The 288,358-nt window shown below is 42.5% G+C and overlaps 6 protein-coding genes across 18 annotated transcripts; 3 read left to right on the forward strand and 3 right to left on the reverse strand.

Moving 5' to 3' along the window:
• Positions 1–4,028: 4,028 nt before the first annotated feature.
• DCAF10 (DDB1 and CUL4 associated factor 10) lies at positions 4,029–65,419 on the reverse strand. Of its 4 annotated transcripts, XM_019033600.4 has the most exons (7): positions 64,771–65,419; positions 46,665–46,778; positions 23,725–23,922; positions 11,066–11,268; positions 8,704–8,814; positions 5,845–5,990; positions 4,029–4,896 (listed from the first exon to the last, which is right to left on the reverse strand). In XM_019033600.4, the coding sequence occupies exons 1-7, from the start codon at positions 65,307–65,309 to the stop codon at positions 4,528–4,530; spliced, it is 1,680 nt and encodes a 559-aa protein (XP_018889145.2). In that variant the 5' UTR covers positions 65,310–65,419; the 3' UTR covers positions 4,029–4,527. The 4 variants fall into 4 exon arrangements, with proteins under 4 accessions (XP_018889145.2, XP_030870781.1, XP_018889146.2 ...); XM_031014921.2 differs by lacking the exon at positions 8,704–8,814 and having other exon boundaries at positions 64,771–65,404; XM_019033601.3 differs by lacking the exon at positions 23,725–23,922 and having other exon boundaries at positions 64,771–65,398.
• Positions 65,420–80,803: 15,384 nt separating this feature from the next.
• EXOSC3 (exosome component 3) lies at positions 80,804–103,907 on the forward strand. 3 transcript variants are annotated; one of them, XM_055351533.2, is made up of 5 exons: positions 80,810–81,176; positions 81,834–81,983; positions 83,767–83,918; positions 85,024–85,246; positions 103,772–103,907. In XM_055351533.2, exons 1-4 carry the CDS (start codon positions 80,853–80,855, stop codon positions 85,223–85,225), a joined length of 828 nt encoding a protein of 275 aa, XP_055207508.2. In that variant the 5' UTR covers positions 80,810–80,852; the 3' UTR covers positions 85,226–85,246; positions 103,772–103,907. The 3 variants fall into 3 exon arrangements, with proteins under 3 accessions (XP_004048095.2, XP_055207508.2, XP_055207506.2); XM_055351531.2 differs by lacking the exon at positions 103,772–103,907 and adding an exon at positions 87,949–91,461; XM_004048047.5 differs by lacking the exons at positions 83,767–83,918; positions 103,772–103,907 and having other exon boundaries at positions 80,804–81,176; positions 85,024–85,450.
• Positions 86,535–113,068, reverse strand: TRMT10B (tRNA methyltransferase 10B). Of its 6 annotated transcripts, none has more exons than XM_055351530.2 (10): positions 112,680–113,068; positions 109,823–109,882; positions 103,846–104,060; positions 103,271–103,379; positions 102,205–102,329; positions 97,717–97,869; positions 95,965–96,043; positions 95,238–95,305; positions 89,545–89,668; positions 86,535–88,324 (listed from the first exon to the last, which is right to left on the reverse strand). In XM_055351530.2, the coding sequence occupies exons 2-10, from the start codon at positions 109,833–109,835 to the stop codon at positions 88,245–88,247; spliced, it is 966 nt and encodes a 321-aa protein (XP_055207505.1). In that variant the 5' UTR covers positions 109,836–109,882; positions 112,680–113,068; the 3' UTR covers positions 86,535–88,244. The 6 variants fall into 6 exon arrangements, with proteins under 6 accessions (XP_055207505.1, XP_055207504.1, XP_055207503.1 ...); XM_055351529.2 differs by lacking the exon at positions 112,680–113,068 and adding an exon at positions 112,102–112,163; XM_055351528.2 differs by lacking the exon at positions 112,680–113,068 and adding an exon at positions 112,102–112,149 and having other exon boundaries at positions 86,535–88,351.
• A 6,020-nt stretch (positions 113,069–119,088) lies between these two features.
• Positions 119,089–216,855, reverse strand: FRMPD1 (FERM and PDZ domain containing 1). 2 transcript variants are annotated; one of them, XM_055351534.2, is made up of 16 exons: positions 216,654–216,855; positions 172,995–173,099; positions 158,227–158,384; positions 157,305–157,407; positions 154,420–154,465; positions 146,621–146,728; positions 141,466–141,561; positions 136,072–136,197; positions 134,821–134,940; positions 133,483–133,619; positions 132,320–132,446; positions 132,095–132,190; positions 130,189–130,371; positions 128,700–128,847; positions 125,074–125,880; positions 119,089–121,604 (listed from the first exon to the last, which is right to left on the reverse strand). In XM_055351534.2, the coding sequence occupies exons 2-16, from the start codon at positions 173,093–173,095 to the stop codon at positions 119,224–119,226; spliced, it is 4,737 nt and encodes a 1,578-aa protein (XP_055207509.2). In that variant the 5' UTR covers positions 173,096–173,099; positions 216,654–216,855; the 3' UTR covers positions 119,089–119,223. The 2 variants fall into 2 exon arrangements, with proteins under 2 accessions (XP_055207509.2, XP_004048092.5); XM_004048044.5 differs by lacking the exon at positions 216,654–216,855 and having other exon boundaries at positions 172,995–173,169.
• A 13,611-nt stretch (positions 216,856–230,466) lies between these two features.
• LOC101133567 (putative Ras-related protein Rab-1C) lies at positions 230,467–231,402 on the forward strand. Its single transcript, XM_004048043.5, has one exon. It carries the CDS (start codon positions 230,506–230,508, stop codon positions 231,109–231,111), a length of 606 nt encoding a protein of 201 aa, XP_004048091.2. The 5' UTR covers positions 230,467–230,505; the 3' UTR covers positions 231,112–231,402.
• Positions 231,403–275,677: 44,275 nt separating this feature from the next.
• Positions 275,678–279,882, forward strand: TOMM5 (translocase of outer mitochondrial membrane 5). Of its 2 annotated transcripts, XM_004048042.5 has the most exons (2): positions 275,684–275,889; positions 279,358–279,882. In XM_004048042.5, the coding sequence occupies exons 1-2, from the start codon at positions 275,769–275,771 to the stop codon at positions 279,390–279,392; spliced, it is 156 nt and encodes a 51-aa protein (XP_004048090.1). In that variant the 5' UTR covers positions 275,684–275,768; the 3' UTR covers positions 279,393–279,882. The 2 variants fall into 2 exon arrangements, with proteins under 2 accessions (XP_055207515.2, XP_004048090.1); XM_055351540.2 differs by lacking the exon at positions 279,358–279,882 and having other exon boundaries at positions 275,678–276,062.
• Positions 279,883–288,358: the final 8,476 nt, after the last annotated feature.

The raw sequence follows: 288,358 nt of genomic DNA on the forward strand, positions 1-288,358 counted from the left end.
TGTCCTGCTAAATGCAAGTTAAAAGATACTTATGGATGCCAGTACCACATATTCTGACAAATAAGGGAAACACTAGGCTTTTAAAAGATTCTCAGAGTGTTTTCCCTATATTGCACTTTCTAGATAACACAATTTTAACAATGATATAATGTGATCTTGGTTCTAGACACAGCAGTAGGGAACACATGAATTTACCTTTTTCTTGTTCCTTTTCTTAAAGTTTTTAGTATAGTCTCAGGAATATAGCAAGGAGAAATAACAAAATATACATGTGCTTTGGGCTTCTGAGGAAAAAAGACCACCCACACACGTTTTTAGAAGACTAAAATAGACGTCTCTTCTGCTTTAGCCATTTCATTTTCACAACTGAAAATAAGGAGCTACTATATATTTGATGTCCCTAACTCATTAAACATAGCATTGCCATAAATGCACTGTTCTGCGGAAAACTTTTTAAGACAGGAGAACAATTTGTACTGCATTTACTAACAATTATACTACATTACCAATTATCATGAATTATGAATAAAAATTACTGAATAAAATTCAGACTAAAAAACATCAGATTAGATTTTACACTCTTAAGTGAAATGGGGCTTTGAAATGTTAAGATGTAATTTCTTCCAATACTATAGCATTCCTAATGCCCTTTAATTCCTTGATTAATATTCCTTGCTAACTTTTTGATCATCACCATACCTCAAGGAGGACAAAGGTTCTTTTGAGTTTGCTGGCTGTTAATTTTTAATTCTCATCTGTGTGGCTCTGTTTTTTTTCACAATGCCGTTTATCCTTAATTTTTCTTTTCTATTTTATAGCTGCTTATTCTGCTTGAAGTTTTTGAGTTAGGAATGGCCAGAATGTGTGCCCTGAGTTTATGATATTCTCATGGAAATTGTTAATCTTATAAATTTTTTTTACATGATACACATGGTAAGCTAGCTCTATAATTAAAAAAAAAATTCCAGAAGATACTAAACAAATAACAGGCCAGCTTACCATACTTTACAAACTAAAGAGCACAATGGTAAAGCAGTAAGCACAGGCTTTGGACAAAAAGACACAAACCTGGGTTTGAATCCCAGTGCTGCCACTCACTGCTAACTCTATGACTTAAGGCAAGTCATTTAATCTTTCTGACCCACTATTACCTCCAAATTAAATTGGGGCTCATTCCACCTACCCTGCAAGTTTTTGTGAGGGTTAGTAGTGAAGTCTGTATATTATTTGACACATGATAGGTACTCTATAGTAAAGAATCATTGGCTAAATTTTGAGTTGGGTAACTTGCTGGTCTAGCATCTGACATGAACTCTTTCCAGAGTTGATACGATTTATGAGACTTCTTTTGAATGTCAATATGACCACAGTACTTGGTAGGTATTTTTAAATAATAACAGTTTGGGTGTTTTCACCTCCAAAACTAATTTTATTTTATTTTATTATTATTATTTTTTTTGAGGCAGAGTCTCGCTCTGCTGGCCAGGCTAGAGTGCAGTGATGCGATCTCGGCTCACTGCAACCTCTGCCTCCCAGGTTCATGCGAGTCTCCTGCCTCAGCCTCCTGAGTAGCTGGGATTACAGGCACCTGCCACCACGCTTGGCTATGATTTTTGTATTTTTGGTAGAGACAGGGTTTCACCATGTTGGCTAGGCTGTTCTTGAACTCCTGGACTCAAGTAATCCTCCCACCTCAGCCTCCCAAAGTGCTGGGATTACAGGCATGAGCCACCATGCCCAGCCTATTTTTATTTTTTGAGACAGGATCTGGCTCTATCGCCCAGGGTGGAGTGCAATAGTGCAATCTTGGCTCACTGCAGCCTCTGCCTCCCAGGCTCAAACCATCCTCCCACCTCAGCCTCCTGAGTAGCTAGGACTACAGGCGTGTACCAACATGCCCATCTAATTTTTGTATTTTTGGTAGAGATGGGGTTTCGCCATATTGCCCAGACTGGTCTGGAACTCCTGGGCTCAAGCGATCCTCCCACCTTGGCCTCCCAAAGTGCTGGGATTACAGACGTGAGCCACCATGCCCATCCCTATTTTCTTTAAAAAATGTGTTTTTTACAAAATGTATGGTAAGTATATGTATTTACTGTGCTTTGTGATAATTTTCTCAATGACAAAAAATTTCCAATTTTGTTAACATCCATGGCAAAATGATCTAATTTCAAAAATTTGTTCTAGAGCCAAGATCCTTATAACCTCTATAAATGTGTGTGAATAGTTAGTTGGCAGGTCCTACAAAGAAATGTCATTTTTATTCATGTATTTTGGGTTGTTTAAACATTTCTGTAAGACTTAAAATACTTTTCTTCTTATGGCTAGAATTCTCAGCATCTACTCCCATGCCTGCCTTTCTAAAATCTATTGGCCAGTTTAAGGGTATTTACAATAATACAACTTAAAGACAAAGTGTCCATAAGTCATTATTTCTAACAGACAGCATAACACAGTAGAAATTGCCCTGACCAAGGAATTAGAAGACTGGAATTCAAGTCCCAACTCTGCCACTAACTTTGCAGGATGACCTTAGGCAAGTCATGTCACTTCTCTCATTTGTCAAGTAATGCAAATGATTCCATTCTAAGGTATTTTCCACCTCTAAAATTGCTTTCATTTACTATTATTATTTTTTAAATAATGAAAACACTTTCTGGGAATTGTCTTAAGCCCAAATGGGTAGAGAAGAATTTTTTTTTTTTTTTTTTTGAGACGGAGTCTCGCTGTGTCGCCTAGGCTGGAGTGCAGTGGTGCAATCTCAGCTCACTGCACCCTCTGCCTCCCGGGTTCAAGTGATTCTCTTGCCTCAGCCTCCTGGGTAGCTGGGATTACAGGCGAGCACCACCACGCCCGGCTAATTTTTGTATTTTTAGTAGAGATGGGGTTTCACCATGTTGGTCAGGCTGGTCTCGAACTCCTGACCTTGTGATCCACCCACCTCGGCCTCCCAAAGTGCTGGGATTACAGGCGTGAGTCACCGCGCCTGGCCGAGTAGAGAAGAATTTACTGCTGATTAAGGTTGTGTTTTTCAACCTGGAATCCAGAGACCCTCAGAATAAAGATTACTTGAGGTTGCTATGAAAAATACAGATTCCTGTCCTCCCTCTGGCTGAATCAGAATCTCATAAGGTGAGTCTCAGGTTTCTGCACTTTTCACAAGCTCTGTAATGGTTACAGTGCACCCTAATGTTTGAGAACCAGTGGCCTAAAGAGAATGCAACCTAAGAGGGCAAGGCTAGTGCATAGCTTAAATCGCTCCAGCCTTTGGTAATCCCTTCTAAACACAGTGCCACCCATGTGGAGGAGACTGCAAGGAAGCTGTTATTCAAAGTAGAACAGTCAGCCTTGTGCTTGAGTCCTGCTTTATGCTTGCGTGTTTCATAACAAAACACAAAGGCAAGTCTTCATATCAGCACTTAGTCTTGATATCCAAGTAACTGATTACTGTACTTATGATAACAGCTTGAAGAGGACTGCAACTCTCCCCTCACGAATGGTGACAGAGTTGGCTTGTCACACCTGGCTCAGGGAAGAAAAATGAGTAAACCCCTACCTCTTTACTCTTGATTCCTCTTCCACCCTAATACTGTTAACACATCATCCTGTGTGATTCAAATAATCTGGCAGATGAAATACAGAAAATCTAAGTCATATTGTTCTTATCACTCTATGGCCAGATATTATACTAATCTAATTTTAAAAATCCTTTTCTGTGCAATAGAAATAACCAAAGCTCATTCTGTCTCCTTTCCTTTCTAATGCTGTTGATAGGAACAAAATATCAAGTAAGGATACATGCTAGAGATGTTAAATTCATACAAGTAAAGTAAATTACAAAGAGAGGTGATAATATTTTTTTCTAGAATTTCACAATAAAATCCCTCTCACCATGAAAATCTTTTTATAATTTTAACAGGAAACTTAAAAGACATTTTGTTGCAAGACTATCTTAACAATTATAAGAATAATGCCATTATCTGTGCTCAATATAGATAAACATAACAGTAACTTTAAAAGGCCAAGTATACTCATAAGTGAGGATGAAATTTATTTTTCAACAACCAATATGCCAATATCCAAATTCTAGGTTTTATTCAATTCTAATGTCATGGGTTTCTCCTACCCCAGTCAAAACTCCTGCCAAATGTCCACAAAATTGACACCAAAATCAAAAAACACAAAGAAAGAGAGGGACAGAGAGGGAAAGTGAAATAGAGAGTGAGGAAGGAAGGAACTTGACAAGAGCTACCATGCAAAATGACCAGAAGAACTGGAGTTCAGTGGCACAGATCAGCAGGAGCAGAGGAATGCTGAAAAAGATGATGCTGCATAGAGTCTAACTTGGAGATGCCTGTATGATGCTGGATGACCAAGTACTAAGGTCACAAGTGTGTTCATGGACCCATAAGAACCAGGATCTTGACCCAAACTTATAAGATCTTCGAAAAAGAAAATACTTCATCTAAATTGAAGCAATTCCTAAGTCAAACACCAGAAGAGTTCCTTATTTGATGTAAGTTGTGCCTAAAACTTTGGCTGATACAAAGAAACCCGTCCACTAAGGCACCCTGAGGCAATCTGACAATGTGTTGGAGAGAACTTTGTTGTCAGTACCACATCATTATGAGAGTACAGAGAACGGATCACCCGCAGGGGACTGGCTTCTTTGGGCAAGCAGTCAACAAGTTCACTGCACTGTTTGTCAAATCCCAACAAGCGAATCCCATAGCCATGTGGGGAAGAAATCATTCGTCCATCGGGGCTGAAGCAAAGTTCTTTGATGTAACCCCTGCCTACATTGGCTTCTTCAATGTAATGAGTCAGTCGTAGAGAACAGCGAGGTGAGACAGGTCGCACTGGAGCTCCTTCTTGGAATTCATAGACACAAGTACACTAGGGGGAGAGAAGGGAGACAAACCAAGGTTACAGAGCCCAAATAGTGCTACAGATATTCCTTATTTTTAAAAAGCTCAACAGATTGCCAAAGCCACAGAATTTTTACAAGAAATCACTCAGAATAATGCTATCCCCCTCCCAACTAACAAAACTTGTAAGCCCCATACTTTCTTATCTTCATAAGCTGAGGTTATTCTGTGTTATGATGCTTTAGCCTTTTGTTCCCTGAGGCTGCCTGTGACTTTTGCAGTAATACATTCTCTTTTCTAAGGGCAACAACAATGTTGATATTTTAAAAATTCCTGGAGTACATCCAAGCCCTAGAGTATCTTACCTCTTCCCCTACACAATTCAAAGGCTCTTCTCTTCTCTCCTTTCAGTTGTGGCCTCTAGGACCAGTGAGATCCTTGGAAGACTCTTGCTTTCCAGAGTGATGAGAATCATAAAGTCATTTAACACCTTTCCCCCTAGTCATCAGTATAGTCCCTTCCTTTCCCAGAGTTTCCCCTGGTTTTTAAAAAAAGAAAATTATGATACTCAATTGGCTTAGTAAAATCTCACATTTAGCCAGCTTAGCTGAAACATTTCAGACCTATGTTAATTATACAAGGGGTTTTTGTTTGTTTGTTTGTTTGTTTGTTTTTTTAGGGTGAGATGAAAGAGGCAAGATTTAAGAAGCTGGGCAAAAACTGAGCTGATGCTGGCCTTTAAAGTACCTCCCACCTTGCTCAACCCCAGCAGGAGAGGAATAAGAAGAGTTTGGAAGGGATAATGATACCATATGAAGCAAGAGAGGACAGAAACAGGAGAGTCGAGAAGCAGGATCTCTAGCAGTATGCCCTTGAAGGCAGAGACTGCAGTCAGCGATCGGCCTAAGGTCTGCACACACGGCAATGGCAATTTGTCCAATGAGCCCTGTTGAAGGTGGAGTGCTGCTGCCTGTACCTCCTCATCATCACTGTTGCTTGAGCACCGAAGAAGAGTGGCCCAGCCTTTTGGGTGCAGCTGTAAGGACGTGATGCAGTTTCCGTGGTCACTCTCACCAAGAACTTCAGGGGTTACGACTTCAAGACTATTTCGTGGTGAAACTCCTGAGATATAAGAAAATGAGGATGTGGGATTCGTATTATCAAAAAACTAAGGCAGTTCATCAAAGCTTTTTATTTCTGGCAGCCACCTCCCATGCCATCATTCCTTAGTCTGCCCCTTATGCTACCATATGTTAAAGAGCGTGGTACTCCCCAATGTATGGTGTGTGAGTTTTGGCGGGGTGAAGGTGTGGGTAAAGGGTATAAATAGAACAAAAGATCCAAGTTCCCACAGCAGTAATCGTCATTGACCTAAGTCTAAGGCATAGAAGCTGACTAGGGCTTCTTTTATTTGGATCTTACATCTCAGAAAGCTATTTATTTAAGTAAGAACCAAAGTTATGTGACATGAAAGGACTCTAGAAAGGTAAAAGGTATCAATTCTCCTCTCATTGGTCCTGGTGCTTTCTGGTCCAGAGAAGGAAATACTTGGAAGCCATGAGGATTGCCTTTTAAGCAAATAAAAAGATCAGGACTTAAGCACCTGCAATAACAACACTATAAACAAAAAATAAAATGTTGGAGGTAAGAAAGGACACCTCACATAAAGGCATGTCAAAACAAGGGATGGGAGACATTGCCAATCATAGACTCTACTATGCCTCATCATTTCCTTCTACCTAACTCCCAGTGAAAATGACTGCTGGAGTAAGGCACTGTTAATAATAGGAGTATGTTATATCCTTCAGGTGCGTGAAAAACCACTTTCATAGACACTGTAAGGAAGCAACTTAGAAATTTAATAGCAAGAGAAATATTTCAACACTTCTCTGACTGTGGAAGGAGTTATTTTGAAGGTATTGAGCTCCCTCTGTCAGATCCTTTGTGAATTACTTGTCAAGCAGATGTGTTACCTTCTTTCTAAAGATTCCCTTTAGATTACTACATCATTAACAGAAACCTGTGAAGCTCTAAATTACACTGCTATAACAAAACTATACTGAAATAACTATTTCACATATGATTGAACTTTAACAATTCTAGAGAAAAATATACTCTTATTTTAAGAATTAATTTGGAAAACCTATAACAAAACCAGACAAGAAATGCATTCTAAGTAGGTGGTTTGCTAACTGTGCTCCTTTGGGGTTCCTCAGGAGATGGCAAAAGTGGGGAACCACGTGTGGGCTGAGGTGTAGATGGAGTGGGGAAGGCTGGAGGGTCAAGAGCCTCCCTAATTTTTCTTGAACCAGAGCTACTTTGATTTTATTTGTGCTACATCTCTAAGAATCCACAGCAGATTTCATGTCAAAAATAGAGTTCTAATGCTGAAATGCATTTGAAAGCCTCTGCTCTATACAGCTATTATATCTGCCAAAGGATGGTGTTAACATACTCTGACATCTGAAGATCCAGGATTTCCAACATTTAGAGCAACTTCACCTATAAGCCCCACCTTCTCCCATGTTTTCCCTCTCTTTTCACCCTCTCATTTTCCTCTTCTTCCCAGCCTCCTCATATATCATCTCTTCCCTCATTCTTAACTCTCTGTGGCATAGAACTGCTGTATATTTGTGTTTGTGTGTTTACCACTGGTCAATAACAAGCAAGCATGTTAACTATTCTTCTTAAATTAAGTTTCTTTTTCTTGTGGATGGTGTAGTCAATCAATAAAGATTTTTCTCAATGATTATTAGAAGCCTTGACTTGTTTCCCATAGCACAAGTAGAAGGAGAACAGGAAGAATCTGCAAAAGATGTTTGTGTTACAAATCAAAGGAAAAATGTTATACTTCTGGGCATAAATCTTTAAATTTAAGAGGAGGAGCCTTTAACCTTAAAGTGAAATATCACAGACTTCAATATCCAGAGGCAAGTGGATAGGCCATATAGGTTAGAAAGAGCTCTTAAACCATTCTACTGACATAAGTAGCCATGCAAGATAACCAGCATCTACTAGGCAAAGCCACCCACTGAAAACACAAATTAGAAGTCTAAGATTTAGTCTCTGCCCAAAATAACAAGGTAGAGAAATGTCTATCTCCAAAAGTGACCCAAAATGACAAAAAAAAAAAAAAAAAAAAAAAAAAGCAAGCCATATCTGGCTCTTAATACTCAGTTCACAAAGAGAAGAATAAACAATGAATGGTATAAGAGCTTAGACGTCAATTAGTATAAAGAGGAACAGTATGTGGAATTTGTATAGGCAGAAACCATTTCAGCTGGGGGGCGTGTGGTGGAAGGTATAGGGCAGAGCAGCTAGTTCTGCCGGAATGGCTAGGAAAAAACTGGGAAATACAGAGAGGAGCCAGATGGTAGCTCACTTTATCCTACAAACCCTTTGAAGCCGTCAGGCATTGCACAGACAAGGAAATGACAGAGCAAAAAGTCTGAGGGTAACCAGGTGACTTTCACAATTACCTGAAAATTCATGCCTTATATTTATACAGAGCTTTCACATGCATAAGCTCATTTAATTTTCACAACAATCTTGATTGAAATCTATATGTCTGAACTACTTCCTCTCCAAACTAGACCAAACTAAGTCCAGCTAATAAAACCAAAGCTCAAGTTCTATTAAGATTTAACTCAAGATATTCAACCCCAGGGACTCTCGGTTAGCTTTTTGAAGATGATGACTGAGGGATAAATCACCTCATCTCCATTGCTTTTATTTTTATGGATTAAAACCATAAAACTGGTTTTAATCAATCAATAATTAATCAGATTGGCATAATCTGTTGTTACAAGATTATAAAATCCAACTTTTAACCTACCTTCTCTTTGAGAGGCTCGTGACATGTGTTTCTCAGAAGAATTAGAATCACTATGATGACAAGGTGAGCCAGAAACTCTAGGACCAGATGAACTTGATGAAGTGGTCAAATCTTAAAAATATAAAAAATTCTGACAATAAACCTAGCATAACTCTGGTAGTGGCTCTTAACTTTTTAATTATCTACTCGAACCATAGTTTTAAAATTTTTAAAAAATGCTCATATATCACTGGCCTATAAGACTGAGGAAGGCAAGACAGCTCTTTGAAGTGTTCTAAGATCTAGTCCCTTTCTGAATCTTTTATATCAAAGACTTGACTATGTGAAATAAAAATGAAAAACCAAATAATCATAGGAGCGTCTTTGGATCCTCATCATTTCTGTACTAAAATGGAACCCAAAAATTCCATGAAAATGAAAACTAAGCTCTTAAGCCTATTGTTTTATGTTAAAATAGGGTCCAAACAACAGGCCCATTACCAGAAACATGAAGAGATTCTTCTTTAAAGTATACCAAAAACTTCCATTATCATTCTTGAAATTACGTGAATAGTCTTTTTTTTTGAGACAAGGATCTTGCTATGTTGCCCAGGCTGGACTCCTAATTCCTGGGTTCAAGTGATCCTGCTGCCTCAGCCTCAGCCTCCTGAGTAGCTGGGCCTACAGGCATGCGCCACTGTGCCAAGTTTATGTGAATACTGTGAAATGTGACATAAAGTTTACATTGAAAAAAATAAAATGAGTATCAGGTAGTGGAGTCTGATATATTACTCCAAATAGCAATGTCTATTTCATCATCACATTTTGCTAGTGGTCCCATACCTATGTTAAGAATTCTTACTAGTCTAATTTCCTGTAATGTTATTTAGTATCAGAATTACCATTAGAAAACTGAAAACCTTGTTGGTTTTTGAGTTGAAATAGGCCAACTAGACATTCAAAATCACTATTTCTCACTAAATTAGAGTTGCTTATCATGTTTAACTTAAAAGGCAAATTTGAATCTCAAAGGATTATACTCGTATATTTATGAAATCCCTTGTTTGCAAGTAAGTTGGTAAAACTTAAATTTCTACTTTTAACAGTTATGCCAGGCACTGCAGTCAATGATGTCTGTACTTTCCCAAAGGAATCTTCAGAAGTGGTCCTGTGCACAAGGAGAAAGATTCCAACCTTTTTTTTCATTTCCTTTTTTTTGGACACAGGGTCTTTCTCTGTTGCCCAGGGTGGAGGGCAGTGGGGCACAATCATGGCTCACTGCTGCCTCAACCTGCCAGGCTCAGGTGATCCTCCTGCCCCAGCTTCCTGAGTAGATGGGACTACAGATGCATGCTAGCATATCTGCCTAATTTTTGTATTTTTCGTAGAGACAGGGTTTCACCATGTTGCCCAGGCTGGTCACAAACTCCTGGGCTCAAGCGATCTGCCCACCTCAGTCTCTCAAAGTGCTAGGATTACAAACGTGAGCCACTGCACCTGGCTAAATTTTTAAGTTATTTGTAGAGATGAGGTCTTTCTATGTTGCCCAGGCTACCCTTGAACTCCTGGGCTCAAGCGATCCTCCCACCTTGGCCTCCCAAAGTGATGGGATTACAGGTGTGAGCCCCCGCACCTGGCCCCAACCATTCAAAGCTGTCTTTTAATAGCAATTTATTAGCATTCTATGTTCCAAATGCTTAAGTCTTTTTTCCCCTGGATTTTTGTTTATAATGTAAATGATGGGTATGTCCCCACACCAGTCCCCTCTTTCCCAAAGGTAGATGAAATATAGTCTTTTTAAAATCACAAATGTTGATAAAACACAATACGTACATTTTTCTGAACCCTAAATTCTCTTAAGTCTAACAAAATCAGCAATGGGAGAAGAGACAGAGTTTTAGCAAGAGAGCGTTTAGAGAGTAATGAGATAAGATGGCACCAGCTACCTGTGTCTGGACATCTGTAAATCTAGGATACAGATAAAACTAAAACTCTATATTGACCATAATTTAATAAAAGCTCTGCTTGATTCCAGAAGGACTTAAGACCTTGTGCCATCACTAATTTTTGAGATAGTGATGATTCAAAATTACTGATGAAAAGATCCTGTGGCTAGCATAAAGCTAAAAGAAAATACTTTAGGGTCAGCAGTTATTCCTCCTAGTCCATTTGTGATTCAGAGGTACATATGAATGATATGTCAGAGATACATACAAATCATTATACTTGCTTAGATAAAAACCCATCACTGAGCTTTCTAAAGAATGCCTTTTAAAAAATTGTCTTCCCTTTTCCTGCTATCATTCTCAGAAAAGAAACCTGTATCATCTCTATGTTTGAGATTCTCGAGAAAAATCTTTTTGACCAAAAAAGAAAGGCTTACCTGAACTTGAAGTAGTTCTTCTTGCTCTTAAAATGGGATAGCTGCCTACTTCTAAAGACTTAGTTAAGTCAAGATCATGCAAAATTAAGAGATATCCAGAGGACGTTGAAATCAACATTTTGGAACAATCTGGTGTTAACCTCATTCGCATGAGAAAACGTGTGTGAAAGAATTTCTTATGTGGACACCCATCTTCTGTATACCTACAGGAGAAACCAAGCCAACAAAGTCTAGAGTTATCATAAATATAACGGTTCAGTAATAATCATATTTTTTGCCCTTCAAAATAAAATGTAAGGAGGATGAGAAGAGCTTGGTCAATGGGCTCAAAATTACAATTAGGAGGAATAAGTTCTAGGGTATTAATATTGCACAGTAGGGTGATGATGGTTAATAGTAAGATACAGTATATTACAAAATAGCTAGAAGAGTGACTGTTACATGTCCTTACCACAAAGGAATGATAAGTGGATGCTAATACTGATTTGCTCATTATACAACATATATGTATCAAGACATCAAATTGTACCCTATAAATATGTGCAGTTATACAATGTGTCAATTAAAAAATATTTGAGGCCAGGCATGGTGGCTCATGCCTGTAACCCCAGCACTTTGAGAGACCAAGGCAGGAGGATTGCTTGAGCCTAGGAGTTCAAGACCATCCTGGGCAAGATGGTGACCCCATCTCTACAAAAATTTAAAAAATTAAAATAAATTAGCTGAGTGTGGTGGTGTGCACTCATAGTTCTAACTACTCAGGAGGCTGAGGTGGGAGGATCACGCGAGCCTGGGAGTTTGAGGCTGCAGTGAGCTATGATCACACGACTGCACTCCAGCCTGGGTGACAGACAGACAGACCCTGTCTCTATTCAAAAAAAAAAAATTGAAACTTCAAAAATGAGATGTCTTTCCAATAAATTTTACTTTTTATGTTAATAATTATTATTTAAAATAATACATGTTGTTTTAATCAATTGTGGACTAATAATATTGTAATGATCATTAAATCCAGAAGAAATGTAACACTAATAGCCCTGTGGTCACAGAAAACAATTTTTAAAATTAATGTCAGTTTACGTGCATATTTTTGATGCCAATAAGAATGATCAGTAGGCTGGGGGTGGTGGCTCACACCTGTAATCCCAACACTTTGGGAGGCTGAGGCGGGAGGACAGATGGAGCCCAGGATTTCAAGACCAACCTGGGCAACATAGCAAGACCCTGTCTCTACAAAAAATAAAAAGTTAGCTGGAGACTGAGGTGCGAGGATGGTTTGAGCCTGGGATGTGGACGGTGCAGTGAGCCATGATTGCGCCACTGCACACCAGCCTGAGCATATAACAGGATATAATTCTATGAGAAAATATAATGAAAATGAGTACCAGAAGAAAAAGTTGTAAAACTTCCAGCTGTTAAAAAAAAATAGAATTTACAGTCAATGTATATTGAGATTTACATACATGCTTAACAATCTTTTTGCTCATCATTCCTTCGTTCATCTCCAAAATTCCTTTTTTGATCCTTTCTTTCTGAAGTATATCCCTCAGAATTTTTTTTTTTTTTTTTTTTGAGATGGAGTTTTGCTCTTGTCGCCCAGGCTGGAGTGCAATGGTACTGTCTCAGCTCGCTGCAACCTCTGCCTCCCGGGTTCAAGAGATTCTCCTGCCTCAGCCTCCCAAGTAGCTGGGATTACAGGCACGCACCACCACACCCATGCCTGGGATTACAGGCATGAACCACCATGCCCGGCCAGAATTTTTTAAAGTTAGACTTTGTTGAGGTAAATGCTCTCGCTTTTTATTGTTCTGAAAATCTTTTTTTTTTTTTTGAGACGGAGTTTCACTCTTGTTGCCCAGGCTAAAGTGCAATGGCGCGATCTTGGCTCACTGTGAACTCCGCCTCCTGGGTTTAAGCGATTCTCCTGCCTCAGCCTTTAAAAAAAATAAAATTTTTTAATGGTGTACATGATGTTTCAAATATGTATATATTGTGGAATAGCTAAATCAAGCTAATTTATATATATATATATAACCTCACATACTTAACATTTATGATAACACTTAAAATCTACTTTTAACAAATTTCAATTATATAGAATAACAAAAGTAAATTGTCATTAACAGTGGTCATCATGTTGTACAATATACATCTCCCAAGTAGCTGGGATTACAGGCACCTGCCACCACATCCAGCTAATTTTTCACATTTTTAGCAGAGATGGGGTTTCACCATGTTGGCCAGGCTGGTCTCAAAATCCTGACCTCTGGTGATCCACCGCCTTGGCCTACAAAAGTGCTGGGATTATAGGCGTGAGCCACCATGCCCAGCCTGTTCTGAAAATCTTTATTTCACTCTCTTTTAAGAGACTGGGTCTCCCTCTGTTGCCCAGGCTGGGGTGCAGTGGCATAATCATAGCTCACTATAACCTCAAATTCCCAGGCTCAAGGAATCTTCCCACTTCAGCCTTCCGAGTAGCTGGAACTACAGGTGTGCACCACCACTCCTGGCTAATTTTTAAATTTTCTGTAGAGATGGGGTCTTGCTGTGTTGCCCAGGCTAGTCTTGAACTCCTGGTCTCAAGTGATCCTCCCACTTCAGCCTCTCAAAGTGCTGAGATTATAAGTATGAGCCACTATGCCCAGCTCAACTCATCTTATTGAATAAAGGTTTAGCTTAGCATATAATTTTAGGTCGTTGTTTCCTTCTGAATATTTAGGATAATTTTCCACAGAGTTCTATTTTCCATTGTTACTATTTGTGAGTCTGCTATTAGTCTGACTGTTACTTTGCATAATTTATCTTTTTTCCCCCCTCTGGTTAATCTTCTCTCTGTTTTTAGAGGACTGCAATTTCACTGGCATATGTAAATTTGGATCTCTTTTTATTTATCTTTATTGGGATTCGTTTGACTTTCCAAGTATTAAGATTCGTATTATTCATATATTCTGAAAGTTTCTCAGTCATTATTCCAATATTGCCTCTCACTGATTTTCTCTATTCTTTTAGAGCTCCAAATATATGTATGAAACATTCATGTTTGACTCTCCTTTTCTTATAACTTGCTTCTTTATATTTTCTATCTTTTCATTTCATTTCAATATCTTTTTCATATTATATTCTGGGTAACTTTTCAATATCTATTTTCATATATATTTATTTATTTATTTTATTTTATTTTTTTTTGAGACAGAGTCTTACTCTGTCGCCCAATGCAGTGGCGTGATCTTGGCTCACTGCAACCTCTGCCTCCCAGGTTCAAGCGATTCTCCCGCCTCAGCCTCCCGAGTAACCGGGATTACAAGCGCCTGCCATCACGCCCAGCTAATTTTTGTATTTTTAGTAAAGATGGGGTTTTACCATGTTGACCAGGTTGGTCTCAAACTCCTGACCTCAAGTGATCCACCCACCTCGGCCTCCCAAAGTGCTGGGATTACAGGCGTGAGCCACTGTGCCCAGGCAGTTTATGCCCTTTATTTTAAAATTTGCTTATTGGCTAGGTGCAGTGGCTCATGCCTGTAATCCCAGCACTTTGGGAGGCCGAGGTGGGACGATCACTTGAGCCAGAAGTTAGAGACCAGCATGGGCAATATAATGAGACACTGTCTCTATGAAAAAATGCAAAAGTAGCCAGGCAGAGTGTCACACCTGTGGTCCCAGGTACTTGAGAGGCTGAGGTAGGAGGATGGCTTGAGCCCAGGAGGACAAGGTGGTAGTAAACTATGATTGTGCCACTATATTCCACCCTGTCGCTCAAGCTGGAGTGCAATAGCACAATCTCGGTTCACTGCAGCCTCCTCCTCCCAGGTTCAAGCAATTCTCCTGCCTTAGCCTCCCAAGTAGCTGGGATTACAGGTGTGTGGCACCACACCTGGCTACTCTTTGTATTTTCAGTACAGACAAGGTTTCACCATGTTGGCCAGGCTGGTCTCGAACTCCTGATCTCAAATGATCCACCCGCCTTGGCCTCCCAAAGTGCTGGAATTAGAGGCATGAGCTACCGCACCAGGCCTTAAAAAATGAGTTTTTTTAATGGTGTACATGATATTTGAAATATGTATATATTGTGGAATGGCTAAATCAAGCTAATTTATATATATATATATATTTTATATCCTCACATACTTAGCATTTATGATGATAAAACTTAAAATCTACTTTTAACAAATTTCAATTATATATAATAACAACAGTAAATTGTCATTAACAGTGGTCATCATGTTGTACCTTATAAAGCTCTTGAACTTTTATTCCTCCTAACTGAAATGTTGTATTTTTTGACCAAAGTTTCCCCCAACTGTACTCCACCCACCTGTCCCCAGTCCCTGGTAACCACCATTCTACTATCTGCTTCTATGAGTTTTTGACTTTTTTAGATTCTACATGTAAGTGATATTTGTCTTTCTGAGCCTGGCTTATTTTGTTTAATATAATGTCCTCCAGGCTCATTCGTATTGTTGCAAATGACAAAATTTCCTTCTTTCTTAAGGCTGAATAGTATTTTGCTGTGTATATTACAACATTTTTAATCCATTCATTCATTGATGGACGTTTAGGTTAACTCCATATCGTGGCTACTGTGAATAGTGCTGCAATGAACATGAGAGTGCAGATATCTTTTCGACATAGTGATTTAACTTCCTTTGGATATATACCTAGTAGAAGGATTGTTGGATTTATATGGTAGTTCTATTTTTAAGTTTTTCAGGAACCTCCCTACTGTCTTCCATAATTTATATCTAATGACCTTTGTTAAATCTTACTAATTCTGATAATTTCTCTGAGGAATTTGTAAGATTTTCTATATAGATCAGGGATTAGAAAACTTTGGCCTATGGGCCAAATTTGGCCCACTTTTATCTATTTTATGTTTTAAAGACAGGGTGTCAATCTCTTGCCCAGGCTAGAGTGCAGTGGTGCGATCATGGCTCACTGAAACCTTGAACTCCTGGGCTCAAGGGGTCCTCCTGCCTCGCCCTCTTGAGTACCTGGGACTACAGGCACACACGGCCACACCTGGCTAATGTTTTAAATTTGTTGTTGTTGTTGTTGTTGAGACGGAGTCTTGCACTGTTGCCCAGGCTGGAATGCAGTGGTGCGATCTCGGCTCACTGCAACCTCCGCCTCCCAGGTTCAAGCGATTCTCCTGCCTCAGCCTCCTGAGTAGCTGGGATTACAGGCACCTGCCACACCTGGCGAAGTTTTTTGTATTTTTAGTAGAGACGGGGTTTCACTATATTGGTCAGGCTGGTCTCGAACTCCTGACCTCATGATCTGCCTGCCTCAACCTCCCAAAGTTTTACCTGTAATCCCAAAGGATTACAGGTGTGAGCCACCATGCCTGGCCATGTTTTAAAATTTTTTTAGAGATGAGGTCTCACTATGTTGCCCAGGTTTGTCTCAAACTCCTGGGCTCACACAGTCCTCCCACCTTGGCCTCCCAAAGTGATGGGATTATAGGCATGAGCCACTGTGCCTGACCACTGCCTGGTTCTATAAAGAAAGTTTGTATAAACACAGCCACATCTATTCATTTATGTATCATCTATGACGGCTCAGAGACCATGTAGTACACAAAGCCTAAAATATGTACTACCTGGTCCTTTACAGAAATAGTTTGCCAACCCCTGATATATCATCTGTGAATAATACTGTTTTCTTCTTTCCAATCCATATATAATTGTTTTCTTCCTTCTTTTATTGCACCAACTAGTACCCTCCCCCGCTTCACCCACCCCATGACACTGATGAACAGTAGTGGTAACAGTGAGCAAGCTCTCCTTCCAGATTTTAAGGAGAAATCTTCTTAAGGTTCACCATTTTAAAATGTGCTATAATTTTTTAGTATATACTTTTGATAAATTTCCTTCTATCTCTAGTTAAATTAATGATTCAGGAGTTTCATTGAGGTATAACTTACATGCCATAAAACTCACTCATTTTAGGTGTAAATTAAGTTTTGTTTTTTTTTTTTTTTTTTGAGACGGAGTCTCGCTGTGTCGCCCAGGCTGGAGAGCAGTGGCATGATCTTGGCTCACTGGAACCTCCACCTCCTGGATTCAAGCAATTCTCCTGCCTCAGCCTCCTGAGTAGCTGGGATTACAGGCGCCCACCATCATGCCCTGCTAATTTTTGTATTTTTAGTAGAGACGGGGTTTCACCATGTTGGCCAGGCTGGTCTCAAACTCCTGACCTCAGGTGATCCACCCCCCTTGGCCTCCCAAAGTGCTGGGATTACAGGTGTGAGCCACCATGCCAGGCCACAATTAAGTAATTTTTTAGTAAATTTACAGAGTTGTGCAATCATCAACACAATCCAGTTTTAGAACATTTTCATCACCTTAAGAGATTCCTCCTGCCCATTAGCAATCATTTTCTGTTCCCACTCTCAGCTCCAGGCAACCACTAATCAACTTTCTGTCTCTATAGATTTACCTATTCTAGATATTTCATATAAATAGAATCGTACAGTAAGTAGTCTTTTGCAAGTTGGCTTTTTTCACCCAGCATAATTTTTTGAGGTTCATCCATGTCATAGCATGTATCAATTATTTGTTCGTTTTCATTGCTAAATAGTATTCTGTTGCATATATCCACCACATTTTGTTTATCTATTTACCACTTGCTGGATATTTGGATTGGTTCCATTTTTGCTTATTATGAGTGCTACTATAAATATTCATGTAAAAGTCTTTGTGTGGCCATGTATGTTCATTTCTCTTGAATAGATATCTAGGAGTGGAATTGGTGGATCATATGGTAACTCCATGTTTAACATTTTATGAAACTGCCAAATTGTTTTCTAAAGTGGCTATTCCATTTTACATTCCCACCAGCAATGTGGGTTTCAGCAATCAGGGTTCCAGTTTCTCCATATTCTTGCCAATACTTGTTATTAATTAATAATATGGAGTCTTCGAATCCATGAACATGGACTATCTCCCCATTTATTTACAACTTCTTATATTCCCTTTAGCAATGTTTTATAGTTTTCAGTGTACAAATCTCATACCTCTTTTGTTAATTTTATTCCTATGTATTTTACCCTTTTTGATGCTATTGTGAATTAAATTATTTTCTTCATTCATTTTTGGATTGTTCATTGCTTATAAGTAGAAATACAATTGATTGTATGTCTTGCGAATTTACTAAACTTGTTTATTAGGTCTAGTGGATTTCTTGGTCGGTTCCTTACTATTTTCTATATACAGAAACATATCTCCTGCATATGAAGACAGTTTATGTCTTCCTTTCTAATCTGAATGCCTTTTCTTTTTTTTACCTGATTGCACCTCCAGTGCAATGTTGCACCTCCAGTATAATTTCAAAAAAAAGGGTGAGAGCCTTGCTTCCCATCTTAGGGGGAATGCATTCAGTCTTTCAGTGTTAAGCAAGATTCTTAGCTTTTGAATACATTCCCTTTTATGCCTAGTTTTATCACAAAGAGATTTTGTCAAGTGCTTTTCTGTCTTGATTATCATATGGATTTTGACCTTTATTAGTATAATGTATTACATTAACTGATTTTGGGAGTTAAACCAACCCTGTATTCCTGGGATAAATTCCACTTGGTGATGACATAAAAATGTTTATATATATTGTTAGATTTGCTAATATTTTGTTGAGGATTTTTCCATCCTTTTTTTTTTTTTTTTAGGAATATTTGTGGTTTCTATTCTTTTTTTTTTTTTTTTTTTTTTTTTGAGATGGAGTTTCACTCTTGTGCCCCAGGCTGGGGTGCAATGGTGTGATCTTGGCTCACTGCAACTTCCACCTTCTAGGTTCACACGATTCTCCTGCCTCAGCCTCCCGAGTAGCTGAGATTACAGGCATGCATCACCACACCCAGCTAATTTTGTATTTTTAGTAGAGATGGGGTTTCACCATGTTGGCCAGGCTGGTCTTGAACTCCTGACCTCAAGTGATCCGCCCACCTTGGCCTCTCAAAATGCTAGGATTACAGGCATGAGCCACCACACCCAGCCTTGTAGTTTCTATTCTTATGGTGTCTGTCTGGTTTTAGTATCAGGATAATAGTAGACTCAAAGAATGAGTTGGAAAATATCCTGTCTCCTCTATATTCTGGAAGAGTTTGTGAAGGACTGTTATTATTTACTATGTAAATATTTGGTAGAATTAATCAGTGAAGCCATTTGATTCTGGGCTTTTCACTGTGGGAGTATTTTTAAATTACCAATTCAGGCCAGTCACAGTGGCTAACACCTGTAATCCCAGCACTCTGGGAGGCCGAGGCGGGCAGATCACTGAGGTCAGGAGTTTGAGACCAGCCTGACCAACATGGTGAAACCCTGTCTCTACTAAGAATACAAAAATTAGCCAGGGGTGGTGGTGGATGCCTGTAATCCCAGCTACTTAGGAGGCTGAGGCAGGAGGATCACTTGAACCTGGGAAGCAGAGGTTGCAGTGACTCCATCTTAAAAAAAAAAATTACCAATTCGATATCTTTACTTGCTGTAGGTCTATAAGTCAATAGATTTTCTATTTATCTTAAGCCAGTTTCAGTAATTTGTGACTCCTTAGGTGTCTATCTGTTCATCTGTGTTGCCTAATTTGTTGCCATAAAGTTGCTCATAGTACTCCTTATTAATCCTTTTAATTTCTGTAAGGTTGGTTATGATATCTCCTCTCTTTTGTTTTTAATTATGACTAAATGTTGAATCTTATTCCTCATTTGAAACAATCATACAGATTTACCCATTTTATCTGTTAATGTGGGTAATTATATTAATACAATTTCTATTGATAAACCATCTTTTCATTCCTTGAGTAAGCCCAACGTTGGTCATGATATTTACTATAATGTAGGGTTCAATTTCTTTGCATTTAGAATATTTGTATTTACATTCATATTACAGATTGGTCTTTCTTTTTTTTTAATATTATCTTTGTTAAGTTCGGGTATCAAGGTCATACTAATTTTATACATGATGTAAGAATTCCCTTTTTCAGTAATCTGATCAGTTTAGTAAAATTAGAATGTTCTCTCTTATTTGCAATATTTGGTAGAAGTCACCTGTAAAACTGACAGACCTGCTCTTTTATTAGTACTGTAGGTAGTTTTTAACTCATTTTTTCCATTTCTTTAATGGCTGTGGCAGAGGTGATATTCAGAATATTTAAATAGCAAGCACCTCATGAACACTTGCCAGTCAGAATAGATGCAGATGGCTGTGCTGGAACAGGGTCCTGGAATCGCCATATTGTGTAAGGGGGACTTTTGCTGCTGAATCACAGGAAGGTTTTGTGGGAGGTATCTCTAGAAGAGGGGCCTGGGTAGTCAGAGGGTGTCAGAGGGTAACTCAGGGCAGTGCCTGTTTACGAATTGGTATGGAAGAAGTTCAATCTTTTAACAGTACTTCAGCTGAACCAGTACATATTGGCTAAATATTAGTCCTAGTAATAGGTCTACTTCAGGTTTTCTATTTCTTCCTTGGCCAGTTTTGCTAAGGTGTATTTTTTAGTAAAGTGGCTATTTCATCAAAGTTTTCAAGTATATAGGGATAAAGCTCATCTATCATCTTCTTCTATATTGTTGTCTCCTTTTTATTGCTGATATTAGTTATTTATGTCTTTTTTCTCTTGATGAATCTTGCCAGATAATTGCCTATTCAATTAGCTTTTTTCAAAGAGCAGGCTTTTAAAAATCCTCTATTATATTTTCATTTTTGACATCATCAATTTTGTGCTTTTACACTTATCATTTCCATACATCTACTTTCATTGGGTTTATCCTTTTACTTTTTTCCAGTTTTTTGAGTAAGATGCTTAGTTCATCAGTTTTCAACCTGTCTTCAGTATGATTTCTTCTTTGATCCATAAATTATTTAAAAGTGAGTTTATAAGTCTCTAAACGTGAGAATTTTTAATTAATAACTAAATGATACTAAGAACAGGGAAAATGGTTTGTGTGATAATAGTTCTTTGGTACCAGCTGAAACCTACTTTGTAGTTCAGTACATGCTCAATTTTTGTACTGGTTCTAAGTTTGCTTCAGAGGATGTTTTCACTAGTTGTTGGTAGCAGAAATCTAAATATGTGTAATACATCAAGCTTATTAATAATATATAAATCTTCCACAGCCTTATCCATTTTTGTTTGTTGTTGTTGTTATTTTTCTTTTTTGAGACAGAATCTCACTCTGTCACCCAGGCTGGCCCACTGCCACCTCCGCCTCCCAGGTTCAAGCGATTCTCCTGCCTCAGTAGCTGGGATTACAGGCGTGTGCCACTAGGCCCTGCTAATTTTTGTGTTTTATTTATTTTTGTTGTTGTTGTTGTTATTGTTTTGAGACAGAGTCTCACTCTGTGGCCCAGGCTGGAGTACAGTGGCACAACCTCGGCTCACTGCAACCTCTACCTCCTGGGTTCAAGTGATTCTCCTGCCTCAGCCTCCCAAGTAGCTGGGATTACAGGTGCCAGCCACCACGCCTGGCTAATTTTTGTATTTTTAGTAGAGATGGGGTTTCCGCATGCTGGCCAGGCTGGTCTCGAACTCCTGACCTCAGGTGATCCACCCACCTCGGCCTTCCGAAGTGCTGGGATTACAGGTGTGAGCCACCACACGTGGCCTAATTTTTGTATTTTTAGTAGAGACGGAGTTTCACCATGTTGGCCAGGCTGGTCTCCTGACCTCAAGTGATCTGCCCACCTCAGCCTCCCAAAGTGCTGGGATTACAGGCGTGAGCCACCATGCCCGGCCCATTTTTGTCTATCTTATCTAGATAAGTAAATGAGAGAATGCTGTTAATATTTTCCACTGAGATGGAGATTTCTCACTTCTTTCTTGTAATTCTGTCCACTTTTACTTTTTATAGTTTTATGCTATGTTTTTAGGTGCATACAAGCTTTTATATTTTAGTGAAATTAATCTTTTGTTATAGTACCTTTTTATCAGTAATGCTTTTTGCCTTAAACTTTATTTTGTTTGCTATTAATGTAGCTACAACTGTTTTGTCTTTGACGTATAATTGTTTGTTTTTTCTTATCCTTTTACTTTCAACTTTTCTAGGTTTGTATGTTTTAACTGTGTCCCTTACAAAGAAAATACAGTTCTGTTTTATTTTTAATCTAATCTAACACTATTTTTAACTGGACAGTTTATTCCATATACGTTTATCACAGTTATTAATATTTGGATTGAAGCTTAGGTTATCTGCCTACTAGTTTTATGCTTTGTGAAATAACAAAAAATATTTTCCCTCAAATTAAGGAAATTTATTTTGTAAGCTAGTTTTCATCATGAACTATACAACTTGGTCTCCTTCCTGTATAATTTTCTCCAACTTTTTAGTTGCAGTATATGACTAGTTTTGTGCTTCCTAATTTACCTGTTCTTTTAAATAATTATCTTTTTTCCTTCCCTTCTCTGCTTCTATGGGATTGATCATGTTTTATTAGTTTTTTACCCTCTACTAATTTGGAAGTTACATTTATATTTCTATTCAAATTTTATTTCTAAATTTTGGTAAACAAATTCATTTAGTAGGTATGCTTGTCTTTGTCTAAAGATAACCAATAGTTTTTGCCTTCCACTCAAAGAGTAGCTAGAAATCTCCAAGAATAGCCCCTCTCTTTTTACATATGACCTCTAAAAAGAATATTTCGAAAATGATGGCCACACACAGTGGCTCATGCCTGTAATCCTTGTATTTTGGGAGCTGAGGCAGGAGGATCACTTGAGCCCAGGAGTTCAAGACCAGCCTGGGCAGCATAGCGAGACCCCGTCTCTACAAAAAATAAAAAATTAGATGGGCATGGTGGCACATGCCGATAGTCCTAGCTGCTCAGGAGTCTGAGGCAGGAGGATCACTTAAGCCTGGGAGATCCAGTCTGCAGTGAGCTGTGACTGTACCACTGCACTACAGCCTGGGTGACAATGCGAGACCCTGTCTCAAAAACAACAACAAAAATATACACAGAAATGATCATGGTGTGTTTACTATATTATCATTTCACCATAGCTAGCAAAGCAGGCATATTTTAATTGTTTTTCAAACTTCAACTCTTTAAATATCAATTTCTTTATAAGGAGACATTTTGTTGGAATGTTGCACAACAGAGGCATAACTGGCATTTTAGGTGGGACAACTAGTCCACTGTGCACACTGACCTGTGTACTGCAGGATGTTTAGAAACTCTGGTCCTTGCCGACTACATGCTAGTAGATAGTTCTCTTCCCCCATAGTGACAACCAAAACTGCCCCACGCTTTATTTCTAAACATTCCCTTTGAGATCAGTACCATTCCAAATGAGAACTACTCTTTTAATGCATGAAAACAAAGAACAAAAATTGCAAAATAAATATATGTAGAATTGAGGGAAGAAAAAGTGAGAAACAGTTTAGTTTCACAGGAGAAATAACAAAAATATTTTTCCTTAAATTCAGGAAACTCTTTTTTTATAAGCCAGTTTTCATCATTAACTATACTACTTGGTCTCCTTCCTGTATAATTTTCTCGAAAATTTTTAGTTGCAGTATATGACTAGGTACAATTAACAAAATATATCATCACTTTTTGGTTGCTTTTCCTAAAGCCAGTTTCCTTCTTGAGGCTCTAGGACAGAACACTGAATTTGTTCACCATCTTTAAAAAAAATGTTTTTGTTCATAATCCTAACATGGTCTCCTATTCACAAACCTGTTAGTGTCCCAAATAATGACATTTCCATCAAATCCTGATGTTACTAAGAGTCTTGTATTAGTATCATATTCGATGTTCTTCACCCAGCTAGTGTGACCATGTAAAGTGCATACTTTGGTGTTCAATTTTCTCAGATCCCATAGTGCTATTGTAGTGTCATCAGAGCAGGTAGCAAACAGCCGGTTATCAAGAAATCTATAAAAGCAGAAAAACAAAACCCTGGTTCATTTAATCTCTTTTTAAAGGAAAATTGATTTGAGAAACAGTCACTATATTACCTAGACAAGAAAGAAAGAAAAAAAGGACTACACACTCACTATGTAAACCCAATGACTGATATACTATAAAAAGTATACTTTGCATAATTACAGAGCCAGGATACTATGATTTAATGACAGTCACATTGCAATTGGATCCATTCGCTTTAAATTACTGATTTTTATTTGAAATTGGAAATAGGGGTAAGTGTTTGGAAAACAGTGACAGAAGGGAAAAAAAGAACTTCAGAATCTCTATAGGAAACAAAAATGATGAGAGAGAATTTAATAGGAGATAGAGGAAGTTTTGAAGACTTGATTGCGGAGAGGGACACATTACACATAATCAAAATCATGAGAAATATTTGCTCTGCTACAAGGAACATCTTTTTCTATTTAGAACACAGTTACATACAAAAATTGCTGTAAAAATTGCCATTATTTTGAATCTTTTAACTGAAAGGTATTTCCCAAATAATCTGTTAGCAACATTTTATTAGGACCAATCAAGAAAATTACAAAATAGGCTTAAAATACTCTATAATTCAGACTTTTTATTATTTTACACTAACTTCTCAATCCTTAGTGAGAATATATTTAATACAAATACTTAAAAAATAAACTACTATTCACACTTGAATTTTCGTTTAATTTAACATTAGGATGCTTTCTGTAATACATGCTGTTATCCTAATCTCTTACAGAAGAAATGAATTCTGGTGCTTCTTCTAAGATAAATTTACATATAATTGTCAGAAATCAACCCCAATATCCACAAATACCATAACGACCTTCCTAAAATTGATCACAGTTTTCAAATACCAGGCGTTTACACAGGTTGTTTCTGCTAGGTGAAACAACCTTCCTCCTGCCCCTGGATCTGGCTAATTCTTGCTTTCTTTTTAATACCATCATGTGTCACTTAATGATGGAATACATTCTGAGAAATGTGTCCTTAGGTGATTTTGTTGTTGTGTGAACATCATAGAATGAACTTACACAAACCTAGATGGTACACACTGAGGTTATATGGTATATATGGTATATAGCCTATCACTCATAGGCTACAAGTGTGCACAGCATGTTACCATACTAAATACTGTAGGCAACTGTAACACAATCGTATTTGTATATTGAAAAATAGAAAAAATACAGTAAAAGTACTGTATAAAAGATTTAAAATGTTACACCTGTATAGGGCACTTACCATGAATGGAGCTTGCAGGAGTGGGAGTTGCTCTGGGTGAGTCAGTGAGTGAGGGGTGAGTCAGTGAGTGAGGGGTGAGTCAGTGTGAAGGCCTAGGGCATTACTGTCCATTACTGTAGACATTATAAAGACTGTACACTTAGGCTACACTAAATTAATTTAAAAATTTTTCATCAGTAATAAATTAACCTTCGATTACTATAACTTTTTTTACTTCATGAATTTTTAATTTTTTAAACTTTTGACTTTTGTAATAACAGCTTAAACACAAACACATTGTGAAACTGTACAAAAATATTTTCTTTGTAGCCTTATTTTATTAACTTTTTTCTATTAAAATGTTTACTTTTTAAACTTTTTTGTTAAAAACAAAGACACACATTAGCCTAGTTCTACACAGGGTAAAAATCGTCAATATCACTGTCTTCCATCTCCACATCTTGCCCCACTGGAAGGCCTCCAGGGGCAATAACAGGAACAGAGCTGTCATCTCCTGATAACAACGGCTTCTCCTGGAATACCTCCTGAAGAACCTCCCTGAGGCTGTTTTACAATTTACTTTTTTTTTTTTAAGTAGGAGTACATTCTAAAATAACAATAAAAAGTATAACATAGTAAGTATTAGGCAATAGGAATTTTTCAGCTCCATTATAATCTTCTGGAACCACTGTTGTATATGGTGTCACTCACTGAAACGTTGTTATGTGACATATAACTGTATTCGGCTATTGTCCCCTCCAGGAAGCCTTCCTTGTTTAACCAGCCTGGTACACCTACCAATTCTCTGAGCTCCCAAAGCATTCTGGGAGCTTCTATCATAATACTTAATATTATACTGTAAGGAACAACTTTACTGTAAACTCCCTGAAGACAGAAGGAACCTGTCTGCCTAGGGTCATGGTTAGATCTGCAGTATACAATACACATGGTGCCAGACACATATGCACTCAACAAATACTTACAAAATAAATGAAAGAGGAGTTCACTGCCTAGCAGAAAAGACACTGTAACTACATAATTACATGAAATAATTGTGTGGAATAAGCAAAGAGGGTGGCTGGGAAAGACTTCATGATGTTATCATTTGAACTGAATAAAAGATGAGCAGGAACTCCCTAAGTGGTCAGGGTTACTAAGCAAAGACACACAGGCATGTGAGCGGATGGTGCCCTCTGAGAAGCAGCAGTTAGGAGTGCTGTGTGTGGGAAAGTAGAGATGACTAGGGAATACATTATGGATTTATTCTATGGTGATTACCAGTAACTATTTTTTAATTATAAAAATACATTTCCTGGCCAAGCGTGGTAGCTCATACCTATAATCCCAACATTTTGGAAGGCCAAGATGGATGGATCACTTGAGCTCAGGAGTTTGAGACCAGCCTGGACAACATGACGAAACCCCATCTCTTATTTTAAAAATAACGATAACAAAAAACATTTCTATTGAAAATATTTTTAATGAAAAAAAAATCGGCTGGGCGCAGTGGCTCACGCCTGTAATCCCAGCACTTTGAGAGGCCGAGGCGGGTGGATCACAAGGTCAGGAGTTCAAGACCAGCCTGGCCGAGATGGTGAAACCCTATCTCTACTAAAAATACAAAAAAAATTAGCTGGGCGTGGTGGCGGGAGCCTGTAATCCCAGCTACTCGGAGGCTGAGGGAGAGAATTGCTTGAACTCGGGAGGCGGATGTTGCAGTGAGCTGAGATCGTGCCACTGCACTCCAGCTGGGGCACACAGCAAGATTCCGTCTCAAAAAAAAGAAAAAGAAAAAAAATCCATCACCAAAAATAACCACTTTATTGATGTTTAGCTTAATTTCTGTTTTAAATCTAATATTATCTCAAAAACATATTGCCATTATTAAAGATTTATTAACAAAATCATGTTTAATGGCTGAATAGTGTTCACTGTATGAAGAACTGAAACCTTTTTTCTTTTTAATTTTTTTTTTTTGGAGACAGAGTCACGCTTTATCCCCCAGGTGCTCACTGCAACCTCTACCTCCTACGTTCAAGTGATTCTCATGCCTCAGCCTCCAGAGTAGCTGGGATTACAGGCGCCCACCACGACGCCCAGCTAATTTTTGTGTTTTTAGTAGAGACAGGTTTTGTCAGGTTGGCCAGGCTGGTCACAAACTCCTGACCCTCAGGTGATCTGCCTGCCTCGGCCTCCCAAAGTGCTGGGGATTACAGGAGTGAGCCACTGTGCCCGGCTTCTTTTTAAAATGAATATGCAATTTTTGGGTGTTTGGATTGCTTACAATTTTTTACTACTAGAAAACACTAAGATGAGCATACTTACAGCCAAATATTAATCACATCCCTATGTATTTCTCTAAGTATATTTCCAGAAAAACATGTTGCTAAGTAAAATGAGATTTTTTTAATGTAAGTTTTTTTTAATGTAGCCAAACTGTTCTCCAAAAAAACATACCAATATGGAGTTGCATCAGCAGTTAGGAGAGTGTCCATTTTCCCAAATCCTTGCCACATAGGTCTTTAAAAAAACTTTCTCCTAAGTGCTAGGAAAAAAATCATCTTGTTTTAAGTTGAAATTTTTATTTTTAGTAAAGTTGAAACTTTTTCACATTTATTAGAAAAATATATTTCTTTGCTGTTCATGTTCCTTGCTGATTTTACAACTGCAGTATTATTTTAATTACTGAGTTGTAAAAAAAATCTTTAAAGATAATATATCCGTTTTTCAAATACTGTGCATTGCATATATTTTCCACATATTTCTATCTTTTGTATGGTTTATGTTTTCTTCCCCTATCAAAATTTTAATTTTTTTTTTTCTTGAGACAGGGTCTTGCTCTGTTGCCTGGGCTGGAGTGCAGTGATTATTATGGCTCACTGCAGCCTTGACCTCCCAGACTCAAGCAGCCCTCCTTGTCTCAGCCTCCTGAGTAGCTGGGACTATGGGCACATGCCACCATGCCCAGCTAATCAAAATTTTAATTCTTTTTTTTTTTTTTTTTGACACACAAGCAGTATGTATTCAACACACTGATACCTGATAGCATGTCAGGAAAAGAGAACAGGCAATGCAGTTTAAGGGGGGAAAAACTGAGAAGTCATAACTACTCCAAAGATGTGAAGGAAACCACAAAAGACATGGACCTGCTTCTACTATAAAAAGAAAATGAAGCACTTCTCTGGGGTTGCTGTACCAACTGTTTCAGCCCGTTGTAGTCTTGCCTCTTTCAGGGCTTTAGCCACTATTTCATTTCATGGAAAAGCAGACATCTCCTAACAAACAGAGTGACATTTACCAAAAGAAAGAGGGCTTATCAGTGAGAAGCTTAGTAAAGAAAAATATTTACCTATGCTTTGCACAATTTTCTTTTCTTTTTTTTTTTTTTTTTTTTTTTGAGACGGAGTCTCGCTCTGTTGCCAGGCTGGAGCGCAGTGGCGCCATCTCGTCTTACTGCAGCCTCCATCTCCCAGGTTCAAGGGATTCTCCTGCCTCGGCCTCCTGAGTAGCTGGGATTACAGGCACGCGCCACCACGTTCAGCTAATTTTTGTATTTTTAGTAGAGACGGGGTTTCACCGTGTTAGCCAGGATGGTCTCCATCTCCTGACCTCGTGATCCGCCCGCCTCGGCCTCCCAAAGTGCTGGGATTACAGGTGTGAGCCACCGTGCCTGGCCTGCTTTGCGCAATTTTCAAAAGCCATTATTTCTATTCAATTTTGGGTACTTACTACAGTGCTGGATGCAAAGTTTATGCAGTAAAAGCTTATTGAATGAATGAATCACAGGATAAATAATACAACTAGTAATTTCTTAAGATCATAAATTCCATTACAGTAACCCTGGTAGGCAACTCTATAAAGTTCCGGGCTCCAAGAAGAGGTCAGTGCATGCCATAAATGTGTTTGATCTGCTGTGAAGTATATTCACAGTCTTCAAAATGTAATGCTTAAATGAGATAAAATTGGTTGGTTACCACCCCCAAATTAGCATATGCCAGCCTGCACAAAGGTAAATAGCAAAAACTTTAACTGCTCAATCTGAATTAACCAAAGATTCCTTCTAGGAATCTTAAAAAAAAAAATAAGGGTGTGAACACTTCAAGCACTTATTTTCAGATGCATCAACTGACATAAATTAAAAATGGTACAAACTAATAATTGAACACCAGTAGCATAACAAAATAGAATTTTCACTCTTTCCGCTTTGAGTCAAAGTGGTTTGCTCATGTTTGTTGAAATCAGAACTGAAACAATGACATGTATAAAAAAGAATAGATAAAAGTGGTTCTTGCATTAAAGTTCCATTCCCTGCTCTCAGCTGATGAGGGCAGGAGAACTCAATGGAGCAGTTAAGGCAGACTCAAATCATCTCAGCTGGAAGCACTCTCCACTTAAACATACTCATCTGGCCCACCCTCATTTCAAATTCAAGCAAAAATGGCCTCCCTGAGGCTTTAAGACTTGCTTTCTTCTTTTTCTTCTGATAGTGTTTCCCAGATTGGCTCCTTGATGTGCTCTGGTAACTGTTCTAATTGTGTCTTTGTTACCTCCATGGCAACCCTTTCAGGTAAGTTTCGCTGAATATATTCCAAGTAGACATCTGCTGTGCTTCCAGTTAGATGTTCTAACTCTAAACATCTGTAAAGTGTTCTCATTTCATACTGAACTCCGTGCTTCTTGTAAATATGCACTGATATGAGAAGAGTAAATCGCTCTATTTTCCTTGGAGGTTCGTGTACTTTAATAGAGATACCAAGTTCTTTAGCATCAAGCACAGCAAAATATTCATAACTGTCCAATACAGCCTTACCGTGGCGGCGCGGACGGCGTTTGGGGCCGTGTGCCGGCGCCTCTGGCAGGGATTGGGGAATTTTTCTGTAAACAGTTCTAAGGGCAATACAGCCAAAAATGGTGGCTTTCTTCTCAGTACCAATATGAAGTGGGTACAGTTTTCAAACCTACACGTTGATGTTCCAAAGGATTTCACCAAACCTGTGATAACAATCGCTGATGAACCAGACACATTATATAAAATTTTAATTCTTATATTGTCAAGTCCATTTTTCCCTTATAGATTTACCTTTACTGATAATGTTTTTTGTTGTTGTTGTTTTGAGACTGAGTTTCACTCTTGTTGCCCAGGCTGGAGTGCAATGGCGTGATTCTCAGCTCTCTGCAACCTCCGCCTCCCGGGTTCAAGTGATTCTCCTGCTTGAGCCTCCTAAGTAGCTGGGATTACAGGTGCCCGCCACCACGCCCAGGTAATTTTTTTTTTTTTTTTTTGACGGAGTCTCACTCTGTCTCCCAGGCTGGAGTGCAGTGGCGCGATCTCGGCTCACTGCAACTCCACCTTCCGGGCTCAAGTCATTCTCCTGCCTCGGCCTCCTGAGTAGCTGGGATTACAGGCGCCCACCATCACACCCGGTTAATTTTTGTATTTTCAGTAGAGACAGGGTTTCACCATTTTGGCCAGGCTGTTCTCAAACTCCTGGCATCAAATGATCTGCCTGCCTCGGCCTCCCAAAGTGCTGGGATTACAGGCGTGAGCCACCACACCCGGCCCCAGCTAATTTTTTTTACATTTTTAGTAGAGACAGGGTTTCAACATGTTGGCCAAGTGGGTTTTGAACTTTTGACCTCAACTGATCTGCCCACTTCGACCTCCCAAAGTGCTAGGATTACAGGTATGAGCCACTGTGCCCGGCCCTGATGATGCTTTCTAAAGTAAAACTAGTTCAATGACTTCCATATTTGACAGAAATTATGTGACTGAGACTCAGCACAGTGGCTCACACCCATAATCCCAGCACTATGGGAGGCCGAGGCCAGATGATCTCTTGAATTCAGGAGTTTGAGACCAGCCTGGGCAACATGGTGAGACCTCGTCTCTAAGAAAAATACCAAAATTAGCCAGGTGTGGTGGCACGCGCCTGTAGTCCCAGCTGCTCAGGAGGCTGAGGCAAGAGAATCGCTTGAGCCAGGGAGGCAGAGGTTGCAGTGAGTCGAGATAGCACCACTGCACTCCAGCCTGGGCGACATGAGTGAAACCCTGTCTCAAAAAAAAAAAAAAAAAAAAAAAAAAAAAGTACGTGATTGAGAAAAATACATACAAAAAATATTTTCTAAAAAGCTACTGGAAAGTTAAAGTTTTAAAATAAATTGAGCATATTCATACATTTGAAAAGTTTTTAAAAAATAACAAAGATATTTTATTCAGTCTACAGAAAATACTTAATGCACAGATGGATTTAAAACCCCAATGGGGTTATATTGCTGTAGGCCACAGTGGTCTGAGAGTTTTAAGGAAGAGAGATTATTAGAATGAGAGTTTCAGAAAGATCTCTGAACTGGCTAGGTTTCCAGACTGTTGGACTTTCATAAAAAATAAAAAGGGGGATTAGCTTTTTAATTTTTCTTAATAAGGTCATTTAAAAAACTATAATTGTTGCATGAAAGGATATTTTAATACCAAAAATATAGAAAAATATGAAGTTGGAATAAAAGCTAATAATTTTGAATTGAATAAGTTTAATGAGAAATTCAATACTTTGACTTTAATTGGCTCATTTTTGCCTGAAAATATTACTTATTAAAAACTTTGATATTGGAAGTTGCTGTTTAGTAAAACATAAATTTAAAAAAAGATGGCTGGGCACAGTGTCTCACTCCTGTAATTCCAGTACTTTGGGAGGTCAACAAGGGCGGATCACCGGAGCTCGAATTTGAGACAAGCCTGGGCAACATGATGTAACCCCATCTCTACTAAAAATACAAAAATTAGCCAGGTGTGGTGATGCCTGCCTGTAATATCAGCTACTCGGGAGGCTGACGCAGGAGAATCGCTTGAGCTGGCGGGGCGGAGGCTGCAGTGAGCTGAGATCGCACCACTGCACTCCAGCCTAGGCGGCAAAGCAAACAAAAAAAACTTTGGTATTGGAAAATCACTGATAAAGAGAAAAAAATTGTAGAATACTAAGAATGTACACTAGGAGATAAATTAAAGCACCTAAAACAATTTTTATCCCAAAATCAACAGATGCAGAGAATGTAGCGTTAGACAAATCCTTGGATATGTGGGCCTAGTCCTCTCAAAACTCAGTCTAGCTTAATAAGTTAATAATTGTAAAATATTTATAACTCCACAGACCCCAATAAATAAGAGACAACCCTTCAAACACATTGAAATCTATGTCTCTGAATCACAGAACTTCTCCAAATGTCCCCATCAAACCCCAGCATACATGACTGTAACAGCTATGGGTAAGCTGACATCTGGACAAATTCAAGGTCTTCATTGTCAGATGATACGGTAAAGGATAAAAGAAACTGAAAGTGAATTCTATTAAAATGGGTACTAACATTTCATTGTATAAATGAAAGTGTTGTTGAGTCTATATCTTAAAAAAAATATTAAACGAAAACTCATGAAAATAACATTTTCCTGTTTATTTAACTACAGACGATCCCCCACTTAAAATTGTTCGACTAACAATTTTTTGACTTTATGATGTTTATCTGGGTATTAAATTTATTTTGACTTCCAATATTTTCAACTGACAATGGGTTTATTGGGAGATAATCCCATCAGAAGTTGAAGAGCATCTGCATATGCAAATTCTCAGAACAAGAATAAATTAAATGTTTGGCATTTTTTACATAATCTTCTCAATGAAATAATGATAGCAGAATATGACATCCTTACTTCATATTTGAATTTGTAGTATAATCAAAAAGAAGGTCATTTCAGCTCACGCCTGTAGTCCCAACACTTTGGGAGGCTGAGCCAGGTGGATTGCTTGAGGTCAGGAGTTCAAGACCAGCCCCGGCAACATAGAGAAACCCTATCTCTACAAAAGATTAGCCAAGCCTGTAGTCCCAGCTATTGAGAGGCTGAGGCAGGAGAACTGCTTGAGCCCAGGAGGCAGAAGTTGCAGTGAGCCATGATCATGCCACTGCACACCAGCCTAGTCTAGGTAACAGAGCAAGACCCTGTCAAAAAACAAAAACAAAAACAAAAAATTAAAAACAAAAAATAAAAAACAAAACAAAACCTAAAACAGAGAGTCATTTCTGTATAAATATTCAAGGGCCTCATCAATTTTCCCAAGAGCCTTTTTCCTTAGTCCTGTGAGTTATTCACATAATGCTTTGAGGTGTCTATCATGTCATAATTGATGTCATTTTCTTTTATCTAATTGATCACTACTCTTAATTCTATGATATCATTATCTGCCAGTGATTTTATATTACTTGACCAGTTCTCTAACATAATTTTCAGGGTTTTGCAAAATTCTGCATCCTTTGTAAGATAAGAAATTTCGTGTTCCCACTGACACAGCACTACATTTGCATTATATAGTTTGAAATTTAACAATCAGCAGCACGCCAACAAAGACAGTGGGAGGCAGAAATAGATCCTGGGATATATTTAAATGGGTATTAGTTTTTTTTTTTTTTTGAGACGGAGTCTCGCTCTTGTTGCCCAGGCTGGTATGCAATGGCGTGATCTCGGCTCACTGCAACCTCCACCTCCTGTGTTCAAGCGATTCTCCTGCCTCAGCCTCTCGAATAGCTGGGATTACAGGCACCCGCCACCATGCCCCACTAATTTTTGTATTTTTAGTAGAGATGGGGTTTCACCATGTTGGCCAGGATGGTCTCGAACTCCTGACCTCAGGTGGTCCGCCCACCTCGGCATCCCAAGGTACTGGGATTACAGACATGAGCTACCATGCACAGCCTAAATGGGTACTAATTATTATTATTATTTTTTAGATGGTTCAAGCGATTCTCCTGCCTCAGCCTCCTGAGTAGCTGGGATTACAGGCACCCGCCACCATGCCCGACTAAATAGGTACTAATTTTTTAAATGTAATATCACTAAGTAAATATTCTTATGATGACCTCCAGGCTTCTCCCTGCAACTTCATAACTGGGGGGACCTAGATCTTTTTTTTGTTTGTTTTTTGAGACGGAGTCTCGCTCTGTCGCCCAGGCTGGAGTGCAGTGGCACGATCTTGGGTCACTACAGCCTCCGCATCCCGGGTTCAAGCAATTCTCTGCCTCAGCCTCCCGAGTAGCTGGGATTACAGGTGCCGGCCACCACGCCCAGCTAATGATTATTAAAGGAACTCTAAATCCACATACAGATCCCTCAGGAATGAGAAGTAAGCCTGTATAAGGGGTGTAAGTATTTAAATTACAGACTTTTCCCACTACTTTCCCAAAATATGAAGTAACAGAAAATATTGTCCGTAACTACCAATGTTTTTTATTTTTTTATTTTACAAGATAATAAGCAAACTACAAAACTAAGAAATGAACTAGAAGACATTACCAAGTATGTACAAAATGACTGTCTAGATTCAAACCAGAAAATGCATGCCCATGTCTCTGAACAGTACAGTGAGGTGATCTAATGGAACTGAGTATGAATTCCAACTCCACCACTTACTATATCTAAGAACTTGGGCAAATCTCTTTATTTGAGTTATAGTTTTTTATTCCTTAAATAGCTACAATATCTGTCTCACAGAGGGATACTGTGAGGATTAAGTAATGTATAAAAAGTGCTTCACAGAAGGTTTGGCACATAGAAAGCATTAAAAAAATGGAAGTTAGTATTATTAATAAATAAAGCACACTTGAGCTCATGCACCAAAGACTCTTCAGATCCTCACTCAAAACTTTCTTTTTTTTTGAGACAGAGTCTCGCTCTATCACCCAGGCTGGAGTGCAGTGGCGCGATCTCGGCTCACTGCAACCTCTGCCTCCTGGGTTCAACCGAGTCTCCTGCCTCCCGAGTAGCTGGGACTGCAGGCGTGTGCCACCACGCCCAGCTAATTTTTGTATTTTTAATAGAGACGGGGTTTCACCATGTTAGCCAGGCTGGCCTGGAACTCCTGACCTCAGGCAATCTGCCCACCTCAGCCTCCCAAAGTGCTGGGATTACAGGCATGAGCCACTGCGCCCAGCCAAAACTCTTAAGTTATGTATACTTCTAAACGAGCTTCAAAATCGATTTCTCTAATCAACAGATCAGAAGAAGCAGATTCAAATTTGTAGGCATGAGTTGCTATGGCAGCCATACTGGCAGCAGCAAATGAAGGCTAACATTGATAAATAATACATTCTAATAGCGGATTAGCCAAAGGTTGTTTTGAGTAAAGGCAAACAACTTGGCACAAGTCTTATCTTTCTAAGAAATTTTTAAATTATAACATATTAGCAACATAGAGAAAACTATAAAAAAAATAACAAACATCTGTGATACCATTCAGCTTTATCAATTTTAACATTTTATCTTTCACATATTTTTGAACATTACAAACACAGTTGAAGTGCCTTGTGTATCCCTCCCCAATCCCTGCCCTTCTCTTCCTTCCCAGAGGGAACCACTATCCAAAAGTTGTTGTTATTCCCATGTAAATTTTTTAATACCATGAATTCATATGTATGTAACCATAAACACTTTATAGTATTGTTTTGCGTTCAGTTTTTTCTCTGTAAACGTTTAATAAGAACCCACCATATGCTAGGCACAATTCTAGATGCTGGGATAGAGCACAGAACAAATACATGCCCTCACCAAGCTTATGTTTGTAATGTTTTCAAATTTTATGTAAATGGTATCACACTATATAAAGCTCATTCTACATTTTTTTCTTTTCTACCTCAACTTTAAATTTCTGAGATGTGTGTCAGATGCTGATGCTTTTAGTTCATTTATCTTAACTGATGTATAGTATTTCATTGTATGAGTACACCAGAATTTATTTATCTATTAATATTTCCTCTTGATAGACATTTGTTTCCAACTTCTCTCTATTACAAACAATGCTATAATGAACCTTCTTCATATACCTCCGTGTCCACATATGCATTAATTTCTTTCTTCTTCTTTATTCTTTAAGAGACAGGGTCTTGCTCTGTCACCCAGACTGGACTGCAGTGGTGCAATCATGGCTCCCTGCAGCCTCAAACTCCTGGGCTCAAGCATTCCTCCTAAGCTTTCTAAGTAGCTGGGACTATAGGCACGTGCAACTACACCTGGCTAATTTTTAAATTTTTTGTAGAGACGGAGTCTCACTGTGTTGCCTAGGCTGGTCTTGAACTCCTGCCCTCCAGTGATTGTCCCACCTCAGCCTCCCAAAATGCTGGGATTACAGGTATGAGCCACCATGCCCAGCCTGCATTAATTATTAAAAAAAAATTAATCTTCAGCTTTACCATATATTGCTCAACTGCTCTTCAAAATAATGTTAAAAATTTATACTTCATCAGTAATATCTAAGAGTGCCTATTTCTCAACATTTCGCTGCCGAGAGAAATACCAAGTATTTTTCTGCCAATACTTGGTATTTACTGTTATTTTTATTTGCACTTCCATAATAAATGATAAGCTTGAACATCTTTCTGTAGTTATTCTTCATTGTAGTTTTTTGTTTTTTTTTTTATTTATTAATTTTTTTGACATGGAGTCTTGCTCTTGTTGCCCAGGCTGGAATGCAGTGGCACAATCTCGGCTCACCGCAACCTCCGCCTCCCGGGTTCAAGTGATTCTCCTGTCTCAGCCTCCCGAGTAGCTGGGATTACAGGCATGCACCACCATGCCCGGCTAATTTTTGTATTTTTAGTAGAGACAGGGTTTCTCCATGTTGGTCAGGCTGGTCTCGAACTCCTTACCTCAGGTGATCCACCCAAAAGTGCGGGAATTACAGGCATGAGCCACCGTGCCCGGCCTGTTCATTGTAGTTTATCTTAGGTGATTCTCTGCCTCTTTTGCTAAAGGGCTATTATCTTATATACTAATACTTTTCTGGTTATGTGCATTGAAAATACCTTCTCCCACCAACTATAGCCTATCTTCTCACATTATTGTGATGCATTTGGTTACAATGAAGTTTAAAATTTTTATGCAGTTGAACTGATCAATCCTTAATGATTTATGCTTTTTGTATCTAAAAAAAATCCTTTCTTACACTTAGAACACAACTATATTCTATACTTTCTCCTAAAACTTTAAAGCTTTGCTTTCATAATTAGATCTTTAATCTAACTGGAAGTTATTTTCACTTATGGTGTGAAGTAGAGATCTAATTTTATTCTATTTTTTCATATATATAGCCAAACCTCTCTTTTCCATTTCCACCCCCCACTGATTCATAATGCCCATTATGAATATACATATACAACATTTTTATAGATACACAGGTCTGTTTCTGGGATATTCCATTGTCACTTAATCTACTCCTGTTTTAAGACTACATACTATAGGCATGCACCACCATGCCTCGCGCTTGCTGTTCTATATAAGTTTTAAAATCAAGTTTTATGAAAAACTCTGTTGGTATGTTAACTAAAACTACACTGGATTTATGGAATAATTTGGGGAGAATCAACTTCTTTATGATGCTGACTTTTTGCCTCCAGAGAAGATTTGAATTTGTTTTCCTTTTTTTTTCTTTTTTCTGAGAGGGGGTCTTGCTATTTTGCTCAGGCTGTCCATGAACTCCTGGGCTCAGCCTTGGCCTCCCAAGTACCTGGAACTACAGGTGTGTGCCACTGCACCTGGCAGACTTATATTTGTTTTTACAGATACATGACAGTGCTTCCAACCTGCATCCAATTGAAAATTGTTGGCTGGAGATTTTGAACTATATGGTAGTGTGAATTTGGGTCCCACACATGCATGAGTGCTGGATTGTGGTTAGATATTCACAGAGGAGGGCCAGGCACAGTGGCTCATGCCTGTAATTTCAGCACTTAGGGAGGCCGAGGTGGGAGGATCGCTTGAGGTCAGCAGCGTCAGACCAGCCTGGGCAACATAGCAAGACCCTGTCTCTACAAAAAGAAATTTTTTTTAATAGCCAGGGGTGGTGCCACACACCTATAGTCCCAGCTACTCGGGAGGTTGAAATGGGAAAATCCCTTGAGCTATGCAGTGAGCTATGATCATGCCACTGAACTCCAGCCTGGGCAACAGAGTGGGACTCTGTCTCCAAAATAGAGAGAGACTTTCTCTAAAATAAAATAAAATAAGATATTCAGCTCCTTCTGTCCCCAATGCCACAGCCTAGATGAACAGGGTGGTTTATCTCTAGATCACCTTTTTGCTGAAAGTAAGCACTTTTGGGGTCCCAGCCTTATGCAGAGTCACTTTCTACTAAATTCCTCACCTTAAACTGGTTCTAGAATTATCTCTCTTGTTCCCTTTACTTCTCATACTTGTCAAAACAGAAGCTCAAGGTCACCAGCACTTGGCAGAAGCCTCCAGGGTAAAAGCCAACTGAACACCTGTTTACTTCTTTGCATTCCTGATTCCATTTCATTTTTGGCCCATGGATTCCTGTCTTTCTTATCAGCTCAACTACATATTAGAAATATATATATATATATATTACATTTTATCCAGCATTTGTTTTTAATTAGAAACATTGTTCAGGATATTTTTTGTTCTTAAAAACATATTTGTTTAATGTAAATACATTAACTCTACCACCACTTTGATAACTCTGTTTTGCATCTTTTCTTTTTGTTTTTGTTTTCTACCTGCTTGTTTGCTTGCTTGTTTTTGAGACCCCCAGATGCAGAAGGTGGAGTTAATCATACTTTTATCCTATTGTAGCATATTTTCATCACCAATCTGTGCGAGGTTCCCAGGTCACTTTGTTGTCTAAGCATTTGTTTCCATTTATCCCCACCTCCAACTTTCATTTCCTCCCCTACCCATTTACGCAAGGATTTTGTTCTGATCACATGTAGTTGCTTCTTATGTTGGTGTTCTTACAAAATAGGTATTGTGGTGGCCGGGCACAGTGGCTCACCTCTGTAATCCCAGCACTTTGGGAGACCAAGGCAGGTGGATCACCTGAGGTTGGGAGTTCGAGACCACCCTGATTAACATGGAGAAACCCTGTCTCTACTAAAAAATACAAAATTAGCCAGGCGTGGTGGCACAGGTCTGTAATCCCAGCTACTTGGGAGGCTGAGGCAGGAGAATCGCTTGAACCTGGAAGGCAGAGGTTGTGGTGAGCCGAGATCGCGCCATTGCACTCCAGCCTGGGCAACAAGAGCAAAACTCCATCTCAAAAAAAAAAAAAAAAGTATTGTGGTATTTGGGTGTATGTTTTATTTGCATAAATGATAGTGTATTACATATTCTACTTCTTACTATTTTTTCTCTCTAAAAAACTGCTAGGTTCTGAAATCTCATACGTGTGGCACAGGCATATCTAATCTGGGTTCCCATTGCCGAACATCACCCTGGCGTCATCTGCCACATTTCACCTGTGCATTCTCTCATTGATGGTGGGCACTCAGTTGGCTCCAGTGCTCTCCCACATACATACACCACACCAAACAACCTCAAACCTGTGGGCTCTTGTGGATCCTATGAGAATGTCTCTGGACTATATACTAAGCAGCATAACTGCTGGGTCATAGCGTTAGTAGCCCTAGATCCTTCCAGAAAGGCTATAGCTTCCACACCCCATCAGCCATCAAGATACAGAACCCATCTATGCCAACATTTGGCTTATCCAGCTTTTAAATTTTTGCAGTCCAGTAGATGTAAAGTGCCATTTTGTTCTAATTCTCATTTGTGTGATTACTAATAACTTTAAGCTTCTCTTTACATGCATAATAGCTGTAGGGGTTTCCTTTTTATCAATTGTTTGTCCATATCCTTTGCCCATTTTTCTCCTGGGGTTGCCCTCCTGATTTTTATTTGCAGGAGTCCCTTGTATATTCTGGGCATTAATCCCCTGTCAGCTTTTAACATTGAAATACCTTTTCTCATTTGTTCAGCTATGCGTTAACTCTGTTCATATTGCCTTTTTTTTTTTAAAGAAATATACCACTTTTTTAAACTTTTTTTTTTTTTTTTTTAAGATGGAGTCTCGCTCTGTCGCTCAGGCTGGTGTGCAGTGACGCGATCTCGGCTCACTACAGCCGCCACCTCCTGGGTTCCAGCGATTCTCCTGCCTCAGCCTCCCGGGTAGCTGGGATTACAGGCACGCGCCACCGAGCCTGGCTATTTTTTTGTTTTTGTTTTTGTTTTTTTGTATTTTTAGTAGAGACGGGGTTTCACTATGTTGGCCAGGCTGGTCTCAAACTCCTGACTTCAGGTGATCTGCCTGCCTCCGCCTCCCAAAGTGCTAGGATTACAGGCGTGAGCCACTGTGCCCAGCCACTTTTTTAAATTTTTAAGTTCAGGGGTACATGTGTAGGTTTGTTATATAGCTAAACTTGTGTCATAGAGGTTTGCTGTACAGATTATTTTGTCACTCAGGTATTAAGCCTAGTACTCATTAGTTATTTAACCTGATCCTCTCCCTCTTCCCACCCTCCACTCTCTGGAAGGCCCCAGCGTCTGTTGCTCCCCTCTATGTGTCCATGTGTTCTCATCATCTAGCTCCCACTTCTAAGTGAGAACATGCAGTATTTGGTTTTCTGTGCCTGCATTAGTTTGCTAAAGATAATGGCCTCCAGTTTTACCCATGTTCCTGCAAAGGACATGATCTCATTCTTTTTTATGGCTGCATAGTATTCCATGGTGTATATGTACTATGTTTTCCTTATCCAGTCTGCAATTAATAGGCATTTAGGTTGATTCCATGTTTTTGCTATTGTGAATAGTGCTGCAATGAACATATGCATGCATGTGTCTTTATTCCTTTGGGTATATACCCTGTAATGGGACTGCTGGGTCGAATGGTAGTTGTTTTTAGGTCTTTGAGGAATCAACACACTATTTTCCACAATGGCTGAACTAATTTACACTCTCACCAACAGTGTATAAGTGTTCCTTTTTCTCCGTAACCTCACCAGCATCTGTATTTTTTTGACTTTTTAATAACAGCCATTTGTTCAGGATATTTTAAAATCTTCTACTGCCTAATTTTTATCTGCTAGATTTATCAGTTTTGGACACACCTGTATTAAAATATCTCACTACAATTGTAGACTTCTAATTCTTTATAATTCTGTTTTTGCTTTGTGTATTTTAAGGCTATATTTAAGGTGCATTCAAGTTCATAATTATTATATCTTCTTGGTAGACTTTTCCTTTTATTAATGTGTACTGTTTCATTTTATCTTTATTAAAGCCCTTGGTCTTTCATCTGTCTGATATTGATAATTTCTATCAGTTTTCTTTTCCCATTTCTCAGTGGTTTAATTTTTGGCATTGCTAAACATCTATTGATAGAGCAACAGATAAATAATTTCGCTTTTTATTCAAATTGTTGACTCTTAACAAAGAAAATTAATCTATATTTACTTTGAACTACTCATATATTTGGAACTCTTTCTACTCATTTTCTATATTCTATTTATCATCCTTTTTCTTCATTTAAATTTTTTTTTTTTTACTTTTTTAAACTATCCTGTCTTTTACTGAACTGATTAAGTTTTCAATATTCTCTTTTGCCCTTCTGCTGCTTTGAGAGCTATAATGGTTTGTATTTCCATTATTTTAGTTAAATCTTTTCAGTTTTTTCATCACATATATTTAATTATACATTTTGCCAGAAGAGTCTGAATTACTTAATATTTTTATCTTCCTCTTGAACATGAAGAGGGCCTTAACATATTATACCTTTCCACTTAACAAAACTCCCCCGTGCATACAATCTATTTGTTGTTACTATCTAGAACCACACTGTCCAATTTGGTAATGTAGCCATTACCTACATCTGCTTTTGAGTCATTGATAGGCAGGCAGTCAGAATTAAGATGTGCTCTAATGACTGGGCCCAGTGCCTGATGCCTGTAATCCCAGCACATTGGGAGGCTGAAGCAGGTAGATCATTTGAGGTCAGGAGTTCGAGACCAGCCTGGCCAACGTGGTGAAACCCCATCTCTACTAAAAATATAAAAATTAGCTGAGTGTGGTGGCACATGCCTGTAATCCCAGCTACTCAGGAGGCTGAGGCACAAGAATTGTTTCAGTCCAGGAGACAGAGGTTGCAGTGAGCTGAGATCACGCCACTGCACTCCAGCCTGGGCAACATAGTGAGACTCTGTCTCAAAAAAAAAAAAAAAAAAAAAAGATGTGCTCTAAGTATAAAATACAAACTGGATTTTGAAGACTTAGGATGAAAAAAATGAAAGTAAAATATCTCAATAATTTTTATATTGATTACATGTTGAAATGATAATATTTTGGACATACTGGGTTAAATAAATTATTAAAAATTAATTTTACCTCTTTTTTCTTTTTTAATGTGACTACTATAAAATTAAAAATTACATGTGATTAGCATTACATTTTTATTGGATAGTGCTAATTTAGAGTTTTAGTTTTTATTTTGTTTTACATGTACCCCCCCAAAAAAACTCCTAAATTCTTTTCTCTTAATAACAGTTAACATTTTACCTAATTACAATTCTTTAGTCTGGATTAACAGTTTCCCTGGACATAACATGGTATTGAACATTATTTTACCTTCATATTGAAGATATTAATATTACTCCATTTTCTCCTGATATCAACTATTGCTAATGAGAAACCTGTTTCTGTAATTATTGTACTTCTGTAGGTAATCTGGCTTCTAACTTTGGTGGCGTCTAAGATTTTCTCTTGACTTTTGGTATTCTAGAGTTTCACCACAACCTGTCTAGATGCAGATTTATCTTTATTTAAACTGCAAACACTATAAAGTTCACTTTTGATTTGATGTCTCAGGCCCTTCAGCGCTAAAAATTCTCAGCCATTGTTATCTTCAAAAATTTAGTTTTCTACCAATATTTTTCTATAACTATACACTGTAATCTCTCAATCCTGTCTTTCAACTACTTTTTCATATTTTAACCTTTTTTATGTGTTCTGTGTGAATTTTAAGTGCTATATTCTAACTCATTAATTCATTTATCAATAGTGTAAAAGGTAAAGTTTATCCCATCTATTGAGTTTTTTATATACCAACTACATAATTTCTTTTTCTTTCTTTTTATAAAGATAGAGTCTTGCTCAGTCACCTAGGCTGAGAGCAGTGGTGCAATCATAGCTCACTGCAGCCTTGAACTCCTGGGCTCAAGTGATCCTCCTGCCTCAGCCTCTCAAGCTGCTGGGATTACAGGTGCAAGACACCAAGCCCAGCTTGACTTTTTTTAATTTTATTTTTCCGTAAGTTACTGGAATACAGGTGGTATTTGGTTACATGAGTAAGTTCTTTAGTGGGGATTTGTGAGACCCTGGTGCACCCATCACCCAAGCAGTATACACTGCACCATATTTGTTGTCTTTTATCCTTTGCCCAACCTCCCACTCTTCCCCTCAAGTCCCCAAAGTCTATTGTATCATTCTTATGCCTTTATGTCCTCATAGCTTAGGTCCCACATATCAGTGGGAACCTATGATGTTTGGTTTTCTATTCCTGAGTTACTTCACTTAAAATAATAGTCTCCAATCTCATCCAGGTCATTGCAAATGCTGTTAATTCATTCCTTTTTATGGCTGAGTAATATTCCATCATATATATATATATCACAGTTTCTTTATCCACTCATTGATTAATGGGCATTTGGGTTGGTTCCACGATTTGGCTATTGTGAATTGTGCTGCTATAAACATGTGTGTGCAAGTATCTTTTTCAAATAATGACATCTTTTCCTCTGGGTACATACCCAGTAGTGGAATTGCTGGATCAAATGGTAGTTCTACTTTTAGTTCTTTAAGGAGTCTCCACACTGTTTTCCATAGCGGCTGTACTAGTTTACATTCCCACCAGCAGTGTAGAAGTGTTCCTGATCACCACATCCACGCGAGCATCTACTGTTTTTTGATTTTTTGATTATGGCCATTCTTACAGGAGTAAGGCAGCATCGCATTATGGTTTTGATTTGCATTTCCCTGATCATTAGTGATGTTCAGCATTTTTTCATATGTTTGTTGGTCATATGAAGAATTATTCTTCTGAGAATTATCTATTCATTTCCTTAGCCCACTTTTTTAATGGGATTGATTGTTGTTTTTTTTTTTTACTGATTTGAGTTTGTTGTAGATTCTGGATATTAGTCCTTTGTCAGATGTATAGATTGTGAAGATTTTCTCCCACTCTGTGGGTTGTCTGTTTATTCTGCCGACTGTTCCTTTCGCCATGCCAAATCTCTTTAGTTTAATTAGGTCCCAGCTATTTATCTTTATCTTTATTGCAATTGCTTTTGGGGTTTTGTTCATGAAATCCTTGCCTAAGCCAATGTCTAGAAGGGTTTTTTCATTATAGTTTCAGGTCTTAGGTTTAAGTCCTTAATCCATCTTGAGCTGATTTTTGTATAAAGTGAGAGATGAGAATCCAGTTACATTCTCCTACATGTGGCTAGCCAATTATCCTAGCACCATTTGTTGAAAAGGGTGTCCTTTCCCCACTTTATGTTTTTGTTTGCTTTGTCCAAGATCAGTTGGCTGTAAGTATTTGGATTTATTTCTGGGCAGCTTGACATTTTTAATTTCTAAGAGTTCTAGCTAGTTCTTTACTACATTGACTTCTTCTTGTTAAATCTCTTTTGTTTCAGTTTTTAAGCTCTCTTTAATTGGAGTGTATCCCTTAATTTATTTCTCTGAGCATCCTTAAAAGTTAAAGTTAAAAGTAAAAGTTAAAGGCTTAAAAGTTTCTCCCAATCATTGGAATACCATGCAGCTATTAAAAAGAATAATGTAATCCCATGGGTATTAATATCAAATGATCTCTAAACATGTTATTAAGTGAAAAAGGCAAGGTAAATAATATGTGTAAATGCTACCATTTATATAAAAATGTACATATGTGTGAGTGTGTATATATATATATATGTTTGTATATGCAACAATTATCTTAGAAAGGATAGCAAGAAATGGGTAACAGTGGTTGCCTTTGGGGAGGGAAACTGGGTGGCTAGGTGAAAGAGGTGGAGATAGACTTACTTTTCACTGTTTACCCTTTTTGTACCTTTGAATTTTGTACTACGTGCATCTATTACTAGTCAAAAATAAATACATAATTTATTTTTTAAAATAAAGTCTTTGTTGAACTGCTCCATAAAATTAATTTCATCCAGAGAAATGAATGTTTTGGTGGCTGATTTTGTTATATTAATATTATATGTCTTTATAAATTTTAGAATTTGGGTTATAGGTTTCTTTTGAGTAGAAAAGGTTTTTAATTTCTCTCTCTCCTCCTATTTAATGGTTTCAGAGTTGCTCCCACTTGGCCATCTGGGCCCCCAGTCCACAACTAGGCCTTATAATGACATTTTGGGGCTCCATTTTAATCATGATATTGGAAATATCATACATACACATTCAGTTACTGACTCAGCAAGTGGCTTCATTCAATAGCTATTGATGAGGCTGTGTTTTTATCAGCTAAAACTTATAGTCTCGGGTAGTGAATAGCTCTTTTCTCTTTTCAGCCTTTCATAAATAAGACAGATATTTTAACCAAACCCCAGACTTCATGTAGTGATTCTGGCTCTGGTTCCTGCCTCGCATGAAACACTTAAGCACTTCTTAATCCTTTTACCTGACAGGAGCTGTCAGGTAAACTACTAGCTGTCAGTGCTAGACTGAAAGCCAGCTGGTCTGTGGTTTCAGCCCTGTTTAAAACTTTGTGTCCATGTTTCATTTCTGGCCCACAAAGATGTTTATGTTGTTTCAGAACCCGGCTATATTTTTTGTGCTATTTAATTTATTGTTCTATGTGTTTGGGGCATAGGAGTTACATCAAAACACCCAGTATGTTACGTTGACTAGTAATTTACCTATTTCTTTTTTTAGAAAATTAAAAGTAATAATTATAAAAGTAATATAATCTCATTACATAGAAAAAATAGAAAATTACTCATAATCCATCCATTTTAACTACTGTTAGAATTTTAAAATATTTCCTTTTAATCTTTTTCTTCTGTATCATCTCCTATTTGTATAATTCTTATCACAATTTTGCCCTGTATTATGCGAAGCATTTGTCTATGTTGCTATGTAGTCTCTATGACCATCATTTTAATGACTGAATATTAATCACCAAACTACTCAATTATAATTCACTTCCCACATTATTGAAAATTAAGGAGCTTCCAATGATGCTACAAAGAAATTGTCTGTGCATGTACTTTTTCCTCTTAACAGTCTGTATTTCTGCAGAGAGTGGTGGGGTGGAAGTGAGAGGTGCTAAGCAATGGGACTGCCATCATTCTACACAAATCATTAGCACAAAGGCATTACAGGACTAGCATAATACATGGCTGAGGTTCATAATGATGACCCTAATATATGAAAAGGTAAAATTATATAGAAGTTAGAAATGTATTTCAGAAACATTCCAATCCAACATAGCTAAGAGTAAGTTTTGTAATTAAAGGATTAGTTTTATAAGGGATTAGATTCACAATTCACAATGTGGATCATCTAGCAGTGCTGGATAAGGCATTAAACATTTTCATTTTCACTAACTTCCAAACCAGAACATTTTGGGCCACACTGATAAAGTTCACTTTTTCACTATAATACTAACCTGATATTATTTACACAGTCTTCATGAGCTTCAGAAAGTGTTTTTATGTGCTTTGAAGATATAGGGTCAAAAAGCAGAACTTCAGTTTGTTCACAAGCAACTGTCAGCACTGACCTGAAAGCAAATGACACATTTATCTTGTTTAGTTTTCTAGCATTCACTGGTTATTGATGTTCACTTATTTATAATTACACAAGCTATAGGTAAATAACTTTTTTTTGCCCATGTTAGTAGCAAATGTTTAAAAGATTGATACTATCTGTGGTTGGCAAGAGTAGTAGGAAATGGTACTCTCATACATTATCGTGGAGTATAATCTGGTACAGCTTATGTTTGGACAGCACCTCTAAAGTATCAGAATTTAAAATGGGCATATGTTTTGACTCAGCAATTTTTTCTGGGAATTTAATCTAGAGAACTAATTACTTACAAATACAAAGAGACATATAAAGATATGCTTCATTGTAAAAAGGAGAAATTCAAAGTATCTTAAATGTACATGACAGAGGGAGTGATTGATTATACAAGCCATAGTACACAATACTTTGAAATACTGTAGAGAAGTTAAAAAGGGGTAGCTTTATATGAATATGAAAGAACTCCAAAACATATTTTTAAATAAAAAAGGTGGTTGCCAAAAAAATGTACATTGATGAGACAACTTAGGGGAAATTCATATACAACCAAATTATATATTTCTTCATCACTGTCAATAAAATGTACTGGAAAATATCTGGCATATAACCTATCAGAGCAGTTAAACATAGTCAAACTTATCAGTCTTTTCCTTCATGGTTTTTTAGGTTTGTCTCTTGTTTCAGGCCTTCCCCACTGCAAAGTTATATTTTTATAAACCTTTTACAAACCTTGTTTTGATTTGTGAAAATCTATTGTATTTTATTTATTTTGATTAAGTGTAAGTTTTTTGTGGGCCCTGCTCTTTCAGATTCATTTCATTTCTAGCAAAAGAAATCCTGAGTATTTTATACAACTAAGATGAACGTACATAAGATAGAATAAATAGCCAAAAACTTTTCTATTCAGAACAAACTTTTTAGGTAAAGTGGGAGATTAAAAAACAATCATTAAGTTGAAATCTTGGCTGGGTGCGGTGGCCCACGCCTGTGATCCCAGTACTTTGGGAGACCGAGGTGGGTGGATCACAAGGTCAGGAGTTCGAGACCAGCCTGGCCAACATAGTGAAACCCTGTCTCTACTAAAAATTCAAAAAATGTTAGCCAGGTGTGGTGGTGGGGGCCTGTAGTCCCAGCTACTTGGGAGGCTGAGACAGGAGAATCGCTTGAACCCAGGAGGCAGAGGTTGCAGTGAGCCAAGATCACGCTACTGCACTCCAGCCTGAGTGACAGAGGAAGACTGTGTCTCAAAAAAAAAAAAAGTTGAAATCTTTTCTATATTTACTAATCATGGACTTGTCTGCATAAACCCTTTTTTAAGACATTTGGACTTCAAAGTTTAATAATATCTGAAATTTTTTATGCTAGTCATTGGGAGTAAAAATATTCAAATTAATATTTGTAATTTTTGAAGACATATAAATAGCTATTTCTTTTTGTAAGTCAGAAGAACCCTGAAATGAACTTTTTTCCCTTTTGTGCATAAGTAGTGAATCAATGATTCTGGGAGACTTTTTTTTTTTGGTGGAGATGGGATCACACTATGTTGCTCAAGCTGGTCTCAAATTCCTGGCCTCAAGTGATCCTCCCACATCAGCCTCCCAAAACTCTGGGATTACAGGCATGAACCACCAGTCCCAGACTCTGGGAGATTCTTTTTTTCTGAGACGAAGTCTCGCTCTGTCACCCAGGCTGAAGTGCAGTGGCGCGACCTCAGTTCACTGCAACCTCCGCCTCCCTGGTTCAAGTGAGTCTCCTGCCTCAGCCTCCAGAGTAACTGGGATTACAGGTACCCGCCACCACACCCCACTAATTTTTGTATTTTTAATGGAGACAGGGTTTCACCGTGTTGCCCTGGCTGGTCTCAAACCTCAAGTGATCCTCCTGCCTCAGCCTCCCAAATTGCTGGGATTATAGGTGTGAGCCACCACACAAAGCCAGCCTCTGGGAGATTCTTAATCTTGAACATTGTATAAAAGGGATCTATAAAACTGTTAGTTATTACTTTGTTTGAATCAAATTATAGTATATTTTTGTACATGGTATGATATAAAAGATACATATTTGTTTAAAAGATACATATTGCTTTGTTTATTGCTGGTACACAATTTGTCCCAATATCAAGGCTGATCTTATTTACATTGGTTTATAATGCCATCTTCACTACATACAAGTTTTGTTCTTTGACTGTATATTGGTATTCTATGCAACATCACACTATCTTAATTTCTAGAAGGCTTATGATATATTTGCTATGTGGCAAAGCAAGACTCCCTCATTTGCTTTACAAACACTTTTTCTTGGCTAATACTATGCTTTCTCTTCAAGTAAATTTTATATATACCATGTCATATATACCATGTCAGGTTCTGTTAAAAAATTTTGTTGAAATTTTATTGAAATGCACTGACTTTACAGATTACTTAGGTAGAATTTATATGATACAATATTGATTTACTTCATACAGTAATATGCACATTTTCCCACACATTAAAGATTTTCTTAGAGTATCTGAATAAATCTTGGATCTTTGACCATCCTTATACAATTAGAATCAACATATCAATTTATGTATACACACACACACACACACACACACACACACCCCAGGTGCAGATGTTAATTGAGATTATATTAAATCTATTAATACCAAAAGGTTGTGTTGTTTTTTTTTGAGACAGAGTTTTGCTTTTGTTGCCCAAACTGGAGTGCAATGGCACAATCTCAGCTCACTGCAACCTCTGCCTCCTGGGTTCAAACGATTTTCCTGCCTCAGCCTCCCAAGTAGCTGGGATTACAGGCATGTGCCACCATGCCCAGCTAACTTTTTGTATTTTTAGTAGAAACGGGGTTTCACCATGTTAGCCAGGCTGGTCTCTAACTCCTTACCTCAGGTGACCCACCCACCTCGGCCTCCCAAAGTGCTGGGATTACAGGCGTGAGCCATCGCGCGTGGCCCGAAAAGTTGTAATGGAACTGCTATCTTTACAATATGGAATCTTCCAATCCATTAACGTAATCTATCTCCATTTATTTAAATCTTCTGTAATTCTCTCAACAAAATTGTATAGTTTCCTCCATATGGCCCATGCCTACCTTCTGTTGAACTTATTCCTGGGCACTTGATTTTTTTTTTATATTTGAATAAATGTTCTTTTACAATTTTTGCTTATGCTGGACACAGTGGCTTATTCTTGTTATCCCAGAATTTTGGGAGACCAAGGAGGAAAGATTACTTGAGCTCAGGAGTTTGAGACCAGCCTGTGCAACACAGTGAGACCTTGTCTCTACAAAAAATTTAAAAATTAGCCAGGTATGATGGTGCACACCTGTAGTCCCAGCTATTTGGGTGGCTGAGGTGGGAGGATCAGCTGAGTCAGGGAGGTTGAGGCTGTAGTGAGCTATGATCATGCCACTGCACTCCAGCCTAGCTGACCAAGACCCTGTCTCAAAAAAAATTTTTTTGGCTTTGCTTATTGCTGGTATACAGAAATGTAACTGATTTTTTAATATTGATTATTTATCAATCAATCTTACTATTCTATTATTTGGGGTTTTTGGTTGATAATAATACCATCTAAAAATAATTGTTTTGTTCTTCCTATTTTTTTTTTTTTTATTGGAGACAGAGTTTTGCGCTTGTTGCCCAGGCTGGGGTGCAATGGCGTGATCTCAGCTCACTGCAACCTCCACCTCCCGGGTTCAAGTGACTCTCCTGCCGCAGCCTCCTGGGTAGCTGGGACTGCAGGCGTGTGCCATGATGCCCAGCTAATTTTTGTATTATTAGTAGAGACAGGGTTTCCCCATGTTGGCCAGGCTAGTCTCGAACTGCTGACCTCAGGTGATCCACCTGCCTCGGCCTCCCAAAGTGCTGGGATTACAGGCGTGAGCCACCATGCCCAGACTGTTCTTCTTTTTAAAAACCTGTTTCCTTCTCTTTTTGGTTGTTATACTGACTAGGACTTTCAGAACAATGTTGAATAGAAGTGTTAATAGCAGGCACTCATCTTGTTCCTGATCTTCAAGAATATATTCAACATTTCATCATTAAGTACAATGTTTGCTGTAGGTTTTTTGGGCAGATTCCTACTATTAGATTAAGGAAAGTTCTGTTTCAATTTTGCTAAGCTTTCTTTTCATCAATATATGTCAAACTGTGTAAGAGATTTTTCAGCATTTATTGAGATATTCCTATATTTTTCCTTTAATATATTAATGTAGTTATTTACATTAATTTACTTTCTAATTTCAAATCAGTCTTTTATTTTTACCTCATTGCTAGATTCGGTTGGCTAATATTTTGTTTATGATTTTTCTATCTTTATTCTTCAGTGAAATTGCATGGTAATTTTGCTTTCTTTTGCTATTCATGTCAGATTTTGGTATAAAGTATATGCTAACATAATAGAATGAATTAAGACTGGCCCTTGTTATTTTATACACTGGAATAGTTTATGTAAATTGGGATTCTTTATTTCTTGTAAATTTGGTAGTGCTCGTCTATAAAACCATCTAGACCTAACTACTGATGCAGTATTATTGGTTATGATACTACTTTCTAATCTTTTACTAATGTCAGTTTTGGTAATTTCTAGGAATTAGCCTATTTCATTGAACTTTAGAATTTTATTGGCATGAAGTTGTTCACAATATCTTCTGTTTCTATTTTTAAACTTTAAAGGCCAGATACAGTGGCTCTCACCTATAATTCCAGCACTTTGGGTGGCTGAGGCAGGAGGATCACTTGAGCCCAGGAGTTTGAGACCAGCCTGGCAACACAGCAAGACCCTGCCTCTTAAAAAAAAAATTGAAGGCCGGGCGTGGTGGCTCACGCCTGTAACCCCAGCACTTTAGGAGGCCGAGGCAGGCGGATCACAAGGTCAGGAGTTTGAGACCAGGCTGGCCAACATGGTGAAACCCATCTCTACTAAAAATACAAAAAAAAAAAAAAAAAAGCCGGCATGGTGACACATGCCTGTAATTCCAGCTACTTGGGAGGCTGAGGCAGGAGAATCGCTTGAACCCAGGAGGCAGAGGTTGCAGTAACCTGAGATCGTGCCATTGCACTCCAGCCTGGGTGACAGAGTGAGACTCCATCTCAACAACAACAACAACAAAATATATATAGTGACAAATAGTTTCAAAGTGGTTCAATTGCACTCTGATCTCTATTCCTTCTTTTTACCTTCTTTGGGTATAATTTGTTGTTCTGTTTCAAAGTTCTTGAGATGGATGCTTACTTAGCTTATTGACAATTCAGCCTTTCTTCTTTTCTAATATCTGCATTTAGGGATCTAAGATTTTCCTCTATACATGGCTTTAGCTGCAATTGCACAAATTTTGATAGTGTTTTCATCATTCAGTTTCAAATATTTTATAATTTATACTGTGATTTCTTCTTTGACTCACAAGTTATTTAAAAGAGCATTTCCAAAAATAAAGAGATTTTCTAGTTATTTATTTCCTGAACTTTCATTGAAAAACAAACTGCTTAATCTCAATGCTTGGAAATTGTATGAATTTGTTTTTTGTGTTGTCTGATATTAACATAACACACCAACTTTCATTTAGCTAATGCTAGCAGTAGTATGCCTTGACATCCTTTTACTTTAAAACTTTGTGTATCCTTACATTTCAGGTATGTCTTCTGTAAGCAGTTTTTAAAAATCTGATCTGACAATCATTGTCTCAGTCAAATTACATTTAATGTAACTACTAGCAATCTTTGAGTTAAAATCTGTCACCAGAGAATTTACTTTCCATTTGTCCTGTCTGTTCTATGTCCCTTTTCAGTTGCTTTAAACATTTTTTTGGCTAGGCACATTAGCCCATGCCTGTAATCCTAGTGTTTTAGGAGTCCAAGGCAGGAGGATAGCTTGTGGCCAGGAGTTGGAGATCAGCCTGGACAACACGTGGAGACCCTATCTCTATAAAAAAATAAAATGGCCAGGCATAGTGGCTTATGGCTGCAGTCCTAGCTGCCCAGGAGACAGGTAGGAGGATTGCTTGAGCCCAGGAGTTGGAGGTTGCCATGAGCTGTGACAGCACCAATGAACTCCAGCCTGGGCAACAGTGCAAGACCCCATCTCTAAGAATATATATATATATATATTTGCTATTGATATCTCCCCATACGCTATTTAGTATGTTAAATATATTCTTTTACTCTTCTTTTAGCGAATGCCTAAAGAGCTAACATCATGCGTCAACTTTTTAAAGTGAAGTACATCATTATTACTTCCTGGATGATGCAAGAACCTTAGCTCACTTCAACTTCCTTTATCCCATCCTAATATGTAATTTTTTAGATATAATTATATATAAATTTAATGCTCTACTAAAATTTTTCATGTTTTATACCATTCCCAGCCTGGACAACAAACTGAGACCCTTGTCTCTACAAAAAATAAAAAAATTAGCCAGCCATGCTGGCGTGTGCCTGTGGTCCCAGCTACACAAAAGGCAGAGGCAAGAGGATTACTTGAGCCCAGGAAGTCAAGGCTGCAGTGAGCAGTGTTCATGCCACTGCACTCCAGCTTGGATGACAGAGAGAGACTCTGTCTAAAAAAAAGAAAAAAAAGTTAACATTCATTTTGATTTACACGCATATTTATTTTTGTTCTTTTCATTCTTTCCCGTACCTCTGATCTTCCACCTTTTTCCTTCCTCCTAAAGAATAATTTTGTTACCTGTTTCTGTGTAGATCTGATAGTGGCAAATTCTCTCAATATTTGTCTGGAAATATCTTTGTCTCTTGACTTCCATTGTTTCTGCAGTGAACTTAGCTCTCTTTTTGAGCCTCCTTTGAAAGTAATCTATCTCTTTCCTCTAGCTGCTTTTAAGATTTTCTTTGTCTTTGTGCATGTATGTTTTATTTTAGTTTTAGCAGCTTTACTCTTGTAGCTAAGTGTGGCTTTATATTTCTTTCTTTTTTTCTTCTTTTTTTTGTTGTTTGTTTTTGAAGAAGTTGGTAGCGATTTTTGTTTTTGTTTTTAAAGCAGTTGGAAGGTTTTTTTTTTGTTTTTGAAGCAGTTGTTTCAGAAGGTTTGGAGTGTGGTGGCGCTGGAATGCAATGGCGCAATCTCAGCTCACTGCAGCCTTGACCTCCCAGATTCAAGTGATCCTCCTTCTTCAGCCTCCTGAGTAGCTGGGACCACAGGCGCATGCCACCACACCCGGCTAATTTTTTTTGTAGAGTCAGGGTTTTTCCATGTTGGCCGGGCTGGTCTCAAACTCCTGAGCTCAAGAGATCCAACTACCTCAGCCTCCATAAGTGCTGGGATTACAGGGGTGCGCCACTATGCCTGGCCTGCTTTTTTTGTCTTTCTCTTGCTTGAGATGTATAGCCTTTCTTGAATCTACAATGTCTTTTGTGAATTTTTAAAATTGTCATCCATTATCTGTTCAAATACTGATTTATCTTCATTCTCTTTAATATCTTTCTGAAACTCCATTTATATTTATAAGATCTTTTCCCTGTATCTTATGACATATCTTAATCCCTATGTCCCATTTTGGTAAATCTGAACTTTATTCTGTATATTTTTTTCTCATCTATTCTCAAGCTCACAAATCCTTCAGCTGTGTCCAGTTTGCTGTTAAATCATCCAGTGAGTTTTTATCAGTTACTGTACTTTTTAGTTCTAGGGTTTTCTTTTTTTAGCTTCTAGTTCTCTGCTAAATTTCTCCATCTTATAATTCCTTGAACATATTAAATAGTTTTAATGTCAGATCTCCTGTGGGTCTATTTCTATTGTTTGCTGATTTTCTTGGTTTTTCAGACAACGAATCTCTTTGTACTAGTGCTCGTCACTGTATACAAAAATTATAGGGATAATTTAAAGCACTGGATGATATATTATCTTTTTAAACAAATTTCTTTAGAGACAGCGTCTTGCTTGGTCACCCAGGCTGAAGTGTAGTGATGTGATTATAGCTCACTGTAACCTCAAACGCCTGGGCTTAAACAATCCTCCCACCTCAGCCTCCAGAGTAGCTAGGATGGCAGGTGCACACCACCTTGCCCAGCTAATTTTTAAATTTTTTGCAGATACGGGATTTCTCGCTATGTTGCTCAGACTGGTCTCCAACTCCTGGCCTCAATTAATCTTGCCTCCTCAGCCTCCCAAAGAACTCGGATTAAAGGTGTAAGCCACGGCACTGAGCTGCATATTTTCTTCTTCCATAGAAGATTCATCTTTAATTATGGCAAGTAAGCTAGAGTAGAGGTGCCGGCAATCTGAGGTCTTCTTAATCTACGTAGGGAATGAGATTATTTGAAGCTGGCCTCTAGTCCCCATGAGTACTGTCGATTCTGGATTCACCTTTAGTCCTAGGGTATACTGGGTGGGGGGAGGGGAGTTTCAATCCCAAACCTAAATTGCGGATCCTAAATTGCAATTCTTGTAAGCTCATCTATCCCACCCATGAGTCCATTAGAAATACCATTCAGAGGCCAGGCGCAGTGGCTCAAGCCTGTAATCCCAGCACTTTGGGAGGCCGAGGCGGACAGATCACCTGAGGTCAGGAGGTCGAGACCAGCCTGACCAACATGGAGAAAGCCCGTCTCTACTAAAAATACAAAAATTAGCTGGGCGTGGTGGCGGGCGCCTATAATTCTAGCTAATCCAGAGGCTGAGGCAGGAGAATTGCTTGAACCCGGGAGGCAGAGGTTGCAATGAGCCAAGATCACGCCATTGCGCTCCAGGCTGGGCAACAACAGTGAATGAAACTCTGTCTCAAAAAAAAAAAAAAAAAAAAAAGAAAGAAAGAAAGAAAGAAATACCATTCAGCCTCATTGCTGCTGCTGCTTTTGAGATTGACAGATGCCTCTCAGAGAAGCGAGCTCAAATGCTGGGCTCACATCACTGGCTTTCCTATTTTTTAGAACTTGACCCTGCAATTTCTTCATTTCCCTGATAATGCTCTAATCCCCTCAAACATAAGCTTTCTATATCTTACATTAAATATTTAATATTTTCTCTAGCTTTTCTGATTATTCTCAGTGGGAAGTTTGGTCCAAACCATCTACCTCTTGCATATAAAATTGTCCCCCCAACTTTTTTTTTTTTTTTTAAGATGGAGTTTCGCTCTCGTTGCCCAGGCTGGAGTGCAGTGGCGCAATCTCAGCTCACTGCAACCTCTGCCTCCCAGGTTCAAGTGATTCTCCTGTCTCAGCCTCCTGAGTGGCTGGGATTACAGGCGTTTGCCACCATGCCCAGCTACTTTTTTGTATTTTTAGTAGAGATGGGGTTTCACCATGTTAGCCAGGCTGGTCTCAAACTCCTGACCTCAGGTGATCCAGCCGCCTTGGCCTCCCAAAGTGCTGGGATTACAGGCGTGAGCCACCGCGCACGGCCGCCCCGCTCCCCTCAACCCTTTTATTTTTTTAATTTGAGACAGAGTTTCGCTGTTTTGCCCAGGCTGGAGTGAAGTGGCACAGTCTTGGCTCACTGCAACCTCCGCCCCTCGGGTTCAAGCGATTCTCCTGCCTCAGCCTCCGGAGTAGCCGGGATTATAGGCGCCCACCACCACGCCTGGCTAATTTTTGTATTTTGAGTAGAGTCAGGGCTTCGCCATGTTAGCCAGGCTGGTCTCGAACTCCTGACCTCAGGTGATCCACCCGCCTCGGCCTCCCAAAGTGCTAGGATTATAGGTGTGAGCCACCGTGCCGACCTATGTCCCCCTTTTTATTCTGAATATTATCTGTGCATTTTCTTAGTACCATGGATGTTTTTCATTTTTATAAGTGTTTTCAAAGACAAAACTTTGTCCCTATTCAGTATTTCTGATGGTTTTTAAAATTTCACTAATTTCTACCTTTTTTTTACTATATTTCCTTCTGCTCTCTTTAGATTGATTTTCCTATTATTTGCAGATAACTTTGCTATTCTCTTTCATGCGATGAATACTTAGCTCATTAATTTTCCTTATCAGTTTATTAAAGACTATAATTTTCCTACTAAGTACAGCTTTACTTGTATCCCACAAGTTTTGAGACATATGATTTCATTATCATTTCGTTCTGAACATTTCTAATTTCCATTATAATTTCCCCTTTGACCCATGAATTTATCAATTCTTTTTGAAAATGAATGAGACTTTTCTAGTTATCTTTTTTTTTTTTTTTTTTTTGAGACAGAGTCTCATTCTGTCACCCAGGCTAGAATGCAGTGGCAACCTCAAACTCTGAAGCTCAAGCAGTCCTCCTGCCTCACCTTCCTGGGTAGCTAGGACCACAGGCACATGCCACCACACCAGGCTAATTTTTAAATTTTTGTAGACAGTCTCTCTTCCTTGCCCAGGCTGGTCTTGAACTCCTGCCAGATCCTCCCACCTCAGTCTTCCAAAGTGCTGGGATTACAAGTGTGACCCACTGTGCCAGGCCTCTGGTTATCTTTTTAATTATACTTGTCTCTTGACTTCCAAAAATATAAAATATATAATATATAATATAAAAATTTAAATTTATATATTTTAAATATAAAAATATTATATAAAATATATATAATGTATTTATAATATATAAATATATATTTATAGAATATATTTATATATATTATATATATTTATATTATATATTATATATTATATAAATATATATTTTATGTAATACATATTTATATAATATATATTATATAATACATATTTTTATATATATTTTTATATAATGTATATTTAAATATATACTTTATATAATATGTATTTTTATATAAATATATTTATATATAAATTTTATATAAAAATATATATTTATAAATATAAATATATAAATATAAATATAAATATATTTTTATATTATATATTATGTATTATATATTTTATATTATATATTACATATATATTTATATTATATATCATATAAATATATTATATATGTTATATATTTATATATTATATAAATATATTATATATTTTATATGATATATAATATACTTTTACATAATATAATATATATAACATTTTTCTTGAGACAGGGTCTCATTCTGTCTCCCAGGCTGTCGCCCAGGCTGGAGTGCAGTGGCGCGATTTTGGCTCACTGCAACCTCTGCTTCCGGGGTTCAAGTGATCCTCCCACCTCAGCCTCCCGAGTAGCTGGGACTATAGGCATGAGCCCCACAACTGGCTAATTTTTGTATTTTTTGTAAGGATGGTCTGGAACTCCCAGGCTCAAGTGATCCACGTGCCTCAGCCTCCCAAAGTGTTGGGATCACAGGTATGAACCGCCATGCCAGCTAGTTATCTTTTTATTTACTTCTAGTGATCACATTGTGGTGAGAAACTGTATTCGGTATGATACCAATCTTTTGAAACTTGTGGTCTCATATGTGAAAATTTTATAAATGTTCCTTGTGTGTTTGAAAAATATAAGGATGAAGCGGCTGTTACATACAGTTAAGTGTGATATTCAAAGAGGTTAAAAATTCAGGCCAGGCACAGTGGTTCACACTTATAATCCCAGCTCTTTGGGAGGCTGAGGTGGGTGGATCACCTGAGGTCAGGAGTTCAAGACCAGCCTGACCAACATGGTGAAACCCCATCTCTACTAAAAATACAAAATTAGCCGAGCGTGGTGGTGCATGCCTGTAATCCCGGCTACTTGGTAGGCTGAGGCAGGAGAATTGCTTGAATCCGGGAGCTGGCGGTTGCATTAAGGCAAGATCGCGCCATTGCAGTACAGCCTGGACAACAAGAGTAAAACTCTGTCTCAAAAAAAAAAAAAAAAAAGTAAATTCAGTGGTAATATAAATTAACATAAATAAAATTTAAAAACATTTTCTAAATAAATTAACCTATATAGATTATAGAAATGCTCACCAGGTGATAACCATTGTAGCTCAAATTGTTCATTAAATCATTCTAGTAATTTTCAATCATTTATTAATTTTTGGAAATTGTAGCCATAATCTTTTATTTGACACAGATGCCCTTGTCTGAACCATGAATTGACATAGGAAACTAGATAAAGCCCTTCTAAGAATGTCCACATTAAATTTATAGTCATTAAGTAACTTGTAGTCATGATACGTTAAAAAAAATCACTCTTTTTAAAATTTTTTATAGAGACAAGTTCTCCCTATGTTGCCCCAGCTGGTCTTGAACTCGAGCTCAAGCAATCCTCCACCTTCAACCTCCCAAAGTGCTAGGATTATAGGCATGAGGTGCCATACCTGGCCTAAAAAAAAGAAATCACTCTTAACATCAACAGAATTGTTCATGGGAGCTGAATCCTCTTTTTGGCTTTTGCTGAAGTAACAATAAGTATATTTTAAAATGTTTTTAGCCCTTCAAGTGCTTGCTGTTAGTTTCATATATTCAATATTTGTTTAAATATATTAATAACTAAGTCACAAAAATAATTTATTGATATACTTAATTATATTAAACCTAATCCCTCAGTCCAGTTGAGAGGTAATGTAACACAGCAGTTAACAGCATACGCCAGGGTACAGAACCTTCATTTAATAAACTTTCTGCTTCTTAATTCCCCCAACTAAATGTGTCTGGTAGACAGAAAAAGATGTATTTTGGTGGTCATTTTCATTTATAACATGAGTGTCATTAATGCCTACTGTAGGCAGGTATTCATTGGGTGTTGGCACACTTATCCTCTCTAAATAATGGGGAAATTAAACAAGAATGATAAAACTAAGGATGTGCATCCCAGAAGTTTTTCATCCATAAACCATCCCCACAGGCCTCGATCATCTGCTGTAGATTCTATCCTGCCATGGGAGTGTATACTGTGCCAAGATAATTAATATATTTTGATGGCAACTGCGGTAGTACAGTACTATTACTCTCATTTGACTGCTCTTCTTTGTGGATCTCCCGGGGCTGTAGTTCCCAAAGGGGCCATGTGAGAGTGACATGAGAAAGGTAGGCAGCCCTACTCTTAGGGAAGCCAGACGGTCACTGGGCCTATGGATTTTTTTGTGTGTTGGAGGGTGCCAGGCATGGGTGAGGAGTAATTAGAATGGCTGCTGCCCTGTAGTTCTCCAGTGAGATGTTTGCTGACAGTCTCTTGCTGTCCTAGTTCTTAACTCTTTAGTTGCTATATAATTGGTTACTATAGGAAGTCCCAAGGAAGGCGATGAAGCATTAAGATGACACTTAACAGGCTTGGGGCAGTAACTGTTCAACCACTATGTACATATCAATATTTTAACAACTAGTATAGCTGAACCAGCATCAGCTGAATAGCAGGCCTGAATGTAGTCTACAAATGCCATTAAGAGTAAGATTTTAAGAGGTACTGTTCTTTTATTTATTTTTTAATTTAATTTTATTTTTTGCAAGACAGGGTCTCTGTTGCCCAGGCTGGAGTGCAGTGGCACAATCCTGGCTCACTGCAGGCCTCCACCTTCCGAGCTCAAGTGGTCCTCCTGCCTCAGCCACCTGAGTAGCTGGGACAAAGGGGGCACGTCACCACAACCAGCTAATTTTTGTACTTTTTGTAGAGACAGGGTCTCCCTATGTTGCTCAGGGTGGTCTCAAACTCCTGGGCTCAAGTGATCCACCTGCCTTGGCGTCCCAAAATGCTGGGATTGTAGGCGTGAGCCACTGCGCCAAGCTACTCTTTGTCTTTTAATCAGAATATTTAGTACCTTATAGTTATTGCAACTAGTAGTGTTTGGATTTATTTTCAGCTATTCTTTGTGCTTTTTATTTATTATATCTTGTCTTTTTTTCTTTTCCTTTCTTGCCTTCTTTTGGAATTTTTTTCTCATTCTGTACTTTTTCTTGTACTAGTCTGGAAATTATAATCTTTCTTGTCTTTTGGTTCCTTGAAAATTTTAAGTACCTATTAAAGCCTAAAGTTAACATATATAATTATCCCCCCAAATACATAAAAACTTAGAATATCACCTTATCATTTATTTTTATTTTACTTTGAGATAGAGTCTCACTCTGTCACCCAGGCTGGAGTGCAGTGATGTGATCTCCGCTCACTGCAACCTCTGCCTCCCAGGTTCAAGTGATTTTCCTGCCTCAGCCTCCCAAGTAGCTGAGATTACAGGTGTATGCCACCACACCAGGCTAATTTTTTTGTATTTTTAGTAGAGACAGGGTTTCATCAGGTTGGCCAGGCTGGTCTCACACTCCTGACCTCAAGTGATCCACCCGCCTCGGCCTCCCAAAGTGCTGGGATTACAGGCATAAACCACCACACCCGGCCTCACTTCGTAATTTATATGCTATTATTGTCTTCTATTTTTGTTCCATCTCTATTAATCCCAAAAGACATTATCAGATTAACATGTACATACATATTTAACACTTTTTGGTCTTCATTCCTTCTAGCTTCTCAGACCTTCCGTTTGAAAATAATTTCCTTCTCTCTGAACTTAGAATTCCTTTATTGGAGGTCTGCTGGCAAACTTACTCAGCTTTCCTTGTCTGAATATGTATTTATTTCATCTTTGTTCTTGGCAAGGACAAAGAACCTATGTTTGTTGGGTATAAATCTAGACTGAGGTTTTTTTCCTAGCATACTGAAAATAATTACCACTGTCTCTAGATTTGTATTATGGTTGAAGACTAATTGGCTATCACTCTCATAGTTGCTCCTTTGAGGCCTTTTTTCTTTACTTTTTTTTTTTTAAACGGAGTTTTGCTCTTGTTGCCCAGGCTGGAGTGCAGTGGTACGGTCTTGGCTCACCGCAACCTCTACCTCCCAAGTTCAAGCGATTCTCCTGCCTCAGCCTCCTGAGTAGCTGGGATTACAGGCATGCACCACCACGCTCGGCTAGTTTTGTATTTTTAGTAGAGACAGAGTTTCTCCATGTTGGTCAGGCTGGTCTCGAACTCCCAACCTCAGGTGATCCACCCACCTCAGCCTCCGAAAGTGCTGGGATTACAGGCGTGAGCCACCGCACCCGGCCCCTTTTTCCTGTCTTTTAAGATTTTATATTTATTGTCCCACAGTTTCACTACAATATGTCTAGAAAGAATTCTTGCTTGGGTTTGTTGGGCTTCTTAAATCATGGCTTGGTGCCTTTCTTCAATTCTGGAAAGTTCTCAGCTATTATGTCTTCAAATAGTCCCCCTTATACCATATGATATGCTTATATGGTATAAGCGTACCATATAGTTAGCCAGAGTTCCTGAAGAAACTGGGTCTATTTTCTTTAGGAACTCTGGCTAACTATATGGTATGCTTTTTCTCTCTATGCTCTGTGTTACCAAATCTTTTTCATATTTTCAATCTCTGTGTTTTCCAGGTCTGTATTCTAGTTAGTTTCTTTGCTTCTATTTTCCAATATGTGAATTATCTCTATAGCTGTGCCTAATGTGTTCTCATGGAGGACAGTTTGACAGGGTCTGACATACTATAATTTATTAACATTATCAGTTTTACTTTTTCAAAATGTCATTTTAGAAGGTGATACACTTATTTTGACAATGTTTCTATCACTTAAAACATTTTTTGAATTCTTTAGAAAATACCTTCTAACCCATTTATCTTTTTTTATTGCCAAATTCCTTATATTGTGGTCTCTATTAAATTCATAATTTTAATTTTTACATTCTGTGTCACCCCCTCCTTCTCTGTATTGAGAAGTCCTTGAGGGTGACAGTGATTATGCTACCTGGTAAGCTGATTTAACTCATATTTATAACTGAAAGATATGAGAAATTACCTCATTTAACACGGATATGTCATCTATCTGTAAAATTACTTTAAGTCCTACACAAATGTAGGGCATACTAGATGAAGTAAGAAGACTGAAAAATTAAAACACTGAAGTATTTTCACTCATCACCCTGATAAACATGAAAAAGAATGGCAGTATGCAGTGTTGCCAAGGGTATGAGGAGATAGGCATGTGTCTAGAATGTAGGAATCAGAATATAGTAATGAGAATTAGTACGATCTCTGCAGAGGGCAATTTAACAATAGGTATAAAAATCTTCATAACAATAACTCATTCTAGGGATTTATCCTAAAGATATAAATACAAAATATTTGTTCAAAGAGGTTTTATTTAAACTAATGAAAAATGTTAATGTTGTAGAAATATGTTTATTAACATAAGCAGTTCACAATTTACTGTAAGAAAAAAAGCAAGCTACAAAACAGTGATTCCATGTTTATATTAAAATAAACATACACAAAGTAAAAATTTCCTTAGATATCCATTTAATCTCTGGGATCATAAGCGATGTTTAGGTATTTTTTGCTCATTTATTGCCTAGGTTTTACACAATGAGCATATATGTTAATTGTGTAATTTAAAATTATGGAATTAAGTGCAAGAGTTCCTAACCACATTTACAAAACTGTTATGAGAAAATACATTCTAGATTCAAACAAAAACTAAGCAATATATCCCTTATTCTAACAGCTCTAAAATCTGTTCTTCTCATTATACTCCCACCTAAAATCCCACATCCAAAAAGTAGAAATAGCTGCTTCTGAATTCCTGAAAGTATCGGTAGGAGGCTGGGAGGAGAGGAGCCGGGATATGAAGAGAGAAACTGAATATTTGAGGACAGACTGTTCGTGTTTTGAGGGAAACTTTAGGAATAGGGCTTGGCTGAAGGAAGGAGGCTGCAAGGTTCCATGAATAAGTTTCAGCAAAATAGTTTCTCCTCTGACCAGTTTTCCACCTTATTCAGGTGTGCATCCACTGCTACATGCTCCAACCAATTGCTCTTGAGACCCCGGAGACCCCAGCACCATGTGTGATTAGGAAGCACTTCCATCACTGAAATGGAATAGAGTCTACTTGCGCACAGTAACTCCTGCTTCTATTCCTTTGCTCCTTCCTTAGCAACTTCAGGTCTTTCTTCAGTAAAATTTTTTGCTTTGTAAACCTATTTTTTTCACCTTCTGTAACATGACATGCTGCCTTTCTACGACCTTTGACATACCAATCATCTCCATCTGAAATACTTCTATCCCTTTCCCAACCCTATCTTGACTAATTTATTTCCTACTCATTTTTATTTTCATTTAGGTGCCACTTCCTCAGGGAATCCGTGAACACAGTGTCCATAACAGATTCCTTCAAGACTTTATCTCAATTAACAAATATATTTTATGCATTATTTAGTAAGGCTATCTACTATCTAGTTGAACCATTAAGTCCCAGGCTCAATGAAAACAGTGCCATTAGCTGGTTTTGCTCAGCACGGTTACTCCTGCATTTGGAACATTGCAAGTGCTCAACAAATATATGCCGAATGAGAGAATGAATGAATGAACAACTCAGTAAACAACTAGCAACCGAGAGGCTTTGGTGGGGTAAGAATTACATTAACTATGTCACCTCATGGTGGAACTGTGCAAATTTTTTCTTTTGATGGCGGACTTGTGTACTGACAAGACAAAGTTTTAAATAGATACGATTTTGTAAAGTTCCCTTTAAAGCAAAGCCATACAATAAATATTTAATCAGCCAAGAAAAAGGCTGTAGTCTAGCCTGGGGACTTCACAAATGACCCAAGTCATGAAAGCCACGTCTCTACAGTGTCTTAGTACTGTATCTTCCTTGAGCAAAGGAACGCACTTGCCCCATCATGGCAAGTTCAGGTACAGAGTGCAAGGAATCTACAGCTTTCCTACCCCGACACAGGTTTAGGTAGGAAAACGCGAGCCTAGGATGATGGGGAGAAAGCGGGCATTTATTCAAAATGTATTTACTGAGCACCTACTGTGTACCAGAAAGCCCTAGTTGTGGGCTGGCTCTGACAGGTCCGCTGTGTAGCTTCGGGCATTTCTCCTTCACAGAGCCCAAGTCCTGAAGGCGAGCAAGTGGGGCCCCGCCTGCCTGCCTCAAAAAGCTGGGCTGGGGGTTCCAAGGGCGAGAATGCGCTTCAGAAAGTGCCAGGAGGCACGAAGGCCAGCGGCCCCAAACGGCCTCGCTAACCTCGGCCCGGGCCGGGGGAGCAAGCCCAGGACGGCCGTCCGCTGGCAGCAGAGCCGGGCGGAGGCGGGCGCCCGCCCTCCGAGGGGCCGCGCTTACCCGTCGGGCGAGTACTCGAGGTTGAAGACGGCGCCGTGGGTGCGGGTGCTGAGGTACACCGAGTCCGCGGGGTGGATGGAACCGTAGAGGCTAGTCATGGTGCGAAAATTGTCCCGCGCCGGGTCCACGAACAGCCCGCGGCCCAGGCTGCGCTCTTTCAGCCACCCGAACAGCCTAGCGCCAGGGCCGCCCAGGCCCGCGCCGAGGCCGTGTCGGCCCCGGCTCTTGGCCCTGCAGTCTGGCCCGGGCCGCCGGCACGGAGGGGAGGGAGGTGACGGCTCTCCCGGGGCGGAGGCAGCTAAGGACTCCGGAGCTCCAGGCAGCCCTAGCTCTCCGGAGCGCGGGGCCGGGGACAGCGATGGGGCGCCAGGGAGGCGAGGGCTTCGGGCGGGTGGAGGGGGATGGGTCGCATCAGCCCCGGGATGTAGTGGCGAGGGCGGCCCGGTGGCTGCTGCCTGCCCCTCGTGGGGCGTCGGCTCCTCAGCCCCGGCTCCGGCCGATCCGTCCCCTCCAGGGCTATGGGGCCCAAAGGGAAACATGATCAACGCCCCCGCCCCCAGCTCCGGGCCACTGCCCCGCCGGCCGACACCTCAGTGCCCCCGTTCAGCTGCCACTTCCGGCGTGCAGCGGCCTAACCCCACCGGCTGGAAACCCGCGCCGCCCCTTGGCCACCGTCCGCCGGGGACCGGGAAAGCTGAGACACCGCCGGGCTTGGGGCGCCGCAGTCCCGGGAACGGAGGTAGGGAGCGAGTAGTTACCTGTGTGAGCGACTGAGGATGCCGGGGACTGGGCTATATGGGGCGTTAGCATCTGGGCACCTGATCTGGGTGGCAGAGTCGGTCTGTAGTTGTCAGTGACCGGTGGCCGCGTGCCTGGGGATGAGTGGCCTGACCAGTCAGTCCTGTGAGGCTGAGTATGTACTGGTGTCTCCACTTTACACTAGGATCAGCGAGGGATTAAGAATTAGTGCATTACGTGCAGGCCACACACAATAGGTGACATGCCACTCTTTTTTTTTTTTTTTTTGAGATGGAGTCTCTCGCTGTCGCCCAGGCTGGAGTGCAGTGGCGCGATCTCGGCTCACTGCAACCTCCGTCTCCCGGGTTCAAGCAATTCTCTGCCCCAGCCTCCCGAGCAGCTGGGATTACAGGCGCCCACCACCACGCCCGGCTAATTTTTTGTATTTTTTAGTAGAGATAGGGTTTCACCATCTTGGCCTGGCTGGTCTTGAACCTCGTGATCCACCCGCCTCGGCCTCCCGAAGTGCTGGGATTACAGGCATGAGCCACCGCGCCTGGCCGGCATGCCCAACTCTTAAAGGCACAACAAGTTCAGGGTGACCACAGGCAGCTTCTTCCAAAACCTATTTGTCACAAGGCAAAGGAGAGACTGAGAGGAAACAGGTTTGGATGTGCTACCCAAGGAATGGCTGAGATAGCCAATCTGTGTATCTGGGCTTAAATGAAAGATGGCAAATAGGTGATAGTTACTTTTCTGGGTCAGCTTGACTGGGCTAACAGATGCCCAGATAGCCTGGAAAACCATTATTTCTGTGTGTGCCTGTGAGGGTGTTTCCAGGACAGATTAGCATTTGAATCAATAGAAGATCTGCCCTCACCATTGTGGACAGGCATCATCCTATTCATTAAAGACTGAAAAGGAACAAAAAGGCAGAAGGGTGATTTAACTTTCTCTTAAGTTGGTACATCCATCTCCTGCCCTTAGACATCAAAACTCGGTTCTGCGGGCTTTGGACTTGGGGACTCGTCAGTTTTCAGGCCTTCAGTCTTGGACCGGGAGTTATACCATTAGCTCCTCTGATTCTCACACCTTCAGACTCGGACTGAATTACACCACCAGATTTCCTGGTTCTCCAGCTTGCAGACTGCAGATCATGGGACTCCTCTACAATGATATGAACCAATTCCCATAGTAAATGTTCTCTTATATCTATATCTCCTATTGGTTCTATTTCTCTGGAGACCCCCTGGATGGGTCCAATCTACTGTAGCAGCCTACTTGCCTGGCGTTCACACTCTTCATGTGTATGCCAGCACGTATATTCTACTGAGCCCATCCTAGAAGTCCTAGGCTGTCGAATTTTGTAGCTGTTACTTAGCTTTCCTTGCCTACTAGCCGGGGTAGGACAACTATTTGAGTAACCAGGCTATAGATTAGCCGCTGGTCCAGGAGGCTGCCAGACCAAAAGTCTGCCCATTCAGACTCATGCTCTTGGGAATTTGAATTGGGAAATCAGAAGTGAGGCAGTTGGCCATGATGGTTGGGATTGAAAAGTCATAAGGCAGAGTGAGGCCACTGGAGTCCTGAGCAAACCAAAGGAGTAAGAGAAATCATGAGAAAGCAGCCATGAGAGAACAGACTTGGGACAGAGGGTGAGAAAGAAAGTTGATGGTAGGAGGAGATACAGATACATAAAAAGAGACAGACTCAGAACAGGTTAGACTTGTTCTTGGCAGAGTCCCCCTAGGGTCTTCCTGCAGAGTCCCTTGAGGTACCAGAATGATGGCTGCTCAATTTCAGTTTCAGTTTCCTATGGGATGATCACTTGATTTCACAATACCTGAACCAGGACTTATGCACTGACAAGAAGAATCAAGGGCCAGACACAGTGGCTCACACCTGTAATCTCAGTGCTTTGGGAGGCCAAGGTAGGAGGATCTTTTTTTTTTTCAGGGTCTCACTCTGTTGACCAGGATGGAGTATAGTAATACAGTCATGGCTCACTGCAGCCTCAACCTCCCAAGCTCAAGCAGCAGGAACATCTTTTGAGGGCAAGGAGTTTGAGACCAGCCTGGGCAACATCATGAAACTCTGTCTCTCTGTGAAAAATAACAAAATCATTCCGGTGTGGTGATGCATGCTTGTAGTCCTAGCTGCTCGGAAGGCTGAGCCAGGAGGATCCCTTGAGCCCAGGAGTTCAAGGTTACAATGAGCTATGATCACCCCACTGCACTTCAGCCTGAGCAACAGAGTGAGACCCCATCTCAAAAATAAAAAAAAAAAGAATTGGAATGACAACCAAGAAAATAAATGTGTCCTTTCAACCAGGGAGCCTTCTGTAGCCCAAAGAAAACAATGTACTCAAGGAGTAAAGTGATCCTATCATATAAGCTTATTGAAAAATAAAAAGCAAACATTCATATAATGTTTAGTATATGCCTAATATTATGCTGAGTAAAGTGATCCTATCATATAAGCTTATTGAAAAATAAAAAGCGAAAGTTCATATAATGTTTAGTATATGCCTAATATTATGCTGAGTTAAGTGATCCTATCATATAAGCTTATTGAAAAATAATAAGCAAACGTTCATATAATGTTTAGTATGTGCCTAATATTATGCTAAGCTGGTTCATATATATTAACTCAAAACTCAAGATATGTTGGTACAATTATTATCCCCATTTTAGAGATGAGAAAACACAGACACAAAAAAGAAAAGTCAGCCTGAGAGTGGTAAAGCCAGGATTCAAATCCAGGCAATCTAGCTCCAGGTTCCATGCTCATAACCAGGTGCTACACACACATTTGTAGACTGGCTTGGATCTGCAGCTATCGCTGTGCATACAAGCTCCTTGCCAAGGACGGCAACTCAATAGTATTTTTTAAAAACCTCCAAATCCAACCCAATCTACAAATATCAGGTCTGGCTCCCCTTTTCTTCCGAACACTTTTAAATTCTGAACCTTTGAATAACTGTAATCCCATGAAAAAGAACAACTTCCATTTGTTGAGTAAGTGCTTCACCAGGCTTATTGGTAGGAGCTTTGCAAGCATTGTCTCTAAATTTCCCTTTACTGGGGGCAGCCATAACTTGGCAACTACGAGGAAATGCAAGCTCAGTATTGCCACAGCTACAGATTTTTCAAAAAATGCCACATGTGGAAGTTCAAAATGAGGCCTGCTGTGGGCTCAAGGATGCCACAAGAAATAGGACATAGGATGATATACCTAACACAGCAAGGAGATGCCTTGTGTGGCCATCAGTAGATCTTTGAGAAAAGACAGAGTCACTCTGTTTTACAGGCATGAGCCACTGTGCCCAGCCTCATATTCTCTTTATTTAAGAAGATACTGGAGGTTATGGACCTCTAGCAAAATGGACAGGTAAAGCAAGAAAGTGGAATAAAAGTGATCTAAGTGGATCTAAGAAGGAGAGCAGTGCAGGAAGGTATAAAAGACAGGTGTACAAAATATGACACATGCTACAACGTGTATGAACCTTGAGAATATTATGCCAAGTGAAATCAGCCAGTCACGAAAGGATATATATACTGTATGGTTCCACTTCTATGCAGTACCTAGAGTCGTCAAATTCACAGAGACAAAGAAGAATGGTGGATGCCGGGGACTAGGGTGAGGTGGGGATCGGGAGGTATTGTTTCATGGGTACAGAATTTCAGTTTTGCAAGATGAGAAGAGTTCTGGAGATGGATGGTGGTGATGGCTGCACAACAGTATGAATACACTTAACACTGTGTATGTACTGAATGTACATGTAAAAATGGTTAAGATGATAAATTTTGTTATGCATATTTTACCACAATTAACGAAAAGACAGCTGTGCAGCAGTCCTGAAGAGCAGCCTCCCCAAAGTGGGAGGAGCACAGAGTGGGAAGTCTCCAGAGGAAAAATGGAAATGGAATGTTGGAATCTATTAAGGCGAGGCAAAAGACTCCAATGCCAGAATAGTGGAAGAAATTAACAAAGTATATAGAATAACAAACAATGGACTGAAACGAGGCAATCACCAACTCCATGAAAAATAAAGGATTGCATAAAATGTACAATCTGTCAAGGCAGATAACAATATTTGCACTGGTAATATTGTAAAAAATGACTTATGATTTAACCAGAAGTTGTGCTGTAACTATGCCGTGTGTTAGCAAAGCGTGGAGAGGGAGGGATGAAGAGTGTGGAAATAGGAAGAGCCAAAACCACATCTACCTTGTCAGGAAGTCAACACATTCTCTTAAAATTAAGAAATCAAGCAATATCAGTGTATTATATTTAAACATTGAGGTAAAATAGCAGAGAAAAGAGCTGTAGATGAAGGTGGTTGGTTGTCTTTTCGGATGGGAACTGGAGGGTGCAATGGGTAGGAATTTTTTCATCTTCTCAAACTGAAATTCGTATACTTAGGCATGAAGTCCCATTTCCACCCTCCAACCCCCACTCCCAAGCACCTGGCATCCCCTGCTCTTTTTCAGAAGCCTTGTAGACTCAAAATTACCTGCACTATTTAGGTGAAAACTAAAAGTGGATATTTTCTAAGGTGTAAGTCATGTTACTGTTTTTCCTCAGGTATACTGTTTTCAGCCTAGAGCAAAAGTAAACTTTTAAGTGGTCTCTGCAGGGATATCTGACATTAAATGTTCATAAAGCTGGAGAAATACCTAGCAAGTTTAAAAGTTAGTGGAGCTTTCCCTGGTACAGAAACTCCTTCACAGAGTTCACACAATGCCTTTGATATACCGGTTTCTAGGTTCTCGGGATCTGAGTGTGTATGTGCATTTGCACAAATTTGGTAGTTTGAATCTGGTGTGTTTGATGCTGTGATAAATTATGGACAGTGAGCTATGAAAACACAGATGAGGGACAGTTCAGCAGAGGGTCAGAAGATACTCCCTGGAGGAGCTGGTGATCAAGCCAGTTTTTAAGGAGAGGTTAAGCAGAGGGAGGGAGACTGGATTGTTAAGCAGGGTGCATACATGGCATGAAGAATGGCACAGATCAGGGCATGTTTGGGAAATTTACAAGGGATTTGGTGTTGCTCAAGAAATGGAAGTCAGGGAGAAGCAGGATGAGGTGGCAAGGTGAGCAGAGGAGAGGGTCACAGAGAGTCTTTTTTCCCTGTAGGTGATACGATGCTCTCAGAGGGCTTTCAGGCAGGAGAAAGGCATGGTCAAAGCTGTGTTTGTTATTTGTTTTGCAACAAGTTTTTCCATATGTTTGCCCCATCAGGCTGAATTGTCATCAAGAAGACATCTATTTTGCCTGTCTCCATATTATGTTTTTAGTTATGAAAAATTTTCAAACAAAATTAGAGAGAAGAGTATTTAAAAAAATAACTATGTGCCCATCATCTAGATTCCATTATTAGGATTTTGCCACATTCAATTCATCTCTCTCTCTCTCTCCTTTTTCTGTGAAAATAATTATTTATTGTGGTAAAATATATATAAACATAAAATTGACCATTTTAATCATTTTTAGATATACAGTTCAGTGATATTAGGTACATTCACATTGTTGTGCATCCATCACCACCATCCATATCCAGAGCTTTTTCATCTTCCCAAACTGAAACTCTTTACCCGTGAAACAATGACTCTCACTGACCCGTCTCTCCAGCCTCTGGCAACTAAATATCAACTTTCTATCTCCATGGTTTGAAGGCATTTCATGTAAATGGAATAATACAATATGTGGCCTTTTACTTAGCTGTAATATTTTCTAGATTAATTTTACATTGTAGCACATTTAGTCCCTTTTAGGTTTAAATAATATTCTATTGTATGATATACCATGCTTTGTTTATTCACTTATCAGTTGCTGGACATTTGCATTACTTATACTTTTGGCTATTATTAATCATTATGCTATGAACATTCATGTCTAAGTTTTTGTGTAAACATAAGCTTTCAATTTTCTTGGGTATATCCTAGAAGTAGAATTGTCTGCCTGCCTTTCTTTCTTTCTCCCTTCCCTTCTCTTCCCTCCTTTGCCCTCCCCTCTCTTCCCTCCTCCCTGCCCCCCTTCCATTCCCCTCTCTTCCCCTCCCTTCCCCTCCCTTCCCTTCTCTTTTCAGAGATGGGGTCTCTGTTACTCAGGCTGATCTCAAACTCTTGGGCTTAAGTGATCATCCTGCCCAGGCTTCTACAGTGCTGGGATTACAGGCATGAGCCACCACACCCCTGGCTGGAATAGCTATGTTATATGGTAACTTTATGTTTAACTTTTTAAGAAGCTGCAAAACTGTTTTTCAGTTTTCAAAGTGGCTGTACCATTTTATAATTCTACCAGCAAGATGAGTGTTCTGAAATTTCTATATCCACAACACTGGTTATAATGTCTTTTTGATTGTAGCCATCCTAGTGGAGGTGAAGTGATATCTCATTGTGATTTAATTTAAATTTCCCGGATGACTAATGGTACTGAGTATCTTTTCATATGCTTCTTGGTTGTTCATATATCTTCTTTGAATAAATGTCTGTTTGGATCCTTGGCCCACCTTTAAATTGGGTCATCTGTCTTTTTATTATTGAGTAGTAAAGTTCTTTATATATTCTAGATACATGTCCCTTATCAGACATATAATTTTTAAATATTTCTCCTATTCAGTGAGTTATCTGTTCTAATTTTGATAAAGTCAGATTTTTCAATTTTTTCCTGAATGTGCTTCTGGTGGTATAATATCTAAGAAACCACTGTCAAATCCAAGGTCACAAAGATTTGCCTCTGCATTTTCTTCTAAGAGTTTTATAATTTTAGTTCTGAGATTTAGGCCTTTCAATCATTTAATGTTTTTATATAGTTTAAGATAGGGATCCAACTTTATTCTTTTGCATGTGTATATCCAGTTGTGCTTACACCATGTATTGAAAACATTATTCTTTCCCCATTGAATTGTCTTGGCACCTGTGTAAAAAATCAGCTGATTGTAAGCATGAAGGGTTTTTTAAAAATATTTTTCCCATCTCTCAACTTTTAGCTGAAGATGACATTTTATTTCTGTATCTTAATTCTATTCCATTAATCTATATCTATCCTTATACCTATACAACATTGTCTTGATTACTGTAGCCTTGTAGTAAGTTTTGCAATCAGAAATGTAAGTTATTTTGTTCTCACAAAAGAAGAACTTTGTTCTTCTTCAAGATTATTTTGACTATTCTGAGTCTCTTGAATTTCCATACAAACTTTAGGAGCAATTTGTCATTTTTTGCAATGAAGGCAGTTGGGATTTCGAGAAAAATTGGATTGAATCTGTATTTCAATTTTGGGAATAGTGTTATCTTAGCAATATTTTTTTAAATTATTGTTATTTGTGGAGATGTGGTCTCACTTTGTTGCCTAGGGTGGTCAGGAACTCCTGGGCTCAAGCAGTCATCCTCCCATGACCTCCTATTAATAATATTAAATCATCTGAACCATGAAAATGGGATGGGGTACCTTTTCAATTATTTAGATCTTTGTTAATTTCCTTTAATAATATTTTGTAGTTTTCGGAGTTTAAGTTTGACATTTCTGACCGGGCACAATGGCTCATGCCTGCAATCCCAACACTTTGGGAGGCTGAATGTGAGGATTGCTTGAGCCCAGAAGTTCAAAATCAGGCTGAGCAACATAGTGAGACTCCCATCTCTACAAATTAAAAAAAAAAAAAAAAAAAGTTTGACATTTCTTTTGTTGAATTAATTCCCAAATATTTTCTTTTCTTTGATGCTATATAGTGGAATTATTTTTCAAGTTTTATTTTTGGGTTGTTCATTTCAAGGGTACAGAAATATAATTAATTTTTGTATATCCTGCAAACTTGCTGAACTTGTTAGTGTTAGTTCTAATGGTTTTGTGTGTGTGTGTGTTTGTGTGGGTGGGTGGGTGCCTTAGGATTTTCTATATACCAGATCACATCACGTGCAAATATAGATGGTTTTAATTTTTCCTTTCCTATCTAGAGATCTTTTATTGCTTTTACTTACCAAATTACCCTGGACAGAACCCCCAGTATAATGTTGAATGGAAATGGCAAGAGCAGACTTCCTTGTCTTATTCCCGATCTTAAGTGCAAAGCTTTCAGTCTTTCACTATTAAGTGTTATCTGTGGGTTTTTCATAGATGCCTTTTATCAAATGGAGGAGGTTCTTTTCTAATCTTATTTATTGAGGTTTTGTTTTGTTTTTGTTTTTAAATCACGACAGGGTGTTAGACATTCTCGAATGCTTTTTCTGCATCTATTGAGATGGCATAATACATTAATTGATTTCAGATATTAAAAGACCTTGCATACTTGAGATTAATTCCACTTGGTCACAGTATACAGTCCTTTCTATATGTGGCTGGATTCAGTTTGCTAGTGTTTTGTTGAAGATTTCTGTGTCTGTATTCATAAAGGATATTGATTCATAAAGGAAAAGGATAGTTTCCTTTTCCTGTGATGTCTTTAGTTTTGATATCAGGGTAATACTAGCCTCATCAAATGAATTGGGATGTGTTCCCTCCTCTTCTGTTTTTTGTAAGAGTTTGTGATAACTGGTATTGATTCTTATTTAAATGTTTGGTATAATTCACCAGTGAAGCCATCTGGGAATGGGCAGACTCTACCTTATTGCTATTACTGATGAGTTTGATATTACCACCTGATACGGTTTGGCTGTGTCCCCACACAAATCTCATCTTGAATTGTAACTCCCTCAATTCCCATGTGTCATGGGAGGAACCTGGTGGGAGGTGATTGAATTATGGGGTAGATCTTTCCTGTGCTGTTCTCAGAATAGTGAATAAGTCTCACAAGATTGGATGGTTTTAAAAATGGGAGTTTCCCTGCACAAGCTCTCTATTTGCCTGCTACCATCCATGACTTGCTCCTCCTTGCCTTCCGCCATGATTGTGAGGCCTCCCCTGCCATGTGGAACTGTAAGTCCATTAAACCTCTTTTTCTTCCCAGTCTTGGGTATGTCTTTATCAACAGCATGAAAATGGACTAATACACCACCTCATGAGACCTTGTGCCAGTTATCAATGTATTGTCTCTCAGGTCCAAACTCATCCTTCACTGACTGCTCTGAGAAAATGGATCTGAGCCTTAAATTTTTTTTCCTTTGTTCTCTTTCGTGATGATATGCTTTATAGGTAGAAGGCCCTGAAGAGGCGTTTCAGGAGGAATGGGTTTTGCTTCCTGGTCCAGTTGTGCTCACTGGCACACTTCTGCAGCACAGCAGCTTCTCCAGCATCTGTTCCTGCTTTGATTGGTGGCCAGAAACACTCAGCAGCCAGCAGTGTTCCTTAGCACCCTATTGGGCAGTTTTATAGCAGAGGCTTCCAGGAGACCCCTCCCCATGAATACGTTTCCTCAGCAACCTAAAAGTGCCAGAAAATTCTAGAGGGTGGATTTATAGGAAGTTCCACTGGAAGATTCCCAATGACTTCTTGCCATTTAAAGAGCCATAGCCACACTCTCTTCAAAAGGGTCTCAATCTGCCCTGGCTGGAGGCGAGAGGCTCCTCTTTGGGAACTCTATCACAGCATTAGAGTAGCAGCTGTTCCTTATATCTGCTATTGCTATACTCTTTAAAGCTCTTTAGTTCTTATTAGCCAGTGCTTCATTATTCCTATACCCTGTTATAGCTAATAATTCCTCATATATTAAACTGTCTTTATTCAAATGAGCATGGTTTGTCTTCTGATTAGGCCTTGACTGATGAAGATATCTTAAGCTTTTCCATGGATCCATCTATGCCTGGACCTTGTATATAGAAGGAATTCAATGAATACAGTCCCTTAATAGCATCATGACACACAGTTTTCTTATGTAGTTGTCACAATTTCAGACCCTTTCATCCTTACATTTATTGAGCAGTTATTGTCTGTGCTCAGGAATCTTGCTGTGTGGCAGGAGATAAGAGGAGAGAATCAGTAGCTAGAAGAATACAACAGCTAAAGTGGCCTTGGTGAATAGTCCAGAATGATAAAAAACTTAGATCACTAAAAAAAATTGCATGAGATGACACTGCAGAGATAAGCCAGAGTCAGATGATGACAGGCCTTGACTTCTACTGGGAATGGCAGTTTGCTGTGGCCTTGAGCATCTCTGCATGTGCTTGCTAAGTATGCCAAACACAAGGCCTAACTTTCCCCTAATACTGAACCATTTCTAGCTAGTCACATCGGCATTTAACTAGGTTAAGATGACCACAGCATAACTACCATACAACAGCTCACTCCCTCAGGGAAGGAGGCTGGTTTGTTTGCCACTTGCTACAAAAGATGCTAGGCCCTTAGCCCTGGATCCCTCAGTCATGGTGCAAACCACTGCATGTGCAACCACTGTCCGGGCCCATTGCATTTACTCCACAGGACTTGAGGACAGGCCAACCAGTGCTACCACGCTGGTACTCCTACTGTATGCTGTGTTGAATAATAAATTTCTTCATCTGATCCACCAAATCTCATCTACATTGGTACGAATGGAGTTGTGGCTGGTGAACCTGCTTTCTTGCTTAGTCATCTCCGTTGGAGTCTTGTTATTTCTTGCTATTCTCTAGGAGGTTGGGGCTCTTCTCTAACAAAGGGTGCCATGACACAGGCACACACACACACACTACAAAATGAAAATAAACATGAACTAGAAAGATGTTTCCTTATTTGAGAAATGCAGATAAATGGCAAAGCTGTTGGAAACCAGAAAACCATGTAATTTTGAGTATTTAAAATCAATCCTGTATTGTGATGCACCAAGACCAAACTTGAATGTTATTCCACATAAGAATCTAGCCAACAAAATGTAGTTCAGATTTGGGGAATGATGGTGAGGAAACTATATTTTATGGAATTGCTAATACATTCAAAACAGTAGTTGGTAAGAAAAAAGTGTGTTCTGGGCCAGGTGTGGCGGCTCACGCCTGTAATCCCAGTACTTTGGGAGGCCGAGATGGGCGGATTACCTGAGGTCAGGAGTTCGAGACCAGCCTGGCCAATGTGGCGAAACCCCGTCTCTACTAAAAATACAAAAATTAGCCGGGAGTGGTGGTGTGTGCCTGTAGTCCCAACTACTTGGGGGGCTGAGGCAGGAGAATCGCTTGAACCTGGGAGGCGGAGGTTGCAGTGAGCCAAGATCAACTCACTGCACTCCAGCCTGGGCAACAGACCAAGACTCTGTCTCAAAAAAAAAAAAGTGTTCTTTTACTTTTTACAATAAATCCTGTTTGAGAAGTTATGATCCTTGTGTAAAAATATCTGTAGCAAGTAGTCTGTCATTTGTGCAGTGATAACTGTGGGCATTTATGTTTTTAGATTAAATCCTGTATTTGAATAAAGATGTTAACAATACTTTCATGGACTTTTATGGTTACTTTCAGTATGTAAATTAGCATGTAGTTCATTTATAATTTTAGAAACTAGTAAACTAAAAAATATTAAAGATTCACTCAAATTATCACTTCCTTTGTAACACCTATCCTGACCCCTGCCTTCCTTCCATGTAGATATAACTATTTCATCCTCTGCACCCTCAGGGCGGACACTCTATTCAGGTTGTTGCATCCACCTTAACACTTGCTATCTTCATGTGGAGACAGTGAACTCCCCCAAGGGCAGGGACCAGGACTCAGCCGCCTCCCCAGCTCAATTCCTGGCTGAAAGCAAATGCTCAACTAGTGTTGGTTAAAAGGAACAAATGCCCAACCTCACCAGTCGGTAAAGAAAAGCAACCGTGAGATGCCACGTTTCTAACTTCTAAACTAGCAAAGATTAGTTATGAAGAGGAAGTTCTGGGAGGAGTCCAGAAAGCTACACTCTGGTCCAACCTTTCCAAAGGTCAATTTGGCAATTTCCCCAAGTGTCATACTAATGTTGTGTAACCCCAAATTCAGGCTCATGTACCTGATGCAGAGCTGAAGACAAACGCTAAGACACAGGTGCTTGGAGATAGAGAAAGGTTTGTTCAACTGGGCCAAGGCGAGAAGGCGGAAGAGCAAGATCTCTCAAATGTTGCTTAACAAAGAGATGACGGCAGGCGTTTTTATGGGGTAGGTTGTGAGGGAGGGTTTCCAGGAACAGAGGGGAAAAGTCTGTGCCTCTACAGTCTCAGATAAAACTTTGAGCAACCAGACTTATGGGTGTCAGCAGCTGGTCAAAAAGTTCTTAATGGCATTCATTCTTTCTGCAAAATATTTTCATGACCCTGAAGTTATCTCTCCTGCTAGACAAAGAAACAGGACAACAGCAGGTTATAATTATATTGTGGGAACAAGAGACATTGGGCAAAACGGGAGCGCTTACTGTGTGCATGCAGGCAAGGGCCTGATCAGAATTTTCACTACGGCTGGGCGCGGTGGCTAACGTCCGGAATCCCAGCACTTTGGGAGGCCGAGGCAGGCGGATCATTTGAGGTCAGGAGTTCGAGACCAGCCTGGCCAACATGGCGAAACCCCGTCTCTACTAAAAATACAAAAGTTAGCCAGTCATGGTGGTGCATGCCTGTAATCCCAGCTACTTGGGAGGCTGAGGCAAGAGAATCGCTTGAACTTAGGAGGTGGAGGTTGCAGTGAGCCGAGATCGTACCACTGCACTCCAGTCTGGGCGGCAGAGCGAGACTTTGCCTCAAAAACAAAAAACAAAGCAAAACAGAAAAAAAAAAAAAAAACACCACCAAACGGAATTTTCAATACTTCAGTTACTAAAAATGCCAGACTACTTAAATCTCAAGGGGCCTGGTTACACTCCGAATGGGGAGACGTAGGCCAGAGGCACTGGAAAGGTGAGCAGTCTCGACTGCTTCGGCTCGAAACCCGTAAGCCTCTGAAGAGAACGGGCGTAATCCACCTCGCCATTGGCAAGGAAACACACGCACCCGCAGAGGGCAAAGCGCGCACGCCGCCTGCACGGGGCTCTGGCCTCCTCTGCATTCCCCAATCGTTGCACTTTTCCCACTTTTATAACCAGGACAGGAGGCACGCACTGCCCGACAACGCGAACCGCGACCCGTGGGACGCTAGAACCAACCCGCGCGCCCTCGACGGCTTGAAGCCGGGTTCGAGACACTCGTTCGCGGCCTAGGGCTCCCGCCGCCTAGGACCGGGTGCTCACTCTCGACAGGGCGCAAGACCGCCAGGTGGCGAAACACCTCCTCGGTTGCGCGCGGCGTGGTGGGCAGGCTGCGGTCCCGCGCGCCCCACCCGCTCTGGGCGTGTCAGGGTGGTAGGTGTTCAGGAGTGGAGCCCCGCCCAGGCACCGCCTTCGGGTCCCGGCCTCCCTGTTTCATCTGCCTTGACCCGCGAGAGAGCTACACCGCTCGCCACGTGCGGCCCCCACAGCGTAGTGGGCCTCATAGGACTCAGCCGCTAGATCTGGGCCGAGTTTCTTCCAGAGACTTCACTACCGACATGGGGTGTATCAAAGACGGTCCAGAGAACATTTACCGACCTGCCTGTTTGCCTGGCCGGAATGTGAGGTCCTTGAGCGCCCTTGAGCCATGGCCTTGGGCCTGCCAAGATTGAGGCAGGCGTGGTCACCGAATACTTCTGGAGTGGGGAAGAGAGCACAATTTACGCTGTCCCTGCCACAGGAGCTCCCACTCTTGCCAGGGAAACTAACCTGGAGGTGGGAGCTCCTTTTATTTGTTGACCTTTTTTTATACCCAGGGGAAAATGGCTTGCCAAATTTGGAGGGTGTGTTAGAGATGATCTGTCTTAATCATCCTAAAAAATCTAAAAATTCGGCCGGGCGCGGTGGCTCATGCCTGTAATCCCAGTACTTTGGGAGGCCAAAGTGAGCCTATCGCTTGAGGTCAGGCGTTCAAGACCAGCCTGGCCAGCATGGTGAAACGCTGTCTCTACTAAAAATACAAAAATTAGCCAGGTGCGGTGGTGCACTCCTGTAATCCTAGCTACTCGGGAGCCTGAGGCAGGAGAATTGCTTGAACCTGGGAGGCGGAAGTTGCAGTGAGCCGAGATGGTGCCACCGTAGTCCAGCCTGGGCGACAGAGCGAGACTCTGTCTAAAAAAAAAAAATCTAAAAATTACGTTGGAAGCAGGTGCCTCAAAGAGATGAGCAGTAGAAAGGGAGGGCAGCTAAAGGCAATCGGTCAGTCACGGCCTCCCAGACCCTAGGAATTCTACCACTGCTGGAGAATCTGAGCAAGCACTAATTGAAGGTTCGAGTTGACAGAGAAAACGGTGATTTAAAATAAGAACCCCCAAAGTCAGATAGATGATTGGAATCTCTTTGGGTTTGGAATTCAACTGCTTCTCACGTGCGCAACTAAGTGTGCTCCAGGGAAATTTGAGTTACTGATATTCCAGGCCATGTAGGGCTATCGGAAGCATGTGAAATATGTATATTTGCAGGGGGAAACAGTCTAGGGAGAAATACACACCATAGGAATACATTCGTTCATTCATCAAGTATTACCTATTTCATGCCACACCTTGGGCTCTAAAGAATCAGAACTACAGTGCAGCAAGGGAGAAAAACGGGCAAAACTAAAACATCGTTTATTTTCTTCTTTTATTTTTCTCTGTGTTTTCTAAATGTGACTAGATCTCTAACAACCAATAAGGTTTTATTTATTTTGAAAAAAACTACTTTTCCTGTTAAAAGGTCAGCCACTCTTCTGAGGGCGGAGTCGGAAAGAAGGTCCCATGAACCCACCTAGCGTCCAATTTCCCTTTTTTTTTTTTTTTTTGACAGGGTCTCACTCTGTCCTCCAGACTGGAGTGCAGTGGCACCATCTCGGCTCACTGTAACCTCCGCCTCCTAGGTTCAAGTGATTCTCCTGTCTCAGCCTCCCGAGTAGCTGGGATTACACGTGCGTGCCACCACGCCCGGCTAATTTTTGTATTTTTAGTGAGACAGGGTTTCACCATGGTGGCCAGGCTGGTCTTGAACTCCTGACCTCAAATGATCCACCCGCCTCGGCCTCCCAAACTGCTGGGATTACAGGCGTGAGCCACCGCGCCCAGCCCCAGCGTCCAATTTTCAAAGCCCCTCTGCTCAGCTTCCAGAGATCCCAAGAAACTCTTAAGTGGAAGTATCTCGTATCCCCACGATGCGACCGGTCACAAAACACGCGACCCGAGACACTGGAAGTGGAGGCTTCTCGATGGACCAAGCTGCGCGGTTTTCATACCGACCCGCGGCCAGGCTGTAAGATAGGTGGCCGGCCACAATCACTGCCACCTTGGACAGGGACCCGTGAGCTGACGGCCATCAAGCTTCATAAACTGGTCCGAATCCAACGGACCGCTACTGCCGGAAACGGAAAGTCCTCAAGGGCGGGTGTTGGAAGCGGAGCGGAAGCGGAAGGCGGGTACCGGAAACGGTGTTTGGTGGCGGCCGCGATGGCCGAAGCTGCGTCTGTCGCGGCTGAATCTCTCGCGGGCAGCAGGGCGCGCGCTGCACGCACAGTACTAGGTCAGGTGGTGCTCCCGGGTGAGGAGCTGCTCCTGCCGGAACAGGAGGACGCGGAAGGCCTTGGGGGTGCGGTGGAGCGACCGTTGAGCCTGAATGCTGGAGCGTGCTCGCGGGTGCGCGTTGTATGCGGTCCGGGCCTTCGGCGCTGTGGGGACCGCCTGCTGGTCACCAAGTGCGGCCGCCTCCGTCACAAGGAGCCCGGCAGTGGCAGCGGCGGCGGTGTTTACTGGGTGGACTCTCAGCAGAAGCGGGTGAGCTGGGACTCCGGAGGGGTGGTGCGGCAGTGAGAGTGGTAGCCCTGCTTTGAGAAGACCTCCCAAAAGAAGAGAGGGACCCTGAGGCCCTCTTTTGTTCAGGCAAACCTAGAGCCACCGTAGTCTTGTGCCCACTTCTGCATGTCCTTTAGAGGGACCGTGAACAATAGGAACATAGCCTGAGAAGGGCGACCAGGAGAGAAAAACGTTTGGAGACCGTGAGTCATGATTATAGTCTTCAAAACCCCACAGCAGGCCTGCCCTTTGGAGTCTCAGAGGGCAGGACTAGGCTCAATGAGTGGATGTCATAGGGAGTTAATTTCTCCTAGAACAGGTAAGAATTTCATATAGAAAAAATTGTCTATGGAATGGGCTTCCTTGGTTGTAAGGATTCCTTTGCCACTGGACTTATGCCACAAAGCTAGAGACTTACTGGTTGGGGTGCCTAAGAGATAACGGGGTTTGGACTCAGTTAGCAGACTACCAGAAGCTGCACACCCGGCACTTTATGAAGTGATTTTCTTTTACCGAAAGTGGCATTTGATCAGATTTCTCTTTAATGACAATAAAGTAACCACAAAGGACTTGCTGAAGGTATCTTCCAATGGTATCTTGTCATTTATGGCTGTTTTCTCATTCTATTTCTTTTTGTAGTATGTTCCAGTGAAAGGAGACCATGTGATTGGCATAGTGACAGCTAAATCTGGAGATATATTCAAAGTTGATGTGGGAGGGAGTGAGCCAGCTTCTTTGTCTTACTTGTCATTTGAAGGTGCAACTAAAAGAAACAGACCAAATGTGCAGGTAATTACGGGAGCCTTTGGTTTCAAAGAAACAAACATCCATTCCCTAGAACACTCAAATGTCCAGAAGGCTATCTGAATTGTCTCCAAAGCATGACCTAGATCTCTGAGCTTGTATATAATTGCCCCAGGCTCCAAGAGTTTCTTCAGATGCTCCAGGATCAGAGCCACATAATTATTATTATTTTTTTTTACATTTACAATTTATTTTACATTGGCTACATTTGTTCTTGGGATGTTTCATTTCTACTGAGTTGAAAGGTTGTATCTGTCATCGCCATTATTTGTTATGTCCATATCCTCTGGACAAGGATGTCTGCTGTAGGCTTAGAGGAGGGACAGGTGGTGCAAATTGACATTATCAGCTATCCATCCATCCTGGCTGTAGGTCCTAGGAGCTGATAGAGGAGTAATACTGTTACCTTGGGTTTTCAATTTGAGCTTTTCAGGTAGCATAGCCACACTCTTCTTGTCTATCCAACCCGAAATTTAGTGATTTCTTCGCCTCTTCTCATTCACTTCTCATGCAAATTTAGTTGCTTAATCCTATTTTGATCCTATTTGATTCTGTCTCTGATCTTTGGCATGTCCGTCCCTTTATCTCCACTTCACAAGTTCAGGCTTCAGCTCCCTCTTGACTGGTCTCAGTCACTTCTTCATTAATCCCTGCCTCCACGCTTTTACCTCACCATCCAGGATTTTGAGAGCTGACATCCTCACACGGTCACTTTCTCGAAAAGAAAAGACAAGATTCTCCAAAATCTACAGAATTCCTTGGCATTACACTCCAGGTGTCTTTCCTCATCCCTAATTATATCCTTCATACAGCCATACTCAAATCACACCAAACGCCATTAAACTCAATTTCCTGCCCTTATTTGCACATGCTGTTCCCTCTGTCTTGATTGCACTATCCCTTCGCACCCTATGGAACACATTCTCATTCTTTGAGACCTAGGCTAGACATGACCACCTCTGTAAAGCCATCTCTAGTTGTCACTTTTCTCGTATCTTTGCTCTAGCACTTACTGGATTTAGCCTCGACTGAGGTTTGTTTATATGTACCTCCCCACTGCCCTCCAAGACCAAATGCTTCTGAAAAGCAGAGAATGTTTTGTTCCTTTCTAGTTTACATAGTCACCAACAAACAGTAGGTACTTAATACGTTTTGTTGAGTGAACAGAATGAATTCACTCTCCATTTCCTCAGTTTCATCCCTTTGAAGTTTAGCTCTATGAGGTTTTTAAGTAAATCCTGCAGGGAGAAGTGTCAGTGAATTATTGTTTGATTTTGCTTTGAATATGCATGCCGGAGTTCCTTCGTTTCTCTGTAAATCTGTAATTCTCTAGGGTAGTGCCACCTGATATAACTTTCTACAGTGATGCTGTTTTGTATCTGCACTGATTAGTATGGTAGCCACTAGCTGTTGAGCACTTGAAATGTGGCTAATGCAACTCAGGAAATTAATTTTAAATATCTAATTTTAATTTAAATGTAAGTTTAAACAATTGGCTATCTACCATATTAGACAGTGCAATCCTAGTGTTCTCTGGCCTTGAGATGGCTCCTCATCTGTGATTTCCTGATTGGTGAAAGGGAATGATACATGTGTTCCTTTTTTTCCCCAAGACTCAACTCCAAAGTGACTGTGGGAATCCTATAGTGCAGTCAGTCCCTTAGCCACAGAACTGTAGGTGGCTGGCATTGATGCCTGTGAGAAAGAACCAATAGTAGCACCTGTAGTTTGCTGAGAGGAAATGAACTGGTTTTTAATATCATTGTAGGTTGGAGACCTCATCTATGGCCAATTTGTGGTTGCTAATAAAGACATGGAACCAGAGATGGTCTGTATTGACAGCTGTGGACGAGCCAATGGAATGGGTGTCATTGGACAGGATGGTCTGCTTTTTAAAGTGACTCTGGGCTTAATTAGAAAGTAAGTCCTGATGTCTGCTGGCTTGACTGCTTTTTATAATTATACATTCTTGGAAAGTTGGTTAATCTTCAGGATTCAGATTCTTTGTAACATTTGAATTTCTCCTCAGAGTTAGAAATCAGTATCCATTTTAACACATTTGGAAACTCATGAATTTAATCCTATCTTCTTGGAAACATATCAAATTCAGATGTGTTTGGCTGTGTAGTTTCTGGTGGGCTAATACTTCATGCCTTAAGCTCTTACTCTGTATTCATATCTTCCTTCCCAGGCCTGTTGCTTATTTGACTCAGCCCAAATGTGAAAACTGGCCTTTCCCCTGTTCTGAGTCACTTGAATACAGATGCAGTCTGCAGTTGTATAAAATTATCAATTTTTTCTAATTATGGGGGTCACACACAGCTTAGATTGTGATGTTCAAGGTTATGTAGACATTCACAGAAGGCTTCTGACACTTGGTCATACTGAGGCATACTGAGGTTCATGCTGAGGCAGATTCTCTTTTTGGTGTTTAGAACTTTACCCACCCAAAGCTGTGCCATATTCAGGGGCTTTACTCCTAGAGCCAGTGAAGTTCAGAGCTATCTTGTATACCTCTCCTTGCTACATATCCTAAAGATCTGGGGAATTAAGTTTGGACATCAGAGAAGCATGTTTTTAACCAAGAAGCATGTTATTAACCAAGCAGCACCCTTATGGTTTGAAAGAGCCAATGTTCCTCTCCAAGTACTGAATTTAACACAAGAGAATAATATGGCCAGGAAAATAAGTTTAAAGTGTCTTAACACTGTAGATAAAGTTACGATTCCCAGTCTAGAATTAAAGTGCTCTGACCATCTAGGGGAATGACTTTTACAAAGTTGGTAACCTAGGTAGGGAGTTTGATTTCTTTGTAAGGCATAGCCCACCTCTGTGATTTCTAGTATACCTTTGAACAGTGTAAAGTTTCTTCTTGGAAGAGAGGAGGCAGCAAATGTCATCATGTGCCTTGTTCTTGTTGAACAGCTATGGAGAACTGCTCAGAAAAGGAATCACATTCTAAAGGAGACTCCGGACACACCTTTGCCACTTCATTAAATTTCATTTTCTTTTCTCTTCCCACCAGGCTATTAGCTCCAGATTGTGAAATCATACAGGAAGTGGGAAAACTCTATCCACTGGAGATAGTATTTGGAATGAATGGAAGAATATGGGTTAAGGCAAAAACCATCCAGCAGACATTAATTTTGGCAAACATTTTAGAAGCTTGTGAACACATGACGTCAGATCAAAGAAAACAGATCTTCTCCAGATTGGCAGAAAGTTGATAGAGGTGGACTTTTTTACAGGTCAGTTGAGGCAAAAAACTATGGGTTTTTTCAGGTGAACCTCCCCCATTTAAATACTCAGGTGTGAATGTATGTATTATCTTATTAGAGTCCTAAAGTATTTTTATAAGTTACTGGTTTTCACCCGCGCTTTTGTGGGAGAGAAAATCATTGCAAAATCATATTTTTTTTGTTCGGTACAATAAAGTTTACTAAAAAACAGTATTAGGGTTTATTTGGAGTTAACTCCCTTAGTAATTGCTACAGCTTCCGTAATTAACTGGAGGTCAGCAGTAAAATAATTTTGTGATTATAACAGTAAGCCAGGTTCACCAGAGGAAATGTGGAATACATAAGTATAAAGCAGCAAAGAAATGTCACCTGTAGTCCCATTATTCAGCGGGTGAGTATATAACAACGAAATACTTTTTCATTTACCAAGTATTGTGTTTTGCATGGATTAACTCCTTTCTTACTAACTGCAGAAGACACTTATCCTAATTGAAACCGAGGCACAGAATTTAACTTGGCCTACATTCTCTATATGCATCAAATTGAAATTATAGTTATTATAGCTTATATGCTACTTTGTAATATACTTTTGTCTACTTCAAACAGCATGATACATTTCACAACTTTAGTCACATATTTCATGTTACAGGATATTTTTGATAGTTTTATCATTATATAAATAACACTATGAGGATTTCTGAATCCAAATCTGGCCAAGTCTTATTTTGCTAAAATCATTTCCTAAGAGCTAAGCATAGAAAACTCTTCTATGCTATTTAGTATATTAACCAAAACCTTTAAAGAGACTGCGAGGTGATCCACATCAGTGATTGTTGGTTTCTAGACCTCTGAGAATACGTGAGATACAGATCCCCTGAAGCCTATCCATAGAAAGTCCTTTTTGGATCAAAGAGATTATAGAACTCTATTTGTTGATAAAGACCAAGGAGCTTTGTGTGTTTCTAATGATGTTTTCTAAGGACTGGATGGTTTTTAGTTCAATAGCTTTTAGGGGTACAAGTGGTTTTGGATTACATGGATGAATTGTATAGTGGTGAAGTCTGGGATTTTGGTGTACCAGTCACCTGAGTACATATATTGTACCCAGTATGTAGTTTTTTATCCTTCCCCTTCCCCGTTCTGGGTCTCCAGTGCCTGTTATACCACTCTGTGTGCTTACCTGTAGCTTAGCTCCCCTGTAGCTTAGCTCCCACTTACAAGTGGGAACATTTGGTATTTGGTTTTCTATTCCTGAGTTACTTCACTAAGAGAATAATAGCTTCCAATACTATCCAAGTTGCTGCAAAAGACTTTTATTTTTTATGGCTAATATTCCATTGGATATATATACCACACTTTATCCATTCATTGGTTGACGGGTACTTAGGTTGGTCCCATATCTTTTATTATGAACTGTCTAGCCAGTTTTTAAATAGAAAGGCACTGATATAATTTATTAGGTGAACACAGTTCCTTAGGAATTAAATTGTGAAGGGGAGGGGACAGAGCAGAGAAGTAATCTGTTGGTTCTTTTGATATTGAATACATGTCCCGAATTTGCTAGCTGCTTAACTAGCAAGTTAACCCAAACTGTCAGAGTAACTGAAGCAAATACGTCCAACTGGGACATGAACATGAGATTTGTGTAATAAGTAGGTTATCTGACGTGTTCATGTGTCTAACACTTTCTAGCTATTTTCAAGACTAACACTTTCTAGCTATTTTCAAGACAGACTTTTATCAATACTGTGTTTGCTTTACAATTTAATCTGTTACAAATACATATGAAGAATCTAGTTGGTACCAGGCTCAGGGAGGATAGAAAGATAGGTACACAGATTTGTCCTGTTAGGATCCTACCATTAGGAAGGATTAGGAAGAGAAGCCCTCCATGCCCATACTCTGCAAGGGAGAACAGGGTAAGAGCCACAGGAGGGAACAAAATGTTATGGGGACTCAGTAGGGATAGGTCAGAACAGGCTGGATCCTGCAAAGCTTATTACTGAGCTGGGCAACAACAAGCATGGTCAGACAAGGCTGGAGAAAGTCATACAATTTTATGATGCCAGTTTAGTGAATATTAAACTCTTGATGTAACCATTTAAACAATTTCAAGAGGTGTCTCACAAATAGATGTACAAAAGTTGAATTAGCACGTCCAAAGCCATTTGGTTTTGAGGCTAATTCCTTGTTACGTAAATTTTTTTTTTTTCCCTTGAGACAAGAGTCTGGCTCTGTCGCCCAGGCTGGATCTTGGCTCACTGCAACCTCCGCTGCCCGGGTTCAAGTGATTCTCCTGCCTTAGCCTCTGAGTAGCTGAGACTACAGGCACGCACCACCATGCCCAGCTAATTTTTGTATTTTTAGTAGAGACGAGGTTTCACCATATTAGCCAGGCTGGTCTGGAACTCCTGACCTTGTAATCCACTCACCTCAGCCTCCCAAAGTGCTGGGATTACAGGTGTGAGCCACTGCACCCACCACATTAACTTTTTATTACTTAACATATCTGAGCACTTCCTGTGAGCCAGGCGCTATGGGAGATTAAAAAGCATTAAATGTGGTCCCTGACATTAGCTTATTGTGAAGCTCTGAGAAGATGTCATGCAAAGACACTTGCCTATGTGCCACTGCCACCCTCTGCCCTGCTCTTTGGGTCAAGGTACCTCCAAGCACCTCACTCCTGCAGCTGCATTTTTTTTTATTTTTAGAGATGGAGTCTTGCTCTGTCACCCAGGCTGGAGTGCACTGGTGAAATCTCGGCTCACTGCAACCTTCGCCTCCCGAGTTCAAGTGATTCTCCTGCCTCAGCCTCCCAAGTAGCTGGGACTACAGGTATGCGCCACCACACCTGGCTAATTTTTGTATGTTCAGTAGAGAAGGGTTTCACCATGTTGGCCAGGCTGGTCATGAACTCCTGACCTCAGGTGATCTGCCCACTTCGGTCTACCAAAGTGTTGGCATTACGGCGTGAGCACCTGGCCACACAGCTGCAATCTTAGGCCCATCATTCCACTGAGTTCCGAAGAATATAGCCTTTTCCTGAAGAAACTCCTTTCTTCAATGCTTCAGGCCAGTTGTGAGTCTCTAAGTAAGTGGACAGGATATCAAACACTGTTAGAGAGTAAACAGAAAACACAGTGACCACAGAGGGAAAAAAAGAACGAGTAAATGAAATGAAAAGGATGTTCTGTAATATTTCGTTCAACAAACCTATTCTGCACCATATGTGGTACTAAGGTCTTGGGGGGAGAGGCAAGGACACAGGCTCTGCTTGCTCTCAAGGACCTCAGCCTACCCTGAAAGATACAGGCCTATGAATGGATAGGGTGCAACAGAAAGGAACACAGTAAAATGGGAACACAGAAGGGCTCTGCTGTGGCCTGGGATGGGGAAGGGCCAAGATGCTCCTGAACTGAACCCTGAAGATCAAACAGGAATTCAGTGGTGAGAGGTTAAAAGCTGGGCATTCTAAGATGAAGGGGACAATTTTTTTTTTTTTTTTTTTTTGAGGCAGAGTTGCACTCTCGTTGCTCAGGCTGGAGTGCTATGGCACGATCTCAGCTCACCGCAACCTGCACCTCCCAGATTCAAGCAATTCTCTTGCCTCAGCCTCCAGATTAGCTGGGATTACAGGCGCCTGCCACCATGCCCTGCTAATTTTTGTATTTTTAGTAGAGACGGGGTTTCTCCATGTTGGTCAGGCTGGTCTCGACCTCCCGACCTCAGGTGATCTGCCCACCTCAGCCTCCCAAAGTGCTGGGATTACAGGTGTGAGCCACCGTGCCCAGCTTTTTTTTTTTTATTTTTGAGACAGAGTATCACTCTTGTCACCCAGGCTGGAGTGCAGTGGTGTGATCTCGGCTCACTGCAACCTCCACTTCCCAGGTTCAAGCGGTTCTCATGCCTCAGCCTCTGGAATAACTGGGATTACAGGCGTGCACCACCACGCCTGACTGATTTTTGTATTTTAATAGAGATGGGGTTTCACCATGTTGGCCAGGCTGGTTTCGAACTCCTAACCTCAGGTGATCCGCCCACCTCAGCCTCTGAAAGTGGATTACAGGATTACAGGTGTGAGCCACCGCACCTGGCCAAGGGGACAATTTCAACTATCTTTAACATAGTTGGTGACAAGGAAGAAAACAAAGAATGCCTTAGTGGCCAGAATATATGTCATGACGTACATGCAATAAAGTCCACACACATTAGTCACAGAGGAGACTGACTCAAAGGCCACTTAAACACAGTGCAAAGCAGCAGCACCAGAACTCTCACACCCTGGATGGGGGCCGTGTAAGAAGTACCTTGATTGATGGCCAGTATCTCTGAATGATAGTTTTTCCCATTCTGGTTTCTGACCATGTATTCCTGGATTGGCAAGCGTGCAGTCTTGACAGAGTATTCCCGGGCCTTTTGAAATGTCACCTTCTGTAAATATATAGTTAAATATTTTTCTTATAAAAATTATACATGAGTATATTCTCAATGTAATACAGCATTAAAAATAAGTAGCCTATTGTGGAATGGAAGAAACTGCAGATAATGAGTTAACTGTCTCAAGAGCTTATGTGACAATATCTTACTTTTTGGGGGGTCAGTTATCCACAGTCCTCCACTCACTACCACTTAGAACCAAGAGGGAAATAAGCAAAAGAGGCACATCTGCTGCAGCCACAGTAGGCATCAAAAGGCCCAAGCAGTCTAATCAATCAGAGCACATTCTGAGCCCTAACTCAGTAAGACCCAATTCTGGATATCTGGAATTTCCAGCTCATTGCCAAAAGGCAGCATCAAATTAGAGGAAAAGGTAGACAAGATTGAAGACAGGTGCACCACATGGCATTAAGGTGTGAGAAGAGAGAGCCCAATTAGAAGAAAGGGGCCAGGTGAAGTGCCTCACACAACACTTTGAGGCCAAGGCCAGAGGACTGCTTGAGCCCAGGAGTTCAAGACCAGCCTGAGCAACATAGGGAGACCCTGTCTCTACAAATAACAAAAAAAAATTAACAGGGTGTGCTGGTGTGTGCCTGTAGTCCCAGCTACTCTGGAGGCTGAAGTTGGATGATCACTTGAGCCTGGGACATATATCAAGGCTGCAATGAGCTGTGACTGCACCACTGCACTCCAGCCTGGGTGACAGAGGAGACCCTGTCTCAAAAATAAAAATGAAAGGAAGGGCTCTGAAAACTGCAAAAAGGAGTCACAAAAAGTCCATCAACTTGAGTCCATTTAGTGTCGGAGTACAGAAACTGATGTCCCTTTATAAGATGTTCCTCAGTCATGAAGTCCCTCAGACTGAGTCATGACTCAGTCAGATTACATTTGCTGCCTTGTAAGAAGCACAGGAAAGATTTTCTACCTAAGACTTCAGGATTAAAGAGAAAGGTTCAGATTACTGGGATAATTAACATGCCAAGGCTTGGAAGGGGTCTCAATAGTGTTAACTGTATCACTCTAACCACCCATTCATTATCTGTTCTCTATGACTTCTCCAAGAGGCCATGTGGCCACTCAATGGACAGCTCTTGTGACAGGGAGTTCATGCATCCTGGGACAACCCACTCCAGCTTCGATAGTACCAGCTGATAGGAAATTCTTCTTGATCTTGAGCAAAATTCTGTTTTCTCTGAGACTTCCACTCATTCATCCTAGGTCTATTCCCCCAAGGCCAAACCATGCAAGTAAGATGGCCCTTCCAAAAGATGGCCATTCAGAAACTTGAAGACAGTGATCATGCCCCTAGGAATCCGCTGGTCTCCAGATTGTAGCCTCAGTTCTGTCAACTCTTCTTTGACTGAATTTCAAGTCCCTTCATCATTCAGGACAAGTTGAACTTGTTCCAAGCTAGTCAGTATCATTTTGTTTACGGTCCCATAACTGACTGGCCATCATGAGTATGGTCTAACCAGGTGGAATAGTGTGAAGTGGACCTAGTACCTTTTCGGTGCTGACACCTGCCTCTCACTCACATGAAACAAAATTTTAGATAGAACTTCCAAAAATGTTTTAAGCGATACAAGGACTTATTTGAAAGGATAAAACTCCTTTGCATATATGAGCTATATGATACATTTGTTTTATAAAAAGTCTTATTCCTTTATAATCACTTTGAAGTACAGAATTCAAAATTAGTAGGATGTTTGGGTGTTGCCCTAGAAGAGCTTACAATTTAGTTTATGTTCTTTGCACAATGATTAATAAAATGACTCTCCTTGAAGAAATGTTGTTCTTAGCTTATTTCTGTGAAGAAGCCAAACTCCAATAACAACCAAAAAGTTCTAAACATCTCACAAATCTTCCAGTTATTTTTCAGTTTAAATGTTGGTAGACAGATAATATGTTAAAACTGCACATCTGTAAGTCATGCACTGCTCACTGACCCTCTGAACTTAACTGCCTCAAAAAAGGTACTGTTGGCCAGGCACCGTGGCTCACGCCTGCAATCTCAGCACTTTGGGAGGTTGAGGCAGGTGGGTAACTTCAGCCCAGCAGTTTGACACCAGCATGGGCCATATGGTGAAACCCCAACTCAACAAAAACTTAGCTGGGCATGGTAGCACCCACCTGTGGTCCCAGCTACTTGGGAAGCCGAGGTAGGGGGATCAATTGAGCCTGGGAGGTTGAGGCTGGAGTGAGCTGATTGTGCCACTGCCCTCCAGCCTGGGCAGCAGAGCAAGGCCCTGTCTTGGGCGGGGGGGGGGGGGGGGGGGGGGGGGGCTGTCACCCTGCTGCAGGTAAGACTAATAAACTTTTAATTATTATTATTATTTTTTTTTTTAGAGACAGGGTCTCACTGTGTTGCATCACCCAGGCTGGAGTGCAGTGGTGTGACCACAGTTCTCTGCAGCCTCTAACTCCTGGGTTCAAGTAGTCCTCCAGCCCTCCAGACTTTGTGTGTGTGTGAAACAGAGTCTCGCTCTGTCACCAGGTTGGACTACAGTGGTGTGATTTCGGCTCACTGCAACCTCCACCTCCCCGGTTCAAGAGATTCTCCTGCCTCAGCTTCCCGAGTAGCTGGGACTACAGGCACACGCCACCACAGCCAGCTAATTTTTATATTTTTAGTAGAGACAGGGTTTTCACCACGTTGGCCAGGATGGTATCGATCTCTTGACCTTGTGATCTGCCTGACTTGGCCTCCCAAAGGGCCCGGATTATAGGCGTGAGCCACCACACCCGGCCCTAACTTTTTACTTTGAAATATTTCAAACCTAAGAAAAGTTCAAAACAATAATACAATCAATATTCATTCCTGTAATCTAGACTCACCAGTTGTTAATATTTTGCTTTTTCTCTCAGTATATAAATACATATTTTGGGCTGGACAGGGTGGTTCATGCCTGTAATCCCAGTGTTTTTGGAGGCTGAGGCGGAAGGATTGCTTGAGGCCTGGGAGTTCAAGACCAGCCTGAGCAACATCAAGAGACTTCGTCTCTAACAAAAATACAGAAAAAAAAAAAAAAAAAATCAGCTGGCCATGGTAGCATGTGCCTATAGTCCTACGTACTTAGGAGGCTGAGGCGCAAGGATTGCTTGAGACCAGAAGTTCAAGGTTGCAGCGAGCTATGATCGCACTACCTCACTCAGCCTGGATGACAGAACAAGACCTTGTCTCAATGAAAAATAATTTGCCAAACCATTTCAAAGCAAGCTACAGACATCACAATACTTCTTCACTAAATACTTAAGCATGCATCTAAGAACAATGACATTCTGCCTTACCACAATACCATTTTCACTTCAAAGAAAACTTTTAAATCTGTAATTTCACTTAATACACAATCTACATTAAAATCTCCTAAACTTTCCCCAAACTGTCTTTTATAAAGCTTTCCTCTCAATATAGAATTCAAACAAGGCTCACATACTGCATTTGGCTATTGTGGTTTTTTTAACCTTTTTTTCTTTTCCTAATTGTTTTGTAGAGATAGGTTCTCAATGTGTTGCCCAGGCTGGTCTCAAACTCCTGGCCTCAAGTGATCCTCCTGCCTTGGCCTCCCTAAGTGCTGGGATTACAGACATGAGCCACTGTGCCTGGACGAACCTCTTTTAATCTGTAACAGCCTCCTGCCTCAGTTAAGTCCAGTCCAGTTGTTTTGCAGAATGTCCCACATTCTGATTTGTCTGTTTCCTCACAATTAAATTCAGCTTAAACATTTTCTGGGCCAGATGAGGACTCATGCCTATAATCCCAGCACTCTGGGATGCTGAGGTAGGAGGATTGCTTGAGTCCAAGAATTCGAGGCTGGACACAGTGAGACCCTGTCTCTACAAAAAATTTTAAACACGAGGCTGGGCACAGTGGCTCACACCCGTAATCCCAGCAATTTGGGAGGCTGAGGCAGGAGGATTGCTCGAGTCCAGAAATTTGAGACTAGTCTGGGCAACAAAGTGAGACCCTGTCTCTATAAAAAAAAAAAAATTTAAAAACTAGGCCAGGCACAGTGACTCATGCCTGTAATCCCAGCACTTTGGGAGGCTGAGGTGAGTAGATTGCTTGAGTCCAGGAGTTCAAGACCAGCCTGGAAAACATGGTGAGAACCTGTCTCTACAAAAAAAAATATAAAAATTAGCTGGGCATGGTGGCACACACTTATAGTCTCAGCTACCCAGGAGGCTGAGGCGGGTGGTTCAAATGAGCCCATGAGATTGCAGCTGCAGTGAGCCATGATTGCACCACTGCACTCCAGCCTGGGCAACAGAGTGAGACCATGTCTCAAAAAAATTAAATTAAAAACTAGTGGTGGCATGGGCCTGTAGTCCTAGCTACTCAGAAGGCTGAGGTGGTGGGAGGATTGCTTGAGCCCAGGAGATCGAGGTTGCAGCAACAGAGCAAGGCCCTGCTTCAAAAGAAAAAAAAAAAACATTTTCTGTCAAGAATACTACACCTCAGGAGGCAGAGATTGTACCTGTATGGGTGATACTAAGTTTGATCAAGTTTGGATAAGATGGTGACCACCAGAATTCTTTACTGTAATGGTAAATCTTTGCCTTTGTTATCTGTAGGGTGATACTTTGAGACCATGTAAATAGCCAGTTCCTCCACAACCTTTCTTTCAATTGAGTCAACAATTGTATTAGGAGTAACAAAATGATGATTTTCTAATTCTACTATGCATTCCTTATTAGCTGCATTCTTCTGTAAGTAGCCCCTGCTCATATTTTAGATGATCACTATGGAGTCATGGAACACTAATATTTTTTAAATAAATTCAATTAAATTAACCTATCATCTGTATTAAATATACGTACATCTCATACATACAGGAACATAGATAGAACACATCTACCTATATGTAAAATATACCCACAAACACATACTTTGTGATCATATAATGTCTCAAGAAGGATACACAAGAAAACTTGACATCGGTTTCCTCAGGGGAGGGGAATTGGGAGACAAAGGTAGGAAAGACTTTCACTCTACTCTTTTATATTTATATGTTAATCTTTAACTTTTATTAAACTTATCTATGTAATATGTTAGTAAATATAAACAATTATCTTAACAAACAGCTATATAACAAACATTTCAAAATTCCAGTGACACCCCAATTATTCCTCTTAACACCCCAACAAAAAAAATCTAGATAATCCTAGGAGTTTGAGGTTTTGGGCTAAGACTATTTCAGCAGAGAGATCAACCTTAGAAGGAGCAAACTACTCCCTCAAAGAAAAGCTAGTAAGAATGTTGAGTTGATGCTTACTTGGTCAATATCAGAGTTATCCTTGCAGAACTGAAGAGAGAAACTCAACAATGGCTATGTAATTACTAAACAGTGCCCAGTCCAGTTCCCGACTCTTGATTTCGCTGACATTGCTCATGAGGAGAGAGGGAACTTCACCAGCCAGAGGGCCAACCTGGTGGGGATGGCTCTTTCTTCCTGTTCCCTCTGAGTTCTTAGACCCTCTAGAGGAGATTATGACAGGGCACATGCCTCTAAAAGTAAGCACTGCTTTTTAAAACACAGATGTTGGGGCTGAAATGTATACTTACCTTCTGAATGCTTTCATCCACAAGCCCACCGAGGATGTAAACTTTGTTTAGATCAACATCTTCAAGAGCTAATGAAAAAATGAAGGCCAATGAGATCAAATCTGTTTTATAATTTCTAAATCCAGAGAAAGCAAAATGAAAGAATTATTAACAATGAAAGTAGAAATTCAGTAGAAAACAAAAAGAAACTTGCTCAATAAAACCAAAAGCTAATTTTCTAAAATGGCCAATAAAACAGACAAACTGTTGGCATAGCTAATCACGAAAAAGGGTAACAGATCCAAATCAACATTAGATTCAGAAAGGAAACAAAATTAAAACTGCAGAAGAATGTGAAATAATTAGATGAGAATACTATGATCAACTGAATACCAATACATTTGAAAATTATGTGAAATGAATGATTTTCTAGGAAAAAATAGATCTAACATTGATCCAAGAAGGGCTAGTGGGGTAGCAGACCAAGGACACTGGGAAAGACTGGCAGGCACTACACAAGGCCCAGATGAGGATGGAAACCCTAAGTCTGTGCAGCTGTGAGCCACGGTAAGACACATCGAAGCATCCAGTGAGGCCCCTGCCTGTAAGAGGAGCACTGCTCGTGTGCATTACTTTTGGGGGGGGGGGGAGGGGTGTCCTTCTTGAGGGGCTTTAATAAATTCTGCCACAGGGAGTAATGAAACACAGGATCAATGGGCTATACCAATCCATGCATTCAACTACATACCGTGTTCTGAGTCAGGAGTCAGGTACACAAGGGTTTCCAGGGGAAATAAACTAAAGCAGTCTTCTTCTGTTATGTCTAACTGGAAAATGCAAACAGTCTAATGTTAAAACAGCTCACGGCTGGGTGGGGTGGCTCACGTCTGTAATCCCAGAACTTTGGGAGGCTAAGGTGGAAGGATCACTTGAGCTCCGAAGTTCGAGACCAGCCTGGGCAACATGGTGAAACCCAGTCTCTACTAAAAATACAAAAAAATTAGCCAGGCACGGAGGCATGTGCCTGTAGTCCCAGCTATAATACTTAGGAGTGAGATGGCAGGATGGTGAGCCCAGGAGGCAGAGGTTGCAGAGAGCCAAGATCATGCCACTGCACTCCAGCCTGTCTTTAAAAAAAAAAAAAAAAACCCCCGCTCAAAATTCAACGACTAGTTACTGGGCTTCAAGTTTCTATCAGGCATGGCTCTAGGTTTATCAAGGAACTGCACATGTGACAGCTTGACAGCTTCTTCTCAGTACCTAGTTAGGAGGGAAAGTAGACACAGACATTCAAACCTATGAAATGAGACAGCGATATGGGGTTCTGACAGAGGTACGGGGAGCATGCTCCAGGACTACAGATGAGGGAGTAACATCGGGATGACCTTCTGGGGAAGGAAATGCTGGAACTGGGTTTCTCAAAGGAGATTTAAAAAAAAAAAAAAAGACAGAGTCTGGCTCTGTCACCCAGGCTGGAGTGCCCTGGCACAATCTAGGCTCACTGCAACCTCTGCCTCTCAAGCTCAAGTGATCCTCCTGCCTCAGCCTCCTGAGTAGCTGGGACTACAGGCGTGCACCACTGCACCGAGCTAATGTTCATATTTTTAGTAGGGTCGGGGTTTACACCATATTGCCAAGGCTAGTCTCGAACTCCTGAGCTCAAACAATCCACCTGCCTCGGCCTCCCAAAGTGCTAGGATTACAGGAATAAGCCACCGTGCCCAGCCTCAAAATAGATTAATATTGACATACACAAAAGGAGAAGAACTCAAAGCTGAGGGACTAAGAAAGGCACGAAGACAGGAAAGTAAGGGAACTATGTGGACCTGTAAAAAGGACTGTTTGGCTTATGTAAAAGAATTATTAAAACAACTACATAGAAGAAAACTGGAACTAGTTGCACTACAAGAGAGACTGTGAAGACAGTAACAGCAAAACAGCTGGCTGTGCAGCCCCGCGCAATGCACCCTTCACATTCATCACTCCCCACAACTGCTCAGTCTCAGCTACACAATGCAAACACACTGGGCATTTTCAGTGACATTTGAGAAACTCATCTGGATTCTTGCATGTATATGTATCACTAAATATATGAGATCCTAGAGAGAGGTGAAAAGTACCTTAGTACTCCCTAAAACTTATCTTAAATTTGCATTACTTCATAAAGGGATTCCTTCTCTTCCCCCAAAACTCATGTTTCCCAATTCACCATTCATGAGAAGAAAGGAGTCATGGCATTTCCCAAAAATATTCCTGGAGTATACAGTCTAGCATAAATACACAGGATTCAAAATACAGTCCTAGACACTGGTAACAGTACTTTGCCAATGCAGGAGGAGGATGAGAAAAAATTTTAAATTTAAGAACTTATGAGAGGTTCTGAATTTTTTTAGACTTCAACACTGAAAATGTAATATATATATGAAAAAGTAAAAAAAAAAATACTATTACCCACAACTTTTCAGATGACAATTCAAATAATATGCAAAAAGAGACTTACCAGGTAACTAGAAAATCCATCATTCATCCTCACACACTCTTCATAAAGGGGACTGTCTGTTGTGAATCCAGTGAGGCAGATCCAAAATGGCCTGTCAGCTTTTTTGTTTGAACCATACAACCTTCGAATCTGTCCAGCCAGTCTACTTAATTCCTTCAAAGAAATAAGAACAACTCAGGGCAAAAACATGCCAACTCACTCTAAATTAGCTATCAAGAAATGGCTACAATAAGTTCACTGAATGCTACTCCAGAAAACCCCATGTACTAGGAGTACATGTGTGCGTGTATTATACCTTAATGGCATCACACCTTACAGACAAAAGATAATGATACAAGTCCAGAAACAGTGAGGTAGTGGAAAACAGAATTCGCCCTCCTGCTGGCCCTGGTGTTAAATGTTTAATATATGAAATTCTTATTTTAGCTTTTATCTAAAATCTTATGTAATACTATTTAAGTTATTAAAGAGGTTTCATTAATATACAGAAATGTTTATAGAACATCAAATAAATTTGGTACCTTCTTCCTAACTTCAGGAGATGCAATAGGGTTGGAAGTTTTAACTTTTTACCCTGAATCACAGACAATGCTCTTATATAAAAGCAATTTCACAATTTGGCTTGATTTGTTGGGTAGGAGAAAAAGACTCTGGGTTTGATTTAATCTGCTATCTTAATTCAACAATATGGATTTTTTTTTTTTTTTTTTTTTTTGAGACAGGTTCTGGCTCTGTTACCCAGGCTGGAGTGCAGTGGTACAATCATAGCTCACTACAGCCTCAAATTCCTGGGCTCAAGTGATCCTCCTACCTCAGCCTCCTGAGTAGCTGGGACTACAGGTACAGGCCACCATACCTGGCTAATTTTTAATTTTTTAGAGGCAGGGTCCTTCCTATATTGCCTAGGCTAGTCTTGAACTCCTGGCCTCAAGTGATCCTCTTGCCTCGGCCTCCCAAGATGCTGGGATTATATGCAGGAGCCACTGTGCCCAGCCTAATAGGGAATTCTTGGTTAACATTTTCAGAGGACTAGAGTTACAAGTTTCAGGTAGGAACCTCAGATCTGCAGTTTTCCTAACTTATCTGAAAAATATGCAAACACTAGCACATAAAACAGATGTCTAAAAAGAGAGTTTACAATTTACATACTGTGATGTAAGGCCTAAAATTAAGGCCCAGTATTATGCACTGCCTTGATATCTGTCAAAACTGGGAATACTTCAAATAGCCCAATAGTAAGCTCCCCTCCCAACTCTGCTCCCGTAGATAAGGTCTCCTAGCTTTAAAAAAAAAAATCCTTTTTATACAAAATCAATGTGCAAAAATCACAAGCATTCTTATACACCAATAACAGACAAACAGCCAAGCATGAGTGAACTCTCATTCACAATTGCTTCAAAGAGAATAAAATACCTAGGAACCCAGCTTACAAGGGATGTGAAGGACCTCTTCAAGGAGAGCTACAAACCACTGCTCAATGAAATAAAAGAGGATACAAAGAAATGGAAGAACATTCCATGCTCATGGGTAGGAAAATCAATATCATGAAAATGGCCATACTGCCCAAGGTAATTTATAGATTCAATGCCATCTCCATCAGGCTACCAATGACTTTCTTCACAGAATTGGAAAAAACTACTTTAAAGTTCATATGGAACCAAAGAAGAGCCTGCATTGCCAAGTCAATCCTAAGCCAAAAGAACAAAGCTGGAGGCATCATGCTACCTGACTTCAAACTATACTACAAGGCTACAGTAACCAAAACAGCATGGTACTGGTACCAAAACAGATATAGACCAATGGAACAGAACAGAGCCCTCAGAAATAATGCCACATATATCTACAACTATCTAATCTTTGACAAACCTGACAAAAACAAGCAATGGGGAAAGGATTCCCTATTTAATAAATGGTGCTGGGAAAACTGGTTAGCCATATGTAGAAAGCTGAAACTGGATCCCTTCCTTACACCTTATACAAAAATTAATTCAAGATGGATTAAAGACTTAAATGTTAGACCTAAAACCATAAAAAACCCTAGAAGAAAACCTAGGCATTACCATTCAGGACATAGGCATGGGCAAGGACTTCATGTCTAAAACACCAAAAGCAATGGCAACAAAAGCCAAAATTGACAAATGGGATCTAATTCAACTAAAGAGCTTCTGCACAGCAAAAGAAACCACCATCAGAGTGAACAGGCAACCTACAGAATGGGAGGAAATTTTTGCAATCTACTCATCTGACAAAGGGCTAATATCCAGAATCTACAATGAACTCAAACAAATTTACAAAAAAAAAAGAAACAACCCCAACAAAAAGTGGACAAAGGATATGAACAGACACTTCTCAAAAGAAGACATTTATGCAGCCAAAAAACACATGAAAAAATGCTCATCATCACTGGCCATCAGAGAAATGCAAATCAAAACCACAATGAGATACCATCTCACACCAGTTAGAATGGCAATCATTAAAAAGGAAACAACAGGTGCTGGAGAGGATGTGGAGAAATAGGAACACTTTTACACTGTTGGTGGGACTGGAAACTAGTTCAACCATTGTGGAAGTCGGTGTGGCGATTCCTCAGGGATCTAGAACCAGAAATACCATTTGACCCAGCCATCCCATTACTGGGTATATACCCAAAGGATTATAAATCATGCTGCTATAAAGACACATGCACACGTTATGTTTATTCCGGCACTATTCACAATAGCAAAGACATGGAACCAACCCAAATGTCCAACAATGATAGACTGGATTAAGAAAATGTGGCACATATATACCATGGAATACTATGCAGCCATAAAAAATGATGAGTTCATGTCCTTTGTAGGGACATGGATGAAGCTGGAAACTATCATTCTCAGCAAACTATCACAAGGACAAAAAACCAAACACCGTATGTTCTCACTCATAGGTGGGAATTGAACAATGAGAACACATGGACACGGGAAGGGGAACATCACACACCAGGGACTGTTGTGGGGTGGGGGGAGGGGGGAAAGACAGCATTAGGAGATATACCTAATGCTAAATGACGAGTTAATGGGTGCAGCACCAACATGGCACACGTATACCTATGTAACAAACCTGCACATTGTGCACATGTACCCTAAAACTTAATAATAAATAAATAAATCATTTTTATCAAGGGTCCAAGGCATAATCTCTGTTTATCCCTAAGGAGTTTTGGTTCACTGCCAGCCCATGGAATTTTCCAGACAAGCCAATCACATCCTCCTATAGTAACCAGGGGGCACCTCAACCCCTGGATGCTACAAAGCCCACCTCACACAGCCCCTTGCTGTTCATTCTGTTCTTGATTACAATCCCCACGTGGCCCTGTATGGTATACAGTATCTTCCTCCCCTGGGCTGTAAGTATATGAGACTCATGAACTGCTGTGAATCTCATCTGTCCAGTGTCAGGTGTCATGCATTCTGCCATTCCCAGAACTCTAGTGTGGGAATCCCTCTTTCATCAATGAGGTGAATGAGCATCAATTAAAACACATACGTTGAGGCCGGGCACGGTAGCTCACGCCTGTAATCGCAGCACTTTGGGAGGCTGAGGCAGGTGGATCACCTGAGGTCAGGAGTTTGAGACCAGCCTGGCCAACATCGCAAAATCCCGTCTCTACTGAAAATAGAAAAAAATTAGCCGGGTGTGCCAGGTGCAGTAGCTCACAAGGTCAGGAGATCGAGACCACCCTGGCTAACATGGTGAAACCCCATCTCTACTAAAAATACAAAACCTTAGCTGGGCATGGTGGCAGGAGCCTGTAGTCCCAGCTACGTGGGAGGCTGAGGCACAAGAATGGCATGAACCCGGGAGGCGGAGCTTGCAGTGAGCCAAGATTGCGCCACTGCACTCCAGCCCCGGCAACAGAGTGAGACTCTGTCTCAAAAAAAAAAAAAAATTAGTCAGGCGTGGTAGCAGGCGCCTGTAATCCCAGCTGCTCAGAAGGCTGAGGCAGAAGAATTGCTTGAACCCAGGAAGAAGAGGTTGCAGTGAGCTGAGATTTTGCCATTGTACTCCAGCCTAGGTGACAAAAGCAAGACTCCATCTCAAAAAAACAAAAACAAAAAACACACACATTGCAAAAAGTTCTTCCACCAGGTAATCTTCCCACAACATGCTACCAGGCAAATATTCCTCTTCCCAAAGATTTAGTGTCTGGAAAACTGAACATGAAAGGTTCCATCCAGACTGAGGATATCATGAACAGAGAGGCAAAGATGTTGGGCTTAAAACGGAAGACAAGGTAAAAATTTGCAAACTAAACCAAACTATATATATTCTCTTCCAGGTTCGTTACAACAGCCACCTTGGAACTTAATAACCCAGTATAGAAAATCAAACACTTTACTAGTTTACTAAGGAATCCCAGAAGCTGGAGTTGACCATATTCTTTGTGAAAGCTGTACCCTTCTGGGCCTCCCTCATGGCGAGCAGGAATTCCAGGCTTAGTGGATGTTCTACCTTCTTTGACATGTAGTGGGTCATACTCAGATCGATACATAGTCTTGGTCCTGAGTGTTTGGCTTCCAAAAGTTTGTCTTTGGTTAGAGCTCTCAGGAAACGTTTGCTGTGCTGGGGGCAAATGCCTAAAGCAGAAATATCAGAAAGAAATAAAAGTGGAAAACCAGAGGAATATTATATAAGAAACAGATCTTAGCCAGGTGGGTATTTATTTTACATATAAAGAGAAACTTGATACTGATGTAAGGTATTCATTCATTAGAAGATTTACACAGAGTGGTGAGGAGTATGGGCTCTGCAGCACACAGCAGGGTTTAAATCCAAGTTCAGTTTGTTCATTGATTAGCTAAATTATCTTGGGCATAATTATGTTACTTAATTTCTCTAAGCCTCAGTCTCTTCACCTACAAAATGGGAATGATAATAACAGCTCCTCTCTATTGAGATAATCCATGTAAAATTCTTAGAACTGAACCTAACACAGAATACTGAATAAATATTAGCTGTTGCTGGTATCACTCCTATTCTGAGCTTATAAACACATTAGTTAGATAGCTTATGTTTGAAAAGCAACCTTAAATTTTGTTTTTTGTTTTGTTTTTTTTTTTGAGACAGAGTCTCAACTCTGTCGCCCAGGCTCTGGAGTGCAGTGGCTCAATCTCGGCTCACTGCAACCTCTAATCTCCCAGGTTTGTTATTCTCCTGCCTCAGCCTCCCAAATAGCTGGGACTACAGGTGTGTGCCACCGCACCTGGTTTTTTTGGGTTTTTTTTTTTTTGTATTTTTAGTAGAGATGGGGTTTCACCGTGTTATCCAGGACAGTCTCGATCTCCTGACCTCGCAAATCCACCCACCTCAGCCTCCCAAAGTGCTGGGATTATAGGTGTGAGCCACCACACCCAGCTACAAATTTTGCTTTGATGTTTTGATTCCCAAGAAAATACGGCAGTGGGTCCCACATCCCAGATGCTTTTTACTTATACAAAATTCCTACTCTCATTGGAACATGCAGACACGTTTGCTAAAAAATAAATATGATTATACCAACAGTCTCATTTATTGTCACCTGGATTTTCTGCACGATTGGCTTTTCTTCGTTCTTTTTCTTGCTTTCTTTTGCTCTTCTTTGCTGCAACTGTCTTTTCCCAGTGTCTCTGTTTTCTCTGGACATTTTTCTTATATTATCCAGAAAACAAAATTGTTTGAGAACTTCATAAGCACCAAAAAAGGAAAATGAACATTAGAAACATTTGCTTTTTTCTCATTTATATATAAAGTTTGGAGAGAAAAAGGAAATTACTCTTAAAAACAAACCTAGACTGGATCGTGTTTAGAGAAAACAGAGCCCCAGAAAAAGAGACATGACCTGGTCAAGGTCACAGAAAATTCATTAGTGACAGGGCCTGGAGTTTTGATTTCCTGACCCTTCAGAGGTATATCAAAAATTCCCTTTGAACTTTACTTTTCCTATGACTCAAATGGAACTAAAACTTTAAACCAGTTAGCAGAAAATTAATTCATCACTCAGAATACACAAAACTCATTCCGTCTCTCTTTTCACTACCAGTATCCATCTTTAAAACGGGTGTCTTGAGACATTCCATCATTCCAGGCCTATGGCCAGGCAATTCACGCACTCACCGAGCACCATGCCGTACTGCCTGTGGCCAGGATCTCTCCCTCCTGGCACTCGCCTTCCGCATCGATCTGCAGAAGCTGGAAGCCTTCAGGAAGTCCATCTTCACCTGTCTCCTCTAGGATGCCTTCTTGCCCCTGCAGCACAGGTGACTCTACTTTCTGAGTACTCCCTTCCAATTTCCAGTCCATGGACTTAGTCCTCTGTCCTTTCAACCAGACTGGAAAAAGGCGCACTTATGTGAGCTATTACATTATTTCACTAACATAGGTATCTCCCTACATCCAAATGACAAAGTGTTATTGTGTTACTGAAAGAAGTGTGTAAAATACTGAACCAGATTTACTGGACTGAGAAAAGTATGTGTCTTCCAGATACATGATTCAGCAGAGAAACAGTTCAGTAGTAAGGAAGTTTTTTTTGTTTGTTTGAGACAGAGTTTTGCTCTCGTTACTCAGGCTGGAGTACAATGGTGTGATCTCGGCTCACTGCAACCTCTGCCTCCTGAATTCCAGTGATTCTTCTGCCTCAGCCTCCTGAGTAGCTGGGATTACAGGCATCTGCCACGAAGCCCGGCTAATTTTTCTATTTTTAGTAAAGATGGGGTTTCACCATGTTGGCCAGGCTGGTCTCGGACTCCTGACCTCAAGTGATCTACCCATCTCGGCCCCCCAAAGTGCGAGGATTACAGGCATGAGCCACTGCACCCGGCCCCAGATACACTTCTTAGAGGACATGCACAACACCTGACATCTCCAAGCAATCAATGATTATCCATTGCTGCAGTGACACAGATAACCAAGTTATTTATTGTGTACTTTAAAATGCATTATATGATTTGAGGGTAAGACAGAGACTGCAAAAGCCACTTCACCTCCCCCATTATGTTTCAACCAGTTTATTTTCAAAATTGTTCCTTTAGCAAATATTTATTGAATACCTACTGTAAGTAAGGTACTATACTAGAGACATCCTGGGAGAATGAACCAAAATATATAGTAGAGTGACATGAAACCAAGAATTCTTTTAGGTTGTTGGTATCTATCAGTTTTTTTAAACTATGTATTTCCTCCAACTCAGTTGAGTACCACTGCAGTAGAAAGCCACAGTCACCACTGAAAATGTTTAATATCCCTCAGAAGTGCTGAGGTTGAAAACTACAGACAAGCACTCTTACACAACACTTAGTGATGTCATAATTTCAAAGTGGAGTTCAAAATCTGAGAATGATATGAGTCAGAAATGCTTTAGTCAATGGTCAAGTGTCACAGAACACAAATGATGTGACCATTACCTATGGCTGGTCCTCCGGGTGTAGTCACACAACCACTTTTGTGAAAAAATATATCTTAAAAAGTGTTAAGTCTATGTAGTATGATTCATGTATATGGTAAAAAAAAAAAAAAAAAAAAAAAAACTATAATGAAAAGTAACAATCCACACTCCTATCCCTTCCACCTCTAGTGGCAACCCTTGTTAACCAGTTGTTTTTCGTTCTTTTGGTAATTAACTCCTTAAACTGAAATCATATGCTTACATCATTATTTCATGATTCATCAGCTTTGAATGTACTGACTCCCTATGAAACATAAGAATTCAAATCGCTTAAATCAGTCCGTATTATTACTATTTTTGAGACAGGGTCTCACTGTTACTCAAGCTCGAATGCAGTGGCACAATCATGGTTTACTACAGCCTCAACCTGCTCAAGCAATCCTCCCGCCTCAGCCTCCCATGTAGCTAGGACTACAGGCATGCATCACCATGCTTGGCTAATTTTAAAATTTTCTGTAGAGATAGGGGTCAACCCCTATTTAAATTACTTATTTTGAGATGGAGTCTCACACTGTCACCCAGGCTGGAGTGCAGCGTTGCAATCTCAGCTCACTGCAACCTCCGCCTCCCAGGTTCAAGCAATTCTCCTGCTTCAGCCTCCCCAGTAGTGGGATTACAGGCGCCAGCCACCAGGCCCAGCTAATTTTTGTATTTTTAGTAGAGATGGGGTTTCACCATGTTAGCCAGGCTGGTCTTGAATTCCTGACCTCAGGTGATCCGCCCACCGTGGCGTCCCAAAGTGCTGGGATTACATGTGTGAACCACCGCACCTGGCCTATTATTTTTAATTCTTCATTAGTTATCTTGATTTTGAAATTTGAGATCAAGTTACCTTGATCTTTACATTTTTTTGGCAAAGATTTTAAGGGTACAGTTTAATGAATTTGTGTATGTGGTAAAATATACTAATTCAATGAGCTTTAACAAATGTATAGGTTCTGTGTTACTGACAATCCTGTCAAGATATGGAACATTTCCATCACCGCAGAAAGTTTTTGTTTGTTTTTGAGATGAAGTCTCACTCTGTTGCCTAGGCTGGAATGCAGTGGCATAATCTTGGCTCACTGGAACCTCCGCCTCCTGAGTTCAAGCAATTCTCCCATCTCAGCCTCTTAAGTTCCTGGGACTACAGGCACGCACCACCATGTCCAGCTAATTTTTGTATTTTTAATAGAAATGAATTTCACCATGTTGACCAAGCTGGTCTCGAACTCCTGACCTCAAGTGATTCACCTGCCTTGGCCTCCCAAAGTGCTGGGATTACAGGCGTGAGCCACCACACCCAGCCTCACCCCCCAGAAAGTTTAACTTTCTTCTCCACTTTCCAAATCAGTCTTCGTCCCATTCCCACAACTTGCCAAAGGCAACCACTGTTCTGTTTGCTATAACCATGGATTAGCTGTATCTATTATACAACTTCATATAAATAGATGCAAACAGTATGTACTCTTTAGCACTTGACTTTTTTCCCCTCAAAATATTTGAGACTTATACATGTTGCTGCATGTATCAGTAGTTGCTTTTTTATTGCTGAGTAGCATTCCATTGTATGAATATATCACAATTTATTCTGTTGATAGGCATTTGAGATTTTTTCCAGCTTGGGGAATAAATCTGCTATGAACATTTTCATAGATGTGTTTTTATGGATACGTGTTTTCACATCCATTGACTAAGTTTTAAGGTAGAATTGCTAGGTCATAGCATAGGTGTGTATTTAACTCATAAGAAACTGCCATCCATTTCCCAAAGTATTATACCATTTTACACTGCCTGTCACAGCAATGTATGAGCATTCCAAATGTTCCACAGCACCACCATCTGGGGACCTGTACACAGATTTCTGGGGCTCCTTTGCTACACCACTCCCTCCCTGCTGTATCCAGCCATCTCAGCAGCCCTAAATTCAACTGTTTCCTCCACCTAGTGACACAGACGTACTCTGTATGGGCTCCGTGTCACTATGCACCCTCAGGTAGAAAGCCAGGGTGACTGTGGGGCTTAGCTTGTGTGTTTCTTTTCCCTCAAGGATTACAGTCTTGTCCTGACTGCTGCCCAATACCTGAAAACAATTTCTTCATATCCTTTCTCCAGTTTTATAGTTTATTGTAGGAAGGTAAGTCCAATACCCATTCCTTCTGTCATGACAATTACCAGGAGTCTATTACTTTTAAGAATATTGTAAAACTTCTACTTCTTGTTCAAGTTATAGTATTTCTGACTCTCCAATCTTTAGGCTGTGAACATAAACACCCTTATATTTCTATCTCTGTTCCCCCTTTAATTTTCCAACTGAGCCTTTAATTTTATATGGTCAAGGTAGGTTTTACATTCTGCCCTGACAAAACAATTAAGTGCTTTGTCTATCCCCGTGGTATTTTCTAAAATTTGTAAACCAAATTTGTAAACTATTATTTTTTCAGACAGGGTCTCACTCTGTTGCCCAGGCTGGGGTGCAGTGGTGCAATCACAGCTCACTGCAGCCTTGACGTCCCATGCTCGGGTGATTCTCCCACCTCAGCCTCATGAGTAGCTGGGACTACAGGTGCACACCACCATGCCCAGCTAATTTTTGTATTTTTAGTGGAGATAGGGTTTCACCATGTTATCCAAGCTGGTCTGGAATTCCTGGACTCAAGCAATCCGCCTGCCTCAGCCTCCCATAGTGGGATTACAAGTGTGAGCCACTGCACCAGCTGTAAACTGCATTTATATTATAACTCCATAAATATCATTCACTGTAGAGATGGCTAGTGTCCTAGAATTATGTTTTCTTTTCCATTTTGACTCCTGTGTTTGGAAAACATTTCTAGTGTTGAGTTCATATTGCTTTTCTTGTACTCCATCGAATGCTCAAAATTGGGCCAAACTTTAGTTGTTTTCAGTTTAGACACACTTAAAATAGGTTTAAGCGGGAAAATAGCATTCTTAGAATTCAGACACACTTCCCAGCTTGCCACTTGTGAGTAATGGGACAATAGCTAGAGGATTTAAGTCTCTGCCATAGAGTCTCTCCACGAAATGGGATAAAACGACCTCACAGGATTGTTGCAAGAATTAGATACCTTTCACTTACTGATATAAAACAAGTACTCATGAAATAGTTGCTGTTAACTACTATTCAAAACCCCTTCGGTGTTGTTCTTACAGTTGTTATTAGAAGGTAAATCTTCTGAGCAGTTTTGGTTATTCATGACTTATCATGTGAACATGTGACCACCAGATATATTCCTGAAGATGACCAAGTAAATTACCTTCTAGATTTTCAAAATTATAGATTTGAAATGTGTGTCCATTTGTCTGCCTAGGCTAGTTTATTTCTGCCTAGAAATCCTTCAAAATCCAGTACAAATTTTTAAATGTATTTACATACAGACTATCACAAAGAATTAGTGGCATGCATAAAATTTCATAATGTGTATCTCCAGAGAAATGAGGAAAATACCAAGCTGGCTGGGCGCAGAAGCTCATGCCTGTAACCGCAGCACTTTGGGAGGCTGAGGAGGGAGGACCAATTGAGCCTAGGGGTTCAGGACCAGCCTGGGGAACAAAGTGAGACCCCACCTCCACAAAAAATTAGATAAGCATGATGATGCACACCTGTAGTCCCAGCTACTTGGGCAGCTGAAGCCAGAAGATCGCTTGAACCCAGGAGATCAAGGCTCCAGTGGGCTATGATTGTGCCATTGCACTTCAACCTGGGTGACACAGCAAACCCTGTTTCAAAAACAAAACAAAAAATCCAAGCTATTCTTAAACATTTCAGAAGCACTCCACATGAATGAACAGTGAAGTTGATTACAAATTAAAAAAAAAAAAAAGTTAAGAGATAGGTCTTGCTATGTTGCCCAGGCCAGTATTGAACTCCTGGCCTCAGGCCATCCTCCCACCTCAGCTTCCCAGTCACTGGGTAGAGATGTGAGCCACCTCACACCTGTATATGTATATATATGTGTATGTATGTGTGTATATACACACATACACGCATACACACACATGCACACATACACATGTGTGTATACACATATATACATATGTGTGTGTATACATATATCTTTTTTTTTTGAGATAGTCTTGCTCTGTCACCCAGGCTGGAGTGCAGTGGCATGATCTCATTGCAACCTCACTGCAATCTCATGACTCATTGCAACCTCCACCACCCAGGTTCAAGTGATTCTCATGCCTCAGCCTCCCAAGTAGCTGGGTCTACGGGCACGCACCACCACACCACGCTAAGTTTTTCGTTTTAAGTAGAGATCAGGTTTCACTAAGTTGGCCAGGCTGGTCTCAAACTCCTGACCCAAGTGATCCACCCACCTGAGCCTCCCAAAGTGCTGGGATTACAGGAGTGAGCCACCGCACCCAGCCCATATATATATTTTTTTTAACAAAAGATATCTAGACCCCTGTTATGACAATTCTTTTAGATGAATGAACGGACTTTGTTATACCATCAGAGTCATCTGCATTTTCCTGCATATAGGCATTCAGAAAATAACAAATGAAAACATTAAGATAAACTGATCTTTAACTGACAACTTCATTGTATTAGGGTGAGAAAACCAACACCCATTTGTTAAATAAATGCTAGTTAATAGCCATGTGATCTCTTCCTCCTTTAAACTTCATAGCATTTTGTATTCTTACCTGTGTTGACCATTCATTAGTTAATAAACATTCCACCGAGCTCCTACTGTATGCCGGGGCCTGTTGGGGAATGGGAGGCAATGGATCTAGAGATCTCTTTGGAGGTAGTCTGGCTAAGGAGGGGAAAAGAGATCTAGGATAGGAGATCCTAGAGCTACAGACTTCCACTGTTGTTTTCAAAAATTGGAAAGTCTGTGCTGGTATCTTCTCTCCTATCAAACTGAATTCCTTTGTAGGAGGGCTTATACCTACATTTACCTAAACACTTAAGAGTTCACAGTATAGAACCTTGAAAACAGCAGTGTTTATTTTTTGTTTAATTGAACTGAAGTTTACCGCCACCACTCCCACTCCCTTCCTTTCTTTTCCCCTCCTTTTACCTCATGTTTCTCCAAATCTCTACAGTCCCTGAGAATGTTTCTTAAACCAGGAACTTGGGATGCAATAATCTTGAAAATCAAATAAAAACAACTCCAACCACCATCAGAAGAGTAATAGAACAAGCTAACACTCCTGAAGGCGGGGCCCACCTCGTTTGTATCTTTGTATCTCTGTTGACTGGCATAAGGCCTGGCACAGAATGGAAGCTCAATAAATACTGATTAGGTGATTGCCACCTAGGGATCCTCAGAAAGCAAAGGTGAAGTTGGACATCACAGAAGCAGAGATCTGCTCAATCTGTGTGGGACATTATCTATGCCCAGATTTAGCATTTTTTTTTTTTTTTTGGACATAGGAACTACCATTTTAACCATTTGTAAATGTGCAGTTAAAAACACACCTAAGGGCATTCACATTGTGTGCCACCATCACCACTGTCCATCTCTAGAGCTTGTTTATCTTCCTAAAGTGAAACTAATTTAAAAAAAAAAAAAAAAAAAAAAAGACGGAGTCTTACTCTGTCGCCCAGGCTGGAGTGCAGTGGCGTGATCTCGACTCACTGCAAGCTCTGCCTCCCAGGTCCACGCATTCTCCTGCCTCAGCCTCCTGAGTAGCTGGGACTACAGGCACCCACCACCATGCCCGGCTAGATTTTTTTGTATTTTTAGTAGAGACGGAGTTTCACCATTTTAGCCAGAATGGCCCACCTGTCTGGGCCTCCCAAAGTGCTAGGATTACAGGCGTGAGCCACCACACCCGACCCTGTGACCTTTATATAACTCTCCATTCCCCAATCCTGGCAGCACCTTTGTATTTCTTATCTTATGAATTTGAGTGCTGCTCTGGTTTGAATGTTTGTCCCCCTCTCACATTCAGGTTGAAACTTAATTGCCATTTTAACAGTATCAAGAAGTGAGATTTCATTTATTTTTCATTTCTTCATTAAACATCTTTTCTGAGCCTCCAATTATGGGTCCGATGCTGAATATTCATTACTTTCGTTCAACAAAGTTACTAAGCACCTGACATAATATTACATCCTGGGGACTTGGGGATGACATTCGTTCTGCTTTCATGGGGCTCCAATTATCTGACCCTGCCTTGCATGACAGCTGTCTACCTGTTTCCCCACTAGATTATAAACCCAGGGAAGAATTCACCTGTACACCCTTAGTACCGAGCCCTGTGAGCATCCTAAGTATTTGATAATCACCGCTCTTCTGCTTAGAACCCTGCAGTACTCTCCATTTCACTGACAGTAAATGACAGTAAATAGCCCAAATCCATACAATGACCTATGCGGATCACTAAGGTCTACCTTTCTCGTTTCCTCTGCACTCCGGGGTCTATTTGCTGTTCCTCAAACATACCCTTCAAGGCCTTTGCATTCGCCGTTCTCTTTACCCTCAATGCTCTTCCCTAAGACACTCACAGACTACCTTCCTCTCCTCATTCATATTACTATCCAACATAACCTATTTTACTTGTTGTCGGAACCTCCTCCATCCCTTCAATGTAGGCAAGTGTTGTTTGCTTATAGATGCTTAATAAATACTTGCTGAGTTCATAAATCCTCCACTCCGCACCCCCACCCTAGGTTGGCAGAGGCCTCAGACCTTTGCTAGCCCAACTCCCACCTGATGGGCACCTACACTGCCGCTAAGTGATGGCACATCGAATTCAGCCTGAGAGCACCCTGCCTGCGGGTCTCTCCCGGCCCACAGGCTGAGCGTGCGAGTGGAAGCAGGAAGGGAAAGTATCAGGAAGGTGGACTACCACAGGCCACATGACTGCTAAACGCTGCTTTCTCAACGTCCGCCCCACCCGCGAGGGAGGCGGACGTCCCATGACGGACCCCGCAGCCCCCAGCCAGCCCCCTTAACCAGCCGACAGCGTACCTGATCCCCTCACCCCCACGCAGCGGCAACGGCGCGCATCGGATTCCCCCTCCGGCCTCGCTTCCGCTTCCTAACTCCGCTCCGAATGGCATCCTGGAAATTGTAGTTTTTCACCTGCAGGCTGCTCGTGGGGCCGGGCCGGAGGGGAGGCTGCGGCTTCTACTCCCAGCCCTGGCGGTAGGGAGCTGCGTCCTGCTGTGGTGGTTGCCCACCTTCTCTGAACCCCAGTCTCCCCGTCTGGTGGACAGCTATTACAACCCCAACCCTTTACCAACTTCACAGGGCTCCTACAGGTGCTCTGTTGGTTGTCAAGAGCTGGACATTGCAAAACTGGAGTTTGTGAAGCAAAAAAATTCTAAGGCCCGCACCCGACTGAATGGACCTCCTTCTCTGCCACAGGGATTCCAAAGAAACCTTAAAAACTAGTTACGGCCATTACAGGAAGCGGGAGTGGAGCGGCGAGAGCCGGGGCAGGGCGGTTAGACATGCACTGATATTATATCCCATCCCTTTCAGAGTTTAGGCCCAACGGGGACTGACACAACCATCTTTCTAGAACTAAGATATCAAATTCCAACCTGATATCACATTGTGTCCGGAAGTGGTGGATTCTTGGTCTCACTGACTTCAAGAATGAAGCCGCAGACCATCGCGGTGAGTGTTACAATTCTTAAAGACGGCGTGTCTGGAGTTTCTTCCTTCTGGTGGGTTCGTGGTCTCGCTAGCTCCAGGAGTGAAGCTGCAGACCTTTGCAATGAGTGTTACATCTCTTAAGATAGCACACCTGGAGTTGTTCCTTCGCTCCTGGTGGGTTCGTGGCCACACCGGCCTCAAGAAAGCTGCAGATAAAGATCTTCACGGTGAGTGTTATAGCTCACACAGTATGCACCCAAAGAGCTAGCAGTAGCAGGATTTATTGCAAAGAACAAAGCATCCACAGCCTAGAAACGAACCCCAGCGTTTTGCCAGTGCTTACTGGGGCAGCCTGCTTTTATTCTATCTGGCCCCACCCACATCCTGCTGATTGGTCCATTTTACAGAGAGCCGATTGGTCTGTTTTACAGAGAGTTGATTGGTCCGTTTTGACAGGGTGCTGATTGGTGCGTTTACAATCCCTGAGCTAGACACAAAAGTTCTCCAAGTCCCCACTAGATTAGCTAGACACAGAGTGTTGATTGGTATATTTACAAACCCTGAGCTAGACACAGAGTGCTGATTGGTGCATTTACAAACCTTGAGCTAGATACAGAGTGCCGATTGGTGCATTCACAATCCCTTAGCTATACATAAAGATTCTCCAAGTCCCCACCAGATTAGCTAGACACAGAGTGCCAATTGGTGCATCCACAAACCCTGAGCTGGACACAGAGTGCTGATTGGTGCATTTACAAACCTTGAGCTAGATACAGAGTGCTGATTGGTGTATTTACAATCCCTTAGCTAGACATAAAGGTTCTCCAAGTCCCCACTGGACTCAGGAGCCCAGCTGGCTTCATCCAGTGGATGCAGCACTGGGGCCGCAGGTGAAGCTGCCTGCCAGTCCCGCGCCTTGTGCCCACACTCGTCAGCCTTTGGGCAGTCGATGGGACCGGGTGCCGTGGAGCAGGGGTCAGTGCTCGTCTGGGAGGCTTGGGCCTCTCGGGAGCCCACGGCGGGGGTGGGGGTGGGGGTGGGGGTGGGGTGGGGGTGGGGGTGGGGGTGGGGGTGGGGGTGGGGGTGGGGGGAAGGCTCAGGCATGGCGGGCTGCAGGTCCCAAGCCCTGCCCCGCAGGTAGGCAGCTAAGGCCCGGCGAGAAATCAAGAGCAGCGCCGGTGGGCCGGCCCTGCTGGGGGACCCAGCGCACCCTCCGGAGCTACTGGCCCCGGTGCTAAGCCCCTCACTGCCTGGGGCCGGCGGGGCCGGCCGGCCGCTCCGAGTGCAGGGCCCGCCAAGCCCACGCCCACCCGGAACTCTAGCTGGCCCGCAAGCGCCCTGCGAGCAGCCCCGGTTCCCCCTGTGCCTCTCTCTCCCCACCTCCCGGCAGGCTGAGGGAGCCGGCTCCGGCCTCGGCCATCCCAGGAAGGGGGTCCCACAGTGCAGAGGCAGGCTGAGGGGCTCCTCAAGCGTGGCCAGAGCAGGCGCCAAGGCCGAGGAGGTGCCAAGAGCGAGCGAGGGCTGCCATCACTCTGTCACCTCTCAACATGACAGAAAAAGAAAAATTTTTAACCCCAAAATATGTTTCATTGCCGTAATTTGAAATGGCTCATGCAAAGCTGTTTTGTGTTGAGGGTGCGGGAGGGATTTGCATCTGTAAAAAAACCTCTATTAACCTAACTAGATCTTTCCCCTCCCAGGCCCTTCCAATTCTGAAGAGATTAACTGAGTCTTAGCACCTTTTTTCTCCTTCGTTAACAGATGAAACCAAATTTGGACGGCCCATCATCCCACAGCCTTGCCCTTCCCCAGGCTTTGCCACAGCCAGCAGAGCCCTCGAGCTGACACAACCCTTTCCTGAGTACACAACCTCCCTCTCCACTGCCCCAGCCTACAACAGAGATATCAGGGCTTTGACCAGGATGATTCTAGCCCCTGGACACTCTTCTTCCTCCATCAGAGACACGAAGCGGCTTGCCCAAGCCTTGGCCTCTTTATCAGCCACTCTTCCTTCACTCCTGCAGTCCTAAGGGGTCTCACCCATTCAGAGAGACTCCAACCTGAATGAGCCCGAAATATCTCCCGTTCAAGAAACTACAGCTTGGTTGGATTCCTCCTTGGCCCAACAGTTCCCCCCTGTGGACTTTTCTTTCCACAGCTCCTCTATCACCTGCCAGCCATCCCCAATCCATGCTCCAGTCCGTCCATTATCAGCTTCCAGGACGATTTTTTTTTTTTAACAAATTTTTTCTTTTTCTTAAAAAAAAAAAAAAAAAAAAAAAGAGACGGGGCTTCACCATGTTGCCCAGGCTGGTCTTGAACTCCTGGGCTCAAGCGATTCGCTTGCCTCGGCCTCTGAAATTGCTGGGATTACAGGTGTGAGCCACCGTGCCCGGCTGCGATTTTAAAATACTAACACTAAAAATTCATTCCCACCCCCACAACTCTCCGCCCCATAAGGCTTTTTCTTCTTCTTTTTTTTTTTTTTTTTTGAGACGGAGTCTTGCTCTGTCGCCCAGGCTGGAGTGCAGTGGCGCGATCTCGGGCTCACTGCAAGCTCTGCTTCCCGGGTTCACGCCATTCTCCTGCCTCAGCCTCCCGAGTAGCTGGGACTACAGGCCGCCACCACGCCCGGGTAATTTTTGTATTTTTTTTTTAGACGGGGTTTCACCGTGTTAGCCAGGATGGTCTCGATCTCCTGACCTCGTGATCTGCCCACCTCGGCCTCCCAAAGTGTTGGGATTACAGGCGTGAGCCACTGCACCCGGCCCTCCCATAAGGCTTTTTCTAAAGCCCAGCTTTAACATCTCTGCTCTGCTCAGAGATGGCCCTGGCTTCCGACTGTCTGCTGAAATGCCCCAGTGGGGCTTGCACCATGGCTTAAATGATCTTCAATGACGCCTTCAGGTTTTAGCTCACACCACACCTACCAGTCCCTGCGCCTCACACTGAGCCATACTGAACACTTTCCCCCGCTCCCTGCCACCGCTCTTGTGTCCTTTGCCTCTGAATAAGCTCATAGCCACTTTCCAGTGGGAGGAAAAGACCTTCTAGCTCGTCTCGTTGCTTTCTCCAATCCCCACTCCATCTGTTTGCCATATGATTATGTGTCTCTCCTGATGTAAAATCTAACCCCCTGCCCAAGGTCTTGTATTATACAACCCAGCTCCTGCATGCCCCTCCCAGCTTCATCTCCTATCACTCTTCCTCCAGCTTGCTATGTTCCAGTTGCGCTGATCCTGAAATGCTTCAAACACACTGTGAGCCTTTGCAAATACTATTCCCTTTCCTCTCACTTTTCCATGCCTGGCTTCTTATACTTTAGGCCCCAGCTTCAGCATTCCCTCTTCAGAAAGGCCTTTCCTGACGATCACTTTGGCAAGATTGGTTCATTCTATCCCTGTCTTGGCATCTTTTTTTGGTTTCTTTGTATCACCTCTCAGTCAGTAATGGATTTTTTTTTCTGTGTCTTTCCTACAATTATAAGTTCCTTGAGGAGACTATGTCTGCCGTGTTCGTGGTTGTATTCCCAATGCCACTGCATGGTATATATTTGTTGACAATAAATGAATGATTTTTTTCTACGTTCTTGACATATCCAGATTCTATCTATCCAGGATCTGACACACAGTACTCAATAAATACCTCTTGACACGCTAGTTTTAATTAATGCTGATTTCTGCAGGAAGCTTTCCCTGATTACTGCTCTGCCCCTCACTCCAAAATGACTTCTCTCTCCTTAGACCCCTCACGGCACCTTATCTGTTCTCTCTGGAGGCCCTGAGTGACCGCGCCTTATGGTGTAAGCCTCTATCTTCACGTGTCACCTAATCTCTCTCAGGAGCTTTTCAAAATATAATAAGATTCTTCCCCAATTATTTACATTCTGCATCAGGCAGATGATGCTGCATCAGGCACCACCTGGCATGGGCAACCCATGAATGTAGAAAGAAATGAATCAGCCAATGTGATGGTGGGTGGGAAAAGGAAGGAAGGGTGTAAATGTCCCATCGTGTCTTAGTCACTAAACAATTGACTCTTGCATTTCAGGGTAGCAAGTCCCCATTCTGCCTATCTCATGTTGGAGGCTGCATGACTCAAAGAAAGTGCTAAACAGTGCGATTTCCCCTGCTTCTTCAGCTTTTCAACAAACAGTGAAGGGTTTCCCAGCACTTCTGGGACTTAGTTCTCCTCATGGGAACTGTAGAGAAAAATAGCAGCTCCATACAGTAGCAACTCAAGACAGTTAATGAATTTGAGGGGAGGAGAACCAAAGAAAAAGGAAATAAACATGTATTGAGTTCTGAGCTGGAAGCTTCAGTCTTCTTTGTGCTTTCCATGATTATTTATTCTTCACAATAATGCTGAATATATATTATTCAACAATCTCTAGGGTGTTGGCTGTATTAGAAAAATGCATTCAAGGTATCTAAATAAGACATCTGCCACATATTAGGCCCTCATTAAATGAAAAGGAGTATTATTTCCTTTTGCCAGATGGGGAAACCGAGGCCTGATAACACAGGCCAAAGCCAGGATTCAAATCCTGATTGAGGCCAGGTGCAGTGGCTCACCCCTGTAATCCTAGCACTTTGAGAGGCCAAGGTGGGCAGATCACCTGGGGTCAGGGGTTCGAGACCAGCCTGGGCAACATGGTGGAACCCCGTCTCTACTAAAAAAATACAAAAATTAGCTGGGCATGGCAGGAGACGCCTGTGATCCCAGCTACTCAGGAGGCTGAGGCAGGAGAATCACTTGAACCTGGGAGGTAGAGGTCGCAGTGAGCCAAGATCGCACCGTTGCACTCCAGCCTGGGCAACAAGAGTGAAACTCCATCTAAAAAAAAAAAAAAAAAAATTCTTGTTGAGTGAAGTCCCGAGCTCCTCCCCTAAACTTGTGAACACATAGGTGGTGTTCACATAAATGAGTGATGTATCTCTTCATAGCTTTCTGCTGACAGAAGTTTCAAGTCTTGTTTAACATTAGGCAATTTTTATTATTTTGGTGCCCTGTAGTTCCTATTTTTCATTGCCATGAAATTGCTTCCAATCTGTGTTCAAGAGCCTCATTTAAATTTTATTCAAAGTATCCTATGAAAAGAAACAGGCCTCTAAGAAAATATGTCTTTTCCTGGCACAAGTACTGGTTAACTGGTTTCTAGTTATTAATAACAAGTCATTGGTAACAGGAGATGGGAAGGATGCCTTTTCACGTCTTCTCTCAGGTATTGTTTTCCTTCTGTTTGGAGAGAGCTGAGGTGTGTGACTTCACACTCTCCTTTCTGTTCCTGCTTTTGCTGGGTGGTGGGAAGGAGCCCTAGAGAAGAGCCACAGGGGCAGCACTGAGCTCACACTGGTCAGGAGCACCAGAGGGACAAGGGACTCCTTTAACGAACTCTAATAGCCTAAGGTGAGTGACTAAACCACCTTTGGCCTGGACAGAGAAGCCAGGCAAAGAGGCACCCCAAGGGAGGCTTAAAATCAGTTTCCCTGGGGTCTAAAAACAAAATACAGTGGATGGTTTCAGACTAGAAGAGATGTCCATAAGAGCTGAGGGTTATTACTAGCATTTCTCATTTACTAGATTGAGTACTTGCTGGATTTCTATCCCATAAAATGGGCACTATTAGTATCCCAATTTGCAGAAAAGAAAACCAAAGCACTGAGAGGTTAAGTGGCTTGTCTAAGGTCCACCAGGATGAACTGGGATTAACTGGCTCAACTGGGGTAAGAAAGGTATCCAATATATTTCTTTTGCTTTAATTTTCTTAAAAAGGCGAATCTAATTCAAGGCTTTAATGTTCGGCTTTTTATATATTTAAAACAGGAATAAGGTGCAAGATTCAGGGATGCAATCAATTTCAGATAAAGCACATGTGTGGCCTTGCAACGAAAGAACTTCCTGCCACCTAGTGGCAACCTATGCTTGCTGCAGTGGGGCAGCCAAGAATCCCAGGCCTCCTGGTGCAGGCGCTGCAAACCGTACCTTGTGAAGGTCGAAGTCTATCAAATATTACCGGTATTCACTCCTATTTGCAAAGGTTATTGCCAAATAAGTGTGATATGAGAAGTCAAGACTGTTTTTCAGTGACCTCCACCTTTCTCCCTCACCCCTGCCTTCTTGAGTATTCCTTTTGCTTCTACACTCCTTGGGTACGCTCCTTTTATGATAAACACTTGGCTGATAGTGATCTAACTAATCTGTGCCTAGAGAGTCTATAAGCATCCTGACCAGGGGGAGAGACTTGTCTTACTCATCTGTAAATCCCAAGGCCTGGCACAAAGGAAGTATCCAGTGAATGTCTGTTGAACGAATATAAATGAATGCTTTTAACCCAAACTCTACGACTCAGGCCAAGATTAAGCAGCAGTTTATTTGAATACTCTATATAGTAAACATTTGAAGACGGTGGGTGGGAGAGTGGAAGGGGCTTCTCAGGGAAGTGTCCAAGGCAGGACAGGGCAGGAGGCCCTTGGGCCCTTGACCTGTTTACAGGGCCGTGGATGCCCGGAACTTCTGGGTCAAACAGAACACGGCGGCCGTGAGGGCCGTGCACTGACGGGCCAGGAGTTTCACACTCAGGTCGTGGTAGCCTCTTTCACAGGTCGATTTAGCAGCCTCTATAAACTGATGGTAGGTGTACACCACATCCCTCAGGTTCCCCGCTGCCTCCCTGTGCCGGGCGGAGCAGCGGCTACAGTCTGTGAACTGAAAGCACAGGCCGGCCAGCTGGACCAGGTGCTGGAAGGTGTCACGCACGGCTCCCTGCATCTCTTCGGGGGACTGGTCCATTCTGATCACATGCTGACAGCTCGACAGGAGTTTCTGGGAGCCCAAGCAGAGGCGGCTCCGGCTTTCGGTAAAGTGCCAGGTGCACTTCTCTGGGGGATGTTTGTTTCCAACCCCCCAGGAAGTTTCTAAAATGTCTTGTAGCTCCAGCAAGCTCTCCATGAGTTGGATGAAGCCCTCAGGGGTGCTGGCAGGGGTGGCTTTCAGCTGTCTCAGTGCCCTGGAGCAGTACTCTGGCCAGATGTGGCTTTTCCTCGACAGGGGTGCAGTGCTGCAGCTGTGGGCTCGGGCAGGCCTCCACGGCAGAACCACCGGGCTTCCCGCAGAGGGCGGTGAGGTGAGGGGGGCCGTGGGGTGTGCTTCCAAGTCCCTGTCTTCTTCCTCTGTCTCAGGCTGCGGGCCACGGAAGCATGTGGCATAGGAGAACTGACAGCTGCACTGGTCCATCCCTATCCTGGGAGCCACCATCTCATTCATGCCTGCAAAACCCAAAGATGTGGCCACCCTGAGACTGGCAGAGACTTCAGGATGGCTTTCTGGGGCAAAGCACAGAAAAGACTTCTCAGCAGAAAGGCAGATGCTAGAGCTGTCACTTTTGCCTTCTGAGAGTAAGCAATGGTTTGAAGTTTCTAAGTGAGGATCCTCTTGTGGACATGGTAGTGGTTCTGGCAGGGAAGGCTCAGGATTAAAACAGACCCACTCAGGGCTGTCCCTAGGGGCTATATCTTCCCCTGTCACATGGTTAGGTGCCTCTGCCTTGATCCCCTCTGGAGGGACGGCTGATGAAATTGTCTGCTTCCCAAGAAAGAAATCAGGGTCTAAATCCAACTCTACGAATAGTTGTTGTTCTTGAGCCTGGCAGCCTTGCCCTGGGGGTTCTCTGCTCTGTCCTTGAGGGTCTCTAGGGGGATGTGGTGGGATCTGCTCAGTCCCTGTTACAGGAGCATCTAAAGAAAGGGAGGTTACTATTTTACCAGCTGGAGAGCTAATATCAAGAGTCTGTGAAACATTATTTGACACATCACCCGGGGAGTCACCTGAATCCTTCCTAGATTCCTCCCGAAATACGTTGGTGCCATTTTTGTTTGTAACTTCTCTGTCTCTTTCCAGAGATAGTTGTCCTTGTGGCTCTTCCTTTGTAGGGACAGAAGCTATCTTCTCTCCTGGATTTATTCCACATTCATCACTTCTAGGCTTATCTCTAGGAGACAACAAAGGCTCTGTGTATTTGGGGGCAGTTTCTTGTATATGATTTGTACAAAAAGATTCCAATCCCATTTCCAACTGGACATGGGGCTCCAACTGGAGCTCTAGTGTGTCTCCTGGAGAGACATTATTTAGTCCTGGGTTGCTGGCCAGGCAGGCTCTGTCTGGGTTAGGGTCACCACTGGAGAGGGAGAAGGAGCTGTCTCCATGCTCTATGGTTGGTTCTTTGGGGGCAGTCCCATCCAGGTCTTGAGATAGAGGTAAGATTTGGGAAGGCCTTGCCTGAGCAGTATCTGGGCCAGATGAACCTGGGTTAGAACAGTGAGGAGTGCTTGCTGAGGAGCTGGCAACAGGGACAACACCAGAATTCTCTTTATTGTTGGGGTCAATCCGGAAGCGAATGGCAGAAATAGAAGACACTCGAGAGTCGATGACTGATTTGGTTTCCATGGTCTCGGGCTCCATCTCCATGACCCTGGAGGCTGGGTTTGTGCTCTTGGTTTCCCTCAGAGGAGCCAGCAGCCCCAAGGCCTTGGTCTCCAGAAGGCCAGGCTCACCCTGCATGTCCTGCAGAGAGGACACAGTTGGGGAGGGTGCACCAAGGGCCAGGTAGGGCTCCCTGTCATAGTAGCACACGTCGTCTACACTCTCCAGGGAGGCTGATGGCACCAGGGGAAATGAGACCTGAGAGGTGTAGTCGGTCTGTAGGAAAGACCTTCTTTTCCTCAGGGTCTTGGCATATTTCTTCACCCCTCCCCTCCTGCTTGGCTGTCTTCCATCTGGCCCACAAGGCAGGCTGTTCTCAGGGCTAGAAGTGCTGGCCTTATTCTGCAAGCTTGTGGCACTGGGTTCTGCAGTAGAAACATCTCTGGGCCCTGGGAGTCAGGAAAGAAAAAATACATTAAAAAGCACAAAAAAAAGAGGTTAATAGAGCTTGGGCTCAGGCCTTGGGCTTGCCTGGGTTTAAATTCTGGCTAGGCTGTGTAACCTTGAGCAAGTTCTATCCTGATCTCCTCAACTTCCTCATCTGAAAGATGGGGATAATAATTGTGACAGATTTTTTTTTATTTTTTTGAGATGGAGTCTCGTTCTGTCACCCAGGCTGGAGTGCAGTGGCGTGATCTCAGCTCACTGCAACCTCTGCCTCCCAGGTTCAAGCAATTCTCCTGCCTCATCCCCCCAGAGTAGCTGAGATTACAGGCATCTGCCACCATGCCCGGCTAATTTTTGTATTTTTAGTAGAGATGGGGTTTCACCATATTGGTCAGGGTGGTCTCGAACTCCTGACCTCAAATGATATGCCTACCTAGGCCTGAGATTACAGGCATGAGCCGCCGCGCCTGGCCGACTTTTTTTTTTTTTTTTTTTGAGACAGGGTCTCACTCTGTCCCCCAGGCTATAGTGCAGTGGTGTGATCACGGCTCACAGCAGCCTTGAACTCCTGACTTCAAGCAATCCTCCCACCTCAGCCTCCCAAGGTGCTTGGATTATAGGATTGAGCCACTGCACCCAGCTGTGATAGACATTATTAAATTTTTGGATGCCTAAGATCCATTTAATTATCTTTTGGTCACAGCATCTCAACTTCTGTTTAGGGAATGACATCTCCCCAATGGTTAGAGTCTGCTGGAACTGTTCACAAAGATGCTCTGTCCACACCAGCCAATCAGCTACAAATTCCCCAGAATTCCAAACCCAAAGACATTAAAAAAAAAAAAAAAAAAAGCAGAGCCATTCTTTCCAACCACAATAGCTTGATAATACAGGTAGGGAATCCTGTGACTAGACTCTTAGCCTGGTTGCTGTCTATTTCTGAACCCAGGTCTTCAGGCTTGCCAGCAATTCTATAAACAATCTTACTTCCTAACACTTTTTCTTTGTGCTGATGTTAACCCAAGTCTTTTAGTGCCAATGGTGCCATTCAGTGCTGCCGTGCAGGTTAAATGAATTAGTGCATTTTTATAAAGCACCCAGCACAAGGCCTCTGCCTCATTAGGTATTCACTAAAAGGAAGCTGCTCTTGTTATTGCCATTTCATGTCTGAATGTAACTCTGTGAACTCTGTCACAGGCATCGAGTTTTGTGCATCCCAGGATGGGTGTTTCTGGGAGGAGAGGCACTATTGTAAAGAACCCTTGGGAATCAGCCAGAAGGAATTAGGATCAGAGCCTAGCACTTGAGAATCAGAGAGCTTGTGTAGTCAGACCAGTCATTTCTAACCTGGCTGTATGCTATTAGAAACCTTATCAAGTCCTAGGCTGCTCCCCAGAATCTCTGAGGAGTCAGAATCTCTGAGGCTAGGGCCTAGGAATCTATAAGGTTTAGGTTTTTTTTGTTTTTTGTTTTTTGAGACAGAATCTTGCTCTGCTGGCCAGGCTAGAGTTCAGTGGTGCAATCTTGGCTCACTGCAGCCTCTGCCTCCCAGGTTCCAGTGATTCTCCTACCTCAGCCTCCTGGGTAGCTGGGATTACAGGTGCACGCCACCATGCCTGGCTAATTTTTGTATTTTTAGTAAAGATGGGGTTTTGCCATGTTGGCCAGGCTAGTCTCAAACTCCCAACCTCAGGTGATCTGCCTGCTTCTGCCTCCCAAAGTGCTGGGATTACAGGTGTGAACCACTGCACCCAGCCAAATCTATAGTTTTTAAACAAGGTCCCTCAGGTGATTCTGATGCCCAGTCACATTTGACTGCCCTAGGCTACTGACAGCCACCGACCAAGGAGTTTCTAAGTCCCAAAGACAAAGAGGCTCCAATAGTCAGTCAGGGGCCAAATCAGAACCCAGGCTGAGGAATCCTAGTTCTGGCTCTTTTCTCAGCACCACACTGGCTCCCTGTAAAAAACAAAAACAAAAACAAAACAGTGTCTGGTATGAACCCCATATGTTCCTGACTAGACTCCCATAAAAGGGCCCTGACTGATGGTTTCTGCCACACTTCCATCCTGCCCCCCGGCACAATGGCTGGCCCTGCAGGGCAAGGCTGGGGGCATGGAAAGTGGTTGTCTGGGTACTTTGGGGAGCAGTAAGGAGTCTGGCCATGGTTTCTCCTTTCCTTAGAGGTACAGTCAATTGAACTCAGTGTAGATGGTGGAGACTTCGTTCATTGATTTAGCAACAATTGCTAGACACCGTGTGCTGGGGACACAGTGAAAAACACACAGTTCTAACGCTCAAAGGAGTTCTCGGTCTAGTGATGGAGAGAAACATCAACACAGAATCATACAAGTAAATATGTAATTTACAGGCTGTGCGAGGTGCCAGACAGGGAGAGCCCCAGGTAATGCAAGAACATGTGACAGAGATGGGGAGACCTGCCCTGGCCTGGGAAATGTTCTCTGAGGAAGTGAATTCCAACCGGAATCTGATAGACGGATGGGCACCATCAGCCACGATTGGGGGAGGAGTGTTTCGGTCAGAAAGAGCAGCATGTGCAAAGGCTGGAGGAGGGGGAAAAAACAGGCACTTGTAGAAAGCGGCAACGAGGTCTGTATGGCAGGAATGCAGGAGGAGGGAGAGAGACAGGCAGAGGCCATGTCACAGAGGGCCTCAAAGGGCCTGACGGGGCTCCCAGAGGAGCTGGCCTTTCTCTCCAGAACAGTGGGAGAGCACAGGAGGTCTGGGAATAGAGGATCAGAGAGCAGCAGGAAAGTGCCGAGACAGGAACAAGGGCTGCAGCTCTCCCAGCTCCCGCCAGGTCACCTTCAACATCCATGTGCTCTTTTCTAATATGTTTCCTTCAGAATGCAGTGTGTGTGTGTGTGTGTGTGTGTGTGTGTGTCCTGCCAGGATCTCAGTTCTGCTTGGAAAGACCCTCCACACTCTTGGTGGAGGAATGTATGAGGAACCTGATAGAAACACAGCCACCAGATCCCCTACCTTCTGATGTCAGGGTCCCTTGGACCCCAGAAGGCCTTGCAGGGCCACAGACGGCCTGTTCGTCTGGTTCTTCTTGCTTCAAGGCCTCCTTTAATGCAGCCTCAGGATCAGTGATGACATAGCCACTTCGCTCTGCTGGGCACTCCTGTCAAGCCCTTTTCTTTTTTGTAAATTCTGTCCCTCCCACAAGGCCCAGCCCATTTGCCCCCTCTTCTGGGAAGCCTTCCCTGATTCCCACCGTTGGACGAATCCCTCCCATCTGCTTGCCACAGTTCTCTGAACCTCCCTTGCAGGCCTGCCACGATGCCTAAAATTTGGTCCATGGAATCCGCATCTACCTCCTCAGAAGTGTACAGGGACCCTGTTTCACTCATGTGCCTTCCTCTCAAGCTTGGCCCCAGGCCTTGGCCCCCGGGAGGCACTCAGGAGCTGCCTGCTGTGTCTGCAGACCTGCAAGGGACGGCTCACCTGACGGGGGGCCTGGGGGAGTGAGCTTATCAGCCGCGTCATAGTATTCCTCATCTGAGCTGCCATCCTCAAAGGCCAGTGGTGGGTGCAGGGCCAGGGGTTCCAGCATGGAACTGGGCTGGGCCTCAGTCCAGCCCTGCTGACCCCAGGCTGGCGGGGCTCCCCCTTGCCGGGAAGCTGTACTCTCGGAACTGTCACTCAGGTAGCTGGCAGGGGAGACACTGGAACACAGGCTGTAGTAGTCGGTGTGGCTGCCTTCATACAGCCTGGGATCCAGCCTGACTGTGCTCAGTTCTGGTGCCCAGCCAAATGTCTCCAAAGCAGCACTCTCGGAAAACTCTGTCTTCTGGCACTGGCGGTTGGCTCTCTGGGCCAGGTCCAGGAGACAGAGGAAGCCACTGGTTTCAATCCCACTTCTCTCCTCCTGGCTGTCAGAGTCAATGCTCTCTGCGAGGCCTGGCGAGCCGAAGTGGAAGAAGGTGGACCTGCTGGAGGAGCAGGTGTCTAAGTCATCCTCTTCCAGAGCATCCATGGACTCACTCGAGCCACTGGTCCTGTAGCCGCGGCTCTCAGTGTTGGCTGAGTCGGACGCCTCAGACTCGGCACTGTCTGTCGTGCTGCTGGCCCCGCAGGTGCTAGGGCCCCTCCTAGCCACCTCAGGTGTGGGGCTGTTCTCAGGAGGCTGCTCCTCCTTTATGAGTGATCTGCAGGGTGCCAGTTTCACCAGGCGCCTGTCAGAGAGAGGTTCGAGTACGCAGTCCACCTCAGAGGACTCCTCTGAGTCACTGCAGGCCCTGGATTCATAGCCTGCAACACAGGGTACAGCAACAGTTACACAACAGAATTCTCCTACCTAAGTGTCCTTCTAGCCCCCTGACCCCCACCCAACCCTGCCAGACGAGAAAACTGAGGGCCAGAGGGTGACTGGCCTAAGACCGTCCTATACTGATGAACACGGGATCCGAGGGACTCCAACTTCCATGTTCTCCCCATGCTATCAGACCGCCTGTCCCACATCTCTCTGAGCTAAAGGAGGCTGGATTAACTCCATCCCCACCTCCAAGGAGAACTGTCTGTTCATGGAAATGTGGTATTTACTTTGATTCCTCTTTGTGTGGGCAGCACTGCCCAGGTTTGCTAAGCCCCTCCCCAGACCTCAGTTCTATCCTGTCTGAGCGTCAAAGTCAGATGGGGAATCATATTTTAAAAATACAACAGATCCTTGGCCCTACCCCTGATGTACTGAGTCAGATCGCTAGAAGTGGGGCCTGAGAATCTGTATTTTTAGCAATTTTATGAGGAGTACGAGGCTGCTAGGCTGGCACCATTCTAAAGCCTGGCCTTCTGGATCCATGGGTGCTATGGGCTTTGTAGGACAGTGAAAACTCATCCAGTGGCAGGTTCTCAGGAAGGATTAACGGTAGGAGGCTGGGGAGCACTGAGCCAGGTTGCAATCTCTTTATTCCTGTAAGCCTCCAGAGTGATCTTTCTCAAACTTCTCTCTGACCTCATCACACCCTGCTTAAACCCTCTGATGGCTGCCCTGCTTACGGGGAAGAGCCTGGCCTCCCCCACAACAGTTACAGACTCTCACAGTATGGCCTTGTTGCCCTTCTCACAGGATGGCCATGGTGCCTCATGCACAGTCTAGTCCTCCCTTGCCTCAAAGGATGGCCCTAAGGCCTCCTCTGCAGGCTCTTCCCCCTCTCCCAGGATGGCCCTGAACCCTCCTCTGCAGTCTAGTACCCACGACAGGATGGTCTTGACACCTCCCCTTCAGTCTAGTGTCTCCCTCACAGAATGGCGCTGAGGTCTCCTCTGTAGTCTAGCTGCCCTTCTCATGGTGGGGCTCCTATCTCTTTTCACCATCTCCCTTTTCCCCTCTTGCAATATGGTCCAGCCCCTCCTCAGGCACCCAGTCCCCCATGGCAGCCTTCCCTGCTACGTTCCAGCCACCCATAGGGAGAGCTTCTTTCAGGTCATGGCCTTTTCCTCGGGTCATTCCTCCAGGCCCCCTCGGCCTTGAATGATCTGTCTTCCTTTTCCGTGCCTGGTTAACTCCAGCATGTTCTTCAAGATCTATTTCCAATACCTCTTCCTCTAGAGAACTTTCTCTGACAGGCAGCAGCAGTACCCCCCACAACCCCTCCACAACAGCCCTGTTGCCACTCTGTGTTGTCTCCCTGAGCAGACTCAGGAGTCACCCCTCGTTCATAAATACATTGTGTAACAACAAAGGTAACAGGCTGGGCGCCGTGGCTCATGCCTGTAATCTCAGCACTTTGGGAGGCTAAGGTGGGCAGATCATTTGAGGTCAGGGGCTCGAGACCAGTCTGACCAACATGGTGAAACCCCATCTCTACTAATGTACAAAAATTAGCTGGGCATGGTGGCAGGTGTCTGTAATCTCAGCTACTCGGGAGGCTGAGGCAGGAGAATCACTTGAACCCAGGAGGTGGAGGCTGCAGTGAGCCAAGATTGCACCACTGTACTCCAGCCTGGGTGACAGAGAGAGACTGCCTCTAAAAAAAATAAAAATAAAAACAAAGGTAACAGATACTCCAAACTCATCACTTTCTAACTGTTTTACTTATTGTATTAGTACCTATTCTCTTGAGCTGATTTCTACTTTATCCATATAGAGGAAACACTCTACAGTGGTGTGCTATTGATCAGCTCTTCCCATCTCCACATTCATCATGGTATCATCATATCGTGGTAGCCTGAAATTAGCCATCGTGAGAATGTTGACACCATGGAATTGGGCAATTCCTTCAAACTGTTTTTTGTCCCTCTGCAGGGAGTTGTTACGCATTTATCAGCACAGCCCTAGGGACATGCTGCATCAAGGGTGCTGAGGCAAAAGCCTGGCAGAAACTGGGAGCTGGCCTAGGAAACTGTCTTACCTGCCTTGCGGAGAAGTTCTTTTATACTTCAAGAGATTGCAAAAGAGTGCATAGGTAAGGAAGAGAAGCCAGGTCATCTACTTCCTGAACAAATAAGTGACATCTCTTTTTGATGAGAAATAATGATAATCTTTTTTTTTTTTAAGATGGAGTTTCGCTCTTGTTGCCCAGGCTGGAGTACAATGGCACGATCTCGGCTCACTGCAACCTCCACCTCCTGGGTTCAAGCGATTCTCTTGCCTCAGCCTCCTAAGTAGCTGGGATTACAAGCATGTGCCACCATGCTTGGCTAATTTTGTATTTTTAGTAGAGATGGGGTTTCACCATGTTGGCCAGGCTGGTCTCAAACTCCTGGCCTCAGGTGATCCACCTGCCTCAGCTTCACAAAATGCTGGGATTACAGGCGTGAGCCACAATGCCTGGCTGAGAAATAATAAAATGCAGTGGATCTGAGAGACAATCTTAGGAAATACCGCAGGGAACTAGAGCTCTTCCACAGCATTCCTTGGTTTCAGGAAAATTTCAGATACAAAGAAAGCTTCTTTGTTTAGTATTTATGAAAGATCAATTGTTTACTAGGAAATAAACAGAGAAATAGCTCTCATCCACTTGAGCTGAAGCCTCGGCTCAATTCAATTCACCACCTCCCTTTAGGCTGCCCTTACCTACAAGGCCAGCGAAAGGGGCCTGTCCTTATTGGGGCAAGACTCAGTGCCTCACCTTCTTCTGCAGATACCCGGTGCGCTTGTTGTTTGTTTCCAGGCCAGAGGAAAATGGAGGTAACTGGGTCAACCAACAGCCTGTAGTACCCAGCAATCAGGCAGGCTAGGTCTTTTGCACTGTTGGATTCCAGCAGCAAAGTCAGAACCTTTGAAAGCAAATAGAAATCTCATGTTTATCAAGGACCAAGGGACAGTCTGAAGACTGACAACAAAGCCATGTGGGACCAACGAGAGATTCCAGGTAAATCCGGCCATGGTCCACAGGTAGGTCTCCTGGTGCCCCATATCCTCACTTGCAAGGCTTTAACTGAGGATATGCATGTACTCGTACAGACACCATCGTGTGTGCGTGTGCGCACATACACACACACACACTCACACACTCACTCACACACAGTGGGTTCTTCCCACCCAATCTATACAGTGTCTTCTGGCTCCTCATCCTCTACCCCAGCGCCATATCCATACTGCCCCATCCCACCCTGTTCATTCCTGCAGAGGGACTTGCAAGACTGAACTTAGAAAAAGGAGCAAGAACATGTGGAGAATGAGGGAGAGGGTGATAAGAATAAAGCACCAATACTGAGTATGTTGGGATTAAATCAAAGGAGGGCAGAATAAAAGTAAGACCTTCGAGAGAGGCTCAGGAGGTACCCTGCACTAGTTACCTTTTTTTTTTTTTTTTTTTTTTGAGACAGAGTTTTGCTCTTGTCACCAGGCTGGAGTGCAATGGTGCAATCTTTTGCTCACTGCAACCTCTGCCTCCTGGGTTTAAGTGATTCTCCTGCCTCAGCCTCCCAAGTAGCTGGGATTACAAGCGTGAGCCACCACACCGGGCCCACTATTTACCCATTTTAATGCCCACCACTCAAAGCTTTTGAGCAGCAATCTGGTCCCATTCATGTGATAAAATCCTCTGGTGGGCCGGGTGCAGTGGCTCACGCCTGTAATCCCAGCACTTTGGGAGGCCAAGGCGGGTGGATCACAAGGTCAGGAGATCGAGACCATCCTGGCTAACGCAGTGAAACCCCATCTCTAAGAAAAAATACAAAACATTAGCCAGGCATGGTGGTGGGCGCCTGTAGTCCCAGCTACTTGGGAGGCTAAGGCAGAAGAATGGTGTGAACCCGCGAGGCAGAGCTTGCAGTGAGCCAAGATCGTGTCACTGCCCTCCAGCCTGGGCAACAGAGTGAGACTCTGTCTCAAAAAAAAAAAAAATCCTCTGGTGTTCTCCATCTACGTTTCTAAATCCAACAGGAAAGCACATGGCCCATCTCAGTTTGTGCAAAAAAACCTTTTAGGACCTCTTCAGGAAAATGTACCATTTACCACTTTCCGTTTGATAGAACAGGATGGACAATTCATCCTCTTAAGCAGATATTGGACATTAGACTTTATTATTATTTAAAATTCATATAAACTAGCCTGGCCCCTATTTGGCCCCAAATTCCAGCAGTTGAATTCAGAATCTCTCCCCGTTGTGTTACCTTGACGTCCTGAAGATACACTTTGACCACGCTCACTTTCTCAGACTCTTCCGTTAGCTCTACACGGCTGATGTTTGCAAACTCTGCCAATGTGGACATGATGTTGAGTTTGCTATTGATAACCTGGCTAATCCCATACTTGGCTCCAACTAGAAGGGCAATGTAGGATTCTCTATCCTGTAACTGCAGAGGGTGGAAGGGGAATTAGTCTCCATTCGCAAGCGAGTGAAAATACATTTCACATGTAAGCAATAATACCTCTCGCTGCAAACTCCTTGATTCCTACTTTGGATCCTAACCACCACTCCTCCAGACTATTGCCTAACTTGGACCCCATCAACAGCTAAATCAAAGTGTAAATTTATTTTCCCAAAACTCTTTCCAATATAGCCCTAAGCCACAGCCATAAACACATCTGTATTTTCACACCTATGTACCTATCTTCCTGCTCTTTGAATCCCTTCCCTGCCATCATTTCCCATTTAAATCATGATCCTTCTTTAAAAGCTTACATCAAAACCTACTGCCTATGGAAAGCATCTGCCTGATCTCAGCCTCCTTAAGCCAGAAATCTCCCTTTCCTCTCTGTTGTTCTGTACCACTTCCTTACTTCTCTACTAGCACTTGACACTTATGACTTCTTATTTTAATTATTTGTATTAAGTCTCATTTTCCACATTAAGTTTCTTGACAACAGAGTCTGCATTTATCTCTATTTGTAACCTGCAGTGCCCAGCAAGCACCCTGAACCTGTTGCATGTAGCTGGTTGCTTCTCCCACTACCAGTTCTTTCCTTAGACAAGAAAGGTAAAGGGAGACTGGGGACTGGAACTGGACAGCTGGGAGAGGGTAGAATTAGCCCTTAGAAAAATTGGGAAGTTTTTCTTGTACCTTCAAAACTTTCCTTTCTGTGATCTAGTCTCTTTCCCACCTTTTGGGTCTCCTACTTAAACGAAGAGTCCATCTGTGTTTCCCCTTCCCCTAACTATCTGATGCTCTTCCTTTCTTTCAAAACACTGATTCTCTTCTTCCATCTACATTGTTAGGTTAGCAGTCTGATTACATTGGCCCATCACTGTAAATGACTGAGATGCATACCAAATCTTTTGAAAGGACTTTGGTTAATATTTTTTTAAAACCCCACTCTAATTGTAAATTGGTTTTGTGCTGCAGAGTCCTGGGGCTGACAGTGCTGGAGGAAAGCTCTCTGAAACCACACCCCCGAGACACTGACTGCTGAAAGGCACAAGCTCTAGGCCTAGGCTCCAAAAAAGAAGCAGGCAGGAGAATGGGAAGAGAGCAGAGGGCTTTTCTGCTTCTCCTTTCTCTTCTCAGGCCCACCCCTCATTCCTCCCTTCTGAACAATCAGAGACTCAGCTTGGCAGTCAAACACTCTCATTTTTCTTTCATGATTTCCAATTTTCCTCTTCACCTTCATATACCCAAAGCTCCAGAGTGAACTGCTTACCATCCCCTTCTGACCCAGAATGCCTTTTCCTCTCTACTGAAGTCTGGCCAAATTCAGGCTTCCTCTTGCCTCTTTCCTTAACCCCTTCTCCTCCCTATACTTACCCTGAAGCAAGCAGTGCTACCTTCTGTCTCCAAACTCCACAGCAATAGGCCTGAACCTGTCTCATGGCTTTGCTTCATTTTGTTGGGTAGCTTGTTTCATCCTTCAAGGACGTAAATCACATCTTATTCAGCCCTGCTTCCCCTAGCATCTATCACAGGGGTAGCACCAAGCAAGGGCGTGATAAATATTTTCCAGTGGTGTACTATTTAGTTTACCAAACAAATTCTAGTACATGAGAGTCCTCAGGGATTTTAGGCTAAAAGACACATTGATTTTCAGACGATCTCTAAGGTCCCTTACGTGAGTAGGATTTCACAGTTCTCTAATACATACCATTAAAGTAGCATTAAAGATTCTTCCACCATATGTCTTGAGTTCTCCGAGGATCTGTAGATAATTTAAACGTAGCTGGGCAGCAGAAATAAGTTGCTTAATAGAGAAAAAAAAAACTTGAAGTCAGAGTTATTCATTGGTCTAAAATCCAGGCAGTGTTGAAAATGTTTTTCCTAAGGTTTCACAGACGACGGCTGAGTGGGTCGGCAGAGGCACCTTCATTACCTTCTGTCGGGGTTCCAGCAAATTCTGGTTCCTCTTCATGTGGAAGCTAATGGCTTTCTTGATGTCTTTGCCTTTCATGTTGCGGAGTAAAGTTGGAGATATAAAGTTCTCTATTCCCCAGTCTTTCCTGCCATGAGACATTGGAGACAAGGAGGCCCATTTCTACAGGGTACTTGGCTCTAATGAAGAGCATAATTACATTTGATTCAGTACTTAGTGTTCCCATAATACAGCAATTACGAGCCACTTTCTCCTCCTCTCTTTTTCTCTCTCACACACACATACACACACTCTCCACAAAAATCCCCACAGGCATTCAGGAACTAAACCCCATTGACCATTCTGGGAGCTCATTACTCTTGGTGTGGTGTGACAATCTATCAATCAGAGCAGGAGTTCTGAATCTTTTTCACTACAAAATACATGGCAAATAATGACAGCATACAAGAGAGTACAAGACACTCTCATGGGGCAACGCAGAGCTCCTGTGAATCCCCTAGGCTAAGCTTCAGCATGGTGCCAGCCTAGCAGCTTCAAAATCCCCCAGAAAATTGCTAAAACTACAGATTCTCAGGCCCTGCTGCTAGAGATTGGACTCAGTACATCAGGGGTAGGGCCAAGGATATGCTGTATTTTTTAAAATATGATTCCCCATCTGATTCTGATGCTCAGGCAGGACAGAGCTGAGATCTGGGGAGGGGCTTAGCAAACCTGAGTGATGCTGTCCAGAACAATTCTAAGCTAAGAATCAGAAGGTGCTGGAATCGTAGGACTTGAAACTGCCCTAGTGGAGACATAATGCAATAGGAACTGGTTCATATCCATGGGAAAAATTAACTTCCAAGGCATTCCCACCCCTAGAAAAGCTTAACACTGATGCTGGCAACTGATTTCCCAAGACATCTTCCCAGGAACAGGCAATTTACAAGGGAATCCTGTGACGTTCCATCTGGAGTTGGCTTCTGTCCCAGAGAGAGCAGCCAGGTTCAGACATCTGGGGGAGCCAGGTCAGATTAGAGAGGGTGCAGAGGGAAATGGATGGAAAGACAACAGACAGATAGATGGGTAGGTGGGTGGCTATCAGCTTTCTGTGGCATCTGGCCCTCCCGGCCAGGGGTCAGCAAGTTATAAATGCAATGCAGCTGCCATCCCCTGCCACTCACTCTATATACTTTAGAGAGATCTTCTGTGGCTGGGCACAGGCGTAGATCCGTTCCTGGATGTGCAGAGCCGCGAGTCGGAGTGCAGAGCTACATTTCATTTCTACAGCAAAGCGCTCCTGGAGCACATCGCTGCAGCTCTAGAAGAGATTAAATACAGCAGATGGGAAACAAAAGCAGACATACTGTGTCCCCTCGTTCTCTCGGGTGAAAGGCAGCAGGACCAGGAGCTCCGCTTTGAGAGCTGGCTCTCACAGTTCTTGGCTGTGTGACCTTGGGTAAGTTACCAAGACTCTCCAAGCATTTGCTGTCTGGTAAATGAGGATAGTAAAATCTACCTTACGTGGTTTCTGTGAGACTTAAATTAGATAATGCGTATGAAAGCAGGTATAAGGCACACAGTGTTATACAAATATAAAGTATTGATGGCGTTGTTATTGCTATTATTATTATTTTCTGCCATCATTTCTGTAAGACTTGGGGCAGTCCAATCCACCTAGTCTGAGTTATCTCATCTGTAAAATGGTGATATCTGCCAAATGATTCTTTTTCTTTTTTTTTTCTCTTTTCTGGAGACAGAATCCTGCTCTGTCACCCAGGCTGGAGTGCAGTGGCATGATCTTGGCTCACTGCAACCACCACCTCCCAGGTTCAAGTGATTCTCCCGCCACAGCCTCTCAAGGAGCTGGAACTGTAGGTGTGTGCCACCACGGCTGGCTAATTTTTTGTATTTTTGGTAGAGACGGGGTTTCACCATGTTGGCCAAGCTGTTCTCAAACTCCTGACCTCAAGTGGTCCACCTGCCTCGGCCTCCTAAAGCGCTGACATTACAGGCATGAGCCACCGCACCTGGCTCCAAATGATTATTTTTCATCGGAATAAAAATGACATCATAACTCTCATCTAAGGAGGTAGAATAGGGGGAGCACCAGGCCACGGATCAAGAACCAGGTTTTGGCTCTGCCACTAAGTGAGTGACCCAGGCAAATCACATGACCTTTCCAAGACTCAGTGTCATCATTCTAAAACGAGGTTTTAAAGCACTAAGGCCCCTTTTGGCAATAAAAACTGTAATTCTAAAGATCCTAAAATGGTATTAGAAAATGTATCATCTACATTGAGGACTGAGCCTGAATTTCATTCTGATATCACACATCTGCTAAAACAGCAACTCAGTGATGGAAAAGGGAATTCTGAGCGATGATCAGGCCCATTCTCCTTCAGATAAAGAGAATCCCTACCAGGGAGTTGTTTAATGGCCTCGAGCTCACGTTCAAAATCACCCAGTGCACCATCTTTGAGAACAACCACTGTTATTTTAGGAAGCACAGACCCAGTCACCTGCAGATAGAGGTATTCAAAGGCCACGGGGTCTTCTTTCAGGAGGTCCAGGGGGTCCTTGGGAACAAAACAGACCCTGAAGAGGCAGCGGTAGTCATGTGACTCCTCCCTTTCTACCACCTGCGATGGGTAAGGGAGATACTATTAATCTCCTAACTGCCTTTGTCCTTGCAGTCATTCCACAAAACTACTCTATAAAACACAGACAGTGAAAGACAGTTCCCAGAGATTTCAATTCTAGTGCTTCCCAAGACAGCCATAGACCTTTACTCCTAATTTGACTTTCTTTTTCCTGGGTACAAAATGTAAAAGGTTCAAAAGGGCAGCATTTCCCACTCACCTATCTTCCAGTTTCCCTTTCCAGAGGAAACTCCTGTTTTCAGTTTCTTGTGTGCCCCTTCCAGAGACAGTTTATGTATATTCATGCTTCAGTATAAGTCTATTCTTTTATCTTCCACAAATAATAATATAGTATACATACCATTCTACAACTTACTTTATTTCACTTAAACTGTCTTAGGGATTTAATGTGATTTTCTTTCCCAATGCAAATAGAATAGAAGTAATTAAAAAGTCTGCAAGCAGTAAACCTTCTAATCGGTGAGTGCATTGGGTAAGAATTCATCTGCAAAGAGGAATGTTCAGGGTGGCTTTTATGAGGTTATGTCTTACTCATTTCCAACTGTTAAAATCCTCCTCATCTTTGTAACAGACTCACAAAGATTTGTTGAACTAACCTGTGTTTAGCTTTAAAAAGTTGGTACAACATATTATTGAATGGTTGGGAGATTGAGTGGTATAGACCGTTTGGCTGTGTTTACCCTATTCTGCCATCAGGAACCATATCAGGGGGTAAGTCGCACAAGAAGGGCTTAGACACAGCAACAAATGCTTCCCTAATGGCTCAAAGGCAGCAGGTGCAAGGGAAGATCATCAGAGCTAGAAGCAAAAGATCAGGGTTCTATCAGCTGTGTTACCTTGAGAAAGTCACCTTACCTCTCTAAGCCTTTGTCTCCACATCTGCAAAATGGGGACCTTAAATCTCTGTCCTGCCTACCTCATACTAGCAGATGAAAATCAGGCTGATTCTTGTCCCATAACCCCCAGGCTGAGTGAGCTCTGTGCCTTCTGGGGCAAGAGAAAGTGCATCAAACCTGCAGATGTGCTGAGCTCTGTCCCCAGAGGTTCTGGCTGAGGCGTGCAGCCAGCCCAGCCCATGCCTCCCAGGAACAGGCGGTCGGTCCTCCCTACCTGCTGGATGAGTTCCTCTTCGTGCAGCAGGTGCAGCCTGGAGATACTGTACTGCTCTTCCAGGGCCAGTGCAAAGTACTCGATACTTCGGATGGACAGCTTCTCCTTCACGGTAAGGATGATGTCCTAGCAGGCACAGAGAGGTGCAGGAGTTACGCAAGGAACAGGGAGGACTTCCCTGGCCTTCCTGCCATTCCTCAGTGCAGCTAGGGAGAGAAAAGCCTGCACTGACATGCCCACTGCTGACTTAGGCCAGAGTCTGGTCCCACTCATCAGGCCCCTTACGGCCCTGCAGCCACAGCTCCCCTCTCCTCAAGCTCCATCACCATCCATACAGCCACCCTGTCTTGCTTTACTTGGAAGGCTGAAGCCATCCAGTGGAGTTCCCAGTCTCTATCTTTTTTTTTTTTTTTGAGAGGGTCTCCCAGGCTGTCACCCAGGCTGGAGTGCAGTGGCGTGATCTTGGCTCACTACAACCCTTGCCTCCTGGGTTCAAGCAATTCTCCTGCTTCAGCCTCTCGAGTAGCTGGGATTATAGGCACATGCCACCATGCCTGGCTAATTTTTGTATTTTTAATAGAGATGGGGTTTTGGAATGTTGGCCAGGCTGGTCTTGAACTCCTGACCTCAAGTGATCTGCCTGCCTTGGCCTCCAAAAGAGCTGGAATTATAGGCGTTTGCCACCACACACAGCTAGTTTTTTCGTATTTTTAGTACAGACGGGGTTTTGCCGCATTGGCCAGGCTCCCAGTCTGTATCTTTGACTGCTTACTAGACAGAATCCCACCACCCACTCACTATGCAACTGAGTGAAACTTTTTCTTTTTTTTTTTTGAGACGGAATCTCGCTCTGTCGCCCAGGCTGGAGTGCAATGCTGCGATCTCAGCTCACTGCAGCCGCCACCTCCTGGGTTCAAGCAATTCTCATGCCTCAGCCACCCAAGTAGCTGGGATTACAGGTGTGTGCCACCATGCCCAGCTAATTTTTGTATTTTTAGTAGAGATGGAGTTTCACCATGTTGGCCAGACTGGTCTCGAACTCCCGACCTCAGGTGATCTGCCAGTCTCAGCCTCCCAAAGTGCTGGGATTACAGGAATGAGCCACCACGTCCAGCCACAACTGAGGGACACTTTTGAACCCCAGTCACTTCCTCTCCAAATAGAGGACAATAATGCGTAATTCTGAGAGTGGCTGACAGGACGGAATGGTCGTGAATGCTGCGCTGAGGCATTCTGGTTGCCACGCCACACTCTTCTTGCTCACTAGAGCAGCCCTCTGTGAGGTCTTTGCTGCCTCAGAGCATTTGCACATGCTGTTCCCTCTGCCCAGTATACTTTCCCCATTACTCTTTCCAGGTCTGTTTCTTTCTCTTCCTTCGAGTTTCAGTCCAAATGTCACCTCTTAGAGAGGCTTTCTCTGGCCAGCATACATAAATATAATCATCCCTGTTACTCTCTGTCCCAGTGTCCTGTTTATTTCCCTCACCATTATTTAATATTATTTTCTTCAATTAACAGCCATCGTAAAGTTAAGGGAATGGGTTCTAGACCTCCACTCCCAATTCCTAGCTGTAATTGCTTCTTCTCTCTATGCCTCAGTGTTTTCATCTGTAGAATGGGAATAATATTAACACCTATCTCATAGGGTTGTTGTGTACATTGAATTGATTTCCCCATAGAAGGCACTTAGAACAGCACCTGGCAGATGGTAAGTATTCAATGCATGCCAACTGCCAATCTCTGTTTTCTTGCTTATTGTCTTTCACCCCACTAGATGTTAAACTCTCTGAGGATGCGGGCCTTGCCTGTGCTGTGCTCTGTTATGCAGTATATCCAGTGCTTGGCACATAATAGATGCACACAAACTTTCATTTGGTGAGTAAACAGAAATCATAAATGTCCTGCCAGAACCTCAAATGCAGTAAGTCTCGCACCATCAGGTGCTACTCCCTCCTCATGACTCCTGATTCGGAACCCTCTCTCCACTTGTTCATCACCCCCCATAACTACCCAGTGACTAGTCCTGAAGGGTCCATTTGCTTCTACAGCTCCACACCATTAACTGAGTGCTGCCTGTGTGCCTGGCATTGTGCTGGCCCCAATGGAAAGCCTGTCTCTTGACTCTGTCCCTTCTCCATTCTCCCATGTCTACCTCAGCTTGGGCTCATGCATTTCTTGGCTTTGTAGAGGGATGTCCTGTGAATCGTCCTGCCACCCATCTGTTCTCCAACTTGCACGTAGAGCAAAGGTTGGCAAACTGTAGCCTGTGGAGCAAATCCAGCCCACTGCCTGTTTTTGTAATTAAGGTTTTATGGGAATATAGCCATGCGCATTTGCTACAATGGCAGAGTTGAATAACTATGACAGAGACCCTGTGGCCTGCAAAACCTAAAATATTCACTATCTGGCCCTTTACAGAAGGTTTGCTGACTCTTGATCTAGAGGAATTTGTCTAAGCCTTGTACTGGGCATGCTCTCCCTTGCTCAAGAACATTCAGTGGCTCTTGATGGCTCACTGGCCAAAATCCAAACTCCTTAGCTTAATATTCAAGACTCTCAAGGTATCAGGTGCCAACCCACTTCTCCCAGTTTATCTTCTGCTGCTTATCCCAATGCACTCTGCCCACAAGCCCCACACACTTGTCAAACTTGCCCATTTCTGGATCTTTGCTGGTGTTGTTCGCCGTGCCCGGACGTTGCCTTCACACATCACTCTTGGCCCACTCCAGTCAAAAGCCAATCTATCTTTCTAAGTCCACCATGCAGGCTACCACTCCACTCCCCCACAGGCCTTTATTTGGCACCCAGCTGGAAGCTTGCTCTCCCCTGAGCCTGTACCACACGGCTTCTGTCCCGCTTTCACGGTCTTAAGCACACCGGTACCTCGTTTCATTGTGCGTTGTCCCCAGATCTCATCTCCTCACCCTAGCCCCACCCCAAGACTGCAGGTTTCCTAAGAGTATAACCCTGGGTAATTTATTTATTTATTTATTTATATTTATTTTTTTGAGATGGAGTTTCGCTCTCATCGCCCAGGCTGGACTGCAGTGGCATGGTCTCGGCTCACTGCAACTTCTGCCTCCCAGGTTCAAGCAATTCTCCTGCCTCAGCCTCCCAAGTAGCTGGGACTACAGGCTTGCGCCACCATGCCTGGCTAATTTTTGTATTACTAGTAGAGACAGGGTTTTACCATGTTGGCCAGGCTGGTCTCAAACTCCTGACCTCAGTTGATCCACCCACCTCGGCCTCCTAAACTGCCGGGATTACCGGCATGAGCCACTGCACCCGGCCCCTGGGTAATTTATTGCCAAGTTGTTGGTGATACAGAAATGCCTGGCACACAAAAAGTGTCAATAAATGTTTACTGGGTCAAATGACATATTCTTTTTCTTGATTTAGAGAAAGAGGGTTTTCTAATACAAGAACTTTTCTTCCCTTAGTGAGGGAAAGGGGAAGAGAAGTCACTGATGAGTGGACAGTAATTTTTCCTTTTTTCACTCATAAGATTTATTTATATCCACCTTTCCCTGTGTCGTAAACAGCTAAAGATTTTGCTTTAAAAAATTTGGCTATTACAGATAAATAAGATTAACCAGTATTATACTGGCTAAGTCCTTGTTCGTTTCCCCAACTCCCTCTATCATCTTAAGTTTAATTCCCCTGTAATGTGGGCCTTTATTGTAAACTACCTCAAAGTCCTTTTGGCCACCAAAGGGGAACTTGCTTTAAAAAAATCAACCCTTCTATTCCAATCCACTTTGATCAAAGATGATGAAAGTAGAACTCTTTGTCTAATCCATTTGCAAAGCTTCCTTTTTCTGCAGAATGGCAGAGTGACAAGATTCCAGCACAGGGTTCAAAAACAGACCAAGTTCGAAGCCAGTTATGAGCTAGCTGACCTTGACAGCTTTTGGGCCTCTTGGGCCTGTTTTCTTATCTGCAAAGTGGGGATAACACTAGTTACTTCACAAGGTTGCTAGGGCATTAAATGAGATCGTATACAAGAAAGTGCCCAGGAAGCGTGCCTGGCATGTAGTAAACACTTAAAGTCTATTCCTCCCTTGCCTTCCTCCTCTGGGCTTGGAGTTCCCCAGGTTCAGAAAGCCCTTCTCCAGCTTCTTCTAACTCACATTTAGGAAGAAATAGAATAGAGCATTTGGAGCAGCTGTAGGAATTGCCAAATGAAGGTGCCAGAGAGAAACACTGGATGTGTGTGTTCAGGTGTATGTACATTGTACATATGTGTGCATGCATATGCATGTGTGTGAATGTACTGTGCAGATGTGTGTGTGCATGTGTGTCTTGGCTACTGTTTGTCCCCTATAGCTGCATTGGCCCTCCTGAATCTGCTGTCCCCTTGTACCAGAAGAGCTGGGCTCAATGCTTCCTCTTACATGGTTTTTCATGTTTGAACAACTTTGCTTCTTCACTGCAGCCTCATTCTAACACTATTTACTCCCTTGTTCAAGAACTGCTAGCACCATACGCTATTATCTATGGATAAAACTCAAGCTCTATTGTTGCCTGGCATTTGAGGCCCTCCACAGCCACTCCTTCCACAAGAAAACAGCCTGTGTCCCAGTCCTGCTGGATGGTTTGCTATTTCCTGGGCAATTGCCATTTTTCTGGCTCTCTGCATTAGTTCATGTGACTCTCTGTTTGATATGTACCCTACCCTCAACTGCCCTGTCCCTACCGGCCCTTGTTGAAATCTTAGTTATCCTCCAAAGCTCAGCGCAGGTCCAGCTTCTTTCCCATGCCTTGTCTGAAGTCTGGACAGGCTGGAAGAGATGGTACTCTTCCCCTTGCACTTGGCCCTTATTTCATCCTGCCTTGGACAATCGAGCATTCCCTGAACGTCCACCCTCCCTCAACTAGACTGCAAGCTCCTGAAGATCGAGACCACCCCTGACTAAGCTCAGTAACCCCTCTCAGATCATCTCATATGGGGAAACTTGTGAAGTATAAGTTCAATGGACTTTAACCAAGAACAGAATAGGCAGCGCCTGGGCCTTTCCTGACATCTCACCTGGATTTTCGGCTGCTCTAGTGTTTGGCGTAGCAGGTAGAGTCACAGACAAATGGCAGGGAAGCCTGGTGGTTATGGGTGAAGGCTTAGGAGTTCTAATCTGACCTTTGGGCAAGTCACTTCATCTCTCTAAGTCCTGATTCCCACCCCTTAACCCCCACCCAGTTACGATGGTGGTAAAAAGACCATCTTTCTGGGTGGTCGTGCAACGAAATGAGATAACATGGTACTTGGCTTATTATTACAGGGGCTCAGACCACGGTGTTTGTGAGACCACCAAGGCAGATGCAGGGCAAGATGCCTGGGGGGTCCTAGCAGCCAGAACATTCTTCTTGGGAAAAGAAGTTCAAGTTTATTCTTAATACCTTCACGGTTGTGTTTGCCTCAAACTTGAAAGCTTTGGTCTGTCCATTCTCCAAGTATAGCTTGAGCACGTTGGGCATACACAGCAGAGAATTACCCTGGAAAACACAAGAGTATTGTTGTATCCCTGTCTTTTTTTATTCCTTCTGGAGACAGGGTCTCTCTCTGTCACCCAGGCTGGAGAACAGTGGTACGATCTCGGCTCACTCAACCTCTGACTCCCAGGTTCAAGCGATTCTCCCACCTCAGCCTCCCAAATAGCTGGGATTACAGGCACCTGCCACCACGACTGGCTTTTTTTTTTTTTTTTTGACAGAGTCTCACTCTGTCACCCAGGCTGGAGTGCAGTGGTGCAATCTCGGCTCACTGCAACTTCCACCTCCTGGGTTCAAGCAAATTCTCCTGTCTCAGCCTCCCGAGTAGCTGAGACTACAGGCACACACCACCATGCCCAGCTAATTTTTGTATTTTTTTTTTAGTAGAGATGGGGTTTCACCATGTTGGCCAGGCTGGTCTTGAACTCCTGACCTCAGGTGATCCACCCGCCTCAGCCTCCCAAAGTGCTGGGATTACAGGCCTAAGCCACTGTGCCCAGCCTAATTTTTGTATTTTTAGTAGAGACAGGGTTTCACCATGTTGGCCAGCTGGTCTCGAACCCCTGGCCTCAAGTGATCCGCCTGACTTGGCCTCCCAAAATACTAGGATTATAGGCGTGAGCCACCATGCCTGGCCTGTTGTATCCCAGTCACAGCTTTCCTGCCCCTGGGTATGACAAATCCTTGGCTGTCTGGACCTGCCTGGTTTGGAGAGTAGGATCCTCCCTAACCTCCTCACCATATCAGGGGTTCTTTCTTGGCACTTGGGAATTTCTCCAATGCACAGGCATGCTTTGTGAAGGGATACCCATGAGGACTGTTAGATACGACAAATGGTGGAGAAGAGTGAGCCCTTCCACGAGCGTACTGATAGCACTGCGCGAGCCTGTGCAATGTCTCATGACCATCAGCTCATGTTTTACTGCTGGCTGTACCCTTATGGGATGCAATTTGGCAAGCCAGATGACCAGCATGCACACTGTTCAACATGGGCCTTTCAGAGATTCTTAGACTCTACCTTGTAGGATTGGGGTGGGATGGAGAGGGTAGGGAAGCCTCTCCTACCCTCATTTTATTGCTGCATTCCCTGTAATGAAATATCACCAAAGGGCAGAGGGATGCGCTCCACTACATTCACCCCAATTATCACCCTAGATGCATGAGGTCCCCTAAGGGACTCTGCCACTCTCGTAGGGCTATTTGGGGAAAAGGCACAGGACTGGTCTGTGTTGGGTGGCCCCATGCCAGCTAGAACTCCTCGGATGGAGCAGGAGAGGGTTTTGGAGAATCTCCCAGCTCTCGTAAGAATATACCTAATGCTAAATGACGAGTTAATGGGTGCAGCACACCAGCATGGCACATGTATACATATGTAACTAACCTGCACATTGTGCACATGTACCCTAAAACTTAAAGTATAATAATAATAAAAGAAAAAAAGAAAAAAAAAAAAAAAGAAGTGATTCTGAGTGTTTGGTTGCAAATACAAAGGGCCCTTGGGGCTGGTGTCCTCCAGAAGCACAGAGAAATTTTAGAGTTCCCAAGATTTGAGCTAGAATTGCCCCCCTGCACTCATCTCTATAAAGAGTTTGGGTATAAAGCCTACACATGGTGAAACCTTATCTCTACTAAAAATGCAAAAATTAGCCGGGCGTGGTGGCACACACCCATAGTCCCAGCTACACTGGAGGCTGAGACAGAAGAATTGCTTGAACCTGGAAGGCGGAGGTTGCAGTGAGCCGAGATCACACCACTGCACTCCAGCCAGGGCGACAAGAGCAAAACTCCATCTTAAACAAACAAACAAACAACTTCCAGTTTTTTCAGATGAGAATATTGAATCTTCTAAATATAAAGGTGTTTGTATCTTCTAAGCAAGACTCACAATCATCTCTCTTTTTTTTTTTTTTGACAGAGCCTCACCCTGTTGCTCAGGCTGGAGTGCAGTGGCACAGTCTCGGTTCACTGCAGCCTCTGTCTCCTGGGTCTATAACTTATTTTAAAAAACCACAGTATTTTTATGGAGGAAAAAGGAAGATGTTCATATTCCAGTGCCATTTCACACTACATCAGGATGAGGGATTTCAGACTGCTTACTCTGCTGCCATCTTACTTCTCTGGCTCTGAGTGTTTACAAATCTTAATTTTGGGGTTTCCCAGTGGGAAATTTTTTCCTTAGTACTTTCTTTGTGATTTAAAAGGTTTACAAAGAATATATTCATAGCAACATTACATAACTACCACCACTTACTTTTCCCTAAGGCTTTTTCCAATTTTTATCTATATCTGTAAATAGTTTTTAGAGAGCTGCAATAATTTAATATGCGTGACTCTATGTTCATTTTCTACCCAATATGCATTTCATATACAATTTTTAGGTGGGCTTAATGTTCATAATTTTAATGGATTTATAATATTCTATTGAGTTGAAATATCAGAACTGATTTCACAATTCCTCTGCCCTAGACAACTGAGCATGTTTTTCCATTTTGGGAGCTATTTAAAATGTTGATACTATAGATATCTTTAAATATATGGATTTTCACATTTAAATTATTGTATAGACTAACAGGAATGCAATCTCTGGGTCATTTTTTATAGCAGTCATTAAATTTTGTTTTTTTTCCACTCAAAAAAGTTTAAGCCAATTTATAAAGCCATCAGTAGTGCATGACTATAATTACTTTCTCAGCATCAGGGCTTACATTTTTTCTCTATTTGTGCTCATTTGCTAAGTGTAAAGTTTTACTTTTTAATATTTTTTCTTTGTTTAACTGTGAGCAAAGTCAAACATATTTCAAATGTTGGTTTACTATCTCAGATCCTTCTTAATACAGTGATTGTGTATCTAAGGCAGTCTTATCATGTTCCAAGGGGAAAAGTTTAACAGCCAATTTTATCATCTTTGAAACACTTGAAAGGATGAATAGACAGGTCACAGGGATGAACTCTTACTTGTTTTGCTATCTCTGCCTTACGTGGCTGATGCAGACTCCCAAAGATTCCCTGAGGTGCCCCAACCTTCCAAGTCTTCCTGGAGACACCTTTTTAGAACCCTGTTCCTTTAAACTCCCCAATCAAAACTCTGAGCCAGTTTTGTAGCCAGTTCGGGTGAAAGTTGTCCTTATCTGGTCCCCTCAGCATAGACAGCAGTGAATGGGAGGTCATGGCCATTTTAACAGATCAACCAGGTGACCCTGTCCACACCTGTCATGCCTTTATTCTGTCCCTGTCCTGCTAGCTGGTTCTCACCCTCACTACTCATCACTGTGCATGACTCTTGAAATGAAGAGTCATGTGTTGAATCGGAACTTAATTTTTTTTTTTTTTTTTGAGACGAAGTCTCACTCTGTCACCAGGCTGAAGTGCAGTGGCGCAATCTCGGCTCACTGCAACCTCCGCCTCCCGGGTTCAAGTGATTCTCCTGCCTCAGCCTCTCAAGTAGCTGGGACTACAGGCACGCACCACCATGCCCAGCTAATTTTTGTATTTTTAGTAGAGATGTGGTTTCACCATGTTTGCCAGGATAGTCTCGATCTCTTTTTTTTTTTTTTTTTTTTTTGAGATGGAGTCTGGCTTTGTCGCCCAGGCTTGAGTGCAGTGGCGCGATCTCGGCTCACTGCAAGCTCCACCTCCTGGGTTCACGCCATTCTCCTGCCTCAGCCTCCCGAGTAGGTGGGACTACATACAGGTGCCCACCACCACGCCCGGCTAATTTTTTGTATTTTTTAGTAGAGACGGGGTTTCGCCATGTTAGCCAGGATGGTCTCGATCTTCTGACCTTGTGATCTGCCCGCCTCGACCTCCCAGAGTGCTGGGATTACAGGCGTGAGCCACCACCCCCGGCCGGTCTTGATCTCTTGACCTCGAGCTCTGCCTGCCTTAGCCTCCCCAAATGCTGGGATTACAGGCGTGAGCCACTGCGCCCAGCAGAATCTAAACTTAATTTTCTAAAGAGACTCAATCCAATTTCACAAACGTGACTCAAATACTGCCAACGACAGGTGTTTTCTAAGTCATGCATTAGGCCTCCCACTGGCCCCTTCCTGAACAAGTCCACCTTTCTCACTCAAGTCTATCTAAAGGTGTGCTCTATTAAGTAGCAGGGCAGGTAGAAAATAAGGGCTCTGTAGATGTGGACCAGGTCACCTGGATCCTTTGTTAAAATGGCCTTAGCCCCCACCCCCTGTGACTCCCCCAGCCTTTGCTGGTCTCTATGGTGAGAAGACCAGAAAAGGACAAGTTTCAACTTTAAAGTTTCAAAGTCTAATATTAAGAAATTCATAATGGCAATAGTTATAGACTACTGGGGGAAAATGTATAAATTATGAATAAATGAGCCTTTTATCCAACACTCCACATTAAAATCAAACTCTAGCCAACATTTTCCCTTTACAAATTTGTCTTCTGAACCCCCAACCCTGGGTCTCTCCATATCAAAAAAGACTAGACAGCACATCATAGTGAAAAACCAAAGAACCAAAGTCACATGGACCTGGGCTCCTGCATTTTCTCGCCATGTGATCTTAGAGGTTAAGTCTCTTAATCTCTCTAGGCCTCTGCTTCCTCTTTTGTTAAAACACCTCCCTTGCAGGGTATTGTGATGTCTAAGGACTGTACACACAAAGTTTAGGTCACATAATAGAGGTTCAATAGATGATGGACTCTTAAAAATAAAAAGGAATCCCATCACCACCGGCACGATTATCAATAGATCACCTTCAGAGAGGATAATAAATTTGAAGATGCATAATGAGAAATTAACTATTGGAATTTGTCGAAATTTCATGGGCAGAAGAATGGAGTCACAGAACAATAGAGGGCCAAACCCAGTGCTCTTCTTCCCAGTCCCCACCCATGGCCCAGAGCTCCCACCAGCAATCCCAGTCCAGGGTCTGTAGGCATCTGACTGGGAGGGTGCACAAAGCCTCTTGCAAACACACTGCATTTCCTCTGCACCCTCTCTGTTCTGTGGAATTCCAGAGGTTCAGGGAGTTATGTGCCAGAAGGCAACTCGCCAGCTTCATAAAGAGTAATTTCAATCCCTTGACTAGTGACACACCTGGCTGTGTCCACTGATGAGCACTTCTTCAGCAAAGTGCACCTTCACGGGGTTGGTCTTCAGTCTGGCTCTCTTCTCCTCGGTCAGGAAGGACGATTTAGGGACTCCCTGAAAAACATTAACATGATGCATTTTGGAACAGTGCTTTCATAAAAGCCAGGTATATCTATCTACTCATTTCTTAAAAACAGAAACTTTGATAGCTGTTGCAGATTCAATTTAAACCCACAGGAAAGGATGATATCCCATTATAGGTATTTTCATAAAATCTAGGGATCCCAAGCCAGATAATGTTCTCGTGTACCTGAGAATATTTGGACATTCAACATGGTAGCAAAATAGCTGTGATACGATGAAGACAAAGAGTTCTGGCCTGTGAATGGGACTATCTGAATTCCAACTCATGTTTTACTGCTCAATAGTTGTGAGAACTATCTCAAACTCAAATTTTTATGAAAGAAAACCAGGTACGTGTGTAAAGCACAACAAAATAACTGTGTGACTTGGGTCCAGTCCTTGCCCCTCTCTGGCCTTCAGAGTCTTCCCATCTACACAATATAGGAGTTAGACGGGGTTCCCTGAAACTCTGACCCTTATGACTTACCCTTGGCCCGACTTTGCTCTTATCTTTTGGAAGGTACCCTCTTTTCCCAAAGAAGTAAAGAGAGTCATCACAGGTTGGTATGAGTATATGGTGAAGACTTTGGACTAGATTGTATCAGGCCAACTTGTGACACTTGCTGAATAGCATCTTACATGATCTTCTAGACCAACAGGCTGTGACCTTCCTGGATGAAATCCTGACACACTGTTTTCCAGCCTAACATCCTATGTTCCCTTGGTGTGGACAGTCCTTTAGACCAGCCTCTAGAATGTTTCCATGTGTAAAAGTACCAAGATGAAACTCTGGGCCACGTTCTGTGAAGATGGGAGAAGAGATACATAACAACAATCAGGGAAACTGTTGGAAACAGTGTTCATAGACTCAAATACCAACAGATCAAAGCCATGAAGTACATGAAGTGAACAAGTTGCCCTGAAATTTTAATGCAAAAAGATAAATGTGATTCTCATGGGTAACTAGAACCTTGGCATGACAGGATTCATGACTATGACTCAACATCTCAAATATATAATTTGCTTTAAAACAAAAAAAATTAGTAGAAAAGCAGGGAAATAATAATGTTTGCAGAGAAGAAGTACACCTGTAGAAATTACAGAAGGGATAGGAGGAATAAGAGAAAGAAAAAGTTCCAACCCAAAATTAGTGATAAGAATATCAGATTGCTTCGAATGAGCTGAATACTCCCATACCACTTGAATCTAGGGGGCTTGTGGACCTATAATATGTAACAGTTGGTATCTATCATCCATGGAACAGAGAATGGAAGAAATGTTAGGAGACTAAAGATGGTCAAATATCAAGTTTTCCGGAAAATGAACATGGAGGATTTAGGAAAACACATATTGGTAAGTTTGTCGTTAATTCTTGGCAAAATCAGGCTGTGTGCAGTGGCTCCTGCCTGAAATCCCAGCACTTTGGGAGGCTGAGGCAGGCAGATCACCTGAAGCCAGGAGTTCGAGACTAGCCTGGCCAACATGGCGAAACCCCATCTCTATTAAAAATACAAAAATTAGCTGAGCGTGGTGGTGCATGCCTTTAGTCCTAGCTACTCAGGGGGCTGAAGCAGGAGAATTGCTTGAATCCAGGAGGTGGAGGTTGCAGTGAGCCGAGATTGCACCACTGTACTCCAGCCTGGACGACAGAGCAAGACTACATCTCAAAAAAAAAAAAAATATATATATATATATACACACACACACACACACATATATATACACATACACACACACACACATATATACACATACACACACACACATACATACTATATATATATATATATATATATATATATATATATATATATATTCTTGGCAAAATCCAAGATAAGAGATGGTCAGAGAGCTTTTAGACAGTGATCACTAACAGCCAATATGGAGTTACCAAGAACAAGTCAGAACCAATCAAGTTCATTTTTCCTTTGAAGATAGAAGTCCATATTGGTAGACCAGGGTTCTATGGATATAGTAGTATTCCTTTATTCTTGCAAAGCATTTGATAAGGTCTCCTATAATCCCCCTGTGGAAAAGGCCAGATGCAGTGCCATGAGGTGGATTCATAAACTAGTTGATATATATACTCAAAATAGTCCTGATTTCTAACTAAGTAACTTAGTCTCAGTCCTCAACAGTGATATTTAGCAATGCCTTGGTTGAAGCCAGAGAGAGTGAACTTGCCAAACCTGTGAAGGACAGAGCTGCAAGGTGTCATCAGATATCAGGCAGCAAGAATTTGGGGGGCAAGGTCAAGGAACTGGGAATCTAAAAGAGGGTGCATGAGAAACTTAAGGACCAGAGATAGCTATGGGTCAAAGGCCAGGAAATCACTAAAAACAAATATAAGAGGGTATAAGGAGCTGGGCTGTCAAGAGCTGCAGGGAACAAGATAAAGTGAGTGGTCAAAGCAACAGGTACAACCACCAACCCCCCAAAGACTCAAAGGAATAAAAAATCAGGGGCAGAACAGAGGAGAGATGCAGAGAGAAAAGGAATCTGCAGGAGGAAAACACTGTTGTCTCTCACCTTCGGGAGATAAATCCTGGAAGAATTAGGCCCAGAGCTGGATCATGCTCAAGAAAATCAACTGGCAGGAAACTGAAGGAACTGGAGTAGACTTAGGAAGAGGAGGTTCCCTGACAGGAAGTCACTGGAGAATGACTACAGCTGTCAACTGTACAAATAAGCCTTTCAGCCCCACAATTCCCTGACTGTAAAATCTCAGCATGCCAGAACACTGGGCAAAAGCAACATGACAGGGATTCATGTGAAGTGTGGTGTTGAGCATCCAAAAAATCAATTGCACAGAATTCAATTCAATTGCACAAGCATGGAATTGAAGGGACGTGGCTTGGAAGCTATTCCTTTGAAAACCAGCTCAGTATTTAGGTGGTCACCAGTTTCACCCAAGCCGACAGTGTGACTGAGCCTGCAAAAATGTTAACCCAATCTTGGGCTTTACTAGCGTTCTTGGTGCATGTCCACTCCCCATGGTACTCAGCATTGGTTGGTCATTGGTGGAACTGTGTTCCTTTCTGGGTGCCACTATTTGGGAGGGTCACCATAAAATTGGACTCTTGTCCCAAAAGCTCTCAGAGAAGTGAAAATTCAGAAAAACCCATCTATGAGGAATGGTCAACGGCACAGTTGTTTAGCCTAGAGAAGGTCACTCTTCCAAATCGTTGCCATTTCATACAAAGTGGACTTGCTCCGAACTACTTGGTGGGAGTCACAGGGAAGAAGGGCCGTTCTTACATTTGGAACCACCCAACCATGAAACTGGCTGCTTTGGGAAAAAAAAATGCTGACATGAAAATGCCCAACACACAGGCCCCACTGTGGCTCCCGTACTTTCATACCTGAGCATCAGCTCTGCTACCCTGAATATCTTGGCATCTAGAACATATTATAAACCACCTACTTACACCCACTTCAGCCATCTAATATTTTAAAGAGACAATTCAAAGGATATGAGCTACTCATTATTCTAGAACTTCTAAGCTCTCTCTGGATTCTAAATTAATTCATCAGAAAGCAGCAGACCTCAGCTGATAAAATCTCTTTGTGCATGTTCTTCGCTGAACTAAGAGTTAATGTTTAAAAGGGCACTGAAAAGGGACACGTTGGAAAACATTCCTGTATCTTTTGGCAATACCCTCTGCCCTGGGCTACACAATGTCACTCACGAAGGCAGCAGGGTTTACAGAGGTACAACAGCGTAACACTAAGGAATGTGGGTTCCGGAGTCTACCTGGAAAACAACCCAGCTTCACTGATTTCTGCATGTGAGACCATGGGGTCTCTGCGTGTGAGGCCCATGGCATCCTCATCTGTAAAAGGGGAATAATGAGTGTATCTTCCTCGTAGCATTTCCTTTTGGTGCAAATTAAATAAGACATTAAATACTGGTATTAATATTATTACAAATAATTAATGTATTATAGACAATGAATATAGACAATACAGATCTACAAATTTAAACCAGAACTTTTTTCATAAAATTCTACGTTCTAGGGAAGCAGTAATTAATGTTGCAACTGTGGATTTTATCATTCCTAATCAATTTCAAGTAATCTGAGGACTCCAAGAATCTACCACGACAACGAGGCTCCTTGCTAAAGCAAGACATATATGATCATTTTGCAATGTTTTTAAAATTCTTCAGGGCCAGGCGCAGTGACTCACACCTGTAATCCCAGCACTTTGGGAGGCCGAGGCAGACGGATCACTTGAGGTCAGGGGTTCAAGACCAGCCTGGCCAATATGGTGAAACCCTGCCTCTACCAAAAAATATAAAAATTAGCCAGGCGTGGTGGTGCATGCCTGTAATGCCAGTTACTCAGGGGACTGAGGTGGGAGAATTGCTTGAACCCAGGAGGCAGAGGTTGCAGTGAGCCAAGATCACGCCACTGCACTCCAGCCTGGGTGACAGAGCAAGACTTCATCTCAAAAATAAATAAAATAAGATAAAATAAAATAAAATAAAATAAAATTCTTCGGAGCAGTTCTGGTGAGAGGCCCAGGAGCAGGCTAGCCAATATTTAGGGCATTTCTCAGAGGCACTGGTGGCCACAGACTGGGCTAATGCCAGTTCTCCCTGAGAGACCTCCAGAGCACATTCCTCTCTTCCTGGAAATCTTGTAGGAATCTCAGGAGTGGTACTGGACACATACCAATTTTCACCTTCCCATACTTTTTATTATTTAAAGGATTCAGCTCTATGCTGTTGCCCTTGCTCCCTACATTAAGTATTTCCTTTTGCTCATTTCTTGGAAACAGATCAGGAAAAAACCTGCCTGATTAAGATTAAGCTACTCTCGAATGAGATGATAACCAGCTAAACAAAAAGGACCTAACACCTTCACTACCATTTATACTGATTAGATTTCCCTGTTTCCATATTGGTTTCATATTATTTAATAGACAAATTCTGTTAAGAATAGAAGAACTTCCATTTATCGATACATAAAATACTTGGTCTGACATATTTATGGCAAACATCTTCATCCTCATTAGGTAGGTTTTTTCCTACTCTATTTCCAAGAAATAAAAACAAAAGATAACATTTGTCAAATACAGAGAGGAGACAACAATTTCTCTGCTTTCTAGTTTATGAAGTGTTTGGACCACAGAAGGTTTATATTTTCATGTAATCAAATCACCTTTGTTCCACTGTGCTTCCTTCCACGCCCTAAATGCGTAGGCAACCTTTCTACAGCCTATGACCAGACAGACATCCATCCATATTGTTTGCATTTTTAGAGTTGAGACTGTATTTTTTCCAAATACTTAAACAAATGTCCAAGTTTGATTTCTTGAATAATTGCCTTTTCTCCCACAGATTTGGAATGCTATGTTTTTCACAAACTATATATATATACACACACACTATATATAGTTATATATAAATGGGCATATATATATAGGTCTCTCTATATATATGGTCTCTCTCTCTCTCTCTACATATATATATATATATATATACATGGTCTCACCTTGTCATCCAGGCTGGAGTGCAGTGGTGCGATCTCAGCTCACTGCAGCCTCGACTACCTGGGCTCAAGCGATTCTCTCACCTAAGCCCCTGCCAGCTATAATCATTTTGTTTTTGTTTTTGTATTTGTAGAGATGGGATTTTGCCATGTTGCCCAGGCTGGTCTTGAACTCCTCAGCTCAAGCTATCTGCCACCGTCAGCCTCCCAAAATGCTGGGATTACAGGCATGAGCCACTGCACCCAGCCTCACATACTATGTTCCTATACTAGCATCTACTCTTGAACTTTTTATCTGATTACATTGACATGTTCAACATTTCACCAATATCATACTGTTTTAATAATTGTAGCTTTGTTCGTTTTTAAATCTGCCTATCAAGGCCATCCTCATTATCCTTTTTAAAAAAGGTTTTCTTGAGATAAGTCTCACTTTGATATACTTTGTTAAATCCAAATGAAAGTCCCGTAAGAGTTTGCTTGAATTTGTATTAAGTATATATATTAATATAATAACTGATATATTAATAATACTTAGTCTTCCCATCAAGGAGCATAGTATGTATCTCCTTTTATGTTATTTTTTTATATATGTCAGTAATAGTCTAGTTTCCTCCACATGAGACTCCCATATCTCTTTCCCTTAAGGTTTTTGTATTTTATATAACTTTTGTCTTTAAAGAAATAGCTTTTGGACTTAACAACATTACAATCTTTCTGTTTCCCAGAGGATCATTTATATTTTAATTTTTATTACTTTATTCTGCTTTATGTTTGTTTTATTAATCTTTTCTTCTAACTTCTTGCACTGAATATTTAATTGATTTACTTCTGTATTAAATGATAAAAACACTCAAGGCTATGAATTTTACTCTGAGTATAGCTTCGACTGCACATAATTAGTTTTAAGAAGTACAGTTCTGGCCTGGCATGGTGGATCATGCCTGTAATCCCAGCACTTTGGGAAGCCGAGGCAGGTGGATCACCTGAGGTCAGGAGTTCAAGACCAGCCTGGCCAATGTGGCGAAACCCTGTCTCTACTAAAAATACAAAAATTAGCTCAGCATGGTGGCAGGTGCTTGTAATCCCAGCTACTTGGGAAGTTGAGGCAGGAGAATCACTTGAACCCAGGAGGTGGCGGTTGCAGTGAACTGAGATCACGCCATTGCACTCCAGTCTGCACGACGGGAGTGAGACTCCATCTCAAGAAAAAATAAAAGAAGTACAGTTTTAATTTTCAATTATTTTCTAAATAGTCTATAATGATAGTTTTTCTTTTTCTATTTGACTCAATCTTTACTTAGGAAATTACATTTTTATTTCCAAATGGCTGAATGGTTTTTAATTGAATTTTTAATAGTTATTAGCTTCTATTTTATTATATTTGGAAAAAGGGACCTGCACAGTTTTTCATTTGGGGAATTTATTGAGTTTTCTTGGTAGCCTGGTATGTGGTCAATTAAATTAGATTATTAAATGCATTATTAAAATTCTCTATGCCCCTCTTTTTTTATTTTGGTCTATTTGTGGCCAAGGCTAAGAAGTACATATTAAAGTTTCTCACAATGAAAATTTTCTATCAACTTTTGAAAAACTATCTCCTTAGTAGTTTTTCCTTTGAAAATTTGATTATATACTTTCCCTAAATAATACATAAGGAGCTCCTCGGCCTGTGGTGGTTTAGGATTGCCGCTTCCTCCCTGTGCATCATCTATGCCACACCTTGCCGTGTGGTGAGCCTCAGAGCTGATAAAATACTTTCATATCCAACATCTCATTTGGTCCTTCTAACAACCCATTAAACAGACAAGGCAGTTATTGTCATGACCTCTATTTTACAAAAGTGAAAACTGAAACTAAATGATTTTCCCAAAGTCATACCACTCAAACCTGTCTTGAAACTCCAGTTTGGTGCCCTTACCATCATCCTACTGTGCACAGCCATAGGTCCATCTCCTCAGCTGGACCATAAATTCTTGAGGCCTGCACCATATCTGTTTCCTCCACAGTACTTGCATGGAGGAGGTCTTCAGATAACATGGACTGACTGGCCACCCACTGCCGGGCAGCTGTCACCCTCCACCCTTTGCCTTCCCCGCTTACTTTATGAGGGATATCCTCTGGGGGAACAGGGTCTTAGGGCCAAGAATGGTGAAACTAACACACAGGACATAGAAAGAGATTTACCGACGTGCAGCGAACAACTGTGATTGAAAGAGAATCTTCTGCTTCCCTGAAAAAAGAAAGAATAAAGACAAAAACATTTAGTCGTTCTGCGTGATGGATGCACGTGCATGCATACGTGTGTGAGCATGTGTGTTAGGGTCAAAAAGACTGGCAGAATGAGTATAAAGCAGCCTCCTTTGCCTTAGCTTTTTTGGCTCAGCAAAACTGAGAAAGATATTGGGAAATGCAGCAACCTGCAAAGGAACTTAAGCTGACCCAGAGAGCTCCTCCCACCTGGAGGGAATCTTCGTAAGTTCACCTCCACCATCTAGTCTATATCTACAGCCACAACATTAATTAAGGCACTTAGCCTTAATTTAGTCCTATACAATGAAGAACTCATCCAGTGACAACCAGCTAGATTTATGTCCCCCAATTTTTTTTTTTTTTTTAAGACGGAGTCTTGCCCTGTTGCCCAGGCTGGAATGCAATGGCACAATCTTGGCTCACTGCAACCTCCGCCTCCCGGGTTCAAAGAATTCTCCTGCCTCAGCCTCCCGAGTAGCTGGGACTACAGGCACCCGCCACCACACCCAGCTAATTTTTTAGTAGAGATGGGATTTCACCATGTTGGTCAGGCTGGTCTCAAACTCCTGACCTGGTGATCTGCCCACCTCGGCCTCCCAAAGTGCTGGGATTACAGGTGTGAGCCACCGTGCCCAACCCAAAAAAAATTTTTAGGAGAAAATATGGCAATAACACAGATAACTCAGGTTGCTATTTCACAAAACTCAGGCTAAACATTTCACTAAATAGAATGAATGTCTGTGGATAACGTTTATCAGATAAAAGCCAAACAGTTTATGGTGTTTGGGCACACAAAGTCAGTGTAATGAGCCCAATCATATAATCAAGATAGTAGACATCTTTGTCTTGCATTATCTCTTAGATTTCAAGAGTGATCAAATCAAGCAGATAACTGCTTAACCTCTACTTCATATTAGCGGGCAGAACAGAGAAAATCGATCATATTTTCCTTTCTCTTTGCCACTGCTACCATGGAGAAGCAGTTTGCAAAATAATTTCATTTGACTTCTTGCAATATGAACATTTAGGCCAATTGCTGCTGGTGTGTTATTTCCTCAAATGGATAAACTCAACCCAAGATGTCTAAGTGTCTAGGGACTTCCTCTTTTCCATTTTAAATGAGAACAGGCCTTTTCTGAGATAAATCACAATAAACCCAAACGCAAGTGCTCTAAAAGGACATACTGGCCTCATAGCTATTTGGAGGAATTTGAGATGTTTTCTTGGCATTGTTGTTGTATCTTTTTGTTTTGCTTTGTGTTTTACCTTTTACACGTGACACTGAATAATACATGCTGGTTTTAGACACTGGGAACTAAGCTTAAAAAAAGTAAGGCGTCCTGGGATTCTCACATGCAAAACACAGCAGAGGGTACAGATGCACAGCACACCTCAAGTCATGCATCCCTGCTCAGAAGCCTTCAACTGCTCGCCCTTCCAGGGGGAGAATCACACTGAAACATGCTGTGCTGGCATTCAAGACCTTCTATCATCTGGACTTCACCTCCTAGAACTTTTCTCCGAGCAAACTGAACTGCTCAGCAGCCCCTACTTCCCACCCGGTTGCTTCTGTTTACCTCTTTGCCTGAATCACCCTTCACCTCCATCTTTTGGACCAAATTTTACCCAGCATTAAAGACACAACTGAAATATTTCTGGGCCCTTCTCTGTTTTGTCAGCCTACAACTTCTGCCCAAGTTGGAGGACTCTCCAGCATTTACAGTGTATTTCCTCGGCTTTTCTTTTCTTTTTCTTTCTCTTTTTTTTTTGAGATGGAGTCTTGCTCTGTCACCCAGGCTGGAGTGCAGTGGTACGATCGTGGCCCATTGCAACCTCTGCCTCCCGGGTTCAAGCGATTCTCCTGCCTCAGCCACCCGAGTAGCTGGGATGGGAAGACCACTTGAGCCCAAGAGTTTGAGACCAGCCTAGGCAACATAGCAAGACCCCATCTCAAAAAAAAAGGGGGGAAAAAAACAATTAATACCACCCCAAAGCCAGATCAGCCATTCATGAAAAAGCACAAACTGAATTTTATATATATATATATCTTCAAGTTAGCTTTCACCTACCTCTGCTTCTCGTCTGTCTTTATACTAGTCATTAGAACAATGTTGAGTGAAAAATTTAAAAGCCAAAGCTTCATGTGCCCTTAAAATGTCTGCTTGTCCTCTTCACTCCTATCAATGGCACTCCTCCGTCTTAAAGTCTGGGTTGCCAATTCCCAGCGCTAACCATATTCACTCATTTAACTGAGCACCCACTGAGCCCTGGTCTCAGGAAATCATTGTCTAGGTAAAAAGCGAGGCATTTTCATAAGTCACAATGACACCAGACAGAAGGTTTGGAGGTGCTACATCAATGAAACTACATATATGCCAACCAAGATGCACCTGCAATTATATTTAAGAAGATATATCAAGAGGGATAAAGAAGAACAGATTTGGTATCAATTTAGTTCAATCTTTGGCATATGTTACGACGTGCCTATAAATCCTTAGAGGGTAGGGCCTGTGGGTTATTTATGATCATTACATTCCCTGCATGCTTAGCACGGTGTCTTGGGCATAGCAGGGCTTTGACAAATACAGCACTCAGTGCCTCCCAAGCTCTTTTGTAGGCAAGTGAGAGAGAGTGGACTGTAACTGCCACTAACAAGAAGCCGTTTTAATAGATCGAACTCTAAAACGAGGCTGTTTTTGCTGCTTTAAAGGAGACTTAGCCTTATTAAAATCAGGGGATCAGTTATGCCATTCCTGTTGCCCATCTTTGTTCTTTGATAATCTGTGCAATTCTGTAGATGATGGAAGACCATTTAGTACCTGAGAATATCGACTGCTCGTTCCCAGGAAAGGTCTTCAGCAGGCTCATTGTTCATTTGGAGGATCTGATCACCAGGGAAAAGCTTGCCGTGAGCAGAGCCTCCTGTTGGACAGAAAATAAGTAATTGGTGCTCATGCCGGGAGGACCCAGACTCTATGTGTAATAGCGGCACAGTTAAATGGCAACCTGATCCAGTTCCCAGGGGCACTGGCTCACTCCGCCGCCTTCAGTCAGGCTTGGGCTCATGTGGATCTTAATTTTCCTGTTTATAAACCATGGATAATGTACCTATCATCTATCACCAACTTCCAGGGATGTTAGAAGACTGTCCTGAGAAAGAAAACTAGCAGAAACCTAAATCAATAGAGTTGGCCAGTAAATCTACTCCATTCATCTCTAAAAAACTCTGGTGTGTATGTGTAGTAAATAGAAATCAATACATTTTAACAAATCCCAGATTAACACATCTCAATTATGAAAACAAGCACTGGACTTTCCCCACCTGCTCCTCTCCATCCTGGTACAGCCTGTATTTCACAAGGTTCAAATGAAAACAAATCAATGGTTTATATTACTGTCTGACCAGAAAGTATCCCCAGCTAGGAGCGTGTGGGGTTCAAAGAGGAGGGCTAGCTTAGCCAAATACTTTCACTGCCCCTGACACCAGCCAGGGAGCCAAGGGTGGGCAACGCCCTAGCCAAGGCCAGTGGGAGCCTGGGGTTTGGAGCGGCAAGTGCACTTGAGGCTTCCTCCCCAGCATCAAAGTAAGGTGCAAAGCCCAAGACAGAATTAGGTGTGCCTTTTCTAACTTCCCAGGTAGGATTTTCTGCATTTTGTTATAGGATAGAGAGATCGGGGAGATTTGGGGCTATTTCCCCTTAAGAAACCAAACTCCTTTCTCATTTCCCAGTCATCCCCTACCTGCTGTGACAGCCACCACTGTAAGGGGAAGGCTCTCAGAAATGTGAAATCCGTAGTCCTGGAGGAGGGTGTCTTTGTCTATCTTTACTGTGTGCCGCACAGGGATGAGGGTCTGAGTTGGGTTCCTGGCGGGCCCATCAGCTGCAGCAACTTTAGCCCTGGAAGAGAAGGAGTATGTAAAAAAGAGAAAGAGAAGACTCTAGTTGTTGGTCACGAACTGGGTCAGCCCTAAGCATCATGGAGAAAGATGCAGAGCTGAGCAGACACCAATTCTCCTCTTGAGACAAATAAGACACAAACGCCACTAGCAGAACTTAGGACTGTCCTCTAAAAGAGAAGTCGTATTGCCAGGCATTCTTAATGAGCTAATGCTAAATATCTAGAAAGCGCCCAGGAAGTGCTATGGACACACAGAGAAGGGGGAGAGCAGTTTCACCTTTGTAGGGCAGGGAATAGGGAATCAGGGACGCATCTGGTACTTGGAAGAGGTGGCATTTGAGCTGCACTCTGAGACATGTCTAGGGTATACCTATACAGCCCAGATCCTGACACACAGAAGATATTCAATAACTGCTGCTGAGTGAATCAATGAATGGATGGATGGATGGATGGATGGATGGATGGATGGATGGATGGACGGACTGACAGAAGAACAGGCAGATGGGCATCCCAGGCAGGACATACTGCTGGAGTCAGAGGTACAGGAGAGGAAAAACATGGCGGTGAGCAGAAACAAGGAGTTGTCAGGTTCAGATGTTTGATGATGGATAATTTTATAGCAAGATTTTGTCTTTGGTGATTTTTTTCTTTGTTTCTTTATGATGAATTTTGTTTCCCTTTAAGCTTTGTAACTGCAAGGTTTCCAATATAAAATCTCGGATAGCAAGGACTCCCTCTATATCAACTTTTAAAACATGTATGTTCCTTAAAAGCAGGAAAGTAATATTTTCTATCTCTCAAAGAGAGAAACCACAAAGTGAGTCACAAGTTATTTGTCATTCGTCTGTGGCAAATGATTTTTCCCTCTAACAGTCAGTGGTTCTTTCTGAGGAAGGTCAAATAGTGATGGGATGAGGTGTTTATTGTCATTATAAACAACAGAAATGTGAACGAGTAACAGCTGTCTTGGGGCTCTCCGGTTAAGGTCTATCATTTATTCTCATCCATTTACCAAACACTTTCAGGAACCCTGCCTAATGCAATAGGCCCTCACTTATCTGAAAATCATCTCCCTCTCATTTATAATGATCTCCAGTTTCAACAAGGATCCGGAAATATGAAAAACTGTCTCACAGAGCCAAAATGTAAGTGACAAGCACAAGTCCAAAGTCTCGTGTACACTATCCACCAAGGATCCCCCCCCAGGCCCTGACTTAGAGCAAATTTAGGATCTGTATGAATAGATGACCCAGCCCACACAACCTAGAAGCAGAGGGAGTCTTTCTTCTAGGCCAGCATGCAGGTAATACTGAGCTGGAGCAGCAGAGAGACCTAATGAGAGGGAAGAAACAGAAAACTGAAAATTCACACTAAATAAAGCCCATAGCTCTTCCTGATTTTTTTTTTCATTCTTTTATTTATTTATTTATTTATTTTGGGAGAGGGTCTTACTCTGTCACTCAGGCTAGAGTGCAGTGGCATGATCTCAGCTCACTGGTTCAAGCGGTTCTCAAGCCTCAGCCTCTTCAGTAGCTGGGACTACAGGCTCTTGCTACCACACCCGGTTAATTTTTTGTATTTTTAGTAGGGATGGGGTTTCCCCATGTTGTCCAGGCTGGTCTCAATCTTCTGAGCTCAAGTGATCTCCCTCTCAGCCACCCAAAGTGCTGGGATTACAGGCAGGAGCCACCGCACCCAGCCTATTCCTGATTTTTTAAAAAACATTTAGAGCTATAAAAAGGTTTTTCTAAATGCAATAAATAACACTCTATACTAAAAGTCAAAAATCAACATTTGACATTACAGGTGCAGTGCCTCATGCCTGTAATCCCACACTTAGGGAGGCTGAGGCTAGCTAATCACTTGAGTCCCGGAGCTCAAGACCAGCCTGGGCAACATGGCAATACCCTGTCTCTATTAAAAATACAAAAAAATAGCAGGACTTGGTGGTGTACACCTGTGGTCCCAGCTACTCAAGAGGCTGAGGTTGCAGTGAGCTGAGATCATGCCACTGCTCTCCAGCCTGGGTGACAGAGCGAGACTATCTCAAAAACAAACAAACAAACAATTTGGTGTTTTATTTAATGTAGTAGGATAAATGCTAATAATAGTTATCAGGGAAGGAAAAATGACAAGAGGAATAATGAGCACAGGAATGGAAAAGTACCATCTTATTATTTTTTTTTTGTTTTGTAGCAGATGACATTCACACAGAAAATGATGAACAAAGAAAATTTTTAGTGCCAGAAGATAAGTTTAGTGGAGATGCAGGATAAAAACACAAAACACAGCCACAAAAAGCATTAAACAATTCATTAAAAGCAGATTAGCTGAATGTACATTTGGTGTTAGGCATTCTTAATGAGTGAATGCTAAATAGCTAGAAAATGCCAAGAAAGGATTCAAGTAACAAAACTAGTGATGTGTACTAATGTAATTCAGGGGAAGAAGGATTTATTCAAAGAAAATAATATAACTTTCCTTAAAGCAATAAAGGAAAACACAATAATTGGGTTAAAGTTATGCTGGGTTCCTGGATGGAAACACTAAGTATCAAAAAAAAAAGTTCTAAATTAAATAGAGATTTAATGTAATATAAATAAAAAATTCTTCCAGATTAAAAACAACTTGACAAATTGATGGTAATCACAGCAATAACGACAATAATAATTAATAACATTTATGAATACTAACTATATTTTAGGGAGTGATTTAACATTATATATATATATATATATATCTCACTCAACCCTCAAACTTTTGAGGTGGGTACAATTATTATTCCTGTTTTATAGGTGAAAAGACTAAATCTTGCTCTGAGAGATTTTAACTTGCTTAAAGTCATACAGCTGAGAAGCAGGTTTCAAATTGGTGCTACTTTCTTCAATAGGCACACTAGCACTGCTTCTAGAGCAGTGCGGTCCAAATGAAATATACACACCGCATACGTAAATTTAAGTTTTCTAATAGCTACATAAAAACAGGAAAAAAATAAGTGAAATAAATTTTAATAACATATATTTTATTTAACTCAACATATCCAAAATAGTATCATTTCAACTTGTAATTAATACAAAAAATTATTGATGAGAGATTTTGCATTCTTTCATATTAAGTCTTCAAAATCCAGGGTCTATTTTACACTTACAGCGCATATCGATTTGAACTCTAAATTTCTATCAGAAATACTTAGATTTCAGAAAAGTTACAGTTGAAAAGTAAGCACTCCTTTCAGACAAAGGCAATAATCAAAACTGCATAGTGTGGCTTTCACCAATGAAACTGAATAGAAATTCTAGAAAGTCCTTTAAGTGTCTGGAAGTTTCTTAAAAGACTAAACATGGTGTACAACATGATCCAGCAATTGCACTCCTGGGTATGTACTGGAGAGAAATGAAAATAAATGTCTACACAAAAACTTGCACATGAATATTTATAGCAGCATTTTCTGTAAATGTCCAAAAGTGGAAACAACTCGAATGTCCATCAATTAATGACATGGATAAATAAAATACCATATTCCACAACAGAATATTTGGCAATAAAAAGGAATGAAACATGGATGAATCTGGCTAAGTGAAAGCCAGTCACAAATGACCACATATTGTATGATTCCATTAACATGAAATATCTAGAACAGACTAATCTATAGAGACAGAAAGTAGATTAGGGGTTGTCCAAGGCTTCAGGGAGGGAGGTTTGGGAGGTTTGGGAGTCACTGCTAATAGGTATAGGTTTCTTTTGTGGGGGATGAAAACCTTCCAAAATGGACTTGTGACAGTTGCAGATCTGTGAATACACTAAGAACCACTGAATTGTACACTTCAAATGGGTGAATTGTATGGTATGTAAATTATCTATCAATAAAGCAGCTGAAAATAAGTAAATTAAAAAAAATCCTGAAGTGGGGAAAGCTTATAATACAAATATATGAAGAATGGGCATAAATACACATAGTACATACCCACATTTCACATGCTCAAAGCAAGTGAATTGACAACTCTCACATGAAGAAAGCAAGCTGGAAATTAACACAGAAAATGTACAACCTTATTAAAGAAGCACAACTGAAAGGGTTATGTAGTACTATTATGTGTCATACCAAATATGAATAAAAATAATAAGGCCCAACATGTACTAGTCCTGAGATTAAAGAATGACAATACAAACTGGCAATTCAATCTCTCTAGGAAATCATTGGTGAAACTGTACCATGAATTTAAATTTTAAATTTGATCTTCTGTTACCATTTTGACCGGTATTCCTTGAAGTGATGACCACAAAAGAAAAAATATCATATTATTTATCCTGGACCATGAGTTCCTAGAAGACAAGGGTGGCACCTATTCATCTCCATGTCTCCCATGCCTAGTAAAGTTCTAGAACAGAGTATGAGTTCAATAAACCCTGGCTCTTAAGTATTCAAAAATATCAATCTCAGCTTTATTTAGAATAGTGGGAAAACTCAAAACAACCCGATAGGGAATAGATAAACCAAACACAACAAAGAATGACCTTGAAGACTCTACATCAAAAAGTATTATGGGCCTATAAGCTTCAGACATACAAAGAAACACAACCTAGAAAATACCCTTCCAGAGCACTGTGTAAGCTATGGTTTACCCTTCCTAAGTGAGAACTGGAATTATTCTCCTCCTAATAATTCCCCACCACCCACAGAACAAAAGCCAAACTCCTCAACCTTGCCTTCGTGGACCTGTGTCCTGAGGCTTCAGTCCCTAGCCAGCATCCACCCACCACTCCCCTTCCCAGGCCTTCACTCCAGACTGAGCTTACCTCTAACAGTTTTACCCCTGGGCCTCGGCTCACACAACTGCCTCTGCAGAAAGTGTGAGGCCAAGTCAAGGTCCAGCTCAAAGGTCATATCTTCCTTCTCTGATGTCCTAGCCAGACGTAAGTTCTCACATCTTGGAGCTCTGACCCTCTCTTATGGCTCCGAGCATCCAAACCTTTATTTAAAGTTATCTGACTCCATATATTGTTACCCTTAACAGACTATTTATTCCTTGGAAACAGGAACCACATTTTATCCACCTCTGTATTTCTCACATTGTCAAGTGAAGATCTTTGCTCACGGGAAGCATCAGTGCTTATTGGGCAAATAAATGAGCAAAATACTGTACATATCTAATATGTTAGTGCTAATGTAGTTGTACCTCTAATATAATTAGCGAAAAGTGAAAATGCATATACAACCAGTAATAAACAGCAATTTGAATATAAGTAACAGAGATGAAACTTTGTCATTTTCCTTTATGTTTGCTCAACTCGATATATAGCTCAACCCTATGACTATTGCCCTAATCAGAACTTATCTTCTCCGTGTCTCAGAGCTCAGTAAATGGTATCATAAGGATAATGACAATTGCTCAAGCCAGAATCCCAGAGTCATCCTTGACTTTCCTCCGCTCTTATCCTTCAAATCACTCACAACATGAGAAGATCTCAAAAAGGGTCCATTTCTTTCCATCTCCACAGCCACCATTCTGTTTCAGGCCCCATCACCAGCCCTACTGACAGGTTTCTACTAGGCTGCTAACTGGTCTCCCCACTTTCCATTCTCATCTTTCCTGAATGATTCTCCATCTAGCAGCCAGACTGATTTTATAAACACAATTCTGTTCATGTGTCTCCCCTGACTGAATGGCATAATCCAAAATCCTGAATATGGCTTAATACAGCTCCTGCCCATCACTCCAGCCTCCAGGACCAAGTCATTCATTCTCTTTGATATTTTTGTTCCAGTCAAACTAGCCTACTCTAAGTTCCTCAAACACATTGGCCTTTGGACAAGCTCTTCCCTCTGTCTAGAATAACTCACCTGCCTCCAAAACACACACACACACACACACACGTACATGCGCACACACGCACACACACACACACACAATTTCCCCAACATATCCAATCATGCTGTCTACCTGCCCAACTCCTACTCAGTCTTCTGATTTTGGTGGAAATATCTCCTACAAAATGCACCTACAGACCAGTGCAAAGTCCCTTGTCCTCTCTGGACTAGTTTGTGTAGCAAGAACCACATATTTCTTGTCCCATGTGCTGAACTCAGTACCAGCCATAAAGTAGGGTTAATAATTGTTTGGAGAACAAAAGAAAGAACAAACCTTACTACAGGGTTTCAACAGAATCCATTTTGATGCTTTTCAAAATGGGCAGGCTCCGTTATCTTCCATTTGGCAGAGTGCGGTCCTCCACAATGGTGGACAAATGACATTGCACTGTATTGACTAATCCCTGGACAGTGTCAGTGGCTTTGGCCCAAAGTCTGGATTTGACATTTTCCCCAAAGGCCATGTTCTAGCTTTTGTTTGGAAAGGGATTAACCTAAGTACATGACCAAACCGTGGCCTCTCCTCATAGAGAACATTTAATATTGACAGTAAGCTAAAGGAAATGATCTCTGTAACGACATTTCCTCCTCTGAAGCATCTTATAAATATCAAACTAAGCACTGATCTCAAAACATGTTTCTGCTGCCTTTGTAATCGTTTCAAACCATAAATGTGAGGTCATTTCTGTGATCTTACACTGGAAGAACAGAAGCCCTACAGTTACACTAATGAAATTCCTGCCAGATAACTGGATCTCCCCTAAGGTAGAACCAGAACAAACATGTTACATTTATCATGAAAACAGTCTCACATAGATGAATTCTACTTTTCATAGCTCACAAGTTTATATTGAGCTGGTTAATAACACTGAAAAGGAAAACTACCAGATGGATACTGATTGCACTTCACATATTCTCTGGCTTTTTATCTGCTCTCTGATATGTTGGAAAATGTATTCTACCTCTATCCTGTAACAACAAAGCATTCACCTCCGAGTTCCAGCAGGATGTGGAGAAACAATTTTGAATCTATGTTTAAACACTTTATTATGTTCAGCTTGAGTGATTTTAAAAGCTAAATCTGGTATAAACTGGATTTCATAACGTAAAGACTATTCAAAGAAACCAGAAATAGAGGCATCAGTCTGTACCAGAAGGAAATGTAGCATGTAATCACAATCATAGGACTGTGCTTGTGGTTGTAACAGTTTCTAGGGGCCATTCACTGTGGAGATTGTGAGGGTAGTGCTCCTACAGTTGAAAGGAGAAATTCTTCCATTATTACTTTAAAAACAGGATTCAGGAAATAATGGCAACTCTGCAGATGTAGTCCAGGAGCCTTTCAGACTATCCTCAAATCTCTCTACTTTTGCCTATGGGTCAAGACACAATAAAAAAAAATTGGTGCCTAAAAGGGTCTTTCTACACCATTAATAGTATTAGAAAGGTCAACAGTATTAGAAAGGTTTTTACAAAACCATTCTTAAAATTAGTACATAGACTGCTTATAGTTGTAATAACCAAGTAAGTTTGGAAAGTGTGTAAAACCAGCAGCAAGGGCTTATGACACTAAGATGCCAAAATGTGTGTATATGTGTGTGTGTGCGCGCGTGCATGCATACATGTGCATGTGTGTGCCTGTGTGCATACATGCGTGGGTGTGTACACATGTATGCATGTATGTGCCTTGTGTCATTGTGTGTGTAGACATGCATGTATGTTCATTAGTATTAACATTCAAGACAAATTAAAAGAAATCATCTTTTCAAGCCCTGAGGATACAACCAAGCAGTGAAGAAAGCACGATGTCACATTAAGTTCTTTATGCTTCTTTAGATCTTGCTCTATAAAACTAACATTTCTAGATTAAGCATAAGAGAATTTAGTAAATCTTGGTGGGGTGCGGTAGCTCATGCCTGTCATCCTAATACTTTGGGAGGCTGAGGCGGGCAGATCACTTCAGATCAGGAGTTCAAGACCAGCCTGGGCAACATGGTGAAACCCCATATCTTCCAAAAATACAAAAATTAGCCAGGCGTGGTGGCGTATGCCTGTAATTCCAGCTACTCAGGAGGCTGAGGCACGAGAATCACTTGAACCCGGGAGGTGCCAGTTGCAGTGAGCCAAGATCACAACACTGTACTCCAGTCTGGGCAACAGAGCAAGACCCCATCTCAAAAAAAACAAAAAGAGAGAGACAGAGAGAATTCAGTAAATCTCATGCTTATTTGTTTTAATAGTATAATAAAATGATTCTAAACTTCATATGACAGAATAGGTGGGTAAGACTAAAAGCACTGAAAATGGAGAGTAATAAAAGCTTAGTTTCATAGGTAATGAGGCTGGTCACGGTGGCTCACGCCTGTAATCTCAGCATTTTGGGAGGCTGAGGCCAGTGGATCACTTGAGGTCAGGAGTTCGAGACCAGCCTGGCCAACATGAAACACTGCCTCTACTAAAAATACAAAAATTAGGCCGGGTGTGGTGGCTCACACCTGTAATCCCAGCACTTTGGGAGGCCGAGGCGGGTGGATCACCTGAGGTCGGGAGTTCGAGACCAGCCTGACCAACATGGAGAAACCCCGTCTCTACTAAACATACAAAAATTAGCCGGGCGTGGTGGTACATGCCTGCAACCCCAGCTACTCGGGAGGCTGAGGCAGGAGAATCACTTGAACCTATTAGGCAGAGGTTGCAGTGAGCCAAGGTTGCACCATTGCACCCCAGCCTAGGCAACAAGAGTGAAACTCCATCTCAAAAATAAATTTAAAAAAATACAAAAATTAGCCAGGTGTGGTGGTGCATATCTGTAATCCCAGCTACGCGGGCGACTGAGGCAGGAGAATCGCTTGAACCCAGGAGGTGGAGGTTGCAGTAAGCCAAGATCGCACCACTGCACTCCAGCCTGGGCGACAGATGGAAACTATATCTCAAAAAAAAAAAAAAAAAAAAGATAATGAGATGTATAATACTATTGTAACGTAAGTAATTTTAATACAGCTGTGTAAAAGTAGGCAGTTACATCAATGGAACAGAATAGCCAGCCCAGAAACAGGTCCAATCTCCCACTCACAGACGCCAGAATTTCACATACAATAAAGGAGGGGTCAGTAAAGAATGAATCAAGAAGGCAAAGATCACTCACAGTTAATGGTAATATGAATGATTACTTACTAATTTGGAAAAAAAATCCAGTTAGATCATCATCTCCTAGCATATACTAAAATAAACTCCAACTTAAAGAATTAAATATAAACATTTTAAGCTATTAAATTGAATTGAAAAACTTGTATTGGATGAAGATTTTTGTAAGCTTAGAAGCAATGAAAGAAATTGCGAAGGAAAAGAATCCCATTTAACTATGTAAAAATGGAAACTTCTGGAAACAAGAAATTGGTATTATTATTTTTTTTAAGACAGAGTCTCACTCCGTTGCCCAGGCTGGAGTGCAGTGGCACGATCTTGGCTCACACAACCTCCGCCTCCCAGGTTCAAGAGATTCTCCTGCCTCAGCCTTCCAAGCAGCTGGGACTAGAGGCACGCGCCACAATGCCCAGCTAATTTTCGTATTTTTAGTAGAGACGGGGTTTCACTATGTTGGCCAGGCTGGTCTCGAACTCCTGACCTTGTCATCTGCCCACCTTGGCTTCCCAAAGTGCTGGGATTACAGGCGTGAGCCACCACGCCCAGCCAAAGAATTGGTAATATTAAGTGGAAAAATATACTATCATCAAATCTTTGTCATTTTATCACTTCTGTAGTCATACGAAGCTATAAAGAAGATGACAATTTGATTGAAAGCAAAAGATTAAAAATTAATTAGTTTATGATGTAATGTCACTGTGTTGCAGCTTTTATTAAGCAGTTTGCATTGCATTATTTACACAGAAATTCAAAACATGTCACAGAGACCTTTTGGGAGGTTAGCTATTTCTTTTCTTTTTTCTTTTTGAGACAGAGTCTTGGTCTTTCACCCAGGCTGGAGTGCAGTGGCGCGATCTCGGCTCACTGCAAGCTCCGCCTCCCTGGTTCACGCCATTCTCCTGCCTCAGCCTCCTGAGTAGCTGGGACTACAGGCGCCAGCCACCACGCCCGGCTAATTTTTTTGGGTTTTTTTTTAGCAGAGACGGAATTTCACCGTGTTAGCTAGAATGGTCTCCCAAAGTGCTGGGATTACAGGCATGAACCACTGGGCCTGGCCGAGGTTAGCTATTTCTAAAAGAACATTGATACTATAAATGTTATTTTTCTGTTGGAATATGAAATCGAGTGGTAACAGAGGAGTCATCCTTATCATATCTGCACAATTTCCCATTCCTGTAATTATAGGTCTCACCAGTTTACTCCTACCCAAACAGGGACACTCATTCAAACTAAGGGCCACCAACTGAATTTGACTAATGATTGTAACAATAACCACCTACTGAAAATTAATCTAAAATTTAAGAAATCACAGGAACTTTGAAAGTTGACACTATTCCTTAGTAAAATACCTGTTTAAGATTCTCTATAAAGCTCTAACATTACTCTGTGTGTATAAAAGTCATCAATTTGTTTAGTAATGCCTGGAAATGGAAATGGTTACTTTTGACTAATTTACTCCTAGACAACTCACTTAGAGCCACAGATAGAGTTTAAATTTTATGGGGAAAAAATGCCAAAGACAAGTAAAGCAAGTACAACTGGCTGAAACGACTGAGTTTTTAAAAGTCAGAAAAAAACAGAATTGCTAAAATATGCATGTAAAATTATGTGACTACAGATGCAGATCTGTGTTTCTTCCTTCTGCACTATAGAGGACATTTCAATACACTTCCTTGATTTCTTGCCCCAGCTACCAGGAAATTCAGGGCTAATGTTAGTATTCAAATGCTAAATCCTTAGTCTCATTGGTTTGCAATCTATTTCTAATGCTCCTTATTTTAATTTTCCCACGTTTTAAAACTGTAATCATTAAAAATTCCTTTTGGAAGAAGGAGGGATGGGCATTTTAAATATATTTCAATGAATAATACAGTCCCCTACTATAAAAGCCCTTAATCAGTAAAAATTTACGGAATGTCCGTTACATACTATGGACTCTGTTAGGGCTGAGGATACTTTGTGAAACAAAACAGTCAGGGTCCCTGGTCTCATATATGAGAGGAAGGTTGGGGGAGAAAAGCCATATGATGGCAGAGGTGATAACGAACAGGTAAATAAATATGTACATAATTATAAAGCGTGATGAGCAGGTAAGTACCCTGGAGGAAACAAGCAAGAGAATGGACTCCTTGTGCCTTGGGTGGTCAGGAAAGGCCTCTTAAAGAAGGTGATGTTTAAATTTAACCTGATGAAGAAGGACCTGTCATAAAAAAAGGAAGTAAAAGAACTTTCCAGGCCAACTGAACAGCAAGTGCAAAATCCCTGAGATAGGAAAGAGCTCGATGACTTCTAGATATTAAAAAAAAAAAATAAAAAGCAAAACAATGGAGAACGGTGAGCAAGGAAAGAAGAGGAACAAGGTGAGGCTGGACAGTTGGGCTGGTGAGAGATTGTGAAGAGACTTGTAGGTCATGGCAAAATGGTAGGTGAGCCACTGAATGGTTTGGGGTGGGGTCGAGCTGGGAGCTAGCATGGGACAGGAACATTTTACATTTCGAAAAGTCCACTATAGCTGCAGAGTAGAGAATCAGCTGCAACAGGGAAAAAGCAAGTGAGTGATCCTTGCGGGGGTCCCAGGGAGAGAGAGGTGGACAGTTCTGAAGGCAAACTGATAGGAGCTGCTGATGGGGTGGATGCAGGGGATTCAAGGAGTCAGGATGATGCTCAGGTTTCTTGACCAGGCAATAAGGCGGTAGGTGGTACCATTTAGTCTATTCCTAGGAAATGAAATTATTTACCCCTCACTCAGCTTTTTCAGTTATTGATCATTTTCTAGTAATCTGAGGACACCAAAGATTACAGATGAGAAGAAATTCACACAAGGCTACAAATGATTTATCCTAGAAACATGAAAATTATGTCTTCCATGGGCAGTGACAGGAAACTTTCTCTCTTTGTTTTTCTCTTTCTCAAGCACTTGGAAAGCAAAACTCCCTAGACACATGGGAAGATGTTTAATATCATTAACCACCAAGGAAATGCAGATAAAAACCACAGTGAGGCAACATTCCACACCCACTAGGATGGCTACAATAAAAGAGATAACAGCAAGTGTTGGCAAAGATGTAGAGGCACTGGAACTCTCACATACTGCTGGTGGAAATGTAGAATGGTATGGCCACTCTGGGAAACAGTCTGACAGTTCCTCAAAACGCTAAACACAGAGTTGTTATGTGGCCCAACTATTCCACTCCTAAGTATATACTCAGGAGAACTGAAAATATATGTTCAAACAAAAACTTTTACACAACTGTTCATAGCAGCATTATTCATAATGGCCCAAAAGTAGAAACAACTCAAATGTTCATATCACAGACATATCTATCTATCTATCTATCTATCTATCTATCTATCTATCTATTCTTATTTGGCTTTATATATCAACCCAAATGTTTATGTTAAATCAACTGATGAATGAACAAAGAAAATATTCCATAATGGAATATTATTTGACAATAAAAAAGAATGAAATACCAATCCACACTATGACATGTCATACTGATCCATGTCAGTATGATAAGCAAAAGAAGAACACATTATGGTAAGTAAAATAATATATTATGCTAAGTGAGAGAAGCCAGTCACAAAAGAACACATACTGTATAATTCCATTTATGTGAAATATCCAGGATAGGCAAATCTATAGAGATAGACAGTAGCATGGTGGCATGCGCCTGCAGTCCCAGCTACACGGGAGGCTGAGACACGAGGCAGAAGGCAGAGGCTGCAGTGAGCTGAGATCGCACCACTGCACTCCATCCTGGGCAACAGAGTGAGACTCTGTCTCAAAAAAGAATAAAAGAAAGTAAATTAGTGGTTACCTGGGACTGGCAGAGGGGAGAATAGGAAGTGACTGCTAAAGGGCACAGGGTTTCTTTTTATAGTATTGAAAATATTCTAAAATTAGATAGCAGTGATGGCTGTCACCTTTCATTTACAGTCTGTGAGAAGGCAAGATGTTAAGAGGGTTCCAAGGTCAAATATCTAGGCAACATCAAGTTAAACAGGTCTCTTTTTCTGCGGGACTTCTCAGAGCCTTTAATCTGTATTACATGCATGATGTGTATAATAAATCACCAAGTCAGGGAAGGCAGAAGTAGGATATAGGATGCATCATTTCCCAAACATGTATGGCTACAGAATCTCTTTTAATGGAGCAGCATCACACAGGACTAGGTTTTGCAGACCCCACTGTGGGCAACAATGTGCTTAGCAGTTTTTCCATTCATTCATCAGGCACTACCTGACCACCTACAACACTCATGCAAGACAATCACTTTTGGGCCATAGAGATGAAGCCAATACTTTCCCTGACCTCACAGAAGGCAGGTCTAGGAGAAAGGAAATGAATGGGCTCGAAAAGTTGAACACACCAGGGGGAGCACAATGCCAATGCTACAAATAAAATACTACGGGGTCCTATGGAGAAATTCATCCTAACTCTAGACAGAGGAACGCTTCATGGAAGACCCAGCACTTCAGCCAAGCCTTAAGCTGCGGGGGGTTCTGGCCACATGGAGACGGGAGGAAGGGATCTGGCCCAGGAGCCCAGGTCCAAGGGGTGAAAGAGAAGAGAGGGTGCTTGTGGTAGAATAATAAGTGTTCCCTTTAGCTGGAGCACACTGTGAAGGAAGCAGAGTAGTAAGACAAATAGCTGGAAAGGATTGCAGCTTGAAACGTCAGACCAAAAATGTTTAAGCTTCCTCCTATAATAAATGGGGACCCACCCAAGCTTTCTGAGCACTGGGTAAGAGCGGTCCTAAACAAGTCACTCTATGAGCCTTAGGTGTTTCATCTGTAAAAGGGAGCCCCATTTTATCTGACCTCGGTGTGTGAGGATCAGAGAACTTGGCCACAGGGCAGTGGAGCCCTGAGCAAAGTTTATTACTTGGCAGCAGAACAGCTGTTTCCAGTTCCTTTGGAAGAATGTGTGTCTCAAAAACACCTGACACGTGATATTTCATCTCTGTGGCAGGGCCAGATGGGAAATCCAAGCAAAAATGAACGCTTCGAAACAGAACATATTTGAAAGTTCTCCTGTAGCAGTCAAATCAGATCTGTATTTGATTTCATTTTATTTTGTTTAGAATGACATAGGGACTGCAAGGAAGGAACAGCTGCTGGAAACGAAGACACAGAAAGAATATAAACAGCAGATTACCTGACCTTCATGTCAAGTACTAAGACAAGAGGTGTGTGTCTCTGTGTGTGTGTGTCTGTGTGTGTGTCAGAGAGAGAGAGATCAAAAGAGTGTATGTATGAGTGTGTGCTCCAGAGAGTGTACATGCATGTGTGTATGAGTATGTAGGAGTGTATTTCTGTGTGTATGTCTGTGTGTCAGTGTGTTTGTAAATGTTGTAAGTGTGTGTGAGTTGGGGTGTGTCTGTGTGTGTGTAGGTACATGTTGGGGGTAGGGTACAGGGGAAAGCACTCCAGCAAAATTGCTGACCTGTTTACACTGCTCCCACCATATGGTGTAAGAACAAAGCAAGCCGGAGACAGCGATCCCAAGGTGCGGCCAGGACCAGCACAAGCTCCTCCCCCTGGGACACCAGACCTTTATAGACAGAAATCTCTGCAAACTCAGGAGGCTTACCGGGCCGAGCTGTCCCGGGAGCGCCGAAGCCATCTTGCCACCATTTGTTCTATTCTATGTGCTTTCCGTGTCTGGAATAAACTGGTCTCCAGCTCTTCCATTTACCTAAAAGGAAGAAGAGTGTTCTTAAGATGCTAACCAAAATATTCTAAAGAGGATTTTGATAAATCAGGATGATGCTTCCTTTATTTGCCCATTGTAAGACATGCTGATCGAATAACTAGTGTTCTCCTTTAGTCTAAAATCAACATAAACAGGTGCTCAATGTTCACAGAGTGAACAACTTTAGCAACCCTCAATCTTGCAGCAAACAGACTGGGTTTGTATCTTAAACAGTTAAACATAAGGATGAGAGAGTAAAATAGACAACGTTTCTCAAACTTTGTGACTGTGACTCATAGGAAGAGATACACCTTACCATGTGACACCATCCTTCCCTCTCCCAACTATGTGTGCAACCCTGGACGACGCGGTTCAGTTTTGCCTGCATCAGGAACCCCATGGACATGGAAGCATTCTTCATCACATTGTGCAGATTCCTCTGAGCGCTGCTGCTTTTGTTCAACCTTTTATATTTAATTTTTGAATAAGTATTTCACTTACATAATTCAACACTGGCCTATAAAAAAGATAGACAGTTATTGTATTGTGTGCTGAAAAATTTAAGAGGGTAGATCTCAAGTGTTCTTATCATAATAAAAAATATGTAGACAATGAAAAGTCTGTCTTATATCCTTCCTTGCTCCTACCCACCCAGTTCCCATGCCCATACGTAATCACTGCTCTTGTTTTCCATTTGTCCTTCCAGAGTTTCTTTTCTTTTTTGAGATGGAGTCTCGCTCTGTCACCCAGGCTGGAGTGCAGTGGCACGATCTTGGCTCACAGCAACCTCCACCTCCCGGGTTCAAGTTATTCTCCTGCCTCAGCCTCCCGAGTAGCTGGGACTACAGGCACATGCCTCTGCACCTGGCTAATTTTTGTATTTTTAGTAGAGATGGGGTTTCACCATGTTGGCCAGGCTGGTCTTGAACACCTGACCTCAAGTGATCTGCCCCCCTTGGCCTCCCAAAGTGCTGGGATTATAGGCATTAGCCACCACACCCAGACTGTCTTATTCTTTTAAAAAAATTATCTTGGAACACTTTTAGATGTATAGAAAGTTTGCAAAGATAATGTAGGGTTCCCATATCCCTTCATTCAGCTTTCCCTAATATTAACATCTTACATAATTATTTTACCTTTGTAAAAATTAAGAAATTAACATTGGTATGATATTATTAACTGAACTATAGACTATGTTCAAATTTTACCAGTTTTTCACTAATGTGCTTTTTCTGTACCATGATCCAATCTAGGGGTGCTGATTTGCCCAATGGCTCAGGAATTAGGGGCAGTAAGTACAGGAGAAAGCAAGGATGAGCATAAGGTTGAAAATATGGAAATACCTACCTAGACAACTATCTCTTTCCCATCCTACTGAAGACAAGAGGCTTATTTTCTGGAGAAAATGAACAAGAGAAGCTTGGGGAGACTAGGCACAATAGACAGTACAGGAATTAAAATAGAAGTAAGTAAAACTCTTCTAACTGAATGACAAGACCTCTTCCTGTGCCCAGTTATCTCAATACTGTCAGCGAGTACTTTATATCCTGCTATGGTTTGAATGTGTTCCTGAAGTTCATGTGTTGAAAACTTAATTTCCATTGCAACAGGGTTGAGAGGTGAAACTTATAAGAGGTGATTAGGTCATGAAGGCTGTGTCCTCATGAATGAATTAATGCCATTACTGTGGGTGTGAGTTCCTGATAAAAGGATAACTTTGGCCTCTTTCCACACTCTCTTGTGTGCTCTTTTGCCCTTCCACCTTCCTCCATGAGATGATACAGCAAGAAGGCCCGAATAGCACCAGAGAAAAGACCTTCAGATATTGACATTTTCGGGATCCCTGCAGGGAAAAGGTAACTTGCTGCCAGATCATCTTGCATTGAAATGTATTAATCAATGAGCCAGACCCATCTTACAAAGTTTCCAATTATTTGTTTTAGTGCTTTACTCTTACTTACCAATAAATATCTAAGGAAAGCATGCATTATGAAAAACAGACCAAAACAAACAGAAAAATTCAGAAGAAACAGAGACAATGTAGAAAACAGAAGAAAAAAAATTTCAATCTATAACTTAAATCTTTAAAAAGATAAAGTATTATATTCATGAAACAAGAAGAGGATTTTTTAAAAATAAACTATCAGAGAATAAGAACGAACACTTGGAAATTAAAAATAGGGCAGCTAGAATAAAAAATTCAATTATTAATAAAAACAGAAAAATAAAGTCAATGAAAGACTGTAGGAAGAGTAACCAAAGCCAAAGACAGAGAAAACATAAAAGACAATAAATGTATAGTATCTGTCCAGGAAGTGTAATATTCATCTAATAGAAGTTCCAGAAGTAGAAAATAAAGGAAATGGAGGTAAGGAAACTGCCAAATAATTCAATAAAAATTTCCTGAAGAACTTAAATTTTCAAATTAAGAATATATACTAATTGCCCACCCTAGTGAATGAAAAAAGACCCACATCAAGTAACAACATTGTAAAATTTCAGAAACTAGAAACAGAAAATATCTTCTAAACTTCCAGAGAGGAAAAAAAAAGATTACATACAAACAAATGAAATTAAAAATGGCACTAAACTTCTCAGTAATAACAATGGAAGCTGGGAGCCATTGAAGTTCTCAAATGTTTGAGGGAAAAGCATTCCCAGTCTAGAATTCGATACCCTATCAAACTACCAATCAAGTACAAAAGACATTTTTAGATGTTCAGGTCTCTAAAAATGTACCTTTCACACATCCTTTCTCAGGATGCTGACAGAGGATGTGCTCCTCCAAAACAAGGAAGTAAGGACAAAAGAAATGAGATCCAGGATATTAGGGATGCAATATAGATAAGAGGCAAAATAAGCATCCCGGATGACTGTGAAGGGATGCATTAAGGTAACACCTGTATAAAAGACCTAGAGAGCAACTGTTGAGATGCATGAAGACAGAGGTCTTAGGGAAAAGAAATAGAAATGGATAAGTTATCTGATGTGTTTGTGTAGAAAATTTCACTGAGAGGCTGTTGGAGGGTATGGGAGAATTAGCAATAAGTACATGAAAAACTAAGCAGATCAAAAACAGAGGGAATTATGAAATCCAAGGAAAATAAAAAGTTGTATAAGAAAATAAAATTATAGTTCACTGCTTGGCTCAACAATGAACAATATTTACATTGTCATGATAATGTAAACACTGAAAAATGGTTTCTCAAGGACAGTGATGTAATGATATTGGAACAATATGGTAAAGGGAAGCAAGTGCAGTAGCCTAAGAGCTAAATCCTCATTTATCATAATAATTAGATAATGTCCAAAATTAATACATTAGAAAATAAGAATGCAAGCATATTTCTAAGAAATATGCAGGAAAATACCAGAGGAAATGGCTAGAAGAGTTGAAAGAGCTTCTAAGAAGAGAAATTCAAGGGTGAGGAGGAGTGGGGCAGGAAATGCTGATTTCTATTATAAACCCTTAATACTATTTTATTAAATGATTTTTAATAATGTTTAACTTAGTTTTAAAAACCGAAGTAATATATTCTTCTAATAACATACACAGAAAAATATAATGAAAATAAAATCACTTACAATTAGCTACAATCACTACCTCCCAATTAGCAAGTTAATTTTTCATCATTTTTCATGCTTACACATGTATATATGTTTCTTAATTAAAATTATACCTTCCCACTTATGATTTCATAAACATCATTGCATATTAATATTTAAGCATTTACACCATCATTTAAAATGGTTATATGGTATTATTTTCTCTGATCATACTCTAATTTATTTAATAAATCTATCATTGGACATTTGTGTTGTTTCCAATTTTTCACTATTATGAAAACTTTACAGTAAAAATTTTTACTCATGGCAAATGGCTACTTCCCAGATATTTTTGGGGGGATAAATTCCTAGAAGTGAAATTATTGGACATAAACATATGTTCACTTTTAAGAATTTGGATGTATATTGTCAAATTGCCTCCAAGAAGTTACCAATCTGCACTCCTGCCAGGACAGACCTTTTGAATATTATCACTGAAAAAAAATTTGCCAGTAGGATGGAAATTATTGACTTAAAGATTTATATTTTGAAAAACACAGAAGACAAAAGTAAATTATCCTCCATATTCTTATAAAAACTAGACATTGTCATTTGTTAAAATATTTGCTAATGGGATTGAAAGTAGCAATTATTGGCTTAAATATATATTTATATATAATTAAATATATATTTGTAAATAGGAAATGTATATACTTGTATATATGTTTCCCATATAAAAATATATTTCTTGTATATATAGGAAAATATTTTAAAAATTAAATATCACACATAAATCCATCACATTGAAAATTACATAAAATAAGCATCCTACTTCAAGCATCCAACTCATTCCCCTAGAGGTTAACACAGTTAACAATTTGGTATGTATTCATACTATCTTTGTCCTGAATTAATAGAGACCTATATCATGTATATTAATACATCTTTTCTACAAAAATAGAATGTTATACTCAGTAGTCTGCACTTTGTATTTTTTAACCTGCAAATGTATCCTGTATATCTTTCCAGATCAGAACTCATCACAGCTGTGATTGGAAGTTATTTGACTACTAGCACAGCTCAACATTTTTCATGTGCTCTTGGCCATTTATATTTATTTCTTATTACTTTACTGTTTCTGATTTTTCCTTATTTTTCTGCTGGAATGTTTGCCTTCTTGTCGCCAATTTGTAAAAGCTCTTTTATAATAAGGATTATTTAATGTTCCTTTGCCAAGAACACAAAATAACATCATATTTCTTTGAGACTTACCATGGAGGATCAAGAATGTAGGTTATACCGTCCTGACAAAACAGAGACTAAACACAGAAGACAGAAGAATAAATGTCTAGCAAAACCCATGGGATATTGTTTTCAAATATCAACTGCCCCAGTCGGGCCCCCTCTGGGATCAAGTCCGTTGGAAATTCTAGGATATTGATATTAACTTGGTCTGTCTTATGTCTGAGCATCACGCTTTCCTATGGGGTCTAGGAAAGGAGATTTAAAAGCAAGTCACATGAAAACACATTGAAAAATCAAAGAATGTTTATTAAATAAAAACTTGGGGGTGGCCCACACGATCATGGTTCACAAAGAGCCTAAGGGCCACCATGTGGAAGACACATATTCCACATGATTCTGGAATTTAGAGACAGGATTAACGGGGAAATGCCACAGCATGGGGGACTCCAGCTCAGACTAAGGCAAGAAATTCATGTTCCTGGTAGATCCCAGCATGGAATGAGTTTCCTCAAGAATTGTTAAGATCTTGGACACTGAAGGTATTCCAGGGGAGCCTGCATAAACTGCATGAATATAGCAGAAGGGACACGAGGATGACGTAGAGGGACACATCCATGGAATACATGGAGCAGATGACTTCTACAGTTCCTTCCATTCATGCAATCTGAGGTCTCCACTAGATCTAAGAGCCAGGCAAGATGGTATCTGTCGCAGTCTGTCTCAAAATTCAAAGCCCCACATTACCTAGAGTAGTTGGAAATCCTGAAGTAAGCACAGCACTGGAAGAGGCACAATGTCTGACCTCTACATTCTTATAGTTTCCACATGATTGCAGAGTTGTCAGGGATCTCGAATATATCCATAGGACTGAAGGCCATCGAGCCTTTCCACACCTTTTGAAGGTCTTCAAACTACAGTGGTTACTTTTTAAGAAACTGCTGCCAAATATAATTTAGCTAATTGGTTTCTATAAACATACATGGTTCTAATTAAGAGAATTAATTTGTGCTATATATCTGGACTGTGAGTAGGCAGGTACCTTCATGCAGGGATCCCCAAAGACTAAACAAATGCCTACATCAACCAAGCCATTAAAAGTGCTCCCTGACTCAGCAAGGTCTGAGCAGGAGAGTTTAAAGTCAAGAGAATGACCTGCTAATGGTTTTAATGTTAGCCTCTGGATTGCGGGGCTAATGGAAGGAAGTAAATGTCCACATCATCCAAAACGTTTGAATCTTCTCTACAGTCCCACTGCCAAGAAGTCATCTGGCCTCTTATGTTCTGTCATTCCCTGTTGGACCCATCTTATTGTTAGAAAGTTTCTTTACATAAAGCTGAATTCCACTCGTCTGCAGCTTCAGTCCTCCACACCAATGCTGCCCTCTGGTCACTCCTACCTCCATCGCCCAGAATAAATCAGCTCCCTTTCTGGATTCAAACATAGAAATCTTTCAGCCTTTCAGTCTCCTTTGCCCCAGATTAAACATCCTCAGCTCCTTCAACAGTTCCTTGTAATACAAGATCTTTTTAGAGCACACATCAACTTGGAAAAATATCTTAAAAGGCATGGACCCTCAAATTGAACACAATTCTGGTTGCCTGGAACAATGTGAATATAATAAGGCAAACTCTCTCAAAATATTTTGTAAATGGAGAAGAAGACTAAATATGTCAAGGTGATAGCTATTTTAAATGCAAACAGACAATTAAGGTTATAAACCCTTCAAAAGGGATACAAAAGGTGATAATAAAAGACTTCAGGAAACTAGCACAAGCTATTGAGAAATGCAAACATCAGTGGAGGCAGCAAAGGATAAAAAAGAAACTAAAGTGCCCAAAATCACTTGCGCTAAATTGAAATTGTAAATAAAACTAGAGAGCGCTTCAAGAAAAACTGTCAGGCACAGAATCAGATTGAGGATTTCAACTCACAAATAATACGGCTAGCGGAGAAAATGGAAAAGGAACACACAAAACTGTAATCAAAGAAATAATGAAAGGCAAATTTTTTTTTTTTGAGACGGAGTCTCGCTTTCTCACCTAGGCTGGAGTGCAGTGGCGCGATCTCGGCTCACTGCAATCTCCGCCTCACGGGTTCACGCCATTCTCCTGCCTCAGCCTCCCGAATAGCTGGGACTACAGGCGCCCGCCACCATGCCCGGCTAAATTTTTTTTTTTTTTTTTTGTATTTTTAGTAGAGACGGGGTTTCACCGTGTTAGCCAGGATAGTCTCGATCTCCTGACCTTGTGATCCACCCGCCTTGGCCTCCCAAAGTGCTGGGATTACAGGTGTGAGCCACTGCGCCCAGCCGAAAGGCAAATTTATTAAGCTGAAAAATATGTTTCAAAAATAAAGAACACAAAATACAACTCTCAGGTATGCCACAAGGAAGACCCTTCACATATCAACTCAAATTTTTAAACTGCAAAGATTAAAGAATCATCCTTAAAACTTGTTTTAAAAGAGGAAAAGAGAATGATCATTTGAAAAAGAAAGATTATGTTCATGTATTTTGCAGCATATTATTCAGGTATTGACTCGAGTTCATTATCTTTCTCTCTGGGAGATGTAAAAGTTTTACAAGTGCTACTTGAGACACTGTTCTTGAAAGACATCTCGGCCGGGTGCGGTGGCTCATGCCTGTAATCCAAGCACTTTGGGAGGCTGAGCAAGGAGGATTGCTTAAGCCCAGGAGTTGAGACCAGCCTGGGCAACATAGTGAAATCCTGTGTGTACTGAAAATAAAAAAAGTTAGCTGAACGTGATGGTGCACACCTGTAATCCCAGCTAATTGGGAGGCTAAGGTAGGAGGATCACCTGAGCCCAGGAGGTTGAGGCTGCAGTGAGCCATGACCATGCCACTGCACTGTAGCCTGGGTGACAGAGTAAGACCCTGTCTCAAAAATAAAAAAAAATTGGGGAATCATGACTGACTCTTTCCCTGTTTTGTGCCCCACATTGATTCAGTCACCAAATTCTGTTGACCTTGGTCCCAATTGTCTTAATCTCTCATCTCCTCTCCTTTCTCAGTGCTACTGCCTGAGTTCAAACTTTCATTCTATCTGAAGTGCTACAATAACCCCCAGCCAGTCTCCTTACTCTTCATCAATCTGTCCTCCATGTGACTGCCAGAGTGATATAAAACGTAATTCTAATCACATCCCTTTTATTTTCAAAAATCCCCCAGTGGTTCCCCTTCATCTTTAGGATAAAGTCTGAGCTCAAGAATTATAGTAATATCAGTAACACAACTATGCTAACAACATTACCACTTCCTGTGTGCCATGCACTAGCTAAGCAATGTACACAGGTTATCTCATTTAATGCTTCTAATGATTCTCATTTACAAAAAAAGGAAACTGAGGCATGAAGTTAAGTCACCTGGCTAAGAGCACACAGCAAAGAAGTGGCAGAACTGGAGTTAAAAATCAGATTAGTTTGCTTGTCTCTGAAGCTGGACTCAGCCATTCCATCCCACTGCCTCCCCTCCGGCCTTGGGATGGCAGCCAAAGCCTTTTGTGATCTGGCCCTGCCTACCCGCCAACTTCATCTCTCTCACACAACACTCTGCAGAACCGTATTACCTGTTGTTCCCCCCAAAGCCTTTTGTGATCTGGCCCTGCCTACCCGCCAACTTCATCTCCCCCACACAACACTCTGCAGAACTGTATTACCTGTTGTTCCCCCTAAAGCCTTTTGTGATCTGGCCCTGCCTACCTGCCAACTTCATCTCCCCCACACAACACTCTGCAGAACTGTATTACCTGTTGTTCCCCTCAAAGCCTTTTGTGATCTGGCTCCTACATGCCAACTTCATCTCCCCCACACAACACTCTGCAGAACTGTATTACCTGTTGTTCCCCCCAAAGCCTTTTGTGATCTGGCCCTGCCTACCTGCCAACTTCATCTCCCTCACACAACACTCTGCAGAACTGTATTACCTGTTGTTCCCCTCAAAGGCTTTGGTTTCTCATGCTCTCGTGTCTCTGCAGATACTGTTCCTTTGCCTAGTCCATACTCCCTGCCTGCAGACCCATCAAATTCCTACTCACACTTCAATGAACAGGCACAGTAGTGTACCGGATTTGCACAGAACACTCCCCTCTCCAGTCTGTTTTCTCATCTGTAAAAACAATGATAATGATCCCTGCCCAGCCTATCAATCAGGGTTGGTGTAAGGCTTACATTCCATTATGCTGTGACAATGCTTTGAAAACTATAAAGTTCTACGGAAATATGCCCAAGAAACATCTCTTTTTCTGAGGTAGTGTGAGCTCAGTTGTGTGACCAAATTTGTGTGTGGCAAAAGTTTGAAGTAGAAGAAGTCTATTTCTGCCACAAAAAGGAATGAGGTCCTGATGCATGGTACAGCATGGATGAACCTTGAAAGCATTATGCTAAGTGAAAGAAGCCAGATACAAAAGGCTACATGATTTCATATAAATGTCAGATTCCATTTATATGAAATGACCAGAACAGGTAAATGTATAGAGATAGAAAATTGATTAGTGGTTGCGAAGGCAGTGGGGAAGGGAAATGGGAACTGACTGCTAATGGGTAAGAGATGTCTTTTTAAGGTGATAAAAGTGTCCTAGAATTAGACAGTGGTGATAGCTGCACAATTTTGTGAATATTCTAAAAACCACTAATTGTATAATTTAAAGGGTCAATTTGATGGTATGTGAATTGTATCTTAATTTTAAAAAGAAAAGAAAAAATGTTTATTTCTGGTGCCCAGCTTCACCCTTCTGTCCTCCTTTCCTTGCCAGTAAGTAATAACCCCAACTCTGTAAGGAATCTGTTTTTCTCACCTTTCCACCATTTTTTCTTAGTAAAACCCTATAAGCATTAGAAGCACCTGGAAGACTGGTTAAAGCATGGATGTCTGAGCCACAGAGTTTCTGGTTCAGGAGGTCTAGGGTAGGGCCCAAGAATTTGCATTTCTAACCTCCCTCCAGATAAAACCTAGGGAATGCTGAAAAGAGCACTGAACTAGATATTAGGAGACCTGGTTTCCTTCCTGGCTTTGCCTTTAATTAATCCTAGAATTGCACAAGTTGTCAAGCCTCTGGTTAACCCTTTATCTTAACATTGCATTTGTCTAAGTAGCTGCCAATTGTAAAATTGTATTATCTTGTCACTTAAGTCTTCCAGGGATCCCCATCCCTAAAATCCAACATCTTCCTGGATGTCCAACTCTATCTCCCACTATTGCCCCCAAAAGACTGCTCTCTTGATCAATTTGGGGAAGGAGGGAAACTAACATTTTCACCTGTAGATTTCATTCACTCCTCATGACAACCCCACATAGTGGGAATCCATAACTCCATTTGGAAGACAAGACATTGAGGCTCGGAGAGGTTAAAAAACTTCCTCAAACTGGCCAAGGGGAACCCAAGGCCCATCCTTCTCCTGTCAAGTAGTTCTCTGTTCTGAAGCTTCTCTGCCTCTCAAAAAAAGCCCCTAGGTAGCCCTTCTTGTGTCTTTGTTCTGATCTCTCCCACTTTCTAGGACTTATTCAAATCCTATGTAACCGTCAACACTTAGCTCAAACCCACCACATTTAGGACGAGTTCCTGGCCACCCGCCTACCATGTTTCACCAGGTTCCCCAATCACAGAGCTGCTGTGTAGTCTTGCTCTTCCATACAGCCTGTGATCATCACCTTTATGCTCTTGTCTTGTGTTTTCTAACTTCATATGGATTCGGGTCTTGTTTTCTGTCCCTCAGATTGTAAACTCCTTGAGGGTAGGGGAGAAAAGTACCCTGTTTCTTTACAATCCCTGCAGAGCCTAGCAGAATGCCTTCAGCTCAATCGAGATTTGTTGAATTAATAATGACAAGTTACAGATGTCTGAAATGCTATGCTAAGATGAGAACCCCAGAACGATAAGCAGCTATAACTATGGAACCTTCTAAGCCCAAAGGAAAAGTTATTGGCAGATATTTTAGGGAAGTTCACATTACATTTCCAATGTCAATCATTTGATGTTGCCTTGGTTCATTACCGTGAACATAGCTTAGTGAGCGATAATGGCCTCACACATCTGCATGAATTTCTTAAAAACAATTCAGATTGCTATGACACTTTATCAGAAAAATGACATTCTTAGAAAGGAAGGAAAGGGGACTTATCTATTAGACCACATGATTATTCCTCAAAGTGCAGTTACAACCAGGACCCCAGGAAGGAGTTTCAAACCTCTCTTCCCTACTCAGGGATCTCAGTCAAGTCTTTCACAGTAACACAGGCCCTGATATTTTAACTTCACACGTCATTTCACCTGTGGCCATAAGAAGCTGAGATAAAGCCAATTGTTTATTTTCTTTTTTCTTTTCTTTCTTTCTTTCTTTCTTTCTTTCTTTCTTTTTTTTTTTTTTTTTTTTTGAGACAGAGTCTGGCTTTGTCTCCCAGGCTGGAGTGCAGTGGCCCCATCTTGGCTCACTGAAGCCTCTGCCTCCTGGGTTCAAGTGATTCTCTCACCTCAGCCTCCAGGGTAGCGGGGATTATAGGCACATGCCACCACGCCCGGCTAGTTTTCTTATATTTTTAGTAGAGACAGGGGTCTTGCTATGTTGCCCCAGCTGGTCTCCAGTGATCTACCTGCCTTGGCTTCCCAAAGTGCTGGGATTACAGGCATGAGCCACTGTGCCCAGCCCAAATTGTTTCTTTTCATTTCTTATTTTGGGATGGCACTACATATCATTCTTCTTCCTCCTCCATCTTCCCTTCCCTCCTTTAAGTCTCTCTCTCCAACAGGAACCCCTCCCCTCTTTTTATTATAGAAAAGGGCATTGAATACCTGAAAGGCGGTTTATCATGGACCAGAGAAAAAACAATGCTCATAGCTGGTTCTCTAGGTTCTCTGAGCCTTTCATTCACGTCAAGAAGTTCTGGCTGCCTGCATCCTCTGCCATCCCACCTTGCCTTGCGCACCAGATGAAAAGGAGATGCAGGAGGTGGGAAAGCACCCTGGACCCCCATCACCCCAGGGTGGCATTCCCCAAATGACGGTTGACCTCAAACTGCCCTCCTGACTTTTGCCATGTCAACAAACTGCCAGACCACCACACCTGCAAAACATGGTCTGCGTAAAACAGATTCTATAATACAGTGCCTCTCGTTTTAGCTTCATCCTAGACAACAGTATTCATTCAACCACAGGTTTGATCATGCTGGATATGTTTTTTTCTTGGTGTACATTAAAATAAATATATAGCAATTTAAACGAAAAGCACTCATTCACATATCCACTAAGATAGTCTTGAGTGTCGTGTGGTACAAAGACAAGCCTTCGGGAACACTAGTTAAGGGCATCGTCATGCCCCTCAGATTTCCCATCTGCCTAACAGGATTAGACATCTCTTAGAAAGGGCTTAGCCTCTTATCTAGCTCAGTACAGATGGTCTCTGCATGGCCCTTTGAGAGCTACAGGGTGGCAACAGGAACAGGCAGATCTAATAGGGATCCAGGCTGTGCCTTTCTCTTGCTAGGGATCTGAGGGGATGGGGACCCAGGCCACTCCTAGTAGAAGACTGGAAGTTGGTCACACAAGTCATCCACTTTACCAGATAAACAGTATCCCTAGAAAGGATGTGGGAAAGGGCTGAAACGAACACCAATGCCAACACTGGTGGTGTTGATGTGATCTGTAAGGCCTCACATCACCATGTCTGTCTTACTGCTTACCCTCAAGCAGCCTCAGTGATGGATGGCAAATGACACTGCTGAGTCAGCTGCGGCTGCTGAACCCCTTGTCTCCACCCTGGTGCAGGGAAAGAGCACTGTGCAGGGAGACAGGAGACCAGCAATCAGGTTCCTGCTCTGCTCCCAACTGGACATGTGACCCAAGTCACATCCCTTCCCTCCGTGTCTGTTTTCCTACCTGTAAAGGTAAGAGTTACACATGGATAAAATTTGAAAATACTGTGCTTCCTGAAAGGAGCCAGTCACAAAAGACCACATATTCTATGATCCCATTCATATGAAAGTCCAGTAGGGAACTCTGTAGAGACAGAAAAGAGATTAGCGGTTGCTTAGGGTAGGGGAAACAGGGCATGGAGGAGTGATAGTGAAAGAGTAAAAGACTTCTTTTAGAGGAGATGAAAATGTTCTCAAGTTGACTATGCTGATGTTAGTGCATATCTGTGAATATACCAAAACCTCTGAATTGTATGCTTTGAATGAGTAAATTGCATGGTATATGAATTATATCTCAATAAAGGTGTTTTACAAAAACAAATGCCATAAAAGGAGAAAAAGAAAAGTGATGGGGTTAGAAACATGACCTCAAAGCCCTTTCAAACCAGAAGTTTCTGACTCTCTTTAAACAAACTACAGTTCCCCAAATGCTTCTGGCCACCAGACTTCTCATCAGTTTTGGGCAGACTGCTGCTCTCTCAAAAGATGTTTGTCACCCAACAAACATCTGGCCCTATGCCAATGTCTGTGGGGAGCAGGAAGATGCAACCACAGTGTCTGCCCACCAGGAGCTCCAACACACAGTAGATGGCAAGACCATGAGAGAGGGCTGCATGGAGGAGAGGGGCTCAGAAGAAGGGGGATCACCTCTAGGTCAGGGGAGCACCGAGATTAGAGGCTTCTCCATGCCAGAAGCACCTGTGCTGGGCCCTAAAAGGCTGATGAGGACCACAGGGCCTGAGTAGCCTACTTGGAAAAGCTAAGGGCCCAGGCCAAGTGCAGTCTATCTGGGGCTATTCTGGGCCCTGCCCTGACTTGGGAGGCTCACACAGAACATTAGGTTCCTAGAAAGTGTTTTGATGGCAGAGGTGCAGCTGACTCTGCAGTGACTCCAGGTCTTGCGATACCTTCACTTCCTTCATTTATTCTATAGATATTTATTCAGTATCCTCTATGTGCCTGGCACTGTTCTAGGTCTTGGGAGTCATTAGGAGCAAAAAAAGACAAAAATCACTACTCTTGTGGAGCTTACATTCTAATACAGGTTCTCACTAGACAAGAAACAATGAACAAAAAAGGAAATTAAGACTGTTAGAAAGTGGTAAGTACGCCAGGTGTGGTGGCTCATGCCTGTAATCCCAGCACTTTGGGAGGCTGAGGTAGGTGGATCACTTGAGGTCAGGAGTTTGAGACCAGCTTGGCCAACAGGGTGAAACCCCGTCTCTACTAAAAATACAAAAATTAGCCAGACGTGATGGCACATGCCTGTAATCCCAGCTACTTGGGAGGCTGAGGAAGGAGAATCACTTGAACCTGGGAGGTGGAGGTTGCAGTGAGCCGAGATTGCACCACTGCACTCCAGCCTGGGCAACAGATTGAGACTCCATCTAAAAAAAAAAAAAAAAAGTGGTAAGTACTAGAGGGGAAAAGAGATAGAATCAGCATCGATGCCTTGAAGCTGGAGGTCATGGGTAGGCAGAATTTTATTCACTCTGAGATCTCCCACACATATCTCCAGAGAGCTCTAGGGTTCTGCCCTTTCTTTCCAATTCTCTGAGTCAAATCTCTAGCCAAGGGCTTAGCCACGACACATCTGGACAAATGTCACCATGGGTCCTGTTTCCATTTCTTCCTCTCTGAATCAATGCTAATATCCACAGATTCAAGAAACACTCAATGATCATCAACAATGTGCCAAGTACGGGGGCTGTGGGGGACACTGAAATAAGCAGGCACAATTCTCACCCTCAAGGAGCCTGCATTTCACCAGGGAAGTCAGACACATACATACCTAATCAGAATTCAAAGCAAAAGAAAGGAAGTGATCTGCTAGCAATGTGAGCAAAGGTTGCAAGGTTTTTGAACCGTGGTCTGTAGTTTTCAAAGCACTCTCATGGGCAGATGATCTTGTTTGGTGGTCACGTCATGGTATTCCTCCTTCCAAGCTTTCACAGTGCACTACTGGACTCACAGTTCTTCCCCAGTGACCTTTCATGTCAACAGCACAGGCCTTGTCATGTCCTAGTTCCAACCCCGACTCTCACTAACCTTGTGCTAACCTTGCATCCTTGGACAAGTTCCCTTAGCCTCCCTGAGCCTGTACTGTCATCTGTGAAATGGGGCTGACTTCACCTGCCCCACAGTAAATTAGATAATATATGTGAAGTTCTACCAGAATGCATGGCACAAAGAAAGTCCTCAATGACAGCAGCTATGATGTTATTCTTCATTTCAGAAGGTTATCCTCTTGAAGCTTAACTGTTTCATCTGTCTTTTTTGTCTTCCTAACTCAATTCCTAAACTGCATTTCTCTCCAACTGCCCTCAGTCCTAACCACTGGGTAATGAATTACCGAATGAATGAATCAATCAACCAACCAACTGGAAATTGGAATGAGGGAGAGAGAAAAGGCATGGACGACTCTCAGGTTTCTGGTTTGGATGACTGGGGATGGTGGTCCCTTTCACCATGAAAGAAAACGTTAGGAGAAGGGTGGGTTTGAGAAGTAAGATGAAGAGTTTGCTTGGGAAATGCTGAATTTGCAGTACTGAAGGACAGTCATCATGTCTAGTAGATAGTTGGAGCTAAAAATAAAAATCTGACAGTCATCAGGTTGTAACTGTGAGAATGAATAATTATCCTATGAGATGCTGCATATCAAAACTGGGGCCCTTTACATAAGACCAATGCCCAGGTTCCACCCACCCACCCCCAGATGCTGATTCAACTCAACTGGGGTGGGGCCTGGGCAGGGGCCTGGGCAGGGTTTGTTACAGGAGCTCTTGGTAATTGGAATGTGCAGCTAGCATTGAGAACCATTAGGGTAGGATGAGCAGAGCTGAGGAAGGAATGACGGTGACACCATGATTTTAGGGGCTGAAGAACCTAGGAAGCCATGAAAGGAAACTGAGAATGAATGATTAGAGAGGCCTGAGAACAACCAAAGAAGCCTGGGGAGAAAAAAAGGTTCAGAAGACTATGTAGATGTTTGGTGGCTCCTCAATAAGTTACACATAGAATAACCTTGACCCAGCAATTCCACTTCTTGGTATCTACTCAAAAGTATTGAAAACAGATGTTCAAACAAAAACTTGTACACTAATGTTCATAGCAACACTATTCACAATAGCCAAAAGGTGGAAACAAACCAAACATCCATCAACAGATGAAAGGATAAACTCCTTGTGATATATCCATACAATGGAATATTATTCAGCCATAAAGTGCAATGAAATACTGATACACGCTACAACATGGACAAACCTCGAAAACATCTATGCTGAGTGACAGAAGCCAGACACAAAAGGTCACATGTTATATGATTCCATTTATATGAAATATCAAGAATAGACAAGTCTATATAAAGATAGAAAGCAGCTTCATGGTTGCCAGGGATTGGAGGAGAAGGAAATGGAGAATGATGAATAGATATGGGATTACTTTTTGGGGTGATGAAAAATTGCAGAACTAGGTAGTGGTAATAGTTGTACAACATTGTGAATGTACTTTATGCCACTGATCTGTATGCTTTCACATGGCTTAAAAATGGTAAATTTAATGTTATACGTATTTTACCATAAAAAAGTACATAACCAACCATGTCAAATACAGCCAAGACGGCCAAAAGATCCATTGGAAAAGGGTCCACAGCCTTGGCAATTAGGACCTTCAGATAACACATCCTCCTTGGTGCCTCCTGTTACCGTACAGCCGCACAAAGTAGCTGGGAGCTGGGCTAGAAGCCTGCTAGGGCCTTTCCAGCTCAGAGGTTATAAAATCTGGTGGTCTTTAGTGCCCCTTTGCCATTCAGTGTGACGTTCTTTTCCTCTCCATAGGCTTTTTGGTTATTACAAATGCCCTGAATCTGTTAAAATTCTCTCGACAACCATCTGGGCATAATTCAACAAAATTGTGGAATGTGAATTCAAAGTCTAGATTTGTTTTTGTTTTTTTTTACTATCAAATGATTCATCTAATGTCATTACACACCAACTAATTTTCAACAGCCTCTAGGCATGTTTGATACCACACACACCAAAAACAAAACCCACAGCAACTACAGTACTTGGGAAATTCAGACTAAGTTGCAAGGTTTTTGAACCATGGTCTGTAGTTTTCAAAGCACTATCATGGGCAGATGATCTTGTTTGGTGGTCACGTCACGGTATTCCTCCTTCCAAGCTTTCACAGTGCACTACTGGATGCTCAGTTCTTCCCCAGTGACCTTTCATGTCAACAGCACAGGCCTTGTCATGTCCTAGTTCCAACCCCGACTCTCACTAACCTTGCATCCTTGGACAAGTTACCTTAGCCTCCCTGAGCCTGTACTGTCATCTGTGAAATGGGGCTGACTTCACCTGCCCCACAGTAAATTAGATAATATATATGAAGTTCTACCAGAATGCATGGCACAAAGAAAGTCCTCAATGACAGCAGCTATGATGTTATTCTTCATTTCAGAAGGTTAGACTCCCAGAGTTCTAGCCCATATGAAGCTGCTTGCCACCCTGGTGGGCTGAGATTTGACTCCACATTTCTGTGTCTGGGGAAGGAAGGCAGGATTACAAACCTATGACACTAATAAACAGTAACAACCACCACCACAGCACAAGCAACCAAGAATGGCTTGCAGGGCTGGGCCCAGGACATGCCTCGCAGAACTCTTGCCCATGACTATGACATCAAGGCTCTGTCCTGACTTTGAGGTTCCTTCCCTGAAAGTCCTCACCCTTTTCATAGACTTGTTGCTGGCCATGGGTTTGTGGGCCCCTAGACTCTGCATTTTTCAATTCCAGTCCCTGGACTCTAGACTCCACTTTACAGGTCTGCAGCCATCTCAAATTAAGGGATTTGGTCCAAAAGTAAATGCAATTCGTTCCATTAGATCCTCTTTCCTCTGGGATCTGTGCTGAGTGTGGTAGAGGAGATCAAGATTAAGCAGACACAGCCCTTGCCCTTTGGGTGTTCATCGTGTTATAGAGAAGACAAGCCACATAGAAAACTCCTAACCAATATAAGGCAGAGAGTGGGGCCCATAAGAACGGGCTGTCTAAAATGCTATAGGGAGTCTAGGAAGAGCTCCTGCCAACAGCAGGGCAGTGTGTGTCTTGCTCATCTCTGCATGGGGCTTAGGAACGCCTGATTGCTGTCAGGCGGCCAAGAATGCCAGGTGCTGCCTGCCAATCAGGACCCTATGCAAGGGTTCAGGCCAACGGGCCACTCTGGCTGACTTAATTAAGCCCTAATTAAGCATTCTATCCGGAAACCTCTTCTCCCTCCTGTAGGGCTGCCCAGTTTACAGCAAACAATTCAGGGAGCCGGGTCAGCTGTTAGGAGGTGGCAGCCAGTAGGAGTGGCACCAACAGCTGTGAATGAATGCCAACTCGATTCAGAGATCGCCGAAAACCGCAGGACCCAGGAACTCAGAAATTCAGCTCTAATTAAGCATTCTGCCCTCTGTCCCTAACCTCAGTAGAGAAGTGTCCAGTTTGAGTCACCCCACTTTAAAACTACATAGAGATGATCAGGGCTGGGAGTTCTGCCTAAGGAAAACAGGAAAACACTATGCAGCAAGATGCTCCCCGAGACACGAGCTCTAGGAACAAAAAACAGAACTGGCCACAGAAGCATACTTAGGTAAGTTACTGCATGTCTTCTTCCTTGAATTTCCAAAAAATGAGAACCAGAAACCATGTAACATTCCAGAAAAAGCCTTTTCTGGATTTAATGTGAGTATAAACCACAGGCCATAAAGCCATATCTATGCTCTGGGTACAACTGTAAAAGTGATGCGGAGCGCAGACAGGCGAGAACACAAAACAAGCTTGATCTGATGGATGCTGTGTTTAGGCAGCCAATTCTTTTTGTTTCTATTTTAATTCCCATTGTTACTGTTTGTGCAGCAATGATATCTCTTTTAAGGATCAGAGAGATGATCTCTCAGAAGAGAATCAAAGCTTTACAGGTTGAAGCAAAGGTTCTCCAGGGAGTGGCAACAGGACAGGTGAACACACACCAGTTCGAGCAGCAGCAGGTGCACACCTCGTTTTGCCCTGGCACTGCACCCTGTGTGGCTCTCAGCAAGTCTCTTCTTCTAATACCTCCAATTCCATCTCTAGATCTAGAAGGATTCTAAGGCCGCTGCCACCTCCAAGTTCATAATTCTGACTGGTGGAGAGGTCAGATCAGAGGTCTAATCTATTCTCTCATGTGCAGGCACTGACCAGCCCATGCTGGGACACACCTGTGGCACCTACATCATGAGCACCATTAAACACCCTACTCTCCCCACTTCCCAAGCCCAGAACCCAGGCATCCACCTGAGAGTCTTTGTACCCTCCCCCCATATCCAACCACTTTCCAACTCCTGTAAATGTGACCTCCTTAACAATCTCTCAAGTTTCCACTTCTTTCTATCCCCACCACCATCACACACATTCAGGCTGGCACGATTTGTTTTTTTTTTTTTTTTTAGACAGTCTCACTCTGTCACCCAGGCTGGAGTGCAGTGGCACGATCTCGCCTCTCTGCAACCTCCATCTCCCAGTTTCAACCGATTCTTGTGCCTCAGCCACCCGAGTAGCTGGATTACTGGTGTGCGCCACCACTCCGATTCATTTTTATATTTTTAGTGGAGATGGAGTTTCACCATGTTGGCCAAGCTGGTCTCAAACTCCTGACTCAGAGTGATCCAACCACCTCAGCCTCCCCCCAAAGTGCTGAGATTACAGGCATGAGTCACCATGCCCCACCATGATCTCTTTCTTATGTGGATCATTGTAGCACCCGGTCTCCCTGCCTTCAGTCTTGCTCCTCTTCCAATCTATTCCACACACCACAGAGTAATCTTTCTCAAAGATGAAAGTTTGACCTTGTCACTTTCCTGTATACAACTCTCTAATGTCACCCCATAACTTCTAGGATCCTTTTTTAGGGCCCATGGTGTGAATTCTAAAGCCAGACCTCTTGGGCTCTGAGATGGTTTGGTTTGGCTGGGTGCTCGTTTAAATCTCAACTTGAATGTATCTCCCAGAATTCCCACATGTTCTGGGAGGGACCCAGGGAGAGGCAACTGAATCATAGGGGCTAGTCTTTCCTGTGCTATTCTCATGATAGTGAATAAGTCTCACAAGATCTGATGGGTTTATCAGGGGTTTCCACTTTTGCTTCTTCCTCATTTGCTCTTGCCGCCACCAGGTAAGAAGTGCCTTTCGCCTCCCACCGTGATTCTGAGGCCTCACTAGCCATGTGGAACTGTAAGTCCAATTAAACCTCTTTTTCTTCCCAGTCTCAGGTATGTCTTTATCAGCAGCATGAACACGGACTAATAGAGTAAATTGGTACCAGTAGAGTGGGGTGTTGCTGAAAAGATACCCCAAAATGTGGAAGCGACTTTAGAACTGGGTAAAAGGCAGAGGTTGAAACAGTTTGGAGGGCTCAGAAGAAGGCAGGAAAATGTGGGAAAGTTCAGAACCTCCTAGAGACTTGTTGAATGGCTTTGACTGAAATGCTGATAGCAATATAAACAATAAGGTCCAGGCTGAGGTGGTCTCAGATGGAGATGAGGAACTTATTGGGAACTGGAACAAAGGTGACTCTTGTTATGTTTTAGCAAAGAGACTGGCAGCATTTTGCCCCCACCCTAGAGATTTGTGGAACTCTGAACTTGAGAGGGATGATCTAGGGTATCTGGCAGAAGAAATTTTTAAGCAGCAAAGCATTCAAAATGTGACCTGGGTGCTGTCAAAGGCATTCCATTTTAAAAGGGAAACAGAGTATAAAAGTTCAGAAAATTTGCTACCTGATGATGCAATAGAAAAGAAAAACCCATTTTCTGGGAGAAATTCAAGCCAGCTTCAGAAATCTGCACAAGTAGCAAGGAGCCTAATGTTAATCCCCAAGGCAATAGGGAAAATGTCTCCAGGCCATGTCAGAGACCTTCATGGCAGCACCTTCCATCACAGGCACAGAGGCTCAGGAGGAAAAAGTGGTTTCATAGGCCAGGCACAGGGTGCCCCTGCTGTGTGCAGCCTAGGGACTTGGTGCCCTGTGTCCCAGCTGCTCCAGCCATGGCTGAAAGGGGCCAATGTACAGCTTGGGCTGTGGCTTCAGAGGGTGGAAACCCCAAACCTTGCCAGCTTCCACGTGGTGTTGAGACTGCAGGTGCACAGAAGTCAAGAATTGAGGTTTGGGAACCTTTGCCTAGATTTCAGAAGAGGTATGGAAATGCCTGGATGCCCAGGCAAAAGTTTGCTGCAGGGGTGGGGCCCTCATGGAGAACTTCTGCTAGGGTAGTGCGGAAGGGAAATGTGGGGTGGGAGCCCCCATACAGAGTCCCTACTGGGGCACTGCCTACTGGAGCTGTGAGAAGAGGGCCAACATCCTCCAGACCCCAGAATGGTAGATCCATCAACAGCTTGCACCAGGAGCCTAGAAAAGCCGCAGACACTCAACGCCAGCCCATGAAACAGCTGGGAGGGAGGCTGTACCCTGCAAAGCCACAGGGGCGGAGCTGCCCAAGACCATGGGAACCCATCTCTTGCATCAGCTTGACCTGCATGTGAGATGTGGAGTCAAAGGAGATCATTTTGGAGCTTTAAAATTTGACTGCTCCACTGGATTTTGGACTTGCACGGGCCCTGTAACACCTTTGTTTTGGCCAATTTCTCCCATTTGGAATGGCTGTGTTTACCCCATACATGTACCCCCATTGTATCTAGGAAGTAACTAGCTTACTTTTGATTTTAAAGGCTCATAGGCAGAAGGGACTTGCCTTGTCTCAGATGAGACTTTGGATTGTGGACTTTTGGGTTAATGTTGAAATGAATTAAGACTTTGGGGAACTATTGGGAAGGCATGATTGGTTTTGAAATGTGAGGATATGAGATTTGGAGGGGCCAAGGGCAGAATGATATGGTTTGGCTGTGTCCCCATTCAAATCTCAACTTGAATTGTATCTCCCAGAATTCCCACATGTTCTGGGAGGGACCTAGAGGGAGGTAATTGAATCGCGGGGCTGGTCTTTCCTATGCTAGTCTCATGATAGTAAATAAGTCTCATGAGATCTGATGGGTTTATTGGGGGCTTCCACTTTTGCTTCCCCCTTATTTTCTCTTGCTTCTCGCCTCCTGCCATGATTCTGAGGCCTCCCCAGCCTGTGGAACTGTAAGTCCAATTAAACCTCTTTTTCTTCCCAGTCTCGGGTATGTCTTTATCAGCAGGGTGAAAACAGAGTAATACAGGCTCATATCTCAGCCACGCCACTTGCTAGATCTGTGACTATGGGCAGGTTACTTCACAGTTTTGTGCTTTGGTTTTCCCACTTATAAGATGCCAGTAACAATAGTACCTACCTCATAAGGTTGTTGTGAGAATTAATGAGGTAATGCATGTAAACAGCTTACAACAGTACCAGGCATTTGATAAGCCCTTCGTAAGTGGTAGCTGCTGTTATTATTTACGGGACTTCAAGGACCTACCTGTGCAGGCCCCACTCCCGTCTCGAGCCTCTTCACTTTCCTCTGTCTTACTGCTCTCCACTTCCCAGGAGGTTCCAGACCTAGTGGATCTCTTCCATTTTTGTTCATGGCACAGAGCCTCTGCATGTGCTGTTTCATTGCCAGGTACACCCTTCCTGCTGCTGGCTTCTCCAACTGACTTTTTAAATAGGTTTATTGAGATATGATTCACATAGCATACAATTTACCAATTTAAAGTACACAAGTCAATGGTTTTTAATATATTCATGGAGCTGTGCAACCATCACCACAATCCATTTTGAAGCATTTTCATCACTCCAAAAAGAAAGAAACCTCATACTCATTAGCAGTCCATTTCCCCCCAGTTGTCTCCCCACAAGCTTAGGCTAACTAACCTACCCCAATTGTTTTGTTTGTTTGCTTGCTTGTTGTTTTTCGTTGTTGTTGTTCTGAGATGGAGTCTTGCTCTGTCACCCAGGCTGGAGTGCAGTGGCACGATCTCAGATCACTGCAACCTCTGCCTCCCAGGTTCAAGCGATTCTCCTTCCTCAGCCTCCTGAGTAGCTGGGATTACAGACGCCCACCATCACGCCCGGCTAACTTTTGTATTTTTAGTAGAGATGGGGTTTCATCACGTTGACCAAGTTGGTCTCAAACTCCTGACCTCAGGTGTTCCACCCGCCTCGGCCTCCCAAACTGCTGAGATTACAGGAGTGAGTCACCGTGCCAGCCCCCAGTTAGTTTTCAGGTCTCAGTTTATATCCCACTTGTTAAGTTTTCTCTGACCTCTACTCTGGGTCGGTGCTTTCACAGTACCCAGTATTTTCCCTCTCTCAGACTATATTTGACTATTTACTTGTATATATCCCCTGCTAGAATATAAGTTCCACATTGAGCAGGGCCGTGGTTGTCTGATTCACCATGATTTTTCAGTGCCTAATAGATGTTCACTAAATACTCGTTGAATGACTAAAATCAATGGTGCTAACTAGCCAAAGCCAAGGCCCTATAAAGACAGCCCTACTGAAAAAATCAACAGTAACAGAGCCTTCTTTATACTACAAATACTAGAAGTCATAACATATTTAAATATTCATGACATTCAAGTTTCCTACAACTATTCCCATTAGAGCCACCACTGAAATAAGGCAGATCCTTGCAAAATGAGTTTGATTTAGGCACTTTAACAAAGTAAGTCCTTGAGTGAGAGGGAAAACAGCTCTGGAGGCTGAGTAGGAAAAGGCAAGAAAGAGCCTTTAGGTGTTCAATAGCCTTTAGGTGTTCAATACTTGTAGATTTTATGTGATCTAGCATTACCAGGTTATTACTGGATAAAATGAATATGAACACATTTTGTTTAAAAGAAAATGTTCAAAAGAAAAGAAGGAAGAAAGAAGTTAGTTCTGGAAGTTTCCTATAAAGCCATTCTGATAAGTGATTCTTATTTTCCTGCAGATTCCCCATTATAACGTTACAGCTGCATTCCCCAGACAATAAACTATGCCCTGGATGCTTATTTCAAAATCCAACGATCACCAGAAGAAAGGCAATTACCTCCCAATTAAACATTAAGACAATTTTTCAATCTATCAACAAACTGCTGCAAAGCAGTTACAAAATAAAAACAACGAAAGTCTCCCTCTCACGTACTTCAATCTACTTCACAGTTAATCTGATGGCAGATTAACTTTACTGAAAGCACAGCTTGGTCATACCTCCCCCTTATTCAAAACCCTTCAATGACTCCCCATTGCCTTCAGGATAAAGAACAAACTCCTAAGTGAGTATTTGAAGATCCTTCTCCGTTTGACACTGACCTAGTTACATGGCCTCATTTCTTTCTAATCATCTTCACATAACCCCCATCCTAACAAATTGCACTGAGCCTCCCGCCATGCTTTGATCTTTTTGCACCTTTGCCTAGAATGTTATTTACCCACGCCCAAACTCTCAATGTCAAATTCCACCTCCTTTTAAGCTTCGTCTAAATGCTGCTGTCTTCATGAAGTCCTCCCTGCTGTCCCCCTCCCTCACACATGCTTTCTACCATCTCTAGGCTTCCACAACCCTTTTACTAAAGATGATTCTCCTGTATTTATCACTGGCTAGCTTGGATTATAGTTATTTTTGAACATGTTCTCTACCTCCTGATAAACTCGAATACGTCTCCCCCAGCCCTTAACATGAGCCATGCAAATACAAGGTACAAAAAATCTACAGAATGAATGAATAAAACAACAAATAAATGATAGAAAACCCAGTATAATACAGTTAGACACAGTCTAATTTATCAGTGTGCTTAGAGAAGTAGCAAGTTTTAAACGCAGAAAACATACCTCAGTGGTTGAGACGTTTTTTCTACCTGCAAACCTGTTTCTGTTGAAATCCCCTATTTACTTTCTTTTTTCTTTTCTTTTCTTTTCTTTTTTCTTTTTTTTTTTTTTGAGAGAGAGTTTTGCTCTTGTTGCCCAGGCTGGAGTGCAATGGCATGATCTCAGCTCACCACAACCTCCACCTCCCAGGTTCAAGCGATTCTCCTGCCTCAGCCTCCCGAGTAGCTGGGATTACAGGCATGCGCCACCATGCCCGGCTAATTTTGTATTTTTAGTAGAGTTGGGGTTTCTCCATGTTGGTCAGGCTGGTCTCCAACTCCCGACCCCAGGTGATCCACCCGCCTCGGCCTCCCAAAGTGCTGGGATTACAGGAGTGAGCCACCACGCGCCCAGCCTATTTACTTTCATTTTTGGCCCACCTGTCTTTCACTCCTGCTAGGTGTGTGTGTATAGTAGTAATGCAGAGAAGCAGAGAAAGGGAATCATTATTCAAAGCTAGCAGCAGCAACAGAGAAACTCTCTCTTCGGTAAAGAAAACTCAGAATCCATAAAAGAAAAAGAAACAAAGGGAGTCACTGCCCTGGGTGTCAAATACATGGAGAGGATGACTTAAGCCATGGCAGGCAATGGTTCTGTAACTTCACTGCCTATCAGATCACCTGGAGGACTTGTTAAAACACAGGTTGCTGGGCCCCACCAGCAGAGTTTCCCTAGGTCTGGGGTTGGGCTGAGAGTTCATATTTCTCACAAGCTCTCGGAGAATACAGGTGGGGACTACACTTGAAGAATCCTCAATGCAGACCATCAAAGGAATCAAGCAAGTCAAGGTCAAGGGATCAGCTGTGGTATATGGCATAGGCATTTCTAAAACTAGAAGATTCATTTTAATTAAGACATACGGAAAAGTTAAATTAGGTAGTGATTTTTTTTCCCTTCTCACTCACTTGTAATTCAGAGGCTAAATTCCACAGAGCTGACCAGAGAGGCATGGACAAGGAAGTTAGAGGACCTGGATCCAAGTCCTGATTCTGTCACTAGTTAGCTGTGTAACCAAAGATTGCTCATTATCCTCTCAGGACATCATTGCACCATCTGAAACAGGGATTTATTCAACGTGAAAGTCTCTAGCCTGGGGTCTCACATCCTATGATCCCCCAATTTTGAAAACCTGTTGGCAAGTTAGTTCCAAAAGTATTTAATGATTATCTTATTTATATATAAAATGATTAAGGATGCTGCCTTTTGAAAACACAAAACAAATGTGAGAAATAATTACCAGTTAAATTTGAGAAGAACCCATAATAAATTGCGATTATGAACACTGAAAGAATCTTAATCAAACAGGTTTCATAAAGGATAAGTGCTCAAGAACAAATATACCGTGGAAACAGGTTTTTTTAAGATATGGAGAAGACATCACAATTGAGAAGAACCAAAACAGCCCCCTTTCCAAGAACAGTCTAGAGAAAGCAGCACACATTACGGAATGAGCAAACACCAACTCACCAGTGGCACAGAGCTGAAGGGACTCTTCCACGGAAAGAAATCCACACCTCTTCCCCCTGCTGGCAGCTCGCCTCCATCCCAGGACACTGCTCCCGGGCCTCCCAGCACACAGCTATTTTTAAAGATAAAAGGCCACATTCCCAACATTGCGGCCACAAGAATGTGAATATCAAATGACCTTCCCATAGCTCATCGATAAGCCCAAGTAAAACCGACTGCCAGGCCATGTGGGCAAAGTTGGGTGGTATCTCTGTGGCACGGGCCCCCTCCTCACAGGACCATGACCCTCCTCATCTGCGGACACTGGGCAGCTGCAGCTATGCCTGTCAACATGTCTGGCTTCTCTCCTTTCAGCACAACAGGCACAGGAGTCCTGCAGATGGCATTCTCATCCTCAAGACCTCAACCACTTGAGCCAGTCGAGAGAGGAAACCCTAGAGGTCCTTGACTGGCAAACTGGCTTCCTCTGTGCCAAGGGCAACACAGAAGATGACACCCAAGGTCTCATGATGCATCCATTTTACAGTTGTAGAGTTTATTCTGTGCCACATAATACTTGGTCTCCTGCTAGTTCTGCCCAGTTGTGTTCAGTTAAAGTTAATAGCAATGGCATTAGCTCACTAAGCCTCACAGCATCCCAGGGAGGTAGGTCACCCCTAAGCACATTATCCCCCCTTAACAGATGGGGAAATGACGCCACAGGAAGATTAAATAACTTGCCCAGCCTCACGCAGCCTGCCACAGGTAGAGCAGGAGATGATCTCAGCCCTCGTGCCAGCTCATGGACAAAGAATACTCCGGATAAAGCCCTTTGCAATTTTAGGATCCCATGAAGTGTGGGTGGTTTGCATTACAGAGGTTGAAAAAGAAATAAGCACAGGGGTAACCTTTTTTTTTTTTTTTTTTTTCTTTTTTTGAGACAGAGTCTCCCTCTGTCACCCAAGCTGGAGTGCAGTGGCACGATCTCGTCTCATTGCAACCTCTGCCTCCACCTCCCGGGTTCAAGCAATTCTTGTGCCTCAGCCTCCCAAGCAGCTGGGATTACAGGTGTGTGCCACCATGCCTGGCTATTTTTTTTTTTTAATTTTTAGTAGGGATGGGGTCTCACCATGTTGGTCAGGCTGGTCCTGAACTCTTGACCTCAAGCAATCTGCCCGCCTCAGCCTCCCGAAGTGCTGGGATTACAGGAGTGAGCCATTGTGGCCAGCCCAGGGGTAACCTTAAAACTGCTTCAGGCCTGGCACAGTGGCTCATGCCTGTAACCCCAGCACTTTGGGAGGCAGAGGTGGGCAGATCGCTTGAGGTCAGGAGTTCTAGACCAGCCTGGCCAACATGGTGAGACCCTGTCTCTACTGAAAATACAAGAAAATAGCTGGGCTTGGTGGTGCACACCTGTGGTCCCAGCTGCTTGGGAAGCTGAGGTGGCAGGATCGCTTGCGCCTGGGGGAGCAGCAGTTGCAGTAAGCCAAGGTCACGCCACTGCACTCCAGCCTGGGTGACACAGCAAGACCCTGTCTCAGGGAAAAAAAAAAAAAAAAAAAGCATGCTTCAATTGTCTCTCTTTTCCCATGTCTCCCCAGAACACCGTAAGAGAGGAATACTTTTTAATACACAGCTATGAACTGAAAGATGGTACGGGCACTGATGCAAGGCGAGGACAGAACCGACTGGGAGGCAGCAAAGGGCCTCAGTGAGGAAGGATCAAAGGAGAGGCGAGGCCAAGTAGGGTTCTATCAGTGACTCTGTACCTCAGAAAGCTAGGCACAAACTGGTGACTGCTAGCCTGAAATTATGCCCGTTTCATTCCTTTATGCATTGAGTACTTGCACATCTCTTCAGTCAAGAAGCTTGAAAAGTCATCAAGGAGTGCACATAAATCACTGAAATACAAAGTAAAAAAGAGTAAGGACCAGTGCAGAGAGGCTAGTAGAACGCCTGGGAGTTTGGTGGTGGGAGATCCCATCCAGCTGTAGATAAAGTAGAGTGAGCTATCAGGGAAGGCTTTGTGCAGGAGGTGAGCAGAGCGTGAAGGACAGGATAGTAAGACCTGCAGGGGTAGGGAGAAACGCAATGGGGGCACACCAGGGGAAGGGCATAAAGTGCAGAGAAGGGAGATGGCACTGGGCTACCCTGAAGACCAAAGGTTCAGCTTAGCATGAAGACGATGAGGCATAAAAGGTATGTGAAGTAGAGTGGAGGTATCAGGGTAGGAGTGCCAGGTGGAAGAAGCCAGATCACCAAAGGCCTTAAGTGTGGGACTAAGGACATTTACATTTCGCTCCTAGCCACAGTACTCAGCATTGTGCCTTGCTCACGGTAGACACTCAATAAGTGTTAGTGGGGCAAAATGCAGGAAGGCAATTTAATTTCTGAGTAACGCAGAACAACTGTGAAGAAGACACCCAAAAAATGCCCCCATTTTCTTTTACCAATTGATATCTAGTCAGGAGAACTCCTACTACCTACCTAAAATTTGCTATGTTCTGCCCCACACGGAGACCAGGGAATACTTGCCATCAGCTTCTCACCCAAGAACACTGTGAAAATTAACGATGAGGTAATGTCTGAAATGCTCAGAGCTCTTTGGAGATGTGTGGCAAAAGGCATCACTATCTTTAATATTTAAAGAGATTCTACCCAACTCCGATCTCTTTTTCTGCAGACTAATGTTACGTCCACAGGATAAGGTGATGCCAGATTGACCCCTAAATAAACCTCTCCAACAGACAGTGCCAACACAGGTGCATACTGCTGAGCCCTCACATGTGGCTGCTGGGGTCCAGAACCATAAGGCAGGAGTGGTTTCTGACCACCCCAACGTTGCCAAAGACTTCAGGAGCAAAGTGCATTAGGTAGAAAGTGATCTTCTGCGGGACCCCACTTTTAAGCATGAGAAAGCCCAGTGAAGACTTCAAGGGGAATCATTTTAGCAAAACCCACATCCTAAGCCAGTTAACATTTTTAGGTCTAACGCAGTGCCCAAGAAAGGAAGAAATAAGAATAGCTCCCTGGGCTCAATTACAAATGGAGTGGAAAAAATAATTTCAAAAGTTCAAGGGGAAAAAAAATCAATCTATTTCCTTCCCCCAAAGCTTTCACTTCTATAAATATACTCACACAAATGGACCTAAGACCACTCTTCCTTCTGAAAACACCACCTGTCTGGAATTTGCAAGATAAATGATGTGCTCATTTAGTTTTCCACCTAGTGATGCTCAAACAATGCTCTCCAAAAGCTTATCTCTTTTTCTTAATTGTCACTTATTTCCTCCCTCTTATAAAAGTAATACATGTGGCTGGTAGAAAATTTTGAAAGTTTTCTTTTTTGGAGAGAAGATAATAAAAATTTTCCACTAAAAGCTATAAGTTGCTAATTACTCTTCCAGTCTTTTTGTGTGAAAAGACACATTTTCAACATAACTGGGAACTTACCATATATGCTGGTTTCTAAACTGAAAAATATACACTGTAAACATTTCCCTGTGTCTTTATTATTCTACAACATTATTGTTTACTTGCTATAGATAAGAGTGCCATTTTTAAAGCTAAGTCCCTATTGCTGGATATTTGGTTTATTTTCGATGTCTGTATTACAAATATGTTGAGATAAACATCTCTGAAAATACATCTGTAATTATTCTCTTAGGATAAATTCCTAGGAATGGCACTGCTGGGTGAAAGACTATACAAGTTTTTAATGCTTTTGATATAGCCAGATTGCCCCCCACAAAAACTATCCCAATTATGCTCCCTCGGTCAGTAGGAAAACTACTTCCCCCAATTACTCAGTCACCCCTAATTTATTAGATTTATAAGGGGGCTTCTCTTTGCAGTTCTTTTCTTTGCTTTTATTGCTGATTTTATTTGTAGTTCTTTGATTATTCCAGAGTCAGGTTTTTCCCCGAATGTTTAGTGTCTATAGCATATCTTAGAGAATATTTTTACTGTGTGCTTCTATTCATCAAAAAGTTGATGTCCTTGGATGAAGCTGGAAACCATCATCCTCGGCAAACTAACACAGGAACAGAAAACCAAACACCGCATGTTCTCACTCATAAGTGGGAGTTGAACAATGAGAACACATGGACACGGGGAGGGGAACAACACACACCGGGGCCTGTCGGGGGTGGGGTGAGGGGAGGGAGAGCATCAGGACAAATAGCTAATGCATGTGGGGCTTAAAACCTAGGTGATGGGTTGATAGGTGCAGCAAACCACTAGGCACACGTATACCTATGTAACAAACTCGCACATTCTCCACATGTATCCCGGAACTTAAAGTAAAAATAAATAAATACATACATACATACATACATACATACATACATAAATGTCGATGTCCTACATCCCCTCCAAAGGGTATCTCCCCCACCCCACCACCAAGGGCAGCCCAGTGGTCTCCCTGCTCTGAATCTGTCACCCACATTTTCATCTCGGTGCCCTCCACTCCTCTCTCAGGAAACATTTCACAGTGCCAGCAGGTGAGTCAGACACAGAACCTAATAATCAGTCATTTATTCAGTTATTCATTTATTCAGGTGATAGCTCTTGGGCGTCTGTCATGCTCCAGGTACCATACTGAAACAGAAGTACAGTCAGCCCTTCATATCTGTGGCTTCCGCATCCATGGATTCAACCAACCTTGAACTGAAAATATTCGGGGAAAAGATGCATGGTTGTGTCTATACTGAACATGTACAGACTTTTTCTTGTCATTATTCCCTAAACAATACAGTATAACAACTATTTACATAGCATTTATACTCTATTAGGTATTATAAGTAACCTGGAGATAATTTGAAGTATACAAGAGGATATGCATAGGTTATATGCAAACATTACACCATTTTATATAAAGGACTTGAGCATCCATGGATTTTGTTATCTGCAGTGGGGTCCTGGAACCAATCCCCTATGGGATACTGAAGGATGACTATATAGACAAAACACTACGAGAAACCAGGAGAGGCAAAGTCACGAGGTTAGAACAGCAGAAGAACACTAGAATTGAAAGATAACTAGGAGTTTTACTGGTAGATGGAGTGGGGCAGTGGAGAGGGTAAGCAAAGGAAATAGCACGAACAAAAATCCAGAGGCCTGCTAGAGCCTTGTGCATTGAAGAAATGTTTTCATTATTAAGGCATGAGAACAACAGGCTGGAGGATGAGACTGAAAAGTTAGCTCAAGCCTAATTCCCATGCTGAGTTCACCTGCTGATCGGCCCCCTCCCCCTGCATCTCCACTCTGGCATGCAATCCCCACCTGGCCCATCTCCAATGCAGACTCCTCCAAAAGACTTCCTGAAGAACCATCTTCAGCATCCATCTATCCAGATCTCTCAGCCTGGGGCAGAAATCCTGGCACTCACACCAATTTACTCAGCAATCCCCAGTGAACAGATCATTCTGTTCACTGACTCTTGGGTATAAGACTTACTAGTCCAGCTACAAAAGAAATTTCTGGCTAATGATGTCTCTTATACCCCTAGGCTGTCAACACTAGGCTAAACTTCTAAGGGGCAATCAATAAAAGCCTACGGAATCTAAACAAATTAAATTGGGCAGACTAAATACAAGAGAGGGATGAGTGTGCACGGGTTGTACGCATCTAACTGTCACCCAGACAGCTAGGAAAATTGAAACTGTCTTTGAAAATGAGCTTCTGAACACAATCATGGCAAAAGATAGATTAATTCTCTTTACGCATGTAATTCTGCATCTTCCCAGACATTTCTCAGGCACACAAACAGTACTTGTTAAACTGAGCTGCATGTCCCAAGAGCTTCTGTACATAAAGGTCAATCTATTCTGAAGACTTGGATATTTTTTTTCTTTCCAAGAAGGCAGGAGAATAAGAGAGGAAAGAAGGTCCCTCACATAGGTCATCTCTGCTGGGATTTTCCATACTGATAATTCCAATTCAAAGCAAAAAATCCTAGTGCCACCTGGGAAGACCTGGTCTCCATCATTCATGTTTTTATGTAGTAACAAACATTTCTAGATAGCTCCTCCCTGAGGGCAATGGGCCCACACACTGATCAAGTGGCTAGTCTCTCCCTGTTCTGGTTCCGATCCCTCAGCCCTGTATTCCCTACCGCAGCATTCATGATGCTGACTTCTTATTTGTCCCCACACTAGGCTGTGACCTCTGTAAGGCCAAGGACTGTAACTCCATCTGTATTTGCTCTGGGGCCTAGAACATCACTTTCCAAATAATGAATGGCCATGGTTTGAATGTATCCCCCAAAGTTAATGTGCTAAAACTGTGATCCCCAATATGGCAGTGATGGGAGGTGGGGCCTAATAGCGGATGTTTGGAACATGGGAGCACCACCCTCATGAACAGACTAATGCTGTTATTGCAGGAGTCGGTTTATTATTGTGGGATTGGGTTCACTCCTCTTGCCCTCTCTTTGCCCTTCTGTCATGGGATGACACAGCAAGAAGGCTCATGAAAGATACCGGCCTCTTGATTTGGACTTCCCTGCCTCCAGAGCCACAACCAATAAATCGTTATTTATTATAAATACCCAGTCTGTGGTATTCTGTTATAGCAACATGGATATGAGGGCGATCTGGCTGTGACATCTGTCACCCCACTGGTCACCAGGGTTGATTCAGCTGATCTGGCTGGCTAGGCAGGTGTCCCCTTCCTCCCTCACCACTCCATGTGCATCGCTCCCGAAGCTGCATGCTTGGTCAAAGAGGACAGCCATCCCCGACAGAGGAGGACTGGTCTTTGGCCAAGGGTATACGAGTAGCTGTGCTCCCCTGCTGGAACCTCCAAACAAGCTGTTAGAGCAAAACAAAACAGTCTAAGACATGGATTATCTATGCTGTGAAATTAAATGTAGTGTCAAAGCTGTAGAGGACCTTGGATATAACCTAGCCCACAGATAGGAAACTGAGGCCCAGACAAGGGGAAGCAACCTTCAAATTCACACAGAGAGGTGGTGGTAGTTTGCAGGTGGAAGAGAATAAGAAACAAAGACGTCAGGAATGCCGTAAGCTTGAGGAATTAGGACACTGGGGGGCTTTATGAAATTTGGAAAGGATGAGAACTTGAGGCAAAACTAAACTTTGTTCTGGATAGCCTCTAACACACAGAACCAGTCTTATCTCTCTTCTCCATGACAGCCCTTCAGATAATATAAAAAGAATATTAACATTTATTGAATATTTACCATGTGTAGGTGGAAAACGGGTCATTATATCCTCCCTGTATCTTCTTTTCTGTAAGCTTAACATGCACAGATAATCAATTAAGAAAGCAAGTAAACAATGGGCCTCAGATCATGCAACTGGTAAACTCAGGCCTGATGGAGTCAAAGGCCTGGGTACTTCCCCCTGCACCCTCCTGCCTCTGTGACTCTAGTACTAAGACTACAAGGCACCAAGAAGAGCCAGCTGGACCGAGTAAGCAAGTTCCCAGGTCAGTCTGGCCATGTTGCAGAACAACAGGCAGCAGTTCCAGGGGCTGGACATTAGGTCCATCGCCTCCCTATCCTCTGAAAGTGCAGAGAGGGGGCACCACCCCTCCAAGTCTCTACTAACTTGGCTGATATAGCAAACCAACTCCAGGAGAGAATATAAGATGGAGAAACACAGAGGCCCACATATGCTCTTGACTTAGCCAGGATACTACTGATGACTGTAGAGAGCAATGAAGGCAGCTGGGAGCCAGATGCAGCTAAGGAAGTAGTCACAGTCATGCATTCATTCATTTCATCGGTCAACACTGTACCCCCCAGGCCTCCTTCTGGGCTCCGTACTGAATGAGCAGCAAGGCTCGGTCCCTGCCCAGGAAGCTCACAGTCAAGTGGGGAAGGTTACACAGCAACACCCCATGACCACACAGTCTGGGGAGTATTGCCTTGCAGAAATGAGGGGGCAGGAGGGAAGGCTCCCGAAGTCTGGAAAAGATATCCCAGATAAAGCATCATATTTTGATGTGAAGTGGCTATACCAAACAAGCCTTGTCAAAATGGAAAATCACTGTTCTTTAAACCCACTGTTTAAAACCCACTTTAAAATCACTGTTCTTTAAGAGAAATGAGAAGCGGAGGTCTCTAAGCAGTGCAGTCTGAATATCTTCCTTACTAGATGGTCCTTAAGGTCCCTGTAAGACCTGAGCTTCTTCCAGTGCAGCTCCATCGGATGATGACCAGGAAGGGGGCCACCTGAGGTCAACTTTGGATATACTATTCTATCCATCTTTCTCTTCTTTATCTCCTAGTCACCCATTAGGGCTCGGTTCAAATGCCAGTCCCTCCCAGAAGCCCTCCTAGATCTCCCTGCAAGGCATGGCCAGCCCTTGCTAGGCTCCCAAGGGTCTCTGCAAAGCACAGCACCCTGCCCAGCACTGACTTACTTCCAGCCGCAGGCGGGGCAGGGACTGTCTGATTCATCTCTCTCCTCCCTCCCCGCCTCTCCTCCCCAGCCCCCATCCCCACACAGGCCTTTCTTAGCAAAGCACATTGAAATGAGTGCAGCAGCCATCTAGGAGGATGCCGTCGGACAGGAATCCTGGGGGCAGCAATGAGCGGAGAGTCTGGAGCTGCTCAGTGTCCAGAACCTCCCAGGCCACTACCCTCCCCCTGCTTCTCTCAGCTCCACTACTAGCTTCACCAGACGCAGCTCTTCTGCTTGCCCCTCAGTTTTTTTTGTTTGTTTGTTTGTTTTTTCAGTGCTTGAAAAGTCAACTGCAAACAAAGCAGCGCACTCTCTTTGTGGAGAAAAGCACATTTTAGTGGGAGTTGCATTTGGAGAGCCCAGAAGCCAGCAGCAGACTGGAGATCACACTTAAAGGACCATGGAACTTCTGAAACAGGCTAGTTGTAGGGCAAGAAGATGATACTACTATGCTCTTACAGGGTTGCCAAGGAGCATTTCCTGATTTTTTACAGAGTATTTGGGCACTGAGAATATAATTTCCCTCAAATTCAGTGAGCCAATCTCAGTCTAAATTAGGCGGAAAATGTGAGGACATAAGTCTTCCACCATGTGTCCCTTCTTTGTCCAGAGCACATTCACTGTGGGATCTTCCCTACGTCTGAGAACCGGCAATGAATATTTTAATAGCCACAGCTTCTCCTTCCCACTGACAAAACCTCCACTGACTCGCCATAGCATGCTGGTGGAAATGAGGGTATGCACCAGAAAGACCTGAGCTTTCTCCTAGGCAGCCTAATCCCTGAGGGCCCCACCCACATCTGTACAACAGGAGTGATCGGAACAGCCCCGGCACCCTTCAGAGCAGCAGCCAGGATGCTGAAGGAAGGAGGACACAGAAGACATGTGGCCTGAGGATCTGAGGCCAGTGACCCTGGAGAGCTGGGTTCCAATACAATCGAAACAAAAGGGAGTTGCAAAAGTAGAGAAAGTAGAGAGCCAATGGCTGAATGGCGGCCACCCTAAAAAGATATCCAAGTCTTGGCTGGATGTAGTAGCTCACACCTGTCATCCCAGCACTTTGGGAGGCTGGGGCAGGAGGACTGCTTAAGCTCAGGAGTTCGAGATCAGTCTGAGCAACATAGCAAGGCCTCATCTCTACTAAAAATAAAATTTAAAAATAAGCCAGTTGGTGTGCGCCTATAGTCCCAGCAATTTAGAAGGCCGAGGTGGGAGGATCACTTGAGCCCAGGAGATCAGCACTGCAGTGAGCTTGATCATGCCACTGCACTCCAGCCTGGGTGACAGAGCCAAACCCAGTCTCAAAAATAAATAAATAAATAAATAAAAAATTCCAAGTCCCAATCCCAGGAACCTGTAAATGTGATCCTTATTTGGAAAAAGGATTTTTACACCTATAATTAAATTAATGATCTTTAGATGACGTGCTTATCCTTGGATTATCCAGATGGACCCTAAATCTCAGGACAAGTGTCCTTATAAGAGTGAAACAAAGATTTGAAACAGACAGGAGGAGGCAACGTGACCAGGGAGGCAGAGACTGGAGTGATGCAGCCACAAGTCAAGAAATGCCAGTGGCCACCAGAAGCTGGAAGTGACAAAGGAAGGATTCCCCTTAGAGACTCCAGTGGGACAGCAGCACTACCAACATCTCGATTTTGTACTTCTGGCCTCCAGAACTGTTCAAGGACACAGTTCTGCTGTTTTAAGCCAAGATTGCGATGATTTGTTACAGCACTGACAGGAAAAAATACAGCACCTAAGAAGTAGTCAGACAGATGAGGGATCTGAGTCCCAGACAGGGGGCTAACTCACCCGGGGCCACCCCACGTCAACCACTGGGCCAGGACACTCGGGTCTCTCTGACGCCAAAGTGCATGCAGTTCCGTAGTGGCCCAGTGCACAGCCCAGAAGGGGGACCCACCAGGAGCTAACTGGCCTCAGGCTGTGCTAACACAAATATAGATTCTGAAGTGAGGCTGCAGTGGGCTTGCTCCTGTCTGGGCTGATCAGACCCCCACCTGCACAGCAGTGTCCCATTCTTAGCTTTTCAGGGGGCCAGATAAAGTGGGCATTCTGCCTAAAGAAGTGAAGATGTGGGGGCCTGATCCCTGTCTTTGAAGGTCCAAGTGGCCTAACTAGCTGTCATAGGGAAGAAGAAATGGATTTTTTGTGTGTGGGGCTTCAAAGGGCAGGATCGGGCCAATGGGGCAACCATTGCCGAGAGGAAGATTTTTGGCTTGGAATAATGAAGAACTTTGTAATAACCAGAGCCAACTGAGGATGGAATAGGAAGGTGGTGGGGGTTGGCAGGTCCAAGCAGCGGGAGGCTGGGTATGCTAGGGGAATTCCTGCACCACACAAAGGCTGTACTTGATCATCTCCAGAGCTGGCAGTCTTGTTTGAGGGTCTATGCTGGTAGCTAAAATATCTGGAAACATATGTGTGAATCTAGGTTTTCAGCACATAAACAAGGCACACTCTCACTAAGACACTTATTACGCAGTTTTTGCAAAGAGCTAAGTACTGAAAATAACCACGAATGAGCTTGAGAAAGAGACCATCTATTCTTCCATCTCCTATACACAAAATGTCCCTCACCCCAGGGAGAAAGAAAGAGGCCAAGTGTGTATCTCCACAGAGACATCATCTTCTAACCAGACCAGGAACTAACAGCACATTCACAGGTACCAGGGGAGCCCTGGACAGTCTGGAGTGGTGTCTTTTTCCAGGGAAAGCCAGAGAGAACAGAGACTGCAGCTACTAAATAAATTATTTTTATAAGAACAAATAAATGCCATCCTCATCTTTAATAATTGTTTTTCCTTTTGCATCCTTCTGAATTCTACATTGGAGCAAAGAAAACAACAAAGCAGTAACTCAGAAGCTTCACATGTGAATAGTTACAAGTCAGCGTCAGACAGGGGTTTCAACTGGCAGGGGAGGTGGGATTGTTATCGTTGGTTTTAATACAAGCTGTAGCCTACACCCTATATTCTAGATACTCAAAGAACAGGAAGCACAGCATTTCTCAGCTGCCTGCACATCTGTCTTCTCTTAAGTCAAAAATCTCAAAGAATGATGCACTGTTGCATCCAGATGAATTCCTCTGAAGCTCTTTCCATTCAGGATTTTGAAATTTTGCCATATCACCCTTTTACTGAAGCAGCTGAGGTTCTCAGATCATTCCTTGAAAGAGGTCAAAAGAACTTTTAAATTTACCATCTTATCTTTTCCAACTTGTAATTAGTGTTTTTTTTTTCTTTTTCACCAAAACAACTAATATTAAGGCCACATACCATTTAGCAGCCAGCTTGGGAAAGGATTGGTGGCCCAAACCACTTCTAACTGCTGGCAAAAAGGTCTCTAAACATCAGATGAGTTCCTGAAAACACTGTGTAACTTAATGAAAATAATGGCTTCTGCCCTCATATCAATCTGCCAAGCACCTAGTCCGGCTTCCCACTGTCCTTCAGGCAGATAGTTAACTAAAAACAAAAGTCTCAGATTTGCAAACCTGTATAATGTAATCTGTAATTACCAAAACAAATTTAAGCCACTGTTAGTACTGCTTCCATGAACATATATTAAGTTTAGTGTATATCTCAGGATACAGTAAAAGTACAACTACAATAGCTGTGGATAAACCAAAATTTTATACATTGATTGGTGTTAAGTGCATAGGTATATTTGGTGTTTGAAAGCTTTCTATACTGATCTTTTTTACAGTAAGGAACGCTTTTATAATATAAAGAATGATTGTCAAAAGCTTCAAGGTTCAAATTTTACACAGTATATTCCTTTAAAATAGGCACACTGAAAAGCTAAATTCAAAACTCAGACTCATCTTAGAGGTTGCATCAACCTATCATCAAATGAAGGAGCTACATCTTGAGGGATCAGAATGCCACGAGTGAGTTCAGCTGAGAACCATATGCAACACCCCCCCACCCCCGCCCCGGCCCCAAGCATCAGCCTCATGTTTCTGGCTTGACTCAAATCATTTCAGATATCGGGAAAATCACAGGCTTTTGTCAATCCAATACAGACCATTATCAAGCCTGCATTAGGGCTAGGCTCTGTGAAAAGGGCTGTGGGGTAGAAAGATGAAGGACATTGTGCCGGCCCTCCCAAAGGCTTTCTGTGAGCTGTGGCCACATACACAAGTGACCACACACAAAATCCTTCAAGGCTGACAGTAATGACTTCTCCATGAGAGGTACCAAGTATCAAGGAACAGTGAAATCCCTGGGATGAGGGGATCTGGAAGACAGCTTCCTAGGGGTGGTAGGATTTGAGCTTAGCCTTCAGGCATAGGCAGGACCACCAAGGCTAAAGCACATGCTAGACAGAGGGGCTAGACGGGGGAGCAAAGGCCTAGAGACCTGAGGCTAGGGGGATTAAGAGTTGGGAGGCTGGGCACGGGGACTCATGCCTGTAATCTCAGCACTTTGGGAGGCTGAGGCGGGTGGATCACAAGGTCAGGAGTTCGAGACCAGCCTGGTCAATATGGTGAAACCCCGTCTCCACGAAAAAATACAAAAATTAGCCAGGCATGGTGGCAGGTGCCTGTAGTCCCAGCTACTCAGGAGGCTGAGGCAGGGCAATTGCTTGAACCCAGGAGGCAGAGGTTGCAGTGAGCCGAGATCGCACCACTGTACTCCAGCCTGGGCAACAGAGCAAGACTCCATCTCAAAAAAAAAAAAAAAAGAGTGGGGACATGGTGCAGAGGAGGGGGTGTGAGAGAAAGGATGGAGGTAGCCCATCATGCCTGCTGGGCTGAGGACTCGGGACTTCAGTATCCACACAGGGAAGACCCACTGAAAGGCTCTCAGGAGGAGCATGATGAGATCAGAGCCACACTTTACAGTACAGAGCACCGAAGCCTGATGCTCAGAGAGAATGGAAAGATGGGGGCATATTTGAGAGAGATTTTGGAAGTAAAAATAACAGGGCTTGGTCACTGTTACTTTACAGGGCAAGGTCACTTGGTCCTTACTGAGTAGATTTCAGTAAGGAGGGAACAAGGGAGAAGGCACAGACAATTAGCCTCCCCTGCTGTAGTTTCCAGCTTGGGAGGAGGAGGGGATGATGGCTGAAGGGTACCCCGCAGCAAGCGGGCACAGCCAGTATTTTGGTACCAGGGCTGGTGGCACCAGGGGCTCAGCTCCACTCTTGCTTTCTCTTTATGCATCAATGAGCACCTCCGGGGGCAGGGAAGGAGGGAGGGAAAGAGATCCTAAAGAAGGGTCTACTGTGCAATGTCCCCGAAGCTGTAGCAGCAGCAGCCGCAGCAGCAGCTCACCACTCCACTCGGCCTGATCCTGCAAGTGAAAAGTGCTGTGGGTGGCCATTTCTTCAAAATTCCTAAAATATATAATTCTGTATTGAAGGGGCAGAGAGCCTGCTTTTGAGTCTCCCCAATAACTGTGAGGATAATACCTGTGCACACAGACCGTCTAATCGTACATGCACCAAGCCCCTTCAGGCCTCCAGGCCTTAGCATTTGCTGTTCCTTCTGTCTGGAACAGTTTCCTCCTTCTCTCACCTTCAATTGAACTTTTATTTGGTGCTTACTACATAACTGGCACTATTCTAAGTACTTTACATGTATCGACTCATTCAGTTCTCCAACAACCCTCTCAAGGAGGTACTGTTATTATCCCTAGTTTACAGATGAAAAAACTGAAGTTCAGAAGATTAAATAACCTGATAGTGGAATATATTTAGTTAGCCAAGGGGCAAATATTCAAATCCAGGTGGTGTGGCCCCAGAGTCTGCATTCTCATACACAGAACTACCCTACCTCTTACAGATACAGAGCTGCTGCACTGACCCTCACCCAGTTCCAGGCAAGACTGGCTCCCTCTCTCCTGTGGCTCTCACTGGCTCAGACAGGCCTGCCCTGACCACCCTCCAATGGAGTCCCACTCCTACTACTTTATCTCACATTTCCCCACTTATTTTCTTCCCAGCCTTTGGCACAACCTGTAATTACCTTATTTATGTAATGACTTGTTCATTATTTTCTCCAACTAGAATATAAACTCCAGGAAGGTAGAGACCTTGCCTTTTGTTCCGATGTATTCTCGAGGCACCTAGAACAATTTTCTGGCAGAGAGCAGATGTTCTATGAATAACCATTGATTGAAAAAATGAAGGACAGTACCACAGATGCTACATAGTGCTACACAGGGTCATAAGGTATTGCAATGTTATTCTTCACCCTCTGTCTTCTTTGTTTTAGAGATGGAGTCTCACTCTTTTGACCAGGCTGGAGTGCAGTGGCCTGATCATAGCTCACCGCAGTCTCGAGTGAGACTCAAGTGATCCTCCCACCTCAGCACCTCAGCCTCCCAAGTAGCTGGGACCACAGGTGCACACCCACTACACCCAGCTAATTTGTAAATTTTTTGTAGAGATGGGGTCTCACTATGCTACCCAGGTTGTGTCCTATTCTTTGACCACTGCAAATCTAAGACAGAAGGGAGCCAGTACCCCGCTCCCAGCTATATGGACAAAGCCGATATATTTAGAGCTGTGTCTGACTGTCGAATCTGCCCCCCTCCCCCACCAATCTGGGTCCTTGAGTACATAGTGATAAGCTTGTGTGAGGCAGGGATTGAGCCTTCTGATTAGCCTTCTGTGACCTCCCACCACCTAACAGTATTTACAGGGCATTGCCTGTTGTTGATGTTAGTATCTGATCTGAACACCCTCCAAATAACAAAAAGCCCCTGCCCCTTGAATCAGGAGGCACCTCGAGGACACATCACATTGTCACAAGAACTCTCTGCTGCTGGTGAGGTTCTAAATCAATGCACATGCTTAAACCAAAAGCACTATTTACTCCAACGGTGCCTTCAAACACTTGTTCAGCTTGCCCATGAACTCTCTGATAAAATGAATTGACTTTTATTCAACACCTATTACATGCAAACATCCTATTAGACACCGTTATACATGATCTCATTTAATCTTGTGAGTTTGGAATTATTATTATTCCCATTTTACGAATTAAAAAAGTGAGGCTCAGAGGCCCAATACTCCACAGCCAGCGAGGATTCCAGCCCAGGTTCAGAGCCTCCAGAGCCTCTTCCCGCTGCCCTTTCTCTGAAGTGCTCTGCCTTCTCTGTGCTTCCACCAGGCTCACTGCCCTCATCTGTCTCATGCTCTCCCAGCTCTCACCAGTTCCTTGCTCGTACCAGCTCCTTGACCTACACATGGCCTTTCTATTCCTCACCACCTGTTGAAATCCTCTTCTTCCTCCACCTTCCATTGTAAAGCCTTCTCCAATATCTCCACTTGGAATTCACCCTCCTGAGTGTTCACAGGAATCCCAGGCGATAAAGCCCACAATGAAGATCCTGTGGCACAAGCCTCTCTATTCCCCAACAGAATCTAAGCTCCTTGAGGGTAGGGCCTGTTGGTAATTTTCATGTTTGTGTCCTCTCGAATGAGTAGTGAGAAAGTGCTTGATGAACCAATAGAGAATGAAGAGGGAAAAGACTGGTGGCATTTGAATGCATCAGAGAGATAAAAGGCTCTGGACAAATTAGCTTCAAGGATGGGGTCTCATTCAGGAAAGACAAACTTAGGTACCACAACTCTGCTCTGGTCACCAAGCACACCCTCACCAGCTCTCTGATTTCATAATGCTTCAAACTTAAAACCAGGATGTCGAGGAAGGAAATAAAATAATAAAATCACTTCTGGGAGAATCCTTTCATGGTAATGCGTTTCACCCACACACTGGGGAGCCACTAACTGCAGCACAAAGGGAACAAGATACTGGGCAAAAGAATAAAGTTCGCTTTCTAGCATATCACAGTTAACTACCTCATGCTTGTTTTGCTGTGACTGTGCCAGAATGCACCAGTCCTGGAAAAGATGAACTTGGCTCCTTAACCGTACCCATACTCAACACCGACCAAAGGATGCCCGAAATTGTCTTGATTGGAAATCATCTCAACCATCATCTTAGACTAGAAACAAGTAGATGCTGGCCTCTAGGTCAGGACCCCTAGAACAGTGCATTATTTTTTTTCCCAAACAACCATTCTGAGGTTTTTACAAAAATAACCGACTCACAAACAGAAACGCTTCCTGATCTATAAGCCACTTTGAAAACAAATCATTATGTCGTTGAATATTTCATGACGGTCCAAAGCACTGAAGAAGGCGAACTGAGCGTTCACCAATCCTCCCCATGTCTATTTTGGGACTTCCAAAGCAAACTGCAAATGCCTCCTTTATTTTCTAAACGCTCATTTGCAAGTGCTAGATGGATTCTTGGTGAAATATTGCCTCCACCCAAACTGACTAAATGCAGAGATCCGGAGGTTCCGCTTCTCCAGAGTTTACAGCTGAAAGAGACAGCGAACAACTAGTGAACACGACTTCCACCCTATTTTATAGGTGGCAAAAGCAGGGGGCACTTGCCCAAGGTCACACAGACAGTGGGTGTATGGCAGAGGAGCCACCAGAAGCCAGAGTCCTGACTCCTAACCCTAGGGGCATCCCCTGCTCCCCGAGGCTGACTCAACGCCCCTCCTAAAGCTCAGCCAAAGCTGCTGCAAGTTAGCGACGCGACCCTGGAGACTGACTTCTGTGGCTCATTCCTCTCCACACGCAATGAGTTCTGGAGCTGAGACACTCAGGGATGCCCCTCTACTCAAAAAATGACAACACAGACATTGGCACTGCAGCTGATCGTCCCTGGCGAACCCCTTCTGGTTCAGGTGTGGCCATCGAGGACGGACAGAGAGGGTTGGTCTGAGGTCACTCAGAAAGTTGGCGCTGGCCGCGGCCGCACCTAAACCCAGGTCTCTCCCCCTCCCGCGTTGCCGCTGTTTCCACTCACTACACCATGCAGATCTCGGAAACTTGAGCACACATCGCTACTGTGCAAACAGTTCACGATGGCAGGTCCTGAGCTAGCCCACGGACGCGCCCCCGAGCCGGGCTTGGGGACACGAGGACCGGAGGCGGGCGCGGGTCACCCGGGACTGGTGGTGCAGGCGGAGGGCGGCGCGGAGGAAGCCGAGGCGCAGGCCCGGGGTGTGGGGACAGGCAGTCTCCCCAAAACTTTGCGGTGCCAGGACCCCTCCCTTACCTGCAGAGGAGGTGCCGCCCGCGCGGACAAGGACCTAGCGGGCTGACGCTCTCGGAGAGGGGCGGCCCCGCCCAGCGGCGGGCACGGTCGCGGCCAAGGCTCGGAAAGCAGCGCTGCTCGGGCTCGGCTCGGGCTCCGCCTCCCGCGCCGAGGCTGCAGCCGGAGGGGGTGGCCGGGCCGGGCCGCGCCCGCGCCGTCTGGCGGCGGCAGGTGCTGAGGCTGCAGCTGCGCGGCCGCCAGCTGCCGGCGCCGCGACCCCCGCCCCGGGGGAGGAGCCCCGCGCGCCGCCTCCGCTGGCTCCGAGGTCCCGGCCCGCCGCAGTGGGCGGTCCCGCTCCCACCCGGGCCCTGCCTCCGCCGCCTGCCTCAGCTCACCGCCGGGGCACGCAGCGTCCGCTGAGTACCCAGGGGGGAGACTGAGGCTGGGAGAGGAAAGGGACTCCCCAAGGTCACCCGGACCGGCGGTGGTTGGGCCAGAACTGGAACCCAGAAGAGTTCCCAAAACGACCCCCTTCTCACGCCTCCTTTTCCCCAGGAAGAGCCCCAGCTACGGGGAGCCCTGGGGGACTGGCCCCCTGACCCCCACGCCCCGCAGGTGTTCGGCTGAAGGGAGAGGGAAAGCATGGGCCCACGGTAGGCACTGTGGACCACCTCCCCTGTCTCTGTAAACTCCTTCCGCGCTGGGAAACTGTGTTCTCCTAGCTTTCCTCGGCCCTCTCCAGCCACTCCCTCGGTCTCCTTGAGGGTTCCTCAAACCAGAAGCTCTAAAATGCCGGAGCGCCCTGGGACTCTGCACTCAGCCCTTTTCTGACCCCCTGAGCCGTCTCACCCACTCCCCTGGTTCTGGTCCTACCGCCTCTCTGAGCATGATACCCAAATGCATGTGTCTATGCACTATTTTCCGTGCTGAACTCTACTGAACACCTACGAGGTCCATATCCTGCATTAGACACTGGAGATACAATACACCTTTAATAAAGCAGTCCCTGTCCTCATGGAATGTACAGTCTAGGACTATTAAAATACAGTCCAGTTCCTGTAACAATAATCCCACGGGGCCAAGGGCACCACTCAGGCCTGCACTGACTGAGTGAAGGCCTCCTGGAGACGGCATGCTCTAAATGGAAACCTGAAAGGCCAGTGGAATTGGCCAGTGAAAGGGAGGAGTGTGGAGAGAGCCTTTCAGGTTGAGACCACAGGAACAAAAACCCCAAGATGAGAGAGATCCCACAGAGGGAGTGGCAGGAGTTGAGACATAAAGCAGGGGAGTCAGCAGGGGCCAATTCCTGGTCAAGGAGTTTGCACCATGTTCCCAGTGCACTGGCAGGTTCATGGGAGGAGTTCTGAGTAGGGTTGAGGCACCATCAGATTGGGATGTTAGATCATTCTGGGGATGGTGCACAGGCAGATGTTAACAAGTGCATCCTTCATCCAAGGGCGGTGGGGGAAGACTAGCAGCACTTTGGAGCCAACATCGTCTGGATGAAGGCAGGTGCTCCTCCTTTGTGACCTTCATTTCCAAATCCAGGAGTCCATCCAGAAACTCCTGAGTGGCTCCATCGCTGAAAGACCTCCTACATAATTGCACCCAAAGCTCCCTTTTCTCTCAGTGCCCCAGCCCTCTGCCACCCAGATCCACGGGCTGAGTGAGCCTTTTGCTTTCCTCACCCGTCTTTGTAGTATACAAAGTTCTGCCCCAGGAGACAGAAGCACCATAAGGGTGGAAGATTCTGAAGCCATAGTGGAAATAATGAAAGCTTTTTAAAAATCAAGTATTCTGGCTCTCTGAATTATTTCTTAACAATTGCATGTGAATCTACAATTTTCTCAAAATACAGTTTAATTTTAAAAATTATTTTGTAGATAAAGATTAATCATCAAATTACTCTCTCCAAGGCAGTTAAACACCAAAAAGCATAGAACTTGTCAGAAAGTAAGATAAGAACTATTCTCTTGTCCAGTGAGTACAAATGTTCCCCATGGAATTTTGCCCTGTCCCCCTCCATTTCCTAGCTACCTGCGTCAGTGTCAGCCTCTCTAGGTGCCGGACCGAGCCCCTGACCCCGCTCTCCTCAGATTCTCATTCTGGTCCCTCTTGCCCCTCAGCCTCCTTTACCATTGCCCTCATGTCCCTCCTTGGCCTCTTTTCTCCCTTCACTCTCACCAGGCAATTCTATCAACTGCATGGTTTCAGCCAAACCTTCTGTCTTCCAAACCCAGAGACACAACTGCCTGCTGGACGTTGCCTAAATGTCCCTCAGGTGCCCCACTCTCAACACAGCCAAAACCAAACCCACATCTTACCCCCAAATTACCCCTTTTGCATTGCTTCCCTATCTCAACTGGTAGTGGCACTTCCTTCCTCTGGGCACCTAAACTAGAAACCAAAGGGACAGTCTAGACTCTTCCTCCTTCCTGGCCTTCATACTCTACTGGCCACTAAGTCCAATCAACTCTGTCTCCTTAACTTCTCTTACACATGTCTCCTCCCCCTCATCCTGCTACCCTTGCTTTCGTTGGAGCCTCACCATTTCTTGCCAAGGCTGTAGTAACCGCCTCCAGTCTTTCCTATTTTCATCCTTCACATACTGCCAGTGATCTTTTTCAACCACAGACCTGACCAGTGACTCTCCTGCTGAAGACACCTCCATTGTTCCTTCTTGATCGTGCAGCAAAGTCTTAACTCCTTAGCATCACGTGAATCCACAGTGATCCTATTACCCCTGCGGCCCCATCTCTACCTCACCCCACACCTGCACACCAAACACCTTATGTTCTTAGGGTACCTTATGTAATAAGAGACACATAACATAGTGTTAAAAAATATATAGTCTTGAGCCAAACTGCCTAGGTTCAAATCCCCATGCTGCTTTTTAACGTATGTAATTTTGGAAAAGTTCCATAACCTCTCAGTTCTTGGTTTTTTTTCCTTTGCAAAGGGAGCATAATAAGAATACCTACAACCTAGGAGTGTTCTAAAAAATAAGAGTTCCTGGAGACGAAACAGCATTCATTACTTGCTAGCCAGCACTATTAGGAATGCTTCTAATCATTATATGCAGTGAGGATTACCCTACTTATTTTACAGAGAGAAGGAAACTGAGGCTCCAAGAAGTAAAGTCGCTTACCCAAGATTCCACAGCTTTAAAATAGCTGCACTGGGATTCATATGAAGTTCTAAATCCTATACTGCTAAATACTTTACATAAGCTATTATTGCTTCCTTGTTTTTCTAACCTTTAACCCAACCTGTTGGACAAACTTTTCTTCTTCCTTTAAATCCTGGTCAAAAATATCTTGTCCTCCATGAACTCTTCCCAGTCCTTGCTTTGAGCCTCTGCTATACTTATGTATACAGCAAATAAAGCACCCAGCACACCCATTACAATGATTTGTTTACACGTCTGTCTTCTTGAGACCTTCTTGAGAAAGACAATGTCTTATTTATTTTTGCCTTCCTATAATCCCATAAATATTTATTGAATGAATGAATAAATCAACAAATAAAGTATATATGTTTCTCAAGTTTTACCCTAACAGCTGTCATTTGGATATAGATTACTTTTTTTTTTTTTGAAACGGAGTCTCGCTCTTCGCCCAGGCTGGAGTGCGGTGGCGCGATCTCGGCTCACTGCAAGCTCCTCCTCCTGGGTTCACGCCATTCTCCTGCCTCAGCCTCCGGAGTAGCTGGGAGTACAGGTGCCCGCCACCACGCCCAGTTAATTTTTTTTGTATTTTTAATAGAGACGGGGTTTCACTGTGTTAGCCAGGATGGTCTTGATCTCCTGACCTTGTGATCCGCCCGTCTCGACCTCCCAAAGTGCTGGGATTACAGGTGTGAGCCACCGCGCCTAGCCTAGATTACTTTTAATCTCTGTTTTTGTCACTATGAAGAGTCATTTTTGGTGAGAGGATAGCATCAAATGATCTAATATTAATATAGAACAAGATATAGCAAGAATGAAATTTCTCATATTGCTATGTGGTTGTGCCTTGTCCCTCTCTGAGTCTCTCCTTTTTTTAGTGACACCATGTAATAGCCCATAAGGACAAGCTGTGTTGCATCCTAATGAGACTTCCTGACTCAAACATCTGAGATTCGAATTTATTTCCCATAAGTACCATTTCAGCTAAAAGTTTGCTTTCTCTATGGCAATGAGTATGCCATTTGTCATCTGCTAAGTGCCCATACCTTCCCCTTACCTGTATTAATCTCCTTTGCACTCAAATACTTCTGAGAGCTGACTTAATAGTGCTTTTCTATACAATTTCCTTCTTAGAATGCCTAACTCTTCCTGACTTCATATCTATTGTTCCCAAAATAGAATCATTTACTGCTTCAAATTTCAGCTTTACTGTCTGCAGTGATTTAGGACAAGTTTCTGTTCTTCTTCAGAATGATCAAATTCCTTATGGTTAAAAAAACCTCGACCCTGTCATTTTCTATGGAGTAGTGTTTTTAAATGTTTTTAAGTGTTTTCGATGTTAGAAATATTTATTTTGTTTACCTGAACACAAGTAAATTGGCAATTTTAATGCCTGCAGATCAAATTAATGAGAAGTAGTATGGGTGAAAGAAAGAACACTCTATGGGAAGCAGAGGGGAAAGGAGCTCTAGGAGTGCTCTGCCACCAAGTCCCCTCGCTCTTCAAGTCTCAGCAGAATGGAGGAATGGGACCAGAATGACCTTCCAGGTCTCTTTCAGATCTAAAACGACATGATTCCTTAATGGGCCTCTAAGTGGTTATTCATTCATTCAGTCAACATTGTTGAGTGCCTGCTACAGACTTAAGCCTTCTGAAGTGAATCCACATTGGATAGGGGATGAAACGGTTTGGTTAAGAGAGTGTTATTACACCACATAAACTGATGGTATGTTCTTAATATTCAAGGTCTTATGCAGAAATATAATGAGACAGTTACATCAAGGCTTCGGTGAGCCAAGACTCAGGGACTACTGGAGTACTGCGAGAGGGTTACTAAAAATAGCCCTATCTGATATCTATGCCAGCACTTCTGCTGAGCTACTTGTAGAAAAGCAGTGCCCTAGCGTACTAGACCCTAATTCTGTCCCTCTCTTGCTATGTGGCTATGGGAAAATCACATCACCTCTCTGAGCTACACTTTACTCCTCTGTAAGAAGAGGCAATGATACCTGATGACAACCAATGTTCCCTGAGCCCTAAACCAAATGATTCTTTGAGATTAAGGAAGCTAAAGTGTTGTCAGTCACGAAGAGAAGTACTGCTGTTGGCAAAAGAAATTGGGTGATTATCATGAGGATTATATTACCTCTTAGGGACAATTAGATTGTTGCTTTACAGAGAGAAAATTTGACAGAAAAACAATATGTTCTTACTCCCAAGATTCTAGGACACAGAAGCAGACATTCACTGCTCACTTCTTAAAAATGAATTGTCCAATTCACTGTATAATACTAAGAATAGGGAGTTGAGCTAGAACGTTCATTATCTGTGTACTGGTGAAGAGAGATAGTCTCCCAACACCCTCCAGACCTTGCTTGACTGCTTATCATAGTCGTTCTCCCAAAGATGATCTATTTTTACCTTTTTTTTTAGTGGTAGGGCAGGAGGATGGAAAACATGTCTCATTTCTGGATTGATTCCTTAGCTCTCATCTAAGCCTTGTCTGCTTATATTTCTTTTCCTGTTCCTAATCGCATTCTCTGCTCCTTGATAAAACTGGTATTCGAATCTATTGCTAATGTAATGGACATAATGACTCAGTTAGAAACAGAGGAAGGCAATAAGATATTTGTATAGAATTGGGAATGATTATCACAAGTTTTAAAAAATATTCAAGCTCTTTATGTCTCTTGTCAGATGAATTTTTGTCTCATTCCTTAAGTGATAAATCTTTCAGTGTTTTGAGAAGCAGCTTTGAAAAGATAGGACTGGGTTCAGCATCTATCACTCTTGCCTTTTTATCTCTTTTGTAAAATTCTCTCTCTCTCTTTTTTTTTTTTTTCTGCTGGCTCAGCTCCTGGGAGATCAGCTCCCCAGAAGAAGGCATGTCTTGAGGTTGTGGCCAGCATCAAGTGTGGCCCTACCCTGGTCTTGACAACTACATCTGGCCACTTCCCATAGGCTTCATTCTGCTTTGCATCTGCTGGGTGACTGCAACTCCCCACTACCACCATGCTCCGCACAGCCCCCGGGGGCAGATGCCACCCTCTCTAGCACTATTTTCTTCATCTCTTTACTTTTGCATAGACTTTTCAGTTTGTAAAACACCAAACAGAGCAATCATCTCATCTTATTCTCTCAACAGCTGCTTGAGTTAGGCAGGACACACATGACAATCCCCACTTCACAGATGAAACTGAGGCAAACTCAGAGAATTCAAGCGACTGGTATGAGGTCACAGAGCTGGTAAATGGGATTCAGATTCAGGTTTATTTGGGAAACTGAGCTCTATTGTTAGGGAGGAAAGATGGCTGTATTAGAACTGTGTTATAGAGAAACTTCCTAAATCACCTTAGCGTGCCTACCCAGGGGGCTTCTCTGAAGATGGGGGGCCGCCTTCCAAACCCTTCTCTTACCCAGCTCCCTGCTGAGGGGACCCAAATTGTGAGCCATACAGTGAATGGGGCATAGGACACTGTTGCCTATAGCTGGAGCCCAATCCCACACAGACAATCGCAGTGCAGGATTGGCAAAGGGCGGTGTTGCTGCCACACCGTCCACCATTGCAAGAAGGACAAAGGCCCAGGAGCCTGAGAAGTAGTCAGCCTTGCTAGTGAGTCTGCAGTGAACACTTTCAATCCTGGGCTACCTGAGGGGCCCAGCTGACCCCAACTGAGCAGGACCCCTCAACAGGAGAGGAAGAACTGTCCCTGCCCACTTCCTGCAAATAGCTCTGTGGGAAGACCCCTGACTCTGTCAAGACCTGCCTCTGTAGAACCGAATGTCACAGGTGGGCCAAACTATCCCTTGAGGGTCACACCTAGCCCACACAGCATCTTTATGTGGGTTAGAAAAAAGCTTCCCCTCTCAGATACCTTTGTGAAAATGAGAAAATATGCTTCCTTCCTTTGGGCCAATGTAGCTCCACACCAGGGTACACAGCTCAGCAAGTGGATGTTAGCTCCTATTAATCCACCAGATGCCCTCACAATAAACAAACTACACAATGGCACACAGCAGCCCAACCCCACCCTATTAATTCTGGGAGTGTCCAAAGATCCTAAAAGCCTCTTCCACCTCACCTCAGCCTGGTGGACCCAGCCAGGTAGCTTTGTTCACCACCAGGCCACTGGAGAAGCATCCTTCTTTCCTTTCATGATCGCTGAACTATTGTACCTAAGAGGCCACAATAGCCCAACTTACCCACTTGTGGATATAAGTAGCCAAAGCAGATCAGAGATTATTTAAAGGGAGTCAATAGCTTGAAGGAGCACAATCAAGATGAATAACTAAAAGAGAGGAATCACATTGAGATCAATTTAATAGAAGAAAAACTAACTTTTTAAAATCAAAAATGTAAGGAGATTCAAGCAGAGACTAGAAAGAAATGATCAAAATGAGGAAAAATTGTTTTTGAAAGTTAAATACACAATTTTTTAAATTTGCAATTGTGGAAATGAAAAATGTAATGAACACCACTGAAAACTGATTTAATGATCTGAAAGATGAAAAAGGAGAACTACCCCATAGTACCAAACCAAAATTAAAAAGAAATAGAAATTATGAGTCAGAGGATTTTAAAACATTGATGAAATATCTAGAAGATATGCAAATAATAGTACCAAATGGAGGAAAAAAATAACAAAGGAGCAAAGCAATAACCAAAAAATAATAGAAAAAAAGACTAAGCCCATAGTCTTGAATTATCAGATAAAACTTATGCACTTGAATTACCTATACATTAAATGTATGGACTTGAGTTATCAGGTAAAAAAGACTCTAATTTCTACACTGTATTAATTTTAAAACACACACCTAGAACTTCCAGTCCTGGGCATTTCAATGAAAAGGGTAAAATGTCAGGAGCAGTAGACTGTAATAAGTTATTTATGTATGATTTAATACTTGAGCAACAACTTTAAAAACTATACAGAGAGATACACTCAAAAATACTTTAGATAAATCAAAGTAGAATTCTTTAAAAAGCCCAAGTACTCCACAGGGAGGCAGGAAAAAGAAAAAAGAGGAGTGAGAAATGGGGAACAAACAGATGGGAGAGAAAGCTTCCAAGACTTTCCCCTGTGCAGAAAGAAAAGAAATAACAACATAGCAGAGTTAAGTGCTAACATTTTAATAATTATATTAAATGTAAATAATCTAAATACACCAATTAAAAGACAAAGATTGGCAGAATGGATATTTAAAAATATATCCTGGTGAAATTTCTGAACTCCTAGAATAAAGAGTAAATGTCATGAGCTTCCAGGCAATGTGAATAGCTTGCCGAAGGAGGAAACAGAGCCCTCTGGAATTATGGATCCCACAAATCGTCCTTGCCAAATTTTATTGAGACCTAATATTTGTTAGGCACTGTTCTAAGCGGTTTATCTCATTTTAATAACCCTATGAATTATATATTAATATCCCCACTTTATAAATGAGAAAACCAAGGCCAAATGTTCCCCTGGTCACTCAACTAGTAAGAGCTTGGATTCAAATCCAAGAAATCTAGTGGAAGAAACTAAATAATAAGTCCAAGTCAGCTACTGAAGGGGAGAGGGATGATAGAGCTTCCAGGCAGAGAGAACAGCCTATGGGAAGCCTCTAAGGATGGAAAGGAACACCTATTAGATGCTATGTATTTTTAATATACTAACACAAAAACTCCAACAAGCAAGTATCATGTGTCTTTTTTGCAGATGAAGAGACTCTGCATGGTTAAGTAACCTGCTCAAGATCATCCAGATAGCTGGTGTTGGTGATTGAGTCAGAATTTAAATCTGGGAGGGTTCTGCTACCCTCCTCTGTTCTGTCAACAGGTGAAAACAGCTTTTGGAGCATATTTCCCACGGTGATTGTCTTTCTCACTCCAATAGTTTTGCTGTAGTGATCCAGAAATTTAAATTTTAAAGAGCAAAGGGCCTGTCCTACCTTTCTAGGTTATTTTGGTCAAGCCTGCTCTGGGTCTGAGAGATCTTCACCTACAAAACATAGAATTGGACTATATCAGTGTTTTTCCAACTTTGGTAGGATTCTATATTCAACTCAAATCCTACTAAACAGAAGCCCCTTGTAGAGTACAGGTATAAGCAGAGTAAATCTGAATGAAAGTAACTGGGGGATGTTGGGGAGGCACTAGACTAGCCTGGACCCCCTCCAGCTAACACATTCCCTAAATTCTGGAAACAGTACATGGACAGTCCCCAGACGCAGGGGAAAGTCTTGGAAGGTTTCTCTCCTATCTTCGGTGTAGGATAGGGAGAGGGAGGGATGATCTAGATTTTCTTAAAAACAAGGCTTTATTCATGTTTTGTTACTATGTACTGTGTACTGCAACACTGTGTCAGCCTGTTCTTTGAATCAGAGGGAGATGTTCTGGAAAGCATCTGGGCCGTGGAGCCAGAGGTAGCTTGAATGCCAGCTCTTGTTAGCTTTATGACCTTGGACAACTAATGTAACCTCTCAGTTTTCTCATCTTAGCACACAGATAATACTGACCTTGAAGGGTGTTGTGAGAATTAAATTAACTAGTAAGGATAAAGCACCTAGCACAGGCTCTGGGGTGTTGCAGGCATTCAATAAATGGCAGCTATTGTTATACATTTTGAAACTCCCAGATCTTGACACTTTAAGTCTGCCTTTTCTTTTGAAATTGGTGGAGTTTGGGTCTTTCTTTCTTCCTTTTTTCCCTTCATTCTTTTTTAGGCAAATTGACTGGTATTAAGAAAGATGATACTTCTTGCAAAGGAAGTTTCCATAAAAATAACATGGTCTGTAATCCCAGCACTTTGGGAGGCTGCGGCGGGCAGATCACTTGAGCTCAGGAGTCCAGGACCAGCCTGGGTAACATGGCAAAATGCAGTCTCTACAAAAAATACAAAAGCAAGCTAGGCCTGGTGGTGCATGCCTGCAGTCCCAGTTGCTCGGGTAGCTGAGGCGGGAGGATAGCTTGAGCCCAGGAGGTTAAGGCTGCAGTGAGCCCAGATTTTACTGGGCTCCATTGCACTCCACCCTGGGTAACAGAGCGAGACCCTGTCTCTAAATAAATAAATAAATAACATGGTGACTTATGAAAAACCATGTACTTATTGATGTCACTGAAGACATTATGTGTTATTTTCATAATCTGGATCCTGATTAATGACCAGTACACATGCTGATTAACCTGAAACCAAAGAGCAAATACTCACAAAATAATTCATTGTTAAAACATAATTTTTTTTTCAAAAATAAAGGATGATTTTATGAGTCTACTATTGACAGACAAGGATAACCTTACTTCACAGACTTCCTGTCTTAAAATAAGTAATGTCTTGTGCATCATTACGTAGTTGGAGGCCTAGCCCGACCTTCCAGAGCGTAGGAAGCCTAGGAGTATACTTTACTGAAGACTAAAATCATGGCAGATTTCCTACAACGGACCATGAATTCCTGCCACTTCCCATGAAGCTTAATGGGAGAACATTTCAGAGCATATGGTACTTTGTCAACTGATACTAATGTGTCCATTAGTGCAGCTCCAGAGGGAATTTCAGTCTGTGCCCAGAGAATGGTCACTTGGGGAACAGAAATAGCTACTTATTTAACCCCTTCTTCCCCCATAACTCTGTCCTCGGTTCAGCCACCCCCTCCTGCTTCAGCCCTACCAGGAACAGGCATAGAATAGGGGTATGCCATTAATGGTATCTGTGTTACCTACACTGAACCATAATCCCTTAACACGCACCACCTTGATGTCCTTTGGAGCCCTTATGCAGACAATATCTCATTTGACCTTCATAATACTCCTGAGTGAGGTATCGGTATCCAATTTCACAGCTGAGGAAAACAGGAACACACAGCAGTTAAACCATTTGCTTGAGGCCAGAGGTAAGTGACAGAGCTATGCTTAGTCCCAGTGCTATTCCCCAAACTCATGCTGGCTGTATAGAGGCATCTACTTGGCCTGACTGAGTTCTATGAATTGTTTTGCAAGGTGTGGCCCAGATTAAGTATATGCAATTCTGTTCACTCATTCAAGTAAAATTTTATTTTTTACTTGAGCTCAGGAGTCCAGGACCAGCCTGGGTAACATGGCAAAACGCAGTCTCTACAAAAAATACAAAAGCAAGCTAGGCCTGGTGGTGCATGCCTGCAGTCCCAGTTACTTGGGTGGCTGAGGCGGGAGGATGGCTTGAGCCCATAAGCTCCCAGCTTATGGGTAAGGCACTGTGCTAAGTGAGGTGGAATAGTGTCCTGGGAAGTGCATAGACACTGGAGTCATCCAGCCCACGGATGTATGGACATCCTGGCCTTAGTAAGTGCTCATAAAATGCTAGTTACTTTTACTGAAAGGTGTTAACAAGGATACAGAGATGAATCAGACATGGTCCTGACCTTCAAAAAGCTCTACTAGGAGACATAATGTATGTCTTCAAATAACTGTGATAGAAAGTAGAATGTGCTTTTTATCATCAGAGGTACAGAAAACTTCTAGGGCCAAACTATGGGTTGAGGTGTCCTGCAGAGCCACAGCAAATTCACAGGGTTACAATGGGATGTTTAATTTTTCAAGGGAAACATGGCGACACCCAGGATCTACTGGACATGTGCAAACTACTAGCTCCAGGCAGTTCTCAGATCATGTTGCATTCCTATGACATCATACCTTTGCAAAGCTGAGTTTTTGTTAGTCGCTGTGACAAAAAGCAAGCACTTTTTCTGCACAAAACCCAACATGGAACAGGAAATGTGTCCAACCTGATCCAAGGTTTGAGAAGTTGTACAGCATCCAAGAGGCACACACATCCCATTAGTAACTTACTGTGGTTATTTTCAAATTAAATAAAAATACCATATTTAAAATGTATGTGCACTTTTTTCAAACAACTACTAAATTATTAGGACTTCAATGCTTCTTAAGTTGTTTGGATCTAACTACTTAACCTATGGAAGTGTTACACATTTATTTTCACCTGGGGGTGCTACGAAAAATTACTGTGGGCACCACGAAACAAGAAAGTTGGGGAACCTCTGCTCTCAGGGATTTCATAGCAGGAAGTCACTTTGAGAGGAGAGAGCTGGAACTGTGCAGATCAGGGTAGACTTTGAGGAGGAAGTAAAGCCAACATTTGAAGCAGGTGCTTTACCAAAGTAGGGGTCCTAGAACACATTATAACAGTTTATAATGGCTCTTCCCTGGGAGCACCCAAGATCTTACTAAGTGGGGAACTTGCAGAATTTTTAGTTAGCCCACCAGTTGAAAAGGCCTCCTTTTCTTATCAACTTTGAAGAGTAAAGGATTTAGAAAATATCTCCCATGAGGTTGCAAGCAGGCGACATCCTCGACTTTCTGCACCATGGTCCCAAGATAAGACCCCCCTCTCTGGGATGATACATAAACAAAAGTTGTTTAATACAGCAAAGATTTACTAAAATGGGATCAGTTCCTGAAAATCTGTGGGCAGAGTTTTATAATCAGACAGGTGGGCAGCCACCTCCCTGGCATTGTCAGGCTGCTCTCCGGGCCACAGAGACATGGACTACCCATAATGCAAGTCCTTTCATTAAAAACCATAAACCAGGCCAGACGCAGTGGCTCACACCTGTATTCCCAGCACTTTGGAAGGCCGAAGCGGGCAGATCACCTGAGGTCAGGAGTTTGAGACCAGCCTGGCCAACATGGTGAAACCTGTCTCTACTAAAAATACAAAAATTATCCAGGCGTGGTGGCCCATGCCTGTAATCCCAGCTACTCGGGAGGCTGAGGCAGAAGAATCACTTGAACCTAGGAGGCAAAGGTTGCAGCGAGCCGAGATAACGCCAGTGCACTCCAGGCTGGGCGACAGAGCAAGACTCCGTCTCAAACAAAAGAAAGAAAGAAAGAGAGAGAGAGAGAGAGGGAGGGAGGGAGGGAGGGAGGGAGGGAGAGAGGGAGGGAGAGAGAGAGAGAGAGAGAAAGAAAGAAAGAAAGAAAGAAAGAAAGAAAGAAAGAAAGAAAGAGAAAAGAAAGAAAAGAAAGAAGGAAGGAAGGAAGGAAGGAAAGAAAGAAAAAAGCATACACCATTTTCCTTTGAAATCAGAATTAAAATCCCACCGTTGTTGTGGGTTATTCAAAAGCTAACACTCAGTGATCTCTTTTCTGTCTTGCACACTTTTTTCACTCACTATCTGCACAACCATTTGTCCTTGTGTAACACTTTACACTTCTCAATGCACCTTCCTACCTAGCATGTCCTTTTACCCTCACAATCATTCTGAAAGGCAGAAAGGACAGATGATATAGCTCCTGTCTTACAGATGAGCAATCCTGGGCGTGGAGAGCTTAAGTGATGGCCCTGGAGCTTTTCTAGTCTGTGCTTATGCTAAGTGAGAGAAGCCAGACTCAAAAGCTACATACTCTATGATTCCATTTATTTAACAAAGGCAAAACAATAGGGACAGAAAACAGATTAGCGCTTGCTTGCCAGAGTGTAGGGGTTAGGGGAAGAAGCAAGGGGGAATTCTAGGGACTGATGGAACTATTCTGTATATCTCTGTGGTGGTGGTGGTTACACAACCGTACATGTTTATCAAAACTCACAGAACTGTATACTAAAAAGGGTGAATTTTATTAAATGCAATTTTACTTTAATTTCTAAAATTGAAAAAACATCGGCGGCCACCATCTGGGAACGGGAGGCGGAGCAGAGCCGACTGGGAGCGACTGAGCGGGCTTCCGCCGCCGCCATGAACCCCGGATATGACCGCCTGTTTAAGCTGCTTTTGATTGGCGACTCAGGCGTGGGCAAGTCATGCCTGCTCCTGCGGTTTGCTGATGACCCGTACACAGAGAGCTACATCAGCACCATCGGGGTGGACTTCAAGATCCAAACCATCGAGCTGGATGGCAAAACTATCAAACTTCAGATCTGGGACACGGCGGGCCAGGAACGGTTCTGGACCATCACTTCCAGCTACTACCGGGGGGCTCATGGCTTCCTCGTGGTATATGACGTCACTGACCGGGAATCCTATGCCAACGTGAAGCAGTGGCTGCAGGAGATTGACCGCTATGCCAGCGAGAACGTCAATAAGCTCCTGGTGGGCAACAAGAGCAACCTCACCACCAAGAAGGTGGTGGACAACACCACAGCCAAGGAGTTTGCAGACTCTTTGGGCATCCCCTTCTTGGAGACGAGTGCCAAGAATGCCACCAATGTCGAGCAGGTGTTCATGACCATGGCTGCTGAGATCAAAAAGCAGATGGGGCCCGGAGCAGCCTCCGGGGGCGAGTGGCCCGATCTCAAGATCGACAGCACCCCTGTAAAGCCGGCTGGCGGTGGTTGTTGCTAGGAGGGGCACTGGAGTGGGACAGCAGGGGGCACCTTCTCCAGATGATGTCCCTGGAGGGGGCAGGAGGTGCCTCCCTCTTCCTCTCCTGGGGCATTTGAGTCTGTGACTTTGGGGTGTCCTGGGCTCCCCATCTCCCTCTGGCCCATCTGCCTGCTGCCCCGAGCCGCTATTCTGTCAGGGTCCCTAAGGGAGGACACTCAGGACCTGTGGCCAGGCAGGGCGGGGGCCTGCTCTGCTGCTGCCTCTAGGTGACTTTCCAAGATGCCCCCCCTACACACCTTTCTTTGGAACTAGGGCTCTTCTGTCGGTCTCCCTCCCACCCCCATGTGTGCTGCACTGGGTTTCTCTCCTTCCCCTTCTTCCTGCTGTCCTTCTGCCCAAGAGCTGAGGGTCTCCCCGGCCTCTATTGCCCTGGCTGCAGTCAGTGCCCAGGGCCAGGAGTGTGACCAGGGGATCCAGGGCCCTGGGCTGGACCTCAGGACAGCCATGGAGGCCACAGGGGCCCAGCAGCCCACCCTTTCCTCTCCCCACCGCCTCCTCTCCCCTCCCACACTCCTAGCTCCAGCCGTCCAGCTGCGGTGGGGTCTGAGTATATCGAGGGCAGCTGAGCGGGTAGCGGCGCCGGGCCTGTGTCTTGAGCCTGGAGGGAGTCTGCTCCTGCCGCCCTCTGCCCTGCCAGAGACAGGCCCACGCGCTGCCTGCCCGCCGTGCCCCTTAGTCCCCATGTCAGGCGGAGGCGGAAGGCCCACCGTGCCAGAGGCTGGGCACCAGCCTTAACCCTCACTCTGCTAACACCTCCTCCCTTTCCCCGAGGCAGCACACCTGGCTCACTCTCCCCTCGGTCTCTGGAGCCCACCAGGGAAGGCCCTCATCCCCTGCCGCTACTTCTCTGGGGATATGGGTTCCATCCAGGGTTGGGGGCCTCTCTGCCCACCCACTCTGCACCCAGGATCCTAGTCCCCTGCCCTCTGGTACAGCTGCTTCCTGCAGGAAAGCAAGTCTTTGGTCTCCCTGAGAAGCCATGTCCCTCATGCTGTCTCTTGCCTGTCCCACCTGTGCCCTGCCCTCCAGCTTGTATTTAAGTCCCTGGGCTGCCCCCTGGGGTGCCCCCTGCTCCCAGGTTCCCCTCTGGTGTCATGTCAGGCATTTTGCAAGGAAAAGCCACTTGGGGAAAGATGGAAAAGGACAAAAAAATTAATAAATTTCCATTGGCCCTCGGGTGAGCTGAGGGTTTTTGCAAGGAAAACAAAAAAAAAAAGAAAAAACATCAAACCAGTTCAAAAAAAGGGGAGTCAGAATGTCTAATGAGGAATTAAATTGAATGCCAACTTCTGGGCAATACTAATCTCCACCTCTGTTTCCGCTAGAAAATATCAAATAAATTCGATTGAACATTAATGGTATGTATATAAAATGGCTCTGTTTAGAGGGGACTTATGAAGAAATTTTGAGTGCTTTCTTCAAGGTTGGTGCAAGGTTAAAAGAGAGGCTACCCATAGAGGACAGCCAATACACGGACAATGCAGTTCATTTTAAATGCAAATTAAAATGAATTCTCATTTCTCCACTGTCATAATGGCAATTTCAATAGTATCTGAAGAGTAAGAATGAGTCAAAAGACAATGGATCAATGTTTTCAAAATTCTGAGGGAATTGTTTTCCACCTAGAATTTCATAGCCAGCCAAACAATTGGTCAAGTGGAGGACATAATGAAGATACTTGCATACTTTAAAAATCTCCAGAACAATAAGAACACATGGACACAGAGAGGGGAACAACACACACCACGGCCTGTTGGGGGCTTGGGGGTGAGGGGAGGGAACTTACAGGGTGGATCAATAGGTGCGGCAAACCACCATGGCACACGTATACCTATGTAACACACCTGCATGTTCTGCACATGGATCCCTTTTTTTTAAAAAAAAAAAGAAGAAAAAAAAATCTCCAAAATTTTACCTTCCATATATCTTGTCTTAGGAAACAACTGCAAGAGCTTCTGTAAAAAATTGAGAGTAAACCAAGAAGGAAAAAAGATATGGGTTTCAGAAAACAGAAGTGCAAAATAGAGGAGAGTTGAAGGGAACTGGGAAGCGGCAGGACAAGAGCTGTGCATTGCAGCAGGGCTGGAAAACAACCATTCCAGATTAGCACAGGAAGGACAAGGATTATGAGAAGGAAGTTTGCATGGGAGAAAAGAACCACTGGTGTGTTTAAGCAGAAATCCAAATGTTGATAGGTACATCACATATATTTTGGAACACTTCGGGAAAACTAGTAATAAATACAGAGAAAATTAAACAAATGAGAAAAACACACTAGAGAAATTACACCAAGAAAAGCTAAGGATTGTAAAAGAAAAGCTAAGGGTTGTATAAGATATGTACTTCTTGGCATAGCAGTGAAGGAAATTTGCAAAGTCATAATAAGTAAACACTGGCTATCAACTGAACAACAACAACAAAAGCAGTTAAATCTGGCGATTGATGAAGGTGGGAAGTGGGGAGACAGTATAAGAACTAAGAGCTCATCCTACCATAGCAGGAAATATGTTTCTATTATTTCTATAGGTAATGTTTAAAATTGATAAATTAATATATAATAGTATAAGCATATGATTTAGAAATGTGGAGGCAAACAAAATAGAAAAGAGACTAATTAAGTGTGGTTCCCTCCGGGGAGAAGAACAAAGTGTTAGAGAGAGATGGGGCAGGAGACTGCCATTCCTTTTTAAACACTGTTGTTAAACACCTCTATTATGGTGGGAACATTTATACCACAGGAATAAACTCAAAATCAGGGCTTTTTCTTTTATTTATTTCTTTGTTTAAAGACAGGGTCTCACTGTGTCACTCAGGCTGGAGTACAGTGATATGATTATAACTCACTGCAGCCTCAACCTCCCAAGCTCAAATGATCCTTCCACCTCAGCCTCCCAAGCAGCTGGGACTACAGGTGCATGCCACCATGCCCAGCTAATTTTTTTGTTTGTTTGTTTGTTTGTAGAGACAGGGTCCTGCTATATTACCCAGGCTGGTCTTGAACTGCTGGGCTCAAGCAATCCTCTTGCCTTGGCCTCCCACAGTGCTGGGAATACTAGGCGTGAGCCACTGCACCAGGCTGCTTTTTTTCTTTCCCAGAGACCTAGTTTACAGCACACCACTGGTTCTCACTGGTTTCTTTTATAGAAGTATTACTTTGATACAAATAAAACTATTTAAAAAATAGGATGGTATTGCCCAGTTGTTATGAGGGCTTAAGAAAAAGAACTTTCTCATACACTGCAAGTGAAAGTGAAAATTGTTACATATTTCTAGAAAGAAATTTAACTCTATGCATTAGAAGCATTTTAAAAATAGGCCAGGAGCAGTGGCTCATGCCTGTAATCCCAGCACTTTGGAAGGCTGAGGAGGGCGAATCACTTGAGGTCAAGAGTTCCAGACCAGCCTGACCAACATGGTGAAACCACTGTCTCTACTAAAAATATGAAAATTAGCCAGGTGTGATGGCAGGTGCCTGTAATCCCAGCTACTTGGGAGGCTGAGGCAGGAGAATCGCTTGAACCCGGGAGCAGAGGTTGCAGTGAGCTAAGATCATAATCATGCCACTGCACTCCTGCCTGGGTGACAGAGCAAGAACTCCATCTAAGAAAAAAAGAAAAGAAAAAATATATGTATATAATATATGTAGAAAGAAATATATGTATATATTTTTATATATATAAAAGAAAAAATTATATATTATATATATACAGAAATTTATCTTCAGGAAATTTGTGGGGATTTTTTTAACCTGTCTAGCATCCCTCCCTTTGAGAACTCATCCCTTTCTTATTCAATACTAATCTTGTTTATCTATGTGATTTGAGGGCAGCTGACCCCACCCACAAGGTGCACTAAGGACTCAGTCTTGGCTAATTAGAGTACTGCAGCCCTGGCTATAATGATTGGTTCAAGGATGGCATGTGACCCAGGCTGGGCCAATCAGTGTTTCCCCGAGACTTTTGCAGGAGCTGTCACAAAAAGGTTTTTTCTCTAGAATCGTGAGTTATGAAGACTACATAAGCTTGCAGCTGCCAGTGATGACCTTTACCACTTTGTGGAGAGAGAGCCTGCCTGCAAATAAAGCCTACGCAGAAGAGAGGAAAACTGAGATAGAGAAAGAGAAAGCTATAGCACTTGATGGCTTGCTTGAGCACTTGAATCCAGCCATGTTTGAAGCCAATGTATTCCTGAATTTTTCAGGTATTACCACAGTAAATTCCATTTTTGTTTAAAATAATTTGACTTGGTTTTCTGATACTAACAGCCTAAAGAGCTCTAATACAGAAAACACCATGAATAGGCCCAGTGATTTGTTAACAAGAATGTTCATCAACATATTGAACAGAACAGAATAGGAAATTGAATACAGGTTCAACAATAGGATACTGTTAAATTATGGTATATCCATTAAGTGGCACAATAAATGCCTTATTGTAGAAGAATAACTAATGACATGGAAAAATGTTCCCAATATATTTTTGAGTAAAAAAATGTAGGTTTAAATAGATGTGTTAAATAATCCCATTATTGTACATGCCGTATAGCCCATCTATGTATATAAAAACATTAGATACTGGCAGGACCAGCAATTTTTCTTCTTTTTATGACCAGTATATGTATTGTAATGAACATGTATTACTTCTATTATCAGGAAAAAAATCATTAAAATTATTATCTTAACTTTTACTCAAGTTAGTATAAAGAAACATGGAGGCCAGGCACAGTGGCTCATGTCTATAATCCCAATACTTTTGAGAGGTTAAGGTGGGAGGATCACTTGAGGCCAGGAATTTGAGACCAGCCTGGGCAACATAGCAAGACCCTATTTCTGCAAATAATTTAAATATTAGTTGGGTGTGGTGGCATGCACCTGCAGTCCCAGCTGCTCAGGAGGCTAAGGCAGGAGGATTGCTTGAGCCCAGGAGGTTGAGGCTGCAGTGAGCTATGATCATGCCACTGCACTGTAGTCTGGGTGACAGAGCAAGGCCTTGTCTCTGAAAAGAGAAAAGAAGAAAGAAATATGGAATTTGTGAATTTATTATTCTAAACTGTATTGTTCAGTGACTCCAATATCAAGATGCACATTGGAAATGCTTTAGAGTTTACTGCTTAGAAAATTATTTGTCTCTGTTGACAAACCTCCATGCTTCCCTTAATCAGTTAATAAAAGCTATCTAACTCATCACACATTTCTTTTTGCCCAGGCTGCCAAGAAAATCAGTTACCTTTAATGCTAAGCGATGACAAGTGTTTCACTGATAACAACAAATCCCATGGCTTCACAGCCTATCCTGCTGGTTTCCAGATCTGTATTTATGTACCATGCCATTCACCCATTGTAGGGATACTCTAAGTGCTTTTTTGCTTTTTTATTATTTTTTAGTTTGTTATTTTGTTTTTAATTTTCTTGCTTTTAACCATTTTTTTCAACATCAAAGTGCTTTTTAACATGCTGTTCTTCCCTTCCTTTTCCATTCAGTGATCTCCTCTTCTTCTTCAAGACCCAGGCGACATCACCTCCTCTGTGAAGTGACACCCAACAAGTGCAGACAGACCTAATTTTTCCCTTCCTCTGTAGGACTTCCTATTTACCTCTATGACAGCACTTAGCACATTACATTATAATTGTTGACATTTGTGTCACTAGAATGTGTGCTCCTTGAGGTCACGGTGTGAGTCTAAGGCCTTTTCTATCCATGACACTGTCCAGAACACTAATCATTGCCCAGAAAAAGTCAAGTTATCTAAAGGAAGCTATTCATCCCTGCACTGAATAACAGGGGACACCAAAATCATGGGAGCTCCACAAAGAACCAACTAAATACCTTCTGGATGAGTTTGTCAGAATGCCTAAACTGGGATGCACACTGTCCATGGTGAACCTAATTCCAGACACAGGGGTCATAAGAAAGTTTTAGACTTCTGAAAAAGCTATGGGTGAAAGTCTGGCCTCAAGCGATCTGACCACCTCAGCACATTGGGAGGCCAAGGTGGGTGGATCACTTGAGGTCAGGAGTTGAAGACAAGCCTGATCAACATGGTGAAACTCCGTCTCTGCTAAAAATAAAAAAAACAGCCAGGACTGGTGGCCCACGCCTGTAATCCCAGCTACTCTAGAGGCTGAGGCAGGAGAATCGTTTGAACCAGGAGGCGGAGGTTGCAGTGAACTGAGATTAGGCCACTGCACTCCAACTTGGGTGACAGAGCGAAACCCTGTTTCATAAATAAATAAATAAGCAAAAAAGAAAAGAAAAGAAAAAGAAAAAGAAAGAAAGCCTTACGCAGAATAGCTTCTAGGGAACATCAACAGTGCCAACATTTCATTGGACCTAAGGCACTATCAATTGTAAGATATATTCCAATCTCAGAGGTTAAAAAGGTGTGCTTCTTAGAGAGTCAATAAGGTATGGCAAGTGCTATGGACCGAATGATGGTGTCCCCCCAAAATTCACATGTTGAAATCTAAACTCCAATGTGATGGGGATTTAGAAGGTGGGGCCTTTGACAGATGATTAGGTAATGAGGGTGAAGCCCTCACAAATAGGCTTAGTGCCCTTATGAAGGGGCTGAGGAGACTGGAGTTAGCACCTTCCACTCCATGAGGATACAGCAAGATGTCAGCTAGTCCGCAACCCAGAAAAAGGTCCTCGCCAGAACCCAACCACGATGACACCCTGATATTGAACTTCCAGCTTCCCGAGCTGTCAGGAATATATTTCCATTGTTGATAAGCCACTCAGTCTACAGCGTTTTGTTATAGCAGCCCAAAAAAACTAATACAGTAAGTTGCTTAATGCATGCCTCAAAGAGAAGCCAGGAGGAGGGCAGGGCAGGCTAGAGAACTCTAAATACTCTAAACTCTGAAAAGGTTATACAGGCCTACCAGGTCCCCATTCCTGCCCAGAGAATTTCAACATTTTTTTTAAAAAGCACTGAACTATAAACTAAGTATAAAGAGGTCCAGTAAAGTTCTGATATTTCCTGTGAGGATTACTTTAATGTTTTTAGGAAAGCATCAGGTATCAAATGTTTTTCAGACAAAATGGTGTTGGCGGGTGGCCCTGCATTGCTACTGCCCTGAGCATGCAATTGGTGTGCCTACAATCGGTCATCTAGTACTGGAGGAAGGGAAGGTTGGGGGCTGCAACTCAGTCCACTCCATATAGAGCAGCCCCCACTCCACTCCATGACCAAGCAGCTGTGAATGAGTGGCCTCCAGCACCAACATCTGCCTCAATTGCCTACATCTGCTTTGTGTGAGCTTCAGTTACTTCATTTATAGAAATGTAGACTGACTCATCCAGTGGGTCTCAAACTCGAATGTGCATCAGAATTATCAGCAGGGTTTGTTAAAAGTCAGATTGCTGGGCCCTATCCCAGAGTTTCTGATGTAGTAGAATTTCTTTTTTTTTTTTTTGGAGATGGAGTCTCGCTCTGTCACCCAGGCTGGAGTGCAATGGCACAACCTCGGCTCACTGCAACCTCCGCCTCCCGAGTTCAAGCGATTCTCCTGCCTCAGCCTCCTGAGTAGCTGGGACCACAGGCATGTGCCACCATGTCTAGCTAATTTTTGTATTTTTAGTAGAGACAGGGTTTCACCGTATTGGCCAGGCTGGTCTTGAACTTCTGACCTGAGATGATGCGTCTGCCTTGGCCTCCCACAATGCTGGGATTACAGGTGTGAGCCACCGCGCCCGGCCTGATATAGTAGAATTTCTAACAAGTTCCTAGATAATGGTGATGTTGCTGGTTCAGGGACCACACACTGACCTGATCTCCATTATTCATTTTATAGGGAAGACGCTGGAGCACCAGGAAGGGAAGGAGGAAGGAGCTTGCGAAAGATCACACACTAAGATTTTGGTCAAGTCAGGCCTAAGTCCCTTCTCCTCACTATGCTACATCAAGTGGCCATCCCTCAAGTAGGCAGGTTCCCTTAGCCGCCAGCCAGAGAGGCATGGTTAGGGTCTGATAAGCAATTTGCAGCTACAAAATTTGTTTTATATTTAAATTTTAAATACAGTTGCTAATAATCCAATGAGACTCCTGGGATCATTAGGCTTATTAAGAAAACAAATCCATCCCATCAAAACTATTATTTCTGTTTGCTTTTAAAACTTGACTTCTCTTTCCTCCTCCTCCTTTCTTTTTCTCTGTTTTTCTTTTTTCTCTCTGTCTACATTCTTCAGAGCAATTTGCAGTAAGATTTCCCCAAAGACTAATATGTTTACAAGTTCTCTTTTGTCCTGAGTCCAAGTGTTTCCTTCACATTTTCCGGTAAAACTCCATCCTGCTACTGCCTCATCCATTATCACAGAAGCAGAAGAAAGACACCTAGGGCTGGAAGTATTGGTGCACACAGCCTTGCAACATAAAGCACTACAGAAAGCCTTCCGCAGAATTCCAAATTCACAGCAATTAGGTGAAAAGACATACCCAAGTAAAGGCTTGTTAGTCTGAAAATTAATGTTATCATTTAACACAGATTTTCTTAAATGTCTATTATGTGCAAAACAGCATGCCTCACTAGTAACTGGGGTCTGCCAGTACTGGGTTTTCCTTTTTGTCTGAGCCTTATTCTGCTTTTAAATGTGCCATTATAAGTCACGGTCCTATTTCTGAGCACCTAATACATGTCCTTTGCATTGTTTAGGAGCTCAATAAATGTTTGTTGAATTGAGTTGAATTTAAACCTGGGTGGGCCCTGCTGATAATTTTTTTTTTTTTTTTTTTTTTTTTTTTGTGACTCTTTTTTTTTTTTTTTTTTAAATTTTTTTTTTTATTATACTTTAAGTTTTAGGGTACATGTGCACATTGTGCAGGTTAGTTACATATGTATACATGTGCCATTCTGGTGTGCTGCACCCACTAACTCGTCATCTAGCATTAGGTATATCTCCCAATGCTATCCCTCCCCCCTCCCCCCACCCCACAACAGTCCCCAGAGTGTGATATTCCCCTTCCTGTGTCCATGTGATCTCATTGTTCAATTCCCACCTATGAGTGAGAATATGCGGTGTTTGGTTTTTTGTTCTTGCGATAGTTTACTGAGAATGATGGTTTCCAGTTTCATCCATGTCCCTACAAAGGACATGAACTCATCATTTTTTATGGCTGCATAGTATTCCATGGTGTATATGTGCCACATTTTCTTAATCCAGTCTATCATTGTTGGACATTTGGGTTGGTTCCAAGTCTTTGCTATTGTGAATAATGCCGCAATAAACATACGTGTGCATGTGTCTTTATAGCAGCATGATTTATAGTCCTTTGGGTATATACCCAGTAATGGGATGGCTGGCCTGCTGATAATTATTAAGGACCTCCCATTTTCCCCATTACTTGGTAGCCTGAATAGGCTATATATTTTCCCAACCAAAGTCTGGCAACTTTATCACAGTACCTAAGTAAGAATCCTTCACCACCAAGTATCCCAAAACTAAAGGGATTAAGTGTAACCCACTTGGGGGAAGGCATAATAAAATAAAATTGAGCTGTTTAAAATGAAAAGTATAGCCTGGGCAACAAAGTGAGACCTTGTCTCTATAAAAAAAATAAAAATTAGCTGGGCATGGTGTGGCATGGGCCTGCAGCCCAGCTACTCAGCAGGCTGAGGCAGGAGGATCCCTTGAGCCCAGTAGTTGGAGGTTACAGTGCGCTGATTTTTGAGGTTACAGTGCGCTGATTGTGCCACTACACTCTAGCCTGGATGACAGAGCGAGGGTTTAGCACTGTCTCAAAAATAAATAAAGTAAAATAATAAAATAATCTCAACAATGACTGGAGATGAAAGGAGAGGACTCTAACTCTTAAGACTCACTTGCACAGTGATGCAGGAAGGTGCCAGAGATATAAAGAGCAAGAAATAAAATTTTGTCAGGAGAGCTATTATTTCAGAAATTGAAGAAGGTAGAGGATTAAAAAGTAAACATGAAACTTATGGGGAAGCAAAGAGGTGTCTTGGGGATTTAACACGGTTCTTGAACCAAGAAGGAGGAAGATGAGGGAAATTCTGCAACTTGGGAAATTGAGGTAAGGGGCTAAAGATGGAAGGCAGAGGACTTTAAACTGGAGCTGAAAGAATGGAGCATGAAAAGACTATGCTTCTGCAGGGCCATGGGAGCCGAAAGAAACAGCTCTGGGAAAATGCAGGAAAACCTGAGTCAGCAAAGATCGCCTCGAAGGTGGAGTAACTGGCAATGACTACAAAAGCCCAATTATGTGTGGAGCTCTGTTACATTAAAGGGAATGAAGACACACTTACAATCACCTGCAAAGCAGGTGTACTCTAAACCAGTGCTGCTCGAACTTCAAAGTGCACACAAATCCCCTAGGGGCCTGCTAAAAAAGATATTTCATGGCCCCACACCCCAAAGATAATGATTCAGTAGGTATGTGGTAAAGCCCATAATTTACTTTTTTCTCTCTCTCTCTGCTCTCTCTGAGACAGGGCTCTCTCTGTTGCCCAGAGTGGAATGCAGTGGCCCGATCACAGCTCAGTGCAACCTCTATCACCCGGGCTCAGGTGATCCTCTCACCTCAGCATCCCAAGTAGCTAGGACTACAGATGAATGCCACCACCTCCGGCATTTTTTTTTTTTTTTTTTTTCAGATACCAGGTCTGGCTGTGTTGCCCAGGCTGGTCTCAAACTCCTGAGCTCAAGCGATCTGCCTGCCTTGGCCTCCCAAAGTGCCCAACCCTTCATTTAATTTTTTTTTTTTTTTTTTTGAGACTAAGTCTCTGTCGTCCAGGCTGGAGTGCAGTGGCACAATCTCAGCTCACTGCAACCTCTGCTTCCCAGGTTAAAGCAATTCTCATGCCTCAGCCTCCCAAGTAGCTGGGACTACAGACGCGTGCCACCACGCCCCGCTAATTTTTGTATTTTTATTGTTATTTTTTTGAGACGGAGTCTCGCTCTGTCGCACAGGCTGGAGTGCAGTGGCACGATCTCGGCTCACTGCAGCCTCCGCCTCTGGGGTTCAAGCAATTCTCCCTGCCTCAGCCTCCCAAGTAGCTGGGACTACAGGCATGTGCCACCATGCCTAGCTAATTTTTGTATTTTTTAGTAGAGACGGGGTTTCACCATGTTGGCCAGGCTGATCTTGAACTCCTAACCTCAGGTGATTCGCCTGCCTCGGGCTCTTAAAGTGCTGGGATTACAGGCATGAGCCACCGCGCCCAGCCATTTTTGTATTTTTAATAGATACGGGGTTTCACCATGTTGGCCAGGTTAGTTTCGTGGCCTCCCAAAGTGCTGGGATTACAGGCCTGAGCCACCGCTCCCGGCCCTCATTTACATTTTTAACAAGCTTCCTGGTAATATAGCTGCTGCTGATCTGCAAACCTCTCCTTGAGAGGCGCTGCAGACAGCAACCCAGCTTGGAAGGAGCGTTCTGGGCCTGGAGGGGCAAACTGTGGACACGAGGAGGGCTCCTCTTTGGAGAAGATGCACCAATCCACCCCCTGAAATAGCTGCAGGGTGAAAACTGCATCCTGCCCCACACCCACCCCAGTTCTCTCTTCTCCACGCTCTTCACCTGTAGTTCCTTCAGCTCCTTACCTATTTTTTCCAGGTCCTTTGGCTTTGGAAGCAATTTAAAGCAATTATATCAACAGGACCCTGGGACAGGTCCATGACCAGATGACCCTCTAAGCACTTAGGAACTGTCCAGGGTCCCAGAGTCCTTTGGTTGGCTTCATTTATTTGTGCTGATGTCTGGGACCAGCAAACGGGGAACACTCCTGCGCGTCCACCTATGCTTGAGGAAGTAAGCAATACAGAAGACTTTCCTCAGATGACTTCCTGGCAGGGAGCTCTCTGCCTGCATTTCTTCTAATGCACTTCAGAAAATCAAGGACCTGAATTCTGAGGCAAAATCATCAGTATTAGAGATGGAACAACCCTAATATCTCAATTAGGGCCTATCCCTGAGGATCAGACCAAGAAAAGCAATTACAGTGCCAGAACTGAGTCTTTTCACACATGGGATTTAGCTATTTCAAACAGCTTTGAAGGGTTTTTCATCTTTCAAACTGCTACCTCCTCCAAATCACAGTGTGTGCAGCTGTTGGAAGCTGTGAAAGGAAACTAGTGCATTCAGATGAGAAATCCCATGTTCAGACTTGGGATACTTAGTCAAAGCTACTAATGATGTCTCACTCCAAGAATATCTGAAGATATTTTTCTTTGATGAAAGAAGTTAAATATTTCTCAACTACTTTAACCCTGAGTGGTCTTAATTTTTTCTGACATATTGTTAGAGGGTATAGTATGTTAAGGGAGGTAAAAATCTCACAGTAAGAAAACCGATGGAAAGACGTCATGCCTGGATTATAAGAGAAAGGGTGTATGCGTTCAGAATTCATTTCAAGTTAATTCAATGCCATAACCATTGATTGAGCAGCCCTCTGGGTAGGCACTGTGCTGGTAGGGTGGAAAGTACCAAAGCAAAAAATGGAATGATCCCAGATGATGATAACAATCCCTCACATCTTTTCAGTGATTCACACCAAAAATTAATTTTAAAAACAGTTCTATTCCTGTATCTCATTTTCTTTTCATAATAATCATAGAGAGTTGTCATAGCAGGAATTAATATCATCATTCTACAGATAAACTGAGATTCTAAAGTTAAATTATGTCCCTTCACCCTTCATTATTTAGATTTTATTACTAGCTTTTATTATCAAGAGTGTGAATTGGAATCAGGTTTTGAGGGAAACCCCTTTGTTTGAAATCCTTAGGATTTAAGAAGCTCCAAGACATGAAATATAAAAGCAAGAATATGGCAGAATGTAGCACTATATGTTGGTTAGTCTCCATTTGGTTCCCGTTCCCCTGTCCCTCATGTGTATTTCTGCCCATTGTCTCCTGTCTCCTGCTGTGTGCCCTGAGAGGCCCACCTCTGTAATTGCATTATGCAGTCACATTTCAGGTGAGTTTGACCAGTGAAAGGAACTGGCAGGAGAATAAAGGACAGTAACTAAGAGACATAGGGCTAGTTCTTTTCCTGCTCCCTTATTTGTCCTTCCTAGACTATAGCACCTGCTGGGTGGCCCTTGCTCTATGGCTCCAGCTCTCACTAGAAACTGGTACTATTCCTTCCTTGCCTTTCCCCTTAGGGATGTTAACAGCTTCCTACTCTTGGTTCCCTTGACCTGGCCCACACCTCTGCAAGTAGTGCCTTCATTACTGTCTCTTGAACCACCTCAGCTAGATCCTGTCTTCCCGCTGGGGCCCCGAACCATATGCAACTCTCCCACATCACCCTAATCTGCAAAAATAAATCTAATACCCCGAGGAACGTAGTGAGCCTAAAATGTCCACAGTCATAAATTCATTGATTTTTTTTCCTTTTAATAATTAATGTTTGTTTCTCCAGTGCTTATCTGTCATAATCCTACCTTGGGCCCTTGTTTATCCCTGGCCTGAACTTTTGTGATGGTCTTAGTAGACTCCCGTCTCTAAAGCCTCCTACCTTCAATCAATTCTATCTATAGCCTGCTACAGGATTAAGCTTCTTGGTGCACAATTCTAATCATATCATTTCTGCAACAACTCTCGAGTGCATAAAGGATAGGGTTCAAACTCCTTGGCCCAGCATGCAGGGCTCTCACCAGTGTGTCCAGCCATATCTATGACTCCCCTATGTCTTCTGTGCTCTCTAGTCCCCAGCCCCTTGCCAAAATGTATAATCTTCATTTTTGTTCACACAGTTTCCTTAGCCTAGAGGGGCCTTTACTTTGAAACTCTTCACAGACTTCAAGGTTCAGCGAAAAGGCTGCCCCCTGCCTGAAGATTGTCTGTTTCCTTAAGAGATAAACAACTGCTTTTTCTTCTACACTCTCATGAGTCTCTTTGTGTTTGTTTCTTATGGTACTTGGCACATTGAACTTCTCAATACATACAGTTATCTTTGTCCATCCTCTTCCATATCCCATTCCAGGCACCTTTCCCAACCAGAGGCTGTCTCGTTCATGGTGGTACCCCTAACAATGAGAACAGGACATAGCATAGAGTGGTCTCAGCACACACAGCTTCCACGAATGAATGCATCAATGAATGTAGCATCCCCTCAGCACCTAACACAGTGTCTACCATGTGGTCAGACTTTAAAACATTCCAATGATCTACTGAACAGCAGGATAATCTATATTAAATGTTATATATGAGATCTGCATATTTGCCTATTTTGTATGATTATCCCTTCATATGAATATATATTATTTTATCATATGTCATTTTTAAAAAGATCCCTCTTTGGAGAAAGTATTACCACATACATAAGCATCTCTCTTTTTTTTTTTTTTTTCTTTTCTAACTAAATGTGCTAAAGCTGAACAAGCGCCTGGAAGAGGTTTCTGAAGGGCAATTGGCTGCTTGCAGCTTTGAAATATCCTACTTTTTTCTCATTTCCTATCAGTCAGTCCCATTCTCTCCTTGCATCCAATTTTGTTTAATGAGACTACTGCAATGTATTTATTTTGGGGTGATTGAATTTAGAAAGACATTCATCTAACACGCAATTGCTGCCACAAGCTGAATGGCTGAATCATAACAGAGATGATGGCATTAATCCGAGGACAGCTGTTTCTTATCATTTCTAACACAAAAAAGGCTCAGGCCAGGCTGGAGTTTCTGCCTCAGTTGCAAGGTGGGACTGATAGGATCTAAAGCAGAAACGCTTCTGGACAGGTGGCAGTAGACAGGGAAAAAGAAGAAATGCCCTGTGAGGGACTAAACATTTGGTTTTTAGAACTTTGTCTCTCTGATGTGTGAGGGTTGCTTCTGACCCTCTGGGATGCTCAAGAAATTCCAATTCTAATGAGATAATTTGATAAGGATGGCAGAAGCATCTGTGTGTGTAACGAACATTTTAAGAGTTCACACGTCTGTTGGTAATTCATTGCGGCTATTAAAGCAAAACGATAACAATGCTGGCTTACATTTGCACAGCACCTAATAGTTTATAACATGCATTCACATTCACCGTCTCAGGCAAAATAAGCAGCCACCACCCATGTGCCCAGAGCTCAGGGGCATATCCAATATGGCTCCCAGAGAGCTGGGGAGCTCCTTCTAAGGAAATCTCCCATGGCATTTGCCTGCTTCAGATGCCCATAATCCACTATGAAAGTATTACTTCTTTGAACTCAGGCACTTTTACTGCTAAAGCAAAAATGTCCCCAGAAGCAAGCATATAGCCAACTCTGCAACTGATTTACACCTGAGTATGAATGCATTCTCAGCAGAACAGCTGGCTGAGGATTTGAGCAGTTGTGTCAAACTGACTTCCTCTTACGTGGTACTATTGTGAGCCCTCACTTGAAGACCCCTTAACCTGAGCAAAAGCATCCTGTTCGGCAGGAAGTTTCTCCCCAGGCCCTAGAAATCCCAGCAGCCCTCACCCAGCTTCTCATCTGCTGGGGCCTATTCACTCCCATGTAAATGCATCTAAGGTGCTTCCCACACTGGCTCTCCCCTATAGGGGCCCATATCTGCTCCCTGAAGCATTCTTTGCCTGAACAAATTCTGGGAGTGTTGTCCAATCCCGAAGCAGCAGCTACTCCTCCTTGTTCCACAGCCAAAGCATTAGCCAGCCCTGCTCTTTTCCTGTAAATTTCCAGGGCGGGAGTCAGACCCAGTCCCCTGGGGCCCCAACTGCAGGAGACACAGCTCAAGCTCTGAGTGGTCCTGCTGAAGTGAGGTGAGATAGGCACCCACACACCCCTTCCTTATCCCCTGGGGCCACGAGCGGCACTTAGCACACCAGCTGCTTCCTCCAAAGAAATCCTCTTCAAAAGCTTCCAGTCATTCTATCCTTCCACCCTTGGTGAGGATGACGGTGCAAGAGTCACGTAACCACTTTCTGCTAAATCCTGTTTTAAGTTCCTCTGGGTGGTCTGTCCCATTACTTTGGGTATCTGATAGCTATTGTGTCTGAATTCTCTGTGGAAACTTCTAGTCTAACACCCTGTTACAATTCACTCATCTATTCAGTGAACAATTAATGAAGGTCTACCCTAGTGTAGGCCTTTCCTGTCCCCTGCCTCCTTTATCCTCCTCAGTTACTCATTCTTTGCCTTCCTGATATGAAATATTGTGATGAAGAATCAGTCAGTCACTCCTTCTCTCTTATTCCCTTCTTCCCTCTCCATCAATTTCTGGCTATCATTTTGGATACATGTGAGAAAATGTTTTTATTTTCTATACAAAAATAGGTAACATGCAAACTGAAAAGAATTAAATTAAAACTACAATAAATAATGAAAATATTCGATGTCACATCATCTTATGAGCCTAGCACTTTTTTTTAACAGAAAGCATTGAAGGCTGACTCTTGGGAATTAGGTTCTTCAAAATGCTATTGCAAATACACACCAATAAAATATTATAGTAAAGAAGGTGCTTTATCATCTCTTCCTAGTACACAGTGCCTGGAATAGCAGGAAACAAGATGAAAATAGACAAGGGCCAGAAGATATTTCATTATTGCTTAAAAAAAAAACTGTGCTATACTTTCTATAGCATATAAATACAGACACATGAAAAGGATACAATAAAAACAGGAGTTGAAAGGAAAACCCAGTGCTCCAAGACTGCTCCACCAGACAGCTGGAACATCAAACATGCTTTCTGAAATATCATATAACAGCTGTCTACTATGCTAAGCCCTTGAACATTACCCCAAATAGTTTTTTTTTTTTTTTTTAAATCATGATGATCAATAGCAACCATTTACTTAGGGCCTTCTCTATGCCCGGTGCTGGACTAAGTGATTTTTGGTGCATGTTATTTAATTCTCACAGCAGCCCTGTGAAGAATATGCTATTTATTCCTATTTTATAGATGAGGAAAATGAGCCTTGATAATTAAGGCATCTGCCTCAAGTTGTGTGCCTTGTCAGTGGCGAAACTGCTCATTATTTTTGGTTCTCAGCAATGCCAAGCCACTGCTCCTTCTACTCTGCTATGATGCTGTGACCTGGAGGCAGATAAACACGAGTGCTCCACTTCTAATTTTGCCTATTTGTGTAGAAGTGAAGGGTAAAATGGAATTCTGTCCTCATCTGGAAGCCTTTGGTTTTTGTGTTTTTAAGAGCCACCTTGACTTAAGTGGGCATTGGACTGGTCTTTGTGTTAGTGAAATTTTAGCGATCACAGTGACCCTCTGTTACAGGGTAAGGATGGAATGCAGCTGCCAACTGCCTCCCAGTAATCTCCTACTGGGGAATATATCACAGCACCAACTCCAGGATGTGGGGGAGGATAGAAATAAATGAATCTGGGAATACAGGGGTTTTTTTTCCCCCTGTCTACTCAGTGTCAATTGGCACCTACAAAAAGCAGTAGGTAGCTAGTAAGCACCTTCACTATATCAAGCTAATCCACCAAGACTATACGGCAGGGTCCCCACATAATATGTGACTAAACCTGTTTCGATTCAATTTCTTTTTTTTTTTTTTTTTTTTTCTGAGATGGAGTCTCGCTGTGTCGCCCAGGCTGGAGTGCAGCGGCACAATCTCAGCTCACCACAACCTCCAATTCCTGGGTTCAACTGATTCTCCTGCCTCAGCCTCCCAAGTAGCTGGAATTATAGGCACCCACAACCACACCTGTCTAATTTTTGTACTTTTAGTAGAGATGGGGTTTTGCTATGTTGGCCAGGCGGGTCTCAAACTCCTGACCTCAGGTGATCCACCCACCTTGGCCTCCCAAAGTGCTGGGATTTCAGGCATGAGCCACTGCACTGGCCTTGATTCAATTTCTCTGCAGCTTTTGCCCTACTCCATTTCTATATTAATACAACTCTCTTTTCTTCCTCTTACCCTCTTTACCCTTCTCCCACAAACATTTGTTGAGCCCTTGCTATGTGCCAAGCCCTGAAGTAAGTATATAAGGAAATAACAAAGATCTCTGACCTCGAGGATTTTCCAGTTATAGGCCTGGGTTGTGAATATCACAAAGGGGGACAGTTACAGGTGGGACGCATGTCACAGAGGAGATGTCAGGAAAGGTTTACATGGAAAAAAAATGGAAACGTTCCCAAGTTTTCCCTGTTTGGAAAAAATTTCATCCGCACTCCAACCTGAATTCTGTTCCACTTTAGAACTCTGTCATAGAACCTTATGGCATGTCGGTTTACATTAGTCACTTGGGGCTGGGTTGATCTCCTCCACTCCATTCAGTATAATTCACTCCACATAAATCCTGTGCTAGGCTGTGCTGTGGGAGAGCAAGATGATAAAGTCAATCCCAGGACTGGCTCAGCAGGGAGCTCACAGGAGGAAAGCTACGCAACAGAAGGATAAACCAAGTGCGACAGAGGATGACATGGACACAGATTTGCCTCCTCCCACTAAAGGAGGCAAATGCCATGGAGTGCTTTAGGGAAGAAGTGGCATTTGAGAGGAGCTTTGAAAGATGAGCAAGATTTCTCTAGTCAGAGACCGAAAGAGAGATGATGCTTTGTAACAGATTCAGAGAAGGCAAGAAGAAGGGGAAAGAATGAGACAGTGTGTTTGAGGGAACTGCAGTAAACCAATGAGGCTAGCATATAGGGTATATGGTCAGGGAGAGGTGTATGATTGGAAGAAAAGAACCTGGAAAGGTTAATTTGAACCAATCTGTGGGGGCTTTCAATACTTGTAAGGTATTGACACTTAATATGTAGGCTATTTCCCACTCAAAAATGCTTCTCATTTTGGGGAAGCATTTTTGGCTGGGAAATTTATGTGCCCAAAGTTGCTTTGTATGGATTGTGGATGAGAAAAGAGACAAGGAGACCAATCGGGATGAGTGTAGTATTCCAGGTAAAAGAGGCTGTTGTTGCTGATGAGAAGTAGCAGTGGAGAGGGAGAACTGCCACTCTTGGGTCAGGGGCTGAGTGTCACCTATTCATTTGTCCCCTGTAACAGCCAGTACTGTTCCCCCCTGTTTCATAAATATTTGTGAGATTGAACTGTATTAAAGATTCAATTTGAAAGTATGAATTTATGTCTTGCAGATGTCTTGTCCTTTTTGTTTTAAACCTGTCATAAAAGTCATTCAATTCCAAGTCACAGTATTGTCCCTGCCGAAGGCTATCATTATCTGGCAGTTATGTGGCACCTCAGAGCAGTGGCACCTCATTTGCAGTCCTTAATTGCCTCATGCACCATTTTAATTGGTCTGCGATTGTCTGTGTGGACAGACCTCATTTCCTTTCTGGAGTCAGCTGGGGCTGCCCCACCCTTTCCTACAAGCTCAGTCATCCGAACATCACTAGCTGAGAAGACTCAGGAAGGCTGCTGAGCTCCAAAGCATGCAAAGAATGGGCTCTCATGGGGAGTTCTAAAGACCAGAGGGCTGCTGGGACCCACAAAAGGGCAGCTGTCCAGTGAACTCAGAGTCACTTTAGGCAGGCCTTTTTAGGAAAGTAGGAAGGAAGGTACAACAGGGGCAAACTGTAGGGACCACCCAGAGTGTGACACAAGAATTCCAGATGAGGTTTGATAATTACATCAGTAGGGATCTTTAAAAATGGTTAAGATGACCCATTTAGAAAGTAATCCACCTCAAGGGATGGCTTAGAATTAGGGAATTAATGAGGACACAGTGTCTCCCGAATCCGGTCAAGTGGTCAGATTGGATTGGGATCATGAACTCAATTTAATGAAAAGATAATAATGGCTAATTTTACTGAGCATTTACTATGTGCCAGATACTTTTCTAAGCACTGTACCTACATTAGCATATTTAATCCTCACAATAATTCTATAAAGTAAGTGCTATCATTTCTCCATTTTACACGTGAGGAAACAGGCACAGAGCCAGTAAGACTTATCCCAGTGGGCAAGTGGTAGAGCCTGCATTTGAAACCAGGCAGTCTGGCTCTGGCATGTACTGAATGCAACACTCTCTGAGGTCAGAGTGTCTCTTGTTCTCATCACTCCAGCCAGCAGAACTGGAGGACAGAAGAGGCCTGAATTGTAACATCTCATTCTGAGATATGAAGGTCTGTCGTCACGGCATAAAGGGAAAAGTTTAGTTCTGCAGCCAAACAGACCTGCTTAGAAACCCATTTCCATCATATTAGTGATCTTGGGCAAGTTTTAGCCTCTAAAGGTTACAGTTTCTTGGGCGTAGGATAGAGATTAAGAGCAAAATCACATACCTAGGCCTGAGCCTAGCATAGTGTGGGTGCTCAATAATGACTCTTATCATGGTCTGTGTGCAGTCTGCGGAAAGCAAGCAATGCATAAGAATGGGTCCTTGTACATCCAGCAGTGTTTAGAGGAAAAGACTTCTGAGTCTAAGAGGGGTCGTTCAACCCTATGTTTCCTGTAGCTTGGTGGTAATATACCCCAGGAACACCAGCCCCCTTCATTCTAACTCTAGGATCACTGTTGTGCCTTCCAATCTATGATTTGGTCTTTGCTCCTGCCAACTCTGCCCTGAGGGGTCTGTCTAATCCTGTTGTTCTATCTCCTAGAGATACGGAGGGACTAGACCCATCTACAGTACTGCAAATCAAGCCCTACTTCTGATACTAGATTTTTCAATCATGGTTTCATGGTAAGCCTCAAATCTGACTTCTGTGCTTGACCTTCAAGTGGGTAAATCTAACAATAGTATTATGTGGTATTTCTTCTCAGTGCAGGTGGAATTTACAAGAAAACTCTGCTCTTTTTCATGGTGCAACAGCAGGATGCAACAGAAAGTGCCCTGGGCTCTGAGATCTGTCTCTACCTCTTATTAACTGTGTGACCATAAGCAACTCCAATCCCTGCCCTTTCCCTCAAGAGTTCTTAGGATGATGGAATAAAACAACAGACATGGGCTGGGCGCAGTGGCTCATGCCTGTAATCCCAGCACTTTGGGAGGCCAAGGTGGATGGATCACTTGAGGTTAGGAGTTTGAGACCAGCCTGGCCAACATGGTGAAACCCCGTCTTTACTAAAAATACAAAATTAGCCGGGTGTGGTGGTACACACCTAAAATCCCAGCTACGTGAGAGGGTGAAGCAGGAGAATAGCTAGAACTCAGAGGCAGAGGTTGCAGTGAGCTGAGATTATACCACTGCACTCCAGCCTGGGCGACAGAGTAAGACTCTGTAAAAAAAAAAAAAAAAAAAAAAAAAAAAAAAGGGCTGGGCACAGTGGCTTATGCCTGTAATCCCAGCACTTTGGGAGGCCGAAGCGGGTGGATTACTTGAGGTCAGGAGTTCAAGACCAGCCTGACCAACATGGTGAAACCCTGTCTCTACTAAAAATACACCAAAACAACTAGCTGGCCATGATGGTGGGTGCCTGTAATCTCAGCTACTTGGGAGGCTGAGGCATAAGAATTGCTTGAATCCAGGAGACGGAGGTTGCAGCCTGGGTGACAGAGGGAGACTCTGTCTCAAAAAAAAAAAAAAAAAAAAAAAGAACAGATGTGATCATGTGTTTTGATTACAAAGAAATACATGAATGGAATGGAAGGAGTTATTATCACTGAGGTTTTATCTAGTTTGGGAAATCCCGACAATGTTAAATAAGATTGCTCTAAGCCATCTGGGGCTTGGGGTGCCCTAAAATCTTGAGGCTGTAAAGTGTTGTCAGTACTAAGGGCAACAGTGAGTGATCCTGAAAGAATTAGAAATGAGATTGTCCTTCAGAGTTAAAATAGGACATCAACACATAATGTATTAGAGTAGAGATTAGCTAAGTCACCTTAAAGAAACAGAAGGGTTCTCAGACCAGGACAACTTGATGAAATCTCATTGAAAATATTAATACAGGTAAAGAAGAAAAGCTCAATCAGAAGCGAGGTTGACGAGCTAAGAAAATGCTAGAGACCGGTGCAGTGGCTCATGCCTGTAATCCCAGCACTTTGAGAGGCCGAGGTGGGTAGATCACCTGAGCTCAGGAGTTCAAGACCAGCCTGGGCAACACAGCTAAACCCCATCTCTACCAAAAAATACAAAAAAAATTAGCCAGGCATGGTATGCCTGTGGTCCCAGCTACTCAGGAGGCTGAGATAGGAGGATCACTTGAGGCTGGGAAGCGGAGGTTGCAGAGAGCCGAGATCACGCCACTGCATTCCAACCTGGGTGACAGAGTGAGACCCCTGTGTCACAAAAAAAAAAAAAGAAAGAAAGAAAGAAAGAAAAGACTAGAAAAGGTAGCAACCCTACAAGGTCAGACAAGCAAGTCTTGGCAAAGGGGCTCTGGTTAAGAAGGAGATTTGGGTAATTCTGATGACAGGTATCTCCCTATTATAGAGTTCTAGGCCAGATGCCTCTAAACATTCTTTTAATTTCTTCCCCTTGTTCTAATTCCGCACTTATCAAGCAATCTAATTATAGTTTAGCTTCATGTAGCTCCACCTACAAGAAATAAATCCATTAGCCATTGGACTTAGGCATCCCTTGGCAATTGTATTTCTTACCATGAGTTAATAAACTGACACCTGATTATAATATGACTTCTCATGTGGCCTACTTACTGGGCTAGAATGCTCTAGTCATAGGCCTTGAACATTTGAAACCTTCAGCAATTCTAGTTTTCCTTGTAAATAAGCTAGCATCCTGGTTATGTACATTAGCCTTGTGAGCCTAGACACCCTTGACTGCTGACAAATTAGACTTCCGAACCTCAGGGACAAAGGGCCAGAACCTGGACCCTGCAACTTCATTAAAGTAATGCCCCACTGCGAAGGTTTTTCGGGAAACATTTCAGCTGGCCTTTCCCTGGAGTCATTCAGTCAATTTCACTGTCCACACCATGCCTTTTGAGACACTACGGAAGGAACTGACTCCCCTGTGCAATGCAGGGATTCCCTCCATGGCAAAGCCTACCAACAGATGAATATGAATAAGTCCATATTCTTCATCCTGCCTGTCTCATTGGGATCCCAGCCTGCCTTCCCCATGTTATTTCCCATTTCTTCCCTATATGCACTCTGCATTCCAGACTTGGTATCTTTGCCTGTGTTGTCCATTTCTGCCTAGAATAATCTTTTTCCCTCTACCCCTTAGTCCCACATGCCTAATCCCATCTTTGATTCAAGACTTGGGCTAGGTGTCCACTCTTCAACAACCACTTCCATAATTGCTACCCATCTCTGAAGTCCCATAGATCATTCCGGTTCATTTTCTACCTATGTTAGAGTGATGTCATAAGAGAGGTCTCCAAGAATCTCAGAAATAAAGTCCCCTCTCTGCTGGCAGCATTCTTCCCTTATAAGAAAATCTTCCTGGGAAGTCAGATTCATTCAGTCTTTCATTTATGTATTCAGTCACTTGACAAATATTTCCTGAGTGCCTCTATGTGCCAGGCAGTAGGAGGCAAGGGTGGATAAGATTGACAGGGCTTCTGCCCTCATGCAGCTTCCAGTCTAGTGAGAGATGACAGACACTAAATAAATAAACAGTTAATAAATTATGGCTGTAATAAGTGCCATGAAGCAGTACATAGTACATAGTACTCTGAGAGTACAGAAGAGGCTTTCCAGAAAAGTTATATTTAAGTTAAACCTGAAGGTACATAGGAGCCAAGAGAAGAAGAAAAGGTGCTTGAAAGAGTGTGAGTTGAATGATCTCAGTGGCCAGTGTCACTGAGCTGTGGCAGCCTGATGTTTTCAGTCCATGGTTGACTACCCTGTCTTCAGAGAACGCTAGGAACAAATTTTAAAATATTTTTCCGCTGCGTCTTTGTTTTCGAGCTCCAGGCAGACTAACCCCTTTACACTAAGAGCCAGCAAAGTATCATATGATTTGTTGTATTTAAGCTCTCTTAGTTATAATTACATTCCCATTAGCCAGTTGATTTTGTTGGTTTGTTTCACATTAACTCTTCCTAATTTCATTCTCAAAGGGTAACATTAACTTCTTGCTTTAGGGAATCTTACTGTCAACCTCATCTACCACCTGTAAGGTACAAAAATCTTTATTTTGTTATCTGTTGTATCTGCAGTGCTATGATGCCTGTCACATACATAGTAGGTGCTCAGTATATATTCACTGAGTGAATGGATGCATGGATAGATGACTTTTATCTTCCCTCTTACACCAGGAGCTCTCTAGGAGCACACTACTCGCCTAGTTCACATTTGGGCTCCTCTAGCACTTAGGACAATGTCCTGCACATGGTAGGTAATTAATCAATAAATTATTTTTGAAAATGAAAAATCACCTTGCCTTTGCTTGAATGTTTTCATGACTGGAAAGAACTTCTTGCTTTTTCAGGCAGTTGGTGGTAGTTGAACTGCTCTAGCTATTAAAGTTCTTCCCATTATCAGGTTAACATCTACCTCCCTACTGGTCCTAGTTCTGCCCTCTGGACCCATGAAGGACAACTCCTCATCCTCTGCCCCATGGCAGTCCTTCTGATATTGGGAACAGTGACCAGGTTCTCGTAGTCACTTAAAAACAGGACATCTCTCCAGTGAACTCAAATCCTTTAAAATACTTTGAAGTAGGCTGGGCACGGTGGCTCATGCCTGTAATCCCAACACTTTGGGAGGCCAAGGCGGGCAGATCACCTGAGGTCAGGAGTTTGAGACCAGCCTGGTCAATGTGGTGAAACCTTGTCTCTACTAAAAATACAAAAATTATCCCAGCTACTTGGGAGGCTGAGGCAGGGGAATCGCTTGAACCTGGGAGGCAGAGGTTGCAGTGAGCTGAGATCGTGCCACTGCACTCCAGCCTGGCAACAGAGCAAGACTCTGTCTCAAAAAAAAAAAAAAAAAAAATTAGCTGGGCATGGTGGTGCATGCCTTAATCCCAGTTACTTGGGAGGCTGAGGCAGGAGAATCGCTGGAACCTGAGAAGTGGAGGTTGCAGTGAGCTGAGATCATGCCACTGCACTCCAGCCTGGGCAATAGAGCGAGACTCCGTCTCAAAAACAAAAACAAAAACAAAAGCAAAAACAAACAAAAACAAAAAAACTTTGAAGTACTCCTAGCATACTTCAAAGGAGGACACACCCCTCATAAGTTTGTGGGTGTTCTGAACTCCCACAGAGAGCCACTGTGCAAGCAGGTTCTCTCTCCAGGTCAGGAACCCAGACCGGAAACAGTGCTAACAATAATGAATGTTTACTTCACAATTAATAATGGTTTACTGGTCAATCCACATCACACCCCTGGGATATAGGTCAGGGTTTCTAGGCCTATAAATGGTCAAGGAAATGAAGCAGAAGACAAGGGCTTAAGTGTATTTTGCATATGTGCTGGGGCCTGAGTGGAGGAAAGAACCACTGAGCTGAGGGCTCAGGAAATCAAGAGCCTATATCCAGGCTGATCCACTGGGAATCGCCACTGGCCTCTCTCCTAGGCTGAGAGAATCACTTTAGGTCCAATGTCATTATAACCAGATCTGTGAAATGCTGCACATTCTAAGATAAGGAGTAAAGGGAAAAAAGAATACAGAAGATAGACATTGAAGGCTTACTGTATGCCAAGCTCTGCATTAAGCTCTGTGCACTAAGGTATGTCAAAAATGTTTCCAAATACAGCATCTTAAACATATAAACCCAAAGCTATGCATACAGGTTTACTATTATTTGAAATAAAGGGTGTATTACCTGGAGGCTCAAATATCTTTTTGTTATACATAGCTTTTATTGTAGTGGGATTTGCTCCAAATCCTCTTAGAACCAATATACACTTGGGCAAAAAAAGAGTCTACCAAATAAAATAAGTGCACATATTTAATTTCATCAATTTCATTGTATTGTAAATGCACAAGACATTTTTAGTGATTCCCTTTGAAAATCAGAATCCTTTCAAAATCATTTTATAATTTGAAGAAATCCCTTCTTTATATTAGATTTTCAAGAGTAAGGCTTCCTGCAAGCAATGATTCTTAACCTGTTGGGAGATTTCGAGTCCTTTGAGAATCTGCTGACAGCCCCACGGGCCGTCCGCAGAAGCACACATAGATTCGCATAAGCACAAAAAATTTGCTTATACAATTTCAGGGCCTGTGAACTCAAGGTTAAGAGCTTCTAACCTCTCACATACATTGCTGATGAGAATGCAAATTGGTACAAAGGTCAAGAAGGGAAATTTGGCAATATCTATCAAAATTACAAATGCTAGACTGCAGGGCTGGACTTTGCTAAAAAAAAAAATTACAAATGCACATACCCTTTGGCCCAGTATCTCCTCTTCTAGGAAGTTATCCTACAAACATATTTTTACATGGGTGAAATGATGCTTGCACAAAGGTATTAACTGCAGCATTATTTATTACAGAAAAAGATTGGAAACAACCTAAATGTCCATCAATAGGGGACTGGTTAAATAAATTTTAGTATGTCCATACATAAAATACAATGTATCTTTGTTTAAAAAAGAATGTGAGGCCAGGATGGTGGCTCACGCCTGTAATCCCAGCACTTTAGGAAGCTGAGGCAGGCAGATCACCTGAGGTTGGGAGTTCGAGACCAGTCTGACCAACATGGAGAAACCCCATCTCTGCTAAAAGAAAAAAAACCACAAAATTAGCCAGGTGTGATGGCGCACGCCTGTAATCGCAGCTGCTCAGGAGGCTGTGGCAGGAGAATCTCTTGAACCCAGGTGGCGGAGGTTGCAGTGAGCCGAGATCGCGCCATTGCACTCCAGCCTGGGCAACAAGAGAGAAACGCTGTCTCAAAAAAAAAAAAAAAGAATGTGAAAGTTATTCATGTACTGATATAACACAATCTCTAACATATATGATATGATAAATGAAAAAGAGAGATATAGGACAGTGTAAACAGTATACCATTTGTTTTTTGTTGTTGTTTTTTTGACAGAGTGAGACTCCGTCTCTAAAAAAATAAAATAAAATAAAATAAAGTCAAGCAAGTCCTAAACCTCACTTTCCTCATTTATTCAGTTATTCAACAAATGGAGTGTCTCTTATGTGCTAGACACTGTTCTGGCCACTAAGGATACTGCAGTAAAAAAAAGAGACAAAAATCTCTGCCCTTGCTTGAGGTGATGGATAACCCAATGACTCTGATTTGATCATTATACACTGTATGCTTGCATCAAAATATCACACGTATCCCGTAACTATGTACAACTATTATATATCCATAATGATTCAAAATTCAAAAAAATCTCCACATTCATGGAGCTGACATTCTATTGTGGGGAAAGAGACAACAAATTAAGAAAACTATGTAGTATGTTCAATGGTGGCAAGTGCTGGGAAGAAACTAAAGTTGGGAAGAAACATGAGGACTGCTGGCCGGGGGTAGTTGTAAAAACTAAATGGGGCTTCAGGGCAGGGCTTTCTGGGAAAGTGACATTGGACCTGAAAGAGAGGCAGCTCCAAAGCCTGTGGATAGGGTGTTGGGGAAAGCAGTCCAGGCAGAGGGAAGAATCAGGGCCAAGACTCTGGGGCCCTGAGTAGGCTTGGCTTTCCTGAGGAAGAGCAAGGAGGCTGGAGCCGAGGAAGCTAGTGAGGAAGGCTGAGGGAAGGACAGCCAGTGAGAGAAGACACGGGCCCCTGTGGAGCCTTTGTAGCCGTTGTAAGGGCTTTGATTTCCACTCTGAGTCAGATGGGAAGCCGCTGAAAGGTTTTGAACTTGCATTTTAACAAGAGCACTTTAGCTACCATGATGAGAACAGACTTGAAGGGGGTGAGGGCGGAAGGTTACTGCAATCATCCGGGTGAAAGAGGATGGTGGTTTGAAGCAGGGAAGTAACAGTGGAGGAGTGAGAAGTACTCTGATTCTGGATATGCTTTATGAAGGTGCAGCAACAGGATTTGCTGACCAGATTGGATTTAGGGTTTGAGAGAAAGAGAGGAGTCAAAGATGACTCCAAGGTTTTGGGCCTCAGCAACCTGAAGGCTGGACTTGCCACTACCTGAGATGAGGAAAACTGAAGGGGAGGAAGTTTCTTGGGGGCAGAGGAACAAGAAGGGAATATTAGGAGCCAAGTTTTAGACATTTTAAACTTGAGATGCTTTTTTTTTTTTTTTTGAGACAGAGTTTCACTCTTGTTACCCAGGCTGGAGTGCAATGGCGTGATCTGGGTTCACCGCAAACTCCGCCTCCCAGGTTCCAGTGATTCTCCTGCCTCAGCCTCCCAAGTAGCTGGGATTACAGGCATGTGCCACCATGCCCGGCTAACTTTTTGTATTTTTAGTAGAGACGGGGTTTCTCCATGTTGGTCAGGCTGGTCTCGAACTCCTGATCTCAGGTGATCTGCTCGCCTCGGCCTCCCAAAGTGCTGGGATTACAGGCGTGAACCACCATGCCCGGCCTGAGATGCCTATTAAACATCCCAACAGAGATGTTGAGTGGACAGTTGGATGTTTGGTCAGGAATTCAGGAGCACGGTTGGACTGTAATAATATTCATCTGTAAAACTGGGATAATATAATAACACCTACATAATAATGCTTATTATTGGGAGGATTTAACAAGACAATCCATGTAAAACTTTCAGTGTACACAGGGCCTAGCACACAATACGCCCCCAATACATTTCAGCTATTATTCTTATTGAAATTTAAATACTCTTAGTATTTTTATCATTACCATGAAGTTATGAATATGGTTGCTTTTAAGATTAATAAGTTGTTTCTGTGTCAATTCCCAGGAATGATTTGCAAAAGAAAACTAAGTCTTGCCAGGCACAGTGGCAAGTGCCTATAGTTCCAGCTACTTGGGAGGCTGAGATAGGATGATCACTTGAGCCCAGGAGTTCAAGTCCAGCCTGGGAAACATAGTGAGACCAACTACCCTCCCCCAATCTCACAAAGGAAGAAAGAAAGTGGAAGGAAGGAAGGAAGGAAAAGAAAAGAAGGAAGGATGTAAAGGAAGGAAAGAAAGAAAAAAAAAGAGAGAAAGAGAGAAAGAAGAGAAAGAAAGCAAGTAGGCAGTGCCTTTGAAATTGGTTTCTAGGCCCCAGAGTTCAAAACTTTGAAGAGTTGGGCATGCATCCTAGTCCTTATAAGTTATGCCATGTTTCTTAAATAATCAGTATGTTACTTCATCAACCCAGAATTTATGTCAAGCTTTGAAAAGGGTTTGACATGGAGAATCAGGCAGTTTATCAGGAGAAATTGAATACCAGCAAGGACCCTGTGGGGAAGACATTCCCAGCCTGTTCACGTAGACTTCATGACACAGGGTTTAAATGGAATGCAGCATAAGAACTGACTACCCCGTCTCGCCTTCAATAGCTATAGATGTTATCGCTGGCCACAAGTTTATCTGGCTCCTTTTAAAATTGATTCACAAAAGCCATGACCCATGTCTTCCTGAAATAGCAAGCTTCTCAGAGGAACTTCCCTTGAAGAAACACACTCTTGCTATCGTCTATTAATTTATTCAGTGATCTTTAGCTGTTTTATGTTGGGGAAGTAGAAACGAGAGCTGGTATGGTTTTATTACACATTTCTAGATCTTTGAAGCAGCGAGCTTCTAACATCAAAACCTAAACCATGAGGTTTCTCATTATTTTCACATCTCTTTGAATTTTGACTATAAATCCCCGACCCTGTAATTCTCCTTAATATCTATGACAGGCTTGATGCTCAATAACTACCTATTAAGAATCCTCCTAATCTCCATTTATATGCAAAGGAAAGAGGTGTTGAATGGTTCAAACAATCCAAAAATGCTTGTGTAACAAATAGATGACTAAGGTCACATACAATCACAGACCTTGCTTGATGAATTTAGCAATGGCAACACAACCACAAGGATACAGGTGGATGTACCAGTGAGAGAGAGAAGGAACAGTAACACAGAGGCGCTTTTTCCCCTAATCCTTGTTTTTTTTCCTTAAATGAGGTCACATAAACTGAACTGACTGCTGCTAATGAGGAGGTCATTGCTCAATTAAACTTCATGAAACACCACTTTCATTCCTTTCCCCGGATTCTTTTGTTTCTAATGATTTTTTTTTTTTTTTTTTTTTTTTTTGAGATGGAGTCTCACTTTGTCACCCAGGCTGGAGTGCAATGGTGTGATCCCGGCTCCCTGCAACCTCCGCCTCTCGGGTTCAAGTGATTCTCCCTGCTTCAGCCTCCCAAGCAGCTGGGATTACAGGCACGAGCCACCATGCTTGGCTAATTTTTGTATTTTTATTAGAGACGGGATTTCTCCATGTTGGCCAGGCTGGTCTCGAAATCCTGACCTCAAGTGATCCACCCACCTCGGCCTCCCAAAGTGCTGGGATTATAGGTGTCAGCCACTGTGCTCAACCATGTTTCTAATGATTTCTACATTCACTGTCACTATGCTTCAAGCGGTGGCTTCATGTGAAAAAATAATAAAAACAAAACCCTTCTCCCTTCTCCCAGGAGTCAAGGACTAACCCCTCAGGGTCTCATAGCCCAGAATGACATGTGAAGGGCCAAGGACTCCCTTACATCTATGGTTCCCTGCAGACACCCCTACTCCAGCCTCTCTCTGGCTGTGTGTCCCAGAACTCTAGGTGGAGGAGAGCTAAACAATCCAGGAACTGATCATTCTGAACTGAGCCAGTCAAGCTGATCTGTGGCAAGAACTTAATAAATTTCTATCCTGTATCTGTTTTTCTGGTTTAAAGGGAATCTTTTTTGTTTTCTATTAATTTTAAAGTAAATTTTAGTTTTATATTTCCAGCCAAGCTAAGAGGGAAAAGAAAAGAGTTTTGTGCATATTCACCATGGTGGTGACAGAAGAAAATGCTATTTAGCAAGAGGTGCTCTATACACCAACTTCTCTTTGGCTTTAAAATTTAGAACTCAGGGCCACCAGAAAAATACAGGTGTCTTTTTGTCCATGGGCAGTGTGACCATAAAGTTTGTCATCCAACCCAGAATACTTCTGAGAGTGAAACAAGGCAATACAAAGAATGCCACCAGTACAACAAGCAAATCAGACATCACTTTCATCACCAAATAAGTCCCTAGTCTACAACAATTTTTTCATCACTCAAGAGGCTTGATCCAATAGATGGTTCCATGGCTAGCACACAGAATAAATGCCCTCTTCCACCGGGATAAATACGCCCTACTGTTTTATGAATACAACAGCAGGTTTCTTTCCTTCTCCCCTCTCTTATCCAACCATCTCTACTGCCATTTTAATTACAGAGTCCTGTTGCAGATTCTATCTACCCAGACCTGCCATAACCTTAGCCCCTACATCCTTGCTCCAAAAAGTTCATCCAGGGGTCTACAGATTATACAACCCATCTCCTGATTTCAGTTAGTGGGCAGTGAGCTGAATATTTAAAATTCCGTAAGGCTGAGTGTAGCGGTTCATGCCTGTAATCCCAGCTATGTGGGAGGCTGAGGTGGAAGGATCATTTGAGCCCAGGACTTCAAGACCAGCCTGAGCAACAAAGTGAGACCCTGCTTCTACATAAAATTTAAAAACTACCCAGGCATGAACCTGTAGTCCCAGCTACTCAGGAGGCTGAGGTGGGAGGATCCCTTCAGCCCAAGAATTTGAGGTTGCGATGAGCTATGATCATGCCACTGCACTCCAGCCTGGGTGACAGAGTGAGACCTTGTCTCAGTCAGTAAATAAATAAATAAATAAATAAAATTCTACCAGAATGACAATATGATTTGGAATTAGTCTTATCTGCTGTACAAACCAGGACAGAGGTCCTAAGGCAATTTCCAAAGTCCTATCAGATAGGTGGCCTTTCTCACCATTAGCAGGGGGCTCCTCTAGGGCACAGAATATGCACAATCTAATTCTATATTGACAGTGGCTAGTGCCCAGAGCAGGGGCTGGTGTAGAGTGGGTTCTCAGTATGTGCTATGGAATGACCAGGCTGCTTTCTCATCTCCGTCAGCTCTGGGTTCTTGAGTGCCCATGCTTTTCCTACCCCTTTCAATGCAGTAAGGGGGAGTCCTGCCATGATCTGTCAGCTGGCTGGGTTGGGCTTTGTTGCCAGCCCTCAGGGACTGGCTAGCATTCTGCTTCTCCCAAGGATTGTGCTGAGCCAAACAGAGCCTCCCACAGACTCCAGGTACCAGGTTTGGACACAGGCTGAGTCTGCTGGGTTCCATTCAGTTCAGGAACATCCAGCAAAGTCCATTACCTTCCCAGCCCCAGGCTGGGTACTGGAAGCACAGACTGAAAGTCATATACAATATCGAAAGGTTATATATGCACTGAAGCACGGTGACTAACAGCAACGACTCCACAGTGGAATTGCCTGGGTTTGTATTCCAGCTCCACAATGTACTATCTGATTATCCTTGGGTGAATATTTAACCTCTCTGTGCCTGACTTTTCCATTTGTAAAGTGGAAATAATAGAGCCTGCCTCAGAGGGTTGATGTGAGAATTATATTCAATGATTGAACCATGCTTGGCACAGCAGAAATGCTCAATAATGCTAACTATTACTGTTTTGGGGTTTTGGCTCCTCTTCCTGCGGCCCTAATGCTTGGCCCACTTCCCTTCATTCTCCCTGGTTCTGGCTGGTTCCCTCATTTTTCAGGAGGGTCTTTTCTTTGCTCTTGGCTCACTTCAACGCTGAGGACCAAGGACACACATCTTCACGCTAACATTTGGCTGGTGCCTTGTCCATCAGGATTTAAATCCAAAATCTTTATGAGGTTAAGCAATTTTCTACCATCCCTGAACACAAGTGAATCATTACATAACTATTTTTCTAAGAAGGAAAGAAAACCTGGTCCACACAGAAGGAGGACCAGATTTGGAAGGAGTTGCTCTGAGCCAGAAGCCCCTGTTTCTAAGCATACCTTGTGACTACATATTTCCAGTTCTTTCAGGGACAAAAGTGGGTGTTTCCACCCACCTCTCAGAAATTCTGATACAGTGAACAAAAAGAATCTTCTTAGGATTTTTAACAATCACGCTGTTATTTTCTTCTCTACTCACCCTAAGTTCTCTACCAGGTACTAGATCTTCTTAACTAGTAATGATTGGTTACAATATATTTATTCAATTACGCAAATAGACACTTTTCTTTAATATAATCTTTAATATAATCACCAAAGCCACTACTACCTAGTCAAGAAAGGTAAACTTTGAAATAAACTGGATTTTTTTCACTTAGATTAAGAAAATGCTGAATTTTTATGATTTTATAGTTCATAGCCTCAAACTCCAAATAATTTTGATTCACACACTTAACAGTTGCATTCAAAAACACTGCATTGCTGCCATGCCTGCCCCAGCCAAGTTCCAGGTGGTACTCTTTGCATCATCTCCAACACTTAAATTACAGATAATTTCAGTGAAAAGCAAATAATCAAAACTATGTAATAATGAGATTACAGGCTCACTCCTGTAATCCCAGCACTTTGGAGACTGAGGTGGGCAGATCACTTGAGGTCAGGAGTTCGAGACCAACCTGGCCAAAATGAAGAAACCCCATCTCTACTAAAAATACAAAAAATTAGCGGGGCGTGGTGGCACACACCTGTAAGCCCAGCTACTTGGGAGGCTGAGGCAGGAGAAACATTTGAACTCAGGTGGCAGAGGTTGCAGTGAGCTGAGATTGCACCATTGCACTCCAGCCTGGACGACAAGAGCAAAACTCCGTCTCAAAAACAAAACAAAACAAAAAACCTATTAGCCAATAAACACAAAAACCTCCCCAAATGTGATCATTCTATTAAGTATAAATCACAACTGCTCTGCCACCCACCTCCCTCACTCCAATACTTAGGAATGCTTCCTTCTGATGGATCTGAGTTAAATCCTTAAGACACAGCAGTCGAACTATTGTGTCCCAGAAGTCTCTACTTCCAGGATGACTTAAAACACATCTCTGACCTAACTCGTTTTTTTGGCTTTGTTTGTTTTTTGGCTCATGGTGCCTGCTAACCCAAACCAATGGTTCAGTTGCCGTATGCTCCTAACACACACTTACCTCCTTCCTTCCACCAGTGTCCACAGTCTTCACACTGATCACCAAATCCCAGCATCAATCCTGGAAGAGACTGTAGAGACCAGCCAATCCAAGCCCTCATTTTACAGATATGGACTCTGGCGCCTACCAAGAGATAGACACTTGGCCAGGGTCACGCAGCTCATTAATGCAAGAGCTGGGACTAGAATTGCTTAACTGGAGATTCATCTCCCTGTGGTGTCATTCTTCTTCCAACTGGTTCTTTTGCCCTCTGCCCTAGTTGGCTTTCCTGCACTCGCACACAGTCCACACCCTCCTGGGATTTGGCAGCAGCCTGTGAGGCTCACCTGGAGTGAACTAACCCAGCTCAACTGGCCTGGGACTCTTTACCTTCAGAGGAACAAGGATCACGTGGCTCTCCCGGAAACAGAAACATTGTGTGTGGGGATGCACGGGATGTTCAAGTATATCCATCACTACAGGTCTGCCAAGTCCTCCATGCTGAGAAGCAAACAGAGCTTACAAGTCATTTCTAATATCTGAGACTGTTAGGTTCTTTTTTCCTATAATCTCAGGTTACCCTGTAATAAGAGCTTTGGTAGTGTCCCCTAAAATAAACTTATTTACAATAAACATTTGCTTAGGAGATAACCAAACAGTTCTCATTTGCTAGGCACTGTGTTGGCATGAGAGATCAAAAATGAGAAGACGTGATTCCCATCCTTATTTTGGTGGAAGAGAAAAACACATAGACAATGGTAAGATATTATGCTAAGTGCTTTGATGCTTGGACAAGAGTAGGCACAGGTCTCATAGACACACAGAAGCAGCAGCTAAGCCAGCACAGGAGGGCTAGTGGAATTTTTTTCATGACCTTTTTATTTAGAATAGTTTAAGATTGATAGCAAAGTTGCAAAGATAGTGCAGAGAATTCCATATACTTCTCACCCTGGTCTCCCCAGTATTAACATCCTGTATTACAGTGGTACCATGGTTACAACCAAGGAACCAGCACTGGCAAGTAACCATTAACTAAACTAGTAAAGACTTTTTAGAAAAGGTGATATCTAAGGTGATTTCTTTTATTTATTGATTTATTTATTTATTTATTTATTTATTTATTTATTTTTGAGATGGAGTTTCACTCTTGTTGCCCAGGCTGGAGTGCAGTGGCGAAATCTTGGCTCACTGCAACTTCCACCTCCCGGGTTCAAGCAATTCTCCTGCCTCAGCCTCCCAGTAGCTGGGATTACAGCCTTCTGCTATGATTCCCGGCTAACTTTTTTCTATTTCTAGTAGAGACAGGGTTTCACCATGTTGGCCAGGCTGGTGTTGAACTCCTGACCTCAGGTGATCCGCCCGCCTCGGCTTCCCAAAGTGCTGGGATTACAGGCATAAACCACTGCACCCAGCTATTTCTGAATGACATTAGGAATTAGCCAGATGAAGAGATAGAAAAAGGGATTTTGTGTGTGTGTGTGTGTTTAGTAGACACGGGGTTTCACCACATTAACCACGTGGTCTCAATCTCCTGACCTCGTGATCCTCCCGCCTCGGCCTCCCAAAGTGCTGGGATCACAGGCGTGAGCCACCACATCTGGCCAGGAAAAGGAATTTTAATCAGAAAGAATTCATGTGCAAAGACCTATCTTCCCACCAACATCATCCCTTTTTACTCTCTTCCTCAACCTGTTGCCTCTTCTTCACTCTTCCTCTATTCTTCTCTTTTCCCACTCAACCTCCCGCCTCTATCTCCATACACTGATCTGCTGGATGTTCCCTGAGCTCACCAAACTCTTTGCTTTGGGTCTTTGCACTATAAAATATATATTTAGAAAGATCACTTAGGCTGCAAGGTAGAAAACGCACTAGCGAGGATAAGACAGAATAAAGACCAATTAATGGGTGGCCTGAGCAAAAGTAGTAGTAGTGGGAACAGAAAGAATATTATGACTTTTGGAGATATTAAGGAGATAGAATCAACAAAACTTAGTGGTTAATTCAAGGTAGGGCCTATGGGTGGGGCAAGAGTCAAGTTGACTCCCAGATTTCTGGCTTTAACAACCAGAGGGAATGGATGGTAGTGCCAGTCATTGGGCTAGACAGCATAAGAGTTAAGATTGATTAGAAGAGTGCTATGGTTTGAATGTGTGACCAAAATTTCATGTGTTGAAAATTTAATCCCCAGTGCAACAGTATTAGGAGGTGGAGTCTAATGGGAGATTTAGGTCATGAGGGCTCCACTCTCTTGAATGAATTAGTGCTCTTATGAAAGGGCTTTCAGGAGTGGGCATTCTCTTGCCCTCCCACCTTCTGTCATGTGAGGATACAGCAAGAAGGCCCTCACTGGACCAGATGCCAGCACCTTGATCCTGGACTTCCCAGTCTCGTTATAACTGAGAGAAAATAAACTTCCGTTCTTCATAAATTACCCAGTGTCAGATATTCTGTAATAGCAGCCCCAAATGGATTAAGACAGATGGGAAGAGGATTGGTTCTGCCTTGAACAGGTGAAGTGTGTACCCACGGGACATCTGAGAAGACAGTGAAGTTAGGAGGTTGGTTGGATATACACCTCTGTGTTTCTGGAGAGAAGTGAGCTGGGGACATATGTGGTAAATCATTAGCCTAAAGATGGCATTTGAGGCCAGGCAAGATTGCCCATGGGTACAGAAGAGAAGGGGATCCAGGAGAGGTCCTTAAAGAATGCTGCCATTTAAGTGTGACCCAAGGAAGAGTGTGGAAGGAGGCTATGGAGCATCTAGTGAGGTGAAAAGAAAGCTAGAGAATGTGGTATCCCTGAGGCTAAGAGGGGAGAGCTTTCCTGAAAAGGCCATGTGGCGAATAGTGTCAAATGCTGCAGAGGGTTTGAGGCCCACAAGAATCTCCTGGATTTGGCAATAAGGACTTCTCTCAAAGGAGGAGTTTCAGAGAACAGATGGGGCCAAAAGCCCAACCTGTCCTTAGGCTGCAGAATAAATAGGAGGTGGCCGGGCATAGTGGTTCATGTTTGTAATCTCAGCACTTTGGGAGGCCGAGGTGGGTGGATTACTTGAGGTCAGGAGTTTGAGACCAGCCTAGCCAACATGACAAAACCCCGTCTCTACTAAAAACAAAAACAGAAACAAAAACAAAAATTAGCCAGGCATGGTGGCACGCACCTGTAGTCCTAGCTACTCAGGAGGCTGAGGCAGGAGAATCGCCTGAACCCAGGAGGTGGAGGCTGCAGTGAGCTGAGATCGCGCCACTGCACTCCAGCCTGGGCAACAGAGAGAGTCCCCATTTCAAAGAAAAAAAAAAAGAATAAATAGGAGGTGAGGAAAAGAGGACTGTGGGTGCTCTGCCACTTTTTAAAAAAGATTTACTGTGAATCAGAGGCCAGGGATAATTTAAATGGGACTGACCAATGATAGCAGATACTGGGAGTTTTTTGGTTTGGGTTTGACAGGGTCTTGCTTTGTCACTCAGGCTGGCATGTGGTGGCACGATCATGGCTCACTGCAGCCTGTATCTCCCAGGCTCAAACGATCCTCCCACCTCAGCCTCTGGAGTAGCTGGGACCACAGGTGTGTGCCACCACCATGACTAACTAATTTTTTTTTTTTGGTAGAGATGGGGTCTCACTTTGTTGCTCAGGCTGGTCTCAAACTCCTGAGCTCAAGTGATCCTCCAGCCTAAGCCTCCCAAAGCGCTGGGATTACAGGCATGAGCCACCATGCCTGGCCTTTTAGATATTGTTGTGGTTAAAAAAAAAAAAAAAAAAAAAAAAATTACTTGCTCCATTTAGAGTATGCTCAATTCATAATTTTTCTACTGAAAAATTATGTCTTGTTATTAGTAGTAGCTACGATTTATAAAGTGTCCACCATAAGCCAGGCACATTATGTACATTATTTTATTTGACTCTTTTTTTTTTTTTTTTTTTTTTGAGACGGAGTCTCGCTCTTTCACCCAGGCTGGACTGACTGCCCAGGCTGGACTGCAGTGGCGCTATCTTGGCTCACTGCAAGCTCCGCCTCCCGGGTTCACGCCATTCTCCTGCCTCAGCCTCCCGAGTAGCTGGGACTACAGGCGCCGGCTACCACGCCCGGCTAATTTTTTTTTTTTGTATTTTTAGTAGAGACGGGGTTTCACCGTATTAGCCAGGATGGTCTCGACCTCCTGACCTCGTGATCCACCTGCCTCGGCCTCCCAAAGTGCTGGGATTACAGGCGTGAGCCACCGCGCCCGGCCTAAGCACATTTTCATAACGTATGCATGTGTCTTTTGTGTAATGGGGATGGGATGGGAATGATGGCAAAATCAGCTCTAACCTCTGCAGGGAGATGGCTAGAAATTAGCATGTGCTCTAAATGATGTCAATGCAAACTAAGCTCTCAGTACATTTTACTTTTCCTGCTGCAAAATAACTTCTAGCACAAGAAAGCAAACCTCTTCTAAAAACAAAATCTCCCATTTCCTTGTTTGTAGTTCTAAAGGCCTGGATACCTGACATCTACACCCTTGGCCAGAGTGTGCTCTATTCCTCAGAAAAAAGAGGGTCACTAGGAAAAACTGAGAACTCTGAATTTAAGGTAGTAATTCTAATGATCAGGGAAATTTTTAAGTGTGCACAAAATTAGTGCTACAAGGATGTTCACTGAAGTATTATTTATAGAGAAAATATGGAAGCAACTGAATACCCAAAGGAAGAGATCTAGTAAATAAATTATGGTAAATCCATATACTGGAATGCCATACAGCCATCATTGATAATGTTTAGAGGAATATTTAAAGATATAGGAAGACAGTCAATATCACTTAATGAAAAACGCAAGTAAAAACAGCATATACTAAATGTTCTATTTTTGTAAAAATACACAGATATAAATGTGTGTGGATATATATATATATATATATATATATGCCTACACACACACACACACACACACACACACACACAAGAAAGAGCAAGAGCTGTACATGTATATGATAGAAGAAAGGCCAAAAGAATTACCATCAATATGAGTGGTTGTAGTATTATGGGGAATTACTTTTTTTCTTTACTTTTGTATTGTCTAAATGTTATTATAGTAAACATACTTTTTTATAAAAGAAAGAAAGTTATTTAAAGTATGACATGGGTTTTATATAATTATATTGCTGTAAATAAATACAAGCAAATACATTTTAAAGTTCATTCTATAACTCTGCCTATGATAGACTAAAATTATTTAATTGATTTTTATTTAGCCAAACAAAAAACAACCTGTTCTAAAAGAGTGAGAAATAAGTAACTATATAAGAATAATATGTAGGGTCGGGTGTGGAGGCTCATGCCTGTAATCCCAGCACTTTGGGAGGCCAAGGTAGGTGGATCACTTGAGGTCAGGTGTTCGAGACCAGCCTGGCCAACATGGTGAAACCCCATCTCTCCTAAAAATACAAAAATTAGCCAGGCGTGGTGGTGCACATTTGTAATCCCAGCTACTCAGGAGGCTGAGGCAGGAGAATTGCTTGAACTCAGAAGGCAGAGGTTGCAGTGAGCCGAGATTATGCCACTGCACTCCAACCTGGGCAACAGAACAAGACTCTGTGTCAAAATAATAATAATAATACTATGTAGGATTTGAGGGAAATTTCTTTTGGGGACAATTTCCTTTCAATCTAATATACAAAGCCACCAATTTTTAAATTATAAACACTAGTAGATATGAAATGCATTCATTCACTCATTCACTTGGGGGTACTAACTGAGTTTCTACCATGTAAATACCTGTCCTCGGTTGCTTGGAGGATGAAAGAATGAGTGATGACATGTTCCTTGTACTTGAGGTGCTTGCAGTCTACATGGCAAGAGATCAAATATTCATGAATTATCCAGACAACAAAGCCCTAAAGGTTAGAACTAAGAATGGGGTGTCATAGAAAGCAAATGCCAGTGAGGTGAAGGTTATCAACATTCTACCTCCCTTTAAGGTTCAAAGGTCCCCTCTTCCTAAAGAGGCATCTGTCCCTTAGTGAGCAGTAATTTCTAGAAGTAAGTTATCCTCTCTGCTAGGTGAAGACTCTGGTTAGCATCTATCATGGAACAATCCTTACTGAGAGCCCAAGGGTCCTTTCTTTGTCCTGACCCTTATTTCATTCATCTTGGTCCTGAGTGGACTTTAAAGTCAAGTTTATTTTAGGAATTCCAGGCCATGTTCACCTCCTGAAGGAATGAGGAAGGAGAGGTGTAGGACTGGATAATAACACAGTCCAGATTAACAACTGGAGATGGGTGAGGCAATGTGGAAAGAAGGGCTGCCTGTAGTCTATTGATGAGTAACAGCCACCCCTTATCCTGTCCCTCCCAAGCTGGGGTTTAACAACACTCCATTCTTTTCATCTTTACTTCTGAGGGGAGGATTGTCAATGAGAATATTCACAGTTAAAGTATCGAAACCAACAAGGTACGATGGGGAAAGGGGCTAAACTGGGAGCCCAGAGACCTATCCTAGTCCAAGCCAGTTCTAACTAGCGTCCCTTTGGGACTCAGTTTCCCCATCTGCCAAATGAAGGGGTTGAACTGTTCAATACTCAAAGCCTATATAGCTCCCTATAAATTAGGAATCACAAACTTCCTGTGATTTTATGTTGGATTTATTCCCCAATCATGAGTCATCAGTCAATCTCTGACCTTGCAAATACAAATTCCTCACCAGTGATGGAAATTAAAGCACTTAATTCTCTTATGAGTAGGTTGTACACTCTGAATGGTGTGTACTGTACTGTCTGGGAAGTCGAGGCAAAGGAAATGGCTCTTTAATCCCTCCTGGGATCTAAATGGAAAACAAGACAGGCTGTGACATCAGCTCCCATTTCCTCTGTGATCAGACTAAATAATACAAATATCAATATTAAATTATGCGTGCATACTTTTTATTTTTGCCTTCCACGGCAAATCACAGTGAATCCTTTGCTCTTAGCTTTTAGTTCAAGGTTATGTAGGAAGGACAGGAAAGATGAACACAGAGTTACAGCATTTTTAGAAATGTGGGCAACTTTAAAGATTAGACCCAACCTCTAATCATCCCATCATTGAGGAAGAATGAGGGGTCCAAGATGTGAAATAGCTCCATCCAATGTTGACTTCCTGAAGCATATTTTCTCAATTTGCCTCACCTAAACCCACTGTCATTGGACAATACCACCACCTACATGCCAAATAAATAAGCACTTTTTTAAAAAGCCAAAAAAGAGAAGCGAATCTCTTTTCATGAGTTTCCTTCATTGCAGCTAGATGAACCATGCAAGGGGAAAACTGAATTCACCAGGAGGAATGTATCTGAGACAGGAATGGGTCATCCTCCTAGCCTGTATCCAACACCAATTCTTCACTCCAAGATCTAGCTACCCCACATTTCTATCCACTACCTACTTCTGTCTCTACAGGTACGCAAGCACCAGACTTAAGAAAATTGTTATGAAAATAATATTGCCCTTTAACAGGCTAGCCATTTGCTACCATATCACCTACTGGGTGTAAAGGTGCTGCTTTAGCTGGGCATGGTGGCGCTTGCCTGTATCCCAGCTACTTGGGAGGCTGAGGCAAGAGGATCCCTCGAGCCCAGGAGTTTGAGAATAGCCTGGGCAACATAGCGAGACCCTGTCTCAAAAAATTAATTTAAGAAAGTACTGCTTTAATTTAGGGAATAAAATTCAAATGCTTAAAATCTGTTCTTTTCATCAAGAAACATTATTTTTGGCTAATTTATCCCATCTTTCATTTCCTATGAAAGTTACTCAAAAGCATCTCTGCAGAGAAAATAAATTAATTGATAGTTTCATATGTGAGCTGTTTTTCTAAATTTTATCAGCATTAGGGGTTGAAGTTACTGGAACCACGTAACAAGAACTCACCCCTTCCCAATCACTTTGCCTCACTATTCGGATGGATGAGATATGCCTTATTTTTACATCCATCCTATCGTGGAACACACACACACACTGACCATTTTGATGTCTGACCATATTTGATGATATTTTCAAAGTCATACACTCCATAACAGAAAGTTCTAGATGACACAATTAAAATTCAAGATGCATAGGTTGTTTTAAAAAATGCATAGACTGTTAGAACTGGAAGAAACTTTCAAAAGCATCTCAATATATGCCTTCCCTTTCCAACTAAACAAATGGAAGAACTGGGTGCAGTGGCTCATGCCTCGGTCAGGAGACTGAGGCAAGAGGATTACTTGAGCCCAGGAGTTTGAGACCAGCCTGGACAACACAGCAATATTCTATTTCTAACAAAATAGAAAAAAATAACCAGGTGTAGTGGCACGTGCCAGTAGTCCCAACTACTCAGGAAGCTAAGGCAGGAGGAGGACTGCTTGAGCCCAGGAGTGTGAGGTTGCAGTGCGCTATGATCACACCACTGCACTCCATCCTGGGCGACGGAGCAAAACTTCATCTCTTAAAAAATAAAAAAGAAAATTAGCCGAGGGTGGTGGCGCACGCCTGTAGTCCCAGCTACTCGGGAGGCTGAGGCAGGAGAATCGCTTGAACCCGGGAGGCAGAGGTTGCAGTGAGCCAAGATCACGCCACTGCACCCCAGCCTGGGCGACAGAGCAAGACTCAGTCTAAAATAAATAAATAAATAAATACATAAGAAGAAAGAAATGGAGTTGCAGTGAAATCAGATACTCGTCCCTCATCACACCACTAGTTGGCAGCAGTGCAAGATCTAGAGTCCATGTCTCCAGTGTTCCTGTTCATGTTCTTTCCGCAGTTCTTGCTGCTTTCAACATCATTGCAGGCTTTCTAAACACTCACCAAGGGTTGGCTGGAGGCTATTCCTTGGGAGTCAGCCCCTCCCATTCCAGAGCTGCCTCTGCTATTCCATTGCATGAATTACAGATGCAAAAGGTTGCTAAAGCTGGAATAAGCAGATGAGTTCCCTTTCTTGCCCCAGTGTCTTACATTCTGTCAACCAGAAAGTTGACCGGGCTTATAGTTATTAGCTGCTCTCATAGTAAATTATTGTCCTAATTTATCCAAAGTCCATTGTTGCTATGCAATATGCAGTCAAGAAGGAACATTCTGGTTTTGAATTATGTGAGCAATTCAGTCATCCGGCTTGCGTGTAAGAAGTAGATATGGCTAGTTGGCATGCGTAACTTGGGGCAGCAGCCTACTAACTCTGTTTGGATGCTTCTGTGACAGAAAATCTGGTTGCATCAAACTCTTGACTCTAGCGATGTCCATCCATGTGGGCACTAACTGTTAAAGACTAACAGATGAGCAGTAGCGTGCAGGGGAAAGATAATTCAACTTGACATGATAATTATCTGCATTAGAACCCTGCCCGTGCATCACCAGCAGAATGACTAGACTTTAGTGCACTTTAGACTTCAGCTGCGATGTTCCAGATAAAGGGCCTCACACCAAAGCTGGACTTGGTTTCTGAGCCTCTTTCTATTCATCTGTAAAATGCTCATCAGATTTGAACTTGCTTTATACATATTGTGTTACTTGGCTAACAGTATTTTAAAGACCTCTGTGCTTCAATAATCTGTAAAAAGGCCAGGTGCGGTGGCTCATGCCTGTAATCACGGCACTTTTGGGGGCCGAGGTGGGCAGATCACCTGAGGTCAGGAGTTTAAGACCAGCCTGGCCAACATGGTGAAACCGCGTCTCTACAAAAACTACAAAATTTAGCCAGGCGTGGTGCTGCGCAACTGTAATCCCAGCTACTCAGGAGGCTGAGGCAGGAGAATCACTTGAACCTGGGAAGCAGCGGTTGCAGTGAGCTGAAATCGCGCCACTGCACTCCAGCCTGGGCGACAGACCGAGACTCTGTCTCAAAAAAAAAAAAAAAAAAAAAAAAGTTTCATCTTTGTCTCTTTGTTTTAACTTATGTAAAGTTTCAAACATACTCAAGAAAGACTAGAATAATTAACTAAAATGAAGTACTAGTCACCAGCAGTTTTTAATATTTTGCTGACATCACTTATCTCTCTCAATACTTTTTTCCCCTCTGAGGTATTTTTAAGCACATTTGGGGGCCAGGCGCGATAGCTCACGCCTGTAATCCCAGCACTTTGGGAGGCCGAGGCGGGAGGATCGCTTGGATCCTGGAACCCAGGAGTTCCAGAACAGTCTCAACCACCACAATTAGCAATAAAAAATAAATAAAAATTAAAGCACATTTGGGCAAGATGTTTTAAAGATCTCTGTGCTTCAATTTTCTAATCTAGGAAATGACGATTATAATATCGAATTCACGGGGGACAATTATATTGAATATTCAATAAATGTTAGTTATCACAGTTTACAGTGGTACCTATGTGCACAGCCCCCTCCAGCGTGTAAAAGCACTTTACAGCGCAGCGCTCCAGGCTCAAGACAGATGTTATTGTTGTTGTTATTATTATTATTATTTTGAGACGGAGTCTCGCTCGCTCTGTCGCCCAGGCTGGAGCGCAGTGGCGCGATCTCGGCTAACTGCAACATCCCCCTCCTGAGTTCAAGCGATTTTCCTGCCTCAGCCTCCAGAGTAGCTGGGATTATAAGCACGCGCCACCGAGCCAGGCTGATTTTTGTATGACAGATGTTATTAAAGACAGCGTGGAGAAACCAGAGCCTGCGTTGCTGAGCTTGCGGCCGCCCGCTTCACACCGCACTTCAGATCCGCTGGGTCAGGACGTGGATTGTCCCGTGCAGGCATCCATCGTCGAGTGTGGCAACGAGAGGGCGGGAACAGGAAGTGAGGATAGGCCGAGTTCCGGGCGCGAGGCGGCCACTGTGGAGAGCAGATCGCGGCGGCTGGAAGCTGCTAAGTCAGAGCCGCGATGTTCCGGATTGAGGGCCTCGCGCCGAAGCTGGACCCGGAGGAGATGAAACGGAAGATGCGCGAGGATGTGATCTCCTCCATACGGAACTTTCTCATCTACGTGGCCCTGCTGCGAGTCAGTGAGTGTCTCCCGGGCTGTGACTGTGAGACCAGCGGGGAGCTCACCGACGGGCACCCCTTAACTCTAAGGGGTCATCGGGGCCTTCGAACTGAGCTGAACGGTAGCGGGGAGGAAGGAGGGTGCGCGTTGAAGGCGACGGGCATATGCGCGGTTTGAGGTCTGCGGGTCAGGGTCCGGGCACTGAAGTGCACGTGGTGGCCGGCGCGCGTGTTTAATCATCCTGGTTCTCCCATTTTGAAGAATGTTTGAGCTGCCGGGCGCGTTGGCTCACACCTGTAATCCCACCCAGCACTTTGTGAAGCCGAGGCGGGCGGATCATTTGGGGTCAGGAGTTCGTGGTGGCGGGCGCCTGTAATCCCAGCTCCTCGGGAGGCTAAGGTGGGAGGATTGCTTGAATCCAGGAGGTGGAGGTTGCAGTGAGCCGAGATCGCGACACTGCACTCCAGCTTGAGTGACAGAGCAAGACTCCATCTCAAAAAAAAGAATGTTTGAGCTGAAAGAGCTCAAGTAATTATCCCTAGAGGAACTCCCTCGTTTTTGCAGACAGAGAAACAGAGAAACGGAACCAGAGTTCTAGAAGGAAGAAACAGCCTTCTTGGGAAGGCTGGCCCAAGGTCACTCAGCGATTCAGTGAATGATCTTGACCTAAAATCCAGAACTCTTAACTCAGTACCAGGTTCCTTCCCTTTCTTTTCTTTTCTTTTTTTTTTTTTCCTCAATACAGAGTCCCGCCCTGTTGCCCAGGCTGGAGTGCAGTGGCGCAGTCTTGGCTCACTGCAACCTCTGCCTCCCGAGTTCAAGCCATTCTCCCACCTCAGCCTCCCGAGTAGCTGAGATTACAGGCGCGCGCCACTACGCCCGGCTAATTTTTGTATTTTTAGTAGAGATGGGTATTTAACCATGTTGGCCAGGCCGGTCTCGAACTCCTGACCTCAGGTGATCCACCTGCCTCAGCCTCCCAAAGTGCTGGGATTACAGGCGTGAACCAGCGGCCGGGTTCCTTCCCTTTCAAAAGTGCTGACCTTTGAAATCCAAAAAGTTTTGCTTCATTTCTGTTTCTTTGTATAGAGGGTGAAGTGAGTCATTAGTTTTTTGAAAAAAATGGGAAAAAAGATATGAGTCTATAGGATTAATGCAAATATTTGAGGTTTTTTTTTTCTATATTTTACAATTGACAGGAAGTTACTCCCATTATATAGTCTTGACAGTGGACCTTTGAGGGAGGCAGGGCCTAAGATTCTTTATATCATTTTACAAATGAGAACTTGATTTTCAGAGGGGACTTAGCAAGGAAGGAAGGTATCAGAGTTATAGGAACACTGAATATAAGAACTGGAAGCAGCTTTATGATCAGTTCTCGAATGCCCTGCCTTCTCGTTCTCAATTCAGTATCCTTTCCATTGTTCCTTGCTGTATATTATTGGCCAGCCAGTCTGGATGGAGCGGAGGGATGGTTCAAATAAACGAAGGCCATACCAAAGTCATCCTATTGAAGGCTCATGTTGGGCTTAGGCCAGAGCTCACTGATACCGAGATGTCCCTTATTCTGTGTCTCTCACTGTCTATGGTATTACTCAGCTTTCACAGAAGAGCGAGTCTTGGGGAACAGAAACACCCGTATCGTCCTAATTCAACAGCTTCTTGCAACTCCCAAATTTACTTATTTCCTGCCTCTTGCCTTTTTCATTGATCTAGCTGCCAGTGAAATATTTGCTGCTTCTCAGTGACCTTTGTATTTGATATGAATTATTTTCACTTTTAAGTTGAAATATAATTTGTATATTATACAATATACCCATTTAAGGTGTACAATTCAGTGGTTTTTAGCAGTCAGTTGTGCAGCCATCACAATTTGACAGTATTTTCTTTCCCCCTAGAAGAAACACCATACGAATTCATTGTTACCCCATTTCCCCTTTTCTCCAGCCTTTCACAATGACTAATCTACTTTTTCTCTATGGATTTGTCTAGTCCGGATTTTTTTTTTCTTTTTTTTGAGACAGGGTCTTGCTCTGTTGCCTAAGCTAGTGTGCAGAGGTGGAGGCTGCAGTGATCATGGCTCACAGCAACCTCGACCTCCCAGGCTCAAGTAATCCTCCTACTTCAGCCTCCTGAGTAATTGAGACTGCAGGCACACACCACCACGCCCTGCTAATTTTTTATTTTTTGTAGACACGAGGTTTCATTATGCTGCCCAGGTTGGTCTCAAACTACTGGGCTCGATCAATCCTTCTCATTTCCTCCTCCCAACGTGTTGGGATTACAGGTGTGGTCCACCACACCTGGCCCTGGATATTTCATTTAAATGAAATTGTCAAATGCATGGCCTTTTGTGTCTGGCTTATTTCACTTAGCATAACATTTTCAAGATTCATCCATGTTGTAGCATGTGTCAGAACTTCATTTTGATGGCTAAATAAGTTTCCGTTGGAAGGATGTATCACATTTTGCTTATCCATTGATCATTTCATGGATTTTTTTCTGTCGTTAAGAATTAGTAGGAAAAATTGGATATACTGCTGACTTTATCAGCCTCTGACAGATCTCAGTGTCTTCAGTTTAATATTAAGAAATTGAGCTGGGCGCAGTGGCTCATGCCTGTAATTCCAGCACTTTGCGGGGCTGAGGCGGGCAGATTGTTCGAGCTCAGGAGTTCAAGACCAGCCTTAGCAACATGGTGATACCTCGTCTTTTAAAAAAATACAAAAATTAGCCAGGCATAGTGGCATGTGCCTATAGTCCCAACTATTCAGGAGGCTGAAAAAAAAAAATAAATAAAATAATGTTAACAAAATTCTCATACTAATGAGTATTGAGAAAGAAGGTGATTTGGGTAGCTTTTTTTTGGTCACAACACTTTTACACAGGACAGTAATATCACTTCTTTAGATCTATATGTCGACACTTAGTTTTCTAGACATTTCTATGTACATGATCTTATTAGACCCTCTTAATGACTGAGGTAGGACTGTATCAGATGTGATCTAGAGTATGTTAAGTGATATATAGCTAATCAGTAAGAGACCCAACATAGGTGTCCAGCTCTTCCGGTTCTCTAGTTCAGTGTTTTCCCGTATCCTCTGCCTTTCAAATGAGTTTTTAAAGGTGAAAAATGCCCATTTGTTTCCTCTAGAGTTCTGTTCCTTTTACAGTTAAAATAAATCGCCAGAGTAAAGGATTGTCATTTGAAAGAGAATTGGATTTATACTTTATGGCCCTAAGGGGCAAACTATCTGGAGAAAAGGTTTTATGTAGTATAAGAATGAAATTTACTATAATAGCTGAATGACAGTGGAATGGGCTGCTTTGGAAGGCAACTAGTCCCTTTTGCTGGGCTGTACAGGCACATGCTTGACCATCACTTGGAGTTATTTTCAAAAACATGTTGAATAAACCTGATAATTCTATAATGTAGCCGATGGGCTAATAGATTTGAAAACTAATTTTAGATTTGTTTTTCTTTCAGCTCCATTTATCTTAAAGAAATTGGACAGCATATGAAGACAGGACATCACATATGAATGCATGATATGAAGAGCCTGGTTACAGTTTCGACTCCTCTCTGCAAGTGAATAGGCCCAGAAAGGTGTAAGAGACTTTTTGAATGGACATAAAATTCTGCTTGTTAAGAACAAGTTTGGCTCTGGTAACTGACCTTCAAAGCTAAAATATAAAACTATTTGGGAAGTATGAAACGATGTCTCGTGATCTGGTGTACCCTTATCCCTGTGACGTTTGGCCTCTGACAATACTGGTATAATTGTAAATAATGTCAAACTCTGTTTTCTAGCAAGTATTAAGGGAGCTGTGTCTGAAATGGCACTGTCTTGTCAGTCATTTCTGTATACCTTTTTCTTCTGCCCAGAGTGTATTTGTGAAGAGTCTCTTATAATTTGTTATGTTTTGTGGAAATCAGCACACAACCACAATGACATTTAAGCACAGGATCATTATTAGTCTATGTTTTTAATAAACATATCAATTAAGAAAAGTTGGGTTTCTATTTTTCTTATCCTACTTTTTGCTGCAAACCAACAATCACTAGTGAGACTTGTATTATATTGAGATTATTGCAAGCTTCAGTAAGTTCATCTTGTTTTGGACTAGAGAATTTGCCAATCCTGATGAAGTGTCATTGTGTTTTATTGCCAGGCAGTCTTAATGAAAGGTAGCATTACTGCTTGATGCTGAGTATATGAAATATTAATACTACCAAAGGAGAAAGTACTATATTTTTAAGCCAAATAGTTCTCCAAGTTTGTTGAGTGGAGGGGGGATAGTCCTTACCCTTCTCCCCAGGAGCAACTACATACACCTCTTTTTAGCTGATTTTATTGGTATTTACCTTTTTGTCTCTAAATAATGTGACGGTCGTGATTGGGATTTAGGTCTCTTTCCTGTCCTTAGCACCATCACTCACACGTATCTTGTCATCTCTTCCTTCCAAAGGATAACGTAGTGTGATCTTGAGTAGATTAGTATCATTAGGATTCTGAGTATAGTACCTGGTTTTCTTTTGCTGTGTATCTTTTTGTTTTTTTCTAGGCTTGGTTTTTCTATGGAATTTCCACTAAATCAACTAAACTTTTTGCCATTTATCTAAATCATTCACAGCAATCAGCTTTATTAGGTACTCTGTTTCATTTTCCTGAGTAAGCCTTTCCTGGAGTCTTCTGACCTGCCCCTGACTGGACTGATAGCCTTCTATGCCTGATGTGTGTGGCTATATTCTGGGAACTCCCTTCTCTATGCCTGATGTGTGACTATATTCTGGGAACTCCCTTCACTATTGTCCAGGAATTCCTTTTCTTCTCTTATTATATCTCATTTTCTGTTACCTAGTGTCTTGGTTTACTCCCTTGTTTGATGGAGCCTGTTTTCTCCAGCAGTGTCCTCCTGAGAAAGGTGGCATAGGAGGTGAATGACCTTGCTGGTCTAAAAATGTCTTTTTTTTTTTTTTTTTTCTTTTTAACACGGAGTCTTGCTCTGTCAACTAGGCTAGAGTGCAGTGGCATGATCTTGGCTCACTGCAACCTCCACCTCCCAGTTCAAGTGATTTTCCTGCCTTAGCCTCCCAAGTAGCTGGGATTACAGGCACGTGCCACCACGCCTGGCTAATTTTTGTATTTTTAGTAGAGACAGGGTTTTGCCATGTTGGCTAGGCTGGTCTCGAACTCCTGACCTCAGGTAATCTGCCCACCTCAGCCTCCCAAAGTGCTGGGATTATAGGCGTGAGCCACTGTGCCTGGCCTTAAAAATGTCTTTATTCTATAGTTTGATGAATATAGGGTTCTAGATTAGCAATCATTTTCCTTCAGAATTTTAAAGCAAAGCCTCTAGCTTTCAGTGTTGCTGCTGAGAAATCTGAAATCATTCTGATTCCTGATTTTTTTGTGGGACTAAATATTTCTTCCTGAGAAACAAGGATCTTTGTTCCTAGTATGCTTATATTTCATGATGACATCATTTAGTGTGTGTTTATTTTAATACACTGTGGTGGGCACTTCGTCAACCTATTTAAACTTGAAACTTGTATCTTTATTTCTCAAATTTTGTAGGTTTTAAAATAATTGTATTATTTTTTATGGGTATGTAAGTGTATATATTTATGGGGTGCATGAGATATTTTGATACAGGCATACAGTGCCTAATAATCACATCAGGATAACGAGATTATCTGTCACCTCATTTATAATTTCTTTATGTTACAAACATTCCAGTTATACTTTTAGTTATTTTTAGATGTACAGTAAATTATTATTGACTGTAATCACCCATTATGCTATCAAATACTAGAACTTATTCATTACATCTTAACTATATTTTTGTACCCATTAGCCATCCCTGCATTCCTCCCCTAACCTTTCCTAGCCTCTGGTAACCATCATTCTACTCTGTCTCCATGAGTTCAGTCGTATTAATTTGTAGCACCCACCAATGAATGCTTATAGGTTTTTATTGATTTCCTCCCCTTCTTTTTCCTTCTGCTCTCTTTTTAGAACAATAGTACTTTTAATGTTTTCTTTTTCCTTTATAGTCTATTTTATCTGTAATTGCTTTTCTCTTTTTTTGTTTCATGTTAGATGCTTTCCTTGGTTGTCTGCTCACACTTAAAAATTGGGAACTAACATGGATTAAAGGCCTAGAGTGGAACTTGTTGATGTTGAACTTTGCCAAAGGGCCATCTATTGGGCCATTTTTGTTGAGAAAACTTTTTGCGTCTGTATCTTTAGTTATTCCCTATTGAGCTGGTCATTCCTCAGAGAACAAAGACTCTTCCAATCTCCCAAGTGCTGAATGAGGCCCTGCCAACGTTCTGGGATTCAAAGGAATAGGGCTGTGGTGAGGCTCAGGACAGAGAGGTGTGTATGTGTGTGTTTCAATATCCAGTAAGCATTTGCTCACTGCGTCTCTGTTTTGAGTATAGTACCTCTGCCCAAACTGCCTGGCATCCCATAATCTAGAGACCTTCTATTTTACCCTTTTCAGAAAATAAACTTTTTATTTTTTGGAGACAGAGTTTTGCTCCAGGCTGGAGTGCAGTGGACGATCTTGGCTCACTGCAACCTCTGCCTCCCTGACTCAAACGATTCTTGTGCCTTAGCCACCTGAGTAGCTGGGATTACAGGTGCACACCACCATGCCTGGCTAATTTTTGTAGTTTTAGTAGAGATGGTGTTTCATCATGTTGGCCAGGCTGGTCTCGAACTGCTGGCCTCAGGTGATCCGCCCATCTCAGCTTCCCAAAGTGCTGAGATTACAGGTGTGAGCCACTGCACCTGGCCTAAAAAAAAAAAACTTATCATTTTGAGAGGGTACTGTGTAATGGAGGCTGTTTTGCTGCATAGAGTTGCAGAGAGCATCTGATTACTTAAACCTTGCACCAATTCTTATTTTAATGTCTACCCTTCTACCCCTTATTGCTAGAGGCACCTGAAGCCACTAGTTTCTGAGCCTTTTAGGGATTCCATGATATAAATTAGGTTGTGGGTTTTTGTTGTTGTTTGGGGGTTCTTGTGGGTTTTTTTCTTTTTCTACCGCTGGCTCAGAATTCAGTTTTTCAGAGTCTACTACATTATTTACTGTTGATCTACCTATTTTCCAGCTTCTAACATTTTATTCCTGTTTCCTCTTTTCTTCCATCCTTTTAGGTTTATATCTTAAAACAAAAACCTTTACTGTCATTTAATGGGATTTTTGGGAGGGAGTGGAGGTAGGTATATGTGCTTCATCTACCATCTTAACCTGGAAAGCATGTATTTTAATTCTGTGGTTTTGTATTTATTTCTTAAATTAAGAAGCTGTAGTGTATGGCACTGTGGTCATATGAATACTGGCTCTAAAGACAGGCAGACTTGATTTTGAATGTTGGCTCCAATACTTACAAGATGGGTGATTTTCAGCAAGTGAGCTCCGAATCTCATTTTCTTTAACTATAAAATTAGGATAATAGAAACATCTCTCTACTTCAAAGTGTTGTAAGGATTAAGTGAAAAAATGCAAGTAGAGCAGTTGGCACAATTGCTTGACATTTGGTAAATGTTATTAATGGCTAGTCTTTGGTATAAGGCATTTAGAAGTGATTTGTGCTGGCATTCACGGCATAGATAGATCTCATTCCTATTTCCAGATGCTCTGAGATAGCATACTCATCCTCTAATTGTGTACAAACTTCAAAATTACCAAACAGTTAAGTTCATTATCTAAAAATAGCCTTAACCAATCAACAATAATGCCATTTTACAGGTGGAGAGGTTGAGACTGCAAGTTTCAGTGGCCAATGAGTAGCAGCTGGCCAAGGCCTAGGGGACTTTTTTTTTTTTTTCATTTAAAAAAATTATTTCTAGTCAGTCTGTGCTTATCTAGGGGACTTTTAATGTTTATTTATTCCTTGTACCCCATCCTTACGTGCTTTTCTTGGAGGAAAATAGTGTAATTGTTACCCTGGATTCTAGTGTATGTTCAGGCTGGAGTAAGAGAAAATGTGATGGTTCAGTTTTTGTGACCAGCTTTTTAACTTTCAGGCCATAAACGCCACAGAGGGGTTCAATACTTGGAATAAGCAGTTCTGAAATAGTACATTAAGAAACAGTTGGGGAGATATATACAATTTGTTTGTTTAAATATGTAACGTGAAATAAGAAAGAACCATAGCAAATTTGAGTTTGGTAAACTCTTGAAAGGGGTATGTTGAAAAAAAAGGGGATAGTGAAAAATGTTTATTCTCCACAAACAGGTTACCAGCTTAGTAGGAATGCTGCTCCTAAGTTAAGGTAGTGTTCTTCCTGCTGTCAGTGCAACATTTAAAAAAAAAAAACTGCTTTATCATTGCTCTTTATAGTTCTTCTGTGGAGTAAGTTAGCATTACAGTTAACAATGTGTTCAGCAGTTCACAGGCTGGAAAACTTGGGCTTACATTTGGAATGAAGAACAAGTACAGGAATCAGGACTTCTTTTTCTCTTCCCCCTCTTTGCTTGAGCTAAGCTTGTCTCTTATAAGATCCAGGCACCAGTCTTCTTACTCTATTTTGCTTTTATAGCTTGATCATGTCATAAATTCTGCATGTAGCTCAGTCGTCAAGCCACTAAAGCAGGGGTTGGCAAGCTTTCTGTTAGGGGCAAATGGTAAATATTTTAGGCTTTGTGGGCTCTTACGATCTCTCAAGTCTGCCAACTGCAGTTGGTAGTATGAAAGCAGCCAGGGACAATATGTAAATGAGTGGGTGTGGCTGTGTCCCAATAAAACTTTATTTACAGAAAAGATGGCTGCCGGATTTGTCCTACAGGACACCTTCTAAAGTAAAGAGCAAAATTTGGCTAAGTGTGAAATGGTCACCAAATCACTTTTATTACTTTAAAGATGTTCATTCTATCATAGATCAAAGCCCTGAGATTTCAAATTCATTCATCAGCGTTACTGAGTTCCTGCTATGTGCCAGGCACTGTGCTAGGAGTTGAGGATATGGACGAGCAGGGGGACTGCCTTTTTGAGGTCTATAATCTGCCATAAGATGCCATGTGAGTAAATATCTCAAAGACCTGAAAACCTTGCTGGAGGCTCAGAGAGAACTTCCCTGAAAACATGACATTTAAAGGAACCTGAAGGGTTAGGTCCAGGTTATCTAGGGGGAATAGGTAAAGGGAGGGTCAGGCAAAGATCATGTTGATCAAGGTGGGGAGTTCAGAATTGTCCACTTAAAACAATATTGGATGCAATATGGGTACTGTATTTGAAGGAGAGGTCAGAGGGGTGTATGAGCAGCTCAGCATTTATTTAGATATGTGTAGTGAGGAAAGAAAGGCATCAAAGAAGACTCCCTGATTTCTGGTTTACGCGCAGGGTTGACGGTGCCATTTGCTGAAGTAAGGAACAAGTTTCAAGGGGAAAATAATGGGTTCGATTTTGAGCCTGGGAGGCAGTAGGGAGGACTCCCTTAGGAAGAGACACATAAAGTAAGGTTTGGGTGAATAGGAATTGGCCAGATAGAGCGGGGCATCTTTGAAAAAGTGTTAAAGCGGATGTATTTGAGGAAGAAAGACCGGTGTGACTGAAGTGTGTTGTGCACAGAAGAGCAAGAAAGCCTCAGTCCTTCCAGAAACTCCTGTTATTTATTGTGTTTTCATACTTGAGTCTTAAGAGATTCCGTTCTGACATCTGCTGGCTATTGTGTATACTGCAGTTCCAAATTCCACTGCACAAGAACAATCTTTAATAACGTATTTTTTTAAATTTGTCATAATAAATTTGAGATAAAACACAAGACCTTTTCCTTACTCTATGTTATGGACATCACCCAGGAGACAGTGAACAGTTGCTACGTACATGCTACTTGTGTATGCTCAGTATTACAGATATGCATATGTGGTGTCAGTTGCCTACTTTAGCATAAGTACACAAAACATAGAAATCACATATATAAAAGTTGAATATACTTGTTACTGAGATGTGAAACATTACAAAATCATTTATGCACTTTGTCTTTTAAACATACGAAATATTTTCTGAGTTATGAAATATGTTCTTAAATTGTTTCTTTCCTTCAGAAATAAAACACAGCTGGTTTTAGTCCAACAGTCATTATAAGGCTAAAAAGATCTACTTTAAGCATGTCTAATAGTTTTTCATCTTTTTCTCAGTCACATTAGTAATAGTAGAGTTGACCCTTGAACAACACAGATTTGAAGTGCACAGGTCGACTTACGTGCAGATTTTTTTCAAAAAATGCATTGAAAAATCGGAGATTTGCAACAATTTGAAAAAAGCACACATATGTAGTCTAGAAATATTGAAAAAATTTAAGAAAAAGGAAGTCATGAATGCATAAAATATATGTAGATTGTAGTCTTACTGCCATAAAATGCACACATCTATTATAAAAAATTAAGATTTATCAAAACTTATGTACACAGACAGACCATACATAGCACATTTGAGGTCAAGAGAAAGATGCAGTATTAAATCATAACTGCATAAAATTATCTTTTGTAATAGTGTAATACAGTAAGTCCACAGCCACCTCTTGTTGCCACTGCAGGGAGCTCAAGTGTTATAGGTATCCACTTAAAATGCCATGTGACACTCATCTCTGCATGAGCAGTTCCTCTCTCCAGTAAATGGCGAATCAAAGTAAAAGCGATCCCTCTCTGTCTCATGTATTTTTTGTGTTTAATACCATACCACAAAACTTTGAATAACTCCATGGGATCTATACAGAGTGCCACTAGTGATGCTGGAAGTGCTCCCAGGAAGCAGAGAAAAGTCATGACATTAAAGGAAAAGGTTGAATTCTTGATATGTACTATAGATTGAGGTCTGCAGCTGTAGTTGCTCTGATTTCAGACACGACTAATCTTGTAAACAGACAACCTAAACATAGAATCTAAATAAATACAGTATAGTACTGTCAATGCTTTTTCTCTCTGTGATTCTTAACATTTTCTCTAGCTTACTGTGTTGTAAGAATACAGTATATAATAATGATACAAAATACATATTAATCTATTTTTTATGTTATCGGTAAGGTTTCTGTGCAACAGTAGGCTATTAGTAGTTAAGTTTTTGGGGAGTCAAAGTTACATGCAGATTTGTGACTGTGCAGGTGTCGGGGCCCCTAACTCCCACGTTTGTTCAAGTGCGGGGTATTTTCATTTCCACTTAAGTCTATAGAGGCCAAAAATGCAAAAAATAAAGAAACTATTACATAAACAGATGTACAAAGATACTACTGCATTTGAAATACAGTCACTTGAAATGTTCACTAATCAGCTTACATATTCAAGTATAAATTCGGTGAACAAAATGATTTAGGGACAGTGATATGTAATGTAAAAATTGTGGGTTGTTGGAAAGTAGAGATCTGTCTACATGGAAAGAATACTAGAATTAGGATTTCAATGTCCTAGATTATAGTTTCAGCTCTGCTATTTATTATGTGACTATGTGAGTCAGATTTTTTAGTTGCAAACACCAAAATCCAATTTTGACAGAAAAAGAAAAGTATTTTATTAAAAGGATAATAGGGAGTTCAGTATCACCAGGAGGCCTAGAGAATTAGGCTTGGAGAGTAGGCAACTGGAACATCACCCTTTGTTCCTTGGTCATACTCCACAGAGCTGGGGCAGTGAGGACACCATTTCTGCTGAACATTAGGTGCCACCACTTACTTTGCCAAAGCCACATGCACAGAACCCTGGATCATGGCAGCCAGTGTTGCTCTAAGAACTTGCCGCACTTGCCATGGTCCCAGAGAAAATTATTCCAGAGACTTTATTGTGTCTCTGGTTCTTAATTCAAAATCAAGGGTAATTTGTAGCATTATAGAATCACAAGGAGAAGCAGAGAAAATACCCGGAATTTCCACTTCTATAGTGAAAGGCATGATCTGCTTCCCAGCAAACTCATAAACAAGGAATTCCCAAATGTAGGAAGGGACCTCAGATGCTGGGCAGCCAAAAAGCATGGCATGTCCACTATGTTGACCTGGGACACCACTCTGTGTGAGTCTACTTTTTCTGGAAAGCAAAGTAAATAAAGCTCCCATGGCTGAGGAGATTTTGTGTGTTCACTTATACATTTGCCAGTAAACACCAACCAGGTGCCAGTGTATAAAGATGAGTAAGTTTCCTCTCGAGTCTAATGGTAGGATAGAGGCATGCAGAGGTGAGATGAGGGCAGAAAGAAGAGAGGGCTCAACTGTAGTTTGTGAATGATGTTCTTATATTTAAGTAGTTATATTTTTGGCCGGGTGCATTGGCTTACACCTGTAATCCCAGCACTTTGGGAGGCCGAGGCAGGTGGATTACCTGAGGTCAGGAATTTGAGACCAGCCTAATCAATATGGTGAAAACCTGTCTCTACTGAAAATGCAAAAGCCTGTAGTCCCAGCTACTCGGGAGGCTGAGACAGAAGAATCGCTTGAACCCAGGAGGTGGAGGTTGCAGTGAGCTGAGACTGAGCCACTGCACTC

This window comes from Gorilla gorilla, chromosome 13, assembly GCF_029281585.2.
Source record: "Gorilla gorilla gorilla isolate KB3781 chromosome 13, NHGRI_mGorGor1-v2.1_pri, whole genome shotgun sequence".
In the NCBI taxonomy this organism is placed as follows: Eukaryota; Metazoa; Chordata; class Mammalia; order Primates; family Hominidae; genus Gorilla; species Gorilla gorilla.

What these genes read in the sequence shown, in the direction of transcription:
- FRMPD1 (XM_055351534.2), bottom strand. Translation starts at nt 173,095, where the DNA reads ATGGAAGAGCTGGAGACCAGTTTATTCCAGACACGGAAAGCACATAGA. An exon ending in CGAGCAGTCGATATTCTCAG is followed by an intron (nt 154,466 to 157,304) that starts GTACTAAATGGT and finishes TTCTTTTTTCAG; the next exon opens with GGAAGCAGAAGATTCTCTTT. An exon ending in TCTTTAATGCTACTTTAATG is followed by an intron (nt 130,372 to 132,094) that starts GTATGTATTAGA and finishes CACCCTCTGCAG; the next exon opens with TTACAGGATAGAGAATCCTA.
- TOMM5 (XM_055351540.2), top strand. Translation starts at nt 275,769, where the DNA reads ATGTTCCGGATTGAGGGCCTCGCGCCGAAGCTGGACCCGGAGGAGATG.
- EXOSC3 (XM_055351533.2), top strand. Translation starts at nt 80,853, where the DNA reads ATGGCCGAAGCTGCGTCTGTCGCGGCTGAATCTCTCGCGGGCAGCAGG. An exon ending in TGGACTCTCAGCAGAAGCGG is followed by an intron (nt 81,177 to 81,833) that starts GTGAGCTGGGAC and finishes TTCTTTTTGTAG; the next exon opens with TATGTTCCAGTGAAAGGAGA. An exon ending in GAAACAGACCAAATGTGCAG is followed by an intron (nt 81,984 to 83,766) that starts GTAATTACGGGA and finishes ATATCATTGTAG; the next exon opens with GTTGGAGACCTCATCTATGG.
- LOC101133567 (XM_004048043.5), top strand. Translation starts at nt 230,506, where the DNA reads ATGAACCCCGGATATGACCGCCTGTTTAAGCTGCTTTTGATTGGCGAC.
- TRMT10B (XM_055351528.2), bottom strand. An exon ending in GCAGTACGGCATGGTGCTCG is followed by an intron (nt 103,380 to 103,845) that starts GTGAGTGCGTGA and finishes GGATAATATAAG; the next exon opens with AAAAATGTCCAGAGAAAACA. An exon ending in CAATCGTGCAGAAAATCCAG is followed by an intron (nt 102,330 to 103,270) that starts GTGACAATAAAT and finishes TTTCTGCTTTAG; the next exon opens with GCATTTGCCCCCAGCACAGC.
- DCAF10 (XM_019033600.4), bottom strand. Translation starts at nt 65,309, where the DNA reads ATGTTTCCCTTTGGGCCCCATAGCCCTGGAGGGGACGGATCGGCCGGA. An exon ending in CTCGAGTACTCGCCCGACGG is followed by an intron (nt 46,779 to 64,770) that starts GTAAGCGCGGCC and finishes ATTTGCTTTCAG; the next exon opens with GTCAGTGCTGACAGTTGCTT. An exon ending in ACGAGCCTCTCAAAGAGAAG is followed by an intron (nt 5,991 to 8,703) that starts GTAGGTTAAAAG and finishes CTTATATCTCAG; the next exon opens with GAGTTTCACCACGAAATAGT.